Source organism: Taudactylus pleione, unplaced genomic scaffold (assembly GCF_031769625.1).
Source record: "Taudactylus pleione unplaced genomic scaffold, aTauple2 ptg000009l, whole genome shotgun sequence".
Classification (NCBI taxonomy): domain Eukaryota; kingdom Metazoa; phylum Chordata; class Amphibia; order Anura; family Myobatrachidae; genus Taudactylus; species Taudactylus pleione.
Window position 1 is genome coordinate 9,579,668 of NW_028284412.1, and position 288,358 is coordinate 9,868,025.

At 44.3% G+C, this 288,358-nt stretch overlaps 2 long non-coding RNA genes across 4 annotated transcripts; one reads left to right on the plus strand and one right to left on the minus strand.

Annotated features, from left to right (window-relative positions):
- Positions 1-98,406: 98,406 nt before the first annotated feature.
- On the minus strand, positions 98,407-111,161 carry LOC148542748 (uncharacterized). The gene is made up of 3 exons (XR_015877384.1): positions 111,109-111,161; positions 100,047-100,153; positions 98,407-98,657 (listed from the first exon to the last, which is right to left on the minus strand). It is a non-coding gene; the product is annotated as an uncharacterized LOC148542748 (long non-coding RNA).
- A 7,605-nt stretch (positions 111,162-118,766) lies between these two features.
- On the plus strand, positions 118,767-194,871 carry LOC148542749 (uncharacterized). 3 transcript variants are annotated; one of them, XR_015877454.1, is made up of 4 exons: positions 118,767-118,822; positions 174,411-174,554; positions 182,768-182,872; positions 194,113-194,871. It is a non-coding gene; the product is annotated as an uncharacterized LOC148542749 (long non-coding RNA). The 3 variants fall into 3 exon arrangements; XR_015877425.1 differs by lacking the exon at positions 118,767-118,822 and adding an exon at positions 120,757-120,836; XR_015877493.1 differs by lacking the exon at positions 118,767-118,822 and adding an exon at positions 171,461-171,503.
- Positions 194,872-288,358: the final 93,487 nt, after the last annotated feature.

Consider the following 288,358-nt stretch of genomic DNA (forward strand, 5'->3'; position numbering starts at 1 on the left):
AATTGGATGTACAATTTGTTCTGAAAGAAGTAAAGTTGATTTAGCAAACTGAGAAAATGCACCTACTGTATTTGCCTCGCAAATAAACAAAATCACCCATATATCATTAAACTCCCCAATGGTTAGGGGCCACGATAACCTATTATGACAATACAATAGCATAAAATAGAATAGAACTATATAACTAATAAATAAAATAGTTGACAACATAAATTGGCATTTCCAGTCTGTCAGATTTTATTGGCAATAAGACATTTATTGGTGTTAGTATGGTGATGGACTAAAGAATGGACAAAGACAAACAGACATGCATCCAGAATTTAAACTGTGGTGTTCAATGCTCCCCAACTAACAAATGTACACACACCATAGAGTGGTGTCACCATTTCCCAGGAGGGACAATTGGCCTAACAAGTAATGGGATGAGGTGTGCGAACCCATAACTGATATGAAACTCTAAACAAAATAACACACACACAAAAAAAATTGCTGGCTGGGAAGGAATTACCAGAAAATAAGAGGAGGTTTTCCTTCCTATAAGTAATCTCTAATATAACCTCTAAAACCCCACCTTTGAAACTCCACAAATCACATAAATAATGCAATCTAAATAATAAACATTTAAATGGGCAACCATAAACTCTTAAAGGAGCTCAACCCAACCTAACCTCAGGCTTAAAATCAGCCCTCCAATCTTCATTCCAACTTTTGAAACTGCCTTGGTAAAAGCACAGGATTTCTGGTCCAGCTGGTATTAGATGGTGAAAAGAGTGAAAACAACATTTCAAAATTAAGCTCAATTTTGCTTTAGGTCTACCCTATCCATTTACTTCAACTTTTCTGTTTTCCTCCTAAAATACGAGCCCGTATAGATACATTTATATCTAACATTAATCACGAGAATGTGGGGACACTTGTACAGTTTTTATTACATGTGTATGTTTTATGTCCTTGAATGATTTTATTACATTAGTAGAAATGATCGTAAAAATAATCATTTTCTGTGTACAGTGTATCTAGAAGGTGCAAAAGTTATCCCATTGAATGTCAGCCCCTTCTTTTGAGGGAGGTTCAGCACATGTACAAATAATAATGAGTTATTTTTACTGGAAGATTAATTAAATGGCCTTGGATTTATTATACATACAGAATGTTGAGTTCTCATAACAATTTATCAGTTGTTGTGACGAGAATTATTAAAATAATGATTTATTTCATTTTCTCTAAGCAAATGTAATAATATAATGGTTTGTATTAGGTTTTCAGAGTAAGGTGTAAATTTACTAAAGTTCGATTTATGGTCAGTTTTAAAACCGATTTCATGTCTTAGAAAACAGTATTTTTATCATACATAGGGTTCCAGCTTCAAATGCAGCCTGACGTCGATGTCAGTCAGTTTTTGCAGCTCTAAATGCCATCAGTTTTGATCTTTCAGTTCAAATAGCAGTGCAAAACTGAGAGCAAAGCCCCTGAACCAAAGGCTTCATTAGGTTAAAAAATAAAAAAAAAAGGGTTGCAGTTTAAAAAAGAATAAAATTACAATCTTTTACACCATTAAACCTGCATCCACTGCCACCAGGGATGCGGGAAATATCCCTGAGTTGCCAGGGTCTGATTGTTCCTCGGGAGGGGGAACCCCATTTTATTTTTGGGGTCCCCAGTTTCTGAGAAATTCCTGGCCTGAGCGAATTGGGGCTGCTACCCCACGATGTGTGTCTTCCTGCTATAGCAAAAGCCCCATCGCTGGTTCAGCCTGGTGCTGATTATTGGGGACCCCACGCCAGTTTTATCCATGATTTTCCAGTACCAGGCTAAGAGGTTTAGGGCTGGTTATTGAGTTTATGGGGCACCCCACACATTTAAAAAAAAAAAAAATGTTTTAACCCTTTGTTTGCTTTGTACCCTAATGAAGACTGCACAGATCACATTGATCTGTGCAGTGTTCTCCCAAACTCTCCTTCCACAGGCATGTCTATTTTTTGGGTTCGGTTTCCCATCGCTTTTTGGTCGTTTCCAAACCAACCATTAATAATTCCCCGGATTCTACAGTCATCTTGTCACGCTGGGTGGTGTAGTATTGAAGGCCGAGGCCTGAGGTTGTGGGAGGAAATGAAGGCGAGGGGCCTGAATGCATGATCTCCGCATCCACGGGTCTTGGTCGTTGGCGAGACCTGGTCAATGGTGCGGATTCTAACTCACAGGCAGGTGTTCGCCAGTGACCCCTCCAAGCAGGATTTGGGCTTAGCTGCACCCTGCAAGCAGGTCGCGGTCCTTTGACCAGGTGTCCAAGACCTGCGGGAATAGAGAAACCGATATCCTTGGCCCGAAGGAAAGTGCCTAATGAGGCACATACGAGGTAACTGGTAATACTCCTGAAAAGGGGTTAGCACTTGAGGTGCGTAGGAGTTGATGTGACGGGACGCACCCCTATACAGTTCGCCAGCTGGCAAGAAGCACTATAGTGCTAATCTTGGATGCACAGGCTGAGATGCTGGACGCTCTGATACCAAGAAGATGGGAGCAATGGACGGACAAACTGAAGTGGTATTGTGCTGCTGCTTCAGTGCAGGTAGGTAACTAGCACACAGGCCGGGATGTAGAAAGCACTGCTGCTATGAAGATGGTAACAATGGGCACATAGGCTGAGGTGTAATCGCGCTGCTGCTCCAATGCAGGTAGGTAACTAGCACACAAGCTGAGGTGTAGAAAGCACTGCTGCTATGAGGTGGTAACAATGGACACACAGGCTGAGGTGTAATCGCGCTGCTGCTCCAAAGCAGGTAGGTAACTAGCACACTGGTAACGGCTCAAGAGAAGCAAGGAGACCTGGAACGAGACTCCACTAGTACACACTAGAAGCAACAATGGTTGTTCAGGCAAAGGCCTGGAGAACAGGAGCCAGAAATAAACCCCTGGAAGCCTGCTGATAGGTGCGCAGCATCAGCTGACCAGCCGGCCCACCCAAGGATGGAAGTACAGTCACATGGGGAGAGTGTCATGGCGGTGCTCACGACGGGAACTCCGATCCCCGGCATTGGACCACCCGACACTCCAGCACAGAGGGTAAATCCTCAGCTCCTCCTCCGCCGCCTCTCCAGCTGCCGACTGCCCGGGAAGTCAGAGGAAGCCAGTGAGATGGTAAGGGACGGCCGATCCTCGGCTGAACCCTGACACATCTATATAAAAGTATTGATTGTTGGTCCGAAGTTCTAACTTGTTCTTTAGTAGGGCTTTTAGTCGTTTTGCCAACAAAATCCGATGGGAAATCGCCCACAAACAGAAAATCCACCTTCAGTAAATTTACCACTAAGACTTAATTATGGTTCAGAAGAACAGTTTTCTGCAGATCGGATTGGACGTAAGGGAACATTTTGAGGAACAACAGAAGTGTTTCACTTTTGCATCGCCATTTTGCAATCTGCCATTCCACTCTGTATTTGTACATTTGAATATGTTAAAATGTACAGTCTTTAAATTGAGCTGTGGCGAGTTGGGCTGGAAATACTTAAGGCCAAATTCTGCTAGCAAAACAGTCTAAATTTAGTAAAACAATGCAAATATTTTGCGGGATAGTTTTGAAAATTTTCCTTATCTTTAATTTTGTCTTTATGAATTTATCCTTAAACTGTCTGTGGTTACCATTGTAATAAAGTGTGCTTCCAAAATGACCTCCAATGTTGCCAGAGCATGGTAACCACATAACACTTTAACATACATTCTGCTACCACTTTAGGACTACTGATCGATTTAGCCTCATTTATATTTTACATTAATCATGAGATGAGCGGTCATTAACACTGTTTTCAGTATGCATCACTTTTGTGTTTTTAATGTTTTAATTACATTAGTCAAAAATGTGTCTACTATTTCTCTTACCAATATAACTTATGCCTGGAACTCTCATAACAGTGGCTTCTACTACTTCTAAGTACAGGTGAAATAAAGCCCTTTGTGTGGTGATGAAAATATGGTGCGTTTCCGCTAAACTGGAACCAATCCTCTTAATGTGCCTTTTCAATTCCTTGAATAATATTTTAAAACTAGCTGGGATACCTATCATTGCCCAGGTTGAAGTATGGACCTTGAAGTACATCTGCAGCCTTCATTTGTTACATTGCAGACCAACATTGGAGCCCATGGCATATGAAAATGTGCTTGGAGGAAATTAGTAAGTGCAGGTGCAGTGTGCAGTTGATCCTCTGACTCACTGCTCTTTCATTGGAGCTCTGCCTGCCCCCCATTGGTACATATCAGACTGTGCCTTCAGATCAGTGCAGTTTTAGGCACTGGAAGACATCCTTGGTGAACTTGCTTAAACCAAAATTTAAAATCAGAGACTTGATGGCCTACTCGGTGGACACCATGTAGACCTCCATGGCACTGATAAGCGTCAAACGCAACCAAAAACCTAATCCTGGTCAAACTTCACCATCATGACAAAATTTGGTGGAGTTAGGTACAAAACTCTGGCCGTCCATAAAGGACCAACAGACACACACACACACACTTTCTCACTTATTATATAGATATCATGTGCTTATGGTGAATAGTACATATTGTACGAAACGCATTGGTGATGGAGATGACCGCTGCCCGACTCACTCTTCCCATAAAGAGCCAGACGCCGCTGACCTCCTAAAAAAGAGAGGAACAGAGCGTCAAAACCGAAGGGACGGAGTGGACTAGTCGCGCATCTGGAACAGCTAGCCATAAACATCGAACACCGGAGGGACAGCTATACTAGGGTAAGAATAGGGCTAGTTCTGCTTTAAAAGTCCCGCATTACCCAGCTACCGACGGACACTTCTACTCCACACCATCCATTCACAAAAGAGCTATAAACAACAAGTGGGGTGTGGAAAGCAATTTATTATTCATTTATTATTCATTTATAATCTTTTTTTACAACAATTACATCGTGGTATATTTTAAATAATTGCACACAGACACAAACGCTCTTTTTCGGATTTAATCTTACAGTGAGCATTTATTAGAGCAGCTATAATTTGCGCAACCACTGCAGATTCTATTTATTTTGACTACACTGATCATGTTACACAATGGGTCTATAGTGTCATATGATAATCTGCTGCAGTATACATAGGCAAACGCTGGGGGGGTTTCCGTCTGCCTGGAAACCCCCTCCCCAGCACACACCATGACCACAATAGAAATAGTAATATAATAGAATGTTACTAGCGCTGCATGTTCTTCTCAGTATCACAAATGAAATTATTAGCACCACCTGTGGAATTTATAAAATCTGTCAGCTAGTAATAAATATACCTGTGCACCAACTAGGACATGTGGAAAACATGCACTGTTAGGGGTGATCTGCTATAGACCATCAATAGGGTTAATTATTAATACTGTATAATAATACACTATCCAGTACATAAGGAGACCAATATGTACATATATATGTCCAGGGCAGTGCTGGGTTCTTCTGCCGCTCCCCCAGATTCCTGGACTTGCTCCCATGCTCTGGAATGATGCCCACATCTGAAGAAAAACATTCTGCTCAGACAGGATGGACCCACTGCCGCATATAATGGTTTACTGTATATGTTGGAATTATGCAACACAATATCCTTTGTATGTAACATATTAAAGCTGGATAAATACTAATTCTGCCCTCTTCATGGACTGGCCACATTCGCTTTAAAATCAAGCATTTGGAACCCCCCCTCTAGAAATCCTGCGTTTGCCACTGGTATACATTACTTCTAATGTTCCACACTGGGAGGATTCAAGCAGGCTTATTATCACTTGGGGGGGGACGACTAGAGCATAATAATAAAGTATAAATATTCTGTGATAAACAATAAGTAAAAATAATTTTCTACTTAATAGTCATCAGGGAGATTGACAGCAGATTGCCATGGCCAGTATAATAATAGCACATCTTGGACTTCAGTATTGAACTGCTGTTCTTTGGGCTAGTCCCTCCTTTAAATTTGTCACGTGGGCTTTCCTAAAGTGGCGGAACTAAAGAGTGGTAACCCAGGTGGAAAAATGTGCTCAGGGCCATATTACACGAGAGGCGCCTTCCAACTGAAGCCGGATTATTGAAAATCCAAAACAGGAATGGGAGGGATGCTTGTAATGAGGTGGCTGGTCCCTGATTAAAGGTCAGGTCAACCAACAACCAACAGGAATCTGGCCAATGGATGAGCCTGGCCAGTTAAGCTTCTATGCGCTAAATACGACACACTTCCCCTATGACTAACCCACTTGCTGGGAGGCCAATCCTCCATTGGGCTGCAAGCCCATGAGTCTACATAGGTCCTAAGGCGGAGCACCTGCTGCACCACCAGTAGTTCTGCCAATACTTTCGTGCTTCAAAGCACTTGGAACCATGATTTATGCAGTTTGAGGTGAGAAAAGCCTAAATTGCCTTAAATTGAGCTATTGGCATTTAGCTTATTTTGGAGTCTCTGAACAGTGCCAAATGAAGAAATAATACAATTATTTTTATTTTATGTTTACTCCATCACATACATTAACATAAAGTAGTCACATATCTCTACCCCTCTGGAATGACTGAGGCACTTCACATTAGCCAGGCAACTCTGCCTTTATGCCATTTTAGTACCTGAATGTGGCCTTGAAGTGGTATATATTTCCCATCAATGATTGTGTTAGCATGATCACTGTCACAGTGTGCCGGACACTGGTCGTCACTTAATGGGTCCGGCAGCACTGGCTTCCTGACGGCCAGTGGGCAGGGAGATCCCGGCGCCCGCTGCTGATGCCATCCTCCCCTGCTGCCTGTCTTGACCTTCGGCGAGCAGGGAGATCCCGGTGCCTGCTGCCATGGGTTCCCTCTGTAAAAGGTGCAGACTGTCACCGCTACCCCTAGGGGCGCGCGAGCCATACTGCAAGTAGTTTAAAGTAACAGGCAGGGTTAGGGAGTCGCTGATTGGGGCTGTCTTGAACCCTGACCTATATAAGGAAGTTCCTGGGAGCACCTCAGTGCAAGAGTATAGGCTCCATTACCATACTCCAGCGTTCCTGTGTATAGCCTGACTATTGGTTCTGACCTTGGCTTGCTCGTGATTCTGCCTGATCCCTGGTTCTGCGTTGATTATCTGATTCTGACCTCGGCTTCTCCCTGGGACCCGTTTATTCCTCCTCCCTGGTACCATCTCATCTGTTTGTTTGTGATCCGGCTTGTCAACCACGCTAAAGTCTCCTGGACTCCTACTAGCTCACCAGCACCTGTATAGGGAAACCTAACTTGAGGGCCGCAACCTGTGTGTCGGACGCAGCCAAGTCCATACCTTCTCGCGAGTGTCCCTGGTGAATACCACCGGCACATTAGACTCCGCGCCTCAGAAATAGGTCTAGCCAATTCCCTGAATACGGGTTCCATCCACTATCCGCCCGAGAGTTTGTGACAGAATACTCTGGCCCAAAAAACATGGATGCTGCTGGTAACCAATCACCTCGAGACTTGCTCGAGAACCTACTTGCTAGAGTAGAGAAACAAGAACAGGATCAAACTCAGATTATGCAGTGTCTGCAGACTCTAATGCAGCAAGTCAGTACCGTTCAGCCGCCACCGGTACAATCAGCCCCACCTCCTACGGTGGCTGTACAAGCTGCAAGTACTTCCACATCATTGCGCATCCCGAATCTCACGAAGTACGATGGGAACTCAAAGGACTATTGAGGATTCCTGAACCAGTGATCGATTCAATTTGAGGTCCAAGCAGCAAATTTCCCATCAGAAAGGACGAAGGTGGCCTCTGTGATTTCGTTGCTGTCCGGTCAGGCTCTGGCTTGGGCCTCTCCATTATGTGAGAGAAATTATCCTCTGGTTAACAACAGCAAAGAGTTCCTGAAGGTTTTCCGAAGGGTCTTCAATGAGCCTGGTTAAGTATACTCTGCAGGATCAGCTATTATACAGCTGAGACAAGGCAATCAATCCGCAGGACAGTATGCTGTGCAGTTCCGAACCCTTGCCTCATAATTAGGGTGGAACAACGAAGCACGAAGCCTTAGTTGCCGCATTCATGCAAGGGCTTTCCAATCAGATCAAAGATGTACTCGCATCTAGGGAATTGCCAACTTCTCTGGATGATTTGATCTCCCTGTGTATCTGGGTGGACATTCGCCATAGGGAGAGAGCAAAGGAAAAGGAACAGTCTCGTTGGTTTACCTTTAAGATCGTTCCTTGTTTCACGGCACCAGTGGAACCTCCAGAAGAGCCCATGCAGGTTGGGAAATCTCGTCTTCCTGTCGCGGAGAGAGAGAGGTTTAAAAACAGACTTTACTTATACTGTGGTGAACCAGGTCATCTTCTCTCCGCTTGTCCAAAACGTCTGGGAAACAGAAAGGCCTAATTGATCAAGGGGTGGTCAGATTAGGTACATTTCAACACACCCCAAAAAACTGTGTAGATCCACAGTTCTCCATTGAGGTGACCCTGGTCCTGGGAAGGTCTTCTGAAGTCGTTAGGGCTTTTCTGGACTCAGCTGCCGATGGCAACTTCATTACGACTAAAAAAGTTCAAGAGCTAGGAATTCCTGTTATGCCACTTAAGTCACCTTTCAGTGTCATCAGAGTAGATGGGAATAGACTTCCTACAGCGACCATCCACTCTCGGACGTCTGAGATTAAAATGCAAGTTGGGGCTCTCCATCAGGAATCAATAGCATTCTATATACTTCCATCAGCCGAGAGTCCTGTTATCCTGGGTCTTCCTTGGCTCCGCAAGCACTCTCCTGTGCTAAATTGGGAGGAACCTCAAATTTTGTCATGGGGCCCTCGATGCCATGGTTCCTGTTTGTCATCCATCAAACCTCCTCAGCGAGCCATTCGGAGTTCAGTCGTTTCTCCAGAAGTTCAGCTTCATTCCAGTCCTTCCAAGATGTCTTTAGTAAGAAAGCTGCTGAGACTCTTCCTGCTCATAGGGACTGGGATTGGGCTATTGACCTGTTACCTGGGAAAGAGCCGCCTCATGAGAGAATATTCCCTCTTTCACTTCCTGAGTCCCAATCAGTGTCTGAGTATATTCAGGAGATCTGGAGCACGGGTTAATCAGGGAGTCCAAATCACCCGCTGGTGACGGTCTATTCTTTGTCAAAAAGAAGGACGGAGGTCTGAGACCATGCATAGATTACTGGGGTCTGAATGCTATTACCATCAAAGACCGGTTTCCATTACCTCTGATATCTGAAATTTTCGACCGAATTAAGGGAGCCAAGATTTTTACCAAGCTAGATCTACGCGGGGCCTAGAATTTGATCAGGATTTGGTCTGGAGATGAGTGGAAGACAGCCTTCAATACACTTCAAGTACCTAGTCATGCCTTTTGGGTTAAGCAACGCTCCAGCTGTATTCCATAAATATATGAATCACATCTTTTAATGATTTGCTCTATAAATACTTTGTGGTATATCTAGATGACATCCTGATATTTTCAGAGGATGTAACAAGTCATCGCCTGCATATATGTGAAGTACTGACATGACTCCGGGTCAGCCAGCTCTTTTGCAAACTTGAAAAATGTTCCTTCGAGCAGAAAGAGCTAAGATTTTTGGGATACATTATTTCTGGTTCCTGCCTTCAGATGGATCCGGCAAAGGTAGCTGCCATTACTAACTGGCCTTGTCCTGTGGGGTTAAAGGCAATACAACACTTCCTGAAATTCTGTAATTTCTATTGCCAGTTCATTAAAGACTACTCGACCATAGCAGCTCCAATCACTGCGCTTACCAAAAAAGGACAAGATACCCGGAGATGGTCTCTTGCAGCTAAAGAGGCCTTTGTTCTTTTAAAACAGTGCTTTATGACAGCTCCTATTCTAAGACAACCTAACTGTGATCTGCCTTTCTTCCTGGAGGTGGACGCTTCCACGGTTGGAGTTGGGGCTGTACTGTCACAGAAGGATGAGTGGGGCAAGTGGTACTCTTGTGGGTTCTTTTCCCATAAGTGTTCTGCTCCAGAGAAGAATTACGCCATTGGGGATAAAGAGTTGTTAGCTATTAAGCTGGCGTTGCAAGAGTGGAGATATCTGCTGGAGGGGGCAAAATTTCCGGTGACAGTTTACACAGATCACAAGAACCTCACTTATCTCAAAACTGCTCATTGTCTGAATTATCGCCAGTCCAGATGGTCACTGTTTTTTGACCGTTTTAACCTGGTGATTACCAATCGTCCAGGTTACTAGAATGTTAAAGCTGACGCCCCGTGTCTTGAGCATTCAATTCTGCCCAGGAAGACGAAGTAAAGGAGACAAACCAATTTTAAATCCTGGGTGCTTTGTTGCAGTTACTAAGGTCAAGAACCCGCCAGGGAAAACATTTGTAGCACCCGAACTCCGATCTAAGTTACTCCAGTTGGCTCATTCTTCACGTTTTTCAGGTCATGCATGAGTGGGGAAGACGTTAGAGCTAATCCTTAGGAGCTATTGGTGGCCGACTGTACGTCGTGATGTCAAGGACTTTGTGGCAGCTTTTACCATCTGTGCTCAGCATAAGGTGCCCTCTCAACTTCCTTTGGGGTCTTTATGTCCACTTTCAGTACCTGATCATCCTTGGTCCCATATATCCATGGACTTTATAACAGATCTATCCTCCTGCCAGGGATTCAATACATTCTGGGTAGTGGTGGACAGGTTCTGCAAGGTCGCTCACTTTGTCCCATTACCATCGGCTTCGAAGTTGGCTGAGGCATTTATAAAGGAAATTTTCAAGCTACATGGGTTTCCCAAAGACATTGTTTCAGACCGGATATCCCGGTGTTTACTTCCAGGTTCTGGAGATCGTTATGTAAATGCTTTAATATCAACTTGAGTTTTTCATCCGCATACCATCCTCAGATTAATGGTCAAACAGAACACGTAAATCAAGATTTAGAGAAATTCATTTGGATATATGTTGCAGCTAATCAAGACTATTGGGTTTCCTTGTTACCATGGGCTGAATTTGCTCACAATAATTTGTACCATGAGTCATCGGGGTACTCTCCATTCTTCATCCAGTATGGGCTACATCCCGTGATATCAGAAAAACCTGCTCTTCAGTCAGTATCTCTCCCAGCTGTGGGTAGCACAGTGAGTCGGTTCTTCAGGATTTGGAGGGAGGTGAAAAAGAATTTGTGTAAAGCCGCTTACAGGAAAAGAAGGAGGAGTCCTGTCCTGAACCCCAGTGATAAAGTCTGGTTATCCACTAGGCACTTACGATTAAAGGTGCCCACCATGAAGTTTGCTCCCATATTCATTGGTCCCTTCTAGATTCTTCAGGTCATCAATCCGGTGGCAGTTCGTTTAAAACTTCCTGGTGCTCTCAGGGCTCCCAACGTATTCCATACCTCTCTTCTGAAACCATTGGTGCTTAATCGATATTCGAGACAGTGCAACCCTCCCACTGCAATTCCAGTGGATCACCAAGAGGAGTAGGAAGTTAAACAGATTTTAGATTCCAGAATGTCCCAAGGTGCAGTGCAATTCCTGGTGGATTGGAAAGGATACGTTGTTGGATTAAGGCTTCGGATATTCATGCACCTCAACTTCTTCGAAAGTTTCATCAGAAGTACCCTAACAAGCCATTTGTGGGGTGTTCGGTGCCCACCCCTCATGGGGGGGGGGTAATGTCACAGTGTGCCGGACACCAGTCGTCACTTACTGGCTCCGGCAGTACTGGCTTCCTGATGGCCAGTGGGCGGGGAGATCCCGGCGCCCGCTGCCGATGATGTCCTCCCCTGCTGCCTGTCTTGTCCTTCGGTGAGCAGTGATATCCCGGCGTCTGCTGCCATGGGCTTCCTCTGTATAAGGTGCAGACGGTCGCAGCTCCCCCTTGCCGTACTGCAAGTAGTTTAAAGTAACAGGCAGGGTTAGGGAGTCGCTGATTGGGGCTGGCTTGAACCCTGACCTATATAAGGAAGTTCCTGGGAGCAACTCAGTGCCAGAGTATAGGCTCCATTACCATACTCTAGCAATCCTGTGTATATCCTGACTATTGGTTCTGACCTTGATTTGCTCGTGACTCTGATTCTGCCTGATCCCTGGTTCCGCATTGATTATCTGGTTCTGACCTCGGCTTCTCCCTGTGACCCGTTTACACTTCCTCCAAGGTACCGTCTCATCTGTTTGGTTCTGATCTGGCTTGTCGACCACGCTAAAGTCTCCTGCACTCCTACTAACTCACCAGCACCTGTATAGGGAAACCTAACCTGTGGGCCGCGACCTGTGTGTCGGCCGCAGCCAAGTCCATACCTTCTTGCGAGGGTCCCTGGTGAATACCGCCGGCACATTAGACTGCACGCTTCAGGAATAGGTCTAGACAATTCCCTGAATACGGGTTGCAGCCACTATCCACCCGAGAGTTTGTGACAATCACCAGATTACTGAGGGCTCTATTTATTAATATTATTCTTAGTAAAATAATGTGAAAAAGGGTGTTTCACACAAGCCCTATAATAACGTCATCTGGAAATGGCGTTATCCAGGGTCTTCCCCGGTTCCCCGACTCCTGCTCTGCTCTAACAGGCAGAGCAGAGCTGAGCCCCAGTAATTAGCTGTGTGGTCTAAACAGACCACAAGCTGATCGCTGTTTAAAAAAAAAAAAATTGTAAAAAAACTTACCTGAGTCCAGGGCCAGTGATCGGTGCTTCGGGGCTCTGGTCAGCTGGTCTCCTGACTTCTGCACTGTGACCCTGGTCAGCTGCTGCATAGTCGCTGTCGCGGGGGGGTGTAGCGGCGGCCAGTTGGTGCATGCGCGGCACCTGTCACTGTATTTTTTCTGAAAAATACAGTGATAATACAGTGATAAGGCTGCGGAGAGGATTCGCAGGGACAGAGTTTTATCGCACACTCTGTCCCTGCAAGGGATTTTTAAGAAATCCCTGTGATATTGCCTGAATTCGAAATGCAATCTGCATTCTAAGGGCCTGATTCAGAGCCAAACGCTCTGACCAGAGCGCTCGCTCAGAATCAGGGCCCTCCTCCATGAAAATGGAGCGTCCAACTGGACGCTCGCATAGCTGTGGGTGACCACCCACAGCATATGCGAGCGTCCATGATGATGGTCGCGATGGTCTTGACCATCGCGACCATTGGGCTTTCGACGGAGACCCTGCGGTAGGGTCTCGCTGCCGCATGCCCTGGAGTGATTTTGGCTAGTGATGTCAGTGGGGCCGGCTTCAGATGGTAGGCGTTCCCATGGGAACGCCTCCGTCTGGCAGGCACGCCCCTGGCACGCCCATCAAAGGGGGCGTGCTGTCAATCAACATCGACAGCACGCCCCCTTTGGTGCGAGACCCCGAGCAACGTATTCCTCGTCGCTCGCCGGGTCTCGCGCATACCCATGACGGAGCTCCCTCCGTCGTGCGCATGCGCAGTGGGGGAACATCGACCCGCTTGCGAGCATCCTGCGCTCGCGAGCACGTCTGAATGACCCCCTAAATGCAGATTGTAGTAAATAAGGCCCTAAATGTATTTGGACTTACTGTAAATACTAGGTGATATGTTATCATAAAGTAATATATCATTGCTACACCTCTGTTAAAAAAAAAATGTTTCATTTAATGTTCTGTGAGTTACAATGCTTTGTATCAGCCTTTCAAAGCCAGACTTTATTTCTCTGTAAAGATTAGCAAAATTTTGGTGAAATTTTGTACAAATTGTACTTTTAATAGATTGAATTGGGCAATTGTATCAGGCTTCTAATTTTGGTGGACCTGCTGGCATCTATACTGCACTGCAAGGGGCCATGCCACCAGATTATGTACAGGTCATGGGTGCACGTGGTCCTGGCCACCATCAGGGGATACTAATGTACCAGGCCCAGGTACTAATGGGGGGCCTGCAGCCTGATGATGATCTCACATGTGAAAGAAGTGTTTGCTGTCAGAATGATCATCACACTGCAGACCCCCCCGTCGGTGTGTTCTGCTGTTGTGTTGAAGATGGGAAGACAGACAGGATGGCTCCCGTAATTACAGGAGCTTATGTGCACCTTCAGTTACATCCAACTTTATTTCTAATGCTGTGTCTATGGAATGACTTAGTATAATATTACTTATGGACTCTCCTAGCTCTCATTAGTTGGGAGAGGTCCCGTAAATAGTAAACACTTTTTTAAGTCATAGGCCCTGATTCAGACCCACTCGCGAGCGGCTGTCCGCTCGCAAGTGGGTCGATGTTCTGCACTGAGCATGCGCACGACGGAGGGAGCTCCGTCGTGCGCATGCGCCAGACGCGACGAGCGAAGGACTTTCCTTCGCTCGTTGTGTCTGATCAAAGGGGGCGTGTTGTCGATGTTGATTGACAGCACGCCCCCTTTGGTGGGCGTGCCGGCGGCGTGCCTCCCTGACGGGGGCGTTCCTAAGGGAACGCCTACCGTCAGAAGCCGGCCCACTGACATCACTAGTGATGTCAGTGGGAGTGATTTTGGCTCTGATAGAGCCAAAATCACTCCGGGCCTTGCGGTTGAAAACCTCAACCGCAGGCTCCGGCTCGCAGTTTCGATGGTCGCGATGGTCAAGACCATCGCGGCCATCAAACTGCACGCTCGTATAGGCTGTGGGTGGTGACCCACAGCTATACGAGCGTCCAGGAGGACGCTCCATAGTTATGGAGGCCGGCCCTCATTCAGAGCGTGCGCTCTGCTCAGAGCGTACGGCTCTGAATGAGGGCCATTGTCTTTATCTAGTATGTTTTGACTCCTCTTCTAAGCAATTAAACTGTGATACTTAATAAAAAAGAAAATCAACACTTCTTCCCCTTTCACACCATTTGTTAAAAACCAACCAGAGAAATCTAATATATATAATTTGCTTAGTCCCTTTGTCCGGAACACACTATGCTATCTCAAAGACTAATTAAGATATTCATTTGATCCTTTGGCGACGGATTGCAATCAGAAATAAATTACAGAATTTGGAACAAAACTGCTGCTGTTCTCCCGCACTACTGGTGTTCTGTGCTCTCACATGGACCCGGCGCCCTAGCCATGTGCGGACACTATTTACGTTCTGCCCAGTTCGGCTCCTTATTGGCCACCTGGCTGCGTGTAGTAGCTACTACATACTGAAGGAGGGCACGCAGGCAGCACAACATGCGAGGCTACTGCCGTAGGGGGTGCTCTTCCCTGACCTACTTTCTCCAACACGTAGATTCCAGCCTTGCAACTCCCAGACAATCAGCACCAGGTTGGCGCCTCGAAAGCAACACCTCATTTCTCTGTTTTCCACGAGAGCTGCCGCCTGATCGCAGTGCGCACACTCGAACCAACGATTGCGATCCGGACTGAGACTGCAGTTGTTGGTTCTTGCGATGCAGACGCATGCGCAGAACGCAACAAACGGCCAATTGCATGCATAATCCTAGTTGCGATCAGTAGTGAATCAGGCCCTGTGTTATATGAGCCACTGCCCTGTCTCTCCATGAGATTTCTAACCACAGAGGTAGCTTGGCAGCTGTTGTAAGATTCTTGATTTCTGTCATCAACATGTCCACCTCCTGATAGCAAAAAAATATGAGATATGGTAAGAACTTACCCTTGTTATCTCTATTTCTACGAAGTCCATAGGGTTCCACAGGATACCTTGGGGTATAGGTGTGACGTCAGTCGCAGGGCACCAAAGAGTTAAGCTTTCAGCCTCCCAGGATGCACTAGGTCCCCCTCCTATACCCCGCCCCCAGGCCAAGGCACCTCAGTTAGTTACCAAGCCATAGGCCGGAGGAGGAGAAGGAAGAGAGAGAACAAAGATCTGGACACATACAAGAATCACATTCTCACCAGAGGGAGACGGAAAACCGGTGACCAGAGCAAAGCCCATCTGCAGCACAGGTGCGACAGGGCGGGAGTCCTGTGGAACCCTATGGACTTCGTAGAAATAGAGATAACAAGGGTAAGTTCTTACCATATCTCATATTTTCTACTTCAGGGTCCATAGGGTATCCACAGGATACCTTGGGGATGTCCCAAAGCAGTATCCTTTAAGGGTGGGGACGCTCCTGTGCAGAAAGGAGAATCCGCCGCCCGAAGGAAGCATCCTGAGAGGCGAAGGTGTCAAACCTGTAATACCTCACGAAGGTATGGACAGAAGACCACGTAGCAGCCTTGCAGATCTGAACTGCCGAGGCACCACGTCAAGCTGCCCACGAAGGACCCACAGACCTAGTGGAATGAGCCTTCAGAGAAGGAGGGACCGGTAGGCCCTCATGAAGATAAGCTTCAGAAATAGCCATACGGATCCAGGCTGCCAAAGTTTGCTTTGAAGCAGGCCAACCCTTTTTACAGAAGCCATAGAGGACAACAAAGCGTCCGACTTCCTAAACAAAGAAGTGCGGTCCACATAAGTCCTTAAGGCCCGCACAACATCCAAAGAGGCCTCACCCACGGAAAGACCCGGTGAGTTAAAGGCCGGAACAACTATTTCCTCGTTAACCTGAAACTGGGAAACAACTTTGGGGAGAAACTCGGGCCGAGTGCGGAGCACTGCCCTGTTCCCATGAAAAAACCAAGAAAGGGGGTCTACAAGAAAGAGCCCCTAACTCAGAAACAAGTCTGGCTGAAGCAACGGCCAGAAGGAAAACAGTCTTAGCTGTTAGCCATTTAATATCCACTGAGCCCAGTGGTTCAAACGGCGGTCCTTGGAGAGTCCTCAGGACCACAGCCAAATCCCAAGGCGCCACAGGTGGAACAAAGGGTGGCTGAATACGGAGAACACCTTGCATAAAGGTGCGCACATCCGGGATTGTAGCAATCCTACGGTGAAACCAGACAGATAGGGCCGAAACCTGTACCTTCAAAGAAGCAAGGCGAAGCCCATGATCTAGTCCCGCTTGCAGGAAGGCGAGAATCCGAGACAGACGAAACTCCCGCGGTGCATAACCTCTCGGTCGACACCACTGGAAGAACGTATGCCACACGCGATGGTATATCCTCGCGGAAGACGGTTTCCGAGCTCGTAACATGGTACACACCACAGAGCTGGCAAACCCCCAGGACCTCAGCATGGCCGTCTCAACAGCCACGCCGCCAAAGACAGCCGAGTCAGGTCCGGGTGAAGACAAGGACCCTGAGACAGAAGGTCCGGTCGTAGCGGCAACCGCAGAGGACTGTCCACGGACAGACCCTGAAGGTCTGAGAACCAGTGCCGTCTGGGCCACGCGGGAGCTATCAACAGGAGCGTCCCTCCTTCCTGTTTGAATTTCCGGATTACCCGTGGAAGAAGGGAGACCGGAGGGAACAGGTATGCGAACCGGAACGTCCACCGGACGGACAGAGCATCCACCAGAGACGCCCCTTCGTCTCTTGTGCGAGACCCGTACACCGGCAACTTGTTGTTGTGCCGGGACGCCATGAGGTCGATTTCTGGAAGACCCCACCTGTCCACCAGTAGTTGAAAAACGTCCGGGTGCAGGGACCATTCCCCTGGATGAACGTCCTGGCGACTTAGAAAGTCCGCCTCCCAATTTAGCACTCCCGGGATGAAGACCGCTGATATGGCCGGAAGATTGCGCTCCGCCCAAACCAGGATCCGAGAGACCTCTACGAGAGCCGCCCGACTGCGAGTTCCTCCTTGCCTGTTTATGTAGGCCACGGTGGTAGCATTGTCCGACTGGACCTGCACCGGGTGACCCTGGAGAAACCGCTGTGCCTGCAGGAGAGCATTGAAGACCGCACGGAGTTCCAAGATATTTATTGGAAGCTCCGCTTCTGTCGGTGTCCACCTGCCCTGGAACAAGTGTGGACCCGAAACTGCTCCCCAGCCCCGAAGACTGGCGTCCGTTGTCAACAGGACCCAATTTGGAACCCAGAACGGACGTCCCTTGTTGAGGTGGGTCATCTTTAACCACCACGCAAGGGACAGGCGAACCTCCGGGGTGAGCACAATCGTCTGGAACTTCAGAGACTGAGGCAGCCCGTTCCACTTGGACAGGATCAGGTGCTGCAGAGGTCTAGAGTGAAACTGGGCGTATTCCACCATGTCGAACACCGACACCATGGAGCCCAGTAACCTCATCGCCGAGTGTAAGGACACCCGGCGGCTGTGCAGACAACTGCGCACCCTTGACTGTAAAGCAGAGATCTTGTCCTCCGTCACGAAGATCCTTTGCTGTCCCGAGTCCAATAAGGCTCCAAGATGCAGAATCCTCCGAGACGGGATTAGAGTGGACTTCTGCCAGTTAATTAGCCAGCCGTGCCGTTGCAGCAGTGCAATGGTCAGGTCCAAGTGGTGTAACAGGAGCTCTGGAGATCCTGCCACCAATAACAGGTCGTCCAAGTACGGCAACATGCGGACTCCTTGCAGCCGCAGAGAAGCCGCCATGACCGCCATAGCGTCCTGTATGTCCAATGACACCATGTAGTCCCCAGGTTCCAGCGCCAGAATGATGGACCGTAGGGTCTCCATCCGAAACTTCGGGACCCGCAAAGACTTGTTGAGTGCTTTGAGGTTGAGAATCGGACGATATGACCCATTGGGTTTCTGTACCAAAAATAGATTTGAATAGAAACCCTGGCCCCTCTGGGAGAATGGAACAGGCACTATAACTCCAGCCTGGAGCATAGTGTGCAATACCTTCCGCAGCTCCGTAGCCTTGTTTCGGTCTGATGGTAGACCCGTGGTGAAGAATCGAGCCGGGGGTCTGTGCCGGAAGGAGAGGGCGTACCCGTGAGAGACCACCTCCAGAACCCAAGTGTCTGTCGTAGTGAACGACCAACACCGGGAGAACTGCAGCAGGCGGCCTCCCACCCTGGGATCCCCCAAGGGGAGACCCGGACCGTCAGGCCGCAGGCTTGTCATCTGGCTTGGGGGCCGGACGTCTGGTACTCCATGCCTGTTTCCGGGGCTTGCCCGATTTCTTAGGGCCAGCCTGTCGAGGAAACGACTGTGGTTTGGGCCTGCCCTGGGCCCTAGATGACCGAAAGGACGATGGTCCAGAACCAGAAGGAGCAGCGGCCGACGGGAGACAAGCAGATTTGGCTGCCGCCAGCGTGGCCACAATCTTATCCAGATCCGGACCGAAGAGAACTTCTCCGGTAAACGGCAACGCTTCCAGACCTTTCTTGGATCTGCGTCCGCCTTCGAGGATCGCAGCCACAAGGTGCGACGAGCAGCTACCGCTGCTGAAGAAATTCTAGACACCAGAGTACTAATGTCTAGAGCCGCCTCGTTGATGTAGGTGGCCGAATCACGGAGATTGCCAATCAACTCCGCTTGTTCGGCCGGACAGTCGGATTCAAAAGAAGCCTCTAATGAATCCGCCCAGCGCTCCATCGCTCTGGCAACCCAGCAAATGGCCATAGCCGGCCGTGCTGCCCCCCCTGCAAGGGAATAAGCGGACTTCAGGCAGATTTCTACCTTGCGGTCCGTAGCATCCTTAAGGGAGGACATGGATGGCATCGGCAATGTGGCACTACGGACAAGACGGGTCACGTGAGAATCCACCTGTGGAGGGGATTCACACTTAGCAAAATAATTATCCGCGAACGGATAAGACACCGCCAGGCGTCTCTGCGGCTGGTATCTTTTGCCAGGTTGTTTCCACGCCTCCTCTAAATGGTCCACCAACTGACCCGAAAGAGGAAAGACTGTGGCATCGCCCTTCACATCTTTGAAAAAGGCATACTTAGATTTAGCCGCTGGGGGAACTTCGTCCTCAATCACCAAGGCTGTGCGGACCGCCCGAATAAGTCCAGGAATATATACTTTGGACTTAGCATCAGCGTCCTTAGTATGGAAAGGTTCCTGATCGTAAGGATCCAGAATCTCCCCATCATCAGACGTCCCTTCGTCATCCTCATAAGGAGCGGACAGAGACGCCACCGGCCTTTTATGAGGCCGCATCACAGACTCCCCTTGCAATACATCCGACAAGTGCTGTAAAGAACTCGTCAGGGAGTTAACCCACGCTGGCTCCTGAGAACCCGGGAGCGGGGAAATAGGGAGACTGTGGGGTACCACCAATTGTCGTGGGAACCCCTGCATGGGTGACGACACCACAGACTGCTGGGACAAACCCATCGGAGTAAACGCGGGCTGCGGAGCTAACTGGCCCACTAAAGCTGTTAACGCCTGAGCGAAACAAGCCCAGGGCGGCTCCTGTACCGGTGCTGTAACCGTAATAGGCCGCGCCATGGACAACACTGCCGGCAAAGGCCCTCCGCGCTACCCTCCCCCTCCGCTAACGGTACTTTGCACGTGGTACACTGTAGCCGGAGGGGAAAATCACTTTCAGACATGATGGCACCACGTATGTGACCTCTCTCACCAATTAAGTATTAAATAGGCGAGAGACCACCCTGCAGCACCGCACCGCAAGGGCTTTAGCAGAAAGAACAGGGACAGTAATAAAGCTGACAGTTTAGTGAAGAATAGTTACAGGCAGCGCTAGCACAGTCACATACAATGCAGAGAAATAACAATTCCTGCACTAACAGCGCTGATCACTCAACTACACAGACACAGGGCCTGGTAGGACACAGCGTTGCATACACAGACCTGACCACAGCGGAGGAGAGGTATGCGGGGGGACCCAGACCACGATGCTTCCTTCCAGACTTCCAGCAGCGTTCACCATGCGTTGCAGAGAAGATGGCCGCCGAGGAGCAGAGAGAAGCTGGCCTGGGGGAGGAGCGCTGACACAGGACCAGTCAGCACAGTGCAGAGAGGGCTGTGTGCAGAGGGGGAGGCGCCGGCTGTGAGACAGGGAAGGCGCGCTCCCCTGGCATGCATTTAACCCCTGGGACGCCGCAGCGCTACCGCTCTGCTGCGGTCCGCTGTCCCAGGGGGTAGTGGAAGCGCAGGTTGGTCGCCTGGCTCCACGCTGCAGCCAGTCCCCAGGGAGCCCCCTGCCTGGGGACTTAGGACCATGTGATCAGCGGGGACCCACCGCGGGACCCCGCTGCTTACCTCTGTCCCCCTTGAATCCGGCCATGGTCCGGAGCATCTGGGGTCACCGCTAGCTGTGACCCCAGACGCCCACCAGCATCCCCGGATCAGTACCGGCGTTCTGGTACCGGCGGGGTGTAGGGAAGACAGCATGGACGTCAGGACTGACTGTCCATGCTGTTCATCCAGATGTGCAGCCACAGCTGCATGAAGAAAAAGCTTCAGGGGCTCTTCTAGCCCCCACTCCAACAGGTGCACCCGACTCCGGCCGGGCACCAAACTAAACTGAGGTGCCTTGGCCTGGGGGCGGGGTATAGGAGGGGGACCTAGTGCATCCTGGGAGGCTGAAAGCTTAACTCTTTGGTGCCCTGCGACTGACGTCACACCTATACCCCAAGGTATCCTGTGGATACCCTATGGACCCTGAAGTAGAAACTGACTGCTCTTTGTATCCTAGTGATAGGCTTGAAGTGCCTGCTTGTCTGACAGGAGTTGGTTGGGTAACTAAAGGTCAGTTAGGCATAATGGGCCTAGTTGGCTGCCAAATGAAGGTTGGGTGGCAGGAGTTGCTTGACTTTTTTTGTTGTCTTTGCATTTTTTGTCTTCTATTTTGCATTGTTGATTTTCTCTCAGAATATATTGGAATGACTTCACCTTCTGGATTAATGGGTTTGTATAAGTTTTTTTTTGTTAATAATTAAAAATACTGTACTTCACTTTTGGTGCAAACATTTTGTGGGAATGACCCAAGTGGAGGAGCTAAAGTGGTCAGGCTAGGACTGATTAGGCTACATTTTTGCATACCATACAGACGGACAGGATTGAATCTTGATAAAGTTGGCATTCCAAGAACCATGTCAGCTTTAATAAAATGGCAACTTGGTCCTTGGCAGTTACTCTGTTTCTGAGTTATGTAATCACACCCTTTGTGAGACATTCTATAGGTGCGTACACACAAGATGATATTTTACACGATTCGATGCATCGGAATGACAAATCGTGTAAAATATGTTCAAATCGGGAGTGTCCATTCACGATCGCGATGACGATGTGCGTACCTGCTGGTCGTAAATCGCATCTTCAGATCTTGCTTACTGCAGGCAAGATTTGCCAATCTCGTACACGATTTTGTGCAGATCGTACGTGTGTTGGCACTCACGATCTATTGCATGATCTATCGTCCATTCCACGTCACTTGACTGACATATCCCTGTACACGCCCTGTCTCCACTTTGCGCAGCATCGTGCCTTGGAAGGAGACAGACGCGATTCCAGCAGCTGTCACACCTGATCTCATAGACCTTATTAATTCGGTGAGTATAATGATAGACAGTGCAGCTGTTAACCAATGTATGCAAACCCTGTCCACCAATGCATGACCCACTGTCCACCAATGTGTTTATTTATGCATGACCCACCCACTGTCCACCAATGTGTTTATTTATGCCTGACCCACCCACTGTCCACCAATGTGTTTATTAATGCATGGCCCACCCACTGACCACCAATGTGTAATGCATGACCCAACCACTGTCCACCAATGTGTTTATTAATGCATGACCCACCCACTGACCACCAATGTGTTTATTAATGCATGACCCACCCACTGACCACCTTTGTGTATTAAATGCATGACCCACCCACTGTCCACCTATGTGTATTAAATGCATGACCTACCCACTGTGCACCATTCTGTGCCAAACCCTATTGTGTATATATACTATATATTTAATTCATATTATGAGCATACTAAAGTACTGAAATGATTCTAAAAACTTTATTAGAAAAGTGCATGAAGAAAAAAATCACTTTAAACACCACAACATAACTGTAAACATAAAAAATACTATAACTATAAGCAACATTAAAAACAACAACACATGGCAACATTAAAAAAAACTATAAGCAACAATAAAAACAACAAAACATTAAAAATAGTAAAAACACAACAAAACATTGCAACATTAAAAATAGTAAAAAACAACAAAACTTTCTAAAATCATTATAAATCCTTATGCATCTATTTATTTGCTTTTTTAATATTTTTTTCACCTAGCATTGTCTTTGGATAAGTAACTCAAATTTCTAATGGGATTCCTGGAGCTTTATGAAGCAAAATAGTGAATTTGGATGGTCACCTATCGGGACTATTCCAACAAGTCCAAAAAACTATTGGCATTGGAGGAGTTGGTCCAATATAGCAGGCCATACTACAGTGATGCAACAGTTAAATGGGTGAGAAATAAAATCCAGAATCTCAGGACAGTCTTTGTGAAAGAGTGGAAGAAGGTGGAAGAATCCAAAAGGTCTGGAGCCTCCGCTGATGAAATGTACCAGCCCACCTTGTGGTACTACAATATAATCTCCTTTCTTCTGGAGCAAGAACCTCAGTGACAGTCACTTGTCCTGATGGCCCGAGCAAGAGGGAGAAGAGGAGGCGGCCGAAGTTGCCAGCGTGGCATCTGAGGCAGGCTTGGTAAGTAGAGACACAGTGCATACACACCATGGTTTTTCATTTTTCAGTTCCCAAAATGTCCACTCTGTTTTATTTTATCTGAGACAGTCCTCCTGCCATGGTAATGCCCCCGGTCCATTAAAATAGGCCATGTACTCCTTCCTCACTTGTTTTGCCAGTGCAGTCCCTGTGCTTTGCAGTGCAGGTGTTGCCACAGAGGACAACAGGCCAGTCTCCTCAGGCAGGTCTGGGTCTTCTGGCATAACTGTGCCTGACACCCTTTGTTGCATTGTTTTGCACCATAAAGTTATGCAGGACAAAGCACGCCAAGATGACACAGTCTATCTTGTCCACTCGTAGGTTGATTGAGGTGTGGAAAGTGCGGAAGCGGTTACTTAGAATTCTAAACGCATTTTTCACAATGCGGCGTGCCCTTGAAAACCTGTAATTGTAGATCAGCTTTTCTCTTGTCAGACCCCATATGACTTCATTACGTTTTTGTGTAACGCAAAAGCCTTGTCAGCCACAAACACAAAGTTTTGTCCTTGTTTAGTCTCCTCCTCTATCGGCAAGTTGAGGGTCTTAGAGGTGAGCCTCTGGTAGAATGCCATCTGTTTGAACGACCCACCATCCGATACATGGCCATTCTTGCCAACATCCACAAATACAAAATCATAATTTGCATTCACCACCGCCATGAGAACGATGCTGAAGTACCCCTTGTAGTTACAATAGTAGGATCTGCTGTTGGCAGGTGGGGTGATGCAGATATGTTTCCCATCGATGGCTCCCCTACAGTTAGGGAAATTCCAACGCCGTTCAAAGTCTTCAGCAATAGTTTTCCATTCTTCCACGAATGTAAGAAACTAGAAAAAAAAAGGAAATACAGGAACATTAATTTTTTTATTTTTTTTCTCTACAGACTCCCACCCATGAACTGGACTTGGCGAGGACTCCGGACTTAAGTGGAATTGGCGAAAGTGAGGGAGATGTTTCTCTGTCCCCATGCCCACCACCAACTGCACCCAACTGCACCTCTGTCCCCCAGCACCTGATGTACGAGTTGGCCATCAGGGCGTTGAGAAATAATTTATTGCCAACTACGTACATTGCTGACCCTCATTCCTGCCTACCTGCCCCTACCGCCTCTGTGATGCCTCCCACCCAGTCACAGCCTACTCCCCCACCCACTAACCCGTCTACCTCAAGCCAGGCTATTTATAGCACCCTTTTAGAATCTGAGGAGGAGATTCCTGGCTTTTACAACCTGTAAATGTTTAATTGTATATTTTTATACAATTAGCAACAAGTTTTATCTTTCCCAATAGCTACTCTATGGTATATGTTGGTGGCAACTCTGATTGGACACTGTCACTAAACACAGATGCCGGGGCCACAATCTGTACTTGAACCATGTGTTTCTTGACCTATTCAATCCAGAGTCTGAACCAACCCATATCATAAAGCAGCATAGCTATTGGGACTGATAAAACTTGTTGATAATTGCCTTTTATTACATTTTATGTATATTGCAGAAAGGAATCATTTATTTATACGTTTCACTATTTTTCTTGCCCTCAGGATCAACGGGTCTTATCTTTCCCAATAGCTACTCTATGGTATATGTTGGTGACGACACTGATTGCACATGGACACATGACATAAGGCTAGATTGTTGAAAGCCGGGGCCACAATCTGTACTTGCACCATGTGTTTCTTGGCCTATTTATTCCAGCGTCTGAACCAACACATATCATAGAGCAGCATAGCTATTGGGACTGATTAAACTTGTTGATATTGCCTTTTATTACATTATAAATGCATATACAGTTTAAAAAAAATGGATTTTTACAGATGTTTTTTCCATGTTGGGATTGCATAATTTAAAGTGTGGTCATAAATAACTATTTTATTACACACAGCCATGTTGACAGCAAATGTTACACTGTTTAAAGTGTTTTTACACCAGTTTTCTACATTTCTAAAAATCAAAAATAAATAAATAAAATAATAACTTTTTTCTTTCACTAGAAATAAATGTGTAGTGTATTTTTTTTCTTACCTTGCAAAACTGGTACTGCAGCACTTTCAGGTCTCCGGGATGATGACGCCCAAAGCCTGAGGGGAGATGAGGGACCCAAACTTCAGGTCAACCTTCCTGTAGCGAGGTACCTCAGGGCAGAGCCGTAACTAGACTTTTTGGTGCCCTGTGCCAGAAAGAGCATTGCGCCCCCCTCATTTTTCAAAGGGACATAATGCACCCAAAAACGGGCCATGGCTTCATGGGGAAGGGCCAGGGAAGAGATAGGAGAGGCCAGGAGATGCTGGGGATGAAATATGAGGAAGCTACAAGCAAGAATGATAATAAACAGAAATTTGACAGGCCCAAACAGCACCCCCTGACCTGTGGTGCCCTGTGCGATGGCACCGGCCGCACTACCCTAGCTACGGCCCTGCCTCAGTGTAGCCACCAGCCTCTCCTCAGCAGGGATAGCCCTCTGCAGCTTAGTAGTTGCCTCTGGATATAGGGGGGCACCAGATGCAGCAACTTCTGGAAGGTGGCATTATCCATGCGCAGGAAGTTGTTGTAGTCGTCCTGATTGTTCTCTGAATCTCCATCAGCAGAGACATGTGAGAGCGAGTATCCCTCTGCAGCAGCCACTCCTTGGCCCAGCATGCTCTCCTCCTTTGCTGGGCCCTCTCCTTCACTACCTTATACCCAGCATAGGCGAGCAGAACTCTATACCGATAGGGATTCCCTCAGCACAGGATGCAGGATAGAATGCAGAAAAAACACACTTTGTTAAGCCAGGAAAAAACAAAGCAGAGCACAATAGCAATGTACAGCGTTCAGCAGTTATACACCAAGCCTCACTAGTCACAGAGCAGAAGTGCACAGAGCTAAAATGGCGCCTGCTTTATATACCCCGTAGTTAGGCCCGCCCATTATTTAAATTTAGTGGAAGTCTTGCAGATCATCGTCAGGTGTTTGGTAAACTAAAGATTTATCATGCACAATCTCACGATTTGGAAATCGTTCACGATGCACGATAGACCGTGAGATCATTGGTCAGAATGGACACTTTTTAACACCAAATCGTGTCCAGGATTGCCAGGGAGCTGCCGTGGAGAGTTCAAGGGAAATTGCTCACGATATCGCATCGTGAGCACATCGTCTAGTGTGTTCTCAGTTTCATAAAATCCTAAATACTTGCGCAAAAATAGGGTTGACAATATTTACATGACAGAGCTGCGCATCCTGTTAACATTCAAATACAAACTCCATAGGCAAACGCAGGGGGGGTTCCATCTGCCTGGAAACCCCCCTCCCCAGTACACATATGACCACAATAGAAATAGTAATACAATAGATTGAAACTAGTGCTGCATGTTCTTCTCAGTATCACAAATTAAATAATTAGCACCACCTGGGGATCTTTTAACATGTATCAGACAGTAATAAATAACCTGTGCACCAACTAGGAGATCTGGAAAACATGCACTATTAGGGATGCACAGCTATAGAACCCAATATGTACATACTGTATACAGTATGTCCAGGGCAGTGCTAGGTTCCTCTGCTGCTCCTTCAGGCTCCCGGACTTGCTCCAATAGTCTGGAATGGTGCCCACAGCTAAAATAAATATGTTCAGCTCAGGCAGGATGGCCTACTGGCGCATCTAATGGCTTACTATGATCACTGGTCTGTATATGCTGGAATTAATACACACAATACACTTTGTATAACGCATTATAAAACTGGTTGAGTACTAATTCTGCCCTCTTCATCGTCAGGCCACACTCGCTCTAATATCAAGCATTTGGAAACCCCCCTCTAGAAATCCTGCGTTTGCCACTGATACGGAAAGTGTGAGTGTCACAAACAGGATGTTGCAAAGGATTTACAGGATCATCTGCTGTGTAGGTGTGGGATCGTCACCCAAGCTCAAAGACTATATGAATGAATTATATCTATGAACAGAAGGCAGCCAGATGTACAGTTTTTAGGAGGCGTATATAATAGTTTAGTGAATTATCAATGGAATTTTTCACTAGCATAATCTAGCTTCAAAGTCAAAGACATCTGAACAATCTGCATTGTTATTGTACATTGTTAGTGTATTATCAATGTAAGGGTTTATTATAAAATACTGTATGTGTAACTTACATTTTGGGGAAAAAAGGCCTAAACAGTTATTCATACTAAACTATAAAAAAACTATAAAATAGATACATACATACACACATACTGTACAGGGGTATAGCAAGACATAATTTCTGGAGGGTTACATTATTCACTTTATTATATTGGAGCACATAGGTGGATATATGAAGATACGGTGATGTATTGGGACACATCTTTCTCTCTATCCTACATAAATATATATATATATATATATACATATATATATATATATATATATATACAGTCAGATCCATAAATATTCGGACATTGACAGAATTTTCAGATTTTGGCCTCTATTCACCACTTCAATGGCTTTGAAATTAAACAAACAAGATGTGCTTTAACTGCAGACTTTCAGATTTAATTTGAGGGTAATTACATCCAAATCGGGTGAACGGTGTAGGAATTACAACAGTTTCAATATGTGCCTCCCACTTTTTAAGGGGCCAAAAGTAATGGGACTACCAACTCAAAAGCTATTTCATGGACAGGTGTGGGCTATTCCCTCGTTATTTCATTATCAATTAAGCAGGTAAAAGGTCTGGAGTTGATTCTAAGTGTGACATTTGCATTTGGAATCAGTTGCTGTCAACTCTCAATATGAGATCCAAAGAGCTGTCACTATCAGTGAAGCAAGCCATCATTAGGCTGAAAAATCAAAACAAACCCATCAGAGAGATAGCAAAAACATTAGGTGTGGCCAAATCAACTGTTTGGAACATTCTTAAAAAGAAAGAACGCACCGGAGAGCTCAGCAACACCAAAAGACCCGGAAGACCACGGAAAACAACTGTGGTGGATGACAAAATAATTATTTCCCTTTTGAAGAAAAACCCCCTTACAACAGTTGGCCAAATCAAGAACACTCTCCAGGAGGTAGATGTATATGTGTCAAAGTCCACAATCAAGAGAAGACTTCACAAGAGTGAATATATAGAGGGTTCACCACAAGATGCAAACCATTGGTGAGCCACAAAAACAGGAAGACCAGATTAGAGTTTGCCAAACAATATCTAAAAAAGCCATTACAGTTCTGGAACAACAAGGGCAGATGAGACAAAGATCAACTTGCACCAGAGTGATGGGAAGAGAAGAGAAGGAAAGGAACTGCTCATGATCCAAAACATACCACCACCTCATCAGTGAAGCATGGTGGTGGTAGTGTCATGGCGTGGGCATGTATGGCTGCCAATGGAACTGGTTCCCTTGTATTTATTGATGATGTGACTGCTGACAATAGCAGCAGAATGAATTCTGAAGTGTTTTGGGCAATATTATATGCTCAAATGTTTCAGAACTCATTGGAGGGCGCTTCACAGTGCAGATGGACAATGACCCGAAGCATACTGCAAAAGCAACCATAGAGTTTTTTAAGGCTAAAAAGTGTAATGTTATGCAATGGCCAAGTCAATCCCCTGACCTGAATCCGATTGAGCATGCATTTGACTTGATGAAGACAAAACTGAAGGGAAAATGCCTCAAGAACAAGCAGGAACTGAAGACATTTGCAGTAGAGGCCTGGCAGAGCATCACCAGGGATGAAACCCAGCATCTGGTGATGTCTATGCGTTCCAGACTTCAGGCTGTAATTGCCTGCAAAGGATTTGCAACAAAGTATTAAAAAGTGAAAGTTAGATTTAGGATTGTTTAGTTTGTCCCATTACTTTTGGCCCCTTAAAAAGTGGGAGGCACATATAGAAACCGCTCACCAGATTTGGATGTAATTACACTCAAATTAAATCTGAAAGCCTGCAGTTAAAGCACGTCTTGTTTGTTTCATTTATAAGCCATTGTGGTGGTGAATAAAGGCCAAAATATGAAAATTCTGTCAATGTCCCAATATTTATGGACCTGACTGTATATATATATATATATATATATATATATATATAATGTATAAACTTATTATTTTAGTTGACTTCCCTGTTTACTGTAATTTCAGTATACAATTTCTATGACACAAGCGGAAATGTAGTATCATGCATATGATGAGTAACCATCTCAAAAAAAACATTTTGCAACATCAATTCACTTGAGAAATCTTTTTTAACCAGAGTGTATGCAAGATTACAATTAGTCAAGAGCAATATATATCTACTTTATTTATAAAATAATTTTTTTTGTTTGTTTGTTTGCGAATATCTTCCATAGTTCCTAATTTAAAGCTGCCAAAACTTACATAGCTTACTTTTTTTATACTAAATAACTATTAGACCACATAGCGACAATGCAACAGAGCAACAAATTTATATATAAAATTCATTGGTCTGTTTGTTTGTTTTGTTTGTTTGTCTGTCTGGTTATGCATTCGGACACCCTTGCACCGATTGGGATGAAACCAATGCGAAGTGGTCCAGTTCGATCCTAACCAGATTTTAGGAGGGGTTAGGGTTCTGGTCAGACCTCCCGTTTGTGTACGCTGGGCAAAACTTTGACCCAGGGAGCGACTGGATGGATTTGGATGACATCACAGAGTAAAACGCAATAACTTGAAGATTTACACCCAGGCAACGCAACGTACTTCAGCTAGTATATATATGTATATATATATATATATATATATATATATATTATCTATATAATATATATATATATATATATATATATATATATATACAGATATAGAAATACTGGCGCACAAATTTTTTGAATCCCTTCTGTAAATAGTCTTGTGACAAACAATGTCACCAATTAATTCTTTGTGATATACGTGAAGTGCGAAAAAAACACTCCTGATGATAACAGGTGGCTGCAATCTTCTAATGATCCGTATGGCCACGGGTAAACAAGGGTGCTGAAAAATAAGAAGACGTGCGCCTAATAGTGTAGTATTTAAATAACAGCACAAAAAGCTCAAAATAAGTAATGTGCGTACCAAACAAAAACTTTCAATAAAGCTTATCTGATGTCCAGGTCTCCCTCATATGGTCAGGAAACAACTGCCAATAGATTCCGGAGATAGGTACCCTCTTATATGGACCTTAAATGAAAAGGCAGATGTAGCAAATAGTAGTGCATATAAAGATAAGCTCCCTCCTGTTCTGTAAGTTACCAGAAATCATCCTCTAATTCATACATCGGGGGTATCCAGCCTTATCCATTCACAGTGAAATCCCCTTTCCACTATATCTGATCATCTCTTTCAGTGTCTAGGACTGAAGTGACCCGATATATGCCGGGTCACGTCACAATGTTGCCCGCCCTGTGCCCCCACTGTCCCTAAGGCCGGCCACTATGTCCCTACCCCGCACTAGGTGTATAGACTAATGAAGTGACCTGGCATATGCCGGGTAACTTGACACTGCTGCCTGCCCGATACTCCAGGTGCCTCCCCAGCCATCCACTCTGCCCCCAACCCCGTTGATATTATTAGTAAGGTAATCTGGCAGGTCACTTCCTCCTGACTGCCCCAGTGCCCCCTCCCACAGCATCCATTGCAGCAAGGTGACCCGGCATATGCATATTGCAACAGTACTAACTAGTATAGTAATGTGCCAATCATTAGATCTATTCAATCAAACAACTAGCTACTGTATCTCTATAAAACCACCATGCAAGTAAGAAACTACACTGTTATGATTTTCTAAATGCATTTAAATAATATGGTTTCAATTAAATGTAATAAATATTATAAATTCAATATGTACAAACAAACAGAATCGCTACTAATTATTGTAATCTAATAAATCATATATAGGAAGTGATTTGTAATTATTAAAACCTAAAAGATTATAATTAGAGATGTGCGGGTTCGGTTTTACTCGGTTCTTTTCGCCACATTAGCGCAAGTTCGGATTTGTTTGGATTTATCTCATTGGCTATCCGGCTCTAACGTGTTTTGTATAGCCAATAAGATAAATCCGAACTAATCCGAACTTGCGCTAATGTGGTAAAAAGAACCGAGTAAAACCGAACCCACACATGGATATACAGTATGAGAAGTAAGTATATTAAGATAATTATCTCACCATACTTTATTCTATATGGTTATATTGATATACAACTCACTGGTAAAAATAATACACAGATAGAAATGCATGAATAATAAGCATCCTAAGGTAATTTTCTGTGTACAAATACACCTTCAGCAGCCAGTATTTTGGGATATAATAACATGGAAAAATTTATAAATAAAGTAATTATTTGTGTACTGTATCTAAATCTATCTTCAAGCAGCCAGTATGTTGGGATACAATTATTAAGACCCATCTGTCAAAATTAAATTTGAGCAGTGACACAGAACTAATATAGATATATTGGGCCTGATTCATTATGGATCGCAAATGCACCAGCGTACGCAGATCGGCCGATGGTGCATACTGCGCATGCGTATGGCATTGTGATTGCACTGCAAACACCTATGCAGATAAAAATCCATCAAGGGACGGGTGGTGACAGGGGAATGGTTGGAGAAACGCAGGAATGTCTGTCCATTTAGCCACTGCAGCGGCATACGCAGCTTGAGTGCTTACTGTGTGCGACGAGGTCAGCAATTTCTGAGTAAGGTCAGACCTGTTGTAATTGTGCATGAGAGGCCAATGTTACTCCATGTTCCTGTTGTATTTGCAGGATTGCAAGGTATTACGGATGAGCGAAATCGGTAGCGGGTGTCTCTATGATGGCCTTCCGACTGCAAACAGCATATTTTCGCAGCAGACCTGTGTGTGTAATCGCAGCTACGTTTGCAATAGCGATCTGTTGTGAATTCAGGTCCATTGTCCGTCGTATCCTGATGTATTAGTTTCGGGTTCCGGACTATAGATAGACACTACAAAGGTCAACAGGGATAAAAGGACGACATGAAAATGGTCGCCACTTCTGCCATTCTGCTAGGCCGGAATTTAGCCGGCACCAACCCAGTATATTCCCGAGTCGGCGCCGTTCCCACCAGAGCCGGGTCTGCAGCGACCCGGCTCTTCCGGCGTGGAAGTGGGCGCTTGGAGATTACGTCATCTCCAAGCACCACTGAAGCTGGCATGTAACAACACGCTTCAGCATGTTGTTACAGTGTGCGAATGACATCTCATGGGATTGAGCTGTCATTAGTACCGGGCCGCGAGCCAAGAAGAGGCGGTTTAACATTAGCAGCTGCTCATTGGCTGGGACCCACATGGACTTAGCCAATGAGCGGCTCCTCCCCTGAAGTCCATGTGAGTCCCAGTCAATGAGCGGCCACTAATGTTAAGCTGCCGCTGATTGACTCGCGGCCCGGTACTAATGACAGCTCATTTCCATGAGCTGTCATTCGTGTATTGTAACAACATGCTGAAGCGTGTTGTTACAGTATGTCCGTGCCCTTATTGGATTTCTGCGGCGAACATCATGGGACAAAAGGTATTGGAACTTTTTTTCAGGTACTTCCATAGAATACTTTACGTTGAGAAGGGGACGTGAACATCTGGCAGTAGGAAAGTATGTGTGAGTGTGTCTGGATGTAATAAATCTTTATTTTCATGGTGTGTGTTTCTTGTGTTTTTTACACATTCCTTTACAGGTGAACTACATGTACCAGCGGCCCCTTAATGCCCCACATGCTTGTACTTGTGGTTCTCCAAGTACCAGCATGTGGGGGAGGCTTGCTGGGACCTGCAGTTCTACTGTAAAGACAATGTTGCTAATTCTATTTTTAACAATACACATACACTATCAACCCACCACCCACCGCCCAGGAGTGGCGGGGATAGCCTCCGGTGTTATGATATGCTTAGTCCATGTGAAAAGTCTAGAACCAGGCTAGCGAGATCTTCTGCCAATAACAACCACCCGTTGTTCCATTAGAACTGGTACTTAGGCGGCCACCTGGACTTATAGCTCGAGGTAGTAGCAATTCACATGGAGAAGCAAAAGGATTCAATGGTGAGAGCAACAGTAGGAATGGAGTATGGTTATAAGAGTAGAAAAAGTGGCCTGAGGCCCATGCTGAAGAGGTAAATATTTGAGTTGGCTTTGAGAGCCGATGGTGCGGCTTGGAGCCGATGCTGAAGAGTTTGACAATTGGTTTGGCTTTGAGAGCCGATGGTGTGGCTTGTAGCCAATGCTGAAGAGTTTGACAATTGATTTGGCTTTGAGAGCCGATGTTTTGGCTTGGGCAGTAAACCAGATACAATGTCCTGATAATTAGTACACAGATTTGAGTACTGATTTGTGTACAAGTTAGTGTACAAATTAGCGTCCAAAGTCCTGACGGGCAGCACATAGATTTGAGTGTAAATTTGTGTACAGGTTGGTGTACAAAGTAGCATCCACAGTTCTGACAGAATATACATAGGTTTGAGTACAAGTTTGTGTACAAATTAGCATCCAAAGTCCTGACGGGCAGCACATAGATTTGAGTGTAAGTTTGTGTACAGGTTAGTGTACAAAGTAGCATCCACAGTTCTGACGGAATATACATAGGTTTGAGTACAAGTTTGTGTACAGGTTGGTAGAAATTAGCATCCAAAGTCCTGATGGACAATACATAAGTTTAGAGTACCGGTTTGTGTACAAGTTAGTGTACAAGTTTGTGTCAAAATTAGCGTCCACTGACCTGCCGAGAATGGCGATTCGGCTTGGAGGGCCGTCAACGCCGGTGCAGCTAGGAAGCCACAGGTGGGATAAGGAAGCCGGAGCACAGTACGGGAGTTGATGTTGCGGCTAGGGAGCTGTAGGAGAGGCCACAAGAGCCAGAGGCAGCTGGGAGACAGAACCGAGGAGACGGAGATCCTTCCAGCAGAGTTGACAGGATACTGCTCATGTCGCTGAGCCAAGTGAACCCACAGAAACGCTATAGTCGGCGAGGTTGCAACAGTCCAGTGTGCACAAATAGGAGGATGGACCAATCATGCTGCACTGAGGATGATACATCACTTCCTGAGGTGTGCCGATCACCTAGCAACAGAAGAAACTGGAGTAACACCGTCCTAACTGGGTAATTTGTTCGAAGGAGACAAGTCGTGAAGGCGACTTGTAACACCAGGGCTATCAGCCAAGGCTAGGGGTGCCCTGGAGAGGGGACCCCTTTATTGGAGGGTTCCCCAGCTCCCCAGGGATCCATGGCCTGGGCTGACTGATGCTGCGGCTGGGGGGCCTGGTGAAAGGGCTCCCCTGGCTGTGGCATCAGTCCCCTGCTAGAAATGGTCTGGAGCTGGTTTTAAATATAGGGGTAACCTCACGCAAATTTTTTCTCCCTATATTTAAAAATGGGTCTGGCCCTGCTGCCTGGTGCTGGTTCTTAAATTACTGTGGAACTGTACACATTTTGTTCCCCATAGTTTTAAGAACCAGGACTGGCTGGCAAGTCCGGAGCTGGTTAGTCTTTTGGGGGGGGGGACCCTAAGTCATTTTTTAAAAAACATTAACCCATTTTTAACCATTTACAGAAAGAAACATACACAAATCACAATGAATTGTGTATGTTTCTGACCATCTCGCTACTCAGGGGGTTGAGAGATTGAAAAGTGATTTTGACAGAGAGTTTGCTCCTATCTCACCCGAGCTTGTCATCCAGGTTCTTGGTAAATTCGAGAGATGTATGTCTTAGGTGAAAAGTACTTCCAATTTAACCAGATGGTGATTTGATTCGAGATTGCTATCTCACCCTAGTTTTATGAGTGAGATTAATTTTGACTTTTGTAAATTTGCAATCAGGAAAAAAATGAATAAATCACCCAAAATGGTCATCTCGACCTATCTCGAATCTTAGTAAATTTACCCCATAGTCTCAAAAGCATGTGGCCATAAATAGAAGCTGCAAAATCTGTAAGGTTAATCTTAGTTGTTCCTAACTAATGTTTATTTGTAGCAATATACATAAATCAGTGGGTTCAAGTTTATATTAGTGGGAGAGTGAAGTGACTTCTGATAATATGATCATAAATATCTATTTCATAAACAGTTGAATATTGTTTGATTCTATATTTAGATTCAATGAAGTCAACAGAACAAAGTATTGTAGCCACAGTTATTGTAACCATACACCTTAGGTCAGGGGTGTTTCTAGAGAGGAGGGGGCCCGTGTGCAGTCTCTAACATAGGCCCCCACCTCTCTCTGGCGGCCGGCAGCGCACTGAGCTGTGCACGGCCAGCGCTGGAGTTATAGACTCTGGGCACTAGAGTGTGCCCAGAGTCTTAAGAGTATGTGCAGGTCACTGGGAAAATGGCCGGGGCAGCCATTTTCCCTGTACTGCGCATGCGCAAATGATGGGAAAATGGCCGCGTGACCATTTTCCAGTCATTTTTACAGTACCGGCCCCCTGTCGACGTAGGACTCCGGAGATGTAAGTAATATTATGGTTGCAGGTTGTGCGGTGCAGGGCCCCCTGGACCCAGGGGCCCTTGTGCCCCGCGCACCCTGCACCCATTATAGATACGCCTTAGGTAGTATTAGTGACTGAGTGTATTAGCAGTACTCGTTTAATATAGTAAGTAGCTACTGTGCCACACTTATTGTTCCTGTTAGTTGATCACAGGTTGCTGTCTGTTAGTGGCTGTAGTTGGCGCACACAAATGAATATTGTCGGCTGATTAAAGATTACTGTCCATACACAAATAAAGACATACACAGCATTTATGGATTAACGCAGTGGTAGTATTCTTCTAATATAACATCTGCTTGCAATTAACCCAAACATATGGGTAATAATGACTACTCGTATATTGCTGTCTGCATTATAGAATACCACTTTATTTGTAACCATGAAACTGAGCAATGATTAATTACGTATTATATACCTTTATAACCTCAGAAGAAATGCTCGTGAGATATATATCAGGATATACATGGTTTGTACAATTTATTTAAAAAAAGGACAGCTATACTCTATTATTAACTACTGACTGATATTTATCTGATCATTTTTTTCATAAACAGTTGCATCACCTCTAGCTTGTAGAGCAGAGGTGGGGAACCGTTTTTTGCCGAGGGCCACTTCGATATATATAACATTATTTGCGGGCCCAGTACAGTCCATGCCCCTTCCGTATGTTGTCACACGGGGACGGGGCCACAATGCTGGTGATTACAGCAATGCCCAGAGCATCCTCAGGATGTTCCTGGGAGCTGTAAGGGCAGCGGTGTGACAGTCTGCAGCATCCTAAGGACGCTCCAGGCAGCACTGCTGCATAGATTCTGGCTGCAGGGTGCCATCCTGCTAGCCAGATGAGGCTAGCAGAAAAAAGCTCAGAGGGCCAGACCAAATGATTCCACAGGCCTTATACGGCCCCCGGGCCTGAGGATCCCCATCCCTGTTATAGAGAGTAGTTATTAAGACTTGATCGTCATTTATATTCTAATTTCATTTGTTTGTCTCTTCTTATTAAAGTCAGTACCCAGATTTAGCAATATCATTAGAATTCTCTGTGAGGTTGCGAGATTACCCTTGGCATATGTTTTTAATCTTTAATCTTCAATTTCATTCTTTGATCTATATTTTGAACTCCCGGAGGGGAACCACATATATTTTAATGAATACTTAATAAAAGTTATTTTTATTTTTAATTATTTTTGTAATATTCGATTTGTGCACCAAGACACTACCCCTTTCTCTTCTCCAAGAATTTATAATTGACAGAATAAAACATTGTAAAGGGTGATAAATATGAGCTATACCGTATATGGATGGGATATGAATATATACATACGTTACTGTTTCAGTTCATACAGTAGCTGAACAAGGAAGTGAAACCTCTTTTAGTGGAACATTACAACAGTCAAATAGGAACTTATGTAGCCTCTTTAAACGTTATGCTCACAAATACATATTGCAGCAACATCTTACTTTACATCACAACATAAAAACATTGATGTAATAATATATTTCTGCATAAACCAAAAAGGCTACTGAATGTCATATTCTTATTTTCCCCTATTGCACTGACTGAGATCCTTCTGCCGGTGCTATATGTAACTGCAGCAGTTGTGATGGTCAATGGTATTTGAGAATTAAAAAAAAAAAACATTGTTAAATGTAACTTCCTATGTAATTGTTGGGTCATTGATGCAGTACAACAATGTCCTGTGATTTGCAGTTAATTTAAATATTTATTAGTATTTAAAATATTCAAGCAGGCCCTCATAAAAAAACAATATGGCTTATTTTCCCAATATATTCATAATGGGAGCCTAAGTATACAGTAGCTTACAACCATCCCTAATTTTCAAGGAGAGCACTGTAGTAGGTCTTTCAGATTTGTCCCTAAGAATATTTTTTAACACTGGCCATCTGTCTAACACTATTAGCCAAATGTAATAGGAGAGTTTAGCAGTAAACTCTCACATTTTTTAAACTCTGCCAATGTATTAAAGTCCAAGAACAGGCAAGCTCACATATTTTTAGACTCAAAAATCTCTCATGATTTAAACTCTCATCCAGATGTTTTCCTATTTTGAAGAGAAAACTCGACCAATGTGAGAGTTTACTGCTAAACACTCCCATTTTCTAAACTCTCACCCTATTACATTTGGCCCTATCTCTTTATGGGCCAGGCCGGATTTAGAATGGACCAGGTGGGACTACAGCCCCACGACAACATGATGATAACCAACAACCCAGCTGACCATATGTTCGGCTGCCCACTGCTCAAGCCAGGGTGCCACTGAGTCCAGCACTGCGGGGCAAAGACAAGGGATGCGTCATTTCTGCAAGCACCTTGCTGCATGCAAAAGCAGGAACATTCCCATTCCCCCGCACAGCTGACGCATGCTGTCTATTCAGAGATAGAGGTACCATGCGCCCACTGTCTTTACATATGGACACAGCGTCTTCCTGTGCACAGTACATGGGAAGTGCCCCCCTAAACCAACTAATGCTGCTTCTCTGCTGAATTGTTCCTTGCCAGTCAAAAATGGTAATATATGTCATCTGTTGCTTTAAATATGGTAGAAGATAAAATATTAAATTAATCATATTTTATCTGCTACAGTATTTTAAATTACATTTAATTATCATGTTACATGTATTTTTATGAGGTGATAACTGGTGATAGATTATAATAATGTTCAATATTCCGCTCATATGCATGTTTATAGGTAATTATTTATGAAGTGACTATTAAATTGTAACTTTCATATTTGAAATATATCTAAATATGTGTCTAGAGAGTCATGTCTAGTAAGAGATACCTGTGTAATAGATATTTGAGGGCCATTTAAAGGGTATGTGTTGTTGTGAGTGGCATTTAGAGAGAGAGAGAACACAGAGAGAGAGAGACAGAGAGGTAGAGAGAACAGAGAGAGAGAGAGAAATAGAGAGCGAGAGAGAGAGATTACACAAAACCATAACTATAATGGGAGCCAGAAACAATACAGTAGTATCCAAATGTTTTTATATGATGTGTTCCTAGGACATGGTGCACCCCCTCTAGACTGCCCACCATGCAGTTTAATGATTCCGAATCAGCTTACATCCCATGGAATGCCATCACTCGTGAATGGCACCACAGACTCCCCTGGAAGTGCAGCAAACCTTTGAGAGAGATAAAATGGCAAAGTCGCTCATAACAACCAATCAGCTTCTGTCATTTCATAGACTAGGTTAGATAAATGACAGTTTAGAGCTGATTGCTTGCTTTAGGCAACTTCTCTACTGATTCACCCACTCCCTGAGGAATGCCGACAAGGCCGACACACGTTGGAGCTCATTTCATTTCTTCACTCTTCACTTCCGAACCAAAGGACAGACCTACCATCAAGTCTCCTCACCGCCTGGTCACCCAGCTGAGTCGAGTGCGCAGCGGCCCCTCCAGAACACACTCAATCTCGACTGCGAGCTTGTGCACACGGGACAGAGGAGACGCGGGCACCCGAGGGTAAGGAACTCACTGGTGAGTGGTGTTACACACTCACCTTAATACGGTCTGGACAAAATAAGGATATCAGAAGATAACGTAACCAGGACACAGGTGAGGCATCACCAGGACTATTAATATTTGTTTGAGACTTACTTTTGAAACTGCTGCACCCCCATTGCTAGCCCATAGATGCTAGAGGTCAGGGACGCTCACCTACTGGCACAAGATTGCTATACTTTAGATTCCCTTTTCACTCCACAGTATAGTGGATTTCTTCCACTTTAAAGAGACTTCACGTTTTGAAGCCATCCCACTCCTCTAACACCTGCTCATACCCCCCCTTTTTTCCCATTATTCCCCTCCCTCTACCCCCATTATTGTATATGCATTACGTCTCATTGGGGATTTCTCCATATTTGTTTTTTTCACATATAAGACTAAATTATCCTGGAGCACTGTGTCTCACATTAAAGGATTGTTTAACCCACAATACTCCTGTCTAGAGCTATTTATATCACATATCTATAGACATACCAAATCTCCAATGTTACTGTTACACATTATAGACACACAGTTGTTTGAATTAATCCTTTACCGTGCGCAGACTTTATTATTTATTCCATGTAACTTCTCTAATATATCTCTTGCTAATTCTTGATATATCTCCCTCTTTATGTGAAGAGAGAAGAGTACCAGGCTCCATGTGACAGGACAGCAGTGATCATATCCAGGCATCCCTGTATCATAAGTAATAAAACTGTATTTCTTATTTCCTCATGAAATTATGCAATTATTCTAGTTGTGCGTACTTGGGTAGACACTGGGGCTGGTTGTGTAGGGAGCATGCAAGCCCACGTGGCACTGGCCATACCTACATAGGTACTAGTCACACTTATACCACTTTGCACAATAGGTTATTTTCAGACCCAGGTGCATGTAACTCTTAATACGTCCCTGTTTATGGGGTCTATGTGTTTCTCTCCTGTTTTATGTAAAAGTGGTTATTAACGCTTTATCCAAGTTATAATTTGGGTCTCTGCAGATAAATCTTTGATTTCTCTTGTGGTCACTTAAGTTTCATGTAATGATACTTTCCCACAATCAGACATAGGGAATACAATCTACTTTCAATGTATCAAACAGTGGTAAACTCAGTTTACCACAGTTTCTGTTAAAACCTTAATGTCATGACATCCCAGGATGGCGCTATGAGCACTGCAACGATACCGAAGAGGAGAAACATCAATGATTGGGGAATACAGCACCTGGAAGTTTATGAGCACATTCTGCATACTGCTGCCAATCCCAAGGCTGATTTCCAGATTCTCTAATCTGGTTACCATTGTTCCCCCTCTGCTCATTTCATATTATTCCCAGGACTTCAGCTGGTGGGTCCCGAACTCCTCTCCCCATAACTAACCTGTGGTGCTGAGACCTCTTTAACTTCTACACTGCATGGGTCTCTCTCAGGGACCTAAATGGACACTTTTAATTTTAATATCATGTTTTAGTAACCCACTGGTTTAACAATTCACCAATCCCAAAACTACTATAACTTCCTCGAGTACAAGTGACACATTTGCGCCGTGATGTATGCGCACTAGAGGGCGGGATGCATGACATATTGCCATTATGAATGTGATGCATCCTGACGCTCATCGCACTAATAATGGCATTTACTAATGCTGTATGCTTAAAGAAAATCACAAAGGACAGCTCTACCAGTGAGAATGGTCCTTTGTGATAGAAGGATTTTTGGGTTTAGCCCTCGGGAGTCCTTCTGCACATGCGTTGAATGACGCACACGCCGTGGGGGTGCTGGGAGGGATCCCTCTACGGGGGGGAATGCAAATAGAAGCCCATAAGCTTCTAATGGGTAACAGCATCTAAAGATGGCGTTGCCCACCTCATCCAAACTCCGAAATATATCGCATTTCGGTGCTCGGTGCATATTCTGTAAGCATAATTTTTGGAGGTTTGATGGCAAAATATGCATTTAAGCATTCCATCCACAATGGTAAAACAAGAAGAGTTTAATCTGTAGTTTAACAAACAATGACAAGTTTGCATAGAGGACCCATTTTCCAATTCATTTGCAGTTTAATATTGACGGCTGTACAACATTATGCATTGTTGCCAGAGCTGCAGCCTCCTAAGCAATTTACCAATGTTGTTGCCCCCCCCCATTGGTGTTTACACTTCCAACAAGTGCTGTCCTCTGTGATAATGCAGGTGCTCTGTCTTGTCCTCTGGACTCCAGCTAAAAGGGTGTTGGTGGCACAGTAGTAAGAATGACAATGACATGAATTGATAAGACTATGGGGGAGATTTATCAAACCGTGAAGAGAGATAAAGTGGAAAGAGATAAAGTACCAACCAATCAACTTCAAACTGCCACTTTGCAGGCTGTGTTTGTAAAATGACAGTTAGAATGTGATTGGTTGGTACTTCATCTCTCTCCACTTTATCGCTCTCCAAGCTATAATAAATCTCCCCCCTGTTTGCCAACAATGACTCCTGAGTACAGTCACACTGCACATGAGGTCCAACCTACACCTATCTACACATGCTAATTACAGGCATGCTGGGACCTCCACTAGTGATCAACCCATTGTGTGAGTAGTACTGTGACGTCAGGGAGCTTGAGCATACTAACCAAAGCTAGATACCTGCAGCTTGTATAATATCTTTCTTTAGAGACTACGGGGTCTATTTATCAAGCAGTGAAAAGTGTGTAGAAGTGGACCAGTGGAGAAGTTGCCGATAGCAGCCAATCAGCTCCTACCTATTATTTTATAGACTGTACTTGATAAATGCTACTTCAAAGCTGACTGGTTGCTATGTGTACCTTCTCCACTGGTTCAGTTCTCCACACTTTTCACTGCTTGATAAATAGACCCCTAAGGGGTATATTTACTGAAGTGCGGGTTTATAGAAGTGGAGATGTTGCCCATAGCAGCAAATCAGATTCTAACTATTATTTTCTAGGAGGTGATAGATAAATGATAAGTAGAGTCTGATTGGCTGCTATGGGCAACATCTCCACTTCTATAAACCCGCACTTTAGTAAATATACCCCATAGGGACAAGAAACAATGACATGTTGCGTTAACTACCCTTTTCAGAACCATGTCATTGAAAAGAGGGCAACATCTGAGAGACACTGTTGAGTTTTATTGAACTATTATGGATGTGCCAGAAGTGTGTAAAAACTGTGGGCCTGATTCAGCTAGTGCGAGCAGGCAGGAGATGGTCGCAATTATCGCAACCATCGGGCTTGCGAGGAGACCCTGTGGTAGGGTCTCAGGTCTCGCAAGCCCGAGTGGACTTCCTGCTCTATTAGTCCACTACTGACATCAAGAGTGATGTCAGTAGGGCCGCCCACAAACGGCAGGTGTTCCTTCGGGAACGCCTCCGTTTGTTAAGCCATCCCCCCTCCCTGCCTACAAAACGGGGTGAGCTGTCGATCTACATTTCTCACTCGCTACGGGGCTTGCGCACGCCACGCGTGTGCACTGGGCCACCAATGACCCGCTTGCGAGCGGGTCTGAATCAGGCCCTGTGTTGACAGATGTGTTGGTGTCTATTTATTACAAGTGTGAATTAAGCTACAGTATGGTGATGCTCTTGTGATGTTCTACTGTCGACTTAGGGCCTGATTCAGAGTTGGGAATAGAGTAAGAAATAGCAAGTAACTGTGAACCTGGACAAATCATGTTGCAATGCAAGGGGTGCAAATAAATACATTATTTTGCATGCAGGGTAAATACTGGCTGCTTCTGCATGTAACCCACAAATGCTGGGCAGTTTTATTTTTACCCTGCAAATTAGATGTCAGTTTGGACACCTCCCTCCAAAATCTAAATCTCTCTGCTCATTTTAAATCTGCCCCACCTGCAGTGCAGAATGGTTTTGACCAAGATGCGCAGTTACTTGCTCTTTCTTACGTCTATTCCCAAGTCTGAATCAGACCCTTAGTTTTCAAACTTGAAGGTGTGTTAAGAGCTGAGGGGGCCCATGTGCAGCATTCCCACATGAAGTGCCCTTACTGTTTAATTGGGCCTGTCTGTGCGGTGTGCTCGCTCCTTGTGCTTGTCCTGCAACACAGGGGCGTATCTATAATGGGTGCAGGGTGCACACGGGCCCTCGGGTCGAGGGGGGGCCCACACCGCACACCCTGCACCCATACTTTGCCATACTTACCTCTCCAAAGTCCCGTGTCAGGTCCCCCAGCGCTGTTCAAACGCCAAAAAATAGCCATTTTTGTTGATGTTTTGCGCATGCGCTGTGAGAAGTGCCCAGAGTTTATTGATTCTGCGGTATCCGGCCAGCCACGTCAGTCAGCTGCTGGGCACCGGAGTGAGAGGAGGGGGCCCATGACGGACGATGCCCACAGGCCTCCTCCGTCATAAAGACGCCCCTGCACCATATTTCCGGTGATGAATTTGGAAAGGTGGTGCATGCGCAGAAGAGAGCGAAGACTCTGGTACAGTGCCATGGTCTTTGCTAGCTCAAGTGCGGTCCCATCTTTCTGAATACATCACTGGTAAGATGGCACCACGGGACAAGCACAGAGAACCAAGATGCTGCATGGGTAGGCACAGTGATCAGTTCTGGGTGCAGGGTGTGCGGTGTGGTGACCACCTGGACCATGGGCCTATGTGCACACAAAACACCCATAATAGGTATGCCTGTGGTGTAAGACCCCTTTTATCAGTTTAACCCTCACAGCCCAGGCATGGGAAGAGACTTAGCTAGGCTCATGGAACCATAAGCAGGAGGTAGGTGCCCTGGCAGGCTGCACCCACAAATGCATGTATATTAAAGACTTTAACTTAAAGTCCAATATATGTAAATTAGTTGAGGAATTATCCTTTTCTTTTGGTGGGTTTCTTTATTCCTATCACATTGTAGATGTAGGTACCATCTAAGTGAAGTCAACTTGCAGCGATAGATGGGTATTTATAATTTGATCAAAATGTGCACTAAGAGCATTTGTATACTATTTTTACGGAGTCTAACATGCAAATGTTTGTTATTAGTGCGCCTCATTAAGAGGTGGATGCAGTGAGTCGCAGGCACATGCATCCCGAAATTTACTGCTCAGAGACACAGTACAGAATGGGATGCAGGGCCTGTGGATTTTACTGGGCATGTCTGGGACTTATCAGGGGGGGTGACTAAGTCGATACTGCATGTCATGGGCTTGTCGCTGAAAAGAGCTGCGTCCAAAGACGCAGAACCGCTCACACAGGAGCCAAACTCACAATGTAAAGAGAGGATTCAAAAAGAGTTGTCTTTTGCTAGTGCAATCAAATAGATAAAATATAACCTTTTGCAATCATCTGTCGCGATGGTTGTTGAAGCTTACCGCAGCCTGGCCAGGTCCTGGCAGCTTGAGAGGCCAGAAAATTTGATTTAAGGAAGCAGACCCTGACCTTGTCCCTCCCAGAAAATGGGGGCGTGGGCCCTAGTTTCCGGGAACGCTCTCGATCTGCCTCTCAAGCGCCGCAGCCTGTCAATCAGCACTGTGAGCGGACTTGCAGCTGAGGGCTGCACATGTGCAGTACGCATCCTGCACAAGCGCAGTCCTATAACAATCGGAGATGTACGCTATCCAGCGGGTTAGCATACATCTCCAAATAAGGCCCACAGTTCTATCTGTTCATATTCATTTCATTGTGTGAGAAAAGATCAAGTATTGATACATTTCTCATAAAAAGAATTTTGATAATAATGTATCCTTAAATGTTCATGTTATAAATTAATTTTAAATAAATTATTTGTTGATGTTCTAATATTATCTTTAGATAGTTTAACATAGAGATGCTGTACATCCCATCAGTACCTGAGGTTTACAAAAACAACAGGTACTGTATTGGTATTGTTCTTGGACTTTGCTGTATAAACACAAAGATACAATCCCTTTGTCGATATCTGACAAAGGGATTATTCATGATACATGCTGTATGCTGCAATATATAACAGGTTTCAGGAAAATCCCTTTATTGACAGATAGAGGGATTTTCTCCTGAAACCAGTTGAATACGTCTGCTCCCTTGTCATTAAACAATGAAATAACATTTAACAATTGAATTCTGAGTCATAAGATAAAGCTTCCCCCTGATGAAAGTTTTGCAGGAGTTTTCTGTGGCTGATGTAACAATATAATGCTTTCAGGCACTGAGTACATAGGGGCTGATGAGTGATGAGTACTATGCGATTTTGCATTGCATACCTTGGAGCTGATTCTGCGTTGTGGGCAAAGTGGCTATAGCTGCGGGCATCTGCGGTAGTCTGATATACTACCTTATACTAATGCGGGTAACCGATCAACTAATGTGGGGTCATGCGCATGCAAGTGGAAACCGGTGCCGCCCATTGATCCTACGCTGGCCAACGCAATTGCCATCATTAGTATCTGCACTTGTGCCAGCCCCAAACGCACAACTCAGAATCACACTGAGCTTTTGATGCTCGACAACTGCTCTCCCATTCTTGCCAAGTTCCTGGCTGTTCCACGGGCCAATGGGCATGATGATGCAATTGCGTTATCGTGGCCCCATACCCCGCTACACAATGCTGTGATTACCTGCCTTGTGAAGCGGCGGGGCCACGATGACGCAATTTAATGCGAATCGTGTTATAAGCCACCCACTTTTGCTCCAGCAGACTTGCCCACTCTTCCAGGCAACTTGGAGCTCTACCTGATTCTTGGGAGCCTCCCAGTCGTTAGGCAAGTGTGATCTATGCATGCGCTGTATGCGCAAAATAGCTGTTTGCAGCCATAAATAGAGATGTGTACAACTCAGAATCACTCTGTGCATGACCAGAAATCCCACACACATGTTCCTATACAGACTTATGTTATTCTTTCACTTGCGCACACATATGCACATGAAGAGATGGACCAGGGATGGAAGGGACTTTGCAGCAAAGTCAAGTACCATTAGGGTGTGATCGCACAATTGCACACAAAGCAGACTGGGGCATGGATGCATATATGCCTGAGAAAGCCATATTATTTGCGATTATTCAGAGGCAGGATACAAGTGGTGATGATAATGCTGGTTGTCCACACTTGCAAACAATAATTTCCAATATTAATCGATGCACAGTAAAAACATCAGATTCTTTATATATGCATAAGACCTGGAATCTGTGGTTCCAAAGCACAAGTGTTATTCAAGTAAAAGTTCAGACAGTTACACGCAATTGATCCAGACACAATTTAGGTGCAAAAGGAATTATACAGACCCAAGTACAGTATACATACGCTGCGCTTTCGGACCCGAAGATAGGCATCAGCAAGAGACCCCTCAGCATTCAGCACGAAGACTAAGAACCCAGCATTTGAGCACACATATTTATACCCCGCCAGAATAGACAGGACAATAGAGAAGTTTGTTGCTGATGTCATTGGTTCCCAGGGGAGAAGCATCTGTTACAGAGCATTTAACAGGCTGGTTCAAATAGACTCTCCCTGCCTCTAACAGCTGGGGGTCTTTCCCTTCCCATCCCCTGTAACATCCTAACAGTTGTTCATGAAATATACATTTTGTTGCTTGTAGTCTCTGCGATCCATAACTCGAGAATGCATGATGCGATCTCCCCACCGATAACACCGGAATACTGTGGAAAGAGTACGCATCAGTACGAAACCAAACACGACTTGTTTAGCATGTATAAAACCTTAGTTATCAAATATCTTTATTTCTCAGCATTTAAACTAACTGAACCAACTTAAATTATATACTTTAAAGCTTAATAAACCTTGTGTGAATATGTAATGTGTGAGTATTCGGGGTTTGATATAAGGACGCTAGTTAACTTGGGGCAGATGCGTGCGCATAAAGCTAATAAAACAGCGGTTTCATACAAAGTCCTATGCATTCGCTAATATGCGACTAGTTAACAGCGCAATTGTACATATTAATGTGTGTTTGACAAATGGTGAAAGATGCAATCGCATGGTGCCAATAGTATTATCGCCACGTGTACTAAAATGTGAGTTTATCTAAAATGGCGCTTAGGCAGCCATTCGCAAAATGGCGTCTTGCGATCTCATTTTCAAGATGGCATCTTGCGGCCAATCGCAACATGGCGTCGTCGCGATTAAATCTTAAAACTGAACTTGTCTCAGCCAATTATTCAGCTTCGACAGTCCACCCTTTGATAGCAAACAACATGCTATCACAATCTGCTATTAGAATTTAATTTAGGCTTACATATTATTTAGTGTTATTATGGGATAGCACAAGGTGGTTCTTAATCCATCAATAATGTGTCTCTGGGTGGGGACATAAAACTACTATTATACGCACACCGCGAATCTTGGAAGATCATGTGAAAGGTGTGGGAATGCACCAGTCTTATAACAGCAGTCTTGAAGGGGAATTGAGACTTTACATTATCTGAGGTGTTCTATAAATAACATTTCAATAATACATTCTATGCATGTCTAAATATAATACATCAAATGATAGTATTTCCTAGTTCAGGGTTGTAATGCAGTTCTATGTTTACCTCGGTATATATATTGTCATTACTGACCACCATCATAGTTTCATTGTTACGTTTTACTCTGTTTTTACATTTTCCACACTTCAACACAATAGGAACACACCGGATGCATATGCCAATTATTATGATGACAATCAGTATAAGGATTAAGAATTTGCCAATGCTGGCGATCACTTCCTGGACCCATTGCCCTAGGCCTGAGAACCATTTCACTGGGTTCAGCCATGAAACCCATCCTTCTATCTTCTCCCCTACTTCAGCCACTGAAGCGTTATGGTTCTTACGAAACTCCCATTTTAGCTGCAGAATTTCATCCATCTTTCGGTCTATCACCTCCTTCTGGTCGCTGGTATCATTGGTGACATAGGTGCAACATTTTTCAGCAAATTGGGTGGCCAATGTTACGCAATACCCTCCAGTAACAGCAATTAAATAATTCAGCACTAGCCTGTGTTGCATTAGTTCTTTCTTGTACGCTTGCAATTTTCTCCCTGTATACCTGAATGTGTCATCAAACATCTAGGTGATATTATCTATCAATTTAGCAAGTTCCTGGATATATCTAAAATTTAATGTACCCCGAGCGATCCTGGTGGGATAAAATGCGACTAAAACTTGAAAGCCAGTTGTCTCACTGATTAACTGAGTGGCTTTATGTACGTCACCAGGTATCATATTTCTTTTGCCTCTGTGTTCATATTGTGTGTGAAGATATGGTGACGGTGTGTTTTTATGTATACCCAGCATTTCAACATGTGTGAGGGTCATAACTTCTGGGACTACTCTTCCCAGGTAACACAAACCTTCGGAACTCGGGGAGAGCCATATATACGCTTTTCTTCCACAGATGAAATATACATTATCAGGGAGAACATAAGGAATGGTATGCATCATTATCATTAAACACATTTCCCTTGCAAACAATCCTATTTCTGGGTCTTCCATTTGGTACATGCAAGTTTCTGGCTGTATTATTTTAGCACAATAACCATTTGGCACCTTACCAATAATTTCTTTGGTGGAACTCAATGTATACCGATACCTAAAATGTTTCCCACCAGACTTAATGGAGCATAACAGATCATGGTTTATGGACTTATTATCAGCTCTTTGTGAGAAGGTCATCGTCTGATTATTCCCCGTCACTTCCCAACTCCCGGGTCTATTGGGGTTGGTTATGTTTAAGCACAAAAGTGATCTATCTACTTGGAATTGATGGAGTTTGAAATGAGGTGGTTTTGATGAGAGAAATTTTCCATCCAAGGTTTTCCCTTTTTGCAATTATAAAATTTCCATGGTATTTAGCGGAAATGGCACCAACCCTATGTTATGCTGTCCCTGTGGCACATGTGAACACACCCAGCAATCAGTTTGATTGAACACTTTGCCTACCATGATAATCCTCTAGAGCAGTGTTGGCTAACCTTGACACTCCAGCTGTTATGGAACTACATAACCCAGCATGCACTGCTACAGTTTTGATATTAGGGCATGCTAAAACTGTGGCAGGGCATGCTGGGATATATAGTTCCACAACAGCTGGAGTGTCAAGGTTAGCCAACACTGCTCTAGAGGATACCCATCCCAGTATGGATTATATTTAGGTTGGCACCATTGGATACAGTTCTCATCAACTAGAGACCCACAAAGCTCACAAATACAGGAATCTTCAGACGATAAACCGGCACACTTTCCCCGAGTATCCGGAATGACAGCTCTCTTAACAATAACAGTACTAAGATTGGTCAGACACTCCACTGATTGGCATTGCACTCCTCCTGACTCCACTCCATCAGCACTGCCATCAGCTCCTGTTTCCTCAATCGGTCCCCCATCACAGACACTGGATATCCCCGAACTGACCAGGATGGTGAACACTCTCTAAAAGAGAATATGAAAATGAACACAGCAAGCCTGTCCATTGTTACAACAAGATCTGCAAATTTCTCTCAGTTCAGGTATTTCACTACAACCTGTTCAATCCTCCCGGAACAAGCTCGCGATCGACAGGTCCACACTATCAGCTTTGTCTCCGACTTGTTTCTCCACCGGTTGATTGACCTTTTTGCAGTGAGTGGAATGGACCCAGGTATCTCTCTCGGCCACCTTCAAAGATGTAGTACTCGTCAGCAGCACCTGGTATGGACCCTCCCACCGATCAGTCAAACAACCTGAATGCAAGAAATTTCTGATCATTACATATTCTCCTGGTTCAACATCATGACAGTTAGTTTCAGGCATATTATTAGACAACAATTTCAGTTTCTGCTGCTGTTGCTTTAACTGCTTACTCATTGATATAAGATACTTTACAGTTACCTCGTTGTTACCCTTCAGGTCTTCCTGTGGATTTATAATCAAATTAGGTTGTCTACCGAACAATATTTCAAATGGGGACAGATTCAGAGGAGGTCTAGGAGTGGTCCTTATGCTATTACTTTTAATAGTCCCGTTCATCCTCTCTACCTTGGCACTGGCTTGCGGTCGGTAGGGGGTATGAAGTCGGCTATTAATACCCATCAGCTTACACATATTTTGAAAAACATCACCTGTGAAATGGGTACCTCTATCAATCTCGATGATTTTTGGGATACCGTACCTGCATACAAATTCCTGAACTATTTTTTTGGCAGTAAAAGCAGCAGCATTAGTGGGTAAACCTCAACCCAGTTAGAAAATACGTCTGTGCACACTAATACATACTTAAGGTTCCTGCAGGGTGGTAATTGCATGAAATCAATTTGTATCACCTGGAAAGGTCCATCAGTCGGTGGAATGTGGGACGGTTCGGTAGGGATCGCTTTCCCTATGTTCTTTCTCAAGCAGGTCAGACAGGACATTGCTATCTTTTCTGCTTGTGAAGAAAAACCTGGTGCGCACCAGTATGTCCTCACCAACTTGCACATATCCTGTTTACCCAGATGAGTCAGGCCGTGTGCTGCCTCAGCCAGGCTGGGGTAATATGCCTTGGGGGCTACTGGCTTACCATGTCCGTCCCTCCAGAGCCCAGAGGACTCTTGCCCACATCCCTTGGACTTCCAAATGGATTTTTCCTGAATTGAACACAAATTTTGCATCTCAATTAATTTCAGCATATCAATTGTTTGAAATGACATAATTGTTTCAGTTGGAGAAAACATTTTTAACCCTGCTGCCCATTTTGCAGCTTCATCAGCTCTGTTGTTGCCCAGTGACACCTGGTCATCCTCACATGTATGGACTTTGCATTTAATTACTGCCACCGCTTTGGGCAGTTGGATTGCTTCTAAAAGATGTTTTATGTGTCGGGAATGTGCAACTGGTGTGCCTGCTGCTGTCATAAAATTTCTCAGACGCCATAGAGCCCCAAAATCATGCACCACCCCGAAGGCGTACCTCGAGTCAGTGTAAATGTTAGCAGATTTGCCTGCTGCCAGTTCACATGCTCTAGTCAGTGCTACTAACTCTGCCACCTGGGCTGAGTGAGGAGGACCAAGAAGTTTAGCTTCTATGATGTCTGTGTCATTTACAACAGCATAACCTGTACATAATTCACCTGTGTCTGTTTGTCTATGACAACTCCCATCCGTATAAAAAGTTACATCCACATTCTCTAAAGGTGTGTCATGTATGTCAGTTCTAGCAGTAAAGGTCTGATTCAGATATGTCATACAATCATGCGTATCATTATGTCTGCCGAACTCACCTCCCGCCAGCAACTCCTCTCCTTCCACCCTTTGTACATCATGTTGTACATATGGTAGGGTTGTTGCTGGATTCAGCGTACTGCAACATTTAACAGTAATATTTGCAGGAGCGATTAGAGCTAGTTCCCATTTGGTGAACCTAGCCGAGGAGACGTGTCTGGTTTGAGCTGAGTTCAACAGAGCAGATACAGTATGGGGAGTGTAGACAATCATATCATGGCCCAATACTACGTCCTCACTTTTACTCACCAATAGAGCGGTAGCTGCTACACTTCTCAAACAGGTGGGGAGTGATCTTGCCACAGTGTCCAATTGGGCACTGTAGTATGCTACGGGCCTACTGGCATCACCATGTTTTTGTGTAAGGACACCTGCAGCACAACCATCGGCTTCCGTACAATACAATTCAAAAGGTTTTTCATAATCGGGTATTCCCAATGCAGGAGCTTTTGTAAGACTATCCTTAAGATTAAGGAAAGCCTTCTCTGATTCCTCTGTGTATGACACGATTGGGCTTTGAGGAAGAGACTAATTCCTGTAAAGGTAAGGCCAAAATAGAAAAACCTGGGATCCACATTCTACAGTATCCACACATTCCCAAGAAGGTACGAATTTGCTGTTGATTCCGCGGCAGTGTCATGTTTTGTATGGCCTGGATTCTATCTGTTGTAAGATGTCGTAACCCCTGGGTTAGGCAGTGTCCCAAATATTTTACTCTGGATTGGCACGGCTGTAGTTTGTGCTTAGTCACCTTGTGTCCTGTTTGTGAGAGATGAAGTAACAAAAGTTTAGTATCATTCAAACATGACATAAATGAGTCAGAACATAGCAATAAATCGTCCACATATTGAATTAGAACGGATCAATTGGCAGGTTGAAAAGATTGTAAACAGTCGTGCAATGCCTGGGAGAAGATACTGGGGCTGTCTATGAAACCTTGGGGTAACCGTGGCCATGTGTATTGTAAACCTCTGTATGTAAATGCGAATAGATACTGACAGTCAGGATGGAGAGGCACAGAGAAGAAAGTAGAACAGAGGTCAATGACAGTGAAATGGGTTGCATTTGGTGGGATCTGCATCAAAATGATAGCTGGATTTGGCACTACAGGGAATTGGCTCTCTACTACCTTATTAACACCTCTAAGGTCTTGTACCAGCCTATAACCTCTCCCACCACTCTTCTTCACCGGAAAGATGGGACTGTTGGCTACACTAGCTGTACGAACTAAAATTCCCTGTTGCAATAATCGCTCAATTATTGGAAAAACCCCTAATTCTACCTCCTGTTTTAGTGGGTACTGGGGAATTTTTGGAGCTTGCCTACTGCTTTTTAAATTTACCATTACGGGGCTTACGTTTGCCATTAATCCAGTGTCCTGTCCATCTTTCGTCCAAAGGGAATCTGGAATTAGGGACAACATTTCATCTACCTGTAATGAAGTTTCATTTAAAACTGTAGAGTGATACATTATCCTTTGAGGAGTGTCTAACATATCCCGCACTTTGTATACCATTCTCTCTGGGATATCTAAAAATACACCATCAGGGGTGCAATATATAACACATCCCATCTTACATAACAAGTCTCTGCCCAGTAGGTTAGTAGGAGCCGCAGCAGCCAGTTGAAAAGAATGCCTGGTATTAAACGGCCCAATAGTAACCTCTGTGGACTTTGTTAAAGGATAATATTCCACTTTACCTGTTACACCCATTTTCGGTACTGTCTCGTTGGTCACCTGCAAATTATCGGGAGATTTTATCACTGACCTGGTCGCCCCTGTGTCTACAAGAAAAGGATATTCAGTACCAGCTACATCAACCATCATGACCGGTTCTTCCCTAGTACTTCCCGTTAACCTGACTATCTGTAGACTACAGGTATGACCTGACCCCTAGCGTTGGCTACCATTCTCCAATAAAGCATTTATGGCTACAAGACCTGCATATCCCTTATGGGGATATCCAGGTCTTCCCTGATGTGGGGTCCCTACTCTTTTTACTGTACAGTTTCTACTTAAGTGTCCTGGTTGTTTACAGTTAAAACATGTTCGTGTATCGGGTGAAGACATGTGGTGTTGTGAGGTTTGCGCAGAGGGTAAAGGTGGTGGATATGGGTAAGGATAGGGAGGGTAAGGGTATTGTGGGGGATAAGAAGTTGGTGGGTAGCATGGGACCTGTGGTTGCATCGGGTTAGTGGGATAGAGTTGTGTTTGTTGTTGCGTGGGGTTAGTGAGAGCACATACTTGTTCAGAAGTGAGTGTGTGTGCAAGTGTGTCTGTTGGCTGTGATGTTACCATCATTCCCTCCAGAGCTTGTATACTGACAGCCATTAGTTTTTCGCTCTGGGCTTCTCTCTTCTTGGAGATGTTTTTATCATGTTCAATGGTGGTTTCTATGAGGGTATCTTTTGTGAGTCCCCCGCCAGCCAGGTTGTGAGGTCTGAACACGAGTTTTTAAACTCTCTTTCAGACCGTCCACAAGTACCGTGACTATCATTCCCCGGTGGTGAGTGCTATCTTTAATATCCTCTATCCCAGTGTACTGGGTGATAGCCTGCAGAGCCCGATTGCAATAATCTTCTGCAGTTTCACTCTCCTTCTGCTTAATGGTGAAAATTTTGTTCCAGTTAACTACTACTGGAAAATATATACCCAATTGAGTTACAATGCGGGAAATGTTACCTTGGTTTACTTGGTCTGTTAAGGGAACGTCACCATCCAATACACAATCCGTAATAAATTTTGTCACGTCGGTATTGCGTGGTAGACAGGCCCTTAACACCACACGCCAATCTTTATTAATGGGTTCATGTGAACTACCCAAATTTCTCAAAAATCTTTGACATTTGGCTAATTCCTTTTTGGGATCGGGGAAATCATTTATGATGGAATTTAGTTCTGCTCTTGTCCAAGGATAATGCATTACTACTTCCCTCGTGGGCACTATACCGTTTGCATCTGCATTTCCATTTGGAACAGTTATTGTCCGAATGGGATGCAGACCGGTAGCACTGCTACCTTTGACCTGATTACCTGGCTGGGGGTTTAGTCTGCTGCTGCTACGTATGGTATGAACAACTTCCTCTACGGGTGCAGAGGGCATTAACACTTCCCTTGCTGTTACCGATGGATATGGAGGCACCACTCGTGATTGAGGTGATGCCACATCTATCATTTGTACAGCATGGGAAATGGCAAACATTACAATAGGCTCATCATCCACATCATTAACATGTTCTTTATAGTTGCTTAAGAGAGGGTACATGTTGCTTGTTACATTTTTATGGGTATTTTTGGTAACTGTACTTGCACCTCCATCCACATAAGGTGGGGGAGGTGAGCGTGAACTGCTGGCAATACTATCCACGACACTACCTTGCCACACGGGCGGCCATTTTGCGGCTCTCCCATATTGCAATTTAGCGCCGCGGATGTATTTTCTGGCAATGTGCTCACGACGCTAGTTTGCGTCATTTGCACATTTTTAAGCCACGCATCCCCTTCATGGTGCCACAGTTTTAAACATTCAAAAAATTTAACCTTTTTCTCTCGGGAGCACATCAAACTGATGTGATCCCGGACATTATCTAACACATTTTTATCAAAACTACCAATTCTGGGAAATGGTCTAACACTCTTCCTCGTCATATTAAACCATAAATCACAATACCTTATTGCATAAGTACCGTACTTAGTATGCATAATACGACAGGCCGATCTGATCGGCGCCTCCATTAGCAGCACATCATTGTCTAACATCTCTACTGTTTGCGCGGCTCCCATTCTGAGACAACTCCTACGCTTTTCAATAAAGATTTAAACTGGTGAAATAAAATCAAGATACTTTCACTTACCTTTGGACGATTTAAGTCGGCGGCTCCCACACACCTGGATAAGATTTGAAAAAGGCAACTTCCACACCCGGATAAGATTTAGTAAGGCAACTTCCACACCTATGAGAGTTTATATGTCGGCTACTCTCACGCACCTCTCTACAACAAAGACAACATGTACACCTGCTACTGTGTATAGAACGGTAAAGCTGCTTACCGAGCGGCTAGACTAACCCTTGCACCTAGCCCTTAAGGATCATACGATACCGTTAACTTTGTTCAACAAATATGCACTGTTACACACTTTTTTCCTGCGCAGAAAAATAAACGTTAACCCAGATATTGGTAACAATTGAAAAAGGTAAACCTCAACGGCTTTGTTAAAACACGTAGCAGCAGAACCGGAAGTGCATATACGCTATTGTGCGACCAGCCACATACACAATAATGTACTACCACACAACCGTATAATGACTTTTTAGCTGCGTACACAAAAGTGCATCTTTGCTATGCGCAAACCTGCGACTTAGCCGCATACTCAGTACTGCGGCACCCCTTTAAACGTAAGGTTCTATCAACAGAGGAAAACAAACTTTTTCCTCTCTTGTCCCTGGATTCTAGTCAGCTTCCTTGATTCACACGGAGATGGAGAGCGATCTTTCAGCACAAAGCGGTTGCAGGCAAACCCTGCATGTGGCCACTCCACCCTTTGCTGAAATATCGATAGCCGTATGTACCATGTGAGCAGGTAAGTGACTTCACTACGAGCCCCTAACTAACGATATTAAAATGAACCTCTATATACCCCTGCCTGTACCTTCTAAAATCCTTCCTATACACCGCTAAGGATGACGCTAATTTGCGTACGCAGTCATACAGTAAATAAAGACTTAGACCTGGAATCTGTGGTTCCAAAGCAAAAGTGTTATTCAAGTAAAAGTTCAGACAGTTACACGCAATTGATCCAGGCACAATTTAGGCGCAAATGGAATTATACAGACCCAAGTACAGTATACATAAACAGCGCTTCCGGACCCGAAGATAGGCATCAGCAAGAGACCCCTCGTCATTCAGCATTCAGCACGAATACTAAGAACCCAGTGTTTCAGCACACATATTTATACCCCCCCAGAATAGACAGGACAATAGAGAAGTTTGTTGCTGATGTCATTGGTTCCCAGGGGAGAAGCACCTGTTACAGAGCATTTAACAGGCTGGTTCAAATAGACTCTCCCTGCCTCTAACAGCTGGGGGTCTTTCCCTTCCCGCCCCCTGTAACATCCTAACAGTTGTTCATGAAATATACATTTTGTTGCTTGTAGTCTCTGCGATCCATAACTCGAGAATGCATGATGCGATCTCCCCACCGATAACACCGGAATACTGTGGAAAGAGTACGCATCAGTACGAAACCAAACACGACTTGTTTAGCATGTATAAAACAAATATCTTTATTTCTCAGCATTTAAACTAACTTAACCAACTTAAATCATATACTTTAAAGCTTATTAAACCTTATGTGTGAATATTTAATGTGTGAGTATTCGGGGTTTGATATAATGACGCTAGTTAACTTGGGGCAGATGCGTGCGCATAAAGCTAATAAAACAGCGGTTTCATACAAAGTCCTATGCACTCGCTAATATGCGACTAGTTAACAGCGCAATTGTATGTATTGATGTGTGTATGAGAAATGGTGAAAGATGCAATCGCATGGTGCTAATAGTATTATCGCCACATGTACTAAAATGTGAGTTTATCTAAAATGGCGCTTAGGCGGCCATTCGCAAAATGGCATCTTGCGATCTCATTTTCAAGATGGCATCTTGCGGCCAATTGCAAGATGGCATCGTCGCGATTAAATCTTAAAACTGAACTTGTCTCAGCCAATTATTCAGCTTCGACAAAGGTTACAGACTTTTTACAGAATTTTTATCTACAGATCATTCCAGACCATTATATATAAAATGGTTATGGCAATGTGAAAATATTGCACCCCTTATGTTATATCTATGTACTGTGTGTATATATACATATATATATATATATATATATATATTGTAGACCGGGGGGGGTGGCCGGGGGGGGTTTGCAGGAGCATGTAACAGCGCATGCACACAATAACTGTGGAAGTAACTATTTAAAGAAAAGAAAAAGCCAGAACAATATTACTAGATTCACATAAAATACACTGAAACAAGCCAGATCCACATAAAATACATAAAAAAAGATTCACATAATACAATCCAACCCCCCCTGATGTCACTCCAGCCCCTCCATGTGTCACTCCAGCCTTCCATGTGTCACTCCAGTCCCCCTCATTTGTCACTTCCGCTGCCTCTCATGTGTCACTTCAGACCCCAAATTGTCACTCCAGCAGTCACTCATGTGTCAGCACACCACCCCTCATGTGTCACTTCAGTAGCCCCCATATGTCACTCCAGCAGACCCTCTTGTGTCACAACAGCAGACCCTCATGTGCCACTCCAGCCCACCCCCCACTCTCTCCCTCGGTCACTCCAGTCCAGCCACCTTCCCCCACACTGCCTCCCACTCCAAGGACCACTCCAGCGCCCCCACATCACAAATAAAATGAAAAAAACAAATAATATAATCCCACAGATCTTACCCTGCTGTGACTGGCTGTGTCATGTAGGTAGGCTCCGGCGTCTGCGACCACATCCTCCTCGTGGCTGCAGGTTCAGTCACAAGTTGTGCTCCGGCTTCTGTTTTTCATCACCACATCGCCCATACATACCTCTGGAGCGGAGCAGACTGCTGCAACAAAGGACGAGCCTCCCCTGATCAGATGTGCGCCTATCAGCAGAGGCAGTAAGTGTCAGTTAGGGGAGCTGAATCAGAACAATGGAAGAGCCACAGGTTGGCCACTGCTGGTGTAGACAATGATATTGATAGAGCGTTCCATTAGTGCTGCTTACAATAACAATACTGATAAACAAACTAAATAACTTAAATTAATAAAATCCTATGTTATGTAAACAATTTCAAAAGTGAAAAGTGCATAAAGGGACAAACAGCAATGTCTTGGATCATAAGTGCTTCAAACAGAAGGAGGGAGCAATTGCCCTAAGTATCCACACCACAATATATTCACACAATAATAAATCACTAGAAGGATGTTAGCTAAATGAAAAATGTATTATTCCAATTAAGATATAGACACTAATCTGCACCCACATAGTGGATTCATGAATTCTTGTCTGATGTTTTGTCTCTTTAAGCACTATTGGCGCTCTCTATCAATTTCATTGTTTACACTTATTATAAATATAGCAGACTGCTCCACTGTTACATTCCTATTAATTGAGCTAACACCCACCCTAATTGGGGAGTGGATTTTGTAAATTACCACTCAGTATATTACCACTGCTAGAATTCCTCTGGTTCAACAGACATTAACACTTTATGATAGTATATATTTTTTAGCTATTTTGTATCACAAACATCATAGACGACATATTGTATAAATATAAAGTTTGCAAAGGTGCTTTATTTGGCGCTGTAATCTCCCGCAATCCATATATATATATATATATATATATATAAAATATGGTACTAAATAGCGCTCAGTCCACTGGATTTCTGTATATGCAAAATCTCTTTGAGAGTCAGTCTGTTCAACTATAATCCCGGAATCCCGGAGGCAGCTCAATGTTCTCCAATTGGACCGTTGTTGCAAGATCCCGAGAATTTATGAAAAAGAGGGTGAGAACAAGCGCCTTATAGTGTGATATGATCAGCAAACTTGGCACACTTTACAATAAATACAATAAATAAATGCGTACCATATTACCCCAAAATAATAAGCATGTAGTTGTCTATCTTCATAGTGACATCATGTGTCCACACCAGAATAACATCCACTGCAGTAGGTATATAGGACATCATTCAGAGTCGGTCGAAGCGGCCGCACGGTCGTACACCACTGATGTTCGCTATACTGCGCATGTGTAAAGTTCGCAATGCGCGTGCGCAAGCTAGCCGCTACGATCAGAAATGTCTCTCTCCTTGAACACAGCCAGGTCGGTAGTTTGAGTGACAGATTGAGGCGTTTGTGGGTGGTAACAGGGGAAGGTGCTTGAAAACGGGAGAGTGGAGATCCGAACGCAGGCGTGCCTAATTATGCGAATGGCGTTTTATGGGAGTGCATACGATTTATGGGAGTGCATAATTAACAAAGTAGCGTCATGGCACATGTGACATGGGAGGTTTTTACACTGACATGATCGTAGAGCTTAAGAGAGGGTATGGTCAACCTTAAGCTCTACGACCAGTTCCGATGGTAACCGATGCTAGCGATTAATCCTTATATGCCAGGGAGATGACGTGTAATGCGTACGAGAAGGGGGCGTATTTTTAGTCATCCAACCGCTTCCTCCCCTTGGTCGGCCAGTAACCGATCCGAACTTAGGGACGCAACTTGCGAGGGAATCATTTGTATATCCGGCCCCTTTTCCCGTACGACCGTGCGGCCGCTTCGACCGACTCTGAATGAGGTCCATAGCCTTTTGGCTCCAGTAACCAAAAACGAAAGTGAAAGAGGATGCTCTCATAATATTGTACATTTAACACAGTTTATTTCAGCATCACAGACAAACACATCAAGGTGGAAAATTACATTTAGATAAAATCAAAGCAAGCTTATCTGAAGGTGATATCAAGTTCAGGAATAGCGGGGGTCGACGCGTCACCGAGGACGAGTAAAGAGGTGACAAGAACCACTACAAACAAACATATAATGACTAACATAACAATGATAAACATGCCTGTGAACAAGATCTTCATGTTAAATAGATACAATGCAAAGATGTCATCCTCACAGAAAGACTATGAACCATATATATATATATATATATATATATATATATATATATATATTAAACTGAAAAAATTACATGGAACTGTATTGAAGCAACATTGTATGCAGACTACAAAAGAAATGAATATCCAAGTCCTATAGAAATGTAGAGGGCAACTGTCAAACAAAAGAAACTAGGAGAATACATGCTGTCATACACATGCACAGATCTAAGTACAAATCCCTAAACTAGACAATACCGGAGGTACAAACCGGTACAAATATAACGTATCAGCGCACTATCAACGTAGTTGCAATCTAGGTAAATGTACACAAGGATACTAATATAAGGACATTAAGGGGTAAAAACCTAACAATAGAGCCAACAGGACAAGGACAGCATCTCATTCAGACCCCAAGGTTGTACTGTTTGCAAAGTGCGTATCTATTTAGCCTCCTTCTCCTTCCCAATCTCCACCCCCTAGATCTGAGGGAACCCAATCGATCATTTTAAATCTTATGGAAGATACACTATGTTGGAAATCTCAAAAATGTTTTGCCACAGGCTGATCCGAACTTTTACCCTCCAATGCAGCTCTGATGTTGGAACGATGGAGGGCCATCCTTTCCTTCAACTGTCTCGACGTCCTACCAATGTATAACAGTCCGCAGGGACATCTAATGTAATAGACAATATATCGGCTTGAGCACGTGAGGGGGAATTTGATGTCAAATCTTTTGTCGGACTTAGGGTGATTGCAGCTGTTGCCGGTTTCCAAAAAGCTACATGTTATACAACCTACACATTTGTAATTGCCAGCTTTACAGGTCAAAAAATGTGCAGGTTTGGGGCTACAATGTTTACTGATGTCGTTGTGGACTACCACATCTTTAATGTTTCTACCACTTTTAAAAGAGAGTAATATGGTAGTTTAGGATCACATGCTATGATAGGCCAAACATTTTTAGCAGTCCTCATCAAATCCTGGCTTGCTGTACTATACTGTTGTGTCCAGACAATCCAATTATGATCTGTCCTGGTCTTAACTGGAGATAATTCTCTATCTCTGGATATGGACAACGCTCTGTCTTTTGCTCTTTTTAATGACTTATAATGATAGCCACGTTTCAAAAATGTAAGAGACATATTGTCAGTCTGAGACACTGCGTCTTGTGGATCACTGCAGATTCTTTTGATTCTTAAAAATTCGGAATAGGGCAACCCCCATTATCATGAGGGAAGATGATGACTTTCTGCTTGTAACAACGTATTACGATCTGTACTTTTTAAAAAAATTGTAGTGTCAAGCTCATTTTGTGCATTTTGGCTAATAGACAAATCCAGGTAGTGTATAATGTCGAAACTGTACTCGAAAGTGAACTTGATAGGATGTTCTTTGTTGTTGATATTCGTCATAACTTGTACAAACTCCTCCTGGGTGCCCATCCATAATAAGAAGATATCCTCATTATACCGTGAGTATCTGACAATGGGGTAGATGTATTATAGCGGCACTTAACGTGCCGCTATAACGCTTCCTGCTTCGCCTCTTTACCGAGGCGAAGCAGGAAGCACTACCGATGAGATGTATAAACATCTCATCGGCCGGAGAGGGGGAGCGTTAACTCCCCCCTCCGGCGCTACACGCTAGAGACAGCAGCTCTTCAGCCTAGTGCTGATGCACTGTGTCTCTTCCCGGCCGGCTCCACTGAGCATGCGCGGGATCTCGCAAGTATCGCGAGATCCCCGCGTGCAGTCATGGAGCCGGCAGCCGCCACAGCAGGGACAGCGCTGTCCCTGCTGTGGGGATAGGCTAGCGCCAGGCTGTAGCTGTCGATAACGACAGCTACAGCCGGCCGAATGGTCATGCGTTATGACCGTTCGTACATAGCCCTGCCGTCGGCGCTGCTATCTTGTCATTTACCGCCCAGACCCCCGATAATACATCGGGGAGAAGCGGTATCAGCGCACATAATGTGCGCTGATACCACTTCTGGCCTTCGTACATCTCCCCCATTATGACTTGAAATGTCTGAAACTGCAAAGAAAAAGTCCTCACATGACCCCATGGCACAACCTGTTCTTTGTATGTACACATTTCCATCAAACCAAAAAATAGTTTCTCTTGAGCGTAAGCTCCAAAAGTTGTATAAAAAAACTCCACACCGGAGCCTTTGTAGTTATCATTATTCAAAATGAATCTACGGATCACATATGTGCCTTCAGCATGAGGGATACTCGTGTAGACACTAGATATATGTATCGTACACATAAGGCACTTATTGTTAGGATCTGCGACAGCTGGTCATCTTAGTGGCAGGTCCCAGCTATGCTTGTCACCGGGACACTGCATCTTGTCCTGATCCATGTTCCGGCTGTTGCAGGCAGCCGGATTCCTGTCTTGTCTGAGTTTAGCTCATAGCCTGTCATTCCTGTCTTGTCTGTGTTTAGCTCATAGCCTGTCATTCCTGTCTGTGTGTTTGTTTCAGGTGCACACTAATCACCATCTGTCTTTGTGCAGTTCAGATGCACACTAGCCTGTGATTAGGATTAGCTCGCTGCAGGAAATGGCTTTGATTGGACACTGTATTCCTTAAATTACAGACAGCCCTTCACTGCATGCCGGTGATATTGTCTGACATGCTATGTTTGTTGGTCTGTTCTTAGAAGCCTGAGTTCTAGCCGGTTTTCCTAGTTCTGCAGTTCTGTTGTCCTGTACCTGCCAGTATGATCTGTATCTGCCAGTGTGCTTTCCAGCCATGTATCCATCTGTCTATGTCCTCACAGGTTGGACTCTCCAAAGCAGTTACTCTGCAGTTGCAGTTTATCTCTCTGCTGCCCGTGACATCTCCATACCGCAGTCTGTACATCTATTGGTTCTCAAGCCACATCTTGGCGGTCATAGCTGCACCTCGCGCCACAAGGCCGCATCACAGCCTGTACATCTATCTGCTGTAAATCCGCATCTTGGCGGTCATAGCCGCACGTCAGCCCACAAGGCCACATCACAGTCTGTACAACTATTGGCTCTTTAGCCACATCTCGGCGGTCATAGCCACACCTCGGCCTGGAAGGCCGCATCACAGCCTGTACATCAATCGGCTCTCAAGCTGCATCTCAGCTGTCATAGCCACACTTTGGCACGCAATGCCACATCACAGCTTGTATATCTAGTAGCTCTCCAGCCACATTTCGGCTCCCAAAGCTGCATCACAGCCCTCAAGGTTGCTACGTGTTATTTCTGTCATACGTCGGCCCTCAAGGCCGCATCTTGTACCTAGTCCATGTTTGTTTTTGTATGTCTGGTTTATGTCTGTTATTGGCCTGTCTTGTCCTTGATAGTTATCTTGCCTGTTTAGTCTAGGTTTCTTATTTACCAGTCCTGTCTGGTCGAGTCCTGTCTAATCCTACAATAACATAGGTCAGGTCACTCCTGCTGTGCAGCCTGTATTGTTTGTCACCTCGCTCCTTGTCTAAACAACCTAGCTGCACCATAAGTCCCAAGACATTCCTGAGATCTTGTCATCTGTCGCTACTTCAGTACTGAGTCCATATCAGCAGTTCTTGTACCATTCACTCGCAGTCGCACTCCAGTTAGTACCAGTAGTGGAAGGACTGCTACTCATTATCTCTGCTGTGTTCTTGGTCAGCAGTCCTGCCGTCTCTCGTCTTTTGTGTAAGCCTCTACAGTTGGAGGCATAAGTCCAGGCGGCAACCTAAGTACCAGTATGTAAGTAAATCACTAGGGGAACAGCGGGTGGCTGTTATTGGTGGAAGAAGCTCTCCCTGGCTCTAGAGGTCTTACACAACCGTGTGAGAACCGTAACATTTATCTGGCAGCAGTGACAATTTCTGTAGTCTAAGTATAAAGGAGGTGGTGTCCTTTAACAAGGTAGCCTTGGTAGTAAGCAGCGGCTGCAAAAAATGGTCAAGGTATTGCGAAATACCATAATATAATGAATCATGAGCAGCTATTCGGCCGACTCGGAGAACAACTGAAGTCCTTGTGTAATGACCGCTGATAGCTATGCCTCCCCTGTCCTTTCCAGTACATCCCAGTGGCCAGGCCCCTTCCAGCTGCAGGGGGGGGGGGGGGGTTGTGGTGACACTGGTTAAATGTAGGGGGCAGGAGGTTGTGGTGAGATGCAGGGGGCTTTGTTAAAACTGCTCACGTATGAGGCCAAGGCATCTTCATGGGTTCAGTGGAGGCGGTCATGAAACCATACATGTTGCATCCATTCGAATGGGCTTCTTCAGGAGTGAAAGCAAATATACTATAAAATCACATCTGGAGAAGATAACATTCCATTGGCCATTCATAGAAAAGAACTTGGTGGAAATGGTGAAAATAGCGTTACTTGGTTGGTCCTTGAGAAAACTGCAACTATAAGTGGTGGAGACTGTTGTCATCTTTTCAATCACCTCTAGAACCATTTTGTGAAATATATCGATTTTTTTTTTCTTGATGCATGGCTCTGATACTTATCTTCACCATTTTTGGAAAAAAAATCTTTTAAGGGCTAGTTTTCTATTCAATTTTTGAATATCAGTATACAAATCAGAGTGATTGATGATATTGGTAGGAAAAAACTTTAGTCCCTTGGGGCTCTATTCAGCAACAGTGACGATGTTGCCCAGATTATTATCGTGCAACATCGTCACGGTTATTTATCAATTGATAAAAGTGATTGCTGCTATTCAGCAATATTTTATGCAGGGACAGCAGTTGCGGTAACACGCTGTCCCTACGGTGTTACAGAAGGCATTGTTTTCAGTTTCCGAAAACAATCCCTTCTGTTTCTACTCCTGCGCATGCTCAGTCATGCGCTCGGGAATAGTCTCAGTCCCTGCTTTGTAGTGACCACGGACGGTAAGTACAACTCCAGCCAGTCCAAATAGATTGACATGTGTACACAGGCTTTATATTAGCCTGTATACATGTATATTTATGTGCTTTTATAATTAAAATGTATATATACATTTTAAATATAATAGCACATATATATAAATATATACAGACTAATATAAAGCCTGTAGGCAGGTTTGACATGCTCTAATTGGACTTACCTGTCGGTGGTCACCGGGAAGCAGGGACGGAGACTGAGCAGAGTTACAAGATGCTGCAGGGACTTATGGAAAAATTTCCCTCTGTCTCTGCAGTTTTTGGGGAATTTAACTGCTTTTCTTCATATAACGCCCATTCTGAGAGGGCGTTATATAAAGTAAATATTTTTTGAGTAATTTAACAAATTAACACTTTACACTACGCTGAATAGCAAAAAGCATTAAAGCACTGTAGAGATCAATGGCTGATCCCTACAGGGAGATACTCTGCTAGATGGCAATTAATGGAGAAGTTAATTTCATTACCTTCTCCATTATCCCAATGCTGAATAGAGTATTTACATAAAAAATACAGAAATCATAGTTTCCGCTTTTATTATGAAAAAAAATCATTGCTGAATTAGACCCCTCTACCGCTAGAGATTTCCCTGCTTCTGATAAGATATGGGGGCCTATTCATCATGTTAATTATCGGGGTCCGAACGAACCACGATTATTAACACCCTACCTCGCCGCGGCTGCCGGAGCTCTGGCGCGGTGACAGCTAATGCGAAATCAGCTGACCCCGCGAGAGGCTTCACTATTTCTTTCCGGAGCAGTGAATCCTTTCATTGCTCCTGACGGAGTAGTGACGGGATTGTGCATGCATGACCTACAGGTCACGCATGTGCACAACAGTCCCGACGTCCGGTGAGCTGGGCCCGAATTGGCGGAGGGATCCTTCTTCGTAACCCGGACCTTCTTCCCATGGGGAAGGAATGAGTTGCAAAGCACAAATCTAATTATGAACAAATAGACTATTACTAGCGCTTCAACAGTCAGCCGCACTTAACACTGAGGGAATAGTCTCATACAATGTTCCCTGCTTCCACAAATGAAAATACAAATAATATAGTGTCTATGCGCTAACTTATGTTAGGATCACTGTCCAATCTCATACAGTCACCAAAAATATTTTTCACAGACATGGGATGAGGTCTCTACTCCGTAGTAAGTTGGCGCAAAGACACTATATTGGCGCATAGACACTATATTGTTTGTATTTTCATTTAAGGAATGGGTTGCGATGTCGGAGCAGGAGCCATCTGAAGATGTTGATTGCTCCAGCAGTCAAGCTCCGAAAATATTATATTTTTGGAGCTTGATGAATACTGTCCCCATACTAGTGTAGTAGTGTATGGGGACAGCGGACCATTCCATGAGAGGAAGGTAAGTAGGAGATATATGTGATATCTCCTGCTTTACCTTCTTGATAAATGGCCTGATAACTTAATTTTCACAATTGCAGGTAAAAATGTGCATTTTCCCCTGCTTTTGTGAAAATTAAGTGATGATGAATAGGCCCCATGATCACTTCAATTGAATATTTTAGTGGATCCGCTGTCAGTATTTGTGTCCCTTTGAGTAGTGATTTTTCTCAAAGATGTTGTAATTTTAGAGTTATTTTTTTAGGCCTGCTCTTTTGCTTATTTTAAATCAAATTTTAAGTACTTTTACAGGTTGTTGAGATGAAATGTACATCTCTCTAAACAATTAATGGCATCAAAATCTTGAACCCTGAGTTTGTCAAATCTATGGAATGCTTTAACTCTGAAGTGACCGGGACTGTTTGGTATGTAGGGAACGTTTGGACAATGGTTCTTTTTCTATTGAACATGATTGAACTGTTCTCCAACCATAAGATCCTATCCCTATTTAGATCCTTATTCCAAGTAGCTGAATGAAACTTGGATTGTTTATACCTACAAAATGCTCAACTTGAGGGTGCCTGGGTTTGTATTTCTTTTTGTATCTTTTTTGGGATGTAATTGTTTTTTATTCCTACAATTATCATTAGAGATAGCGGTTTGGTTTTGGATCGGATCTTCCTGTCCAAGTGTCAGGTTGCGGCCTAGGATCGGCCGTTACTCACCACAGCGCCGGCTTTCCCTGATCCCTCGGGTGGTCAGAAGTCAGATGTTTTTTTCTGACGACACAGTCATAACAATATCTGGGTTGACAATCTGAATTTGTTATAGGGAGTCACAAAACTGCATAGTTTTCTTGCACCATTGACTACTAGGTAAATCTTACTGGACGAAGGCATATATTAGATATTCAACATCGGGACTAACTCATTAACAGTAAAAACAAAACATGTTTGTTCTTTCAAGCTTCTGAGATATTTTGGCATGATGTGTCCTATCAGGTCCAATGTTAAATACAGCATATATCTAAATGTAAGCATAAAGTGTCATGTAAGAGTAACATGCAGCAAAAATCTTAATTGTTTTTCTGATTTAATTTTACAGGGAGCATCAGGTTTCTATAGAGCAATTTAAGAAAAAATCCAAAACAGTATTTTGCATTGCAAAGAATAAAAAACAATGCAACAGCAGTGACATGCAACAAGTTCCCCAGCCCCCATTTAGGCACCTCTATACTGGGTGACTATGCATTAGTTTACATTGTTTCTCACAAATAAAATAAATCATGTTGAAAAGAAAAAACTGTGTCATTGTTTAGAACAGCGGTTCTAAAGTGCTGGGTTTTAGAACTTGAAAGCTTAGTAAGTAAACACCTAAGGGTGAAGATGTGTCAAACTTTCAAAGAGGACAAGTTAAAGTTGCCCTTAGAAACCATTCAGTTTGTAGCTAACATTTATTATTATTTATTATGCTCTATTTATATAGCACCACAAGGGGTCCGCAGCGCCTTATAGACTACATAAGCAGGAACAGTATGAACACAAAAAAAGTGGCATACAGTATAGAACATTGCAGAACAAGGACAAGGTTTATAAACATTGCTGCATCAACAGTCATAAGACCTCAATCAGCAGTGGGATGGCCAAACCCAAAGGAATGGTGCCGTTGTTGGCAGTGAGGAGATGACGGTGTAAGTGAGTACCCTGTAAGTAAAGGAAAGCATAAGAGGAAAGAAGGCCCTGCTCGTGAGAGCTTACAATTATTTATTAAGTACATTCTATAAAATAGTTGTCAGAAGCTGATTTGGGCCTGATGAGGCTGCCTTAGGTATTTGTAGTTTGCTTGTGGGAAGCGACGCCATCCTGAGATGGTGTTAGTTCCCGGAGGCCCACTCTTTACTATAGGAATGAGCTTGAAGGAGTGCAAAGAGGGATCATGCTTATAAGGCAATTATCGCAAGGCCTAGACCCCTCACTACGGGGTTCACTAATAAATCCACCATTGTTATCCATATTAACATACAACATATTTAAGCTAAAATGCAAACTGTAAAACTTTCAATATCCTTTTGGCACCTTCCCAGTTTAGGGCCTGATTCAGAGGTGAATGCAGTGTCGATGTTGCACACAAGCGGCCAATTTTTTATGTCTGCACGTGCATCCGAGTCGCACTGGTTACTGGTGGAAGATGCAAAGCGAATTTGGACGCAAAAGTCCTGGATGTTAATGGGTATTCCTGGGAGGTAACAGGAGGCGTTACGCAGATGCTGACATGTCGACTAACAGCGACTGCGTCTTCCATCGTAGTAGCACAGACACAGGACGCCATGTTCAGACAGAGAAATTGCACCTGCCATAGTGCTGGTGCAAGCTCTGAAGGTGCGACCGATGGTGCACTGCTGGTGCATCTAACGATGCCCCGAGAAGGATTAGCTCCACAGCCTGTGGCCATCTCTGTAGGAAGATCATTGATTGCAGCATTATCATAGAGAAGCAGACGCAGCTGCGGCAAATGCTGCGACTACATGTACTTCCGAATCAGACCCTTTGTTTGATTGTTTCTCTTAAACTGATTGGCATAATATAGGTGACCATGATACATACAAGCATAAACACATCACTCAGCAAACAGTATCTGCACTAAAAGAGGAACTGAGAACTAAATTTATTACCTTTTATCTTTTACCTAGACTTGGGATATTCCTTTAGTTTTGCCATATGTGCCACCATGAAGAAATCCAGACCTTTTCAAGCTTCCTTATATTGATGCAGAACAGAGAATGAAACTAAGTGGGAGTATTGTCATCAAGTTCAATCATAAAGTTGTAGTACTTGTAATACAGTAAAGCACACAGGACTTTTCCTGTGCTCAAAAAGGGAAGTATTTCCATTTATCTTTTTTTATTACTACGCTGTACTATACTGTACATTTTATTACTATGCTGAACTGTAGTGTACATTTTATTACTACGCTGAACTGTAGTGTACATTTTATTACTACGCTGTACTATACTGTACATTTTATTACTACGCTGTACTATACTGTACATTTTATTACTATGCTGAACTGTAGTGTACATTTTATTAATATAACATATTAAACTACCAATTTATATCGGGTCTATTCAATTTCCAATGCAGCTTTACCCTGATACGTTTCATCTGTTATCACTGCTATTTGCAGTGATAACAGATTACTTTTCATGGCAATTTAACAAAAACCTGTTGCTGAGACAGAGGCTAAAATAAAAATAAAAAAAAGGTATCCCATTGGCTACAATGGCTAATGCCATCTGAAGATAGTGTTAGCTATTAGGGCCAAAATCAAAGATTTGGGGCGAGATGTAATAGGGTGTGAGTTTTTTGTATGTCTCAAAACTCACCAAATGTAATAGCCTGCGAACTTGTGCGTTCGAGGCTAATACATAATGCGAGTATCGGTGAGTTATCTCCTATGAAGACTAGCATAAAAAGGTCAGAGTTATGCAGAAGCCTTCACAGATCAGTAAGATCCATGAAGGCTTCTGTGTTGTGAAAAAAAAGTACACAGTAAAACAAAAGACGTACATCCCCTCTCCACAAGCATAACCTGCCCCGGGCTCTGAAGAGCCTGTCCTGGTTCATAAAATACAGGGGGAAAAATGTGCAGGGGTCCCTTGTATTTTAAGAACCAGTACAGGCTCAGCTGAGCCAGTCCTGGTTGTGGAAATACAGGGGACAAACTGAGTAGGGGTCACCTGTATTGTTCCATAACCTGCACCGGACTCTTTCTAGCGGAGGTGTAATGCCACAGCCAGGGGAGCCCTTTCACCAGGTCCCCCGGCCAAAGCATTACGTCTGACCACTAGTTAGCCAAGGGAGGTGGGGACACCCCCAATAAAGGGATCCCCCTCTCTTGGGCACTCCAGGCCTGGGTTGATAGTCCAGGGCTATCCCTGGCACCCCTGGCTGATGGGTGCCGGGTTGATTGTGTATAGTATGTGAAAAAAATAGATGAAGTAATATTGTTTTTGCTGACAAACTACAGGTCCCAGCAAGCCTCCCCAGCATGCTGGTACTTTGAGAACCACAAGTAGCAGCATGCGGGTCATTAAGGGCCAGCTGGCAGAGTTATATAGGCACACACTCAATATATATATATATAATATATATATACTGTATATAATATATAATTTGAACTATGAATAGCCAAGTTACTAAACCAGTGGTGTTGGTTTATTTATAGATAACAGGTACAGCTGCACTCACTATTAAGTGTACACTGGTAATGAAGTGAAGTGTGAGCAGAAAGGGGTCCTATACAGCTCACCAGCTGATTAGTTTATGTTGCTTGCAGGTAGTGGTACAGGATGCTGTAACAGCTTTATGCAGGTTTACACTGGGGTCTCTCACTTTGAGCTAAACAGGAGACTACTGTCTCCCACCATGTCATTCTACACAGTGTACTAAGGGGCTGATTCAGAAGTGCATGCTAGTGCACTGCTGAACGCAGATTCCCGATGTTTGGGAATATGCGCAGGCGCCAGAACCGTTCTGCTCATGTGCACAATGAGTCTGCGAGTACGCTTGCAAACTGGCAGCAGACTGTCAGTGATTAACAGTCTGCTGCCATTTGGGGGCAGGGAGGGGGTGGTGACAGCCTCCGTTACCCAAAACGGAGGCGTGTCGCCGCCATTGGGAGGGAGGGAAGAGGCCAGGATCTCCGTCAGGTGACAGAGATTTCCTGGCCTCTTCCTGTAAACTGCGGTGGCCGGCTGCGCAGATTAACCGATGCTGCATTGACCAACGCAGCTCGGTTAAGTTATGCACAGGGGGCTTGATGCCTCCTGCTGAATTACCATATCTGCAAGGATCGCAGTTGCAAAGGTGCCTGCTGAATCAGGCCCTAAGATCGCTACAGTGCCGGAGCACATCAGATTAGAGGATAGATCTCACTGCAGTGTGCTACAGAAAATCTTAAGGGAAGTGACAGGGCAAGTTTAGGGTAAGGATGTTTTCCAGTCATAAACATACTTGCCGACTCTCCTGTAATGGCCAGGAGGGCAAGTGTCCTGGACTGGCCCACACCCCACCACATTTCCTCCCGAATCCCCGATTTTAATGCTATTTTTATTTTATTGTATACTTAGCCAATCACAGGGGTCACAGGAGCATGTAGTAATTTCCTATAATCAGAGCTCAGCACTTTTTCTTCTGACTCCCCCCTGGTCAGCATGGGAATGATGCTAAGAGAGAGCTGTTCAGGAAGCCTGACACATGCACAATGTAGCAGTGAGCTACATACATGCAAAATACAGATGAACTATGGGTAGTGGTCAGGTCACTGAGAATTGTCTTCTGCAGCACACCAGGGATGGACTGACCATCTGGCACTTCTGGCAAATGCTATAAGGGACGTTGGCCTGATAGGCCGGCCTGGCTCGAAAATCTGGCTGAGTAGCTCTGGTTTCCAGTGCTCTACTCGGCCGGTATGCAGAGATACGAGAGTGTGGTGTGAAACTGCGCCCCATGACTTGTGACATGCCCCTGTAATGTGTAGCAATGCCTCTTTTCCATGCATGTGCACAAAGGGATGTCAGGGCAGTTCTACAGACCATGTCCATCCCTGAACACAACTGTCACATTTCAAATATTTGCACCACTCATTTATCAAACTGTGTATAGAAATATAGTATATTAGCATAGCTCTCCCTTACAGTAAATTCATTTTGTTTTAATAAGATGATATATGTTTTAAAAGTGTTCAGTGACACATTACAGTAATGATAAATAGGGATATGTGTGCTGTGTTCTGCAATGTTTTAAAAATGCTATACCAAAAAAAACCTAAATGTATCTGTATGCCACACACATTTACAGATCATACAGTCTTACATTGTATAGAGGACAGTGAAAACATGAAAGTCTAATAAAGATTAAAAAAAAGTGTAGCCGTGGCAGAATACTGTATATCACAACATATATATATATATATATATATATATATATATAGTAAATAGTATCTGGTGAGTAATATCAGTATGATCTGTGCTTAGTGATCAGCGTGTACCAGGTGTGTGATATCAGTGTGACCTGTATGTATCAGGATTGTGAAGTCAGTGTGATCTTTGTACAGTGATAAGTGTGTATAGGGTAAGTCTATAGAGTGGTATCAATGAATCGGAGGAGGAGGACCCCAAACCAGTATCTTGCCTAGACCCACATGGAGTCTTAATATGGCTCGCAATCTTATAATCTGTAGGGGATGTGGATGGACACAATTGCCAGAAAAAAGCAGAAGAGGGCAGAGACTGACAGGCTGCAGAGTTAGGTAGAGGGGTGATATACTAGAAAGGTCTAATTTAAAGGTCAGATGAAAATCTAACAAAGTGTAGGAGGGCATTCCAGAGGATGGGCAGCCCATGACAAATCCTGAATGCTAGAGTGGAAGTGGTGAAGTGACACAGTCATTAGTAGAGCAAAGAAAGCATGTGGGAGTATAAACCTGATTCAGCCCAGGAGCGCATCTCAGCCCTTGCACATTGAGACACAGGCTTGTACACCAGGGAAGGACTGATATTGGCATTAGCATAAAATCACAGACGTGAGTACGGCAAAAGTTACTTAAGTGGTCGCAGCAGCATACGGTTCAGAATCAGGCCCCTGTTGTCAATATGACTTCATCAGGTGACTGTCTATTGTGGGAGATAGAGCCTGATACCCTGGAAGTCTGATGGATCTTTAGGAAAGAACTATTATGATAAGCTGTCTATGGAAATGCAGTCACTACGCAGACCGCAGGGCCGGATTTCCCGCTAGGCATCCTAGGCGCTCGCCTAAGGCCCGGCGGGACTCAAGGGGCCCAGGGACGGGCCCTTTTACCCTTAGAGATTACACAATCGCAGCGCTGCCAGAGGAGCACTGCGCGAATACCGCGTGACGTCATGACGTCACGCTGTCCCGCCTCCTCTCCCAGTGCCACACGGCTGTCTCTCTGTCTAGGAGAGAGAGACTACGTGGCCCGGCCGCCTGCCTGCGGCTGCCTGAGGGAAGAGGCCGGATGTGCGGGTGTGGTCCACGACCACCGCCTGCCACCCTGTCCCTGGCAGCTGATGATCCATCCAGCCGGGCCCCACCGCAGCCTGCCGCGGCAGCTACTCTGCCAGCCTTCCAGGCCTGCCGCCGCCCACCAGCAGCAACCAAGCACCCAGCAAGGCCAGACAGGTAGGGTCCCTAATGAGCTGCCAGCAAAAAAAATACAAATCAATATACAGTGTATATGATGTGAAAATGTATATCTCAATGGGATAAAATATATATATATATATATATATCTCTGTATATTTTATTATTATTATTTATTTATTTTCTCTCATCTAGTGACATTGTAAAAAATGCATATATCCAGTAGGTGTCACTAGGTCAAGATTTGACCTGGTGACACCTACTGGATGTATGCAGTTTTTGCAATGTCACTATATTATATATAATATATACAGTGTGTATATATACAGTGTATATATACAGTGTATGTGTGTGTATATGTGTATATATATATATATATATATATGCTGAGTTACTACCTATTGTCAGTGGCGGGCTGGGCCGGGGGGCAGGGTGCCATGTGCCCCCCGGGCTGCAGCGTCATGCGAGCTGCAAGCAGTCAGTGTCACTGTGACACAGACTGCACCGCGTGTGTAGCGCTGACCGGACGGAGTTCGGTCAGCGCTACACAGCACAAACACACAGCCACCGGAGCCGGCAGCTGTGTGCTTTAGCAGCTGAGGAGAGTCAGACAGACTCTCATCGGCTGCTGCTCCCACTGCCAGAGCCGGACATCTTCCGGCTCCCGCAGTGGGTAATGGGAGTGACGCGTCACTCCCATGACGCGTCACTCCCATAATGCAAAGCGGCGGACGGAGGAGCTGATCTCGGCGGCGGGACCAGGAGCAGGAGCGGGTGTCAGGTAAGTGTTTTTTTTTTTTTATATTATGTGTGTCTACTGCGGGGGGTCTGGCACTATAAGGAGGAGACCACTACTGGGGTCACTACAAAGGGGGGGGACTACTACTACTGGGGGCACTACAAGGGGGGGACTACTACTACTGGGGGCACTACAAGGGGACGGACTACTACTACTGGGGGCACTACAATGGGGGGACTACTACTACTGGGGGCAATACAAGGGGGGGACTACTACTGGGGGCAATACAAGGGGGGCACTACTACTGGGGGGGACTAGTACTAGGGGCACTACAAGGGGACTACTACTAGGGGCATTGCATAGGGGGGAGGGGACTACTACTAGGGGCACTACATAGGGGGGAGGGGACTACCACTGGGGGCACTGCATCGAGGGACCACTGCTGGGGGCTCTATATAAAGGGCAATAGTGGGGGTACTGCATAGGGGGAAGACTACAACTGTGGCCACTATTTAAGGGGCACTGCATAAGGGTTACCACTACTGGGGGCACTATATAAGGGGCTTACTACTGGGGGCACAAGGGGCACTGCATAGGGGGGATCACTACTGGGGGCACTACTCGAGGCCTGCATAAGGGTGTCCTCTCCTGAGGGGGGGGAGGGGGCACCGTAGCATGCACGTTCTTTCGGGCACCCTGGCTACACGCTACTCCTCTGCCAGGCCCGCCTGCATGCATTTGCCGCCCAGGCTAAAAGTTGCCAGCCAGCCCCTGCCTATTGTGTTGGTGTTTTTATGTTATTTTCTATTCCCTCGCCTTCTCCTGTCTCCCTCTGTTCTTCCCCCTTTCCTCCCGTCTCCCTCTGTTCATCCCCCTTTCCTACAGTCTCTCACTATTTTTCCTCCTGTCTTCCTCTGTTCATTTGACCCGCTATCATCCCGGTTTGCCTATCACACTGTGTATGTATGTATGCACACACACATACATGCACACTCCTTTCATGTATATATTTGTTATAGGATGATATATATATATAAAATGTGATCTAGGAAGACTGTAGTAACTGTGCATATAGTACAGTAGGTGTCACTGGAGCAAGATAAGGAAACCCTGGCCCTCCCCGTGTGGAAAAGAATAGGCGTCATTCTTTTGTCTCCAAAAAAACGTGTATTGATCACCGATTGATTAAATACATAGTCAACGTTTCAAGGTCCTAAGACATTTTCGTCAGGATTCAAAAGGGGTCGCCTATTCCTTTCCACAGATCGGACAGGTTTAATTTGGAGAAATAAAACTTTTTATATATATATATATATATATATATATATAAAATGATGCGTGTATATAATATGATGTGTGTGTCTTGCTCCAGTGACACCTACTGTAATCTATGCACAGGATTGTTTGAGGGTGGGGGCCCCTAAATGTCTTGCCTAGGGCCCCATGAGGTCTAAATCTGGCTCTGCCAGACCCACTCGCAGAGTAATTTAAAGGAAGTGCCATTTTGAGATGGTGACGGGTGGGTAGTCGGTTGAATGCAAGGGCGTCAGTGCGTTCAAACACCATTGCAGGGGCTGGCATAAATTAGCCACTGCGATGCCTTACGCAGCTTGGGTTTTCACTGTGTGTGATGAAGTTAGTAATTCCGGAGTAAGGTGAGATGTTGTGCAAGTGTGTGTGAGGCTCCGATGGTACTTGATGTTACCGATGTTTTCACAGTCTTGCAAAGTATTACGGATGTGTGTAAGGTAGGGCGTCCTTATGTTGTGCTGTTATAGCATAGCGAATGCAGTGGATTAGCATATCATCACAGTGAGTTTACATGCGTAATCGCTGTTGCGATCTGTACTGAATCAGGTTCTACGATTTTAATTGTTGAACGTGTGTTACCTTTATTTGTAATATTTTTTTGTGTGTGTATATGGTGTGCTATGATTTCCGGAGCAAATTTTTTTTTATTGTTTTAGCTGCTGGGCTGGAATCCGTGGATATTGCCTCATTTGTTCTGGTGATATTGTTACTCTTGGAAGAATACCTGATTCAGCTAAGCACGCTTCATTAACATTTTGATACAGGGCCACTTTAATAGTTCAACGAAATTTGTCACATTGATATTTTTTGGAAATACCTGCACTAGGAGGTGCCTTTAGTTTTGTTTGCTGTGGGGGTAAAGATTAGTTAATCAATTCTTCTATGGCAGAACTCAAAACAGGGCCAAGTATTTTTTTTATATATATATACGTACATATAGCTAATAATCTGATTGGTTTTATTTTAAATGAGCTGTTCTGGATCTTCATATAATACACATCTGTAAGTAATTTATCTCTGGGCTACTGGAAAAATGAAATTACATACTAAACAGTAAATCTGTTGCAATAAGCCTGGGATTTAAACACCCCCAAAGAAAATACTAAAATAAACCACTTCTTTTCCCTGGCCTCTGATTCAGAGTGATGTTTGTAAACTTCTCCACAATCACCGCTTTGAGTAATGCTTCTATCTCGGATCCCTATACAGGCATTAATGTTTCCCACCACCAGTTTTTAGATTTAACATTGGTGTGCTATCTAACTCACATCATAAAAGTCATTTCAGATTTCCAGTTTAAAATATGTAAATAAAATTGCCAGAATGCTTATTACTATCCCTGCAAAAGTGACACCCAGTATCAGACAATGATGTGTTGAACTGGTCATACTATAACATGAACACCAGTAGTGTGGAGTCTTAGTGGCATCCCTATATGGGTCTGGGCCGCACCTGGTGTCACCCCCCCCGAGGGGGTGACACCAATATTCCGAATCCTCCTCATTGACTTGGAGCCAGACGCAACTCTGTGATGTTATTATGCAGAGCCCGACTCCAGGTCACTGAGGAGGAGCCAGCAGTGCAGGGAGAGTCTAAGGGGGCAGCCCGGTATCGCTGGTAGTAAGCGACAGCAGTAGGCGGCACAAACACGTGGCAGTTCAACTTCCAACATAGTACATCTAGGAAACTTCGGCCACAGCAGAGCAGAGAAGATATGTTAATGCTGCAGATGGCGTCTTGTGTAATGAATGAGATGTCCACCTCCGGCATCTCTCATCTGCTGCCTGCGTCCAAATATGCAGCATCAGATCAACTTCGTGACCATCGGACATCTGAGCAACCCAAAAGTAGCTCAGAATGTCTACTGTAATTAAGGTGCTGAGGCCAGTGAATCTGCGTCGCACTTGACACTCCCCTAAATCAGAGGCGAACGGCTCATAAACCATCGGTCATAGAGCCATATGGCTCATAACAATCTGTAGGAAGAAAGAAATTGGAGAATACCACTTTGCTCTTAAAATGTGATGGTAATGTGATGTTACTTATCTTATACGATATCCTAATATGTGAAAACTGGAGACCTCTTCACAATAGATCCTTAGTGCGATAAACAGGAGGTATATACTCCGATGGCAATAAACATGTAAGGACCAAAAGATTCAAGTGCAGACATTTCAACAAAATACCTCAAAACATATAGTCTAATAAGATATAAATGTATGTGATGGTTTACAACAAAGTGTCACAATTGGACTCAAAATAATTTCCAAAAAAAGGAATATTTTTTTAATGAATATATTCCAAGTAGTAAGATCCTCAATTTCAAGTACATATAACAATTTCCATAGCTGGTACATCCAGAGATGGTTTAAAAATGATGAAGGTGGCCTCCAACCAGAATCTAGTGATTACTGTGCATGTAGGAATTTTAATGGATGGTCTCACTGCCCGCAGTAATCCTCCAACCTCACAGATGGAAACAGCACCTTCCTCCCTTGGTCTGGTCAGAACCGCCTTTCACCTTTGTCGCCAACGCGTTTCAATCAGCACTCTGATCTTCCTCAAGGCTTCAATGTCCATAGTTCTCCCACTGGGTATTTATACGCAGTGAGTGACATTTAGTGCACCTAATTGCTGGGAGGAGCCACCCTCATTCACAATCATATAAAACACATAAATAACCAATACAAAAGAACTCCTTTCTAATAAATATTAGTATTGCTATGTCATATATAGAGAGAAAAGACAAACAATAATCTTATAACCTTTATTAGTAGATGAAAATAATCACTTCCAGTCCGGTTATTGCTTCCGGTCTGGCTGATAAATATAACCCTCCATAGGTACATTATTATGGTTCCCCCTATGAGTGCAGTGCATATTATTAATAGCACTACCAGACATGGAAGACGTCAACATCCGGTCCGGCTTTCATGTCCACTCCGGTCACGAAAAACGTCCCCGCATCCTCCTCTCACATCCTGTCCAGTCAAAGAAAATTTCCCCGCGATGCCTTAATAATAAGGTTCCTACCATATTTACAGGTGATTGACCACATCTAATTGCGGGGAACATAAACATCCGCTCCGGCTCTTATTTCCGGTTCGGCTAAACCAACTGTCCCCGCTAAACTTCTAATACTAAAGTTCCTCCATTCTAAATGAAGGATATGTATATACAGCAGGGATTATAGACTTCCGGTCTGGCTAAATATTAGCATCCCCATAACACCTTAATGTAAGGTTTCACCACATTTAACTAATCGCTTGCATAAGGGATCCAATAGGAGCCATTTTGGATCCTGGCAACCCAATCTTAATTGATTTAAATGATTCATATATAGGACATTAATAAATAATTCTGAATACATAAAAATACATACATGATACTATACAAATACAGAATGTAGTTTCACAAATATAAAGAAACATAATTCATAAATTCTCAAAAATACTAAAAAATAGACATTCCTTTTCTTCCATGATTGACATCGAGTCTTCTATATATGTAATGACCCTTTAATAAAAAAGAAAACAATGTATAAGCATTAGGTATCAGGTATCTCTGTAGAAACGGACCTTTCTTAACAAAAAAATCCTAACAAAGTGTAGGAGGGCATTCCAGAGGATGGGCAGCCCATGACAAATCCTGAATGCTAGAGTGGAAGTGGTGAAGTGACACAGTCATTAGTAGAGCAAAGAAAGCATGTGGGAGTATAAACCTGATTCAGCCCAGGAGGGCATCTCAGCCCTTGCACATTGAGACGCAGGCTTGTACACCAGGGAAGGGCTGATATTGACATTAGCATAAAGTCCCAGACGTGACTACGGCAAAAGTTACTAAAGTGGTCGAAGCAGCGTGCGACTCAGAATCAGGCCAATGTTGTCAATATGACTTCATCAGGTGACTGTATATTATGGGAGATAGAGCCTGATACCATGGAAGTCTGATGGATTTTTAGGAAAGAACTATTTTGATAAGCTGTCTATGGCAATGCAGTCACTATGCAGACCCATTCGCAGAGTGATTTACATGCCACCAAAACTATAACCAGCCCTATGGCAGGTGCAAATTTTTCATCTGAGTATTGCGTCCAATGTGAGCGATTAAGCATCCGTGTATGTAACCACATCAGTGACACACCCACGATCACACCCATTAGATGGACCATTTACATGCATCTGACTAGCCACCCTCCAGTCACCGACCAGGAATGCCCAGTACATTTCCAGTACATTCCTGACACTGTGCTTCTCAATCACAAATATGTTGTGTTGTGCAATATTTTAGGGATTTTTGTGCACTCGCAGTAGCAAAAAGTCGCTCAACTCCATGAATTTCAGCATTGCGTGCAACTCAGAATCAGTCCCCAAGTGAGTGTTAAGCTGAGTACACACTTGTCCAATTCTCAATCAATCCAACCTCACACCAACCAGTTGGTCAGACATTGGTAGAGCGTGTACGCTCACAAGAACTCTAGTTTCATCCACCCTTGGTCATATGGTCTTGTCAAAAGAATTTAGAAGTGTGTATGCTCCTGACACTGGTTTGTCTAAATCTTCTCCCAATCATTCTCCAATAATTTGAAGATATCAAATATATTGGCCTGATTTGCTGTAATATCTTAGTCAAATCACCTATCTCAGTATAACACATGGATCAATTCTGCCTTTGGGAGAGATCATTACCAGCCATCCAACTGCTTTTTCCAACCCACCTCTCTATTGTATACGTTTAGGACCGTTGTAGCTGCATGTTGAGATTCTAAGAGAGACACCAGGAACCTCTTTATGTCTTCTGATAGACTCTCTCAGCCTCCTAGGGCAGCATCCTGTGCCCCCGACCTAGTGAAGACTGCTACTGAGCATGTGCAGTATAAGATATGGATATCTGAGAATATTGATATCATAAACACAAGAAACAGTAGCCTCCGGCGCTTATAGGAACACATAAAATGTATTTAAAAATTCACTAGAGATAATCTCATGTTTGTCAAAAACTTCCTGTATCTTTCACGAGACGAATAAAAATGTCGATTCAACCTATTTTTTATACTGCATGTGTTACAGAACTCTTCCATTAATAACCCCTTATCCATTTTGCTACTATTACCCGATATGTGACTTTGGGGTCTATTTACTAAGCCTTGGATAGAGATAAAGTGGATGGAGATAAAGTACAATCCAACCAGCTCCTGTCAATTTTTTTAAACACTGTGACATGGCAGTTAGGAGCTGGTACTTTATCTCCATTCATTTTAGCTCCATCCAAGGCTTAGTAAATAGTCCTCTGTTTATTTGGGAGAATAGACAAGCTGCTATTGCTTCTATAACTCTCTGTCAGGTTTTGAGGCTGTGCCCTGATGGATATGAAGCTTTATTATCTTGCAGCCCAGCTAGTAAACTTGCGAAACTGGGTTACTTTGTTGGAGCAGGGAGATGCGTTTGGTCCAACAAAGAGCCCTTGAGTGGGCTTATCTGGCATTTACTCAAGGCTAAGGGGCCTATTCATTAAATGTAAAAATTCAATGGAGATAATTAGCTTTAGAACTCTCATGGAGTTCTAGCTAATTATAGGTGGAATTCATCATTCCACCTCTCCATAAGTATCTATTCCGAAAAGCTGTCATTTTTGCGATGACAGCTTTTCGGGAAATAGATACTTTTCCCTGCCTACACTACCTTATCGCATCTGGAAACAGTGCTGCGCATGCGCTGTTACATCTGTAAAACCAGCGCATGCGCAGCACTGCCTACAGATGCGTTAAGTTTCGTACCCCCCCCCCCCCCCCCCGACTTACCTGTCCGCGCAGTAGTCTCCGGCTCCGTCCTGCTGGTCTGTCATGTGGTTTCCCAGCAGACCACATGACAGATTAGAAAAAAAAAAAAAAAAAAAATTTTCTTTTTCTAAACTTTCTTGTGCTCTGCTGGGGAGCACACATGACAGACCAGCCTCCGGAGCCTGAGGACAGAGCAGAGCGCCGGAGGGACTCGTCTGGGGACCTGCACACGCAGATACAGGTAAGTGGATTCTGCTATTCGCCACCTCACAGTGGCGAATAGTAACTGCATCAAATTCCGAAAATTTATAATTTTCGGAATTTGATGAATACCATAATTTCCACATCCCCATACTAATGTATGGGGAGTGTGGAAATTAACGCAGGGGAACTTAGCAAGGAGATATCTGTGATATCTCCTGTGCTAAGTCTGTTCATGAATACCAAAATAACGTTATTTAAGGAAAATGTCCTTAAAAACGTTATTTTAGTGTTGATGAATAGGCCCCTAAATCCCTGCTCTTTCACTGCCGCCCCTTTTGCAACAGATGTGTAGAGTTTGGATGGCAACAGCTAGGATTTTAGATGAGTCTGCAGATGATCCCCGTTCTCCACTCTAGGATAACTCTGCACTCGGAGAGCTGTGTAAAACTAAAGCATGTGGCATGGAGTTGATGCTGTGGGGCATTTATATGAAAATGGGATTTTACTAGAGATGAGCGGGTTCGGATCTCAGAGATCTGAACCCACTGGAATTTCGGGGAACCGGGGCGATCCGAGCTCAAACCCTTGCGATCCCTCTGTCGAGTCGCCAGGTTATGCTTTGAGCGGGCTTAACGCTGATTGGCTGAGAGAGCCGTCTGTAAAGGCTATCAGCCAATCAGCGTTAAGCTAATTGAAAACAGCTTAAAAGAGGAAAAGAAGATGGCGCCCTCCATCCCCCGCCGCCTGACACTGCCGGCACCCTGTGCTGCCGACACCACCGCTGCCGACACTCCTGCTCTGCTGCCCAACGTACTGAGGACACCGTTAGCGACCCCCACACTGCCGACACTCCCACACTGAGGACACCACCAGCACCCCTGCACTGCCGACACAGTCAGCAAACCTGCACTGAGGACACCGCTGGCACCCCCGCTCTGCCGACACCTTGCATTGAGAACATCCCTGCACTGCCGACACAGTCAGCAAACCTGCAGTGAGGACACCGCTGGCATCCCCGCTCTGCCGGTACCCTTCACTTGGAACACTGCCAGCACTGCCATTCCATGTACTGAGGACACCGCCAGCAACCCCTGTACTGCCGACACAGTCAGCAAACCTGCAATGAGGACACCGCTGGCACTCCCGCACTGCCGAGACACAACCAGCAAACCTGCACTAAGACACCGCTGGCACCCCCACACTGCCACCATCACTAGTACCCTTCACTGAGGACACTGCCAGCACCGCAGCACTGCCGTTCCATGTACTGAGGACACCGTCAGCAACCCCGCTCTGCCAACACTGCTGTCACAGTAAGTGCACTATTGGTGTATCCAACCCACACTGTATCCGTGTTGGAAATTAGAAACCGGACTGCCACATGTTAGTGTCGCCCACTGTGTCACTTAGCTTAGTCAGGCAGCTAGCTGGATGTAACCTTTTGGCCTTAACTAGATGAAGCAAATAATATTGTGAGGTGGTCAAAATTGATTGGAAATTACTCAAAATAAATGTTATTGAGGTTAATTATACTGTAGGAACAAAAAAACAGGCCCATTTTATGTGATTTTAGCTGTTTTTATGATTTTTTTTAAGAAAAAATCCAGGTCCAAAACCAAAACACGAAAACAAAACATGGAGGTGAGGTTTTGGCAAAACCAATCCAGATCCAAAACCAAGGGGGATCCAGATCCAAAACCCAAACAAGATGGTCGGCGCACATCTCTACATTTTACACTCCTTTGCCCATCTGTACTCTACTTATGGCCTCCCATCTAACCTGTTTTCTAGATATCTGCAGCTCAGACATACCGTCTGTTCACAGTGAGGAGAGATACCCCTGTCTTATCTGAGTCACTTCTTTGATTGTTGCTTCAAATCTTCTCTAGTTGGAAGTCTGTTTCTCAAGTGTACTCTTCTCTTCTTTTGCAGTTGGGGTTGATGGGTTTTGTTACCTTAGAACCCATTGGGACGTAGATCTGGGTATCTTGTTGGAAGAGGGCTGGATGTTTAAGTTGTGGGTCTCCTTGGGTTGTCACATGCCACAGCCTCTGCCAGATATCAGCAAACTCAGCTTTACCTGCTACGTCAGGTTTATTGGATCCCGGTTAGGGTCAGTGATTTTGAGCGGTTGCCCGGTGATGCCTGTCTCTGGCATTTACTTTGTGCCTCAAATTGCCTTATTCTGGTCTCATGTTGTAAATTGTGTACATGGAACTAGGATACAGATACCCCTGTTTGACCCTGAATGTTTGCCTATTTCTTGGTCTTGGCCTGGCGGTTTCCCTGGACTCTTATGTTAATATTCTCTTAGTTTTGGCTAAAGTTTGTCTTGCTCAGACTTGGAGGCTCCACATGCCCTCCCTTTTCTTTCAGGGTATTCCTGGTTATGCTATAGGGCTCTATTTGTTGACATTATTTTTATTAAAATAAAGTGAAAAGGGTTTTTTTCACACCCTTTTCACATTATTTTAGTATCACCTAGTTACTAAAGGGCAATTGGAGTAGAATTCGTAAAATTCTACTCCAACCCCTAAGTATCACTTATTTTTAGTAAGCAGATCGCATTTCCCATAATTGTAATGGGAAATGTGATCTGGCCAAAGTTACTAAAAATAAATTGTGAAAAAATACCGGGGAAAGCCCTGTGATAATAACGCCACGTGGAGGTGGCATTATCTAGGGTCTCCCCCGGTTACCGGACTCCTGCTCCGCTCTGACGGGGAGAGCAGAGCCCGGAGAAGGCCCCAGTGATCAGCTGTGTGGTCTAAACAGACCACATGCTGATACTTTTTTTTTTTACTTTTTTTTGCAGTGTAAGAAAAACCACAAACTTACTTGACTCCAGGGACCGGTGATCGGGGCTCTGGTGATGTCCTCTCTCCGGTCAGCTGGTCTCCCATGTTTCACTGCTGCCCGGTCGTCACCTGACAGGGACCCAGCGCAGTATGGGATGCCAGCTGACCGGAGGACAAGGGGGCGGGGCTTAGCGCCAGGGGGGGTAGCAGCGGCGGCCGGTCGGCACATGCGCGGGGCACTTGTCACTGTATTTTTATGCGAAGATAACGTGACTAGTGTACAGAGCGGATTCGCAGGGACAGAGCTTTCTCGCAAGCTCTGTCCCTGCAAGGGATTTGTAGTAAATCCCTGTGATATTGCCTGAATTCGCAATGCGAATTCAGTCGGTAATATCGGACTACAATCTGCAATACCAATGCGGATTGTAGTAAATAGAGCCCATAATCTCTCATGAACACTTTATGTATCTCAAAAGAGAGTTCCTCTTAAATTCGACAGGGTCTGGGCTCTTTGGTAATCATCTAGGTATACTTTTGAGCCTCCCTCTCCTGAAGCTTAATGGTCTATTCATGCCCCGCTTAGTGGGAGTCTCTGCGGCCTCGCTCTACTTGTCCCCAGTTTGTGGTATCCTACCTATAATTCAACGCTTATGTAAAAGCCTTGTGTATGCTCTTTTTGTGTTTTCTCTGCCATATCTGTCATTTGCTTGTGTTCATTCACATCCTCATTATGCTGTTATTTTGCTTTGTTGTTTTTCTGTTAATGCTAAAATGCTCAATTTAAAAGGAAAAATCACTTGAGATACAGTAGTGTCCAAGGGGCCTATTCAGCAACACTAAAATAACGTTTTTAAGGACATTTTCCTTAAATAACGTTATTTTGGTATTCATGAACAGACTTAGCACAGGAGATATCACAGATATCTCCTTGCTAAGTTCCCCTGCGTTAATTTCCACACTCCCCATACATTTGTATGGGGATGTGGAAATTGTGGTATTCATCAAATTCCGAAAATTATGAATTTTTGGAATTTGATGCAGTTACTATTCACGACTGTGAGGTGGCGAATAGCAGAATAGATTTACCTGTATCCGCGTGTGCAGGTCCCCCAACGAGTCCCTCCGGCGCTCTGCTCCGTCCTCAGGCTCCGGAGGCTGGTCGGACATGTGAGCTCCCCAGCAGAGCACAAGAAAGTTTTGAAAAAAAAAAAAAAGTTATTTTTTTTTTCTAATCTGTCATGTGGTCTGCTGGGAAACCACGACAGACCAGCAGGACGGAGCCGGAGGCTACTGCGTGGACAGGTAAGTTGGGGGGGGAGGTGAGCGGAGGCGGGTGGGGGGGGGGTACACAAACTTAACGCATCTGTAGGCAGTGCTGCGCATGCGCTGGTTTTACAGATGTAACAGCGCATGTGCAGCACTGTTTCCAGATGCAATAAGGTAGTGTAGGCAGGGAAAAGTACAGTATCTATTTCCCGAAAAGCTGTCATCGCAAAAATGACAGCTTTTCGGAATAGATACTTATGGAGAGGTGGAATGATGAATTCCACCTATAATTAGGTAGAACTGCGAGTTCTAAACCTAATTATCTCTAGAGAATTTTTAGGTTTAATGAATAGGCTCCCATGACTCTGTAATTCTGTTTTAAAACATCATTAGAGATAGTGCCTACAGTATGACACTTTAATTCTATTTGGGGCAATAACCCTTGTTCCAAAGAATGCAAAAAAATGTGAATGCATTTGCATTTGTTAAATTGGTGCCAGTATTTGATATCAACAATGGTTATCATATATGCATAAACAGTGCTGTTAGGCAGGACCCTTATCCTAAGCTATAATGTGTCCATTTCCATGGCAACACCTGGTACACACAATGCACCTACAGTACTAAACCTGTTATTGATGATGTTAGTGGTTCCTCTTTTTTCTTTTCCATATTAAGAGCACTTGCCAGTATATTTCATTGTGAATGGCCTGTGGATAAACCTGTTTTGTCACCTCTACTCATCCATGGCAAAGCAACCTTACAACATGACACACTGATTTTTCTTACAAATGTCAACATACTGTAATTCTATATAAAAGCATGTTATGTACCACAACATTATGTAACATTGTGAGCATTTGTTAAAGAAATAAGGGGATGCAGTCAGGAAGCCGACAGTCGAAATGCCAACCGCCGGCTTCTCAACTGTCTAATCCGGACAGAGGTCTAGTGACAGGCATCTAAGCCCCGACGCCTGTCATTTTACCTATGCCGGGAGCCCGCTGCCTGGCGCACCGGACGAAAATAAGCATAGGTTAGGGGCTTCCGGGGTGGACTTAGGGTTAGGCACCCCCTTGGGAGGATTAGAGTTAGGCTAGGGTAAGTGGGGGTTAGGGTTAGGCACACCCAGGGGGACGTTAGGGTGAGGCACCCCCCTGGGAGACTTAGGTTTACGCTGCAGGGAAGGAGGGGTTAGTTTTAGGCACTTACAGGGGGGTTAGGCACCCCTAAGGGAGGGTTAGGGTTGGGGGGGGGGATTAGGTTAGTAATAATTTAAATACTTACCTGTCGGGATCTTCACAGCTGCTCTTCCGACGTCGGGATTTGACATACCGATCCCGAAATAAGGCCTACATTATACTAAGATTTGCAAAAGAATCAAAAATAATTTTTATCCTAGTGCAGTGGTTCCCCAACTGGGTGCTATGGTACCCTGAAGTGCTGCAGGGTATTTGTAGGGGTGGCACGGGTTGGTGGTCCAGTAACAAATGTAACCAATAACCACTTCTGGTGGCTGCCAATCATAAAATATGTGGACAAAGTTAAGCACAAACCTGTCCACCGCCAAATAACTGAATCTAAGGACGATAAGTAAGCATAATTTATTTAATTTAATCATTTTTACTAAGTTTCTCAATAAGACACTTCTAGGCATGGAAAAAATGCTGATACTCTAGGGTGCCATGAATCAAAATGTTTGGTAACCATTGTGCTGGTGCATTTTTTAAATTGTCAACATTTGTGTTTTTTTGGCAGGTCCTTTGTCATTGTAACTGCTAATGAGTCCTCTTCTCTGACCCGCTGGGGTACACAAACTGCGCCTAATGGAGTTGTTGGTGGTGTGCTGGTTTGGCTGGTCTCACTGAAAGTTGATGCCCCATGTAACTATATGCAATATATGGTGCAATTGACCTGTTGTTGATATATTTGAGTACAACTCTCTAACTACACTCTGATGTCAATACAGGGTAAAGAATTGGTACTGTTATTTTGTGTGTGCTGTGTTTCACACCCTTATGTAGTTGCTGAATGTTGGACCACACATGGGCTCCGGAGCTGATGCAGTGTTTTACACTAGACTGTTTTGTATGCTCCATAGCATCTATGGGCTGTTCCGAGTCATATTGTATCCATCTCAGGGCCTGATTCATTACGGATCGCTATTCTGCTTATACGCACGCAACAAAGTTGCTAATATCAGCTGTGATATTTAAATATTTGCATTCACATTGCGATCGCAGCCTGACATAAGGATGCCCACTTCCCCTTACTCACATCCTTATACTTGGCCAGCACAGAAAAACAATCGGTAAGATCAAGTAACATCGGACCCATACGCACAGTTAATGAATAGCAAGAATGGGGTTTGCACCTAAACAGAGCACTCCAAGTAGCGAAACAATGTGAAAGCAGCCACCAATGTTCATGGCTCTACGACCCAGAGAGAACCAAACACAATTCAAGGATAGATAAGTAAATTTTGAATATCAGATAGGCGCTTTTAGGTATGAAATCAATAAATCATGCAGAACAAGTAATTGATATTAACAAATAGATATAAAAAAAATAAAAACACAAATAATTAATAGGGTCAAAGGTCTTTTTATTAAAACACCGGTCTGTATCAAGACCTGTTTTAAGAGGTCGAAACGCGTTGATGTTGAGTGACAGCACGCCCCCTTTGGTGGGCGTGCTGTCGATGTTGAGTGACAGCACGCCCCCTTTGGTGGGCGGCCCAGGGGGTGGCTGCCCAGACGTAGGCGTTCCCATGTGAACGTCTCCGTTTGGGGGCGGCCCCACTGACATCACGAGTGATGTCAGTGGGAGAGATTTCGGCTCTGTTAGAGCCAAAATCTGTCTGGGGCTTGCAGCCACGAGACCCTACCACAAGGGTCTCGTCGCAAGTCCGATGGTCTTGACCATCGCGACCATCTTCCTGGCTGCTCGCTATAGCTGTGGGTGGTCACCCACAGCTATGCGAGCGGCCAGGAGGCCGTTCTACAAAAAAAAAAGACCGGCCCTGATTCAGAGCGAGCACTCTGTCAGAGTCTCCGGCTCTGAATCAGGGCCACAGTCCCAATCACAATAGCTATTTTGCGCACTCGCACTGCGATGCATACGCATGCGCAGAACGCAACAATCAGCCGATTGCGTGCGTATAAGCAACTGCATTCCTTGCTGAATCAGGCCCTCAGTTGCAACTCCAGTTACAGCTGAAATGGTGGTAATGAAATATTTGCACATAGGCTAAGTTTAGTGTCAAGGCCATATAGATGCAATTGTGGGTTATGCTGAGTTGTGCACATGCAGAGATTTGTACGAATTCAGACTCACATCTTGCACCCAGGATTGGGCTAGGGCAATTGTGCACTAATAATTATGATGGCTATTATATGCACTTAGGGCCTGATTCACTACCGATCGCAACTGTGATTGCTATAGCAATTACGCATGCAGTCTCACTGCGATAGTATGCTAATCCATTGCGATCGCTATGCCGTTGCAGCCAAACATAATGACGCCCACTTTACCTTACAGACATCTTTAATGTTTAGCAAGACTGCGAAACCATTGGTACCATCGCAGCCTCACGCACACTTGCACAAGCTCTGACCTTACTCAGAAATTGCTAACCTCGTCGCACGCTATGAGTGCTCAGGCCGTGCATGGCACTGCAGTGGCTAATAAATAGCGTTCAAATGCCCTGGCACGCCTGCGTTTCTTTGACCATCCCCCATCACCTCCCACAAACGGGACTTCCTGTCAATCACTCTGAGATGGGTCTGCGTAGTCACTACGATCGCAGTCCCGATCGCAGTGGCCGGTTCATGCAAGCATACTGCGATGCAAAAGCATGCGCAGAACTAAACAATCGGCTGATTGCGTGCATAATCGCAGTTGTGATCGGTAATGAATCAGGCCCTTAATTCCATGCACGCATTCAAGTGTAATGGCAGCCAACTTGTGTTCAACTCTGAATTGTCCTCTACATATTTAGCTATGAATGTCTTTTATAGTGTGCAAAACTTCTGTATTGCTGTAACTATACCAGGAGCAAGCGAAGCTTGGGTAAGTAGGGTAGGCAGAGAAGAAAGACAGGGTCTCATAGGCGCAGCGTTGCCGGTAGAATTTCTGGATAGAAATAATCCAACACTGTATTAGTTCATTTTATTTTCTCATTGCTATTTAAATATACTAAATGTAAATTACATCCTACTTTATTTAATTTAACTTTAGCATCATTCTGGGGCATATTTTTAACCAGCCCTCAATAAGAAGGATTCATTATCGCTGCAATTTGTGGCAATAAAGAATCTTTATTCACCCAAATGTACTTTTACTAAGTCACAGGGACAGGAGTTCTGATAGGAGCCCATCCCAGTGATCAGTAAAACTAAAGTGATCGCATCCGTCGGTCGGCACATGCACGAGCAGGAAGCACAGAGGAGGGTAAAAGCTGTTGCAAATGGAGGAACCATGGCAGATATGCAGATATCCGCTGCGGTTCCTCCATGGTACATTGGGGTTATACTTAGTTAGATTTGTGCAGGTTTAAATTTCTGGATTCAAACACACCAGAACTTAGTGGTTATGAGTCGAACCGAGCCGAGGCTTGTTTGGTTCTCAAAACGAGGCTAAATGTCATCTTACTGGGGTCAAATCTTGCTTGTTTTGGATTGTATATTAAAGTACCTCCCTCGTGATTGGGTGCCATTTCACACTGGAGACCGGAGGGAGAGGGTGTAGGTATAGGGGCACTTTGAGTATACAAAACAATAATAAATTATTATAATGTCATTAGGATGCTACCCTTATTATACTAGGGTATACCTGTAAAGCAGTATGTTGAGTGCTCAAGAACATTTTTTTAGTAATATAAAACTAGAGATGAGCGGGTTCGGTTTCCAGAGATCCGAACCCACCCGAATTTAGCAGAACCGAGTCGGATCCAAGCAGGCTCGGATGTTCCCACCTTACTCGGATTTCTCAAATTGAGGCAAAACCATACAGATGAAATCTTGCGGTTCATGAGCTTTCGTCTCTATGATCAGTGTAGTATATAGGAAGTTAGGAACCATGCGACAGACGCCATTTCACTCCAGCTGTGGAGACTGAACAGGGAGGGTGGGTAGTGTAGGGCTGGGAGAGGTGCTGGTGCTGTCTGCTGTGTCCTGGGCTGGTGACTGCAGATCCATTCTGGGCTGTTGCCTGTGACAGCTGTTACTGTGCTCTCTGCTGTGTCCATCTGGGCTATTGCTCATCCATCTGGGCTGTCTATGCTGTCTGCTGTGTCCTCGGCTTGTGTTTTTCATGTCTGCTGTGTCTATCTGGGCTGGTGCAGAACTATAGATACATCTGGGCTGGTGCAGTGTCCATCTGGGCCCAAGTTCTGGACCTCCCCCCAAAAAAATCAATCAAAGTGTCTTTTATATTTTTCTGTGTGTGCGTCCGTGTTAAGCTTAACCGCAGTACCACACAAGATCCAGCCAGCAATGCAAGTTGCAAGCTAGTGCTGCCCGACTCCAGTCATGATCAATCTGTGCTCTGGGCACAAGTTCTGGAGCATAAATAAAAATAAAAGTCAATTGTCTTTTTTTCTAATAATTGTCTGTGTGTCTGTGCGTGTTAGGCTTAGCCGCACAAGATCTAGCAAGTCGGCAACGCAACCTAGTGCTGCCCGACTCCAGTAATCACCAATCTGTGCTCTGGGTCCAAGTTCTGGAGCCGAAACCCCCCCCCCCCAAAAAAAAAATAGTGTCTTTTGTCTATTTTTTTTCTGTGTGTGTGTGTGTGCGTGTTAGACTTAGCCGCACAAGATACAGCAACACAACCTAGTGCTGCCGGACTCCAGTCGTCACCAATCTGTGCTCTGGGCCCAAGTTCTGGACCCGAACAAAAAAAAATAGTGTCTTTTGTATATTTTTTTCTGTGTGCGCACGACTGCACGTGTGTGAATTTTGTAACCGCACCTTGGCTACACTATTGGTGTTTGTGACACTGCTTCAAGACTGCAGAAAATATGGAGGGCTGTCACATGACAGGAGTGCAAGGCCAAGAACCACATGTTGTTGCTGCCGCCAGCTGTCATCATGATAATGCAAGGCCATCAACTTCCTTGTCCTCTATGAAGGCACATGCCTTCAATCCTCAAGGGTATCCCAACCATCATCTTTGCACAGTCCTCAACTCTATTAATAATTATATCAATCAGTTTTGAGCCAGCAAGCTGGAGGCAACCTTTTGGCCCTTTACCTAGATGAAAAAAATCAATATTGTGAGAAGTGAGGTAACCAAAATTGACTGGAAACAAGTGGAAATAGATGTTATTGAGGTTATTAATACTGTAGGAACAAAAAAAGGCACATTTTATGTGATTTTAGCTGTTTTTTTTATTTTTTAAGAAAAAAATCCAGATCCAAAACCAAAACACGAAAACAAAACCCCAAGGAGAAAAATCCAAAACCAGATTCAGATCCAAAACCAGGGGAGATCCAGATCCAAAACCAAAATACAAGGGTTGGTGCACATCTCTATATAAAACTGTATGTTAAAAAATATAACGTCGTTATTAGGGTGCCACCTGGCTTATGCTAGGGGGGAGCTGTGAGGCAGTTTGTTGTGTGTTCAGGGCCTTCAGCCACTGTTATTATTATTATCATTTATTTATATGGCGCCACAAGTGTTCCGCAGCGCCTTACAAAGTACATAGACAAAAAAGTAACCATTGACTTACAATACAATACAATACAGGACATGGATAAACATTGCTATATTAGTGACATTAACGCCCGCATAAGCAGCCAAGTGTTAGTTGCCCTAGTGGCTAGTAAGAGATAAATTAAATTACAGTAGGGAGAAGCACAAGAGGGTAGAGGGCCCTGCTCGAAAGAGCTTACATTCTTTAAGGGAGGGGAAGACAAACAGGAGTGACACAGAATGGGGTGGTTAAAAACTGTTTTAATAATATATAACTTGTGTAGTAAAAAATATAACTTTATAATTAGGTTGCCATCTGGCTTATACTCTGGGTGCTGTGAGGCAGTTTGTTGTGTGTTCAGGCACTGTTGAAAAAAATCTTTAATAATATAAAACTTATATTAAAAAATATGTCATTATTAGGATACCAACCTTATATTAGGAGCACTGTGAGTTGATAAGGATCAATCAATAGAAGAGCAGAAGCAGCAACTCAGTAATAGTGCTGCAGCTGCTGCCAGCAGTCATGGTAGTATTCCAACATCTACTAAAGGTGGTCCAGGGTAAATACATTTTAAGAAAGTGCACCTGATATCTAAACAATATTTCACAATATTAAAAAAACATTGAAAAACATCACCTCGAACAAGAAAGGGAATAATTACTGCTGAAAATTTAAAATTGCCAACATTCCATACACCACATGCAGTGGCAAGGAAAGGCTCAATGGTGGCCAAGTGGTGGTCCTGCCACTGATGGTTCATGCACTAGAATGCGGAAGCCGGGGGCCAATCTGAAACCTCAAATGCAACACCTTCTCACTGTAAGCTGACATTTTTCCTTTAAAACAGGCAAATCAGTACACAAAAACAAAACTAAGGCTGAAAAACAAACTGTGTGTTCACAAACTTCACAAATCCCTTAGGAGAGTTTTGGTGTGTCCACGAGTGCTATGTGTGAGTCTGACATTTCTGACACTGTACTCTTAGAGAAGCTTCCTTCCACCATTTCTGCATCCTTTGCAAATGTGAGAATTAGCAGCACAAGTAAAGATGTGATATATACATTTAGGATGTTACTGTGGAAGTGCAACAAGGTGAGGGGGATATTCTTGACAACTAAAGGGTTGTCAAGAACTTGCAATTGGATCACTAAATTTTGGCAACCATGCTTGATCCTAGGTTTATATCGTATGTAATGACTTTCTTTTCAACTGACACAGATCTTAAGAAATGCAAAGAGCTCCTTGCCAGCAAATTATCAGCTCAAATGGCACATGACACGACAACATCTCCTGCTTCAGTTTCTCCTGCAAATGCTGCCATGAAAAAAACTGACATTTTCCAAGAGGCCCACGGGGAGTGTGGATGATGAGTTAACTCAGACCACCAAAGTGAAACACCAGGATCAGGCTTAAAAGAATTGCCTACAATTACTGACACTTCTACCGTGATTCAATCTGATACACTAAGTATCAATAGGATGGTAGAGAATAGTGACAATGTACAAATCAGCATGTCACACAGTCCTTTTGATTACTGCGAGGAAGAAAAATTAGCTTTGGTGTACTTAAGCTGCCCACCCTACAGTGTGTACTTGGAAAGAGTGTTTAGCACAACCGTGAACCTTGTGAGTGATCTGCGTAGGAGGCTACATCCTCAAAATGTGGAAAAACTCATGTTCCTAAAAATGAACTTCAAATTCTATGAGGAAGACCTTTGCCGCCAATTTCAACAAAGTACAGAGACTTCTGTAATGGAGTATTCCAGTGGGGATTAGCTAATTTTGTGTGATTATAATGTTAACACTGATGAGGGAGAGGAGGATGAGGATGCTAATGACATCTTCCCAGTGTAGAGGTGACTAACAATGCTGTTAGCCTTCTTAAACCCATTGGTATATTTTTTAGAGGTCCAAACAATCCAAGCACTACAGCCACAAAAATGTCTGTCCCTGTCCCTGAACTGCTTGGTTTGTTAAACTTTGCATGTCATGTTTAATATATAACATAAGGGTGGGTGGAAGGACCCAAGGACAACTTCAGTATGGACTGCTTTTCTTTTCATTATGGGCTGTTTGGGGGCATTGGTGATGGTTATTTTTTCATAGACAAAATTTTTTATTGGTTATTGCTCTAACATATTTTTAACCAGAAAATACGTTATGCATCACAAAAAATATAATAAACATTAAACAGAATTATGGAGCATAATTAATATTCTTTAGTAATATGAACAAGAAGATACAAGGCCATATCTCACTTTTAATTTTTTTAATGAATCAATCGATCATTCTTTTTACATGCCTTCCACTACAGTCTCCATCTTCATTTCCCTGTACTGCCTTCAGGCCTCTGAGCTAGTTCCCCCATATTCAGACTCTCTGGCGCACCTCATAAATGTATTGCAGGGGTTGTTGAGGGAGGGGGATTAGTATGGCCAGTTTCTTGCAACCCTTGTCAGGAATCTTTGGTTATATTAACAACATTTTATTCTTTTATGGCCTTTTCTCTTCTCAGTTGCTGCAAAACAGCTCTCTACAACATTTTGGAAACCCTCGATTCACCAATCCCAACCAAACAATGATTGGGATAGTCATGAATTTTTAACATTCTGAGTGTGGCCAGAGACCTACCACACGTGTTTGAAATGGTGACTGCAGCACTGAAGGTGTTATCTCTCGTGCTGTGGCGCCATCTTTAAATGGATCTACAGACGCAGAGTGCAAATTTGAAATGTTAGGCATCATGTACTGCAAATGTATATGTAATCATGTGTTATATTTAATGCACATTGCGCAGTGCTGGAAATGCATTTTTAAATGTATAGACTATGGGTGCATAGCCACTACATGATTCGCTCCATAAGTGATATCGCGTAGTGTGTCCCTGGCAGTGGTGTGCTCAATGTTCTTAACGACATTGAGCACAAACACTGAACGATATACTGTTCAGTGCCAGCACCATAACTTATCCCCAAACCTGCACAACCTGACGATATCATCAGGTTGGACAGCAGGTTTGGGTGATAAGTGACGTCATCAAACACCAGCGGGAGCTCGCATCGCTGGACGTTGACAGCATATCCACTGGACAATATAATGAACGATTGAACGATAATGATATTGTTCAATCATTCATTATATATCTAGTGGATATGCGACTTATGACCTTACAGGAAGGAAACCATTTTGTTTTAAAAGGCATTGACATTGGGAAACCAATTGTTCATAGGATATTTGTCACGTAATAAGTGATATGGTAATTGCCCTAGTGTCATGACCCTGGATAGTTTTTCACCTTTTTGCCTTTAGACTTACCCCTGCCAACTGTCCCGCGGATCTGTGTGTGTAATTCGCCTGGGAGATCTGCTCTAGTCGTGCTGGTTCCCAGATCAGTTCGTCCAGTAAACCTGCTGAAAATCCTGCTGGTTCCCAGACCAGTTCATCCAGTAATCGTGCTGGCAGCTATACCTGGTGCATCCAGAAATCCTGCTGGTTCCCAGACCAGTTCATTCAATAATCCGCTGACAGCTATACCTGGCACATCCAGAAATACTGCTGGTTCCCAGACCAGTTCAGTCAGTAATCCTACTGACAGCTATACCTGGCGCATCCAGATCTCCTGCTGGTTCCCACACCAGTTCATTCAGTAATCCTGTTGATAACTATACCTGGCACATCTAGAAATCCTGCTGGTTCCCAGATCAGTTCATCCAGTAATCGTGCTGGCAGCTATACCTGGTGCATCCAGAAATCCTGCTGGTTCCCAGACCAGTTCATTCAATAATCCCGCTGACAGCTATACCTGGCACATCCAGAAATACTGCTGGTTCCCAGACCAGTTCAGTCAGTAATCCTGCTGACAGCTATACCTGGTGCAGCCAGATCTCCTGCTGGTTCCCACACCAGTTCATTCAGTAATCCTGTTGATAACTATACCTGGCACATCTAGAAATCCTGCTGGTTCCCAGACCAGTTCATTCAGTAATCCTGCTGACAGCTATACCTGGCACATCCAGAAATCCTGCTGGTTCCCAGGCCAGTTCATTTAGTAATCCTGCTGACAGCTATACCTGGCGCATCCAGAAATCCTGTGGACCTTCCTAAGAACTGAAGGTGTTAAGAAGATTGGGAAAGCCAAACTGGTTTGATGCATAGATATTTGAAAGGATGAATGCAATTTAGCAGTTCATGTGAAATGAGTGTTATATTCACATTTTAAGTTATACTATATACTGTGCATTGGCATGGGTGTTGGATACTATGGGGCCCATTTATTAAGGATCGCATTTTCCAATACGATCAGGGCATGCAGTACCGCCCATGATCGCATTGCAAAATGCGATCATACCGGCCGAATATATGACCAGGCACATGCAGGGAGACGGACTCCGAAAAGAGCCCGCCCCTGCGATGTGGCCGGAGCGCATTCACGTGAGCGCCCATTGCCGGCGGAGGGATCTGGAAGATCCCTCCGCCGGCTGAAATGTGGGTAAGTGCCCATAGGACACAGCGGCTGATGCTATCTTCAGATAGCGTTAGCTGCTGGGGCCAATATCGGGAATGCTTCGCATTCCCGATATTGATACATTTGGCAGCATCGCATCCCCCATAGAAACCTATGGGGGAGGCGGCTGCCGGCGGCAATGGAGGGATCGCAGCAGGTATCGGAGATACCTGCTGCGGTCCCGCCTTCATACATTCGGGGTATACTTAGTATTTGAGGTAAACCCCCGAAAACAGGTGTTTTCGGGGAATTTATCTCAAATGCACTTTGATAAATGGGCCCCTATATCACTTACTTAGAAAGGGAGAGTTGGCCCTTGCTAGTTTTAATATCACACTTGCCCTTGATTTTGGGATAGCTGGCCCTCCTGAGTTGTAACATCCTTTTGCCTAAAGCTGGCCACATATCTAAAGATTATCCGTCCAAACAGCCAACTAGTTGATTGGTTGGAATGAAAATCTGGTAAGGTATGAAAGCAAATGACAATCAGCAATTTGCTCCTAAATGCTGGAAAATGGACAAAAACTGTTGTTTGAACAAATTGTTTAGATCAAACATTTAACAAGCTTGTCTGAACAACCATCTTCATCTGTTTTCTGCCATTTAGGAGCAAATAGCTGATCATCATTTGCTCCCATACGTTACCAGATTTTCATTCCAACCAATTAACTAGTTGGCTGGTTGGATGTAAGTTGGTCTAGTGTGTGGCCAGCTTTAGACAAGTGGACCCTGATTGCTTGCCATTATTTTTTCTACCACCATACCATTGTAACAATGAATAAAACTGACAATTCATTTTTGAACGCCATAATTTGATCTTGTGTAGTTAGTTTAGTTACGTATAGGTTAATGTTATAGTTATATCTATCATCTGACAATAGAGAATTTAATAAAGCATAGGGATTTAGGGCCTGATTCATGTGCGAGACCCGGCTAGCGATGGGCGCTCTGTCGCTCTGGGTATCGCACCAAAAGGGGGCGGCTGTCGATTTTGACAACTCGCACCGTTTTGGAGGCATGGCGTGGAGGTGGCTTCACAAACGGAGGTGTTCCCATGCGAACGCCTGCAGTTTGTGGGCGGCCCCACTGACATCACCAGTGATGTCAGTGGGAGAGCTTCCGGCTCTATTAGCGCCAAAACTAGAGATGTGCGCTGACCCCCATGTTTTGGGTTTGGCATTGGATCTGGATCTCCCCTGGTTTTGGATCTGGATTGGCATTGCCAAAACCTCACCTCCGTGTTTTGTTTTTCGGTTTTGGTTTTGGATCTGGATTTTTTTCTTAAAAAAATCATAAAGACAGCTAAAATCACATAAAAGGGCCTATTTTTGTTCCTACAGTATTATTAACCTCAATGACATTTATTTTCACTCATTTCCAGTCAATTTTGACCATATCACAGCTCACTATATTGTTTTCATCCAGTTTAGGCCCAAAATTTGCACCAAGTAAGCTGGCTGACTAAGCTAAGTGGCAGCAGTGGGCGGCACAAACACATAGCAGTTGAACTTCAAACATGGCACATCAGGAAACATTTTTATTATTCAAGAGAGGCCTGGTAGTTGAAGGCAGGGCAGGGACAGGAAGGGTTGATTAAATTTACTACCAATTAATTTTTTTGATTTCGAAGAAAATTTATGAGGGAGAAGCGGAGGGGAGGAGGCATTTACAAAAAAAATGTGATACATTCATATCAGTCCTTGCCACAGAAGAATCCTTGAGCATGGCTGCTGCTGGGAGTTAATTTTCTCATCCCTGAAGGGGACCAAGAAGACTTCTAGTAGTGCTTTCCACATGAAAAAGCATTTCCCAACCTGTACAGGGACATTAAAAAAACATAGTTAGTGGCCTCAAGCGTAAGATCTATGATTTAAGGCAGGGGTAGTCAACCCTGGTCCTCGACAGCTACCCCAGTGAATGTTTTCCAGGTCCCCTCACAGAATCACAAGTGTAATAATTAACTCCACCTGTGGATCTTTCTAAATGTGTTGGTGAGTATTGAATACACCTGTGCACCAGCTAGGTCATGAGCTCTCGAAGGACCGAGGTTGGCTACCCCTGATTTAAGGCCTTATGTTGTCTTTCTTGAGAATCTCGGGCCTGCTTCTGCGGCTAGGGCCCATATTGAATTACAGGCGAAAAGTCCGAGGTCGGACTTTTTGCCATCATCGCTGCTTTTTCTGGGATAAAGTATTGGGCGCGTGCCCGCTTTATCCCAGTATTCAATTATATCTGGCGAAAACGGGACCCGGCGGAAAGGTAAGTATCAGAAAAGTCCTATCAATTTTCGGGAAATCATCCTGGCACCCTCCTGACATGGGGGATCACTATGGGTACCCCCGTTTTGGCCTGTGAAAGGTAAGTCGGGTTTTTTAATAGCCGAGGCAGGTGCATAAATGCAGCTGTGAAGAAGGGGCGAAGAATAGCACTTATCTTTTTTATTTTGTAAAAGAAAAACTATGCCCATCAAATCTGGGGTACATGAAAATGGGTGTAAACATATTTTTAAGTCCCTAAAGCCATTTCTTTAAATTCTTAAAAAGTGCACCTGCCGCTACCACCCGCAATGAATAAAACACATGCCGCATACTTGAGGACCCCCCTTGAATCAATATCGCTAGTTTAAAACTTTGTTCCCCAATATATTTTTTTTTTCAACCCCAGAATGAAAGTACATTTTTTGGGGTGTCTCGAGGATTTTTCAAAAATGTTTTTGAGACAGATTACTTTTATTATGTTAAGCCTGCACCCCTAAACTCCAACTCTGCACTTTTTTTTCGCCATGTAGAAAAGTTATCGCCATGTAGAAAAGTTATCCCAATTTTTTAACATCAGTGAAAAGTCTTTAAAATTGAATACGGGAATAATTGAAACATGCGAAAATGACGTCATCGGTGATAAATTATCGCTGATAACGGACTTTTCGTCTCTAATTGAATACCCCCCTAGGAGTGGATTTTCATCCCAGAAGGGGACCAGGAAGAGTGCTTTCCAAAAACAAATACACAATTGACTTAAATAATCTTTTGCAAGCCTTCTGTAAAGGCATTTCACAATTTGTACATGAACATTAAAAAAAACAGCGTTAGTTAGTGGCCTTCAAACTGCCATTCTTCCCACTGTCCACTTAACCATATCAGATATGTGAACAAGCGGAACAGAGCATTAAATTCAATATTTCAGATTTAAGGTTTACGTCTTACGTTGTGTCTTTCTTGGGAATTCTTGAGCGCCATGCCTGCTTGCTGGGAGTGAATTTTCATCCCAGAAGGGATGAAGACATTGTTTTTTCTTCCCAATGGACACAGATCTGAAAAGAAAGAGATACATGTAAATAACTACTGGCAGGAAAAAGAGGCAATTTGGGGGTAATTTTACTAAAGTTTCTAAAGATGAAAAATGTTCATGTTGCCCATAGCAACCAATCAGATCCTGTCTATCATTTTCTAGAATGCAATGGAGAAATTAATGATAACTACAATCTGATTGGTTGCTATGGGCAACATGAACACTTTTCATATTTAGAAACTTTAGTAAATAAATAATATACCCCTTGTACGCCCTTACACAAAAAACTGCCTTTGCTTTACTTGAGCTGCCCACCTTCCAGTGTGTACTGAAAAAGTTTACATCCCCAAAATGAGGAAAAGATGATGTCCATTAAAATGAAATACAAATTCTATGAGAAAGACATTTACTGTCAATTACGTGCAAAAATTACATAGACACCTGTAATGGTGGATTCCAGCAGGGGCAAATTAATATTGTGTGAAGAAGATGATGTATACATCACCCCAGATTATACCATCACCCAAGCCTATATCGTCATCCCATCCTGTGTTGTGTATAAAATAAATTACAGCTGTGCTCCCTGTTAGATTGGGGATTCATTGTCCACTTTAGTGGATATGAGATATTTTAGTCCATATCATTGCCACACACCCTACACATCTTCTGACCTGGGCTACAGGAGAAGCAGCTGCACTCTGGAATACGGTTGCATGGAGTTGCCCCTCTGACTCAATGAAAGTCAGGTAGAGGGGTCATGGGTAGGGAGTAGGGACACTATAATCAGAGAACACCATTTTTGAAACCATATCCTCTATTTTCACCTTTGAAAATGTTTATGCAAATCTCAGCAGAGGCGTTTGTGATGCCATGGCTAACGCGCATACACACACAGAAAAAAAATACATTGATTGCTTTAATTTTTGGGGGCACTTGGGAGAGCACCCGAACGAGGCAGCAACCTCTTGATAAATGACACAGGCAGCAAGGCATCCCTGCGCACCTACGCCGATGACAGGTGTGGCTAACACATACACAATAAAAATATTTATTTTTGGGCAGCAGCCCCTTGACAGACAGCAGCACAGCACCTTTGCGCACCTACACTGATGACAGGTGTGGCTAACATGCACACAAAAAATATTGTTGTCTTTTTTTTAACACTGGGGTGAACCCCTGAAAGAGGCAGCAGCCCCTTGACAGACAGCAAAACAGCACCCCTGTGCTAATGACAAGTGTGGCTAACATGCACACACAAAATTATTATTTTTTCTTTCACACTTTGGGTGGGTGAAGAGCAACCCTGAAGGACAGAGCACCCCCTGGACAACACAGCACTACAGCCAGCCAGCCAGCCCCTATGGACAGGACAACAGCCAGCCAGCCCCTATGGACAGGACAACAACCAGCCCCTCTATAGACAACAGCCAGCTCTTATGAACAGGACAACAGCCAGCCCTTATGGACAGGACAACAGCCAGCCCTTATGGACAGGACAACAGCCAGCCCCTATATGGACAACAGTAGCCAGCCCCTATGCACAGCGTCAGCGAGCAACAGCACAGATCCCAGCTCCCTCCCTCTTCACTCTCCACAGCCGGAATGAAAAATGGGACCTTTATAGAATCCAAAACCCACGAGAATCCGACAGCGGGATGATGACGTTTTGCCTCGTTTTCTGGCGGGAAAACCAGAGCCGACTCGGATTTGCTTTGGATCCCCGCAGTTCGGGCGGGTTCGGATCTCTGAGATCTGAACCCTCTCATCCCTAGCCAAAACACAATGATTTAAAACCAAAACCAAACTACGGGGGTCTGAGCATATCTCTAGTTTTGATGGGAGTGAAAACAACCAATCAAAAAATGCTATGTTTACAAATTATAACATTTCCTTAAAATTGGCAGAGGTTTGGTGTGTTTAGGCAGTTTGAAATCACCGTACATCAACACCCATGTTCACAATTTCAGTTTTAACCCAGCAAACCGCTAGAGGGCCAGGATGAACAGCAATTGCAAACCCGCAGTAAAAACTGGCCTTTGAAATTTACCTTTAAACCTGTTCTTAATTATCTCTTAGAGATGACTGTAAAAAAAATGAAATATACAGGAGACCTGTTGCTCTATCTGGGTAAACAGAGCTCCAATGGCTTTAATAGAAGAATGCAGACCAGAAGGCAGTAATATGCAGGGGATAAAAGTGACACATTTTTCTTACTTAGCTTTTTGTTACTCCTAACATTTGAGGAAAATGGCACCTTCTGCTTTTACCCAAAGCAACTAAAACCACTTAAGCCACTAAATACGTAATTGTACATGTTGGTTTTTGTAACAAAAATGAGACCACAAGCATTAACTGAAAATGCTCTTCTGGGAACAAATACATCAAATTCCAGTGTTTGTAGTTTCACTGGACTACAATTAGGCATAAATATACAGTTAATAGAAAGTACTGTCTGTGATTGTTTGGCAGGGCCAGGATGCTATCATACCTAGTAGACAGATTCTTTTTAAATATTTCATATATGTAATATTATTTATCTATATAATAATTGAATATTATTAACTGACAATCACAGACAACATAGGGGTAAATTTATGGCTAAACCACTTGTTTTGGGGCTAGTTTTAAACAGTTTTTGTAGGTTACTAAAGCAAAGCTGATGGAAAGTGATGGCATAACTATAATTTTAAAAACACAACATGCCACAATAGTCTGTGCCAATTTTTTAGATTAAAAAAAAAAACTGCAAAATATTAAATAGCCTGAAGAAGTGGATGTTTCCATGAAAGGGTTCAGTATGTTATGAAGACAGCGACCATGTCGGCAATCATGTCCACATGGTGATAATGTCGCAGACAACATGTCGACACATTTATAATGACATTCAGCATGTGGACAGTAATAAAATGCCAACATGGTCAGAATATCAACAAAGCATTAGTGTTTTCCTAACCCTAACGCTAACCTTTAATCCTAGCCCTTAAACCTTAAACTTCAGCCTATTGCTCTCCCCCCCAAAAAAAAATGTGTGTTGTGTGTCAGCAAGTGTAATGACGCTGTAGACAGTATATTATATTGAAATTAAATTTAGTAAGGGAGTTCTATTTAAGAAGTGATGTTGCCCATAGCAAACAATCAGATTGTACTTATTTATATAGCACCTTCTAGAAGATAATACCTGGAATCTGAGTGGTTCCTATGGACAACATCACTTCTTAATAGAACTCCCATCTTAGCAAATTTACCCCTTACGGTCACACATACACACAACGTACATTGCTAGTTAATATATATATTATATATAATATTACAGAATAGTGTACACCATTATTTAGGCAAATGGGTAGCCCACTTTATTTGATTTTTTTATATAAAGGACTGGCCCCCACAGCTTTGGGTGTAATGTAACATACAGCCCCGTTTAATAGTGTTGCAGGGCTGGTGAACTTTGGGCCTGATTCAGACCCGCTCGCTAGATGCGGCCGCTCGTTCCCAGCGTATGGAAATTTTGCTAAGTGACGTCAAGGCAGGCGATCGCACGGCAAGACATAAGCACGCCCACTATGTCTTGGCGAGCGATCATTTTGTGTTTACAGACGCCCACCAGCCTGTCTTTAGCCGCCCACTATCGTACGTCATCTCCAGGAAGTATATACAACCATCGGTCCATCGGGTTCCATCGGATCTGCCCGCAGCGCTTGACTGTATTCTACCGCAAGCATTGCGAGCACTTCAGTGTATTATTCTACCAGGTGACGTGTACTATGACGCTGCCTGTTAATTATGCATGACCCAGAAACGGCGTGGAAATACTCAGGTACGCCTGCGTCCGCAACTCCACTCCTCCGTTACTACTGCCCTGCCCCTGTTACCACCCACAAATGGACTCTCCTGTCACTCATTCCACTGGGCTGTCTTTGCAGGGCGAGCAAGCAAAATCTGATCGCTCGTACTAGTTTGTGCACGCGCACTGCGAAATACACGCATGCACACATTAGCGAACATCATCTGCAATGAGCGTCCGCTTGCTAGCGAGCAGGTCTGAATCAGGTCCTTTGTCTGACCCCACTGCCTCCGGTCATTTCTGAGCCTGCCAGCCATAAGGAGAATTTATGTTTGGGCCAGCAACAGGCAGAGCCCGGGAAAGTTCTCCCTCTCTCATGCGGGGCCTGGGGGTCCAGGCAGAAGATTCCGAAGGCGGTTTCTCACTAGGGATCCCTGACCAATGAAGATGGGAGACAGGAGCTGCGGAGGCCGGCCAAAGTCTGGGAGAAGGAGCCGCTGAAGAGGAGGGGTTGGCTGCTGTGACTGGGACTGTATCCGAGGGACTGGAGCTGGACCTATGGAGAAGCCACATTGCTGTGACCTAATGGGATAGCTGCTTGTTGGAGTCCCTGCACACTAGCAACTGTAACTCAACGCCGCGGGAGACTGCTGTGCTGCCGGGCCAATGGAGAGGACACTTACCGCATCGAAGCCCCGCCGCCGGCATCGGTGAATTCCGCCCTCCTCTTTCCCTCACCATGAGACAGGAGTAGACCAGTCAGCAGCCTGACTGAACCCTGCAGACCCTGAGCAGATGTTGCGGGGGCTGGGGAGTGAGGAGACAGTGTGCAGCACTGCCGCTGCACACTGTCTCAATCACTGACAGAGCGGTGGCCTCAGCCGCCATTTGGACTTTACACTGGGGCCATTAGTAAATCACTGCCTATCATTATGGGCAGCGAGTGGTGTCTTCCAGTGGCCGGCACCGGCCCTGTACCCAAGCTACTGTATATTTGCTCCTATTTTGAAACTAACAGTATCTGCTATTGGATATTATTACTCCAGGAGCCAGGTGCTGCACTGTAGCAGTACGTGTAGCACTCGGCTCCTGACACAGTGAGGGAGTCAGCACTGCACACAGAGTGGTCCCTGGGGCAGTCCGCACCTCCGGGCCCCCCCGGAGTGATTACAATGGGGTTCGAGCTGCGAGGCCACTCCCCACCCATGAGGCCATACCTCCTGCCTGCAATGCCACGCCCCCTTTCCCAGCATTTGACAAGCCCACGCGCACTACAGCCCCCCCCGCACCAGGTGTCACTGCAGGGAGGGACGCCACTGCACGTACACCAGATGTTTCTAATGTTAGACATACAACTTGCCTTTTGTAATAGACAGTGAGTTATAAGATTGCTGTAAACTCATCAGAATATCTTTTCAAACAATAGATGGTCCTGAGGCCTTTTATCACACATATGTAGCCAATTACAACACATTCAAATCCTTTAGAGGCCTGACCCCAGGCCATTTCACTTGTGTGTGACTGTAGTCATGACTGATTCACTTAATGCTTTTGAGTTGTGAGTGGGCTCCTCATTCTCTGTGAAAAGCAGTGTAGAACAGAACAAGACCAGAACCAGTGCCTGGTTAGGATATGTAGACAGACAGATCTATAGATCTAAACTAGCCCTCCCTCTTAAATCAGATTGGTGGTTAAGATGTTTTGGTTGAATTGCACAAAGCTTCTGAATCTCTATGTGCATATAAGAGATGATTTAGACCTTCGTCTTGCAGTTATTGAGAAAAAAAAGGAATAAAGCGCATACAATTGCAACCCCAGATATTACCAAAATGAATATCACCAAACATGTAAACAATCAACTGTTAGAAGTGGAGTGCACTACTGTGCATTCTACAACAAAATGGCTCCTCCATGGACACTTCTGTTCAATTACGAAAACTGTGCATGCGCAGTGCAATCCTTTTTACTGTGTATGAGCAATAATATGGAGGACGGCTGTCCTCCGCTTAGCTCCTGAGACCTGAAGCATCTACCCACATATGACCGCTGTTCCAGCATCTGTACCAGGACCACAATACCTAATACAGTCCCCAGCTGGTGAGCGGCCTAACCCCAATACAAGCACCACTTCATTTCCCTGGTGTAACAGTGAACGCGGCTGTATTTAATAAACTACACAACCTGGTTAAGTTCCACTGGACTAGTCACCTGGATGTTTTTTTTAAAAACTGCATGAAAAATTGCTGTCTTCCTAAACAAGAAACACTTGACAAATTACATATACATATATATATACATATATATATATTTACACATATATATATATATATATATATATATATATATTAGGGGTGTGCACCGGCCACTTTTCGTGTTTTGTGTTTTGGTTTTGGATCTGGATCTTTCTTCGTGTTTTGGATCTGGATTGGTTTTGCCAAAACCACCCTTCCGTGTTTTGGGTTCTGGGTTTTGTGTTTTGGATCTGTATTTTTTTAAAAAAAAGCATAAAAACAGCTAAAATCACAGAATTTGTTGGTTTCTCTGCTCCTATGCTATTATTAACCTCAATAACCTTAATTTCCACTCATTTCCAGTCTATTCTGAACACCTCACACCTCACAATAGTGTTTTCATGTCCAAAAGGTTGCACCGAGGTAGCTGGATGACTATGCTAAGCGACACGAGTGGGCGGCACAAACACGTGACCCATCTAGGAGTGACACTGCAGTGGCAGACAGGATGGCAGTTAGAAAAACTAGGCCCCAAACTGTACATAATGCAAAGAAAAAAAAGAAGTGCAAGATGGAATTGTCCTTGGGCCCTCCCACCCACCCTTATGTTGTATAAACAAGACATGCACACTTTAACAAATCAATCATTTCAGCGCCAGGGTCTGCCACACAACTGTGGCTGAAATGATTGGTTCGTTTGGGCCCCCACAAAACAAGCTGGCAATTAATGTGTCCCTGCACAAACTGGCTCTACGGAGGCAAGATGTCATCCTCATCCTCCTCATCCACCGATTCCTCACCCTCTTCAGTGTGTACATCCTCATCCTCACAGAGTATTAATTCGTCCCTGCTGGAACCACAGGTCCCTCTGTACGTTCTGGAGGCTGGTCTCCCTGGAAGAGTTGATAATTCATTTTATGAACATCATCTTCTCCACATTTTGTGGAAGCAACCTCCTACGCCTTTCGCTGACAAGGTTCCCGGCTGCACTAAACACTCTTTCGGAGTACACACTGGAGGGGGGGCAACTCAGGTAAAATAGAGCCAGTTTGTACAGGGACCTCCAAATTGCTTCTTTTTCCTGCCAGTACAGGTACGGACTGTCTGACATGCCTACTTGGATGCTGTCACTGATGTAATCCTTTAACAGACAGACGCACGCTTGTCGCTGCTGCTTTGAGGATTCAAGTGCGGCTACAGCCCACACAATTCACAAAGACAGAAAAAAAAAAAGAATATTTTTATTGTTTGTGGAGCACACTTTGAGGGTTTACACCACCCTTTAACAGACAGACGCACGCTTGTCGCTGCTGCTTTAAGGATGCAGGTGCGGCTACAGCCCACACATTTCACAAAGACCAAAAAAAAAAGAACAATATTTTAATTGTTTGTGTAGCACACTTTGAGGGTGTCACCACCCTTTAACAGACAGACGCACGCTTGTCGCTGCTGCTTTGAGGATGCAAGTGTGGCTACATCGCACACAAGTCACAAACACATTAAAAAAATAGTTTTTTATTTTTTGGAGCACTTTGAGAGTTACACCACCCTTTAACAGACAGACGCACGCTTGTCGCTGCTGCTTTAAGGATGCAGGTGCGGCTACAGCCCACACATTTCACAAAGACCAAAAAAAAAAGAACAATATTTTAATTGTTTGTGTAGCACACTTTGAGGGTGTCACCACCCTTTAACAGACAGACGCACGCTTGTCGCTGCTGCTTTGAGGATGCAAGTGTGGCTACATCGCACACAAGTCACAAACACATTAAAAAAATAGTTTTTTATTTTTTGGAACACTTTGAGAGTTACACCACCCTTTAACAGACAGACGCACGCTTGTCGCTGCTGCTTTAAGGATGCAGGTGCGGCTACAGCCCACACATTTCACAAAGACCAAAAAAAAAAGAACAATATTTTAATTGTTTGTGTAGAACACTTTGAGGGTGTCACCACCCTTTAACAGACAGACGCACGCTTGTCGCTGCTGCTTTAAGGATGCAGGTGCGGCTACAGCCCACACATTTCACAAAGACCAAAAAAAAAAGAACAATATTTTAATTGTTTGTGTAGCACACTTTGAGGGTGTCACCACCCTTTAACAGACAGACGCACGCTTGTCGCTGCTGCTTTAAGGATGCAGGTGCGGCTACAGCCCACACAATTCACAAAGACAGAAAAAAGAACAATATTTTAATTGTTTGTGTAGCACACTTTGAGGGTGTCACCACCCTTTAACAGACAGACGCACGCTTGTCGCTGCTGCTTTAAGGATGCAGGTGCGGCTACAGCCCACACAATTCACAAAGACAGAAAAAAGAACAATATTTTAATTGTTTGTGTAGCACACTTTGAGGGTGTCACCACCCTTTAACAGACAGACGCATGCTTGTCGCTGCTGCTTTAAGGATGCAGGTGCGGCTACAGCCCACACAATTCACAAAGACAGAAAAAAAAAGAACAATATTTTAATTGTTTGTGTAGCACACTTTGAGGGTGTCACCACCCTTTAACAGACAGACGCACGCTTGTCGCTGCTGCTTTGAGGATGCAGGTGGAATCTAGACGGGATTTGGAACCGAGGACACACTACCTCCATCAATTGTCTAAATCCCACTGCACTAATGTCGGATACCGGACGCACGTCTAACACCAACATAGCAGTCAAGGCCTCAGTTATACGTTTTGCTTCAGGATGACTGCTGTCGTACTTCATCCTCATCGCTAGGGACTGTTGGAGGGTCAATTGTTTAGTAAAAGTAGTGATGTTCCTACTTCCTCTCTGGGATGATGAACAACTCCCAGCAGCAGCAACAGCACTAGGAGGAAGAGGTTCTTGATCTTTCCCTATTTTATTTTTATCGGAGAAAGTTTGGTCCTCCATTTATGTTATATTGATATATATACGTGCGGCTAAAGCGCACACAAACACAGAAAATATTATTTTATTTTTGCTGGAGAGTAGTGCACTTTGTGGGTTACACCACCCTTTAAGAAATGAGCCAGCCGGCTCTTTACTTATGGGACACAGGCGCACGCTTGGCGCTGCTCCTTTGTTGATGCACGTGCAGCCACAGTGCACACAATTCACAAACACAGAAAATAATTTTTTTTTTGGTTTGGACTGGAGTGTACTTTCGGGGGTTACAGCATCCTTAACGGTCAAGCCAGCCGGCCCTTTACTTATGACACAGGCGCACGCTTGGCACTACTTTGTTGATGCACGTGCGGCTACTGCGCACACAATTCACAAACACAGAAAATAATTTTTTTTTTGGTTTGGACTGGAGTGTACTTTCGGGGGTTACAGCACCCTTTAACGGTCAAGCCAGCCGGCCCTTTACTTATGACACAGGCGCACGCTTGGCACTACTTTGTTGATGCACGTGCGGCTACTGCGCACACAATTCACAAACACAGAAAATAATTTTTTTTTGGTTTGGACTGGAGTGTACTTTCGGGGGTTACAGCACCCTTAACGGTCAAGCCAGCCGGCCCTTTACTTATGACACAGGCGCACGCTTGGCACTACTTTGTTGATGCACGTGCGGCTACTGCGCACACAATTCACAAACACAGAAAATAATTTTTTTTTGGTTTGGACTGGAGTGTACTTTCGGGGGTTACAGCACCCTTTAACGGTCAAGCCAGCCGGCCCTTTACTTATGACACAGGCGCACGCTTGGCACTACTTTGTTGATGCACGTGCGGCTACTGCGCACACAATTCACAAACACAGAAAATTATTTTTTTTTGGTTTGGACTGGAGTGTACTTTCGGGGGTTACAGCACCCTTTAACGGTCAAGCCAGCCGGCCCTTTACTTATGACACAGGCGCACGCTTGGCACTACTTTGTTGATGCACGTGCGGCTACTGCGCACACAATTCACAAACACAGAAAATAATTTTTTTTTGGTTTGGACTGGAGTGTACTTTCGGGGGTTACAGCACCCTTTAACGGTCAAGCCAGCCGGCCCTTTACTTATGACACAGGCGCACGCTTGGCACTACTTTGTTGATGCACGTGCGGCTACTGCGCACACAATTCACAAACACAGAAAATATTTTTTTTTTTGGTTTGGACTGGAGTGTACTTTGGGGGTTACAGCACCTTTTAACGGTCAAGCCAGCCGGCCCTTTACTTATGACACAGGCGCACGCTTGGCACTACTTTGTTGATGCACGTGCGGCTACTGCGCACACAATTCACAAACACAGAAAATATATTATTTTTTTAGCACTTGGGGGGAGCACCCCTGATGGACAGAGCACCCCCTGGACAACACTGCAGCACTCCTTTAGGACTGGGACACTGCACAGGACTTTGGAGTGGACACAGCCCCTATGGAGAACTGACTGCACAACACAGTCCAGCCAGCCCCTATGGACTTTGAAGTAGTGGACACAGCCCCTATTAACAACAGCAGCACAGCACAACACAGCCAGCCCCTATGGACTTTGAAGTAGTGGACAACAGCAGCACTACACTACACTACACTACACAGCCCTAACTCCCACCCTCCCTCTTCACTGTCCACAGCCGAGTGAGAAAATGGCGCCGACGTGGGTACCTTATATAGGATCCAAAACCCGCGAGACTCGGAAGGCGGGATGATGACGTTTTGCCTCGATTTCAGATCCGAGTCAGGCGGGAAAAGTCGAGCCTGATTCGGATCGGACTCGGATCGGGGGGGCTCGGGGGGGTTCGGATTTCAGAAATCCGAACCCGCTCACCCCTAATATATATATAATAAAGTAGTGAGGGCGCTCACCATAATTAAGCAAAATTAAGAAAATTAAGTCCAGTTTATTCACATACCACCAGTGTCATGTAGCTGTAAAGTCCGACGTTTCGGTCCCCATATGAGTCCTTTGTCAAGGTGCATCCATAACACAATGTTATTCAAGCCATAAGAAAAGTATAACAATTACCACAAATATATAGCACACATAATGCTTACCAGGTGGAAGGCCAATCGATCACTGTGAGACTGCACATGCTGTGCTGACACGCACACCCACGTGGCCACGCCCCCTAGCACAAACCAGCTCCAAGCCTCATGTTGGATAACCAATCATATGGCAGCAAACCTTTGTGACATCATACTACAAAGTCACATAGAAAAGGGCAGCACCTGGATACAAACATCACTGCAAGCTAAACCACAAAAAAGTAAGTTGCTAGACAACATAGTGCGATGCGCAGTGTGGGGCATCAGTTCCCTGTCATCAAACAAAATTAGCCATAATAATGCCCCTCTGCTAGTTCATGTAATAAAGACTCACATAATCAATATGGCACTCCCTGTAGATAAGCAAAATATAAAAACACATACATAGTCACATACAGACAAATATTAAAAAAAAATTTGTTATATATCATCAATCCCTAAAAAAATGTAAAGAAATACATTAAATAAGACTTGTTCGTTCAGGCCACGAGGTGCTACTGTGTCAAGTTCATATATCCATTTCGCTTCACGCCGCTTAAGTGCCAGTTCCCTGTCACCGCCTCTTGTTAATGGAGGCTGCCAGTCAATGACCATACACTGTAAACTGGCCAGTGTATGTCCTTGTGCCAAGAAATGTTTTGCCACCGGTTTGTTGGTGGTTCCCATAGTTAATGCTTGTCGCACTGAGCTTCTATGGTTAGCCATCCGTTCACGGAAGGATCTTGTTGTAAGACCAATTTAGACCAGAGAACAAGGACACATAAGCATATAAATCACAAACTCACTGGTACATGTGAGTCTGTGCTTAATTTTTATCGTCCTGCCAGTATGTGGATGCTTGAATGAATTTCCAGTAATCATACTGCGACATGTGATGCAATTAATGCAACGAAAACAGCCTGTGCGCATATCCTTCATGTTGGAAGGCTCATTCCATAAGGTAGGCCTCATCAATAATTGTTTGAGACTCGCACCCTTCCGTAATGATAAAAGGGGAGTCTTATCCTTAAATGGCAATGTAGTGTCAGTTCTTATAATTAGCCAATGTTTGTGAATTGCCTTCTGTACACTGGTGGTGTGTATGTCGTACAAACTAGAGAAGATGATACGATTCTTCAATTTCTCACAATTGGTATGTTTGTTAGACATCTTTTACAATTCATAAAATGAATTGTAAAAGATATTTTGAGGGTGTTGCGGAACAACAGTGAGGAAGAAGTGGCTGAAGTCCAGTTGCATGAAATGGAACTACGGTTCTTACAACGAGGGTACTCACATAAAATTGTCAAATCCTGCTTGGCTAAAGCAAAGAAAAAATTTCGACAGTTGTCTAACAAACGTACCAATTGTGAGAAATTGAAGAATCGTAACAAAGGTTTGCTGCCATATGATTGGTTCTCCAACATGAGGCTTGGAGCTGGTTTGTGCGAGGGGGCGTGGCCACATGGGTGTGCGTGTCAGCACAGCATGTGCAGTCTCACAGTGATCGATTGGCCTTCCACCTGGTAAGCATTATGGGCCTGATTCAGAGCTACTCGTAAGCGGTAGCTCGTTCGCTCCGAGCGATGTTTGGCCAACTGCGCATGCGTACGGATCGTTATACGCATGCGCGAACCAGTCAGTGCGGTCAAAATTCATGTGCTCGCAAAATAGCGAGTGCCTGCTAATTTGAGTGACAGAATGAGGCGTATGTGGGTGGTAACAGGGGAAGGTGCTTGAAAATGGGGAGTGGAAATCCATTCGCAGGCGTGCTTAAAGGTCAAAACGGGCGTTTTATGGGTGTGCATAATTAAAACAGCAGCGTCATTGACCACGTAACTGGGTTTTTTTAAAGCCAGAACTGCTCGCAAAATTGTGGTAGCAAAAGCAACCACAAGAATAGCGAGCAGCTCATACCCTGGTCGATGTACTCGATTAATCTAATAAATAGCGGACATGACGTAGGATGCGAGCGGCCAAGGGGCGTAGTTTCTCCAAAAACGACTGCAAGTTTTGTTCGCTCGTTCAGAACAAGAGGCGTCAACAGACCGCAAACAGCGAACGGTTCATTTGAATAGCCACCCCTATTTTCGGGACGAGCGAGCGCTAATTGCGTCCGGCTCTGAATCAGGCCCTATGTGTGCTATATATGTTGTCTTCTGAGGTAATTGTTGTTACACTTTTCTTATGGCTTGAACAACATTGTGTTATGGATGCACCTTCACAAAGGTCTCATATGGGGACCGAAACGTCGGACTTTACAGCTATATGACACTGGTGGTATGTGAATAAACTGGACTTAATTTTGCTTAATTATGGTGAGTGCCCTCGCTACTTTATTTTTTTTACAAATGTATGGACCCTGGATGCTCCATGTGGTTACATTGAGGTGCACCCCTTTGGGCTGACATTGTCTGCAGTGAGTGCGGGCAATACTGGATTTAGGATTAAAGGCCTGATACAGACACGGTCGCTAAGCTGCGCACGCTCGCTAGGTGTGATAATCGCACATCTGCGCATGTGTATGAGTCGCAGTGCGCGTGCGCAAGCCAGTCACTACGATCAGGAATTGTGCGCTCGTTGTACACAGACTGAGTGCTACTTTGAGTGACAGATAGTGTCGTTTGTGGGTGGTAACAGGGGAAGGTGCTTGTGAACGGGAGAGTGGTAGTGCGAACGCAGGCGTGTCTGAGCTTCAAAACGGAATTCAATGCATGTGCATAATTAGCAAAGTAGCGTCATTGAACACGTCACTTGGTTGTTTTTATGCCTGAACTGATCGCAGTGCTTGCGGTGGGTTAGGGGCTACCTCAAGGGCTGCGAGCTGCTCCGATGGCTCTCGATGTGCGATGGCATCGCACGGCATCTGTTCATTAGTGTAGGGAGAGCCTGGGGGGCTGCCCAGCATCTCGGAGCATGCTGGGCACGCCCCCTATAGTGACGAAAACGGGGGAAGCTGCGAGGCTCTGCCCCGTTTCCAGTTGGAACCCCCCCTTTTCGAAAGCCACGCCCCTTCTTCGGCGCACGCCCTGTCCCTCCTTCCCGTTTTGAAAAGTTGGGAGGTATGCACTTCCTGGAGATGACGTGGGTTAAGATTGAAAAGTGGGCATCTTTAAACACCAGCATATGCTCGCTGACGTCGCTCTCTAAGACGTAGAGGGCAGGCTTAAGCCACACAATGCGATTGCGGGATTTGCTTACCCGACCCCTTTTGACAACGAGCGAGCGCAGCTTAGCAACCGGGTCTGAATCAGGCCCTAAGCCTATTAGTATTTCATTTAGGTCTCTAATGCTTGTCATTGCTGAAGGATAATTTTGATTGCCTGTGATAATAACATTGTATATTAACAAAGATATTAACTATACGTGCCTTTTGAATTACCATATATTAACACCTGCATTATAGCATTGGAAATACAAGATTTATTTGCCTTATTGTTCATACAAGGGGGATACTGATAAGGCTATCCTGTGTGTCTATATATACTTTTTTTCTTTTTAATGTATACCTAATAATAATATTATTTTAAATAGAATTACGAAAAAGATTGCCCCCAAAAAGTTTTTTTCCTTTGGATTTGCTATCGTGTCAAAACCTACCTGTATAGTCCAGTGATACAAGCCCTGGGGGGCACCACCAACATTAAATATATACAACTTGGCATTGTCCCACTTAATGTTGCCACAGTATTGTTGGTTCTTATTGTGTGAAAAAATGATTGCTATTTATCATATGTTTAAGTGTGGTGCAGGATCTTCCTTTTTCTCTATTCGTGTGGTAAATCATTCAAAAGGAGTTAGTCCAAAAAATCTTAGTGAAGAATACAATGTACATAAATACTTTTTAACAGTCTTAGGGCCTGATTCAGCAAGGAATGCAGTTGCCAATACGAATGCAATCAGGTGATTGTTGCGCACTGCATATGCATCGCAGTGTGTGTGCATGAACTAGCCATTGCAATCGGGACTGCGCAGACCCATCGCAGAGTGATTAACAGGAAGTCCTGTTTGTGGGTGGTAACGGCGGGGTGGTTGGCCGAATGCAGGCGTGCCAGTACGTTTGAATGCCATTGCATGGGCGTGCAAAAAATATCCACTGCCTGATAGTGTGCGTGGAAGTTAGCAATTACTGAGTAAGGTCAGGGCTTGTGCAAGTGTGCGTGAGGCTGCGATGGTACTCGATTGTACCGATGTTTTTGCTGACTTGCTAAACATTACGGATGTGTGTAAGGTAAAGTGGGCGTCCTTGTGTAGTGCAGCGACGGCATTGTGATCGCAATGGAATAGCATACTATCGCTATTGCATTCGCAGTTGCATTCCGTAGTGAATCAGGACCTTAGTCAGTGGTTCTCTACTCCAGTCCTCAAGTACCCCCAACAGGTCAAGTTTTGTGGATTTCTTTAACTATGCACAGGTGTCAATAATTATCCCACCTGCTTCCAATTGGCATGACCTGTTGGTGGTACTTGGGGGTTGGAGGTGAGAACCACTGGCCTAAGTTAGTGTACCTAAAGTGCTTCAAGTTTTGTGCATATTTCAAAACCATTGTCATTTACCTTTTTATAGAACAGGTTGCCATTTGTCAATACAAATGTATCTCTAGATATACTGTAGGTAGATGAAAAGAAAAGCAGGTTGGCTTTTATAATGTCATATTCTTGTCAAAATCATAGCCAATATAACATAAAATTAACATTGTGCCTTGAAGCCAGAGTTTATACATATCTTCACACTATGGGGGTCATTCAGACCCGCTCGCGAGCAGCAGTACGCTCGCAAGCGGGTTGATGTTCCCCACTGCGCATGCGCACGACGGAGGGAGCTCCGTCGTGCGCATGCGCGAGACCCGGGGAGCGACGGGCTTTCCATCGCTCCGGGTCTCGCACCAAAGGGGGCGTACTGTCGATGTTGATTGACAGCACGCCCCCTTTGGTGGGCGTGCCGGGAGCGTACCTGCCAGACTGAGGCGTTCCCATGGGAACGCCTACCGTCTGAAGCTGGCCCCACTGACATCACTAGTGATGTCAGTGGGAGTGATTTTGGCTCTGATAGAGCCAAAATCACTCCAGGACTTGTGGCAGGGAGACCCTACCGCAGGGTCTCCGTCGCAAGTCCGATGGTCGCGATGGTCATTACCATCGCGACCATCTTTTTGGCCGCTCGCATATGCTGTGGGTGGTCACCCACAGCTATACGAGCGGCCAGGAGGCCGCTCCATTTTCATGGAGGAGGGCCCTGATTCAGAGCGAGCGCTCTAGTCAGAGCGTCTGGCTCTGAATCAGGCCCTATATTTTTACCTGATACGTTCCACACAAACCTTACTCCTTGGCTACCCCAACTCCCTAATTTATCTGCGGGTTAGTTACTCAGTTCCCATTCCAAAGCCTGTGCATTATTATCCAATTCCCCTTATACTTTAATGTTTTTGAATATATTACACAGGGCCTATTTATCTCCACATCATAGTTTTCTAGTACAGTAAGAGACTCAAAAAAATTCTGGGCCTGATTCAGAGCCGAACGCTCTGACCAGAGCGCTCGCTCTGAATCAGGGCCCTCCTCCATGAAAATGGAGCGTCCCCCTAGATGCTCGCATAGCTAGGGATAGGCACATGGGGGAGGGTTAGGCTTAGGCACTAGGGGGAGGGTTAGGGATAGGCACTATGGGGAGGGTTAGGGTTAAGATTAGACTTGAATTACAAAAAAAATGTGTCAACCATTTTTTTTGTTGACTATTTGTCACTGTCTGCCTTTTCTATCTGTCAACCATTTTCACTGTTGACCATACTGTATGTGTGTCGGCCATCTGTACCTGTCAACCTTTAATCTCTGTTGACCTATTGTCTGGCTACCATCTTTTGCCTTTGTTTTTCCAAAAGGGGTAGTGACATGGTTCTCTAACTCATTCTGCACCCCCCCCCTCCTCTGTTGCCTGGTGCCCTAATGGGATATTAATCTCCATCATATAACTATACTTATCCCCTATCCTCTCCTAGCCATCCTGCCAAAAAGGGAAAAATAAGACAAAAAATGCAAAGAAAAAAAAACACAGTACAGACACTTAATTCACACACTCATACTTAAACATACATAAGACAGAGAACACTTACTGCAAATCAAAGACACGCTGGCCAATAAATTGTAAACAGACAGTAGTTCCCAACTCCAGTCCTCAAGTATCTCCAACAGGTCACCTTTTGTGGATCTCTAATCATATACCGCAGATTTAATCTATTTTGTTGCGTCAGTAATAATCCCACATGCTTCCACAGCCAGAAATCCTCAAAACACGGCCTGTCGGGTATACTTCATACTTGCCTACTTTTGAAAATGACTTTGAGGGAGATTGTAGATGGCTGCAGAATGCGATGCGCCGTTGTGGGGGCGTGGTCTGCTCCACCCAAAGGGCGTGTCTAACTCCACCTATGGGCGTATATATTCCTATAAGCTGACGCCCTAGTTCCCCCACTGACATTAATACATCTCTACCCTGCCATATTGACATTAATAGATTCCCCCCCAGACGCACACATTCATTTATATGAATAGATTCACACACACACACACACAGTCTCACATACACATCCTATGAATAGATTCATACACAGGGGCCCATTTATCAAAGTGCATTTGAGGTAAATTCCCCGAAAACACCTGTTTTCGGGGGTTTACCTCAAATACTTAGTATCCCCCGAATGTATGAAGGAGGGACCGCAGCAGGTATCTCCGATACCTGCTGCGATCCCTCCATTGCCGCCGACAGCCGCCTCCCCCATAGGTTTCTATGGGGGATGCGATGCTGCCAAATATATCAATATCAGGAATGCGAAGCATTCCCAATATTGGCCCCAGCAGCTAACGCTATCTAAAGATAGCGTTAGCCGCTGTTTCCTATGGGCACTTACCGCATATCAGCCGGCGGAGGGATCTGCCAGATCCCTCCGCCGGCAATCGGCGCCACTCATGTGCAGTCCGCGGGACTGCGCATGCGCAGAAGCCCTGACTGCCTTCCGGAGACATCGCAGGGACGGGCTCTTTTCGGAGCCCGTCTCCCTGCATGTCCCGGATAATACATCCGGCAGATAGGATCGCATTTTGCAATGCGATCAGGGGCGGTACTGCATGCCCTGATCGCATTGCAAAATGCGATCATTAATAAATGGGCCCCACAGTCACACACAGACAGTCAGTCTCAGCACATCCCATGAATAGATTCACACACACACACAGTCTCTCACACACAGACACTCAGTCAGTCACACACATCATATGAAGATTTCACCTCCCCACACACACACACATCACATTACTACACACACACATACATCACATTACTACACACACATCACATTAATACACATCACATTACTACACACACATACATCACATTACTACACACACACACATCACATTACTACACCCACACATACTGTACATCACATTACTACACATACATCACATACAAACACACAGTAATAGATCTCCCTCCCTCCCCCACGGCACTGACATGAGTTATACATGTGGCAGGAGCTGCAGTGAGCTCTAACACTCACAGTCTCAGGCAGCTCCTCTGTCTCTGTCTTCAGTGGCCTCCGGCGTTGGCTCCTCCCCCCTCCATCCTCTGTCATCACAGGCTGGCCAGGGAATGCTGGGAGCATCAGTCTCTCCCAGCAGCAGTCTGTGAGTAGGGGAAGGCGTGCCCAGGAGACCTCACAGCAGCCACACTCCTGCCTCCCTGCACCCGGTGAGTGCGCCCCTGCGTCTTAAGCTCAGGCCCCGTCCCCTTTACCTCCGGACTCGCGCAAGCGCAGTCCGGATTTTTAGACAGCAGAGGGAATGCGGGGGATTCAACTTACTTTACGGGGTTGCGGGAGCTCCCACCTTTATTCGGGAGACTCCCGCGAAAATCGGGAGGGTAGGCAACTCTGGTGTACTTGAAGGTTAGAATTGAGAACCACTACACTAGACAAAACACAGGCAAATCAATAATCAAAAGCCAATTTACACCAATTCTCCCCTGCTCTCTTTGCTATCATTAACTCCTATTATCTAATACTAGACAGTAGGGGGTAAATTTACTAAAATGGGAGTTCTATTTAAGAATTGATGTTGCCCATAGCAACCAATCTGATTCCAAGTATTATCTTCTAGAAGGTTATAGATAAATGAGATGTAGGATCTGATTGGTTGCTATGGGCAACATCACTACTTAAATAGAACTCCCATCTCAGTAAATTTACCCCTAGGTCTTTTATAGAGTGAAAGCGATGTAGAAGACATCACAAATTTGAGTTTTGACCCTCCAAACGGCTGGAGGATGAAATTGCCAGTGAAATACAGTGATTGTAAGCCTGTAGGAAAAAAACGTCCTTTGAAATGTACCCCTAAAACTGTGCTTGATTATCTTTAGGAGGTGACTTTAAAAGGAGAACAGTAAACAGGTCTCCAATAAATTTACCAGTTGGATGATGACTAGATTGTTGCAATATGCAGTTAGCAGAAATGACAAACCATATGTACTTTGATTTTTTATTTTTTTTTTACTCCTAAAGATTTGGGACAAATGTCAACTTCTGTTTTTTTCCAAAAGAACTAAAACCACTTTAACCACTATAGATACAACTACGTCAATCTTCATGTTGGTTTTTGCGACACAAATGAGACCACAAACGTGAACTTCAGAAGCCTCCTCTGTTGTAAGGGAACAAATCTAATCTGGTGCATGCAGTTTTACTGGACACACGCATGAGCATAAAATTACAGTTAAACAAAAAATGGCAGCTGCTCAATCAATCTAGCAGCACTAATCAGGTGCATGAAAGGGAGGGGTCATACTAAGTAGAAACACTCATTAATTAGTCTTACACACCTATACTTTACACTGCACTGTCATTCTTTTTCCATTTTTTGTGTGATGCCCTGGGGGGGTCCTGGGCTGGACGTTTTTCGGGGTGCACTGAGCCCTGGATGTGAACCCCTTAGTATTAGGGACTGCTAGTGACAGACAAGCCGTGACGTGGCCTAGCAGCTTCCCATGTATTTGCAAATGCATGCAACTAATATCTCTGATTTCTATGACCATATAGTTTTCATATATTGTTGCAGGTACTATTCAGTGTGCTGAGGAACAATAGGGGTTAAACACCCTCCTTTTTCTACCTAAAATTACAGTTAGTACTGTCTGTGATTTTTCTCTCACCTTCCACAATTTCTCTTGGCACACTGCAGTTGAATTTTGGCAATGCCAGATTGCCTTTATACCAAGAAGACAGATTATTTCAGAATATTTAATATATGTAGTATTATTTATATATAATATAATCTTTGATTATAATTACAATCGTTAAATGACAATTACTGACAATTTAAGGGTAAACTTATGAAGCAGAGACTTAGATAATTGCATGTTTTTAAGTTATAAACTGACAGATTTATTAAAATAAAATCATTGGAAAATTGCAGTTTAGCTGTTACCAGGGCCGGATTGACTATCAGTCACTTCTGGCAAATGCCAGAAGGGCCGATGGCTGCGTGGGCCGGTCTGTCCGTCTACATGGAAACAGTACTATTGAAATTGTCTCTCCCAAAATGGCCGCCGCCTCATAGGAGACATCGTAGCACATTGACATTTGAGAGGTCTTCATTTGCCATGTTCTGCTGCCAGACGCTAGAAGACCAGCTGTACCTCTAGTAACAGGGAGCAGCTAGTTCAGCAAAATCCCGGGCAAGACCTGCATGCTGCCTCCCCTGCCTTTCAGGTAAGTGTTTTTTTTTTTTATCATTATGTGTGTGTCTACTGGGGGCTGGCACTACTGTGGGGGGATTACTACTAGTACAAGGGGGGGACAACTACTAGGGACACTGCATCAGGGGTGGTACTACTGTGGGGGGATTACTACTAGGGGAACTACTATTACAAGGGAGGGGACAACTACTAGGGGTACTATTGTGGGGGGATTACTACTAGGGGGACTACTACTACAAGGGGGGGGCTACTAATAGGGGCACTGCATCAGGGAACCACTACTGGGGGTACTGCATATGGGGGGACTACTAATAGGGGCACTACAAGGGGGGGACTACTAATAGGGGCACCACAAGGGCTACAAGGTGGGGGGACTACTACTAGGGGCACTGCATAGGGGGGGACTACCACTGGTATCACTGCACCACTACTGGGAGCTCATATAAATGGCCTGTGTCATAAGTAAAGGGCCGGCTGGCCTGTCCATTAAAGGGTGCTGTAACCCTCAAAGTGCACTCCAGACAAAATAAAAAATTATTTTCTGTGTTTGTGAATTGTGTGCACTGTATGTGCATCCTCAAAGCAGCAGCGCCAAGCGTGCGTCTGTCTGTTAAGGGGTGGTGTAACCCCCAAAGTGCGCTCCACAAAAAATAAAAAATTCTTTTTTTTCTGTCTTTGTGAATTGTGTGCACTGTATGTGCATCAACAAAGGAGCAGCGCCAAGCGTGCGCCTGTGTCCCATAAGTCTGTTAAAGGGTGGTGTAACCCCCAAAGTGCGCTCCACAAAAAATAAACAATTATTTTTTTTCTGTGTTTGTGTGCGAAATGTATGCGCAGTAGCCGCACGTGAATCAACACAGCAGCAGCGCCAAACAGGCGCCTGTGTCATAAGTCAAGGGCCGGTTTGGACATCTGGTCGGGACTGAAGGACGTGCCAACAATTTCTGACATGTCTACTGTCACTGCATATGATACTGTCACCACTGACAGAATGGTGGAGGATTACATCGGTGACCGCATCCAAGTAGGCATGTCAGACAGTCCGTACCTGTACTGGCAGGAAAAAGAGGCAATTTGGAGGCCCCTGTACAAACTGGCTCTATTTTAACTGAGTTGCCCCCCCTCCAGTGTGTACTCTGAAAGAGTGTTTAGTGCAGCCGGGAACCTTATCAGCGAAAAGCGTAGGAGGTTGCTTCCACAAAATGTGGAGAAGATGATGTTCATAAAAATGAATTATCATCAACTCTTTCAGGGAGACCAGCCTCCAGAATGTACAGAGGGACCTGTGGTGGTGGATTCCAGCAGGGACGAATTAATACTCTGTGAGGATGAGGATGTACACAACACTGAAGAGGGTGAGGAATCGTTGGATGAGGAGGATGAGGACGACATCTTGCCTCCGTAGAGCCAGTTTGTGCAGGGACAGATTAATTGCCAGCTTGTTTTGTGGGGGCCCAAACGAACCAATCATTTCAGCCACAGTCGTGTGGCAGACCCTGGCGCTGAAATTATTGGTTTGTTAAAGTGTGCATGTCCTGCTTATACAACATAAGAGTGGGTGGGAGGGCCCAAGGACAATTCCATCTTGCACCTCTTTTTTTTTCTTTGCATAATGTACTGTTTGGGGCCTAGTTTTTCAAACTGCCATCCTGTCTGCCACTGCAGTGTCACTCCTAGATGGGCCATGTGTTTGTGCCACCCACTCGTGTCGCTTAGCATAGTCATCCAGCTACCTCGGTGCAACCTTTTGGACATAAAAACACTATTGTGAGGTGTTCAGAATAGACTGGAAATGAGTGGAAATTAAGGTTATTGAGGTTAATAATAGCATAGGAGCAGAAAAACCCCAAAATTCTGTGATTTTAGCTGTTTTTTTTTAAAAAAAAATACAGATCCAAAACTCAAAACACGGAAGGGTGGTTTTGGCAAAACCAATCCAGATCCAAAACACGAAAAGTGGCCGGTGCACACCCCTAATATACACATATTGTTTCCCATATTTTTCTCACTTTTCACCAAATGTTTTTGTTTGTTACAAATTGAGCTCTTCATACTTACCCTCCCCCCTTCTCCCCCTAACCCTCCCCATTAGTGCCTAAACCTAACCCCCCCCTTTGTGCCTAGACCTAACCCTCCACCCTTCGTACCTAAACCTAACCCTCCCCCTATTTCTATACTCATTCTGCTCTCCAGCTCCATTATGCCCCCTGTTCCCCTCTCCCCATGTCTGTACATGTTCTGCTCTCCCCTCCCACCTGTGCCCCCTGTTCCCCTCTCCCCATATCTGTACATGTTCTGCTCTCCCATGTACTCTGCCCTCCCACCTCTCTGCCCCCTGTTCCCCTCTCCCCATGTCTGTACCCGTTCTGCTCTCCCATGTACTCTGCCCTCCCACCTCTGTGCCCCCTGTTCCCCTCTCCCCATGTCTGTACCCCTTCTGCTCTACCGTGTACTCTGCCCTCCCACCTCTGTGCCCCCTGTTCCCCTCTCCCCATGTGTGTACCCCTTCTGCTCTACCGTGTACTCTGCCCTCCCACCTCTGTGCCCCCTGTTCCCCTCTCCCCATGTCTGTACCCATTCTGCTCTCCTGTGTATTCTGCCCTCCCACCTCTGTGACACCTGTTCCCCTCTCCCCATGTCTGTACCCCTTCTGCTCTTCTGTGTACTAAGTGAGCCCTATTCTCTTCATGTCTGTACCCCTTCTGCTGTTCTGTGCTTTTTTTATGCGCTACACGCAGTGAGGCATAAATTGTCATAGGACCCAGACAGTATGGAGTAGGACCCCATTTTTTTTAAAGTGAGGTGTCCCTGGGACCCACACTTTTTTTTAATTTAGCGCTGGGTGTAAGGGGCATTACTGTGTGTAACTTGAATGAGGGGCACTACTCTGCAGTGTAATGTGACAAAGGGGCACTATGGTATGGAATAATTTGAATTGGGGGTACTATTGTGTGCTCATACCCCTTCTCAGCGAACACACTGTTTTTTTCGACGCGCGCATACTACCATATTCTTTTGTGTCGGGGGGAAATCAAAGCTCTTTATGTCTACAGGGCATCAAAATGTGTAGTAACAGCTCTGCTTTGGTGGCACAGACGTGTCCTCCTCTGCTCAGCTCCCCTGCCCTAAAAAATTCCTACAGTGAACACCATCTAATCCTCTACAACTGCTAGGCTAGGCCTTGGTCAATTGGAAAATGCCTTTTCTTTACATTGTGTGTGACATATACCAACGTAGCGTCAGATTTACCTAACAAAACTAACCAAATGTTTAAATATGGCACATGTATGAATCCCCTGCAGGATGTGCTCTTTTGTGTGTATTTTAATACAGAGAATGATGTACACTTTTATGTTCTAATATTAATTATATGTGTAAGCGCATAGACTAAGTTGTGGGAGGAGTCAGGATTAGTAAGGGGAGGAGTCTATGCCAGGAGCCAGGTGCTGACTCGAGGTGGGCCTGTGTGCTTTAAAATGCCAGGGCCTTATTTTAGTCCCAGTCCAACCCTGGCTGTTACTCTCAAATCCGACATTTCCACAAATCGCCATCGCCATCCCCAATTTTTACAAGTCAAAAAGAGAAATTGGCAGATATGTTAGCCTGCAATATCACAAAGCACAAGAATATCAACTGCACAAAACATAAAAGTAAAAAATTGGGATAGTGACAATAGACATAACGTAACCTGCTGTGATTCGAACTTCCTTCTCTACAAAAATATAAAAAATAAACTAAAACACTCTTTACGAGCAGGACATCCTACTTACCATCATTCTTGGACCCATGGAGGATAATCTAGAGATGCCGGGGTCAATGCTAATTAGTATTAGAGATTAGCGGTTCGGATTTGACTCAGCTCTTTTCACCAATTTATAGCAAGTTCCGATCTGACGTATAGGTTATCCAAAACATGTGAGAGACAAATAGCCAATAAGATGACGTTTTAAATAATATCATCTCTAATTACTATTGGCCCCCTCCTGGTACTCCTGACAGGTGTGTACCAGGGAAAATTAAAGAAACAGGTATCACTTTTGTTTAAAAATTTGATCTGGGCCCCCTTTAGTTTAATAAATATTTACTCCCATTTTAGAATGATAAATCTAATGTGTGCCCATTTTATGCAGTGCTAATAAATCTAATGTGCATCTACTTTACTATATTAATAAGTCATATGTGTGCCTCCTGTAATCTATTACTAAACACAATAAAGTACAATATGTGCCCCCTCTAGTATCATTATTGTAATATGTGCCCCCTGTAATATATTATAAGGGGTGCCTCTTCTAGTATATATTATATCAACCACTGAACAGGAAAAAAAGGTCGAGTAATTGTATATAATTACTTCACCATTTGTTTCTGCAGTGTAGTGGATATAATACTTACATCTTCTTCTCTTGCTCGGACATAATCCAGTGTCTAAAAACAAAAACAATAGAAGCAAAATAAACTACTTGCCCGTAGTGCCCATATTTCATTTTATGAACCATAGTAGTGTATGAGGGCCTGATTCAGCATCGCTATTCTACTTACAGTATGCGCACGCATCGCAGTTGCTAATGTCAGCCGTGATATGTAAATGTTTGCATTCGCATTGCGATCACAGCTTAACATAAGGGTGCCCACTTCCCCTTACTCACATCCCTATACTTTGGCAACATAGCGAAACAATCAGTAACATCGGACCCACATGCACAGTTAAGGCAGGTCAGACCTAACTCAGGAAATGCTTACTTCAGCTCACGCTATGAGGCCTCAGGCTGCGTATGGGGGATGTAGTTATGAGACCGGTGGCCGCTGATCTCAATCCCAATGCTGGAAGCCCGACAAAGGACTTAAGATATCTTAATCCCGATGCCGGAATCCAGGAGGACGACAGCCCGAACGAAGGTAAGCTAGGGCACCCTTAGTGTTAGCTGCAGGGGGGTAGGTTTAGGTTTAGGCAGCATAGCGAGGTTAGAGTTAGGTTTTTGGGTGGGTTAGGGTTAGGCACCCCTAGCGGGGTGTGTTAGGGTCAGGCACCACTGGAGGGGGTTAAGCACGAATGGGGGAAACTTAGGTTTACGCACTAACGGGGAGGGTTAGGGTGCGGGGTGGAGAGGGTTAGGCTACAAGAAGGGAGGGTTAGGGAGAGAAGGGGGGAGGGTAAGTATTACTACTTCCCCGACCCCTGTTGGGATACCAACCATTGGGATCCCGCGGTCTGTATTTTGACAGGAGGCAGCCCGACAGCCAGCATACCAATTCCACGTATGGGATCGCAGTTGGCAATTTCTGCATGCCCCTGCAATGCCATCCCAATGCACTGGCACCCCTGCGTTCGCCCGACCACCCCCCCTTCACCACCCACAAACGGCACTTACTGTCAATCACTCTGCCATAGGTCTGCGTAACCTCTGCATGTGCAGTGTGCGAAAATCTGCCGATTGCATGCGCATAAGCAACTGCGATCCTTGCTGAATCAGGCCCTGAGATCACATTATACAACACAATGCCCCCAGGTCATATTGTGCCACATGGTAGTGCTCCAGTACACAAAATGCCACATTGTAGGCCAGCTATGTTTGTAAGAATAAAACAGGAATGTGGCAAATGGATCATATCAGTGTGGGCTTTACTGATAAAGACAGAGACAGCAACCTATATGAGTGCTGACGAATCCCTCTTTTCAGGCCAGGCAACAAGCCGGACACAATTCTGGAAACTTGGTAGACAACTATATGACCTGGGTGTAGGGGACACAGACCCCAAAGACGCTAACTGAAAATCTGTATTGCCACCTATCATAGCAACACATATTTTATTAGCAATCTCTGCAATGATTTTCTTTTCATTGCATCAGTGAAGTATCACTGTGCGCACTGTGGCACATGCACACTGTAGTTTGGCCTTGAGTGGACCAAGCAAAGGCTTTCCAACTTCGCATATAGATGATGCCATCTGAAGATTTTGAGCAGGATGCATCGAACATGGCATTTTGGATGCGATGCATTCCACCAATCATCACATGCATGCCAGGGTTTATTACCACAGTACACATGATGACTGCAGCAAAGGACAGCTCTCCCGATAAGAGCTGTCCTTTGCAGTGTTTATGACCCAGGAGTCCCTCTGCCCATGCTCAGCCATTGGCTAGCGCTTGCACGACCCTGGAAGGGATCCTATATATCGTTCTTGGTAAAGTCTCCCAAAGTGAAGCCCATAGGCTTCTATTATGCAACACTTACACTGTCTATAGATGGCGTTGTCTATTGGGTCCAAGCTCTAGAAAGCTTCACTTTGAATTTTCAGAGATTTTACTGCATTTTTATCATCGATGCATCCCAAGGACTCTGTCAACTATGGAAATACAGCAAAATCAGTGATTTATCTTCGGCATGCCTGTTGCTAAATAGGAGTTAGTGATATAAACCTCTTTCTCAGGGAAAAAAGACTGCTTTATAAATAAACCTTTTAATCTTGTGAGTGTCAGGACTGGGGACTCAGGACTGCTCAGTAGAGACTCAGGTCCTTGCTCACTGATGGTTTGAGAGGTTTGCAACAAAGATGGTCATATATAAGTCCACCTCATAGATGGAATAAGCAACACGGCAGTATATGTGAGTGTTATCAGAGAGCAAGGACTGAGAGTAGAACCTTTGGTAGATACTGGATTGCAATCGGATTGGATCCTGACTTGAGGATACGCTGTTGTTAGAGTGGAACCAGACTTGGAGAATGCACTTATACAGGAGTGAGGCCAGACTTGAAGAATATACTGGAGTTGAAATGGAATCATACTTGAAGAATATACTGGAGTTGGAGTGGAACCAGATTAGAAGAACATACTGGAGTTGGAGTCGAACCAGACTTGAAAAATATACTGGAGCCGAGTCATCAGAAAGACTAGCACAACTAACATGGGAGCTAGAAACAGAGCATGTTTTAGTGACAAAGTTCAGGCTGTGCTGTGAGGAGCGAGGCTTTATAACCTCTGCATCACCGGGATTGGCTGTTACCATCAGGTGGCCGCCGATTTGGATACCCATTGGAGACATAGCGGTCAGTTAACAAGAATCAACATGGCGGCGCCAAGTGTCCAGGGTAGGGAGGAATGCCGCTGGAACCCCGAGCCCCCTAAAACCCACTGGCACTGTGAGGATCCACCAGAGACACACCTAGCCAGACAGGAGCTGCCAAGACTGCGCCCAGTGCCCAAAGGCTCCGCTGGAGCTCCAGACCCAAGAGACCACTGCCACGCTGGGGAGCCGGCAGCAACCCTGTCCACGAGCCCCCAGGCCAGGACCCACGCCAAGACCGTGCAGCGCAACCCCAAAGGTGAGCACAATTCCTGACAGTGAACATATACAGACACATGTGAATTTGTATTGTGCACAACTAACAAATGTTTGCCACCAACTACATTTTTGGGAATTTTAAATTAACTGGATGAGGATACATCAGAGGCACTTTTCCTTTGCTTCACTGTCATTGACATAGGAATTGCTTCTTTTATTGTACATTGAACTTACCTACAGTATGTTGGATTGTGTGACATATTTTCCGTGTTTGAATGTGCCATATTTTGTCAAACATTTTCATCCTCATCTCACCCAGTTTCAAACATGGCTAAGAGAGCATTCTCATCCTCATTATCTCACTAAGGATGACTATGATATTGCAGCACGTTTTCATGTTTCTCATCTTACTATTGCCTCACTTGGTCGCTGTGTAATTGTAATTTCAGATTTACTTTGTACCATTGCTAAGACCTAACATCATTTCCTCAAACTCTGCAAAGGCGTGACTAAATTACGAAATATCTGTCACAGTTTCAGAAATGTCATAATCATCTAATTTACTAGCAGTGTAAAACTTGATTGGCTGCTTTTCTTTATGAAAGTTATCATACTCTATAAATTAAAGGTGAATTAATACTGGGATGAAACAAGAGGTCCCTTATCGCTCATCCATGCTGTACCTCCTGTTGAGTGACTATCCCTGGTCACCATAACACACTTTAATATGAGTTAGAGGTCATTATATTGTATAGTTATGTTATATCCTTAATATTTGGAATATGTAGCTTATTTGATTATACTGTGTTCAGTGTGTGTGTAAATGTTACTAGGGGTAAAGCTGGGTACACACTAGGTCGATGGTTTGGCCGGATGGATCAGATCTGATCGTGATGAGTATGTTAGGATAACTAGTAATCAGGTTATCTCTGGAGCTGCAGGTAATCTGATCACATAACCCAGAAATGTATGCAGTAACCCAGACAGCTTGTCTCCATTCCGCATCAGACTCTGTGAGTCTTGTGTTGAGAATAGACAGGATAGGGTATAAAATAAATCAATCAGCATTACTGGTGTGGTGGATTTTGGGACTCTGGAGTACAGGCCCTGACTAGGCATTGCAGTTCCATCAGTGGGGAGAATTTGCGGTATATGGTGCTGTGCCTTTTAAATGATTGCCGCTTTAAAACATCAGCCAGACTCGCTGGGAATTTGGCGATGCCCACAAGTCACAGGCAGGGCCGGCCCTAGCCCAAATTTTTTGGTAAGCGAGTAGGTTTTTTGGCGCCCCCCTATGCAGTGTCCGCGGTAGTGGTCCCCCCTGTGCAGTGCCCCTTGTGCCCCCATTAGTAAGCTTATACAGTGCCCCCAGTAGTAGTCCCCCCTTGTAGTAGTCCCCGCATTGTTGTGCCCCCAGTGGAGGTTTCCTCCCCATGTAGTGCCCCCAGTAGTAGTCCCCCCCAGTAGTAATCCCCCCTTCAAGTGCCCCCAGTAGTCCCCCCTTCTAGTGCCCCCAGTAGTAATCCCCCCTTCAAGTGCCCCAGTAGTAATCCTCCCTTCTAGTGCCCCCTGTAATCCCCCTTCAAGTTCCCCCAGTAGTAATCCCCCCTTCAAGTTCCCCCAGTAGTAATCCCCCCCTTCAAGTACCCCCAGTAGTAATCCCCCCTTCAAGTACCCCCAGTAGTAATCCCCCCTTCAAGTGCCCCCAGTAGTAATCCCCCCCTTCAAGTGCCCCCAGTAGTAATCCCCCCCTTCAAGTGCCCCAGTAGTAATCCCCCCTTCAAGTGCCCCCAGTAGTAATCCCCCCCTTCAAGTGCCCCCAGTAGTAATCCCCCCTTCCTGTGCCCCCAGTAGTAATCCCCCTTCAAGTGCCCCAGTAGTAATCCTCCCTTCTAGTGCCCCCTGTAAAATATTTTTTTTGTGTGTGCGTGCCAGCTACGCTATTATTGTTCAGTGACACTGCCGGCCAGACCGCAGTTTATCATCCACGTATTTGTGACTCTGCAGGTGGTCCATCCGCAAAGGCCCGTCAAGGGGGCATGGCCTAATCACAAGAGGCATGGCCACGCCCCTTTAGGTAAAAAAATAAAATAAACCAGTTATGCAGCGCCGCAAAGAGGCGCTGTGCACTGGTGAGGGGGGCGCAGTGAGCCCCTAAGCCCGGCGCATAACCAGTGGGTGCGCGATCAGCTTGATTGCTCCCCCCACAGGCATAGGAGACTGCTGTGGCTGCTTCTTAGCAGCCGCAAGCAGTCTCCCAGTGCAGTTCAGCAAACAGCAGCGTGTGCTGGGCTGCTCTGATGTAAGAGGAGGGGAGCAGTGCCGGACCCGGGCCTCTGCCTTGTTGTACTTAAAGGGGTGCTGTGTTGTTCATCAAGGGGCTGCTGCCTCATCCAGGGGTGCTCTTCCCCAGTTTAAAAAAAATAAAAGTTAAATAAAATTAGTATTATACAAAAAACTAAAAATAAAGATCTTTTTTTCAGTTTTTTTTTGTGTGTGCCGCAGGTTATCATCCACGTATTGAGACACTGTAAGTGGTAGCACAGTGTTTTACTCATAAAAAATCTTGTGACACTGTAAGTGGTAGCACAGTGTTTTACTCAAAAAAATATTATGACACTGTAAGTGGTAGCGCAGTGTTTTATTCTTTTCTTATTCATAAAAACCTTGTGACACTGTAAGTGGTAGCGCAGTGTTTTACTCATAAAAAATCTTGTGACACTGTAAGTGGTAGCGCAGTGTTTTACTCATAAAAAATCTTGTGACACTAAGTGGTAGCGCAGTGTTTTACTCATAAAAAATCTTATGATACTGTACTGTAAATGGTAGCGCAGTGTGTTATTCTTATTCATAAAGAATATTGTGACACTGTAAGTGGTAGCGCAGTGTTTTACTCATAAAAAATCTTGTGACACTGTAAGTGGTAAATGCTGACATAGACATTCAGGATGCTTCTGTGGAAGTGCACAAGGATGAGGAGGATATTTCTGTAGCTGACACTAATAAGGATGTTGGAGTTGAGGATACTGATGATGAGGATGTTGTTGATGAGGATGTTGTTTGTGTAAATCAGACCCCAGTGGAAACAGTTGTTACCCATGATAAGAAAAGCCCATCGTTATGGCTGGGCATAAAACCAAAATAAAATCCACTTCTTATGTGGGGAATCATTTCTACCCAAATCCGGACAACAATTGTCAAGCCATCTGTACCTGTTGTAATGCCCGAGTAAGTAGAGGTAGGAATCCTATCCACCTAGGAACCTCCTCCTGTTACGTCATCTACAGCGCATCCATCAAAAGTGTTTGCAAAATTCAGAAACTTTGGCTAAAAAAGTACCAAGCAGTCTTCCATTAGCTAGCTCCCTTCTTTCTGATAGATCCAAGCACCTGGCATCTTCACCACCAACACCTTCATCAACAATATCTTCAATCATGATCGGAACTAGTCCTGCATCAAATTTGATAAGGCTAACTCCCCTATCCTGGATTCCTCAGAAGAATCATTGAGCGCTACTCCTGCTACTGGGAGTGGATCTTCATCGAAGAAGGGGACCAGGAAGACTACTAGTAGTATTTCTAAAAAACAATTGACTGTTAAACAATCCTTTGCAAGGGGGAGCAAGTATGACAGTAGTCACCCAGTTACACAGCAGATCACTGATGCCATAACAGCTATGCTGGTATTAGATGTGCGTCCGATATCCAGTGGGTTTTAGACAGTTGAGGTCCTCTGTCCCCGCTACCAAATCCCATCTAGGCTCCACTTCACTAGAAAAGCAATTCCCAGCCTGTACAGGGATGTTAAAAATAACTTAATTAGTGTCCTCCAAAAAGATGTCATAATTTTTTAAACTGCCGTGCTTTTGTGCCACTGCTCTGATGCTTACTTTTTTTTTTATAGTTTCATACTGTATATGTAGGTATACTTGCAAAATACTCTTATGTCATTTTTCAACCTTGATTTTTAGATACCAACCTGGTGGGCTTGGTTTTCCTTGATTATAACAGCCATGCTTGGTCAGTTGCAACTCAAACACCAAATGGAAAGGCTATTTTGTGATGGTATCTGGAGATGTTCTCTCTCCTCTCCTCCCAACCTTCCCATCCATAATACCAGAAGCACAATGATAAGAGATGTTTAGTACCAGACTTTCAAAATCGCTCTGCTTCCTTCCTGTTCAGGGCTTCTGTTTTGGGTGCTGCCACAAACCGCATCTCCTGCATGCCCTTTTCATTTAAAAAATAAATAAATACTGGACCACCACAAGAGCTCAACTGGGGCAAGGACTGATGTGAATGAGTCAAAAATTCTTTGGAAATTACTCCCCACCTCCCTTCCTCATAAATTTGCTTTGGAATCAAAAACTTAAATTAAATAAACTATGAATCAACCCTTCCTTTCACTGCCTTCAACTACATACATACTCCATCTCCCACAGGTTCTTGATTAATTAAAACATATGGTTCCTTATGTGCCATGTTTGAAGTTGAACTGCCATGTGTTTGTGCCGCCCACTGCTGCCACATAAAGGCCCCATACATGGTGTGATATGCACCTTGTGTTGCGACGGCCGATCCGATGGCCGACACATCAGGCGGTCTCTACACATGGAGCAATCGGGTGGCCGACCGCCCGACATGCCAGCATCCCCCTCCCCCATCCGCATAGCGCTGCATGAGATTGTACATTGCTCCCCCAGATCAACTGAACATGCAGAAAGATCTGGAAGAGCGATGTACGATCCCACAGGAGCGCGCACCGGCCGATGTCATACCCACACATGGAACGTTATAGCAGCAATATCTTTCCAATCCATGGGATCGGCTTCTATATCGCACTGTGTATGGGGGTCTATAGCTTAGTCAGCCAGCTAGCTTGGTGCAAATGATGGGCCTAAACTGAATGAAAACAATATTGTGAGCTGTGAGGTGGTCAAAATTGACTGGTAACAAGTGGAAATTAATGTTATTGAGGTTAATAATACTGTAGGAACAAAACCAAGCCCACATTTTTGCCAAAACCAAATTCAGATCCAAAACACAAAGGATATACAGATCCAAAACCAAAATAAGTGGGTCGGCGCACATCCCTAATAATTACTGACCGGTCGCGGCATTACACTGTTCAATTATCAGCCCAATCAGCTGATTGGCCTGATAATTGGAGATTGTATGCCCAGCATCAGGCAGATTAATATGTTAATAAGATTGTTTGCTCATGTAAAATTACATCTGTGCTTTATGCAGAATCCTCTTCATTAAGTCCAATATTGTACAAAATTATAATATGAAATACAATAATATTCTGCTAACACCGCTATATAGACATAATTATTAGCTGCTATATTTAAAAACACTGTTTAGTCCTTTTCAGTATGTGCTCTTGAAAATTTGAAGGTCAAATACTCTGAAGCAAAAATCTGTTATTTATTTTGAAAGCAGACGACAAAATGCATTTGGGAGTTTGTTCTCTTGCATCTTAAAAAAAATGTAAAAGAGTCTATTAAAGATGTGAGGCATCGGATTAGAGATGTGTAAACTAGAGATGTCTCTGCAGGAACAACTGGCGGTCTCTTTATCTTCCTGATCATCAGTGTCACTATCCGTCTTCAGCTGCATACACATATATCCCTCTTTAAATAGTCATCTGAGTGTTAATATCAGACTGCTCGCTGCTATCACCAGTATCAGGCTGCACATATTCTCCATTATCACCTCCTCTGCATATGTTTGTGACTGTGAAGCCCTTTTTAATATTTTAAATTGTAATCTTAAGTCTAAATAATTGGCTTTCTTGCATTGAAAGTATCCTCCAGGAGTTTAGATAACATATCTGTTCCTGTTTATTTCATATTCCAGACGTGGCTTAAACCAGTGCAAGCATACAGAGATTGATGTCAAGCAAATGTTTATGTAATTTGCCAAAGGCTAATAACATGTATTGGTTCCGTCTGTCTTTCTGTATATACGGATATTCAATACAGCCCATATTCTTGAGCAAAGATATAACCTGTCAATAATTACATCCGGTGGGTTACAGACGTCCGTCATTTCAACTGGTCATTTGATATTCTGCTAATGTAACAGGCACTGCAATAATCTAGGCAATGTGGACTTAATCTAAAAAGCAGCATATCTGCATTACATATAAATAAATTGATCCAGAACATACAGTCCGAATTACAGTAGAAGGCTAGCATAGAGAAAATACACATTCGTGACAATCTAAATGCAAAGCACAAGCTGATGTGTTTGGTGATGTGTTCATAAAAATGCATACAGACAACTGGAGTCATTGTTTTCCAGAACGGAGATAGAATAACAATTGATGCAGCTGAAGATGAGTGAGTTACCAAGGATAAGGACTCGGTTAGATTAAAGAACAAGGACTTAAACGAAGGAAGACACAGTGTCAAGGTGAAATAGGCAGCCCAGCAGTACGTGCACTCATTGGAGGGTTGCTCTGTGTTTTGATAGTGCAGTTCCATTTCATGTCGTTATTTAACACAAGTTCAAAGGTCGTACGGTTGGATCTATCGATGATGCAAAAAAAGAGGTGACCCGTAAAGCATCAGCCAAGCCCTCTATAGCGCAATTACAGCAGCAAATAAAACAGGCAGAAAGAAAACATAATATGGAATTACCTCATAAATACCTTTATAGTTGTCATGGAAACATGGTCAGAGTCATGGAAATCTATATTTCTACACGTAACTTCATTTCATAATGTCCTGTAAATAAAAGTAAGAGCATTGTAGCTAGATGAACAGTAGATGTTTCTCTAATCACAGGAATTTGCTAAGTGTGAGTATTATATATATATATATATATATATATATATCTGTATATATATATTATAATAAATGGCTAACACTGCTTCTCACCTCTATTTGGGGAATTCAAGTGTGTTCTGCGCCGGCGGCCACTAGATGGTGCCTGAAGGAGCAATTCATTTGTTGCTCCGCTCAGCCGCGCACAGCCACCAGCGTGACATTTCTACTCGCAGCTCCCCCGAGCTGCCGAGCAGAAATAACCGAAAAGTGACCCGTTTTAGCACTCCAATGGGACTTTTCACGGGTACAACAATGTGCCGCCATGTTGATGAGCTGCTTAGATAGATAGATTGATAATATTGGATAGAGAAACAGTTTACAGAATAAAACCGTTCCCGATTTGCCATTTAGAATACAGCATAGATAGAAGGGGAGATAGTCAGGATTCCAGCGATCAGGATCCCGGCAGTCAGAATACCAGCTCCAGATACTGATTGTCACACTCCCGGTGGTGAGTATTAGGGTTAGGCTTAAGGTTGGGGTTAGGCACTAAGCGGAGGGTTAGGGTTATGCTTCAGCGGGCACAGCTAGGATTATGCTGCCAATGGGGATGGTTAGGCCTAGGTTGCGGGTTAGGATACTCACCAACATGCATCAGGAATTTGAGCATCGGGATCCCAAAGCTGGCATTGTGAGCATCGGGATTCTGACCGCAAGGATCCTGTACCCAACCCGATAGAAGGGGCGTAAGAGACGTAATCTGTGGCTTTAATAGTGTTGCTGCATGTCCTCTTACTAGCTACTACTTACATGCTAGAATTTGATTTTGTAGTTCAAAGCCACATACTGTACAATTTGGGCACTTAACGCTTTGATTGCAAACTGTCTTTCAATTATAACCATTTGTGCATATTCTTTCCATGCTGAATATATTGTTCATTTCACATTAGGAATAAATATACTCATCTGTAACTCCTTGTATAGAATGTTCCAGATTTAGGGAATTCTATTAATGTCTTCATGCCAAATTAATGCCTACCTCTTTAGCTCAGACATACCAGTCAACATTACTGATTATATTCCTTGGTATACGTTTGTATCTTGACATGTACCCAATGTTCCATTTAAATCTTTGTTTTTAAAGCAATTTAGCTATTTAGCTGTATTTTGTAGTTCTCATAGATCACCGATCACTGTCTGTAAATTTTGTAGAACAACAGTGACATCTAGTGGGGTTTTTTTTTTGATTGTTTGATGCAATAATTTTTTCTGTCTTATTTACTTGGATGTAGTGGTACAGTATGTTTCTTCTACTAACCTAGTGAAGGTCAAATGAAGGGTACTTTCAAATAATTCACTGACATGCAGTAAAAGTAAGATTGAAGTAACATATATTTTCTGTTTATTCTAACAAACAATATTCTCTATCCTCATGTTGTACTTTACCTTCGCAAATGCAATCAACATTTATGTAAGCTTTATTTGTGTTTCATGAAGGAGACTGAGGAATGTTCCATTATTCCTTTTAATTCTATTATTTGGTTATATTTTACAGTATTGTGCTGTGTTTGTAAGTGAAATAGGAGCTCCATTTCATTCTATTTATTCTAACGTTTTTCATAATACTGTACAAGTATTAAGCCATTGCTATTTTATATCTAGAACAAGAGTGCCCTCTAGTGGTGATTTTTTCATATATGGTTTTTGTCCGATGTAATTGCTAATTCTTGTGAAACAATAAATTGTCTTCTTTGCTTCACATACCCTGTGACAACTTTAGTGGCCAAGATGATTTTATATCACCTTTCCATAGAACCAAAACTGCTGGTGTGTTTAATATAATTAATTATGCCAGTTTCACAGTACAGTAAACACAAGGCATATTAATCCGTCACACTGGCAGGATGCTTGAAGTTGGCATAAAGCCAGCGCAGTATAAGTATGGTCTAGCAGTAATACAGATGCACTGGTTACACCAGTGAAAGGCTACCTGGTACACGTCAGGTGGGCGGCACTTTAACTTTTATCTTTAATATTATACATTACCGTAAATATCAGTAATTAGTTAAAACATAACATTCTGTCAAATAAAGAGACCCCTATCTGTAATAAAATATTAGCAGACATTTTATACAAGTGTTACAAGCGCTAACAAATAACTCTGACAATAAAGCAAGTAGGAGCTGGGGGAGCACAAATGGACTCTCAGAGGCAGGGCCAGATTTACCGCTACCCATCCTAGGCGGCCGCCTAGGGCCCAGCAGGTCCCAAGGGGCCCGTGGCTGGGCCCCCCTGAAATCCGGCCCCGGAGAAGTACTTGCTGGTTGCGTCGGCGGACACAGGCATAATAAGCACTGCAGCAGCACGTGGGAGCAGGAAGGGAAAAGGCGGGGGGAGGAGGCGGCAGAGTTGCAGGCCAGGCCTGCATCAATCATTAGGCAGGGTAGAGCGCCGGTGAGTCACGTGGCTAACCCCTCTCCCTGCGCTATCAGGAGGCACTGCTCCGTAATGCGATGTGATGTCATCACGTCACACCGCAATTTACACTGACGGAGGAAGAGCCTGGAAGAACCGCTCGAGGAACCAGGGAGGTCAGCGGCGCTAAAACAAACGCCACCGGCAGGTAAGTTTGTCGAGGAGTTGAGAAAGGCGCTGCTAAAGTGGTTTGTGTGGTGGCTGTGAGGGCAGAAGAGTCTGTGTTGTTAGTGGAGGTGGGACATTGGACACTGGCTGATGACAAAATGGTCAATCTATGGAAGGGGATCTAGCTGCTTCCGTGGAGGTGGGACCTGTGGAGAGGGGGGTCTATGCTGAGAGGGTAGTGGGGTCTGTGCTGAGAGGATGAGGGGGGTCTGTGCTGACAGGGTAGTCTGGTCTGTACTAAGAGGGTAGTGGGTCTGTGCTGAGAGGGTGAGGGGGGGGGTCTGCTGAGAGTGTAGTGGGGTCTGTGCTGAGAGTGTACTGGGGTCTGTGCTGAGTATACTGGGGTCTGTGCTGAGAGCTGAGGGGTGTCTGCTGAGAGGTGAGGGGGGTACTGTGCTGAGAATGTGCCTGTGTTGTGAGGGGAGAAGGGTTCTGTGAGGGGAGGATGGTCTGTGTTGTGAGGGGAAAGGGATCTGTGCTGCATGGGGTCTGTGCTGTGAGGGGAGAGGGGTTCTGTGTTCTTAGGGGGAGAGGGTCTGTGCTTAAAGGGGAGAGTTGTCTGTGCTGTGAGGGTAGAGTGGTGCTGAAAGGGGGGAGGGGTTCTGTGATGTGAGGGGGGCAGTAAGTGGTGCTGTGAGAGGGCAGTATATGGTCCTGTAGTAAAAGATGGTAATGTCTAGATGCCCTTCGCGGACAGGACCCTGACGTCATCAGCTACTGTCCAACGTCATTGATTCCCTACCATCCATGTGGGCATAGAGGGGGAATATAACCTTGTGGCTAGCATAGCGAGCCCGCAAGGGGACAAGTTTGTTCTTTAGGTGGCCTTTATGAGCAGGAAAGCTCTACCACAGTAAGATGGGCAGTAGCTGGGTCAGTGTATGTGCTATGGGGGGCAGTGAGTGAGCTGGGATGGATATCAGTGTGCTGAGTGAGTGATTGCTGTGAGAGGGCAGTAGAGCAGTGTGATATGGAATGGACTGGCAGTGAGAGCTAATAGAGGGGGAAATCAACGGGGCCAAACTTGGAAAAGCTAGCGAAGATCAAGTGTATTGTAAATACATAGGGGTATATTTACTAAGGTGAGAGTTTTTAGAAGTGGATATGTTGACCATAGCAACCGATCAGATTCTAGCTATTATCTTTTAGAAGGTGCTAGTTAAATGTCAAGTAGAATCTGATTGGTTGCTATGAGCAATATCTCCACTTCTAAAAACTCTCACTTTAGTAAATATACCCCATAGCCGACGTTTCAAGACCACGGTGGACCTTTCCTTCAAGATGCTGTACAGCGTCATGAATTAGGAATGAAAATATAGTGCTATGGATTGTGTGAGGGAGGGGGGCCCCAAAACCAGTATCTTGCCTAGGGCCCCATGAGGTCTAAATCCGGCTCTGCTCAGAGGACCCATCACTGAGCTACACTAAAGTTAATCCCACCGCTTTGCCAGGCATATCTTTTTATTCATTATTTATCATGGGTTTTTTTTTTTATTATTATTTTTTTTTTACATGATGGTCATTGTTCATACCCTGTGCAAACTTTATCCCATAATTGCCTAGTATCCTGACCGGGAGGCCTTCAAATCTCTGGTGGAACTCCGAGCAGCCTGGAGGAGCATTCAAGACACTCAGAGCTGTACTGCCCAATTCAAGCTGATCGCGCCCCCCACTGGTTATGCGCCGGGCTCACTGCACCCCCTCGCCAGCGCGGTGCTACAAAACTTTTCTTTCCATTTTTTTATACCTAAGGGGGTGTGGCCATGCCTCCCGCGATTAGGCCACATACCCTTTTTTACTGGGACCCCACGCGGCTCTTGGCGGGCCTGGCCATGACCCTTGCATAAGCCCTCCTTTCCGGCCACCACGCCCTCTCTGTGCTGCTTTGACTGCCCCCTCCCGGAGTAGAGGGCAGCAAAGTCAGCATATATAATGTTACCAGATAATGAATAACGTAGCAAGGTCTAGCAGTCCCTTTTGTACTGCTTTTTAGAAAAAAGTACAGTACAGTACATGGCTTCCCTATGTTGTGTTTGTTGGTTTATAATGTAAGCAGATGATCCCCAGAACAGCACAGTGTAGGGCTGGTAACTAATAATGGGTCCAAGGGGGCCCGACCGGTCCGCACCCATACATTGTACTAAACTTTCCACTGCAGAGGAGATCAATTGAAAAATGGTGCGGCTGTAATTTTCTCAAAGAGTTGTGCTTGTATGATGAATAAATCACTGGGGGACATTGGATACACACATGGGCCATCTTAACCTGTCCATGTTCACTACCCTGTATAATCTCTCCCTACATACAGCACTCTCCTCCATACACTGTAGCCTTCTCATTCTTCCAGTACCTGTTCCATCCCTCAGTACTGCTGACTGAGCGCAGCATGCCACTCTGCTCATGTGCTGTCCTGCTGCACTAACACCTTCGCACCATATGGCTATTATGGTGGTGTCAGCCCCTCTCACCAGACTTCAACACACTGTCAAGGATTAATGTCCCACAGAGCAGTGTCTCCCCCACTTCATCAGAGTGGCAGTGCCCGACAGAGAACACAGAACACAGTTTACATGTCAATCTGAGAGATCGGAGCAGCATGGAGCTGGAAAATAATGCCACTAATCCCAGCAAAGACATTCTGACCGTGGAGCTAGGGATTGTTATCTACCATTGATGGATAACAACAATTCATGGTTTGCCACCAATGGATCTCCACCATCCATTGTCTAGAAATGTTTTATTCTTCTCCCCTCAGCAGGGGATAGGTTGGTTTAGTGTGTGGGGGGTGGTTTTATTGCAGACAGGGTTAGTGTATGTGTGTGTGGGTTTGATGAGTACTGGCAGGGTGAGTATGTGTATGATCGGGGTAATGGGTACTGACATGTATTGGAGCACAGATGTGTGGCATAAATATATTGGGGCATGGATGTGTGGAATAATGTATTGGGGTACAGCTGTATGGCATATAAATCATTTGGGGCACATGTGTGACATATTTTTGGGGCATTGTTTGGCATAATTCATGGCTATGTGGCATGTCTGTGCAGGATATGTATTGGGGCTCAAATGTGTGGCATATTATGTATTGGGTATAAAGCTGTGTGGCATATAATGAATTGTGGAACATAACATATTATGAATTGGGTGCAGTGTTGTGAAGCACAGCATGATTTTGGGTCTCTGCTGTGTGGCATATTATAAATTAGTGACACAGTAAGAATTGGAGGAGCAGGGGCGGTGGGTGAAATGTTGCCTAGGGCGCCCAGACACCTGGCACCGGCCCTGCAATCAAGACTTTTATTGCAGTGTGATAACAGTCAACCCCTGCACTTCATATTTTCAAATGCAATAATTGTAACTGAATTAGTTTATTGATTGCATTTATTTACAGTCTATGCCTTCAGCCTGAGTAATTGCAGATGGAAATACTGTATGGAATACTGGGGGCGATTCAGAGCCGGTCGCAAGCGGGCGTTCGCTCGCTAGCCGCCGATGTTAAAGTACTGCACATGCGTAAAATACTCAGTGCGCGTGCGCAAACTTGTCACAGCGATTGGGAAACGATCGCTCGTAGCACACCAAAGACCCGCAAGCTTCAGTGACTTGAGATGCCGTTAAGGGGTGTTGACGGGGGGGATGGTTGCGTGAACGCAAGCGTGTCAGAGCATCTGAACGCTGTTTCATGGGCGTCCATAATTAACGCGCATCATCAGCATTCATGTCACAGGACTGGATTAAAGTCAGCAGCACTCGCAGTGCTTGTGGTAGCCTCAGGTCTACCTTAGCAGTGCGAATGGGTCCGATGGTGCACGATGGTACCGTTGTTCCCCTTATGTAGCGGTGTCTCACCGTTTGCTCGTAACGTCTGCATGTTTGTACAGTGAGTGCCTCTGTGATTGTATATTTGCATACACTTCCTACGTCATGCACCGAGCGATCACTTGTTAGCGAGTGGATCTAAATCACCCCCTCTCTATGTGTGAAAAGTAGAAGCCGACTGTGAGTGTAAGGTAGATATGTATCCAGTTATAGTAGTGTACTACATACATATCCATGCTGTATGTTTGTATAGTAATGAAGCTGCAAGTAAGCAGCAATGCATGTGAGGTAAAAGCAGAGTAAGCCATGTTGTTTTTTGTGGTAGACATTAATTAAAAAAACAGGCCAAAATGAAGGTGAACTATACCTGACCATTACATGTCAAGCTCTAGATTTGCATTCAAAACCACAGAGAATCAGCTGCTTGCAAAAAGCGCCACTTAATAAATATCGCCTTAAATGTGTTGAAAAACAAATCAAGTTAAACGCTAAAGCAAGGTAATTTGTCCTTGTATTTGCAGAACATTCAATTCCTGTCCCTTACTGTGTCTTAGAGCTTCCCAGCAACACAATATACTAATTACTTTAAATGACCATTTCCAAATAATGCCAACGTAACCCGGGCATTAATGCCTCCAACACCAGACACCATTGAATTTGATGCAACGTGAACGCTGGTTAGAAATTATCCTCTGATTCTCAGGTGCACGATTCTGCAAATGCATTTCCCTACGGTCAGGTCACAGCATTGTACTCACTTTCATATGCTAATGCAATCATGCAAATCTGTGTATCTGAAAGTGCAAGCCTATCCCGCTCACTGACGCAACTGTCATCATTAGTATCGCCACTTGCCAACAGTGTCGGATCGAGAGGGCACCCCAGTGGCCGTCGGCTCCATCCTGCTACAGCCTCCACGATCCGCTGCATGGGCCGCAGTACTCCGCTAGGAAAAGAGGTGTTTGTTATAGGGGGCAATCTTCCTGATCACCTCACCACCACCACTACCACCACCCTGGATCGGCCACTGCATGCTAGGTGCAAAAGATCCATCAAAAACAACACAGCCCATTATTTTTGTGACTTTCTTCTTCCAGTACATGGAAGGAATCTACACACATTCAACTCACCAAAGTGCATGCAGTACCAGCCCACACAGTAATACCTACACAGTGATTAACGAAGATAGGGAACATTTATAATTAAAAACTGACGTTTAGGGCAAACAACATGGTCTGTCATTTCCATAGTGAAATTTGGTTGCTAATGGCTACAGCAACTGTTTCCCATACACCAGCCTTCATAAATGTCTCATGATGCTTCCTGTTAACGACCTCATGCATAAATCGTGACCTCTCAGGTGATCATTTTGAAAGCACTCTCATTTGAAGGACTTTTTTTCTAATGAAAATATGCAGCTCATTTCACTAGCTCTGTCATACATCTCCCGGACTGACAGATCAGCCACATAATTACCTGAACAATTATTCATACAGTGCTATATATACATCTTATTGCAGGCCTCCCCAGCTGTTAACCTTGCGTAACAATTATCATCTCTCTCTTTCTCACTTTCTCCTTTCGCTGTAATTAATTATTCACTGTACCTGGTTCACTGCACTAAATTATTACAGCCTGCTTATTAGAAACGAAAGGTCGCATTCTATATAAACCACAAGCTGTTAACAGTTAGTTTGTCGTATAAAAATTAAGTGATGCTTAATAGTAGCTATTATGTACGAGTAAAGGTTAAAATAATGCCAACGCCACTGTTTGTTGAAAGATTTTTTTGTTGTTGTTGGTAAGCTTTCAGTTGTTTTCCAAATAGATATAAACCATTGACTACTAGTCATTCATTTTTATTTTTAAGGATTCGTTGAATCAAAATAAATTTGTATTTTTATTCAAACCCAAAATTAGTAAGTTTTACATAGATATATGTGTCGTTTACTATTGTCATTATCAAGATTTCTTTATTTTATCATAAAATATAATGACGTGAAATTGAGGTGCCATCGTTTAAACGGATCCAGGTTTGGGTTATCTGCACTGCTCACAGACTTTTAACTGGTAAGCATTAACATGGTCACTGCTTACCGGTGGTGTTTTCTTCAAGATGTTCGCATTGGAAATAAAAGAGTTAAAAACACTCTCATTAAAAAATCCCCACTGCAGTGCTGCATTTGGCGAGGCACAAATCAATACACTCTGCAGAATTCATTGTTCACAAAGGCTCTTGGTTTTAACCGTTTGCTTTCCAGAGTGGACGCCTAAAATAAAGTATTATTTTAAAAGGTTTCTCGCAAAAAGCACAAGTTTTTAGTTTTTTTTTTTCAGTTTTTATCCCTGTAGTTGGAGAAAAGAAATTGCATATCAATTTGTGTCCATCTAATTGAAATCAGACTGCAAAGTAAGAGGTCAGCAATATGTGTCTCAAAACCTTTAGGCGGCCAGCTCATAAATGATGCAATCAACAGAGTTTCTTGCTGATCAAGGTAAAGTACTTGACAATTCATTTAGTTTTTGTTACTTTCCCTTTAAACTGCTTAGAAAATGTGTTTCGATTAATAATAATTTGAATGACTTGTTTTTATGCTGATGTGGCTCCAGTATTACGTCTCTCAATCATTTATAAAGTGACCCAGTTTTCAGGAAAAATAGGGGTTTTGTTAAGGCGAGTGTATTTTGCAGTATGAGAAAAGCTCTGTGAAAATTGTACAAACATCCAGATCAATGATGTGAGTGCCTTTATGATTGCACTCGTTAGACAAGTGGCAGCGTAATCTGGGGGACACCCCCTAACGTGAGCAAATTGTTCATACATGATGTTCTGATGTTTTTCTCTGACCCATAGTTTCTACTCATCTAAGAAGCAGCGGCTTGCAGTAACCGGGATCAAGGAGCACAATGCCTGTACAATCTCCACAAAGCTACTCTCTTCTGGAATTCTATACATGAGAAAATTCGGAGAAAAGCTGAATGACCCTTTGCAGTAGCAGTGTTATTGGAGCATACACACGGTCAGATTTGTCAGATGAACGATTTGAACGATTTTACCAAAGTTTTGAACGATTTGAACGATTTTTGACTGCATTAAAATGAATGGAATCGTCCAAGTCTGACTGCAAACACATCAGATGTCAGATATTGTTATCTGACAAACGGGAACGCGCATCGTTCATCGTCCATAGTTCAGGCATGTCAGATATGTCAGATTTTCCTTCAGATATGAACGACTGAACGATTTTTAAATCAGATCTGAAGGAAAAATCTGACCGTGTGTATGCACCATTACCCCCAGCCCACTTTCTCATTTACTTTTTTTTAGGCATGCTGGCTGCGTAGACTTATAAGGAAACAAAAAAATGAACAAAAACACAAACATATGCTGGCATTTTCTATACCTCTATATATGAAAAATGCTCATATACAACATATTAGATGCTGCTGTGACTGTACTGGAATATGTGGGTGTACTGTATGTGCAGTTGTTACTATGCAGTTGGGCACGAGCACACCTATTACAAACTCAGCCTTCAGCTGCCTGTGTGGTTTTCAATGCTGACCTTGCAGCCCAACACATAATCCATTATCTTTATCTGTAATGCACTATGTTACATAGGGGGAAAAATAGCTTATAGTGAAATGAAAATACTGTACAACTCTTGTAATCTCTTGAGAGATCAGATATCAGAGATTCTTCATGGTAGTGGATTGCTTTGTATTTATAAATATTATCCTTAGCTCCCAACTATCCCAATTTTGGTGGAACAGTCCCGATTCGCTGTCTGCAAAATTTCACCCAAAAGTGGGTGTTTCTAAGCGGATAGGGGCAGGGTTTGGGAAGATCCATGGTGCACCCTACTTTGTCCCGATTTGGCATGTGTAAATGTTGGGAGCATAGTTTTCTACCCTCCCATAATGTTTGGGAGATTCATGGAATTACGGGATATCTCCCGCTGTCCCGGGATGATAAGCAAATATCCTAGAATTGCAAATGTCCCCATCGATTGGTCGAACTGCGCATGTACGAGTTCCGACATGGCAGGAGGACAGGCACATGGATGTCACAATACAGTGGTTTGCAGGAGCTGTAAATAAACTGCCCATCATGTAGCTTCACCATGGACTTGCCCAGGACTGCCTCTGTATCTATTGTATCCTCTCCCTGGATTCATGTCTTCTTGATTAAGTCTGCCAGCCTGTATAAGTAAGTTGTGTTAGACAAGGGCTGCATATTAAAAAATTATATTACAAAGCAGGACACACCTTCTTGCTGCAAGTGTCTGTTGACATGTGGTTAAATGGTTAAACGCAACAAGTTGTCTCTTACAGTAGAGGGGCCTATCCACTAGGCGAAATGAAAGACTAAACGTCTAGCGTTCAGACCTTCAGGTCGCCAAGGTGAATGTCATCTAGTGCAGGAGTCCAACCTTCTATCTCTGAACATGCCGAACCTGATGAGCGTCTTTAGGTCGACGGGCATGTTCAGTAGATAGTCAGGGTCGGCAAGGACCCAGCATGCATGCGCATCGCTGGTCCTTGCTGGCTATTCATTACACGACTTTGTGAACAATGCGACCAAAACCTCCTGGTTTTGGTCAGATTGTTCACAGTCGTGTAATGGACAGGCCCCTTAACTGTGTGTTATTGACTGTGCATGACTCGTCAGCCACAATAACATCACTTCTTTAGTGCATGACTTGTCACATGTCTGAGTCACCAGACTTAAAGATCGAACCCAATTAGACTGTAAGACTTGTTTACTTGGCTCTATGAAAGGGTCTGCATGTGCCCAACCTTGCCACTGTGTGTATCGGCACCTCACAGTGCTGTATAGCTGTACAGTACTTAGCCCAAGAGATATTACTACCTTATCGTATTGACTGCTGTTTATGTCCTATCACCTGTATCCTGTTATCTTCAATAAAACCTACTCTGCTTTGGTATCAATGTGTAGACAAATGTCTTGGTCCACATCCATTATACACCTACAGTACCAACTTGTAGGCATCTGCCAATAGTATCTACCTGAAATGAGATTTCAAAGGTAAGCAAGTATAGTTGAGAGATATATATATTGATCCCCATCACAAATAATTAGTTGTTTGATTTCATTTTATAATCTTTTTGGAAATACTTATGTGAAAGTTATCGTCTTGCAAATTCAGTTTGTCTTCCACCCACTCAGATCCAAGAGACACACTTCTCCAATTATTTCAGACAGTCTGAACATATTGGGCATATGCAACAACACTCCAGGAATGTCAGGGAGATCCCCTGGACTTCCAAGAGATTAGAACAGCCTCCGGGATCTTTAATGGCGCAAGTCATTTTAAACTCCATATTTATGACTCTGTACCCCACTGCTCAATGCCACAGCTCATGGCATTGTACAGCAAGGGAGAGAGTCATACCACACAGCATAATGCCTTAAATTGCAGCATTGTATAGTGGTGGTAAGGGCTGGATTAAGGGGGGGGGGCGACAGAGGCGCACCCACACACAGACGTGCCCCCACCACTAAAGCACGCAGGGGGAGTTTCTGACTACCTAGAAACCCTCCCTGATGGACCAATTCCCCCTGCTACCCGAAGGAGGGCGGAGCCAATATGACAAGCCCCGTCCCCATATGACCCTCGATTCGCTGAATTACGGCATGAGGGAGTGGGGCCTACTGATGTGAGCAGCAGTTGCATAAAATGTAAGTTTGTATATGTACTGTTTTATTGTTATATATATATATATGTGTGTATGTGTTATTGTATATACAGTATGTGTTAGTGTGTGTATACTGTGTACTGTGGCCCTGATTCAGAGCCGGATGCTATTGTTTTTTAGAGCGGCCTCCTGGCCGCTCGCATAGCTGTGGGTGACCACCCACAGCTATAGCGAGCGGCCATGATGATGGTCGCGATGGTCAAGACCATCGTTACCATCGGGCTTGCGACGAGACCCTTGTGGTAGTGTCTTGTTGCCGCAAGCCCCAGAGAGCTTTTGGCTCTAACAGATCCGGAGGCTCTCCCACTGACTTCACTTGTGTTGTCAGTGGGGCCGGCCCCAGACGGTAGGCTTTCCCATGGAAACGCCTCCATCTGGGTAGCCATGCCCCCGGCCCACCCACCAAAGGGGGCGTGCTGTCACTCAACATCGACAGCATGCCCCCTTTGGTACGAGACCCGGAGCAACGGTTTGCCCGTCGCTATCCGGGTCTCGCACATGCGCACGAAGGAGCCGGCTCCGTTGTGCGCATGCGCACTGGGCCACCATCGACCCACTTGCAAGCGGGTCTGAATCAGGCCCTGTATGTGTTAGTGTTTATATATGTGTATGTATGTGTTATTGTATACACAGTATGTGTTAGTGTGTGTATACTGTGTATGTGTTTGTGTGTATGTATGTGTTAGTGTGTGTATGTGTTAGTGTGTATGCTCTATATGTGTGTTATTGTGTATGTTATATATAATATATACGTTTGCTACATATATATTATATATATATGTGTGTGTGCGTGTTTAACACACACGTGTTCCCAGATGGGGGCTGAGCTGCTGCTGATCTGTGTTCTGAATGCAACAGCAAGCCACATAGAGCGCAGAGCGGCTCCCGAGTCCCCTCATCAGTGTCACGTGACACATCATGTCCATGACGCTGATCACTGAGGTGGGGCTTCAGGAGCCGCTCTGCGCTCTATGTAGCAGCGCTGACGGTGCTGCATTCACAACATAGAGCCACAAGGTACTGTAAGTAATCAGGGTGGGCAGGGTAGGCTCCAAGTGACGGGGGGAGGGGTAGTAGGCTCCATGTGGCTTAGTGGGAGCCCACACAACTTAGTTGTCCCATGGCCCCCCACAAGCCTTAATCCGACCCTGGTCGTGGTGGAGCCACAATGATAACATTTGCAAAGCCATGACCATATACCACTCACCTAGATATCTCCTATAGAAGATGATATTTAAAATGTTTTCTATATGGCGCTCATGTACTGTTGGGTGGGTGTGGGTGTTTACTTATCATAAAATATGCATTTACATACTGCTTAGTCACGCAAAAAGACTTATGCTGGCTTCTATATGCAGATTCAGTTGCATCTTGCGCTTACTAAAGGTGGGAAGGGATGAGCACTAAGTGCACTTTAACATAAATGTGATCAGATTAGACCTGAATGCAGGTGAACACTCACCCATTAGGTGCGTATCTCTTGCAGGAACTTAACCCTTGCTGCAAAATGCTCACCTGTGATAATAATGACATCTTCTGATTTAAGTAATTCCACTGATAAACCATTGCTGTGTGGCTTCTAATGTGTATTTTTCAAATTACATTATTGATGTTTGCGTTCAGGTAATGGCAGTTAAAAATATTCCCATTTGAATATTTTTAAACCATAGGACATTGGAAATTTGTGTTTAATTTGATATAATTTGTACTTGGGTGTATATTTAATTGTATTTTACATCTTAAATGTATTAATAACAGTGTCCAGACACTATTATATCTTATACATAAGACACTTTATTACAGTATTACAGTGTGTACATGTCGGACAATGTAACTTTAACATTTACTACGTCAGGCTGCATCTAAACTCTTCTGTTACTCCACTGTTTCATGGAGAAAAGCTGGGTACACACTATACGATATAGTGTTCCGGAGAAGAACAGAACAATATATTGTTCACATCGTATAGTGTGTACTTTACGTCTGATCAGTCGTCCAATCTGTTGTTCTGCACGGTAGAATGGACGATGTAATGAACAACACTGTGCAGTTACATGCAGCATGTAATGATCCATCGCACCATTATGCGCCGGATCGTGCAATGTGTATGGTGCACGCAGTGGACCTGATTCAGATGTGCTCGAAAAAGCGAGCGCTCGCTCGGAATAAGGGTGGCCGCTTTTTTTTTTACCTGGCCTCTTGGCCGCTCGCTAAGCTTTTGCGAGCGGGCAGGTGATGGTCGCGACCATCGGGCTTGCGATAAGACCCTTGTGATAGGGTCTCGTTCCCGCAAGCCCCAGTGAGCTTCCTGCTATAACAGAGCAGGAAGCTCACTACTGACATCACGAGTGATGTCAGTAGGGCCGCCCTCAAACGGCAGGCGTTCCCTCAGGAACGCCTACGTTTGACCAGCCACCCCCCCTCCCCGCCTACAAAACGGGGCGTGCTGTCGATCATCATGGACAGCCTCCCCATTTGTAGCGAGCCCCGGAGCGAGTGAATTTGTCACTCGCTCCGGGGCTCGCGCAGTGCCCCACCATCGACCCGCTTGCGAGTGCATAGCACTTGCCAGCGGCTCTGAATCAGGCCCAGTGTGCAGTATATCATTACATCGCATTGCAGTGTTCCTGGGTTGCACCATCATATGGAATGTACCCAGCTCATATTTGCCTACTTTTCAAAAGTAACATCTATGAGTGTGGCTGTAAGTGGTGTGCCATAAAATTGACTTATATCCAAGTGTAAATGATCCCCAAAGCTCTTAGTAAGATCTACATGTATTGTGTTTTACAAGTGGTTCCATATAAGTGGCCACAAAAAACCTTACATGAAAATGCATGCATCCATAGGGTTCCTTGTGCTTTGTAACCAAGGCAGGGAGATGGCACTGATGATCACATTTGAATGTATATATCTCTGTTTTATTTTTTCCACAAGTGTATAACAGCTACATAATGGGGGTAAGGTGCACTCAGGGAGATTACTGGACTCTTCAGGGAGTCAGGGAGATTGCTACTATTTCAGGGAGTCTCCCTGACAATCAGAGAGAGTTGGCAAGTATCACCCAGCTTTAGCCTGGCATATACTACTACTGTTCTCTCCTGGAGGCATATTTATTATTGGTTGCAAGGTGTGCGGTGTCGTGGGGCCTACACCGCACACCCTGCACCCATATTTAGTTATACTTACTGTTTTGTTTGCATGCTTGTATATGCAATCATATGGACACTGATGCTTGGGTTTCAACTGCTATGCTCTTTATTCAGCCATTTGCAAACTATAGACATACTGTACACCAGACTGCACCCACTTCCCAGCATTCACCATGGTCCTAGGGACCGTCAATGAAGATCCAGGCTTTCACATTCAAGTTAGGGAGTGTCTACAAGCAGGCTTATCTAATAAAATAACATCACATCCTCTTTTCTTTAAAGATAAGCCCTGTACCCTTCAGTGCAACAATTCAACAATGTAATATGTTAAGAATATCATCTAACATGTTTCAGTAAGCCTCTCAGGTCTGCAAATTTCTCTTTTGGATCTTTCATACACAGTCTGTGTTTCATCAACCATGTTGGACCTTTCTTGAATCATGGTTTGTTCACCGTTATCCAGATTATCATACATGTCAGATGAAGAATATTCTTCAGTCATGTTGTCTTCATGTTGGTTAGGTTGAGATCTTAAATCCACCCGATTTCTTCTTACTTCTGTTCCACGCTCTGTGCGTATAGTATAAGATCTTGGTGCTACTTGTGCTTGCACAGTACCTTTCTGCATCCAAATGCCTTTCTCATAGTCTCTGAGACAGACTTGGTCACCTGACCTAAGATCAGACAGGCCTTTTGCTCGTCTATCAGGGAACAGTTTTTATTTCACCTGTTCTTGTTCCTTACTCTGTCTGACTAATGTTGAACTATGCGTTTAAAGCAATTCATCATGTATTGGAAGATTTGCTCTAATTCTCCTTCCCATCAACATTTGTGCTGGAGAGAATCCATCCTGCAGATGTGTACAGCGGTAGATTAAGAGACTTTTGTAGAAATCTTCTTTACCTTCCTATGCTTTTTTCATGAGACTTTACAGTTTTTACTGAACTTTCCACCAATCCATTTGACCGTGGATAGTGGGAACTTGATGTAGTATGGACAAATTCCCAATCATCAGCAAATTGTTTAAATTCAGCACAGGAAGACTGAGCACCATTGTCAGTGAACACCTCCATAGGAACACCATGCCTTGCAAAGATTGACTTCATGCAATTGATTACAGCTTTACTAGTAGTTGTATGTAGTGTCTTCACCTCAGGATAATTAGAATAATATTAAGTCACAACAATGTACATCTTCCCATTACAATCAAACAAATCTGCGCCTACCTTCTGGTATGGTTTCTCTGTCACTGCATGAGGACTCAGCGGTTCGACTTGTTGCTTTGGTCTATACATAAGACATAACTCACATGTAGCTGTTGTCTGTGCTATGTCTTGGTTCATTCTTGGCTAATACATTACTTCACGTGCCCTCCGCTTACATTTTTCTTCTCCTAAGTGGCCTTCATGTATGTTGCACAGCATAGTTTTTCTTAGTCGTTCAGGTATGACAAACCTATTGCCTTTGTATGTGATGTCATTGACAACAGTAAGGTCACTGCGGTACATCCAATAATCATGAATTGACAGCGGACAAGCATTTTTTTTCTGCTGGCCATCCTTTCAGAATGAGGTCTTTTAACACTTTCATTGTGTCATCTGTCTCTGTTTCTTTTCTAATCTGTTCTTCTCTTGCAAGAGACACTGGGAGAGAAGCTACAATCAAATCCACATATGCTTCGATCTCTTTGTCCATCAGACTTCCGGAACCTTCACTTTTGTCCACAGCATGAGAAAGTTTGTCAGCAATGTACATGTATTTACCAGAACAGTACAGCAATTGTACATCATACTTCTGTAGTCTTATAAGCATTCGTTGAATTCTCATGGGACAGTCATGCAACGATTTAGTCATGATAGCTACCAATGGCTTGTGGTCAGTTTCTACTGTAAACGCTTGACCATACACAAATTGATGATCTCTCACATGCATAAGTGATTGCTAGAAGTTCTTTTTCTATCTGAGCATACCTTTTTCAGCACTTGTCAATGCTCTAGGTGCATAGATTACAGGTTGCCATGTTCTTGCAACAATACAGATCCAAGGCCAAATTGAGAAGCATCTGCTGAAATTCTTATTCTTTTTGCAGAATCAAAGGATCTTATTACCAGTTGCTCTGTAATGGTCTGTTTCAGTTTTTGCCAACTTTCTTCTTGTTCATGTGACCACATCCACTCATTATGTTTGTCCAATAACCATCTAAGAGGAGCTGATTGTTCTGAAAGTTGAGAAATACATTTTCCTAAGTAAGTAATTCCTAGGAATCTTCTGACGTCATCTTTGTTGTTAGGACATTCCATATTCACTATGGCTGATATTTTCCTTGGGTGAGGCTTCACACCTTGATCTGAGACTACGTCACTACGTAAAGGTAAGTGTTTTCACGCCAAATTCACATTTGTCCTTGTTTAGCTTTAGATTCACTTTTCTGGTAAGTTCCATCACTTGTCTCAATCTAGAATCATGTTCTTCCTTTGTAGAACCCCAGATAATAATGTCATCCATCATTGTTTCAACACCTGGAATATGTTCAAAAATCATGTGTATTCCACATACAATACGATCTCTAATCAGTAAATCTTTTAAATCACCAAACTCACAGGTTTTGCTGAGTGATTGCAGTTCTGTAACATACTGATCAAATCCATCTCCATTCTTCTGATCACAAGTGAAAAACTTATATCTTTCATAGGTCACATTTTTACTTGGTACAAACGTAGGCTTCAAACTTTTGCATTATAGAGTTTAAAACCATATTCTGCCCTTCAGCAAACTGAAAACTATTATAAATATCCAGCACATCCTCTCCTATCACATGGAGGAAAATTGATGCCTTGGTCTTATCTTCCTCATTATCTGCTCCACATGCAGTAAGGTAAATATTAAACCTTTGTTTACATCTTTTCCAGTTTTCAGACAAGTTACCAGACATTTGCATGCCTGTTGGAGGAGACAGCTTATCCATTGCTACTCACAGTTTGGTGTGACAAGAGCACACGGCAGAATTTTCACACACTGAGTATCACAGCTTTGCAGACTTTTGCAGGATCATCTCACACTCTAAACACTAGCAGAGTCCATTTTACACTTCTTCTGACACCATGTTTTGTTTGCATGCTTGTATATGCAATCATATGGACACTGATGCATGGGTTACAACTGCTATGCTCTTTATTCAGCCATTTGCAAACTATAGACATACTTTATACCAGACTACACCCACTTCCAAGCATTCCCCATGGTCCTAGGGTCCGTCACTGAAGATCCAGGCTTTCACATACAAGTTAGGGAGTGTCTACAAACATTAGACATATCTAATGCAATAACATCACACTTACCTTTCTGCAAACTCCAGTCACAAGAATCACAGGGTAAAAAAAAGGCAGCGGACATATTCCCGGTGCCAGAAAAAGATGTCCCCACGCATGCGCAGTACATTCTGGCATTAAGCCTGATTCTACTGCTCTGACAGAGAGGAGGGGGCTCAAACTTAATTGCACACAGCAGCGCCGTATCAGGACGGCAGTGCGCCCTGTGCTGCACTGCTGCTGGACCCCCCGCCCCCTCCTCCCCCTGAGTTCATACCTTTTTCTGTCAGGAGATGGGTGGAGGGCATTGCTCTGCACGCGCCACGCAGCACTACAGGAGGTCTTTTCATGCAGACCTCCAGAGCCGGGCAGTTTGTGTCCGGTGACCTTGGAGGATTCCACCCTGTGCAGAGGCACCGGCCGCACCACCCTCCTTACGGCCCTGGCACACAGGCTCCCTCCTCTCTTAAAACGCCCCTGACTAAAGATCAATTTTAAAACATTTTGATCGATTTTAAATCAACATTGTTGTGCTGTTTCTGGGGCTAAATCACACATTAATGAACAAACTATTTTTTATTTGTTTGTTTTTTAGTTTTAGTAAATGTGTGATTAACCCTAGAGACACAACATTGATTTTGCTTGATTAAATATTTAAAATGGACCTTTAGTACATACCCCCCCTTGGAGTAACTGTCACATATGTTACAGTTGTAGAGCTTGGTGCAACTTTGCAATTGGGACTTTTTTCAGATGCATTAATGACTGCATTTTTTATGTAAAATGTGCCAACTCTGCTGGCTTGTCAGTTAGAGAGTCTGTTTTGCAGAGATGAAACCAGCTGCTTTGTTCCTAAACCCTGACTTCTGGACTACAGTATGTCATCCTGTGCAATTGCCTATTTGTACTGTAGAAAACTTGCTTTACTTCAATAAAATCACACATTTTAAAATAGGCCACTTTTCTGCACACCGCTACCTCGGTAGGAGAACTGCATACAAATGTGTCTACCTTACTCTTGATCAATACGGAGGAGATTTAACAAAGGTTAAACTTGATGGATTTGTGTCCTTTTCCGAGCTGCGGATTCACTTCACAGATGCAACGGCCGCAGACATGCTTGAATAGATATGACAAAATAAGTGTGGGGAAAATAGTGGAGCCTGAAAGCACCGTGCATTAATTATGTTTTAGGCTGTATATCTTCTGCTAATATAATCTGACACGTTCTTTTTCATGCATACCGTCTAGCTAAAGCCTGTTGTTTCTTCAAGTATATTATCGCAAAAATCCTTTCCTTTGACAAGTCACAGTAAGAACATTATTTCATGCCCTCATGCGGATTACTGCAATATTTTGCCATCTGGCGTTCTACGCCTCCCATCTCGCACTCCTACAATCTGTTTTGAAATCTCTGCTCTCCCCTGGAACACGTACTACAAACACTGTTTGAACATTCCAATGCTTGCTTTGCATTATTGGAGAACTGCAGAAAGCACTGGGGTTAACAACAGCAATGTAATTGATATTGGCTACCAGTGGTGATTTGAACATCTGCTACCGAACCCCCAAGACATCATGTCCTCCCTTCTGTCACAAAGGCAATTCCAACCCACCCGTTCACCTTTGCTGATCAGATTTCTCTTTTAAACATGCAGTCACCCAAAATTCTTTTATTTTACTGGTAAAGTGGACCTGTCATCTACACAGCACAGTCAACAGATAGCTGAATAGAGAACATACTGTATAAACATATGTTACGTTTACTGTGTGTGCTGTATAATTTCTTCTAAAATCCCCATTTAGCATGTCTGCATGAATGAATCTATCTTATGGGCAGCAATTTGTGTTTATAAATAATAACGTGCACTTTGCATTTAGTAGCATGAAGATACAGTACTCATCTTGTTCTTGAGACACTTTCTGTAAGAGCGTAAAACTCTACCAATATAAGTAAATAGGAAAAAAGCACTGGCTGTAAACCCTACAACAAAAGCTGCTGTATAGGGAGAATACTAACCATCTTATTACTTCCTAGGCAGGCAACTTCCTAGGCAGGCAGGGCCAGATTATAGGCGAGCTGGCAGGGGTGGTATATCACTTTGATAATTATGCTGATAGGGGCCCCTACAAGTTGATGCCCAGGGGCACCCATGAACCTTCCAGCCCTAGGGTCAGGAGAATAAGAGGTTAAAAGGAGCAAGATAGGAAGGGTGGTAGAGGATTCAAGGAAGAGATATTGTAGTGTGGTAGGAAGAATAAAGTAGAAATGTGTGCCGACTCACATGTTTTGGTTTTGGATCTGTATCTCCTCGTGTTATGGATCTGGATTGGTTTTGCCAAAACCACCCTTCCGTTTTTTGTTTTGGATCTGCATTTTTTTTTAATAAAATCATAAAAACAGCTAAAATCACATAATTTGGGCCTGTTTTTGTTCCTACAGTATTATTAACCTCTATAACATTAATTTCCACTCATTTCCAGTCAATTTTGAGCACCTCACAGCTCACAATATTGTTTTCATCCAGTTTAGGCATGAAATTTGCACCAAGCTAGCTGGCTGACTAAGATAAGCAGCAGCAGTGGGCGGCACAAACATGTGGCAGTTAAACTTCCAACATCAGGAAACAAATGTTTTTATTATTCATGAGAGGACTGAGGGAGTTGGAGTATGTATGTACTTGAAGACAGGGACAGGAAGGGTTGATTAGTAGTAAATGTAATAAAAAATTTTTATTCTGAAGTAAATTTATGAGGGAAGGGAGGAGGGAGGCATTTACAAAAAATATATTTTTCTCATTCAAATAACTCCTTGCGCCAGAAGAATCCTTGAGCGCCATGCCTGCTGCTGCTGGGAGTGGATTTTCATCCCAGAAGGGGACCAGGAAGACTACTAGTAGTGCTTTCCAAAACAATTGACTGTTAAATAATCCTTTGCAAAGATTCCACTTGAAACTTTTTCCCAACATGTGCAGGGACATTAAAAAAAACAAAGTTAGTTAGTGGCCTTCAAACTGCCATTGTACCCACTGTTCACTTAACCAGCACAGATGGACAAGTGGAACAGAGCAAATGCAAGATTTCAGATTTAAGGTTTAAGTCTTACGTTGTGTCTTTCTTGAGAATCCTGCGCCTGCTTCTGCTGCTAGAAGTGGATTTTCATCCTAGAAGGGGACCAGGAAGAGTGCTTAACAAAACAATTGACTGTTAAATAATCCTTTGCAAAGATTCCACTTGAAACTTTTTCCCAACCTGTACAGGGACATAAAAAAAACCATAGTTAGTTAGTGGCCTCCAAACTGCCGTTGTACCCACTGTCCACTTAACCAGCACAGATATGTGGACAAGTGGAACAGAGCAAATGCAAGATTTCAGATTTAAGGTTTACGTCTTACTTTGTGTCTTTCTTGAGAATCCTTGAGCACCATGCCTGCTGCCTGGAGTGGATTTTCATCCCAGAAGGGATGAAGACCGTTGTTTCTTCTTCCCAATGGACACCAATCTGAAGAGATGTAAAGAGCTGTTGATAAGCAAATTGTCAGCTCAAGTGGCATGTGATGCAGCGATGGCTTCTCCTTCAGTTTCTCCAGCAAGTGCATCTGCTGAGAATAACTAAACTTTCAAAGCACCCAGTGGTGATGCAGATGAGTCAACACAACCAAGTTTTGACATCTGGTCGGGTCAGAATTGACTACAATTAATGACACCTCTACCATGACTCCATCTGTTACGGTCACCATTCAAAGAAAGGTTGAGGACTATTTAAACATTTTTAATGATAGCATGCAAATAGGCATGTCAGACAGTCCGTTTGACTACTGGCAGGAAAAAAAAGGTAATTTGGAGTCCCTTGCACAAACTGAGCTGCCCACCCTCCAGTGTGTACTCAGAAAGAGTTTTCAGCATAGCCGGGAACCTTGTCAGTGATTGGCCTATGAGGCTACTTCCCCAAAATGTGGAAAAGATGATGTTCATCAAAATGAATGACTAATTCCACGAGGAAGACCTTTATCAGCAATTATGTAAAAAAAAATAGAGGCGCCTGTAATGGTGGATTCCAGCGGGGACTAATTAATATTGTGTGAAGAAGAGGATGTACACACTGATGGGGATGATGATGACGATGATGACATCTGATGGATGTGCTGCAGATGAAATAACAGGGTGGAGTTTCCTAGATGGTTAAGGTCCCTATCTCGATTCTCTACTAATTTTGGCTTTACAAATGGTACAGATGCCTTCACAACTGTTGTCAGGATTTGGGTTAAAATAATTCCACACCCAAGATGTGGCTTTCCTGGTCTTATGCCCAGGTGTCACCCCAGCATATAACCCCAGTTTATATTGTTACTCCAGCCTATACCATCGCCCCAGATTATACCAGTACCAAGCCTATATCGTCATCCCATCCTGTGTTGTGTATAAATTACAGCTGCGCTCCCTGTTAGATTGGGGATTCATTGTCCACTTTAGTGGATGTGAGCTCCATTTTAGTCCATATCGCCACACCCCCTACACATCTTCTGACCTGGGCTACAGGAGGAGCAGCTGCACTCTGGAATACAGTTGCATGCAGTTGCCACTCTGACTTGCTTAAATTCAGGTAGTGGGTCCATGGGTAGGGGAGTAGGGACACTATAATCAGAGAACGCAGTTTTAGCTGTTTTATTCCATTTTTTAAACCATATCCTCTATTTTCACCTTTTGAAAATATGTTTATGTGAATCTCAGCTGAGGCATTTGTGATGTCATTATGTTTAATATATTATGCATGTTATTTAGCACTTTGCTGTGGTCTTGTAGTCGGCATATAGACTAATCATTTATTCATTATTGAGGAAAGAAGTGAAAAGTTGCATTTTTTTATGGCTAACTTTGTGTTATTAAATTGTAAAATTGTGAAGTTTCCACTTAGTGTCACAATATTTTTTACGAATACACTGCGTTTTCCACTTAGTGTCACAATATTTTTTATGAATACACTGCGTTTTCAACTAACAGTGTCACAATAATTTTTACGAATACACTGCGTTTTCCACTTAGTGTAACAATATTTTTTACGAATACACTGCATTTTCAACTAACAGTGTGACAATATTTTTTACGAATTCACTGCGTTTTCCACTTAGTGTGACAATATTATTTACGAATACATGGCGTTTCCACTAACAGTGTAACAATATTTTTTACAAATACACTGCGTTTCCACTAACAATGTCAATATTTTTTACGAAGACACAGAAGCCCCTGCCCTTGATGGACACAGCAACCCCTGGATGGACACAGCAGCCCTTGGATGGACACAGCAGCCCCTCTTGGAAGAAGCACAGCCTTGACATCCCAGGACTCAGCAAGCAAATGGCACCGATCTTAGTGGGGGAAGGACTTTTATAGAATCTAAAACCCGCGAGAATCCGACACAGCAGGATGATGAAATTTTGCCTCTCTTTGAGATCTGAGTCAGATGGGAAAACCCGAGCCGAACTCGGATCTCGCCTCGTATCTGCAAGTTCGGGTGGGTCTTGTTCTCTGAGAACCGGACCCACTCATCTCTAGAATAAAGCAGAGTATACACTATTGGAATAACATATCGTACATATAGTATAGTTTGTACGGCCAATCCATTGTTCCCGCATTGTTCATTGCACCGTCCCATCTGCTGTCCTGTGTGTCAGATAGGACGATGCAGTGTAGTTACATTCAGCATGTAAAGATACATCTCGCTGTTGTTCGCCAGATCGTGCAGTGTGTACGGCGCGCACGATGTATCGTCACATTGCATTGCACAGTTGCTGGGTCACACCATCATATGGTGTGTGTACCCAGCTTATGAGATAAAGGGGAGAGGGAGAAGAGTGTCAGATGGAGAAAGAGTAAAAAACAGAAAAGGGAGGAGAGAGAGATGGAGTAAAAGGGGGAGAGAAAGGAGGAGTGCTGAAGAGAGAGAAGAGGAAACTGGGAGAGAGAAACAGACAGAGATGAGTACAACAGGATGTATAGATAGAGAGACAGACAAATAGATAGATAGACATGAGAGCAGTGGCGCCCCTCCCCGTGGTGACACCTGGTGTGGGGAGGGATGCCTTGTGTGCGGCGAAGCCGCGCGCCCCCCGTAAAGGAGGTGTGGCCTAAGGTAAGGGGGCGTGGTAAGGGGCATGGCCTTGTGGCCCAAACCCGGTTCCCTGCCGGTATAGATTATGGAGAGTGGTGGGGGGTGCTGGAGGTGCGGGCAGTGCAGGTTCCCTCACTGTGACAGGAGCAGAGTGCTGCACTTAATGATACAGTGCAGCACCCGGCTCCTTTCACTGAGGGGAGGACGGCATCTTGGTGTCACCCCTCGGCAGGTGACACCCGGGTGCGGCCCGCACCCCCCTTGTGATGCCACTACATGAGACAGATAGATAGAACAATTATCTTACTATAACAATTAACGCTTTCCGTCTTCTTGCAATATAAGCCTAACTTCTGATTGGCTCTGAATGACCATGTGAGATTAGTACCAAGGATTGTCAGCCAACTTCAACGGATAAAATAACGATTGTAGCATTATTGCAGAAAGAAGAGGGAAGGTTACAGATTTATAGCTTTATTTAATCATAGATAGTATGTGTATGAATAACTTTCTATTGCAATTAGAGTTTTTAGCAGACAGTATTGATGTTCAATATTTCAAAACGGCATGGCAGGTCCACTCTAAGGCCATCTACTGCTTTTCACTTGGTTTGTTTCTGCACAATGTCAAAAAAATTGAAACATGCAATTTTTGAATCAATGGGATACTGAATAATTATAAGTGCTTTATACATTGCACAGAAAGAGGGGAAGGAAAGGGACATTTACAGCTGGCGGACATGAATTAAATACGTTTTTTTACTTCTCTTTCAGGTCAGACAGTCATAATTGTAAAGAAAAAAAGAAATAAATTGCTGTATTTTTTATGCTTTTGTTTGCAATGTGCCCTTAGATGTGGCCAATATTTCTTCTAACAGTACACAAAGCATTAGCACTTTTTTCAGGTATAATGGCGTCTTACTGTGATGAATTAGTTGCATTAGAAAACGCACTAATATAACATTTATAGAGATCTTTTATACAATTATTAATATTAAACATTTTTGAATGTTGGGAAAGTCTGGAGACGTCTGAGCGAGGCTCTGCGGGAGAATATTCCTTTCCAAAAGAAAGGGGCATAATGACCGTAGCTAGTTACCTAGGCATGTGTTTGAGCAGCCTTTCGTTTCATGATGTCTGAGTGTAGATGTTTTAGAGGAAAAGGCAACAAGTAATAGCAAAGACAGAAACTGACAAATTAAACTAGAAGCTGTTGTAGGAGCATAAAGTCTGTAAGTTACAGAAATAATCAATGACTTCGGTCTTTTTCTTTTACCAGGGCAGGGCTATGAAATGGATGGGCCGCTGCAGGGAAATCATTTTTGGGGGTAGATGCTAGATGTGAAGGATAGGGGCAATGAAACAAGTAACCCCGGTTGGTTACACGGATTTGCATCACATCGGTCAATCAGCAATTAGCTTTTATCTGTCAAGTGCAAGGATATATAAGCTGTAAAAGAGGAAATACACATTTGTTCCAAAATAGCTATTTTACGCAAAAGTATTTCTCTAAAATTGCTTTCCAATAAATTCTTCCATCTTTCTACTGTATGCAAAGCTTTGCACTAATTCCCTGAGTGCTTCTTTGATTCATGCTAATATTTACATACAGTACATTTTTGCTTACTATATTTGGAACAATAGCCATACTGTGCTAGCATTCTGCATTTTATGCTTCTGTGACACAGTCGGGATAGGGGTCCCTCTCCTGGAGTAGATGGATTCCCTCTTTACACACACAGCAGCCGTAGAAACAGGACACAAGTCTGGGATTCTCGTACAAACTGGTCGGCACCAGTCTTTATTGTGCCAAATTAATATAACAAATCATAAACCAAAATCCTAGCCCGTCTGGGCAATAAATAAACAGTAGGTACCCTCACCAAAAGGACGGTAGGGCCTACTGCCCACATTGTCAACAACAGCACGTGCACAATACTTACAAAGTTGTCATAACAGTGTCTTTGGACATGCTAGCCTGCAGGCCTACTTCCCCAGGTGTGAGACACTCAGCTACAACTGAACACAGCTTATATCAGCCAGTTCCAGCTGTAAGCCCTAATGAGCCTGCTACCAGGCTGAAAGGCCCAAAACCTGGATTGGCCTCTGAATGGAGCCCTCCCTCTCCTCACATCCACACCCCCAGGAACCAAATCGGCTTTTCCAAAAGCCGATACTCTGGTCTGCTTACAAAACAGACTTCTCCTGGGGGTTTTTAGAACACATAATCCAAAAACCTAGGACAAATGTACCTGCCATTGACCACTTTATCAGTGCTTCTATCACACTTCTCAATTAACTAAATTGAAGAGTGTGTAAAAATTCCTCCACAGCAAAGTGAAAGACTGATCTCTAGTTATCAGACCAAATGTAATAGGGTGTGAGTTTTAGGGTCTCATTCTGACACGCATGCGAGTGCATGCAATTTAAAACTGTGGGTGAACTCACACCTTGTAATGTGACTTACATTACAAGGTGCGAGTTACACAGAGACATGCACAGATCAGTGAGATCCTGCGTGAAAAAAAAATAAAACAACCATAAAGGTGTAAAAATGATAATAAAAAAAATTAAACGGGGTCCCCCCTTAAATGCACAACCAGTTCTGGGCTTATCTGAGCCAGTCCTATTTGTGAAAATACAGCAGAAAAAGACGTAAAGGTCTTCAAGCATGTAATACCACAGCCATGGGACCTGCTTCATGGGGTCACCAGGGCAAAGCATTATCACTGCACGCTAGTCACCCCAGGCTGGTGATGTCTGTGGAGGTGGACCCCCCCAATAAAGGGGTTCCCCCTCTTCATGGCACCCCAGGCTTTGGCTGGTTTGGTTTGGCCCAGGGCTATCCCTGGCACCAATGGGTGGGGAGTGCAGGGTTGATTTTGTGAAAAAAATAGAATACATAATATTGTCTTTTACAGGAGAACTACAGGTCCCAGGAAGCCTCCCCCGCATGCTGGTACTTCGAAAACCACAAGTACAAGCATGAGGGGCATTAAGGGCCCACTGGTACCTCTAGTTCACCTGCAGAAGAAATATTAGAAAACCACAGGACACAGACATTGAAGGTTTATTTTATTTCACATGCACTCACTCATTCACTCACACGCACCTGCACTCACACTACATATTTACCTTGTCCTTACAGCCAGTCTGTCCATTTTTTTAGTAGAATCCTGTGATCAGGACCTGAAAAAAAAATTCCATACTCACCTACCCCTTGGTTCCGGTCCTCTTCTGTCCATGTAGGCATCCTTCGTCTTCTTAAAACAACCAAAAAAGTGAACCCCACAGACATTACTGTCTTCTAAAGAATGTACTTCACGAATGACGGCTCAGCCACTGCATTTCCCATAGAAATTAATTGGCTGAACATTCATTGGCTGAGAGAGATGAGCTTCCATCTCTCTCAGCCAATGAGTGGTTCCCACCATTGACTTCAATGGAGGGAAGCACTAGGTTACTAAAGTGCACTTTAATAACCTAGTGGTTCCCACGGGATGTAGACAGGAGGCCGACAGTCTAAATGCCTACCGCCGGCTTCCCGACTGCAAATCCCAGCAAGGAATTAATGACAGGTGTCGAATACTTGACCCCTGTCATTAGTCCTACACCGGGATCCCGATGCCCTGCATACCGAACGAAGGTAACCCGGGTGCAGACAACCGTGGGGGGGAGGGTTAGGTGTCAGGGCTCCCTGGGGACTTAGGGTTAGGCACCCACCCAGAGGATTAGGTTTAGGCTAGGGGAAGGGGGGTTAGGGTTAGACATCCCCGGGGGGCCAGTTAGGATTAGGCACCCCTAAGGGAGAGTTAGGGGGGAAAATAGGGTTAGTTATTCTTAAGGATGAGCGGGTTCGGATTTCTGAAATCCGAGCCCCCCCGATCCGAGTCGTATCCAAGTCAGCCTCGACTTTCCCCACCTGACTCGGATCTGAAATCGAGGCAAAACGTCATCATCCCACCTTCCGGATCTCGCGGGTTTTGGATTCTATAAAAGGTCCCCGCGTTGGCGCCATTTCTCACTCCGGCTGTGGACAGTGAAGAGGGAGGGTGGGAGCTAGGGCTGGCTGGGCTGTGTTGTCCTTAGGGTCTGTGACCACTCTGTCCATAGGGGCTGACTGGGCTGTGTTGTGCTGCTGTTGTCCATAGGGGCTGGCTGGGCTGTGTTGTGCTGCTGTCATAGGGGCTGGCTGGGCTGTGTTGTGCAGTCAGTTGTCCATAGGAGCTGTGTCCACTCCAAAGTGTATAGGGGCTGGCTGGACTGTGTTGTGCAGTGTCCCATAAAGGCTGTAGTTCTAGAGGGGTTCTGTAGTGTTGTCCAGGGGGTGATCTGTGCATCAGGGGTGCTCCCCCAAAGTGCACTCCAAAAAAAAATTATTTATGTTTTCTGTGTTTGTGAATTGTGTGCGCAGTAGCCGCACGTGCATTAACAAAGTGCTGCCAAGCGTGCTCCTGTGTCATATTAAAGGGCCGGCTGGCTCATCTGTTAAAGGGTGGTGTAACCCCCAAAGTGCACTCCAAACAAAATAAAAAAATATTTTCTGTGTTTGTGAATTGTGTGCACTGTGGCTGCACGTGCATCAACAAAGGAGCAGTGCCAAGCATGCGCCTGTGTCCCATAAGTCTGTTAAAGGGTGGTGTAACCCCCAAAGTGCACTCCAAACAAAATAAAAAATGATTTTCTGTGTTTGTGAATTGTGTGCATTGTGGCGGCACGTGCATCAACAAAGTAGCGCCAAGTCTGCGCTTGTGTCATAAGTAAAGGGCCGGCTGGCTCGTCTGTTAAAGGGTGGTGTAACCCCCAAAGTGCACTCCAAACAAAATTAAAAAAATATTTTCTGTGTTTGTGAATTGTGTGCACTGTAGCTGCACATGCATCAACAAAGGAGCAGTGCCAAGCATGCGCCTGTGTCCCATAAGTCTGTTAAAGGGTGGTGTAACCCCCAAAGTGCATTCCACAAAAAATAAACAATTCTTTTTTTTTCTGTGTTTGCGTGCGAAATGTATGCGCAGTAGCCGTACGTGCATCAACACAGCAGCAGCGCCAAGCGTGCGCCTGTGTCATAAGTCAAGGGCTGGTTTGGACATCTGGTCCGGACTGAAGGGCGTGCCCACAATTTCTGACATGTCTACTGTCACTGCATATGATACTGTCACCACTGACAGAATGGTGGAGGAAATATTTTCTGTGTTTGTGAATTGTGTGCACTGTGGCTGCACGTGCATCAACAAAGGAGCAGCACCAAGCGTGCGCCTGTGTCATAAGTAAAGGGCCGGCTGGCTTGTCCATTAAAGGGTGCTGTAACCCCCAAAGTGCACTCCAAAAAAAATTTTAAATTCTTTTTTTTCTGTCTTTGTGAATTGTGTGGGCTGTAGCCGCACCTGCATCCTCAAAGCAGCAGCGCCAACCGTGTGTCTGTCTGTTAAAGGGTGGTGTAACCCCCAAAGTGCGCTCCACAAAAAATAAAAAATTCTTTTTTTTCTGTCTTTGTGAATTGTGTGGGCTGTAACAGCACCTGCATCCTCAAAGCAGCAGCAACAAGCGTGCATCTGTCTGTTAAAGGGTGGTGTAGCCCCCAAAGGGCACTCCAACAAAAATAAAACATTTTCTTCTGTGTTTGTGAATTGTGTGCACTGTACGTGCATCAACAAAAGAGCAGCGCCAAGCGTGCGCCAGTGTCCCATAAGTCTGTTAAAGGGTGGTGTAACCCCCAAAGTGCACTCCACAAAAAATAAACAATTCCTTTTTTTTCTGTGTTTGTGTGCGAAATGTATGCGCAGTAGCCGCACGTGCATCAACACAGCAGCAGCGCCAAGCATGCGCCTGTGTCATAAGTCAAGGGCTGGTTTGGACATCTGGTCCGGACTGAAGGACGTGCCAACAATTTCTGACAAGTCTACTGTCACTGCATATGATACTGTCACCATTGACAGAACGGTGGAGGATTACATCGGTGACAGCATCCAAGTAGGCATGTCTGACAGTCCGTACCTGCACTGGCAGGAAAAAGAGGCAATTTGGAGGCCCCTGTACAAATTGGCCCTATTTTACCTGAGTTGCCCCCCCTCCAGTGTGTACTCCGAAAGAATGTTTAGTGCAGCCGGGAACCTTGTCAGCGAAAGGCGTAGGAGGTTGCTTCCACAAAATGTGGAGAAGCTGATGTTCATAAAAATGAATTATCAACTCTTCCAGGGAGACCAGCCTCCAGAACGTACAGAGGGACCTGTGGTGGTGGATTCCAGTGGGGACGAATTAATACTCTGTGAGGATGAGGATGTACACAACACTGAAGAGGGTGAGGAATCGGTGGATGAGGAGGATTAGGACGACATCTTGCCTCCGTAGAGCCAGTTTGTGCAGGGACAGATTAATTGTCAGCTTGTTTTGTGGGGGCCCAAACAAACCAATCATTTCAGCCACAGTCGTGTGGCAGACCCTGGCGCTGAAATGATTGGTTTGTTAAAGTGTGCATGTCCTGTTTATACAACATAAGGGTGGGTGGAGGGCCCAAGGACAATTCCATCTTGCACCTCTTTTTTTTCTTTGCTTTATGTACTGTTTGGGGCCTAGTTTTTCAAACTGCCATCCTGTCTGCCACTGCAGTGTCACTCCTAGATGGGCCACGTGTTTGTGCTACCCATTCGTGTCGCTTAGCATAGTCATCCAGCTACCTCAGTGCAACCTTTTGGACATAAAAACACTATTGTGAGGTGTGAGATGTTCAGAATAGACTGGAAATAAGTGGAAATTAAGGTTATTGAGGTTAATAATAGCATAGGAGCAGAAAAACCCACAAATTCTGTGATTTTAGCTGTTTTTATGCTTTTTTTAAAAAAATACAGATCCAGAACCCAAAACACAGAAGGGTGGTTTTGGCAAAACCAATCCAGATCCAAAACACGAAGAAAGATCCAGATCCAAAACCAAAACACGAAAAGTGGCCGGTGCACACCCCTAGTTATACTTCCCTTATTAGCGATCGGGAACTTCACCCCTGCCGGGCTTCCGCTGTCGGGATTTGAACCGCCGGCCATGTGGCCAGCGGTAATACCTACTACACCCGTTCCCATTGTGTTATGAAGAATTATTTGTATTTAAGTTGATTGTGACTAAAGATTTTCGGGGAGTGTCTGTATGTATTATATATGTATTATAATGTGTGTTATGTAGAATAAATGACAAGAGTATGATTGTAAATCAATAGGAAGGACATTTCCTTTTATTTCCTTTTATATTGGACCCATTCTGTTGTGATACTTCCTACGCAAAAAGAAGATGGTCCTATTTCTCGTCTCTCCAGTTACCACACTTATTCTCTGCTCCCTTTGCTTCTGCTTCTCCCTGCTTATACTCCTTGATCCCTCCACCGCTTCTAACCCTCTATACCACCTTATTCTCTACAACATACTTCATTCCTCTTGGCTTTTTCAGCACTGTCCTATCCCCTCTGTTAACCATCTTTCACTCCATCTTCTAGACTTTGCCCGCCCAGCTCCCTACCTATGGAACTCCTTGGCTCATCTGACCAGATCTGCTAAGATGTTCCTGGGAAGAGGTCGGTATGATAACCCTCCCTTTCTCCCTACCCTAACCCTCCCTCGTTGGTGCCTATTTTCCAGCATTTTGTGCATGCGCTATGAAGAAATCACAATGAAAATGGCGGCCAATGCGCAGTAGACTCTGGACACACTCTAGTGCCCACAGTCTACTGATTCTGCAGTGGCCGGCCACTGGGGTGAGAGGAGGGGGCCCGCGATGGGGGATGCACATGGGCCCCCTCCTCTCTAAAGATGTCCCTGCCCCCTAGTGCCTGAGCCTAACCTCCCCCTCCCTGTACCCTAAACTTAACCCTCCCCTTAGTGCCTAACCCTCCCCCTAGTACCTAACCCTCACCCCAACCCCGCTACTTGCCTTTGGCATCCCGGCGGTCGTTATGCTGGTGCTGGGATTCTGACCGGCGTCGGTATTCTGGCGCCAGTAATGTAAGCATCAGCATCTCGACCGCCAGGATTCCGATCGCATCCCCCTGAAAAGAGGGAGCAGGCGCCATGCACTGTTAGTGCTCCGTGAGGAATGAGTTTGGGAAACACTACTGCATTATATAGTCTGTTTTTGCTTCCTGCAAAGACTCCATATAGTAAATATAATATACATTATTACCCTGCGATATAAGGGATAAAAAAATTTATTTTATTTTATATTTTAACTTGGTCTGGGTCTTTTGACTCAAAAGAACGCCTCCCAAATTTTTATTAAATACTATTTTGCATTGAAGCTCATATTTATAATTATTAACAATGCCACCATCAAAGCGAAAATGGCAGTTAACGAATAAATTGCGTAATGACTTTCCTTTTATTAAGGAATTTAAAGAGAATGATAATAAAACTCAATGTGCAGTGATGTCTTTTCAATTGGCCATGGTGGGAGGTCTGACATTACGGTCATGGAGGTAACTACCGTAGGTGGAAGGGGTGCAGCTGCTATGGGGCCCAGAGCTGAAGGGGGCCCATCTTCCTTATCAAAGTTGCATGTGATATACATTTTCCACCATTGGGTGGTACATAGCGGTCCTCACAAACTTTTGCTATGGAGCCTTAAAATACCTACAGTAGTTATGCCCAAACTAGCGTTGAAGACTTCTTTAACTTCCAGGAATTTGAGCAGGTAGTTTACACCTATCAAAGCAGATAATGAATCACCTACTCTCAAAACCAAAATGAACATGAAGGAACATCATCAGCTACATCATAATGTGAGTTTTAAAAATATTTCCTAACTTGTTCAATAGACAAATTTTTTAAAATTGTGAACTTTAAATGTGCCTTAAATATCCAAAAACAAAATCTATGTACAGTCTGTACTTTGCCTTCACAGTAATATAATTCACATACTATGGGGTTTATGTAATAGAGTGCATTATGGGTTGATTGCGCCGGTGGGTTACCCGCAAATGTGTTCCGGTTTTCATTTTTTAAATATAGCAACCCTACATTAAAACCACCTGCCTAATATTGTGTAGGTTCCCTCGCGTCACCAAATCAGCACTGACCCATCGATGCATGGACTCCAGAAGACCTCGGAAGGTGTCCAGTGGTATCTGGCACCAAGACTTTAGCAGCAGATCCTTTAAGCCCTGTAAGTTGCCAGGGTGGGGCCTCTCTGGCTCTGACTTGTTTTTCCAGCACATCCCACAGATGCTCAATTGGATTGTGATCTGGGGAATTTGGTGGCCAGGTAAACAGTGCACATTCATCAAGCCATCCACTTGATGTAAAAGAAAACGTGTTCCATCAGACCAGGCCACCTTCTTCCATTGCTCCATGGTCCAGTTCTGACACTCACATGCCCATTGTAGGTGTTTTCAGCAGTGGACAGAGGTCAGCATGGGCACTATGACCGGTCTGTGGCTACGCAGTCCCCATACACAGCAAGCTGCGATGCACTGTGTGTTCTGACACCTTTCTATAATAGCCAGCATTAACTTTTTTCAGCATGTCTGAGCTGATCCTCTTCAAGTGATGCCATTCTGCCGAATGCAGCATGGTCTCCGCTTCCCCCCCTTCGTTGCTCTGCTGCTGCCGGCATCAGCAAGTATGTATGTGCACCGAGGGCCGACTCCAGGGGTCAGAGCACCCTGTGCCGGCTCTTTACAATGCACCCCAACATGGGGGCATGACCTAATTACCACAGGCCATGCCCCCTTTGTGACATTATTTGGAGGCATGCCCGCATGGCACGCCTCCAAATAACATCAGGCTAGGGGGATCCTCACTAGCTGGGCTTCCCCCCAGCCCTCTCCCGTCTCTGAATGGATGCCGCGCGCATGCGCGCTGCATCCACTCAGACTACGGGGTCCAGCACCACCGTGGATGTTTGAGGAGGGGCACAGCCTCTATGGGTGGTGCCCCTGTTCGACCGCACTGGTCAAATACCCCTAGAGCTGGCCCTGTGTACACCTCGCCGGGTCCGTCGTGAACGATGTCGTGCCGTGCGTCTAATGTGTACTCTACATAAGTTGCAGAATTGCTTACAGTAGGTGAATTTGAGTGCATCCACTTCATTATGCAAATTGGTATAGTAATAATCACTGTGTGTGCGGTTCATTTTCCTGAAATCAACTCCCCCCGGCCCCGCGGTTGTGCTGACACGTGGTCTCCCAGCAGCACACTGTACAGTTTAGAAAATAAAATGATATTTTTTTTCTTCTAAACTTTATTGTGTTCTGCTGGGAGAACACATGTCAGAGCAGCCACTGGAGCCAGAGAAGGGACCAGAGCGACAGAGGAAGATGCCGGGGGACCTGCCCACGCTGACACAGGTAAGTTTTACCTGCTATTCGCCACCTCACAGTGGCGGATAGTAACTCCATCAAATTCCGAAAATATATAATTTTCGGAATTTGATGAATACCATAATTTCCACATCCCCATACTAATGTATGGGGAGTGTGGAAATTAACGCAGGGGGACTTAACCAGGAGATACCAGTGATATCTCCTGTGTTAAGTCTCTTCATGAATACCAAAATAACGTTAATTAAGGAAAATGTCCTTAAACATTTTATTTTAGTGTTGATGAATAGGCCCCATTGAGACTATAGATTTGGATTTGTGTGATGTTTGCAACAAGAAGACAGATGACACAATTTGTTGATTTTTGTAGCACATGCAAATCGTTAACATTTTAAAAGATACATTTCATTTACCTCTGACCGCTGGTATTTGTAGACACGTAATATTGGAAAAGACAATATTGGAGCATCTTTATGCACATACTAAATGGGAGAGGCATCTTGGTACTGCCCTTAGGGATGGGGGTTTCAGTGCTACAGGAATGTGAGCCGCATGCAAATTTCTACACAAAAAGATTGACATGGGAATGGTAAAAGAAATCCCTAGATAACGGGGCATAGGGCCTGATTCAGAGCTGGACGCAATTAGCGCTCGCTCGTCCAGAAAATAGGGGTGGCTATTCAAATCAACCGTTCGCTCCTTCCGGTCTGTTCACGCCTCTAGGTCTGAACGAGCGAACAAAACTTGCGGTCCTTTTTTTAAAAAATACGCCCCCTGGCCGCTCGCATCCTACGTCATGTCCGCTATTTATTAGATTAATCGAGCACATCGACCAGGGTATGAGCTGCTCGCTATTCTTGGGGTTGGTTTTTGCTACCACAATCTTGCGAGCAGTTCTGGCTATAAAATAACCCAGTGACGTGGTCAATGACGCTGCTGTTTTAATTATGCACACCCATAAAACGCCCGTTTTGACCTTTAAGCACGCCTGCGTTCGGATCTCCACTCCCCGTTTTCAAGCACCTTCCCCCGTTACCACCCACATACGCCTCCTCCTGTCACTCAAATTATCAGGCATTCGCTATTTTGCGAGCACATGAATTTTGACCGCACTGACTGGTTCGCGCATGCGTATAACGATCCGTACGCATGCGCAGTTGGGCAAACATCGCTCGGAGCGAACGAGCGGCCACTTACGAGCGGCTCTGAATCAGGCCCATAGTCAATTGGGTGCAAGAATAGCAAAAAAAACCCACACCTGCAAGGTTTTTCCTACAGGTGCGGGTGCAGGTTTTTTTCTTTTTTGAGTGTCGGCAGGTTTTTTTCCTCGCGGAACCAGAGCAAGTGTGATGATTTCTAAAATCGTTATTTTTAGGAAAAATCACTGGGACTTGCTCTGGGACCCTGGCAGCATCCCCCCCCCCCCCCCTCCCTGAGGACTAATTAAGCATTTGGAAGTTTCCATTTAGCTTAATTAGTCCTATATTACTTACCTTCTGCAGCGCTGTCTTCTGCATTCACCGGGGAGGCCACCAGGAGCCGAGGAGACCCCCCAAGACCCCTCAGGGCAGGTAAGTGCAGAATTTTTTTTTTTATTGTTTACGCGGCGAAGGGTTTTCAGAGCTGAAGATACTGCGGGTATCGGGAGCGCGCATACCCGCGGTAATCCAAAATTGGGTGCGAGGGGATATGCCCCAATGTGTTCTGTGGATGACAGGTGGATTGGTGGTTAAAGTGTGTAATGGAATGTGATAACATGTCAATTAGTTACAGATTCTGCAACAAAGTATTTTACAAGGGCTGTAATACAGATTAATGATCATACAGCAGTGGTTCCCAGACAGTACCCTCGAGTAACAGCATTGTTTTCACGGCACCCCTAAGTTTAAGTTTGTTATTGATTCAGAAAAAAATGTAGTGAAGTAGTAAAGTGAAGTAAATTGTGTTCACCTGTCATCCTTAGTGTCAGTTATGTGGTGGTGGACAGGTTTGCGCTTCTGTTTGTCCACATATTCACATTGCATTAAGCATAAATAATTTGATTTGGTGCTGGACCACCAACCTGAGGCACCCCTACAAGTGTCCAGAAGCACCCCAGGGTGCCACGGCATACAGTCTGAGAACCACTGTCATACAGATTAAAAGTATAATATTTATGTCTACACTATAACGACGATAGAAAGAGTTGCATTTCATGGGTAGTATAAATCAATAACAGAATATGTTTAATATTTAAATATTTAAGGAAATATATATATATAATGGTGCAATTAAAATGTAATAATATTGCTAACAATAAAATTAATCCCTGTAAAATTAGGTCTGTTATTGAAATTACAGATGGATTTTCAGATGATAAAACAGACCAATAGGTATCTCCATAGCTAGGATTATTGGTTAAATTGGTGCTTATCAGAGTTTCATTTCCTATTATATAAACAATTTAGAAGATTTTATTTCAATAAATAGGTTAATTCATGCATTAAATAAATCATGACACTGTATTTGTGGAAGTAGAGCTTGGTGGTGGATAACTGCACTTATATAACCCTATCTGGCTCTGTGAAGTATACAGTTAGGAATATATTTACTAAAGTGTTGGTTTTTAGAAGTGGTACTGTTGCCCATGGCAACCAATCAGATTGTACTTAACATTTATCTAGCACCTTCTAGAAGATCATAGCTAGAATCTGATTGGTTGCTATGAGCAACATCTCCACTTCTAAAGATCTGCACTTTAGTAAATATTTCCCCAAGAGTGGGTCTGTGTAGTAAGATTGAGAATCCACCATCTTGTGCTTGCTCATCTGTGGTCCCACTCATTAGTAAGGTCTCCAAATGTAGAATGAGAAATGCTGAAACCAATTAGGTTCAAAAGACCACTACAAGTACTGTAGCTGTAAAATGGCATATATTACATGTATCAATATGCTGTGATACTTTCCATCAGTTATGGCAGACTCCCCAGGAGAACGCATGTTGGGACATATTGCTGTATGTATATTCTTAATAGAAATGTGCACAGACCCCTGTATTTTGGTTTTAGACCTGGATTCATCTTTGTGTTTTGGTTTTGCAAAACCACCCTCAAGTGTTTTGGTTTTGGATAAAAAATTATAAAAATCGATTAAAAATTTATAAAAATCAATAAAAACAGCAAAAATGTTCGAATCCAAAACCAAGTTCAATTTTTACATTTTTAAACTGGCAACAGATCCAAACCTGGACTCGGGTTCGAACCAGATCACAAAAATGATTCCAAACCTTGACCCGGTTCTACTCGGAACACCTAAATTCAGGTGTGTTCGTATTTCAGAAATCTGGACCCGCACATCTCTTCTGCTTAATTTGTAAAAACTAAGCACACACCTATATAATATAACATAACCACCACTTCCCCTTAGATCTCCAGAACACATTATCTTAGGGGGGGTTGTTTTGTTTTATCTGCTGTTCCCATTAGTTGCATGTGATGTAATTGTGTGCCACCATATCAAAGTCCGGTCATCAGAATATTTGATTTCCACCTTTGTTTTCCCATTTGGCAGTATGCATAGGCATGCGCAGAAGCTGGCACAGGGGGTGTCTCAGCGGCAACTTCCTCTCCACCGGGTCATGGACTGCACCTCCCCTTCCGGGACATAGATTAGTCACCTGCTCACACCTATGGCAGTATACCATTACATTCTGTATTCATAAATCTGCTATATTTATAGTCTAGAAATAGAGCTAGCAAAACATGGTCAATTCTGTAGCATGGTGCCATTAGGGTAGAACTGGGAAAAAGCAAAATGTACCAAATTTAACATCCAAATCCATAATGGTCCAAATATTTGTTAAAAATTTCACTGAGGTTTAGGTCATCTCTTCCCATCTAACTGTGTAAAAAATTATACCCCCCGACCACCGAAAGCAAAGCCCAGGTCTTGACATGCAAATGTTTCGAGTTGCATGCGCTGAAGTTAGCAATTTCTGAGTAAGGTTAGAGCTTGTGCAAGTGTGCGTGAGGCTGTGATGGTACTCGATTGTACCGATGTTTTCGCAGTCCTGCTAAACATTATGGATGTGTGTAAGGTAAAGTGGGCGTCCTTATATTGTGCTGAGATTCCATTGTGATTGCAATGGATTCGCATACTTTCACAGTGAGACTGCGTTCGTAATCGCTGTTGCATTCGCCTCTGCGTTCTTTGCTGAATCAGGCCCTGTGCTGTACATTTAGGTAAAAAAAAAAATAAGATTTAAATTACATAACGACACAAAAATAAATTGTCAGCATGAGCTAACTTATCTCTAATGATGACCAGTATATAAATGTTCATGAGCTCTTACATATGTGCAACTGGTAAACAATGACTATGCACCAAATTTCCATATTATTCCCATGTGTAAGTACAATATACACTGCAGAAGTCATTGTACTAGGCTGTGGTAAACACACTAATCATCCCTTATCTGCTCTTTTTCTGTCCCTCCCACAGACATCTGACACCTGGCACCTTAACAAGGTACCTGTCACTGGTGAGAGACAGACTGTCAGGTGAACGTAGCTCTCATATGCTTAGCAATAGCTGTTAATGTGGAGCGACAGAAAGCTGGCAAAATGGTCTGATTAATAGTGAAAGGTAAGGAGCACATGATCCTCAGAGAATAGAATGTGTATTTTTGTCTGTGCATACAGTGATATGTATTTGCATATGTGGGGCGATGACTATAGATGTCTACATTTGTTAGCATATTCATTATTTAAAGAGTTAGCTCAAGTTCTAGCGCCTTGATGCAATAACTCAGGAAAAGTACAAACTCGCTGCCATTTTGATAAAGTTTTGTTGCAATAATTTGCATTAAATTGTAATTCAATCAAGTTATTAATCCAGTTCACATGTATTGGGCCTTCTCCTTAATACAGGATAAATGCATCTATATGTTGTCTCCTACAAGAAAATTTGCTGTCCGTGTGTTGTTGATATTTGTATTCCCAGCTGTTCAAGCTGTATTCAGTCGCCAGCCTTCTTTTTAAGCATAAATAAATACCATAATGACTTTTGTTTTGCAAAATACTGGAAGTATTTTCAGTTGCAGCTTTACATATATATATATATATATATATATATATATATATATATATGTAGTTGTATAAACTAGGGATGAGCGGGTTCGAATTTCTGAAATCCGAACCCCCCCCCCCTCCTCCCCCCCGATCCGAGTCGGATCCGAGTCAGGTTCCAGTTTTCCCGCCTGACTCGGATCTGAAATCGAGCCAAAACTTCATCATCCCGCTGTCGGATTCTTGCGGGTTTTAGATTCTATAAATGGTCCCCGCGTAGGCGCCATTTTTCACTCCGGCTGTGGACAGTGAAGAGGGAGGGTGGGAGTTGTGCTGCTGTTGTCGTCCATAGGGGCTGTGGGCCTGATTCAGAGCCGGACGCTCATTCCGAATCAGGGCCGTCCTAGTTAAATTTGGAGTGGCCTTTTGGACACTCGCATAGCTGTGGGTTACCACCCACAGCTTATGCGAGCGTCCATGATGATGGTCGCGATGGTCAAGACCATCGCGACCATCGGGCTTGCGACGAGACCCTGCGGTAGGGTCTCACTGCCGCAAGCCCTGGAGTCATTTTGGCTCTATCAGAGCCAAAATCACTCCCACTGACATCACTAGTGATGTCAGTGGGGCTGGACCCAGACGGTAGGCGTTCCCATGGGAACGCCTCCGTCTGGGCAGCCACGCCCTGGCACGCCCACCAAAGGGGGCGTGCTGTCACTCACCATCGACAGCACGCCCCCTATGTAGCAAAACTCCGGGTCTCGCGCATGCGCACGATGGAGCAGCCTCCGTCGTGCGCATGCGCATTTGGGGAACATCGACCCGCTTGCGAGCTTCCTGCACTCGCGAACGGGTCTGAATGAGACCCTGTGTCCACTCCAAAGTCCATAGGGGCTGGATGGGCTGTGTTGTGCAGTCTGTTGTCCATAGGGGCTGTGTCCACTCCAAAGTTCATAGGGGCTGGCTGGGCTGTGTTGTGCAATCTGTTGTCCATAGGGGCTGTGCCCACTCCAAAGTCCATAGGGGCTGGCTGGGCTGTGTTATGCAGTGTCCCATAAAGGCTGCAGTCCTAAAGGGGGTGCTGTAGTGTTGTCCAGGGGGTGCTCTGTCCATCAGGGTGCTCCCCCCAAGTGCAAAGAAAAAAAAAATTCTGTTTGTGTGCGCTGTAGCCGCACATGCATCAACAAAGTAGCGCCAAGCGTGCGCCAGTGTCATAAGTAAAGGGCCGGCTGGCTCATCTGTTGAAGGGTAGTGTAACCCTCAAAGTGCGCTCCAAAAAATATATATATCTTTTTCTGTGTTTATGACTTTTGTGCGCTGTAGCAGCATGTGCATCAACAAAGTTGCGCCAAGTGTGCGCCTGTGTCATAAGTAAAGGGCCAGCTGGCTCGTCTGTTGAAGGGTGGTGTAACCCACAAAGTGTTCCAAAAAATAAAAAATATATATTTTCCTGTGTTTGTGTGCGCCTTAGCCGCACGTATATAAATATCACATATATGGAGGACAAAAATTTGGCCGATAAAAATAAAATAGGGAAAGAACAAGAACCACTTCCTCCTAGTGCTGAAGCTGCTGCCACTAGTCATGACATAGACGATGAAATGGCATCAACGTCATCTGCCAAGGCTGATGCCCAATGTCATAGCAGAGGGCATATAAACTCCCAAATTACAAAGTTCAGGAAAATGACCTTAAAAAATAGAAATAAATCGTCTGAGGAGAAACGTAAACTTGCCAATATGCCATTTACGACACGGAGTGGCAAGGAACGGCTAAGATCCTTCCCTATGTTCATGACCAGTGGTTCAGCTTTACATGACAATGGAAGCCCTCCTCCCGCTAGAAAAATGAAATGAGTAAATCTGGCAAAAGCACGGCAAAGAACTGTGCGTTCTAATTCTAAGAAGATATCACAAAACCCCATGGACAGTCCAAGTGTGGTGACGGTTGCGATGCCTGACCTTCCCAACACTGGACGGGAAGAGGTGGCTCCTTTCACCATTTGCACGCCCTCTGCAAGTGCTGGAAGTAGCACCCACAGTCCACTTGCTGATATTCACTGTTGAAGATGTCACTGTTGAAGTACAACAGGATGAGGATATTGGTGTAACTGGCACTGAGGAGGAAGTTGATGAGGAGGATTCTGATGGTGAGGTGGTTTGTTTAAATCAGGCTCCGGGGGAGACAGTTGTTGTCCGTGGGATGAAAAATCCCATCACGATCATGCCTGGGCAGAAGACCAAACATTTCACCTCTTTGGTCTGGAAATATTTCTATCCAAATCCGGACAACAACTGTCTTGCCATATGTACCATATGTAAAGGTGAAATAAGTAGGGGTAGGGACGTCAATCACCTAGGATCATCCTCCCTTATACGTCACCTGCAGCACATTCATAAAAAGTTACTGTCAAGTTCAGAAACTGTGGCTAAGACCGTAAGCAGTCCAGGGACACCTAAATTCATTTGTCCTGTTGTATCCAAGCACCTGCAAACCACACCATCAACTCCCTCCTCGTCAATTTCCTCCTCAGTCAGGATCGGAAGTAGTCCTGCGGGTCATGTCACTGGCATGACTGACTCTCCTATCTGGGATTCCTCGGGAGGATCCTGCATTGCTACGCCTACTGCTGCCGCTGCTGCTGGGAGTCATTCATCATCTGGAAGTAGGAACACCACTACTTATTTTACTAAGCAATTGACCCTCCAACAGTCCTTAGCGAGGAGGATGAAGTACGACAGCAGTCATCCTGAAGCTAAGCGGATAACTGAGGCCTTGACTGCTATGTTGGTGTTAGACATGCATCCGGTATCCGCCATCAGTGCAGTGGGATTTAGACAATTGACGGAGGTAGTGTGTCCCCGGTCACAAATCCCATCTAGATTCCACTTCACTAGTCAGGCGATACCAAGAATGTACAGAGACATCAGAAAAAGAGTCCTCAGTGTCCTAAAAAATGTGGTTGTTCCCAGTGTCCACTTAACCACGGACGTGGAACAGGGCAGACTAAGGACTATATGACTGTGACAGCCCACTGGTTAGATGTATCACCTTATGCAGCAACAACAGCAGCGTCACCAGTAGCAACATCTCAGAAATGACAGCTCGTTCCAAGAAAGGGTACGGCTGTGTATCACCGGTTTCAGTAAGAGGCACACTGCCGATAACCTCTTAGAGAAACTAAGGGAAATCATCGCCCAATGGCTTACCCCATTTAGACTCCTGGGGATTTGTGATATCTGACAATGCCACCAATATTGTGCGGGCATTACATCTGGGCAAATTCCAGCACGACCCATGTTTTGCTCACACAATAAATTTGGTGGTGTAGAATTTTCTGAAAAATGACAGGGGCATGCAGGAGACGCTTTGGGTGACCCGAAAAATTTCGGGTCACTTTCGCCATTCAGCGACTGCGTGCCGAAGACTGGAGCGCCAGCTAACACTCTTGAACCTGCCCTGCCATCACCTGAAGCAACAGGTTGTGACGCGGTGGAACTCAACCCTCTATATGCTTCAGAGGATAGAGGAGAAGCAAAAGGCCATTCAAGCCTATACATCCACCTATGACATAGGCAAAGGAGGGGGTATGCACCTGACTCAAGCGCAGTGGAGAATGATTTCCGTGTTGTGCAAGGTTCTACAGCCCTTCGAACTTGCCACACGTGAAGTCAGTTCAAACACTGCCAGCTTGAGTCAGGTCATTCCTCATCAGGCTTTTGCAGAAGCAGCTGGAGAAAGTGAAGGAGGAGCTAAGACGGAGCGATTCCGCTTGGCATGTGGGACTTGTGGATGAAGCCCTTCATTCGCTTTGCCAAGCTTCCAGGCTGGTCAATCTGTTGAAATCAGACCACTACATTTTGGCCACCGTGCTCGATCCTAGGTTTAAAGCCTATGTGGTGTCTCTCTTTCCAGTTGACACAAGCCGGCAGAGGTGCAAAGACCTGCTGGTGAAAACACTGTCAGCTGAAGCGGAAAGTGACACGTTAACAGCTCTTTCTTATTTATTACCAGTTATTTATTTATTACCAGTTATTTATATAGCGCACACATTTTCCGCAGCGCTTTACAGAGAATATTTGGCCATTCACAACCGTCCCTGCCCCAGTAAATATCAGTGACGTGCGGTGAGGTAAATGGCTGGGGAGGCACTGGCTAGTATCAGAGCCTGATTTACACATATATTTATGAATCTGAGGGTTCATGTGGGCATTATACAAAGGTGCAGCAGTATATAGTGCTGGAAACTTGGTGTTTTTTGATCAGGGATGTGCGGAAAAGGTAGAGAGGGGAGGCAGTGCCTCACCTGCCATACACTTTTTACTCCAGAGTTATGTCTATAAAAATGATTAGAATAATACAAAGAAGATATTTATAATAATTTTTCTATTTTGCTCTTATAATTTTTGTACTGGAAACTCTGGAGTATACTTAAGTATGACAGGAAAGGCTCTGCCTCACGCACATCACACACATATATATATATATATATATATATATATATATAGTAGATTTTTTGAGTGCCAGTAGGTGCAGTTCACCATAAAAGTAAGGGTATGTGAGTAAAATTAAAAGTGACTAGTGTTAAGTCCTAGTCAGTGCTCAAAGAGCTAGAAAAATATAGTTATTTCATGAAAAAAGATGAAACATAGCAAAACAAAATAGAGGCACCCCCCAACATAACGGGGTGTCAGCTCAAACCAATACATTTTAAGGGATGGTAAATCCCTTTAAAGAAAACAATATGTGTACAGTGGAATTGGTTCAGAGCGCCTAAAGTGCCATATAGAGGAAAAATTGTATATCAATACAAAGTCCAAGTCCTATTGTGCAATTGAAAAAGATGATCAACTGTAAAAGGAAAAACTGTACATGCAGAATAATATAAGAATAAAAAGTTCAATTTATTTATAATACAATAAAATAGAGACCCTACTGCCAGCGAGACAATAATAAAACATACAAAAAAATCAGACAAGAAGATAAAGTAAAAACATGGATAAGAACATGAAAGCAATATTGATATAAAATATGCAAAAAAACGATATATCTTATCTTGTTTTTAGTTGAAGGAGTATGTCAGTGAGGTACAGACACTCAACGCGTTTCGTCTCAGTGGACTTCAAGGGGAAGAAGTCCACTAGGAGATTAAACGCGTTGGTAGCCTGTACCTTCTTGTCTGATTTTGTTGTATGTTTTATTATTGTCTCGCTGACAGTAGGGTCTCTATTTTATTGTATTTTAAATAAATTGTACTTTTTATTCTTAAATTATTCTGCACGTACAGTCCTTCCTTTTACAGTTGGTCATCTTTTTCATTGCACAATAGCACTTGCACTTTGTATTGACATACAATTTTTCCTCTATATGGCACTTTAGGCGCTCTGAACCAATTCCACTGTACATATATATATATATATATATAGAGAGAGAGAGAGAGCAATGCAAAAGTGATCCGGCACTCACTGTATGATAGTAAACAAATCCTTGCTCTTGTGCCCCTCCTTTCAGGGAACGGCGTCCCCACCATATACTGCTCAAAGAGGCGGCACTTAGAGATTTTCCAATGAGGTAAAAATAATAGCAATAATTTAATGCACGTACATCACACGCCCCTTCCTCAGGATACAAAGTACAGTTAAAAAAAACTGTACTTTGAACTTTGCATCCTGAGGAAGGGGCGTGTAGCCTCGAAACATTGATGTATTTGCATTAAATTATTGCTATTCTTACCTCATTGGAAGTTCTCTGAGTGCCGCCTCTGTGAGCAGTATATATATATATATATATATAAAATCAGAGCTGTAACAAGGGCTCTGAGCACCCTGTCATAACCTCACGCATAGGGAGCGGGACCGCCAGCACCCGGAATTGCAACATTGCCCGGAGAGGCTTGAAGGCGCTCTGGACAGCTGTAATTGTGGCACTGCTGCAGCGATCCCAACTGCAGGATGCCACCCGGCTGGCCACAAGCAAGTTGAGCGGGGTGAACGATGGTGCTGGCCTCAGGGCCCTGTGCTCTGTGTGGCCACACCGGTTGCACACCCGTCGTTACAGCCCTGATATCTTATATATATCATTTTCTTAGTCCCTTTGTCCAGAACGCTTGAATTTGAATATCTCAAAGACTAATTAAGATATTCATGTGATTCTTTTCCGACAGATTCCAATCAGCATTAAATTACAGAATTTGTAATAAAACTGTATAAAATTTGGTGAAAAAACCATAATAAATTCTTTGCTAACCTTATAGATTATAGCGCTTGTTTATAGATGGTATGGTGTTAAAATAAGGTAAGTGATAGGCTTGCAATAGTATGCACTGAAAAGTGGTGTAAGGTGGCCGCAATTGAGTCTGTCTGTTAGTCTTTCATCATTGCAGCCACCTTACACCACTTTTCAGTGCATACTATTTCAAGCCTATCACTTACCTTATTTTAACACCATACCATCTATAAACAAGCGCTTCTTTAATATATACAGAAATGTTACAATAAAAACATCCCAAAAAACCATAAAAGGGCGTGGTTTAGCTGTTTATGTTTTACACACAGCTTTTATTACCCAATTCCGTTGTATAAACATGATCTAGCCATTATCCAGTGAAGCATATTTCTTATGTACTGTATGTTCTGGATACAAATTGCAAAATGTTCGCCACAGGCATACTAGTATACATTTATTATAATATCTATTGGTATAAGGGATCTATTGCCCAGACTGTGGGGCCTATTCATTAAACATTAAAATTCTCTGGAGATAATTAGCTTTAGAACTCTCATGGAGTTCTAGCTAATTATAGGTGGAATTCATCATTCCACCTCTCCATAAGTATCTAATCCAAAAAGCTGTCATTTTTGCGATGACAGCTTTTCGGGAAATAGATACTTTTCCCTGCCTACACTACCTTATTGCATCTGGAAACAGTGCTGCGCATGCGCTGTTACATCTGTAAAACCAGCGCATGCGCAGCACTGCCTACAGATGCGTTAAGTTTGTGTACCCCCCCCCCGACCCCCCTCCGCTCACCTACCCCCCCCCCCCCCCCAACTTACCTGTCCACGCAGCAGCCTCCGGCTCCGTCCTGCTGGTCTGTCATGTGGTTTCCCAGCAGACCACATGACAGATTAGAAAAAAATAAAAACTTTTTTTTTTTTTTCAAAACTTTCTTGTGCTCTGCTGGGGAGCACACATGTCCGACCAGCCTCCGGGGCCTGAGGACGGAGCAGAACGCCGGAGGGACTCGTCGGGGGACCTGCACACGCGGATACAGGTAAGTCGATTCTGTTATTCGCCACCTCACAGTGGCGAATAGTAACTGCATCAAATTCCGAAAATTGATAATTTTCGGAATTTGATGAATACCACAATTTCCACATCCCCATACTAATGTATGGGGAGTGTGGAAATTAACGCAGGGGAACTGTGTTAAGTCTGTTCATGAATACCAAAATAACGTTATTTAAGGAAAATGTCCTTAAAAACTTTATTTTAGTGTTGATGAATAGGCCCCTGTATGGGAAATAGGACCTTCTAGATACAGGGTGATTCTGTATTTTGCAGCACCATACCTAAATATAGTAAATTACATATAAAAATAATCATATAAATGCCCTCATGTGAAGTGCACTATGACTTCAGAATAATAGCAACTTCTGGGTGTCTATTATAGGTCCATTAAGGTCAATTTTGCATTAGAATTTAGAGGCAATACAAAACCCTGAGTTGATAATGTATAGTGTTTATAGATACATGGAAGATATGTTTAAACATAAGTATGTCTTTCTCCAGCCTGCAGCTATGTTGCAGAGAAAATCGGAAGCCTGTGTCGAAAGAAGGAAGAGGATGAACCTCCAACCCCATTCTCATGCCCCATGTCTGTAAACCAGAAACCCAGTAAGTATTTTAGCTGCAGTGAGCAGGCATTTAGGTGACGAAAGTTACCTAGAAAAAAACAGAAATACAGAAAAACAAAGTAATAGTGTGAAGAGGTAATATCAGTTGCATTGAAAGCATGCTACAGGAATATTTCTGCTCATTGAATGTAGTTTAAAGGGGCAAAGAGGCTAAAGCAGACATAGCCACTTGCAGATAGTGGAACGACAGTACGATTACAACATTGTCGTTCCTCATCCCCTGTAGTCACTACAGTGAATGATAAGTCGTTCAGTGCAGGGACCCTCCCTCATCCCCATACATGCACAATATGTCATTATCGGCAGATTGACCGTCATGTTCAGACGATGACTGATGTCGGAAACAACCAGCAGGAGAGCGCATCGCTGGTCGTTTCCGACATTAAACTGCACAATTTATGCACAATTAATGAGCGATTGAATGATTACGATGTCGTAATCGTTCAATCGCTCATTTATATCTGCAAGTGGATATGCGGCTTAGCTGTATGACCCTCACTGTTACCAAAGCCAAGAATTTTCTTTTGATGACCTTTTCTTTACCTTGGACCATCTGGCTTTTCTATGTGCTTTTCTATGTGCTTTTCTATGTGCTTTCCTCTAACAGAAGCTATGTGGAGTGTTATTAAGAACTATAGTAGATGAAAGCACCTGCACTCCCATTAGCTAATAACACCGAGCTACCTTTAAAAGCAGCTGTCTGATGCCAATAGCCTGATATAGGACCTGATGACAAATATGCAGGTGGTAAAACCAGAATAGATTGAACTTCATCAGTACTGGATCTGTTGGGATTACTAGCCACCAAAACGGTGCTTTGTATACTAGGTACCAGAATGAGGGTCTTGTTTATCAACGAGTTTTATCATTCACAACGAGTGATAAAACTCGCTGTGTATGATAAATAGTGCCCCAGCCAATCAGCTCCCAACTGTCATCTGTTTTAAAATTATAGTTGGCAGCTGACTGGCTGGAGCACCAATATTAAACTCAGCAAGTTGTATCACTCGTTGTGAATGATAAAACTCGTCGATAAATGAGGCACTTAGTTCTATATGGAAAACAGAGGACTGGAAGGGGTTCAGTTTTGTAAAATAGTCACGAGAACAGGGTTTGTTTTGTGGGGATATAGTCGGCATTCGATGGTCAGCATGCCGGCAGTCAGAATCCCAGCGCCGGAATCCTGACAGCAGTCAGAATCCCAGCTCCAGAAACCCAACCGCTGACATCCTGATGGTGAGTATTAGGTTAGGTTTAGGAGTTAGAGTTAGGCACTAGGAGAATGGTTAGGGTTAGGCTGTGGGAAGGGAGTGTTAGGGTTAGGCTGCTGGAGGGGAGGGTTAGTAATGGGGGGGTTAGGGTTACTTACCAATATCTGTCAGGATTCTGACTCTCTGTATTCTGACCGTCGGGAAACCCATACCCAACTTAAAACAGAATGGGGTCAGTACTGCATATTTGATCATTGAATATGTTCTGTATTATATGTTCTGTATTATATGCTATAACTGCAATGGGCTGTGGTTCATTAACTAGTCACCATAGTGGGCTATGGGGCTGATTCAGACCCAGACGCTAAGCCGCGAATGCACGCTATGGGCGATTGCCGCCCATCTGCGCATACGTATGTGTCAAAATATGCATGCGCGAACCAGTCATTGCATCTGGGAATCGTGCACTCGTAGTACACAGACTGGATGCTATTTTGAGTGACAGTACCGTTTGTGGGTGGTAACAGGGGAAAGTGCTTGTGAACGGGGGAGTGGTGGTGCGAATGCAGGCGTGTCCGGGAGTCATAAGGGCGTCTTATGGGTGTGCATAATTAGCAAAGAAGCGTCATTGTACATGTCACTTGCTTGTATTTCAGCCTGCAGTGATCGCAGTGCTTGCGGGGGGTAGGGTCGTCCTCAAGGGCTGCGATGGTTCTGATTAATCATACACTTCATGGAGATGACGTGTGTTAAGAAAGAAAAGTGGGCGTCTTTAGACTGGCGTGCGTGCACTCTGCCATCGCTCTCTAAGGCACAGAGGCCGTCCTTACACAAGACAGTGCGATCGCGGAATTTGCATACCCTTTTCGCTGCGAGAGAGCGCAGCTTAGCGTCCGGGTCTAAATCAGCTCCTATGTTCTATATAGCACCAAAGTTGACTCACCTTTGTACTTTGGGCCTGATTCAGCAACCGGGTCGATGGTGGCCCAGAGCGCATGTGCACGACGGAGCCGGCTCCGTCGTGTGCATGCACGAGACCCGGATAGCGACGGGCAATCCGTCGCTCCGGGTGTCGCACCAAAGGGGGCGTGCTGTCGATGTTGGGTGACAGCACGCCACCTTTGGTGGGCGGGTCGGAGGGGTGGCTGCCCAGACAGAGGCGTTCCCATGGGAACGCCTACCGTTTGGGGGCGGCCCCACTGACATCACAAGTGATGTCAGTGGGAGAGCTTTCAGCTCTGTTTGAGCCGAAAGCTCTCTGGGGCTTGCGACCATCGCGACCATCATCCTGGCCACTCGCATTAGCTGTGGGTGGTAACCCACAGCAATGCGAGCGGCCAGGAGGCCGCTCCGTAAAAAAAAAAAAAAGACGCCCTGATTCAGAGCGAGCACTCTGTCAGAGCGTCCGGCTCTGAATCAGGGCCTTTGTCCACCACACCAGAGTGGATTCTGCTAAACAAAGTACCATATTTTATATAGTTATTCTCATCATATAGAGACCTAGGGGCCTATTCATCAGAACTAAAAAAATTGATGAAGGTAATTAGGTCTAGAACTCGCATGGAGTTCTACCTAATTACCAGAGGAATTCATCATTCCTCCTCTCCATAAGTTTCTATTCCGAAAAGCTGTCATTTTTGCGATGACAACTTTTCAGAATATAGATACTTTTCCCTGCCTGCTCTAACTTACCGCAGCTGTAATCAGTGCTGCACATGCACCGTTACGTTCACAAAAGCGGCGCATGTACAGCACTGATTACACCTGCTCCACTCCCCCACTTACCTGGCCGCCTGTCACAGGCTGCAGCCGCGGATCCCGACCTCCTGCTGAAGAGGAGAATTTATTTATTTATTTTAAGCTTTATTGTTTTTTGTTTTTTTAATTGTTTTATTTTTAAACTTTACTGTGTTCTGCCGGGAGAACACAGAACAGCAGTTTTAGCCGGAGGAGTGACCAGGAAGCGACGGAGGGAGCCGAGGAGGACCTGCTCACGTTGAAAGTAGGTACAGTAAGTATAACCCGCTACACGCCAGAGAATGGCATATAGTAGTAACACCATCAAATTCCGAAAATACATAATTTTTGGAATTTGATGAATAGCCTAATTTCTACATCCCATTTGTGGAATTTAACGCAGACAGACTTAACCTGGAGATATCCGTGATATCTCCTGTATTAAATGTGTTAATGAATACTAAAAAAACGGTAATTAAGGAAAATGTCCTTAAAACCGTTATTTTAGTGTTTATGAATAGACCCCCTAATAACTTAAAGTAAATGGTCATTAGATCAGTGTGTAACATTGGGCATACTCGGAAGCAATCTTCCCAGGGAGAATTCAGTTGCCACCATTATGCTCTCTTTTAAGATAGCAGACTTTTGTTTAACTCTTTTATGCTTTGGGCACCGTGGCTACCTCCCACAGTACAAGGATATTCTGGAAGGTTAGCTGGCTTCTGACAAAAATGAACCCTAATGTGTGTGTGTGCGGTTCTAGAGGCAGGCAAACAGGGCTATCATCCGAGGCACTGAGGCCTGAGGGCGCGACAGCAGTTCCCCCACCGGTGCCCCTAGAACCGCCACTGTAAGTATTAGGAATTCTAAAAAAAATATTGAGGAAAAAAAAGCTGAATCATCCCTCAAGCAAAACAAAATAAAGAATAACAAAAACATAAAGAAATACCATATAAGCATCATCAAATGTTTTTGTTGGGAGGTATGGTCCGGCTCATGCTGTAAAATTATAATTACTTACAATTGTAACAACTATCGGTAGGATTGTTAGGTGTCTACACCAGAGAATATGTCTAAATAGGAAAATACAGAGGTTTTCAACAAAACAGTTATATTACTGATGTGTCCTCATACCTTTAGCATCTATACGCCATATAGTGTGGCAGGCTTGCCACGTCTTATACGCCTGCACTTGAACGCAGCATGGTGTATTCAGTCACAGCATAATAATAGAAAATAGGGAGAACTCCACACCAGTTTTTCTCCAGATTTTCCATGACCAGACTGGGCTGAGAGGTAACATTTTACTGTATAGACCTACAGTACAGTAGGCACATTAGAAATTTTGTTTACTGCATGTTCATATGTGTGACTGCTTACACTGACCGTATGTGATTGGCCGTCTGTCTTGGCTTGCTATAGTGTAGTGCTGTCTTTATCAGCTGCTATTGTATACAGTTACTGTAGTCTTCAACAGTGGAACCACCCAAGCGGTTAAGCTGCGTATTGCACGGGGTGAACCCTCTTGTGTCTGAGTAAACACTTGTTTGCCACGACTTGACCAACAACAAGATACATCTGCAGATTAAATTTCCATTCTACAACCCTCCATTACCCAGACAGTTCCATTATTCTAGTCCCCCACACACCCCACATGCTGGTCACCTGGACTGAAGAATATGAATTATTAGTTTTGTTTTCTTCCATCTGCAGACCTGTAACTTGATCAGGGCCGGCACTACCATTAGGCAGCTTTGGGCAGCTGCCTTAGAGCACCAACACCTGAGGGAGCGGTACTGAGGCTTCCAACACAGTAATAAGAATGTCTCTGGAAGAAGCATCCTTATTATACTCAGTACTGGTGCTGGCCACGGTTTGCATAAGTCCTGGCTGCCGCCCTCACACTTACCAGCTGTTGTCTGCGTGAGACAGCACTGCAGACATGTCACAGCCAGCAGCAGCAGTGCCCGGCACCGCCCTCTTCCCTATCTGCATGATGACTGCTCCCTCCCCCGGGACCAGCCACCAATGTGCTGATGTCAATAAGTCCCTTTTCCCAAGAGTCCAACCCCTCCTCACCGAGACCTCGCCCCTTCCTACTCCTCTGGTTATAACTGTCTGTGTGTGACTATCCTCCCCTGGAGCTCTGTGGACCATGACTGTGGGAGACTACAGAGATAAGTATCTGTGGGAGTTTTACAGTTTTATCTGGGGGTTGGGTGCATATTAATATTATCTGGGTGTGTATTAAAATAATTTGGGAGGTGTCTATTGTAGTAATATTATGTGGGGTCGGGGTGTAGTACCATTATGGGGTTGTGTACTAAAGTTGTAATTTGATATATTGAAGTTATTTGCGGGTGGTATAAACTTTGGTGTGTGAGGGGAAGGGGGCTGTAGTAATGTTTTGTGGGAGCTCATTAAGGGAATGTATTGATGTTTAACATGTAGACACAGAGCACTTGAGACTTGTTAGATATATATCTCAATAACAAGCCCCAAGTACAGCACAGAGGAGCTGGGACACGAATGATGGGATGAAAGGAAGCAACACAAAGGAGCCAGAATACAAGTGACGCTTGGGTACAGGTTACAGGATGGAGGGACGGGGATGTAGGTGATGGGATGAGGGACCGTAGAACAGAGGAGTTGTGATACAGGGAAGGATAGGAGAATCGGCACAGCAGAGTTGGGATACAGGTGATGGGATGTGGGGAGGTAGCACAGAGAAACCTGGACACAGGTGACGGGATGGGGTGATAGCAAAGGTATAGTATGAAGCTACGATGCCCGCAGCAAGCACTTGTTTTGCCACCCCCTGCGCCTTCCCCCCTAAAGTGTGGATACTTCCCCCCTAAAGGCAACACTTCGTTAATGGGAACATTCACATCAGTCCATCCCCAAACCCCAGCCTCTCACATGCCACAGACAGCCTCCTCTCCAGTCACAGTTCAGCCGCTGCCTTAGATTCACGCTTTTGTGATCCCAGCATCAGAGACCTGGCAGGGGAAGTTTGGATGCAGCAGGGAGGAGAGATGGAGATACTGTAGGACAGAGTAGAAGGGAGGAGGGATGGAGTCGGGATGGATGAAAAGGGTGAATTGAAGGACCCAGGCAGGGGAAACTGTCCACGGTGGTCAGTAGTGGCTGAAAGGGGAAATAAAATAATAAATGCGACCCGGATAGCGCTCCCAGCTAGAGCAGGCGCCTGGACCATGTGCTCCACTGGCTCTGCCCTCCCCTCGCTACATGGGCTAAAATATTGCCTAGGGCATCTAGAAACCTTGCACTGGTCCTAAACATGACGGTGGGTGTTATATTAGGAACTGTAATGGTGCTGTGGAGAAGTGTGTGGATGGTAGGATAAAATGGAACATGTCACTGATATATAACAATAGGTTTCTGCTACCAGTTTAGTTACATTAGCGGTAGAAACAGGAACTTAGTAATGCTGCATATTACTTTTGAACAGTATTATTGATCCAGGACCTCTGGTGTAATGATAGATATGCTGAGACACAGATAAAAAAATGTGAAAGTACATTTTATTTGGTGCAAATAAGGGATCATGACAAAAACGTAATTGATAGTGAAAACCATATACGATGGCTTTCGTTCTGAGGACTTCTGGGATCCACGTGGCTCAGGTTTTCCCGCCTTGCTCGGATTCTAAATCAAGGCAAAAAGTCATCATCCGGCTTCGGATTGTCGCGGGTTTTGGATTCTATATAAGTCCCTCCCACGGTAATTCACGTTCCATTTCACACTGACTTCAGTCTGCTGAGCTGTTCTGTGCAATGTGTCCATTGTCCGCTGTGCTGTGTCCAAACTCTTCTCCTCCAGTGGCTGCTGCCATGCTGTGCCACTCCAGTCCCTGTGCCAGTGGCTGCTGCTGTATCCATCCACTCCCTGTTTCCAGTGGCTGCTGTGCCCACTCTCTTCACCTCCAGTGGCTGCTGCTGTACTGTGTCCACTCCATTCCCTGTGTACAGTGGCTGCTGTGCTGCTGTGTCCATCCTCTCCCTGTGTACAGTGGCTGCTGTGCTGCTGTGTCCATCCTCTCCACCTCCAGTGGCTGCTCCTGTGCTGTGTCCATCCAGTTCCTGTGTCCAGTGGCTACTGCTGTGTCCATCCAGTTCCTGAGTCCAGTGACTGCTGTGCAGCTGTGTCCATCCTCTCCACCTCCAGTGGCTGCTGCTGTGATGTGTCCACTCCTTTCCCTATGTCCAGTATCTGCTGCTGTGTCCATCCACTCCTTGTGTCCAGTGGCTGCTGTGTCCATCCTCTCCACCTTCAGTGGCTGCTGCTGTGCTGTGTCCACTCCAGTCCTTGTGTCCAGTGGCTGCTGTGCTGCTGTGTCCACCCTCTCTACTTCCAGTGGCTGCTGATGCGCTGTGTCGACTCCTGTCCCTTTGTCCAGTGGCTGCTGCTGTGTCCATCCACTCCGTTTCCAGTGGCTGCTGTGTCCACCCTCTCCACCTCTAGTTGCTGCTGTTGTGCTGTGTCCACTCCTGTCCCTTTGTCCAGTGGCTGCTGCTGTGTACATCCTCTCCACCTCCAGTGGCTGCTGATGCACTGTGTCCATACAGTTCCTGTGTCCAGTCGCTGCTGCTGTGTCCACTCCAGTCCCCTTAGTGTTAAATTATTATTGGCCGAGCTAGATTTCCAGTACAGGCAGACAGCAAATCATTGTTTATTATTTTTATAGTGCAGGAGTTATTATTAGTAGTACTATTCTAACTGTCACACAGTGCTGGACTCCGCAGGCGATACCACACTGCAATATAAGCAGTGTGACTCCGCAGTTGTCATTTGCAGAACAAGTAAAAAAATGTATAAAAAGTTTTTTTTTTTTTTTAAATTGTTTATACAACCTGTGTGTGCTGTCCCTCAGTGCATTTGTTTACCTACCTATAAAAGTGCTGTGTCTCTCCACGTGAGCTGAGATGCGAATTAAAGTAGAAAAAAATATATTGTTTTCTATTGTTTGTACTACGTCTGTGAGCTGTCCCCCAGTCGTTTTTTGTTCATGTACATATAAGCGCTGTGACTGCACTACATCTGTGCACTGTCCCGCAGTGCGTTTTTTGTTCATGTGCATATAAGCGTGTCTCCATACAGTGTGAGCTGAGTGTGTTGCAGTTGGTGGCGAGGTTTTTTTATTTGTCTTTATCAAAATCAAAATGTTATTGTGTGTATTTATCCCTCATACTCAGACTCTCTGATGCTCATAAATATGGGGTGTGATACCCAATTAGGTGGGGGTAGTATGGCCAGCAGGTAAGCCGCCTCATATTTGTTAGTAGGCTGAATTGGAGTTAGCTGCTCTGCAGCACATCTACTAAGTTTCTTGGCTTCTCTTTCGACCCTTATGAGGAATCCTTGGCTACTGACAATGTAATCTTTTATGGCCTTAAATTAAATTTTTTTAATCAAACAATGAATTAAATAATGCACCATTTTCATCCATTTGGGTGCTTGTTTTTTAATAGCATTTTCCACTTCTCTGCTTTGTTTTTTTTTATAGCAGCAATAAAATAATGATTAATCAATCAATTACTCAATCCATCAATCAATCAATCTCTCTTCCACTACATACTCTAAATCCATTTCCCTGTACTGCCCTCGGGCCTATGATCTAATTTTTTTATTAATCAAAACATTCTATATTCTATAGCATTGTATAGTTTATTTTAAACTGCCATCCTGTCTTTCACTGCAGTGCCCCTCTGTTTCCTAGATGCACCATGTTTCAAGTTGAACTGCCACGTGCTTATGCCACCCACTGCTGTCACTTAGCTTAGTCAGCCAGCTAGCTCGGTGCAACCTTTTGGCCTAAACTGGATGAAAACAATATTGTGAGCAGTCAGGTGGTCAAAATTTACTGGAAATGAATGTTATTGAGGTTAATAATACTGTAGGAAGAAAAACAGGCCCAAATTATGTGACTTTACCAGTTTTTATAATTGAGAAAAAAAATACAGATCCAAAACCAAAACCAGTGAGGGCGGTTTTGGCAAAAGCAAAACACGAAGTTAATACAGATCCAAAACACTGAGGTCGGCACACATCTCTAGTTATAACCAGTTCCCACAGTATAGCTCAGATAGGTACATAATACGCATTCACACAGCAAAACAAACGTGGGAATATTTACAGCTGCAGTCTCTCACAGATAGACCCCTCTTTAAAACATACTAATTTAAGCTGGCTACAAACTACATCACCATCTCAGAAGCAATACACAGATGTATCCTATGTATTACTACGTGTCTTCTGCTTAGCCATTCTGATAATAAGATCTTGCAACACAGCGTCTCATGTCGTACAATACTAGGCCCTTCAAGGTCTGGTATTGTATGAGCTTGTTTTGTCCAGTGGGAATGTAGAAACCATATTTTTAACCCTATAGTCACACCTGGGCAGTAGGCCTGATCCAATCTGTACATTGTGTGACCCCTGTATTATTCATTCTATCCCCAATTTGCTAGGATTTATAAGTTTCATATATTCACTATCCTATATTACTGTAACGTGTTAGCACACAATTTTAATAGTTATGAGAATTAAAATAAACTGGACGCAGGGATTCATAGTGAACTATGAGCATCTGGAATCAGAGTGTACTAAGCGCTATACTAACATGTTTTTAATACTGAGCATCAAGAGTAATTTTTGTTGGATCATAGAGTATTTTTTAAACTCTCATAAGAATAGTCAGCATCAATTTTAATGATTACAGTTGTAAATTGATTTATATTTGGGGTAATTAACAGGGCTGTGAATCCTATCTTAATGGGGGCTGCTGATATGAAGAATTAATTGTAGCATTAAACTGAGCTGGGAAAGAGAGTGACTTAACTGACATATGGGTAGATTTACATAAGCTTAAGTGATGTTGCCCATAGCAACCAATCAGATTCTAGCTATCATTCTCTATTGCATTCTAGAAAATGATACACAGAATCTCTACTTGTGTGTTTTAGAAGCTTTAGTAAATATACCCTGTAGACCGGACCAGAGATAACCAATAAGGTGATGCAACATGGAGTGCAAAGAGTGGAAAAGTGGACCAGTGCAAACGTTGCCCATAGCAACCAATCAGCTTCTACCTATCATTTTCCAGAATGTACTTGATAAATGTAACCTCAAAGATGATTGGTTGCTATGGGAAAATTCTCCACTCTTCTGACTGCTTGATACATCACAAACCAGGTGCACTGAAGTACTCTTTGCCTCATGATATGCTTTAAATCATTTGCAAATTTTATCTTTCTGATCTTTTCAGTGTTTGGTTACATGAGAGATAATTCATGTGATTATTGTAGATGCATGGCACCTAGCACGTGTTCCGTGTACAAAGGTCCAGTATGGGACTGCCTACATGTTCTCCTGGCTGGATTATCAAAGAGCACAATCCCACAGATACAGTAATCATTTGTGCAGGCTTAAAGTTCAGTCTTTTATAGATAACTCTGGCAGCATCTCCACAAACATCTCTTCTACTAAATCTCACACGGATATTAGGAGGTAGAGAGCATAGACCTGATGAATCACTGCTCTAGGGATGTGCTTAGGGCAAATCTAATTAGGAAGCCTCAAGTGGAAAAATCAGATAAAAAACTATTATGTAGACAGTTAGAATACCCCCAGTCCGAAGGTCCAGGTTAGGTTCTGTATATGCTTCATATCTGTCTTTCAGTCCCACAGTCAGTGACATGTGTAGCCTATCCCATAGGGGCCGATGTTACAGAATATCAAACAGCTCCAACAACTACTGCATGCGCTTTCTCAAATAGCAATTTGTGTTGATAGCTCCACAATCTGAATCTCCTGTCCAAACCTGACTTCAGTACTGTCAATGAAGACTGACAAAAAAAAACTATAATAAAATGATTATACAAATAATCAGTTTACGTTTGAGGATATTTTTACGATTATGCTCAAAAGTTGAATAGAAAATTCCTAGGAAAATCTAATTTGACACATTCAGTGGGTCATATATACTAAGCCTTGGAGAGAGATAAATTGGAGAGTGATAAAGTACCAACCAATCAGCTCTTAATTGTCATTTTTCAAAAACAGCCTGTACCATGACAGCTCGGAGCTGATTTGTGGTACTCTATCTCTCTGAACTTTATCCCTCTCCAAGGCTTAGTACATCTCCCCCAGAAACTTCTACCAGTATCTGTCCATTCCATTTCCAGTCAAATTCTCTAGGTCCAAAGTTTCCTGCTATAATAATGCCTTGAACCTTTCTTTTCCTTTGCAGATGGATTTCCTGGACAAAATACAACAAAAGTACAGCCTCCAATAAAAGCCGCCCCAGCTCGGCCATGCAAGCCCTGAGGGTAGTAGGACCCAGTCTTTTGATTGGGATTAGACAACACCTTTCCCTCCTACAACTGGCACATTGCTCATCATACTCCGTTCTCAAACACATTCTAATGAAATCCACTTTTTTATGCCAGTAGCAGAATGTCGCTAGTTTTTTATAACTTTAGGTTACCTTCTTTAACCTTTAAGTTTGAAATTCAGCAGCAGTTCCAGAGACATCAATTAATCACATGTCACAAGCGAGATAATGATCGTTTCCCTTCAAGATATTTCAAGACGTTTTCTACTTATAACAAGTTTGGTAAAAATAGAAGGAAGACAAAGAAAAGGAGAAGAGTTTTATCTCGATAGCAGCGATAATATACATTTACAGAAAATAGGTTTTACTATAACCGATATCTTTATTTTGCAGCATATACCATACACATAATTACAAAATTGCACAATACACAATAGCAAAACTAAAATGATACTGTTGGAATGGCAGGGAGGGAGCATGGCGGTATTAGTACACTCTTTGGCAACTAACTATAAAAGACAAGTATTTTGTCAACACTGCCACTGGGGTTAATTGTAGGACATAGCAAGTACAGAGATGGATGACAGCAGCATCCAAAACCTTCTTCCCAGGAGGAAGATGTTGCTTGAAATTAACCTGTTCTGTTGACCTCAATGGAAAAGATCCCGTGTTTAATCACAGTCTTTAATAAAATATATCAATCAGACCCTGACAGCTCTTGTGTTTTGTTTGAATTTGAAAAACAATGACGTATGCTCTCTGCTTTTACTGTTTGAATTACAAATTCCATTCATAAAATCATTGCAATCATATTACTAATTTATGTTTATAGTGTACTAATATTTTCCCAATTACAAAAGATATAAAAAGCCACATATAAGCACACACATAAATAGCCACAGGGTCAAGATAAAATTCAGCTTGAGTAGTTGAATGACTATATGAGACAGTCTATTTTAGCTAATGTCATATCAATTTGTGAACTATGCATAAAACAAATAATTTACTTTGATAGCCACTTTATTAAACTGACAACTAGAATTCAAGCTAGCACTTAAGCTAAGACTGGAGCATTGGGTGTTACACATACAGTACACTCTGAGTGACAGGCTTTATTTAGTAGTACAGTAAGTTCTTCCCTCTACTTTGTGCTCACCTGACCCAAGAAAAACCTAAATTCATCACAGCATGGACACTAAGAGGTGTTAAAAGAACCAGTGTTCACCTTCACAACCTCAGGTGTGTCCCCTGAGACCGGAGGTAAGACTGCCCATCTATGGACCACCGCAAGCGGTGACTCGCCTTACCTGTCCCCATAGAAACTAGGCTGCAGTCTGGGTCTGTCTGCGGGGTCGGCTAGCAAGGTCCCAGGATACCCGCCGAGATCACCAGGCGGAGCTGGCATTGCAACACCTGGAGAGGTGATGAAGTGGCAGCACAGATGTCCCACTGACAGTCTGCTGCTGTATAATAAATGTAAAAATGTAAAACAAAGAAAATTATAACAGTAAAAGCTTTTGGGCTGCTGAAGCAGCCCACTGTTATAATGGTGACCCAACTCCGGCTGGGCACCAACGAACCTGAAGTGCCTCTGGCTCAGGGGCAGGGTATATGGGGAAGGACCATTGCATCCTGGGAGCAAAGCTTTAACTGTTCATGCCCGGTTTTCAACCACCAACTACACCCCAAGGTCTGTTGGATAGCATAGGTAATGTGTAGTTTGTTGGGTAGTATGACTAGATTGAAAGCTGTTGTATTGCGGGGCTAATGTGAAGTCTGTTGGGTAGTATGGCTAGATTGGAAGATGTGTGATAGCATGGATAATGTGTAGTTTGTTGGGTAGTATGGCTAGATTGGAAGCTGTTGGATAGCATGGGTAATTTGTAGTCTGTTGGGTAGTATGGCTAGATTGGAAGCTGTTGGATAGTATGGGTAACGTGCAGTCTGTTGGGTAGTATGGCTAAATTGGAAGCTGTTGGATAGCATGGGTAAAGTTTAGTCTGTTGGGTAAAGCAGGTAAAATTGCAAACTGTTGTATAGTAGAGATGATGTGTAGTCTTTTGGATATCATGAGTAGCTTCCAATCTAGCCATACTACCCAACAGACAACACATTACCCATACTCTCCAACAGCCTCCAATCTAGCCATACTACCCAACAGACTACACTTTACCCATGCTATCCAATAGCTTCCAATCTAGCCATACTACCAAACAAACTATACATTACTCATGCTATCCAACAGCCTCCAACCTAGCCATAGTACCCAACAAGCAACACATTACCCATGCTATCCAACAGCTTCCACTCTAGCCATACTACCCAACAGACTACACATTGCACATGCTTTCCAACAGCTTCCAATCTAGCCATACTACCAAACAGACTACACATTAACCATGCCATACAACAGCCTCCAATCTATCCATATACAATCCAATCTAGCCATATACAGCCTACAATCTAGCCATATACACACTAAACATTACCCATGCTATCCAACAGCTTTCAACCTAGCCATAGTAACCAACCGACTACACATTACCCATGCTATCCAACAGCTTTCAACCTAGCCATAGTAACCAATCGACTACACATTACCAATGCTATCCAACAGCTTCCAATCTAGCAATACTACCCAACAGACTACATATTACCCATGCTCTCCAACAGCCTCCAATCTAGCCATACTACCCAACAGACTACACGTTACCCATGCTATCCAACAGCTTCCAATCGTGTAGGCATATGCTACCAATCGTGTAGCTTCCAATCGTGTAGCCATATGTAGCCATATAAGTATCCGATCAACTAATGTGGGGGTTTGTTAGTGTGAAAGCAGAAACCCGTGTCCTGCACTGATCTTACATTGGCCACCACAACCATCACAATTAGTATCTGCACTTGCACCAGCCCCATGCTACTGTAGGTGCATGAGCTATGTAAGAAACAGGTTTCCCTCCCCTGTACATATCACTCAGAGCTTTTGATCCATGTACATATCACTCAGAGCTTTTGATCCATGCCCATGACACTCCTACAAGTCAAGAGATATATGAAGCCTTGGGGAGCGGTGGAGAAATTGCCCAAAGCATCCAATCAACGTCTGTCATTTCAAATACTATGATAGATAAATGATAGTTAAAAGCTGATTGATTGTTTTGCAGTATTTCTCTACTTTATCTCTCTCCAAGACGTGATACATCTCCCCCAGGGATTGGTTATGTGCAATCACATTGTCACCACCCAGTTCACACCCCGAAATGCCTTATTTCATGTAAAGGCAGATCGAGCCAAGGAGCTCATTCAGACCCTCTCGTTAGATGCGTTCGCTCACTCCCAGCGTATGCAAATTCAGTGCATGCCCAGCATGGCAGACGATCGCACGGCAAGGCATTAGCACGCCCACTTTGTGTATGCAGACGCCCACCAGCCATTCATAAGATGCCCACTTGTGCACGTCATCTCCAGGAACTGATTGAAAACATTGGTGCATCAAATATCATCGGATGCGATCGTAGCGCTTGAGGTTGACTTTACCCTGCCGCCACTGACGTCACAAGGGGAATGCTGGCTCCCTCTCAGTGACAGGAGCCGGGTGCTGCATTAGGTGCAGCACTCAGCTCCTAGCTCAGTGAGGGAGCCGGCACTCAATCCGGCTGGTCCCCGGGGGGCTGCCTGCACCTCTAGCCTCCACCCATGATGCCACGCCCACCCGTGAGGCCACGCCCCCTAATTTTCCGACACGCAGCTATGCCGCACAAGGTGAAGAGTGCCTGTCCTCCCCGCACCAGGTGTGATTTCAGGTACGGACGCCACTGTCTGCCGCAAGCACTGCTATCACTTCAGTGGGATCCCCCCTCCAAGTGACGTGTACCATGACGCTGCCTTTTAAATTATGTATGCCTCTGAAATGACGTTGCAACACAATGGTAAGCCTGTGTTTGCACCTCCACTCCCCCATTTCTAGTGGTCTATCACCACCCACAAACGGTTTCTCCTGTCACTCATTCTGCTTGGCTGTTTATGCGCAACAGGCGAACGCATTCTGCTCTTTTGCAGTGCTTTGCGCACATGCATTGCAATGCATAGGCATGCGCAGATCACAACTATCGGCCAGCTACGAGCGATCACATCATAGCAAGAGGGTCTGAATGAGCTCCTAAGTTCAATCAAACTAGGATGAACATATACAAAGATTCATAGATGCACTTTATGCAAAACAATCGCCATTTGTGTCCGTGAACTGAGATGTGTAACAGCATCAGCCCAAACCCGGTAATGATTCCTGTATGATATCAGTAGGAGAATTTGCTGTACCTCCTGGTAAACTTGCTCACTATTTAAAAATATAAATCCCTCAAAATATTGCCCCTGTTCACTTGGAACAGATGGATTATCAACTCAGTTCATGCTTTTTTCTATCTACTCAAGTCTTGTTAGTGCCTCCACCCAAGTCTCAAAATTCTTTAACCAGGGCTTGCTTGGGATAGCCCCTATACCGTATAACAGGATTAATGTAATAACTCCCCCTTACCCAATAATTGGACATAAGTAATAACAATTTTAGTTTACAAATAACAACACTATGGGCCAAATGTAATAGGGTGAGAGTTTAAAAAATGTGAGAGTTTAGCAGTAAACTCTCACATTGGTTGAGTTTTATCTTCAAAATGGGAAAACATCTGAATGAGATTTTAAATCGTGAGAGTTTTTCAAGTCTAAAAAAACATGCAAGTTCGCTCTGTTACTTTGTTTTTGGACTCTATTAAATTGGCAAAGTTTAAAAAGTGTCAGAAACTCTCACTTTTCTAAACTCTCACCCTATTACATTTGGCCCTATATATCTATCTATCTAGCTATCTATCTATCCATATATTAATTGGCACTGTTCAGTATGGATGTTAATGTTTTATACAGAAACTAGCTGATGTACCGGTTTTGCACTGCATCAATATATTAAGTTTTAATATGTGATGTCATGCAAAGCCATCTGGTGGAAGGCCCAGAACAGGCTCCCTGGGTCAGGCAGTGTTCTATCAGTGTCTTTTCATATCAACTTACTTCACCCTGGTCAGACGAGTTACCTGTCTGGACGTTTTGTCTGTTAGCCAGTACAGGGTGTATCCGGGACACTCAATACTACTGCAAACACCTGTGGCTCCACACCTCAAAGACCAGTACAATCCGTCCATTTCTACCAATAGAGGGTAATTATCTCCTCCACAGACTCTATATGCACATTGTCACTTTCTATCGGGATATTCTAACTTTTGACCCTAAGCTGTGCATTAAGTCTTCCTCAGCCACGTTTTTTACTATTACTCATTTATATGTTTTATTGTCTATGAAATTATGACTTCTTATCTATGGAATATTCTTTTATCGTTTTATGAAATATTTCTAATGTCTATGAAATGATTTAAATTTGTTTACGAAATACTAGTATCACTATTCAAAGATATCATAGGAGACGGGGTTCTTTGTATTCACTGAACCCTGAAACCCAAGGTCTCAGCAGAGTAAGTGCCACACACACAGGTATACCACCCCTTTTGATTTGTATCTAAAATTCTATATATATATATATATATATATATATATATATATGTATGTATATATACTGTATATATAAATAGTACATTACCAAGAGATAATCAGCAATTTCTTTGTTTCATCTTAAATCTCTATACCAGGCTATTTCTGGTATACTTTGCAAACCCCTCCCCTTGGTCAAAGTATTAGCTTATTGTACACTTCCATTCAGATGACACTATGGGGCTGTTGTGACAAAATGGATTTCTGCATTAGCTGAGGAAAACACTTTGTCAAAATGTATCCCCTTTACATAATCTCACTTTCTCTATATCTATTTCTTCTCCTTTCCCGTAGATCTAGTAGGACCTATGGTATGGGAAAGTTTCTTTAATTGAGTCTTTCTCTTTCAGTTGAGCTGATCCCTATGCAGAAAGTTTCTTGGTATCATAAGGAGATGCTATAGTAGATGTCCCTTCTCCTTAATGCAATCAAGACGCATTAAATAGTGGTGGTTACTGTATATGCAAATGTCAGTAAAGTCTTTTCCCTTAGGAATACCTAAAAGGGCAGTGCTGCTCTGTGCAGACATGGGCTAACTCAGTTGTGTGTGGTGATATATTTGAGATACAAGCCTCCCACTATCTGTGTCCTGTTGTTCGATCAGCACCTCTGACAGAAACCACCAATGGCACATTGATGATAGGCATGCCCATTAGGATACAGCAAAGATGAAAAGCAGACTCAGCTGCTATTCTCTCTAATAAGCCGCCTATCTGGAAGTGAAAGTGATGCAGACCATAGTTGGCTGCCACCCATCTATCTTCCAGGATCCTCAGCAGAGCAACCCAACTATCAACTGTCACCAGGCTCTGTCTTGTTTCTCCTAGGTTGCATGCTGGTTCTCTCTCTCTCTTGGTTTCAGCATATGCTGAAAGTCTCTAACAGTCTCTTGTACCATCGGGTCTTTCTGATGCCCATATGAGTCTGTCTAATAATATATTATTAACTAGGTTGTCACACTTAAACTTAACACTCATTTCTTTACTATATACATCTATTAATTAAATACTTCCTGACCCTAGATCAGTGGTTCCCAAACTGTGTGCCGTGGCACCCTGGGGTGCCTAAGGACATTTGCAGGGGTGCCTTTAGCTTGGTGGTCCAGCACCAAATAAAATTATTTCTGGTCAATATAATGTAAATATGTGGATAAACAGAAGCTCAAACCTACCACCACCACATAACTGAATCTAAAGATGACAGGTAAGCACAATTTACTTCACTTTGCTACTTTACTACATTTTTCTGAATTTCTCAATAACAAACTTTTGGCTTAGGGACGCTGTTAAAACAATGTTGATACTCTAGGGTGCCGTGATTCAAAAAAGTTTGGGAACCAATGCCCTAGATAAATAGAACCCCTTATTATAGTAATTCACTGTAGGGGTAACATTCTCCTCCTGGTGATCTGGCACCAGATAACAGAACAAACAGCTTGACCAGTAGAGGGTGTCTGTAACACATATGGTGGATTTTAATAATTAGAGGTTCTATACATCTAGGATAAGGAAGTCACTACTAGCAGGAACACCATTAAAAGGTAGTTGGCTTAAAATATATTTCTAGAAGTGTGTAATTAAGACAGCTGTAACATTTTTAAAACTTGCCGTTATATTGTGCAATATATATACATACACACACATTTATGCAGTGACAAAAGGGAGGGGTAGAGCCCCAAACCAGTATCTTGCCTAGGGCCCCATAGGGTCTTACCCTGGCTATGACCATCTTCCTGGGTGTGTGTGTGTGTGTTCCTTATACCTGTGCTAACACAAGGTGTCCCTATTACTACCCCTACCCAATCCCTCCTATCACCATCACCCTCACCACCTCCCTAGCTAGCATGTGTCGCTTCTACCCCTACCCAGTACCTTTTACTACTACCAACATCATGCCCACCATCTACCTCAGCTGCCAGGTGTCACTACTACTACCCATAGCAGATTTTTAAAGAATTAAAGAAACAGTTTTTAAGGGGCCCCATTTTGTAATTTGCCCCAGCCACCATCAGCCCTAGTTATGCCTTTGATCGGGCATAAACACTAATACAAGTTTCAGGTTTTACAACCGGCCCTTCATAAATAAACCCCCTAGTTTTAAAAATAAATCATGGAAGACAAAACACAAAACAGACGCCTAATTCTTAAATTGTCAGTTAGAATTTGAGGGTTAATTGTATGGCAAGGATTAGTGAAAGGTGGTGAGTAGATTAAACAACAAGTCGCATGTTTCTTAGCAATTTTATGTGCAATTTGGAAATGGAGCCTTACTAATCACCAAGCCGCACATAAAATAGCATTTTTTTGTTTGATAGCCAAAGCTGACTAGCACTGTGCCCCTCTTGATACTCCTAGTAAGTTGGTATGAGTAATAATTTGCAAATGTGGTGCAGTATTTGTTACACTACAATCAGCAGCATGCACTAACAGCCCATTATTGCCTGCTGGCACCTTTATAAATGTATGCATCAGCATTCATGTTGCCACCGCTGTGAATATGTACATCAGTGCATATGGACACTTATAGAGCCACAAAGTGTTTGGCCAGTAATATAGTTGCCCTATTAATTCATAGGTGGGGGTAGTCCACATGATGAGTGGGGAAGGTGCTGATATGAGGAGAAGAGCAGGAGGAGTGGGTACGGGGTTCCCTGTATTAAGTGCCCCGGGTGACCCGAAGGTTTAATCTGGGCCTGCATATAACACTCTGGTAAATTTACTAGGAATTGTGTTTTTCCCATGGTTGTCCGAGATTAAACATGAGTATGAATGATCAGACACTGGGGTTTTTTCTAAAAGAAATTTGGGAATTTACTAAGCTCCCGTGTATGTCAGGATTGTGTTTTCTGATGGTGAATCTGATCGTTCCTACCCATGTTTAATCCACGCGCCTAGAATTAGGTTAGTTAGTACTTACCTTAGGACGATCGGGATTTCCTCCTCTGTCGGGATGCCGCTGTCGGCCATGCAGCCAGCAGTAAATCATACTGAATCCATTTCAAAAGCCAGCATCCCGTCCATCTGCAATGTGACTACATCCCATCAGTGAGATACATGCATGCTGCTTGTTTGTCTTAAATCAAAGAAAGGGTTAATTTCTTTTTTAAAGAATGGTGTGGGGTACTCCCCATCGTCCCCCGAAGCAAAACCAGCCCATGGGCTCCTGAGCCAGTCCTAGCTCTAAAAATACAGGAGGGAAACGTATAGGGTTCCCTGTATTTTATTAACCAGCACTGGGCTTTGTGAGCACAAGCTGAAGATCTCAGTGGAGGTGGGTACCCTCCCAATAAAGGGGTCCCCCCCTCTCCCGAGCACCCCAATATGATTACTATTGTTTTTTACAGTGGAACTGCAGGTGCCAGCAGGATGCCAGCACCCATACCCCACCTGTAAAAAAAAATAGTAAAAACACAGTACACACAATGTTGAAAGTATAGTTTTATTACATACAAAACACACTCGCACATACTTACTAGGGGTTGGATCTGGATTGGTTTTGCCAAAACCACCCTTCCGTGTTTTAGGTTCTGGGTTTTGTGTTTTGGATCTGTATTTTTTTTTAAAACAGCATAAAAACAGCTAAAATCACAGAATTTGTGGGTTTTTCTGCTCCTATGTTATTATTAACCTCAATAACATTAATTTCCACTCACTTCCAGTCTATTCTGAACACCTCACACCTCACAATATTGTTTTTATTCCAAAAGGATACACCGAGGTAGCTGGATGACTATGCTAAGCGACACGAGTGGGCGGCACAAACACGTGGCCCATCTAGGAGTGACACTGCAGTGGCAGACAGGATGGCAGTTTGAAAAACTAGGCCCCAAACAGTACATAATGCAAACAAAAAAAGAGGTGCAAGATGGAATTGTTATATAAACAGGACATGCACACTTTAACAAGCCAATCATTTCAGCGCCAGGGTCTGCCACATGACTGTGGCTGAAATGATTGGTTCGTTTGGGCCCCCACAAAACAAGCTGCCAATTAATCTGTCCCTGCACAAACTGGCTCTACGGAGGCAATATGTCGTCCTCATCCTCCTCATTCACCGATTCCGCACCCTCTTCAGTGTTGTGTACATCCTCATCCTCACAGAGTATTAATTCGTCCCCACTCGAATCCACCACCACAGGTCCCTCTGTACGTTCTGGAGGCTGGTCTCCCTGGAAGAGTTGATAATTAATTTTGATGAACATCATTTTCTCCACATTTTGTGGAAGCAACCTCCTACGCCTTTTGCTGACAAGGTTCACGGCTGCACTAAACACTCTTTCGGAGTACACACTAGAGGGGGGGCAACTCAGGTAAAATAGAGCCAGTTTGTACAGGGGTCTCCAAATTGCCTCTTTTTCCTGCTAGTACAGGTACGGACTGTCTGACATGCCTACTTGGATGCTGTCACCGATGTAATCCTCCACCATTCTGTCAATGGTGACAGTATCATATGCAGTGACAGTAGACATGTCAGAAATTGTTGTCAGGTCCTTCAGTCCAGACCAGATGTCCAAACTTGGTCCTGCCTGCCCTGCATCACCGCCAGTGGGTTGCTTTGGATGCCTAAGTTGTTTCCTGGCAGCCCCAGTTGTGGGAGAAAATGAAGAAGGAGCTGTTGACGTGTCACGTTCCGCTTCAGCTGACATGTTTTCACCAGCTGGTCTTTGCATCTCTTTAGGCTTGTGTCAGCCGGAAAGAGAGACAGCACATAGGCTTTAAACCTAGGATCGAGCATGGTGGCGTTTCTGAGATGCTGCTACTGGTGACGCTGCTGTTGTTGCTGCGTAAGGTGATACATCTACCCAGTGGGCTGTCGCAGTCATATAGTCCTTAGCATGCCCTGTTCCACTTGTCACATGTCCGTGGTTAAGAGGACATTAGGTACAACCGCATTTTTTAGGACACTGAGGACACTTTTTCTGACGTCTCTGTATAGTCTTGATATCGCCTGCCTAGTGAATCTAATCTAGATGGGGTTTGGAACTGGGGACACACTACCTCCATCAATTGTCTAAATCCCACTGCACTAATGGTGGATACCGGATGCACGTCTAACACCAACATAGCAGTCAAGGCCTCAGTTATATGTTTTGCTTCAGGATGACTGCTGTCGTACTTCATCCTCCTTGCTAAGGACTGTTGGGGGGTCAATTGTTTAGTAAAAGTAGTGGTGTTCCTACTTCCTCTCTGGGATGATGAACGACACCCAGCAGCAACAGCAGCAATGGCAGCAGTAGGCGTAGCAATGCAGGATCCTCCCGAGGAATCCCGGATAGAAGAGTCAGTCATGCCAGTGACATGGTCTGCAGGACTACTTCCAATCCTGACTAATGAGGAAATTGACGAGGAGGGAGTTGACGGTGTGGTTTGCAGGCACTTGGATACAACAGGACAACGGGATATAGGTGTCCCTGGACTGCTTACAGTCTTAGCCAAAGTTTCTGAACTTGACAGTAACTTTTTATGAACGCGCTGCAGGTGACGTATAAGGGAGGATGTTCCTAGGTGGTTAATGTCCCTACCCCTACTTATTTCACCTTTACATATGGTACATATGGCAAGACAGTTGTTCTCCGGATTTGGATAGAAATATTGGCAGACCAAAGAGGTGGAATGTTTGGTCTTCTGCCCAGGCATGACCGTGATGGGCTTTTTCATCCCACAGATGACAACTGTCTCCCCCGGAGCCTGATTTAAACAAACCACATCACCATCAGAATCCTCCTCGCCAACTTCCTCCTCAGCGCCAGCTACACCAGTATCCTCATCCTGTTGTACTTCAACAATGACTTCTTCACTTTGCATATCAGCAAGTGGACTGTGGGTGCTCCTTCCAGCACTTGCAGAGGACGTACAAATGGTGGAAAGAGCCACCTCTTCCCATCCAGTGTTGGGAAGGTCAGGCATCGCAACCGCCACCACACTTGGACTCTCCTTGGGGATTTGTGATATCTTCTTAGAATGCACAGTTCTTCGCTGTGCTTTTGCCAGCTTAAATCATTTGATTTTTGTAACAGGAGGAGGGCTTCCATCGTCATGTGAAGCTGAACCACTAGTCATGAACATAGGGAAAGACCTTAACCGTTCCTTGCCACTCCGTGTCATAAATGTATATTGGCAAGCTTACGTTTCTCCTCAGATGATTTAAATGTTTTTTTTAAGGTCATTTTCCTGAACTTTTTCATTTGGAATTTTATCTGTCCTCTACTATGACATTGGGCATCGACCTCGGCAGACGACGTTGATGCCATTTTATCGTCTATGTCATGACTAGTGGCATCAGCTTCAGCACTAGGAGGAAGTGGTTCGTGATCTTTCCCTATTTTATTTTTATCGGACAAAGTTTTGTCCTCCATTTATGTTATATTGATAAATACGTGCGGCTAAGGCGCACACAAACACAGAAATGAAGAATTTTAATTTTTTTTGGGGGTGCACTTTGGGGGTTACACCACCCTTTAACAGACTTATGACACAGGCACACGCTTGGCGTTGCTCCTTTGTTGATGCACGTGCGGCTACTGCGCATACATTTCACACACAAACACAGAAAAAAAGAATTGTTTATTTTATGTGGAGTGCACTTTGGGGGTTACACCACCCTTTAACAGACGAGCCAGCCGGCCCTTGATTTATAACACAGGCGCATGCTTGGTGCTGAACCTTTGTTGATGCACGTGCGGCTACAGCGCATACAATTCACAACACAGAAAATAAGATTTTTTTTTTATTTGGAGCGCACTTTGGGGTTACACCACCCTTTAACAGCAAGCTGGCCCTTTACTTATGACACAGGCGCACACTTGGCGCTGCTCCTTTGTTGATGCACGTGCGGCTACAGCGCACACAATTTACAAACACGGAAAAGAAGAATTTTTTATTTTTTTTGGAGTGCACTTTGGGGGTTACACCACCCTTTAACAGACTTATGACACAGGCGCACGCTTGGCGCTGCTCCTTTGTTGATGCACGTGCAGCTACAGCGCACACAATTCACAACACAGAAAAGATTTTTTTATTTTTCAGAAGTGCACTTTGGGGGTTACACCACCCTTTAATAGATGAGCCAGCCGGCCCTTCACTTATGACATGGGCGCATGCTTGGCGCTGCTCCTTTGTTGATGCACGTGCGGCTACAGCGCACACAATTCACAACACAGAAAAGAAGAATTTATTTTGTTTTTGGATCGCACTTTGGGGGTTACAACACCCTTTAACAGATGAGCCAGCCCTTTACTTAAGACACAGGCGCACGCTTGGCGTTGCTCCTTTGTTGATGCACATGCGGCTACTGCGCATACAGTTCACACATAAACACAGAAAAAAAGAATTGTTTATTTTTTGTGGAGCGCACTTTGGGGGTTACACCACCCTTTAACAGATGAGCTAGCCGGCCCTTGATTTATAACACAGGCGCATGCTTGGTGCTGAGCCTTTGTTGATGCACATGCGGCTACTGTGCATACATTTCACACACAAACACAGAAAAAAAGAAGAATTGTTTATTTTTTGTGGAGCGCAATTTGGGGATTACACCACCCTTTAATAGACGAGCCAGCCGGCCCTTCACTTATGACACAGGCGCACGCTTGGCGCTGCTCCTTTGTTGATGCACGTGCGGCTACAGCGCATACAATTCACAACACAGAAAATAAGATTTTTTTTTTTTTATTTGGAGCACACTTTGGGGGTTACACCACCCTTTAACAGCCAGCTGGCCCTTTACTTATGACACAGGCGCACGCTTGGCGCTGCTCCTTTGTTGATGCACATGCGGCTACAGCGCACACAATTTACAAACACGGAAAAGCAGAATTTTTAATTTTTTTTGGAGTGCACTTTGGGGGTTACACCACCCTTTAACAGACTTATGACACAGGCGCACGCTTGGCGCTGCTCCTTTGTTGATGCACATGCAGCTACAGCGCACACAATTCACAACACAGAAAAGAAGAATTTTTTATTTTTTAGAAGTGCACTTTGGGGGTTACACCACCCTTTAATAGACGAGCCAGCCGGCCCTTCACTTATGACACAGGCGCATGCTTGGCGCTGCTCCTTTGTTGATGCACGTGCGGCTACAGCGCATACAATTCACAACACAGAAAATAAGAATTTTTTTTTATTTGGAGCGCACTTTGGGGGTTACACCACCCTTTAACAGACAAGCCAGCTGGCCGTTTACTTATGACACAGGCGCACGCTTGGCGCTGCTCCTTTGTTGATGCACGTGCGGCTACAGCGCACACAATTTACAAACACGGAAAAGAAGAATTTTTTATTTTTTTTGGAGTACACTTTGGGGGTTACACCACCCTTTAACAGACTTATGACACAGGTGCACGCTTGGCGCTGCTCCTTTGTTGATGCACGTGCAGCTAAAGCGCACACAATTCACAACACAGAAAAGAAGATTTTTTTATTTTTTTGACGTGCACTTTGGGGGTTACACGACCCTTTAAGAGATGAGCCAGCTGGCCCTTTACTTATGACACAGGCGCACGCTTGATTCTGCTCCTTTGTTGATGCATGTGCAGCTACAGTGCACACAATTCACAAACACAGAAATAAATGGGGGGTTTTGGAGTGCACTTTGGAGGAGCACCCCTGATGGACAGATCATCCCCTGGACAACATTACAGCACCCCTTTAGGACTACAGCCTTTATGGGACACTGCACAACACAGCCCAGCCAGCCCCTATAGACTTTTGGAGTGGACACAGCCCCTATGAACAACTGACTGCAAAACACAGCCCTGTCAGCCCCTATGGACAACAGCAGCACAACACAGTCCAGCCAGCCCCTATGGACAACAGCAGCACAACACAGCCCAGCCAGCCCCTATGGACTTTGGAGGAGTGGACACAGCCCCTATGGACAACAGCAGCACAGCACAATACAACACAACACAGCCCATCCAGCCCTAACTCCCACCCTCCCTCTTCACTGTCCACAGCCGGAGTGAGAAATGGCGCCGACACGGGGACCTTTTATAGAATCCAAAACCCGCGAGATCCGGAAAGCGGGATGATGACGTTTTGCCTCGATTTCAGTTCCGAGTCAGGCGGGAAAACCTAGAGCCGGACTCGGTTTCAGGCTCGGATCGAGGGGGCTCGGTGGAGTTTGGATTTCAGAAATCCGAACCCGCTCATCCCTAATACTTACCTTCTGCCAGGTGATCGATCCACTTCTCCAGTAGAATTCCCACAGCTTTCCTAAAAAAAAAAATCCAATACCTCCTGGCGTAGGTCGGTCACCAACAAAACTGACTTGTGTGCATTGCTGAATCATCCCCTTTGTACAAATGAAAACCACCCTTGCGTATAAGTTTCTTATTTGGTATAAAAAAATAAGTGTAACATACCCGACCTGACCTACTGTATGTCTCCCTGATGAAATGGTTTATGTTTGCATGTGGATTGGCAATTCTAAAAAGCATATAACAAGCAGCATTACAATGTATTATTATTGCTTATGAAAAATTTTTCTTTTAAGTGAAAAATCTATTTTCTACAATCGCTGAAAGCGCAGCCCCTGCGAGGAAGGGAAATATCTTGTACCTTGAACTGAGCCCTGGAAAAGCTAAATTAAGCTGCTCAATCATAAAATGAAAACATCAAATTTGGTACACATCTCGTGGGAAGGATTTATTACAAAGACCAGTGTAATTTAGATACAGAGCACAGATACACAGAATGATATACATATTCAAGGTTACCTTTACTGTATGTCAGCATGACACAGGAAATCCAATTGCAGCAGGACTGGATATATTATTCTTTGTTGAATTCTTCTAGTTTTGCTGTGATGAATACAGAACAATCATCTGAAAACGGGAACCTCTAGATCTACCTTTAGAACTCCCAATTCATTATGTGTATGTTCCGTACGTGCTGCAATATAACTGTTCACTAGATTACCTCGGTACAGCTCTTGTCAGAAGGCCTGCTGGAATAATAGAACTAAATAGCTTAGCAATTGAGGCTTTAATAGGGAATACAAGAATGGGAACAGATGTAATTAATTACAAGCACTATACAGAAAGTCAGGACAGTGATGCCATTAATGTGAAAGTGACGATACAAATTGTTGACTATAATACATTACGGACAATAAAAAAGATTTCCAGTTGTCGCTGAATTATTGCACCCGCAATGTTCATCAATACGTCAGCTGGCTAAGCACTATTAACATGAAGAATGTTCAATCATAATGGAGACATTGGTGGGGCTTTCCTGCTATGCACTATCAATACAAAGCAGTTAAGCCATTGTACATGTATTATTGCACAGTGTACCCACTACTGTATGTTACAGAGGGGTAAATGTACTAAGCCTTTGAGAGAGATAAAGGGGAGAGATATAAAGTATCAACCCTGGGGCATATCTATAATGGATGCAGGATGTACAGTGCACACAGGCCCCTGGGTCCAGGGGGGCCCACAACGCACACCCTGTACCCATATATTCTTATATTTACCTGAAGACCCACGTAGATTCCGGCACTGAGCCAGAATCTACTGCCAGTGCTGCACCGTGGGACCGATGGAGAGAGGAGGGGGCCCGCACTGAGAGCCTGATTCAGAGCCGCTCGTAAGCGGCCGCTCGTTCGCTCTGAGCGATGTTTGCGCAACTGCGCATGCGTATGGTTCGCAATGCACATGTGCAAATCAGTCATTGTGGTCGGAAATCGTGTGCTCGTAAAACAGCGAGGGGCTGCTAATTTGATTGACAGAATGTACCGTTTGTGGGTGGTAACAGGGGAAGATGCTTGAAAACGGGGGAGTGGAGATCCGAACGCAGGCGTGCCTAACGGTCAAAACGGCGTTTAATGGGAGTGCATAATTAGTAAAGGAGCGTCATCGATCACGTCACTTGGTTGTCTTTTAGCCTGAACTGCATGCAGTGATAGCGGGAAGTAAATCCTACCACAAGCACTGCGAGTAGTTCAGATGCCTTTCGATGTTCCCGATTAATATAATAAATAACGGAGATGACGTGTGATGCGAACAGCAAAGGGGCGTCTTTACAAATTAGCGAGCGCATTTTTCAGATGTTCGCTCAGACATAGAGGCGTCAACACACCGCAAAGAGCGAGCTCTCAATATAAATATCCGGCCCCTTTTTAAGAACAAGCGTCCGCAAATAGCGTCCGGGTCTGAATCAGGCCCTGAGTCTGCACACGGACCCCCTCCTCTCTTAAAACGCCCCTGTACCAACCAATCAGCTCTTGTCATTTTTGAAACACAGCCTGTAAAGTGACAGTTAGGAGCTAATTGGTTGGTACTTTGGGGTCTATTTACTAAGCTTTGGATGGAGATAAAGTGAACAAAGATAAAGTACCAGCAAATCAGTTCCTGTCATGTCACAGGCTATGTTTGAAAAATGACAGTTAGGAGCTGACTGGTTGGTACGTTATCTCTCCACTTTATCTCTCTCTAAGGCTTAAGGTGCCCACACATATACCGATGTGCTCACGATATACGATTTTATGGCCAATTTCCTCATGAACTTTCACGGGAGCTCCCTTGCCGTCGTGATCACGATTTTGGAAAAAAGACACCCAATCTGTCTTACGATCTCACGATCTATCGGATCGTACGCATCGTGAGATTGGCCATAACAAATCGTGAGTTGAAAAAAAAAATAAAACAGGCTCTTGACTATTGGAGGGAAATTTAAATAGCCATAACAATGGGAGGGGCTAGCTTGGGAGTATAAAAAAGCAGGCACCCTAAACTCTGTGTACATTCTGCTCTGCTACTAGATGAGGCTAGGTGTATTCCTGCTGAATCCTGTACATTGCTACTGTGCTCTTTGTAATTGGCTTGCCTTATACAAAGTTTATTCTACCTGCAAGTGTGTGCTACCTACCTGCATTCTATCCTGTTCCTGAATTCTGTACTGATGCATCCCTATCGGTATAGAGTGTTGGTCGCTGAAGCCGGGGTCCGGGAGATTAGGAAGAGGGCCCAGCGAAGAAGGACGAGAGCATGCTGGACCAAGGAGTGGCTGCTACAAAGGGATACCCGCTCTCACATGTCCCTGCTGATAGAGATCAAGGAGAACAACCCGGAGGACTATCGGAACTACCTGCGCATGGATGACGCCAGCTTCCAAGAATTGCTGCATCTGGTGACCCCCCACATCAAGAGACAGGACACAAGGTGGCGGAGGGCAATCCCTGCTGAAGACAGACTGGTGGCTACCCTTAGGTACCTGGCTACAGGAAGGTCACTGGAAGACCTGAAGTTTGGGACACTCATCTCAAATCAGTCCTTGGGCGTCATCATTCCGGAGACCTGCAAAGCCATCGTAAAAGTGCTACAGTACCAGTATTGCAAGGTAAGTTTAAAAAAAACAGCACACATTGGTTTCTTGTGTAAAGAAAATTATTATTTTATTTTTTTTCTAAAACAAAGAAAAAAATAGCCTTCATTAAGTACAATGTGCACTGACCTGCAGGCAACTGAAAGTGTGCACTAAACTGTGTGCAAAATACTTTTTTTATTACAACTTTACAAAAGAACATTATCACCAAATTTTATGAATCCCAATAGGTAGCCGGCTGTATGTGATAGGGTGGGTCAGACGCCAGTTTGAACAGGCCAATACACACATGGCACAAGTACACATTGTGGCCCCGGCTTCCAGCAATGTGTACTTGTGCCATGTGCGTAGTGACCTTGTTCAAATGGCGTCATCACCACCCTATCCCATGCAGCAAGCACCTATTGGAATTCATAAAATTTGGTGATATTACAATCAAGAAAAAATTTACATCTCTGTATATTGGGGCGTCTCATCTGCTGCATCCAGCAGAGCATTATACAAGGTGGTGCTGGTGCTTGGTGGGGGAGTAATATCTAACTGGGCAGGGGACGGACGGACATACCTATTTGGGGCAGGGGAAAATAGAATTGGATCTGCAATGTATGTCGAATTTGAGATATTTTTGCTCATACAGCGACTCAAGAGGTCATAGTTTAACCTTAAAAAATTTTGTTGGATATCTGCATCCAGATTTCTCAATGTGCTGTTCACATGAGCTGTGAAATCATCAATTGCATCTGGGGGTTTCTGCAGCAGCCGTTCTGCGTTTTGTAAAAAATGGTCCTCTTGTTCTGTAAAATTCTCCTTTCTGCCTTTTTTTTTTCTTTTTTTGGGGTTGTTGAGAAGATGAGGGTCCAGGTGGAACTTGACTTTCCACTTGTGTGCTATTCTCCGGATCAATGTAGCCAGCGAACAGACTGAGGTCCGGTGTCGATGTTAAATCAGGGTCTTGGGTGGGAGTCTATATATGAAAAAAAGATATAAAAAATATTATAGTCATGTTTTAACATCTTTTTTACTATTTTTACAGTTTCCTAACACCGTGGAGGAGTGGACCAGCATCGCGGAAGATTTTGAACAACGTTGGAATTTCCCTAACTGCGGAGGAGCCATCGATGGGAAACACATCCGCATCAACCCACCTGCCAACACCGGATCTTATACTACAACTACAAAGGATTCTTCAGCATCGTTCTCATGGCAGTGGTGAATGCCAACTACGAATTTCTGTTTGTGGATGTCGGCAAGAATGGGCGTGCTTCGGATGGTGGGTCCTTCAAAAAGACGGCTTTCTACCAGAGACTCGCCAACAAAACCCTCAACCTGCCCTCACTGGACGAGACAAAGCACGGCCTAAATTACGTTTTCGTTGCAGACGAGGCTTTTGCATTACATGAACATGTGATGAAGCCATTTGCACACAGGGGCCTGACCAGAGAGAAAAGGATATACAACTACCGTCTATCCCGGGCACGGCGCATTGTGGAAATTGCGTTTGGAATAATGAGCAACCGCTTCCGCAATTTCCACACCACCATCTACATGTGGAGAAGATAGACTGGGTCGTGATGGTGTGCTGTGTGCTGCACAACTTTCTGCAAAGAAAATCTACTCAACGAGGACCAGTCCCAGCTAGACCAGAAGATGTAGGACCCCTGGAGGACATTGAACATTTGACATCTGTGTCTGCACCAACAACTACAACAACATCCACCGCACGTGCCAAAGAAGTGAGGGAGGAGTACATGACCTATTTCAATGGACCAGGTCAGGTGCTGTACCATGGCAGGAGGACTATCTGTGAACTACTGACTAAATTGGACATTTGGGATTTAACAACAAAAACATTAAGGATTTTGGTTTAAACTGTGTCACTACTTACCAAGACTTCTGCAACCTCCTCATCTCCCTCACGCTCAGACATCAAGATGATTGATTCCCTTTGAGGCTCTTGGTCACTGATGAATGACATCATTTGGTAGTACCACAGCGCAGGAGTATATATTTCATCTGTAGCCGCTCCTGATTTTTTGGAGTCATCCGCCTTCTTTTTTTCTTTGATGTATACTGTCCTGAGATTTTGTATCTTTTGCCGTACAGTTTTCAGGTCTGCATCAGATATGTATTTTTTTGTATACACCAACAGTTCCTCGAGTGCGGCCAACTTCTGCGACTTATTGTGGTACTTCTGAGAACTGATCTTCCACAGACAGTCTTTCGAGTGCAGGATTTCAATGAATCCTGTAACGAATTCACGTTGTGAATCCATGGACATTATCTATGAATAAGAAAAAAAGGACATTTAAATATTTGTGTATATAGTTTTGTTAAATGTAATGTTGTTATAGTTCACATTTTTATTGTTTTAATATTTTCTTTTTTACAGGTTTTTAAAGGTTTGTTATGGTATTCTAATCATGTTTTCTTTTACAGGAATGTTATGTGTTTATTGCTTGGTAATATAATGTTTTTCTTTGTTTGACAGTATGGGTTTTCCACCTTTGGGCCTGTCGCTGTGGTAGAACTACAGATCCCAGGATGCCCTAAAAACAGTTTCAAAGGTGGGTGGCAGGTCATCCTGGGATCTGTAGTTCCACAATAGCTGGAGACCGAAAGGTAGAAGACCCCCAGCTTTAAATAATGTGTGTTTTTAAATGTAATGTATGGTGTTTTTTTGTAAAAAATGTGTTTATTTATTTATTTATTTGATGTATTACACACATTGGTGGGCAGTGGGAGCTTAATGCATGACCCAGCCACCACCCGCCTCAATACGGCGGGCGGTGGCTGGGTCATGCATTTATTACCTGGGGGCATACATTGGTGGGCAGTGGGAGCTTAATGCATGACCCAGCCACCGCCCGCCTCAATACGGCGGGCGGTGGCTGGGTCATTCATTTATTACCTGGGGGCACACATTGGTGGGCAGTGGGGAGCACATATTGGTGGTCAGTGTGGTTGTATTAAACTGTACCAATACTCACCAAAACTTGTCCAAAACAAAACTTCAGTGTGCAGGCTCCCAAAGTGCGACTGTCTTGCTCCATGCACGATGCTGCACAAGATGGTGATGGGGCGTGTCCAGGCTTCTGTCAGTCAAATTCCGCATTGTGTGATGAATCGTACGATTCATCGTGAGGAAAAAAACCCTCACGATTGGCGTCCATCGTGTTCATGGTTGGCTAATCTGCCCTACAGCATGGCAGATCAGAAGATGCCATATACGACTAGCGGGGATGCGCATCGGCATCGTGCTCGTGAGTATAAACGATTTGTACTTTTTTTACCCGATTCGTCGTCACGATTCGTCGAAATCGGCCAAATCGTGTAAAATGTCGCTATGTGTATGGGCACCTTTAGTAAATAGACCCCATACACTACAAAATGCCTTGTCAAATGTAACACAGACATTTAGGGGCTGACTCTGAGTCACACTCTGAGTGGCTGTACTAGCGGTCAGTCGCATTAGCCTACATTACACTAATGCAAGTCTCCAATCAACGAATGCGGGGGTTTGTGCACGTGCAATTGGAAACCTGCGCCGCCCATAGATTTTACGCCGGCCAGCGCAAACATCATCATTAGTATCTGTACTTGCACAAGCCCTATGCTAGGCGTGAGTGATGAAGAGTCTTCCTTTCCCCATATGAACAATTCAGAATCCCATGGAGAATTAGACACATGCCCACGACACTCTTATGACACTGCCACCAGTCTGAGTGGTTACATGCAATCGCAAAGCCACAGCCCAGTTTATTCCCTGAAACTCCCTATTTCACAGAAAGACAGATCTGGCCATGTTGTGTCCGACTCAGAATAGGACGGATACAGGCAAAGATGCATAAATTTGCATCTGCTCAAACACTCTGGACCTCATTCAGAGTCGGTCGAAGCAGCCACACGGTCGTACGCGAAAAGGGGCCGTATATGCAAATAATTCCCTAGCAAGTTGCGTCCCTAAGTTCGGATCGGTAGCTGGCCCACCAAGGGGAGGAAGCGGTCGGAAGACAAAAAAATACGCCCCCTTCTAGTACGCATTGCACGTCGTCTCCGGGCATATAAGGATTAATCGAGACCATCGGCAACCATCGAAACTGGTCGTAGAGCTTAAGGTTGACCATACCCTCTCTTAAGCTCTACGATCATGTCACTTGTGCCATGACGCTACTTTGTTAATTATGCACTCCCTTAAACCGTATGCACTCCCACAAAACGCCGTTCGCATAATTAGGCACGCCTGCGTTCGGATCTCCACTCCCCCGTTTTCAAGCACCTTCCCCTGTTACCACCCACAAATGCCTCAATCTGTCACTCAAACTTCCGACCTGGCTGTGTTCAAGGAGAGAGAAATTTCTGATCGTAGCGGCTAGTTTGCGCACGCGCATTGCGAACTTTACGCATGCGCAGTATAGCGAACATCGGTGGCGTACGACCGTGCGGCCGCTTCGACCGACTCTGAATGAGGTCCTCTATGTAATACTGCTATGCGAGGTATTTATTGTAAACTAGTAGACTTAATAAATAATGGTTTCTGCTGGCCACAGAATTTGTATGTAATGCCGGCTGTTGGGATGCCTGATGTCAAAATACCTACAGCGGCATCCCGATGGTTGGTATCCCGACAGGAGTCAGGTAAGTATACTTACCATTCCCCCTTCTCCCCCTCCTCCCCCTAACCCTCCCTTCTAGAAGCCTAACCCTAACCCTCCCCACCCCGCACCCTAACCCTCCCCGTTAGTGCCTAAACCTAAAACTCCCCCCTTAGTGCCTAAACCTAACCCCCCCAGTGGCGCCTAACACTAACCTCCCCCCATTAACCTAACCCTAACCCCGCTATGCTGCCTAAACCTAACAACCCCCCCCCCCCACGGCTAACCGCTAAGGGCACCCCAGAGTTACCTCGTCGGGCTGGCATCCTTCTGGATTTCGGCATCAAGATTAAGCTAGGCGTCGGCAGGGCCGGCGCTACCACTAGGCAGCTGCCTAGAGCGCCGGCCACTGGTGGGTGCTGCTGGTTTCTTTAAGTGTAGTGTGGACCGCACATAAGTGCGGCCCGCACTGCAGAGTAACAAACACACTGCCGGCGACGCCAGCGGCTGTGTGTATGTTTTAGCAGCCGATGAGAATCAGACAGACTCTCATTGGCTGCTGTGATGAGCTCCGCCTTCTGGATCCTGCAGTCTCCATAGTGCAGAGCAGGAGGATGGAGGAGCCGATGGCGGCAGGTGCAGGAGTGGAGATTCAGGTAAGCATAACATTTAATGTCTGCCTGTGTGTACGTTTTATGTGTACGGGGCACTGCATAGGGGGGACCACTACCGGGGGGCACTGTATAAGGGACTCTTCATAAGTGGGACCAACTACTGGGCGCACTGTATAAAGGGCACTGCATAGGGGGACCACTACTGGGGGCACTCCATAGGGGGTACTACTACTGGGGACACTGCATAGGGGGGCCATTACTGGGGCACTGTATAAGGGGCACTACGGCGGGCACTGTATAAGGGGCACTACTGAAGGCACTGTATAAGGGGCACTGCATAGGGGGACCACTGCTGGAGGCACTCCATAGGGGGGACCACTACTGGGGGCACTGTATAGGGGGACCACTACTGATGGATCTGTATAAAGGGCACTACTGAGGGCACTATATAAAGGGCACTGTATAAGGGGCACTGCATAGGGGGACTACTACTGGGGCCACTCTATAAAGGGCACTACTGGGGCACTGCATAGAGGGGGCCACTACTGGCTGCACCGTATAAGTGCTTGTGTAGCTATCCAAGGGAAGAGGGGGGGCGCTAGACTGAAGCAATGCCTAGGGTGCCAAGAAACCTTGCACCAGCCCTGGGCGTCAGTATTTCGATGCCTATCTTAAGTCCCACCTGTCTAATAACTACATCCCATGTTTACTGTCTAAGTTGTGTTTACTCATAAGTTGTAGATATATGCATATTACTGTTGTCATTAGCACCTGATCTGTGTACTGCAACCAAAATTGATATTTACTTATGATAAATATGTCCAAAAGCATTGTTTGTTAGATCCATGTTTGTAGATAACATTTATACTGTATGTACACTTGCCTAATCTTCCAGGATGACCGGCAACCTTCTGAAAATCGTGCGGTGCTCCCAGCACTCAAAAGATTGGGCAAGTCTGGCATCTGCTTCCCCCTTGTAAGTGGGCGGTCCGGGGGGAGCCAATGACACGATTTGCATTAAATCGCGTCATCGTAGCCCTGTCTACGGCAGCGCAATGCCAGTAATATCGGAATTGTGTGGCGGGGGTGTTGCTGCAATGACAGGATTGTGCAGTCATTCCTCCGATCTGCCCCCAAATTAGTGTCACGCCCCCCCCCCCCCCCCGCAATACGATCTGGCTGAGGCAGTCAGATTGTTGGCAAGTATGATTGTATGTGATAATACATAGTCACTTACTGTAAGTTTCTACCTGCATTGGAGTTTTGTTGCATAAATGCCGGTATGCATGCGAAAAATGGCGGGATGCTGCTTGATGCATCCTGGCCATTGAGTCAATAAGTTGGAAATACCACTCGTCTTTCTGATTGGCTGGAAACAAGCTGAGAATTGTCTTTACTTACATCACATTAAAGTACCACGGAGGAAAACTCTAAATCTAACAAAAAGTGTCAGGCTATAATATCAATGCGAAAACTCGCCATTCCGTCCGTGAACAGAGATCCATGCACTTCTTAAACAGTCCCTTAATGGCCATTTATGAAGCTCCATAAATGTAAACAAGCAGGTGCACTTCCTATTGGGAACCGCACTTGCCAGGAAAAGTGAAGATCTATTCCAAGTCCTGCCTACTGTTATTTTCACTCCTCCCTTTATTATTTTCAGCTTTTCTACCTTTATTCTAAAATTGTTTGTTTGAGGCTCATTGACATTCTAATGAAAACATGAGCTTAATAAACACCAGAGTTGTCTTTATTGCATATGCTACATTTCTGCATTTTTAATGTTTTTATTACATAGTTATTTTTACATATTTACTGAAATTGTACTTAGATTGTGCAATAGGCATCTCATTGAAAGAATAAACTGACGCCAAATCTGTGATACCTGGATGTGTACATATTAATTTTGCAGAGAAAAAAGGGCTCTAGATCCACCCAACAAAACCAGATATACTCTCCTAAAGAGAATATTTCCACTCCTTGATATATTACATCTCACATTCTATAACATAAATCTTGTGCAGTATGTGGTACCCTACTGACTGCTAGCCTGCATTCATCAATGAACTCCCATCGTCCCAGAAGGAGCTGCATTTTCATCCTGGTATTACCAATACAATCCTGCATATAACGCACAGTTACACTGTAGGAACAGTTTATCACAAACACAATTTGCACAATGGAGCCATATTATTGCAGTTTCATAAATTACCCTTATTCATTGTCATATGACAGCAGCATTCTTACTCTCAGCAGGTATATGACACAAAGGGATCATAACCCTTCAAATCAGTCATAAATTCCATAGATTTTTTTAAATGCTTGTATCTGATTTAATACAATATAATAATTTTCTCTTTGAAGCCGCAATTCCACAAAGAAGATTTTTTTCTTTAAGTTGCAAGTTAAGTACCTTTTAAGCATTCTTCTGCTAGTCATTTCTTTTATGTACTTATCCTACTACAAATCATTATCTCCTTATAAAATTTTCTGTGGGACAAGCTAAACTGTCTGCCAAACACATAGACAGCTCTTAGCATGTCATGTACTGACAGAGGGGAAAGTAGCAAATTGTTACAGTGCAGAAAGAGTTCAAAGGTGTGTTTTAAAGCCTCCCTGCTCACAATGTGATTCCCCACCGTCAGCAGATCAGAACGGAGCTCAGCAGTGATGTGCAGTCAAGTGAGGCAGGTGAGGCAGAGCCTTTCCTGTCAAACTTAGGTATACTCCAGAGTTTTGACTATAAAAATTATAAGAAAAATTTTAAGAAATGTTGTATTATTCTAATCACTTTTATAGTCAAAACTCTGGAGTAAAAAGTGTATGGCAGGTGAGGCACTGCCTCCCCTGTCTACCTTTTCTGCTAATCCCTGATCAAAACCCACCATATTTCCAGCACTACATACTGCTGCACCTTTGTATAATGCCCATATGAATCCTCGGATCATAAATGGATGTGTAAATCAGGCTCTGATACTAGCCAGTGCCTCCCCAGCCATTTACCTCACCGCACGTCACTGGAGCTCAGTGATTCAGAGATGATGGGCGCATGATGTTCCATCCTTTGCCTTTATCTTCAGTTATATAATTGCTAGGGTACTCGCCTACACAGTCCACAAGATTGCAGACAGAACCTAAAGTATTAGAACACCAGCCTCTTCTACAGGTAATTTGCAGCAATATCACTAACGAGCTAATAGACACGTGATTGTTTACTAAAACTAGTCTAATCTGCAATCAATGCTCCAAGCTCCAATCCATCAGCAACTATTCTATTATCAATTATTTAAAAAGAGAACATGTAGGATATAGGACATTTGTGGACACTGTGTTCCAGCAAGTGCACCAATGCCATCTGCAACGATAGTAGCCGACCTCAGTCAGCGACCCATACATTTATATAAAAATATAACCACAATAGCTGATGTGCCCAGTTTTACCTTAGATATTTACTATTTCCATTTCCTTTGTCCCATTTTAACTTAATTTATATGCTTAGTTCTTTTTATGCCTCTAGGATAAAGGAATGTGGTAGCATCCATTTTTAAACTTTTTTTTAAATATGAATGAATTGAAGGTGGTGTATAAAACTTATGTAAACCTTTTTTTTCTCTACTTAGGGATTTCTTTGTAAACTACATCGGTGGTTCTCTCCACAGGTGCTAGGATCACCAGGGTGCTGGGTGAGCTCACTCTGGAGCAGGCCATGCAGAACTGCCCAACTGCCTACCCCCTCCTCAACTCCCCTCCACGCTCTCTGCCCTTGACTTTGCTACCTACTTTACATCTAAAATTGATTCCATGCATCAGGACATCATATACAACCAGTCCCCCAGCTCTCCACCTCCTCCTTTCCTGGATCACCCCTCCCCATAAATTTTACCAACTCTGACATCCATCTCCCCTGTAACAGGAGAGGAAGTCATGGCCCTCATCTGGTCCTTCCCCTCTTTCACCTCCCCCTTGACCTTATCCCCTTCCGCCTCCTCCGCTACCTCTCTCCTTCTGCCTGCTTCAATCTTGCCCACCTCCTTAATCTCTGCCTTTTGCATTCAAGCATGCCCTTGTCTCCCCCATTCTTAAAAAACCTATCATTATACCTAACATTCTCTCTAACTACTGACCCATCTCTCTCCTCCCTTGCCTTCAAAGTCCTTGAGCATATTGTTTACAACCTCTTTCCTCCCACTCTCTCCCTTTTCAGTCTGCTTCCATTCTCTCCACTCCACTGAAACTGCCCTCACGGAAGTCAGCAATGACCTCCTTGATGCCAATTCCAAGGGCCAAATTACTCTCTGCTCATTCTCCTTGACCTCTCTGCTGCTTTCGACACTGTGGACCACCCACTCCTGCTGCAGATCCTTCACTCCCTTGGTCTATGTGACACTGCCCTCTCCTGGCTGTCCTCCTACCTCTCTGACCAATCCTTCTCTGTTTCTGGTGTTCCCCAAAGTTCTGTTCTTGGACCTCTCCTATTCTCCCTCTATACATCTTCTCTATGTGAACTCATCAGCTCTTTTGACTTCCATTATCATCTCTATGCTGATGATACTCAGATCTACCTTTCCTCCACTGATCTCTCCCCCTCTATACTTCTTGGAGTTATCCTGGACTCATCTCTCTCCTACAAACCACATATCCAGAACCTCTCGCAGTCCTGTCATTTCCATCTAAAAAATATTTCCAAGATCAGACCCTATCTCACCCAGGATGCTACTAAAACCCTCATACACTCACTGATCATCTCCAGATTGGACTACTGTAACCTCCCCCTATCTGGTCTCCAAAATTCCCATCTCCCTTCACTCTTCTGTCCGCCCTCTTGGTTCAACTAATGCATGCCACTTTTTTTCATGCCAACTGATTACTTCCTCCCACTCCAGCCTGCAAGATTTTGCCTGTGCTGCTCCCCACCTTTGGAACTGTCTCCCTCCCCCCATTAGACTCTCCACCTCTCTATAATCATTCAAACAGGCTCTCAAGACCCAGTACTTTATTAAAGCCTTCCAGTTCCCATCCTAACTTGCTGCTATATGTTCCTTCTTCCCTGTCTACCCCATCTGTGTCACACCTGTTTGTCCTCCCCTCCCTTTTAGATTTTCAGATCATATGAGCAGGGCCCTCTACCCTCTTGTGCTTCTCCCTACTTTACTTTCATCTAATTCTTACTCCCCACTAGGGCACCTAACACTTGGTTGCTTATGCTCTGCTGCTTATGTGGGTGTTATGGTCGATAATGTAGCAATGTGTATTATCCATGTCCTTGCCCTGGATTGTATTGTACTGTAAGTCACTGGCCACCTATTTGTTTATGTACTTTGTAAGGTGCTGCTGAACACTTGTGGTGCCATATAAATAAATGATAATAATAATAACTGCCCATGTGAGAAGCAGTCCTCCCTCAAGTCAATCCCTGCCACCTTCAGCTACTGCGACTTGTTGATAGTCATTATAAAGCAGACCTTGATGAGGAACTGCAGCCTCTTGACCTCAAAGGGTTACTCTGATGGTATGAGTGGTATGTGTGGTACGAACATCCCCTACCCCCAGTACAATCTGTGAATACTGTGGCCTCGATGATGTGGAGGGCCTTTATTTGCTGCCTGTGCCATTGCAGAGTTTAGGTGGGTTGAGATTCTGCAGAAACATCACTGGAACCCCCACTTTGAGGAGAAGTTTGTGGGCTGGGGGGCCATTAGGGTTGAGATGGTTGAGGAACTCCGTGATTGAAATAGAGTGTCACTATGATGGTAGCCATGCCATTAGACCTGGCTCCTGGTCATGTAACTGCAAGACATCTAGGGGTAGATGAAAACTTCTGAGAGATTTTTGCAACAGTTTTTCTGGCCAGGGGTCCATAAAGACGTATCTGAATATTGTGCATCCTTCCCTGTCAGTACCATGCTCCCAGGACTCATTAGAGAAGTCAGCTTGTCTCATTACCCATTACTGAGGTCCCATTTGAGAGAATACCTATGGATTTGGCTGGACCTTTAATGAAGTCTGCCTAGGGTGATCAGTATATTTTAGTGGTAATGGATACCTTGAAGTGATACCATTGTGGAATACATCAACAAATACCATTGCTAGGGAATTTGTACATGTCTTTATCAGAGTGGGAATACCTAAGGAATTCCTAACTGACCAAGATACCCCATTTATGTCAAGAATTGTGAAAGAGTTGTGTCGCCTGTTATAGGTTACTCATCTAAGGACCTTCGTGTATCACTCTCAGACTGATGGTTTAGTGAAGAGGTTTAACAAAGAATGTGCTAAAGAAATTGGTGGGTAAAGATGGGAAAGATTGGGATTATTAATTACCCTATGTATTTCTGGCCATTAGAGAAATTCCACAATCTTCCACTGGGTTCTCACATTTGATTTGCTGTATAGGAGACATCCAAGGGAAGCAGGATATATTTCAAAAGAGACATGGGAGGGACAACCCAATCCTTATAAAACTGTTACTGAACATGTTTCTTAGATGACGTAAAAAATAACTGCAGTGGTGTCGATAGTGATCGAGCACTTGAAACAGGCCCAACAGGCACAACAAAGGGTGTTCAATCGTAATGCCCAATTACGCACCTTTGCTTCTGATGACAGAGTGCTTATTTTGGTTCCCACAGTAGAAAGTACATTTTTGGCCAAGTAGCAAGGGTCATTTGAAATCATAGAAAAAGTGGTGATGTTAATTATAAGGTGTGACAGCCTGGGAAAAGAATGCCAAAACACATCTACTATGTACATCTTATAAAACCTTGGAAGGATAGAGTAGCTCTGTCAGTCACCCCTGCTCCTGTTCCTTCCTTTAATCTCAGGCCTTTCTGTTTCCTAAACAGGGGCATATCTATAATGGGTGCAGGGTGTGCCGTGCACATGGGCCTCTGGGTCTCACACCGAACACCCTGCACCCATTTAGTCTTTATACTTATCCATTTGTTGTTTACAGACTGTTGTTCTGCAGCGCTGGGCCGGCATTGCAGAACAGCAAACAATCATTGGAAAAATGGCGGCGGCCATTGTCCCAGTGTCTTGCGCATACGCGGTACTGATGTCCCCGGGAAACCGGTGTGAATAAACCCTTTTCCCAGAGACCCGCGCATGCGCAGTAGATTCTGGCACTAAGCCAGAATCTATTGCACCCACCAGGATTGCAGCATCGCTAGAGTGAGGATGGGGCCCGCACTGCACACAGGAGCCCTCCTCTCTTAAAATGCCCTTGTCCCTAAATAACAATAGCCAAAACCCACTCAACTATTCAACAGCATGGTACTAAGCAATTTCTCTAAAGAAAGAGATTTTCTGACATACCCGGTAAAACAACATCACTGAACCAGGGGTTATGGCTAACCTAAAGCTCTACAGAATACCAGAAGCCTAACAGGTATTCTGGCTATAATTGAAGTGTCACATAGTGAGTGGTCAAGTCACATTGTACTTATCCCAAAACCTGATGGGAGCTTGTGCTTCTGCAATGATTTTCATAATTTGAGTAGTGTATCAAAATTAAATGCCTACCCAATGTCTGGTGCGGATGAACTTATTGAAAGTCTGGGAACGGCACAGTACTGAACCACTTAGACTAAACAACGGGTACTGGCAAGTGCCATTGGTGAACAAGGCAAAAGAAAGGGGAGCATTTTCTGCTCCAGGGCATCTGTTTCAAAAGCTGTTGCCATTTTGGTTAATGAGGCACCCACCACCTTTCAGAGGATGATGGATACCATTCTAAGGTCCCATAGACAGTATGCTGCTACTTATCTTGATGACATAGTCACCTTTAGTCCTGATTGGCAGTCTCACTTACCTAGGATACAAGCAGTGTTGGACTCCATCTATGAGGCAGGGTTATCAGCAACCCAAAAAAGCATTGCTTAGGGAGGTGAAGTATCTTGGGTTACACCATAGGCAGAAATTTGATTAAGCCCCAACTTAATGAGATTGAAGCAATACAAAATTGACCACAACCCCTAAATAAGAAGCAAGTGAGAGCTTTCTTAGGAATCACAGGATATGATTGTACCCAATTTTGCCACTATTACTGGCCCATTGACTGACCTTACGAAGGGCAAACAGTCAGTTATTGTTATTTAGAATCCTGAGGCAGAAAAGGATTTTCAGGCATTGAAGTTAGCGTTGTGCATCGGATGTAGAAATAGATGCAGTTCTGTCTCAGGAGCTCATTCAGACCCACTCACTAAGATGCAAATGCTCGCTGCTGCCAATGGTATGCATTGTGTATGTATGTATTGTGTGCATGTGTATGCATCACAGTGTGCGTGTACGTACCTTAGCGAAAATTCACAACACGTTCACTCGCTGCACATAGACTGCCCAGCAGAGTGAGTGACAGGAGAAGCCGCTTGTAGGTGGTAACAGGCTGGCCATTAAACACGGGGGAGTGGAGGTGCAAACGCAGGCGTGCCTGAGCATCTCTATGGCGTTTTAGAGGTGTGCATAATTATAAGACAGCATCATAGTACACGTCACCTGGCTTGTTTTCACACTGAAGTGTTCACAGTTCTTATGGCAGGGTATGGTTAACCTCAAGCGCTGTGATCACATGCGATGTTACCCGATGTACCGATGGTTGCATACACTTCCTGAAGATGATGTGCACAAGTGGGCGTCTTAAGACAGGCTGGTGGGTGTCATCGCTCTCTAAGAAATACTGGGTGTGCTAATGTATCGCTGTGCAATTGCACTGCCTACGCAAGTTGCATACACATCATGCGAGTGGCTCTGAATCAGCTTCTCAGAACAAAGAGGGTGAGGAATATCCTCTTATTTATTTAAGTAGGAAAATGAAATACTGTATATACGTGAGAGAAACTGTGCCAGTATTTAAAAGGAAGCATTGGTAATTAAGTGGGCATTAGAATTACTCAGGCACTACCTTTTGGGAATAAAACTCATGTTGATTGCCAATTGTAGTTCTTTGAAATTAATTTCTAAAAATAAAGAGAGCAATGGAAGAATAACAAGATGGTGCTTGGAGATGCATAATTTAGAAATCTCAGTAGAACATAGGCCAGGAAGTAAACTGGACAATGCAGATGCTTTGTCCCGTATCTTTTGTTTATGAACCACGGGTGCCGCCCGATAGCCCCCCTCCCAAATGTTGAAACAGGAAGGGGACATATGTGATAAAAGCACATGAAAAGTTGTAAATGGGAATATGTGCAGTAGGTTCCTGGTGTGGTGGAAAGAAGCTAATTGACAACATTGATTGTCAGAGCACCCATGTGTCATTTGCTAGTCTCTCACTACCAGGGGAACAGGCAGCAGGCCTGTTGAGAGGCACTGTGATTACTGGCTGTATATAATGTTGTTTTGTGAGAGGGATGGTAGGTCACTCCACACTGATAGAGGGAATAATTTTGTTTCGTTAGACCTGGACAGGCTAGGCTTTTGTTTTATGTTTTATATATCTGTATGCTGCAAATAAAACTTGCTGTGGTACTGGTACCAAGGTACTGGACTGGTGCGCAAGGGCGCTGAGAGGGTGGGAGCGGGTACTAATTACGCGGGCCCGGGCTTGCTGGAGGGGCCCTGGCGGGGGCCCGGGTCCGGCACCGCTCTCCCTCCCTCTTTACATCACAGCAGCCCAGCACACGCTGCTGTGTGCTGGGCTGCACTGGGAGACTGCTTGCGGCTGCTAAAACAGCAGCTGGAGCAGTCTACTATGCCTATGGGGGGAGCGATCACGCTGATCGTGTCCCCCATTGGCTGTGTGCCAGGGCTGAGGAGCACACAGCGCCCCCCTCACCAGCACACAAAAATATTTTTTTTTTTTAAGGGGGCGTGGCCATGCCTCCCGCTATTAGGCCATGCCCCCTGCCACCTGGGCCCGGTGTGGCTGTTGACTGCCCTGCTGGTGCACTACTAATTGGCTGCTGTGTACAAGTGCACCAGTCTACCCCAGGAGACAGCATCCTTACCCCAATCTTGCAGCACATGCTGGAGAATGCTAGCATCCTCACTTACATTGCAGCCATAAAAATCCATATGAACACTTTAAAGGGACAGGCACCCATTTTTTTTTTACTTTTGGAAAAGACCATTATAATGTGATATCCATGGTGGTGTTACCGTCAGATGCTTAAGGAAGCCAGATTCTGCTTTACCCCTACAGCAAGAGCAAACATGGAAGATGTAGTTAAAGCACTAGTACAGGCTACAGCAGCCTAGCAGGAAGCTACTAGGGTTCATTGAGAAGGCCTCGGAGACATCGGCAATTGGCAGTTATATATATACTGTTGTTGTTTTTTGTTCTAGGCCAGGAAATGAGGGGTAGTTAGCGGGACGCCTGAGCTCTCTTTTTCCCAGGGCAATGAAGGGTCTAGCTATGGCTCTGTGTCTATACCACTAGAATTGTAAAATATTACTTTATATCATAATCTTGGATTCATATCTGAAGCACCTAGGACAGGTTTTCCAGCAGCTGACTAAATATGGTTTGCAGGTGAAACCATCCAAATGTCACATCTCTCAGTCCAATATTTGGGGCACATCATTAGTTGGAGGTAGTAGCCACTTACCTAGAAAAAATATGAGTAATGCACAATTGGTACCTCATTTAGTTTTATTAATTAAACATTAAATCAGTAATATTTCACTTATTTAACATATGGAATGTGATTGTTGATATTGATATGATTTTGCTTGCCATATTTAACCTTTATACCAAATCACCCAAAGCAACACTCTTCATTCCGGTAGCCCAGTCCAGCCTTTCTGGATTGCTATTGATAAAAACTAAATATTGTTGTTGCCTGTGTCTGGTTTGTGTACCCTTGCCTCTCTGCTAGGGCACGGTCTATTTGGTAGTTGCTGCTAAAGTAAAAAAGCCAAGAAGGTAACTCCAGCTTGCGACCTCTCCATACCATCTCACATATCCTTATGTTCCCTCTAAGCCCTAGATTTGCCTCTCCAAATGCAAAAAGTTAGGGATATGCAAATAGTCAGCATGAATGCCAAGATACACATTTTTTGGGAGCATGCTGCAGATAACAAACAAGTGTATTTTACACTCAAAAAATGGGATTATGTCATACTCAAAATTTACTCCACAATGTTTAACAACTTATGGTGCATACACATGGTCAGAGTTTTCTTCAGATCTGAACGTTAACGATTTAAAAAATCATTTAATCGTTCATATCTGAAGGAAAATCTGACATATCTGACATATCAGACATGCCTGAACGATGGACGATGAACGATGCGCGTTCCCGATGGTCAGATAGCGATATCCGACATCTGATGTGTTTGCAGTCAGACTTGGACGATTCCATTCATTTTAATGCAGTCAAAAATCGTTCAATCTTTCAAATCGTTCAAATCGTTCAAAACTTTGGTAAAATCGTTCAGATCTGACAAACCTGACCATTACTCCCTAGTAAGAATAATATTTACTTATTTTTGCTTTATCTGTTCTTTTTTCTTTTTAGTCTAAATAACCACACAACATTGGAGATTAAATAAAATACCTTAAAGACTATAAGACATAATATTCCTAATAACTAGATAGAACATTAAAAGTGATACTAAACCTGAAGGAAAAAATGATGAGGCACAGTACATCTAATAACACCAGACAGGACATTAAAAAATGAAATAAATTCCCAGCAAAGATCCTTGGGATACAGAGCACTTTTAATAAACTGAACGTTAAAAATGAAATAAAATACAGTGAAGATTGCGATGAGGTACACAAAGTGCTTTTAATGACCACTGAAAGAACACATTAACAATTAAATCAAACCCAGTGACTGGCACAGTACTATAAATAACCTCAAAGAGAATTAAAAAAGTAGCTCATCAAGTGAAATAGGACTCGTGTATGTACAGAAGTCACACTGAATCTCTCTGCTGGATGAGTTGTGAAGTTAGGTTGGCAGCGAAATCATTATATAGAATTTACTACGTTAACCTTGCACCTATTGTATAAATACACATTAAGATATATTCTCTCCAATTTCCCATTGTTAACCACCTCAGGACTGTTGCCTTCACTCAATTGTAATATTAGATTAAAACACTACAGACATCGATAGACGACAGGGCCTATTTTTTAACCTAATTTCCCCTGAAAGTCATGCAGAAATGGAATTATTGTGCATAAATAGGGTAATGTGGTTTACTACTTACTCATTACTAAGAATGTCAAACCACACATCTAAGCTATACCTATACTTTCTTTACACTATCATAGGGTGATATATATTTCAGAGCTGTAACAAGGACTCTGAGCGCCTTGTATGGCCCCGCCCCCTTTGCGCATGATGTCATGATGTTGTGCATAGTGGGACGGGCCCACTGGCACCTAGAACTGCAGCAGAGCCCGGAGAGCCTTGAAGACGCTCTGGGCAGCTGTAATTAGGGCAGGGTGCCAGCTTGTAGCATCCCAAGGATGCTTGCAATACTATCTGCTGCACCCTGCTAGCCAGACACAATGGTCGTAGGGTGGAGGCAGTGCTGCCCACAGAGCCCTCTGTGTGGCGGCTGCACTGGTCGCAGACCCCTAATCACGGCCCTGATATCTATACACATTACTTCGGCAATAAACCTAGCGTATATTCTAGTGATGTAGGGCTGTATGCATTGGTCACTGATGAGTCCTTAGTATTTAGCATTCACATACAATCTAATACACTTTCTCTGGCAGCCCAAACGGGAGCGTTCCCATGGGAATGCCTACCATTTGGGGGCGGCCCCACTGACATCACTAGTGATGTCAGTGGAGACCTTCCGGCTCAGACAGAGCCGAAAGCTCTCTGGGGCTTACGACAAGGGAGACCCTACCCTAGGGTCTTGTCGTAAGCCCCGATGGCCGCGATGGTCTTGACCATTGCGACCATCACCTTAGGCGGTCGTAAGGCTGTGGGTGTTAACCCACAGCCTTACCACCGCAAAGGAGGATGTCTTGAAAATTCAAGAGGTCCTCCCCTCATTCAGACCGACCGCATGCTCTGTGCGACCGGCTCTGAATGAGGTCCAAAGTGTTTGTGAATTGATTTGAAAGCAAATTGGCAACAACTTATTTTACTTTTAATTGAATGGAAGGTTATAAAAGTGTAACTGTATCCCTCACAACCTTATATGAACCTGTAATGCTAGGAGCTACCAGTTACTTACATGCTTAGGCAGCCTCTGGGGTCTTGAGATACTTTACAGTAATCAGCAGCTAGGAAAACTGTCCTATCCTCCCTAGCCGCTAGGTCCAATGTGAAGAAAAATATAAGAACCCATGCGGAGCTGACATTTCCCTCTATCAGCTCGACCAGAGACAGAAGAGGAAAGTCAGGAGAGGGGCTCCCTGTGGGATACATCATGCCAAGCCATAGCCAGTAGTATTGAATGGGAGTTATGGGAGCGGGTTTTCCCTTATCATGTATTGGTGCCATATCTGAGACTGGCAGGGATTCTCGCAGATCAACACCTAGCAAATGCATCCAGACCAGCCGTTAAGCCGGTCCGCGATCCACGTAATACAATGGCAAATGAGGGCCCTGGCTCACCTTCTTGTCCCGCACTTCCAAAGCTATACACGTAACCACCGCTAAGCGATCCCTTACTGGACAAGCTTGTTACAGGGTAGGCACTGAAGAAGACACCAAAAGGAGATGGATGTATAGTTGCCATATTATACTCCTAAAACTGGTATGCGTTCGGCATCCCGGTGGTCTGGATGCTGACGCTTACCTTACCAGAGCCAGAATACCAACACCGGTCAGAATCCTGGTGCCGGCATCCCGACCACCGGGTTGCTGAATGTAAGTAGTGGGGTGGGGGGAGGGTAAGGGGTTAGGGTTAGGCACTAATAGGGTAGGGTTAGATTTAGGGTGCGGGGAGGGGGAGGTTAGGTTTAGGCACTAGGGGGGAAGGTTAGGTTCAGGCACTAGGGAGGGAGGGTTAGCGGAGGGTTAGCATACCAACCACTAGGGTATTATAACCCTGTCGGGATCCAGGCATCGGGATTCTGACTGCCTGAATCCCGTCTGTCGGTATTACATGTCAATTCCCTAAAACCCATATGTCCAAATGTTAAATAAACTATGCAAACTATGCAAACAGGAAAAATAAAATAAACAAAACATGTATATCTCTTTAAGAATTATGCCTTGTCTTCTGATCCAGAGCCAAGAGATCCATATCCAAGAAACATTCCCATCAGGAGCTGAACCTCAAAAGTATTCTAAAGAGTGTCCCAAAGTATCTCTGCATTTAACTCATACATGAGAGAAACAGGATGAATGTAATACATTCATCCTGTGTAATACATTAATTGGGCTGCACAGACGTTGTAATGGTTAGCATTACTGCCTCACAGCACTGAGGTTGCTGGTTCAATTCCCATTATGGCCCTGTGTGGAGTTTGTATATTCTCCCTGTGCTTGCTTGGGTTTCCTCTCACACTCCAAAAATATACTGGTATTTTAATTGGCTCCTAACAAAAATTAACCCTGTAAGTATGTGTGTGTACATGTGGTAAGGAATTTAGATTGTAAGCTTCACAGGGATAGGGACTGATGTGAATGCACAAATATTCTCTGTAAATTGCTGCGGAATATGTGTGTGCCATATAAATAACTGGTAATAAATAAATAATAATACCCTGCTAGGTGATGTAAGGGTGTGTTATGGTGTTCTCGTACATTACTGGGTATGGATGGATTCTTCTGTACTGCCTTGGTTCTTTTGATCCTCTTATGAGGCCAGAGGTAAGGAGGAAACAAACACAATAAATTGTACCCAGGGCCGTAGAGAGCCGCGGCTGGCCCAAGTACAGATGGGGTGTGGCCAAATCACGGGAGGCGTGGCCACACCCCCTCGAGCAAAAAAAAACAGTTTCCGGGGAGGGGGGCGCTGTAAGCCCCTCAGACCGGCGCAAAGCCAGGGAGGGGCGCGATCAGTGTGATCGTCACCCCCCCACAGGCAAAGGAGACTGCAGCTCAGCACACGCTGTGTGCTGGGCTGCCGAGACAGAGAGAAGGGAGGGGGGAGCGGCGCCGGACCCGGGCCCCCACCGGGCCCCTCAGGAAGCCCGGGCCCGGGTAATCTGTACCCGCCCCTCTCAGCGCCACTGATTGTACCCAGTGTTTTCAAATGAATTTTCTTTATTCAAAGAAATTATTTTTCAAATCGTTTATGCAATAAAAGTCACATCAATAGCTTTTCAACAATACAAAATAATAAACAATTGCATGTAATTTACACACAGAAACAAAATAACTTATTTTGCAGGATTCCAGGATCACCAGAGCTTGTACTGTAGAGGTTAGTTGAATTAGTTTATCACAGTTCACAATTTAGAAACACTGTACAGTACCAATCAAAGAGGAGTTTCCCTTGCACACATTATACCCTAATTAACATGTTATACTATCAACAAAATAACTCTTACTTGAGAGCTTGTCTCCCTTCTATAACCTAACACTATAATTATTCCCCAAAGACAGTTCACACCTTCTTGCATATTAGTCGCTAGACAAGTTGGTTGCAGTCTATTTATGGATATTAAGTCTATTTATTGGCCAATATAACGTTGGTGCACATTGGGGATAGAAGTATCAGTGTTGTGAATCCGGGTTCATATAGGGTATGCTGGAGTTATTAACAAATTCTGAAAACCCTGGGTTAAATTGGAGGCATTGTATATGGCAGTGTTCTTTCTCAATAGTTAAATCCTTATTAATGTTACACTATTAAGTGAAATACATACAATTGTAGTCTGTAACAGATCTCCTTAATAATAGAGTGATGCTTCTATGTAGTAACTTGGTGCTGCTTTTCTGAACTAGTCTAGACTCTCTGTATATTGTATTACTTAGTTCTCTTAACACCTTTAGTGGACAGGTTGCAGGTAAATTCAGAAGAAAGGAGTTTACAATTATATGAGATGAGGGAGTCCTGCATAAACTTAATCTTTATGCGCTAGTTATTTTTATTATTTATTTTTCACATCACTGTACTGGCTCCTGTACTGGGCCATTGGGAGGGTATGTGTTCAGCATCCTGGCGGAGGGAATGCCGACACTTACAATACGGGCATCAAAATACCGACGCTGGTCAGAATACCAAAGGTAAGCAGTGGGGTGGGGGGAGGGTTTGGTTTAGGGGTTAGGGTTAGGCACTAGGGGGAAGGTTAGGGTGCGGGGAGAGGGAGGTTAAGTTTAGGCACTAGGGGGGAGGCTAGGTTCAGGCACCAAGGTGGGAGGGTTAGGGTAGGGAGAGGGGGAGGGTTAGCATACCGACGACCAAGTGTCGGTATGTTAACCCTGTCAGGTTCCAGGCATCGGGATTCTGACTGCCTGGGTCCCGTGTGTCGGTATGACATACCGATTCCATTGGGAGAATATCCTCTTAATGTTCTTTAACTATTATGTATAAGGCTAGCTGATATTGCAAGTGTGATAGGAGATAGAGATAGAAGTGTCAGTGTAGTACTGCTTTATTGGTGCTGCACAGACCTCTCTGCAGTCACTCATTCAGCACCTGTCTCACGGACAGCTCCTCAGACCAGACCAACCACTAGCCTCCCTCCCTGAGGTAATGCAGGGATGTCTCTAGCTTTCACTCAGTGTAGGGGGCGGCTCTTTGAAGATCAATGGTGCAGCTCTCTGGCAAGCAGAAGTGGGTAGGGATGGCCATCAGTGTGGTTACTATTATTGGCAATTCTGCAAGTAGCTATCGATGGTGACCAAATATGCAATGGATGACCACTGATGGTTTCACAACTGATGGTCATCCATGTTCTCTGACTGACAAGCCAGTGGGCCATTCAGAACCTGGGGACGGCATTTCACAAGTGTTGGTAGCGGAGCTATGCTCCGTGTCCTGGCACCTTGCAAAACAAAGAAACCATTTGGGTATTGTTCTCCCCCATTGATGGTAAAAGCATTTGACATCGGCCATAAACCATTGATTATTATGAATAATTAATGGTTGATGGCCATCCCTGGAAGTGGGACGTTCCAGTCTCCTACTTTATAGCAGCCTTAACCCGGTGCTGGCTCTCTCCCTCACACTAACAAGCAAAGAAGCGGACAGCAATGCTCATCCAGCACAGCTCCTACCTCCCAGACTGTTTCCTCATGAGAATCAACGGTCACTGCTGGTCTTCTATTTATACTCAGCAGTCACGTGCCAGTCAGTTGCCCACTAGCTGCACACGCTTTGTAACTGACATCTGCCCTCTGCACACACAGCGCAGGCAGGACTCCCTGTCACATGGGGGAGCACCTGCCACAAGCCCACAGTAGTTCATCCCAGCCGCATCTGGCTGGTAGGCAACATTTCCTTTCTATGTGGGAAGGCTGCACAGTGTATAGAACTAATTTAGTAGAGGCAAATACCTGAGGGGACATGTACTCCTGTGGGGTGACACTCATGTCCATATAAATGAGCCCCACCACATTAACATAGGTTAAATATAAATACATATGTATACATGCATGTGCACATCAGATGAATCTGCAACCTGATGACAAGCAGGCTTTCTCCCCCCACGAGGGGGAACCAGAGTGTAAGTAAATGAGTTTTCACTTAGATAGCGCATATACATATATACAGTACATGTGTGAATACACCCACAATATATTTATCCAACTTTAGTTGGCTACCACATGGATACTGATGCTGAGTATGCTATTGTTGTAATTATATCCTCTGCCATTTTTCAGGGGTTTGTAGAAAAACCCCAAATGTATAAAAGTGAAGATATCCGCTGCGCCCTGCGTTATGCAGTCCCCATAGAATGCTGTAAGGCTGTGATGTACCATTATGCATCAAGCTCCGGAAAGTGATACCTTCTGAAGCTTGTTCTTGATAGGCACTTCCGTATACCTGGAAGGCAGGAGGGAGGAGTAGGAATGATTAACAGCTATATAATTGTCACATGAAATGCAGTGCTTGTAACCAAGTCATGTTCTCTCATTGGACCAGTGGCAGATTTTACCTCAGCTCCCCAGTAAAATCCGCCATCTCATTGAGCCAGTTGCAGTCCATGACTGCACTGGCTACACTCTGCTACTGGTAGTGATTTTCCATTGGCAGCAACCTGCCAGTCACACACAACAGGCAAGCCCAGGGGGAGGTGTTTTCTCCCCCTGGGATTGCAAGTCTGGAACACAATTAGAAGAGAGCGTGCTTCCAGTGGGAAGCCGCTCCTCTTCCTTTCAGGCTGCCCTACCCGGCTTCTAGGGCTAGCAGGCGATGCATTCCTAGAAGCCAGGCTTTTTTCCGCTTGTGCGCCAGACCTGGCGCCTGCCAGATCCATAGCACAGGTGCTGGTACCCATCTCCCCCTCTCCTTCAGCAGGGGAAGCCCCCCTCAACCAAGAGGGTAGAGGCTGCTGCTGCATTGGTCATTTGCTCTTAGCAATGTCTACCAGAATTGGACTCATGAAACTCCTGCCCAACACACACAGCTGGTGATGACAAAATACCCTATGTCACATGGAGCTACAGCAGGAGTCCTGCAGCAATTAACTTTTAGGGATAGGATCCCAAAGGCTGGAAGTTATGGGCAAACTTAGGCCCAAGGTCCAAGTCCAGAGCATAGCTTTAATGCACAGGTAAAAAAAAAAAGCCATGTTGCAACATGTAGCCAAAGGGTTAAGCAGAGCCATAGTCAGGAGATACAGGCAGAGAATCAGGGCAGGAAGGATAATCAAACAGAGCCAAGGTCAAAGTCCAGGAAATCCAAAAGGCAACAAGAACAGCATCAGGAATATTAAGGGTTAGACCACAATAATCAGTCAGTGGTGATACAGAATGCCTGCTTTATATATACATAGCCTGCATGGGATTGGCTCTAGCTAGGAAGTGGGCGGATGATAAACACATATGCTGAATTCTTGAGTATATCTAAGCAGAAGCCTAGATTAACTATTGCTAGTATTGCTCCAACTGGCAAGAATACAGCACAGCAGGTCACAAGATCAAGCCCTATGAGATGCATTAGTACTCTTTAATTGTGTGAATGTGATTGTGACATAATTGGCACATTTATTAAATGAAAGGCAAGTGAGTCAGTGAATTATGGAAAAAGAAAACAGAGTTTATCCTCAAGTAAGGTAATGAAGGGTTTAGTGACAGAGACTTTGAAAAACAAGTTGTGTATAGACGACAATAGTACAAACAGCCATGACATTCTGTAATGAAACAGGGGAAGGATTAGCATACTGTAAATATTTATGACCGTGGTATTCAGCATGTAACCATGTTACTTGTAGCAATAATGTGTTATAGTCGCATTCTCTTAGCATGTAACCTCTCAAACCTGGACTCAATATGAGCTGTATTTACATTTAGCTATAACTTAAAAGAAAAAGAAGAGTCGCAGGTGAGCTGATCGTGTGATTATTTAAACTAAGTTGGTCACACTCATTTGCCTACAGTAGCCAATGGTTCATGTAGTAAATTTTAGTTTACTCAATTTAAAAAAAAAAAAATTTCCGAAATAATGAATATTCATTCTGTATGCATAGACAAATCACTATATTGATATATCAAGTGCTGGTTTTTCCTTTATAGTATCTACAAGTAGACATACAGGCGAGCACCCTGAGCTGTAAATAGACACTAGATGCAAAGGGATTAAACTGTGAGTACAAAACTATACTCTGGGGTATATTCACTAATGTGCAGGTTTATAGAAGGGGAGGTGTTGCCCATAGCAACCAATCAGCTTCTAGCTATTTTCTCTAAGAAGGTGCTAGATAAATGATAAGTAGAATCTGATTGTTTGCTATGGGCCACAAATCCACTTCTTAAAACCCGCACCTTAGTAAATATACCCCAGTGTCAGAAAAAGATTATAACAGCATGAATAGAACTACAGTAAATGCAATATGAAAACAAATGAGTTACACTGGGTCTCCTGTCTCTCTTGAACATAATGGACGCTGTACTCTAAACAATACCAATGACTACAGACGGAAGCGGTATGAATCACCGCCAGACCTAAACCCGGCGGATGAAATACCGACACCGGAAGGCCGGCAGCTGAAGATCCCGACAGGGGAGGTAAGTAGGCTATCCCTACCCCTCTCCTCCCCCTAACCCTCCCTTAGGTGTGCCTAACCCTAACCTCTCCCCCTAGTGCCTAACCCTAACCTCCCTCCAGGGGTGCCTAGACCTAACCCCCCTCCCCGTACCTTAAACTTAACCCTCCCGGGGGGGGCACCTAAACCTAACCTCCCCCAGGTGGTGCCTGACCCTAACCCCCCCTTTTCCCTAGCCTTAACCTAATCCTCCCAGGGGGGGTGTCTAACCCTAAGTCCCTCCGGGAGTCCCTAATCCTAACAACCCCCTGCAGCTAAGCGCTCCCGATGCACGGCTTACCTATGATCGGTATGCCGGGTGTCGGGATTTCGGCATGGGGCTGATGATAGGCGTCGGTATTTAAACCCCTATCATTAGTCCCATGCCGGGATTTCACAGTCGGGAAGCCTGCGGTCGGCATTTCGACTGCCAGCTTCCTAACTACATCCCCTACAGATATGACAGTGATAATGGGAGTAACAGTCTCAACTGGTCAGTGGATTCCTTTTACTGCAGAGACTCACTCATTACGATCGGAGACAGAAAGGAAGCGATCAATCACATAGTTTTTTTTTCATGCAATTCACCACGGCCACTAACTCATATTCGCTTGTACAGGCTGAGTATACAAATTATAATACACTCCGAGATACTTATTATTTATGCCTGTTGGAGCTCCATACACTCACAGAGTAGACTGTGCCATCTGTTTGGAGTTCCTTATACATCTGCTCCTTATTATTCCCAAGATACGCTTTTCTATCATTTAAAAAAATATATATTATTTTTAGATCCATTTATTTTTATTCTTATTATTTTTGTGTCGATATTTAAAATAAATGTGTTTATGTGTGAGTCAATCGCTCTGCATACGTATGTTTTACATACATTTATATTCTTTTTTGTTGTTTATGTGAATAAGAGCAGTCATTATTGCTTGTTTGTTTTTTTTGTTGTTGTTTTAACAAGCGATTGACCTCTGGCTCAGGTGATGGCTGTTCCTTTCCTGTTTTTGATAGTCAAATGGACTTCCAATGCTGTTATGCATTTTTTTAAATGTTTACATTTCCTCAATTATAGTATTTAGTTACTTCCTGGTCTGTTCAGATTGTTCCAGCATCGGCATTTATTATAAATGATTAGAAGCAAGGCCTCTTTAAATTACATTTTAAATTAAACATGAATAAGTGTGTTCAGGTTTCCACATTTATTACCAGCTGCATGCATGGCTGGCTCCAGATTTCATGTTGAATATGCCTGAGGAATTCAGATCCTTTTCAGTAAGGTTGAAATATTAATTTGGAAACAATGTCAGGTACAGTTAACCCTGTAATATCCAGGATGGTTTAGCTGATGAAACGTGATGGCTTTGGCATAATAGACAGACATGCCGAAGCAGTGCCAAAACTATTGGGCCCGATTCACAGTTGCAAGCAGATCGTCCGTAGATGCAACCATATTGTGTGCTCGAAATTAAATGCAGATCTCAACCTGTATTCATAGTTTGCTGCATCTACCTGTGAAAGGAGACATCATGACTGTCAGTGCACAATTACACCAGCCCTATAACTGCTGCAAGAGATCTGTCACAAATCATACGCCCAGATGTAGCTGACATGAGTACCGTACAGTCGCTCGTAGCTGCTCAAAGCTGTGTATGCTCAGCTAGGGTGACTTGTGTACATCTCTAAATCAGGGCCATAGTCTTCAATAATAAACATATTATACTCAGCAGTATTTCAACGTTTGTGAACTGGGACAGAGAATGCCTGCTGTCTCAGAAAGTGGGGCATGGTCACATTATATTCACCCCATTGGGGGCATGCCTAATTCTCATGAAGCACTAGACCAAGGGTTCCCAACCACAGTCCTCGAGGCACACTAACAGTCCAGGTTTTAAGTATATCCCTGATTGAGCACAGGTGACTTAATTAGTACCTCAGTTATTTTGATTTAACCATCTGTTCTCAAGTGTGTGCTCGCAACCGGGTCGATGGTGGGCCAGTGCGCACATGCGGCGTACGCGAGCCCCGGAGCGAGCACAAAAAGCGCTCGCTCTGTGACTCACTACAATGCTCTCTCTCGCACAGGGCACCAAAATATCTAGCTACGGCTCTGGTGGTAACCCACAACTATGCGAGCGGCCAAGAGGCCACAACTTAAAAACAAAGCGCCCACCCTGATTCAGAGCGAGCGCTCGCTTTTTGCGAGCGCCTCTGAATCAGGCCCTATGTACTAAGCCTTGGAAAGAGATAAAGTGGATGGAGATAAAGTACCAACCAATCAGCTCCTAACTGTCATTTTTGAAACACAGCCTGTACAGTGACAGTAAGATGCTGATTAGTTGGTACTTTATCCCTCTCCACCCTAGGCTAAACTTAGGGGTGGTCCGGGGGTCTGCTGCCCATTTGCCTGCTCCCCGGCCATTCTGTATAGCTGTAACCCTGGGGTTGCCAGCCAAGAGAGCTCTTTCTGTGCAGCAGGGGCTAACAGAAAATGGCTGCCCCCATAGAAGGCTAGTTAAAGATGTCTGCTGTCGACCAATGGGGAGCCAGGGTTTCTTTCCCCAGGAACCCAAGGGGCTGTAGAGAAGAAAAAAGGGTACGGGGCTTATCGGAAGAAAGAAGATGAATAGGTGAGTAAGTAGCTGTACTGTGGCTGGCATAATAAGGGGTATTACTGTGTCATAATGTGAATGAGGCACTACTGTGTGAATAAAGGGAACTAATGTGTGGCATAAAGTGAATAAGGGGAACTAATGTGTGGCACAATGTGAATAAAAGGTACTACTGTGTGGCATAATATGCAATAAGGGTACTGCTGTGGCATAATGTGTATAAGGGGCCCTACTGTGTGTTGTAATGTGAATAAGGGGCATTACTGTGTGGCATTGTGGGCACTACAGTGTGGAGTTAGGTGGCATAATGTGAATAAGGAGTACTACTCAGCTAATTTTTATGCGCTATAGGCATTTGGGGCCCGTTTTTAAAACAGAGCAGGTCCTGAAGGACGTGCTGTGTGTGTGGATGGGTGTGTGTGTGCAGCAGCCAATCACCGCCAGCAGAGTCTCCCCAACCAATAACAACCGGTTCACTATGCGGATGTGGCTGTTGTATTACACAGTGCGTACACAGCAGTAAGGTCACTAACTGCCACGGGCAGTGGCGCTGCTGCTGCTTTTGGAGCCTTGAAGTCGGGTAAAAAATACAATAAGTGTAAGAGACCAGGAGCAGCTTCCGGTCCGGTGGCGTAACGTCCGTAACATTACTGTCCCCATGAAGCAGCTCAGACACCGAGCAGGTAACATAATAAGCTGGCGGAGCTGCTCACCCTTTTGCTTCTCATTGTGTTCATTATCTGTTTGGTAATTAACGAAATATCCCCTTTGGCCCCGATGCTGGGTGTGAGATATTGTTTCCCCAAAGTGGCAGTAGTGTTATTATGTTTCAGTGTCGCAGAATAACCGCCATATATATTTATCTATTTATATGGTAGAAGTGTGCGACCCGTGTGTGCCTATTATGCTGTCACACAGTTTGGTGTGTTGTGTTCTAATCCTATAGTAGCTATGTTTTTCGTGTCCATGTAAAATTCGATTCTATGTAAACTACCAAATGCACCTACTTAGAGCAAGGTGCAGACATAGGGGTCAACTCAATTAGGTGCGAGTTGGGTCCTCCGAACGATTCTAATAGTGAACTCGCACTGAGCATTCCATTTGAAAATTAGTTCCAAACTCGCATTGCTTTTTCAGAGGAAATATGTGTTTATTTTGTGCGCACCGCCCTGAGCAAGTGAAAAGGTAGGAATAATATTTTAATTTTGAAATGTCATGACACAGAGCAGAACAGTGATCGCAAAATAGGAACTATAGTGCATTCGTACGTGCTATAGGCATTTGGGGACCTGGTTTTTAAAACAAAGTGGGTCCTGTAGGACGCACTATGTGTACTGAGGCCCTGATTCAGAGCCAGGCGCTCTGACAGAGCGCTCGCTCTGAATCAGGGCGTCTTTTTATCTTTTATGGAGCGGCCTCCTGTCCGCTCACATTGCTGTGGGTTGCCACCCACAGCTAATGCGAACGGCCAGGATGATGGTCGCGATGGTCAAGACCATCGCGACCATCGGGCTTGCGACGAGACCCTCGTGGTAGGGTCTCGTGGCCGCAAGCCCCAGAGAACTTTCGGCTCAAACAGAGCCGAAAGCTCTCCCACTGACATCACTTGTGATGTCAGTGGGGCCGCCCCCAAACGGTAGGCGTTCTCATTGGAACGCCTCCATCTGGGCAGCCACCCCCCCGGCCCGCCCACCAAAGGGGGCGTGCTATCACTCAACATCGACAGCACGCCCCCTTTGGTGCGAGACCCGGAGCGACGGATTGCCCGTCGCTATCCGGGTCTCACGCATGTGCACGACGGAGCCGACTCCGTCGTGTGCATGCGCTCTGGACCACCATCGCTCCAGTTGCGAGTGCTCAGCGCTTACGACCGGGTCTGAATCAGGCCCTGAGTCCACAGCAGCCAATCACTGCCAGCAACGTCTCCCCAACCAATCACTGCCGGCAGCGTCTTACCAACCAATCACTGCCGGCAGCAACTGGTTTGGAAGATGCTGCCGGCAGTGATTGGTTGCTGTGGGCATAGCACACACACACAGCACATGCTGTAGGCCCGCTCTCTCAACTAATCGCTGCCGGAAGCTTCTCTCAACAAATAGCCGCCGGCAGCATCTTGTCCAAATGCCACCGGATATCACCTCCTTCCCTCCCTTTCTGCCAGCGTACTCTCTGTCCAGACTCTGCAGATTCCATCGGCGCCGGCGGATCCTCCTTGGCTGTAGCAGTGCTGTGGTGGTACCAGGCTCCTCTAGCTGCCTGCGCTCCATCTCTGATGCCTGCATACTAGCTCTCTGCATGTAGGAGGCCGGGGCATGGATACTGTGTAGGACAGGAAGGAGCTGGAGGTGGACAACAATGACCCAGCGGGGTGCTTCCACCAGGAGGATGGAGGTAAACACTGCCCCAACTGCTATCTACCCCCCAGTACTGCCCCAACTGCTATCCTGACCCCTCCCTACCATACTTGCCTACTTTTGAAAAAGCATTTCAGGGAGATTGTGAAAGCAGCACGTATGAGCGCGGCGGTAAAGTGGACGTGTACTGCTACATCTGAGAGGCGTGTCCTAAAACTGACTTACATCCACATGTAAATGAGCCCCAAAGCAGTTAGTAAGAGCTACTTATTCATGAAAACACACTGATACTTCTCAGAAAATACATGTAACCATAGGGATCATTGTGACTTATAACCAATGCAGGGAAATTATACTAATGATCCCATTTGAATGTATATATCTGTTTTTCGTTTATATAAGTGTCATAATGGGGGTAAGGTGAAATGAGGGAGATTGATAGACTCTTCAGGGAGACAGGGAGATTACTACCATTTCAGGGAGTCTCCCGGACAATGAGGGAGGGTTGGCAAGTATGCTCCCTACCCCTAGCACTACCCCAGTATTCCCTGCCCCTAACCCTCTTCTTGCCCCCCAGTACTGCCCCAGATGCTATCTACCTTTTCCCCTCCCTACCCCCAGTACTGCATGCCCCTAACCCCCTCCTTCCCCCCAGTACTGCCCCAGCTGCTTTCTACTTTTGCCCCCTCCCTAATCCCAGCACTGTCTGTCCCTAGCTCCCTCCTTGTCCCAAAGCACTGTCACAACTGCTGTCTTCACTTACCCCTCTCTAACCGTGGCACTGCCTGCCCTTACTCCCCTCTACTCACAGCTATACCCTAACTTCTCCATGCCTATACCCCAGCTCTACCCCAACTGCTCCTTGCCCCCAGCACTGTCCCAACTGCTGCCTGCCCTCACCTCCCATAATATGTGATGGGACCCTGGAACTGTGGAGTAGAACCCCAATTTTTTAAAGTGAGGGGTCTTTGGGACCCACATTTTTTTTCATTCAGTGCGATCACTGCTACTGTGTGGCATAATGTGAGTTGGGGTACTATTGTGGAGTGTCATCATGACACGCCCCATTTCAAGTGGCTTTGCCCCTCGTGACGCCTAGCCACATTTACTTTTTGGATGTGCGCCGTAGGCACGCGCATACATTGCGCCTAAAATTGTTTTTATATTTGCAACACTGAAGGTGACATAAGTTCTGCTGAGGGGCTGGAACTGGGACCACCCATTACCAAATGTCTAGTTTCGCCTATGCTCTCCACTTTATCTCTCCAAGGCTTAGTACATAGACCTCTCAGCATTAGTTGAAGTATGACGCACTGGAAAAATGTGAAATAGTCTTTGAGATCTGCTCGACTTTAATGTACACTAAGCTGAGAGCGGGCAAGAGTGTTATCATAGGGCTGTATGCACAGGACAGAATCCCAAAATCGTGACAGTTGTCAACTGTGCTGCTCTTTCATACCTGTTCTTATTGCTTAAAGGTGCATACACACGGTACGATAAAAATGCACGATTTGAAATATAACGATATCGACCATATTGTTATCGTTCAGATCATTAATTTTTTGGTTCCCAAAGACCAGTAATATCGACCATCACCTGTGCATGCAGGCCAACCTGGTCATTATCGACCAGATTACTTAGGGACCTGCGATCATTGATCGCGAGACGCTGGCCCGTCGTTGGTGGGTAGGTGGTGCGCTGGATGAACGATTACGATCATCCAGCACACCGGGAAGGTGCAAGATGATCAGTCACCAGCTGGGCTGTAAATTCAGGTTGTTGCTCGGCCAGATCCTGGGATGTTGCAAAAGAAATAGATATTATTCAAATCCAGAAAAGCAAAATAATAAGTGAACACTCCAGGCCAGTCAATAACCCTCTATATTTAATTAACAGCAACCAAATTTAATAAATATGCTTTATTACACCATATCAACACTGGTATTAAATAGCATCCATATTTTATTTAGAATTTAGATATATACAAAAATGTTTATCAGATTTCTCCATACCCTTATTAAAATAAAACGTGCTTTCTTAAAACATGGATTTGTTTGTTCATACATATGTGATGTCACAAAAGAGCATTTGTGTTGACTGATTTGCAATTCCTCACTAATTATTTTCCGAAAGTTACATTAAATAAATATAAAATGTGAATTACACTTCAAAACTAAGAAAAATATGGCCACCCAAACTAATAGAGACAGTATATAGCAAATTCACGATACACCAGTTAGCAAGCATTATTTTAGAGACATAGGGCCTGATTCAGAGCCGGACGCAATTAGCGCTCGCTCGTCCAGAAAATAGGGGTGGCTATTCAAATTAACCGTTCGCTCTTTGCGGTCTGTTCACGCCTCTAGGTCTGAACGAGCGAACAAAACTTGCGGTCTTTTTTTAAAAAAATACGCCCACTGGCCGCTCGCATCCTACGTCATGTCCGCTATTTATTAGATTAATCGAGTACATCGACCAGCGTATGAATTGCTCGCTATTCTTGTGGTTGGTTTTTCCTACCACAAATTTGCGAGCAGTTCTGACTATAAAATAACCCAGTGACGTGGTCAGTGACGCTGTTGTATTAATTATGCACACCCATAAAACGCCCGTTTTGACCTTTAAGCACGCCTGCGTTCTGATCTCCACTCCCCGTTTTCAAGCACCTTCCCCTGTTACCACCCACATACGCCTCATCCTGTCACTCAAAGTAGCAGGTATTCACTATATAGCGAACAAACGATTTTCGGCCGCACTGACTGGTTCGCGCATGCGTATTATAAACCGTACGCATGCGCAGAAGTGCGAACATCGCTCGGAATGAGCGTACTGCCACTTACGAACGGCTCTGAATCAGTGCCATACTGTGCTTTTTTTGGATAATTTGATATTGTTGAAGCTAGCTAGAGCTTTAACTAGATGTTTTGGCAACCAATCCTTTACTCAGGGCCTGATTCAACAAGGATCACATTTGCAAAGCTGCACGCAGGCAGTTTTGCAATTGTGATCCTTGCAATAATGCAAATGCAGCAGGAGATGTATGACACCCCCTGCTGCACTTGTGATCCCAGCACAACGATGGAGGTCGCAGACTGGGATTACCAGCGTGACCATCGATGGTTGCGATGGTGGACGGTGGCGATGATCCCTGGAGATGTATGACACCCCCTGCTGCATTTGTGATCCCAGCACAGCGATGGAGGTCGCAGACTGGGATTACCAGCGTGACCATTGGTGGTCGATGGTTGCGTTGCTGGACGGTGGCGATGATCCCTGGAGATGTTTGAAACCCCCTGCTGCATTTGTGATCCCAGCACAGTGATGGAGGTCGCAGACTGGGATTACCAGCGTGACCATCGGTGGTTGATGCAATGGTTTCGATGGTGGACGGTGGCGGGTAGCTGGGCAGCTGAGTAATCCTCAACTTACTCAGGCTAGCCAGCTTGCGAGCCCAGAAGACTGCGTATGTCCATGCAGTCTATGGGCTGGCCACTCCCAGATAACAGGGCAAACACGCCCCCGTTTCCAGGAACGCCGGCCACCCTGCATCGCCCCTTAAATGGCTCTGCCTGTCAATCAGGCAAAGGCATTCAACGGCTTGCGTGCGATTGAGCAGGATCCATTCTGCACACCCGCAGAATGGGTCCTGCGCACATGCAGATTCCCAATAATCGGGAATCTGCGTTCAGCAGTGCACACAAGTCCTGAAGTAAGATGTAGGATGTAAAGACAATGTAGGCTAAATGTCTGTTCAATGCATACTCCCCAACTGTCCTGGTTTCAGCAGGACAGTCCCGTTTTTCTGAGACTGTCCCGCTGTCCCACCCGTGGGCCGCAGTGTCCCGTGGAGGGCGGGGGAGTTGGGGAGAGCACATACCGCTGCTCTGCATAGCAGAGCAGCAGGTGTGCAGGGGGAAAACAGATGCCATGCACATGCACACGCCATCTATTCTCTTGTGTACGAACTACCTGGGGGCTGCCCAGCATCTTGGAGAGTGCTGGGCACTCCCCCAAAGTGACAAAAACGGGTGAAGCCGCGAGGCTCTGCCCCGTTTTCAGTTGACTCCGCCCATTTTTCTGGAAGCCACCCCCTCCCTTTATGTCCCTCCTTCCTTCTTTGAAATGTTGGGAGGTATGTCAATGACAATTTCTGCCTGATTTCTTACAGTATACACTCAGGGAAGCAGAGCACAGCAGAGGGAGGACGCTTCAGCTCTACCAACAATATACTGTAAGTGCAGCACTACTGCAGCCTGGCAACAACTTCAAAGTTTCCAGATAATTGCTGTATCCTCCCTCCCCCAGGCCTCTGCACTCTGTACTCCATCCAAAGGTGTGTCTGTGACAGCTATCACCAGGGAGACGGGGAATAAGAGATTACAGCCTGCTGTATGAAGCTGCTGCTGCTGCTCCCGGAGTCCCGGACTAAAAGGGACTGCCCGTAAGTGGCCGCTCGTTCGCTCCGAGCGATGTTCGCACAACTGCGCATGCGTATGGGTCGTAATGCGCATGCGCCAACCAGTCAGTGCGAACGGAAATCGAGCGCTCGCAAAATAGCGAGTGCCTGCTAATTTGAGTGACAGGATGAGGTAGGATAAACCTACCACAAGCACTGCGAGCAGTTCAGATGCCTTTCGATGTACTCGATTAATCAAATAAATAGCGGAGATGACGTAGGATGCGAGCGGCCAGGGGCGTCTTTACAAAATAGCAAGCGCATGTTTTGTTCGCTCGCTCAGACATAGAGGCGTCAACAGACCGCAAAGAGCGAGTGCTCAATTTAAATAGCTGGCCCCTTTTTCTGAACGTGCGAGCGCAAATAGCGTCCGGCTCTGAATCAGACCCTAAGTACATAATTCAGAGATGTATGCAACCCGATGGTTACCGCACATCTCCGATGTTGGGGAGTCTGCATTCTTGCACAGTTCACTCAAACGTCTGCCTGATTGACAGATAGAAGCGTTTGGGTGGCAGTTCAGGGGCTGTAATGGCCTATGTAGTCTGGGAGTGTGGAGGCCTGGGTTTGCATCCATAGGTTTGTGTCCTGGCAGTGGCGTTTTAAGAGAGGAGGAGGCCCGTGTGCAGACTCAGTGTGGGCCCCCTCCTCTCTCTAGCGGTGCAGTAGAGTGGATGAATAGTGCCAGAATCTACTGCGCAAGCGCTGGCCTTCCGGAAAATGGCGCCAGCGTCTTTTTCCTGGGGACAGCAGTACTGCGCATACGTGAGTCACCGGGAAAATAGCCACCGCCATTTTCCTAGTGATTTTTGCTGCTCTGCAATGCCGCCGCAACACTATATAAGGACGTCCACTTTACCTTACACACATCCCAAAACATCGGTACAATCGAGTACCATTGCAGCCTCACACACACTTGACCTAAATCAGAAATTGCTAACTTCATCGCACTCTATCCAGGCCTCTATCAGGCCTGGATAATTTATGCACGCCCATGCAACGACGTTCAAAAGCACTGACATGCTTGCGTCCGGCCGACAATACCCCCCCCATCGTTACCACCCATAAACGGCACTTCCTGTCAATCACTCTGTGATGGATCTGTGTAGCAGGCTTGCCTACCCTCCTGATTTGGTCGGGAGCCTCCCGAATATCGGGTGCCGCTCCTGACCCCCCGGATAGGCAGGCAAGCCTCCCGGCTGCCGCCTACCCCCCCAGACTACTAGTAAAAAACCCCGCTGCCGGGGGGCCCGATGACGCGATTCGCGCTGAATCGCATCATCGTGGCTCTGCCCCCTGCTTCACAATGCCTTTTTTTCGGCATCCCGCCCCCAAAACGGCATCATAGCCTGGCCACGCCCCCCCACAGAATGCAGGCATTCAGCTCCCTCCCGGAAGGAGGGAGCTGAATGTCGGCAAGTATGTTGTGTAGTCACTGCGATTGCAATGGCTAGTTCACGCACGCGCACTGCGGATCAGGCTCACATTACAGTTTGTCTCTTTAAAGCTCATCTTCTGTCAGCAGTTGTAAATAAATTTCGGAGCAACCTACGTACAGGTTCTAAACATTGATGCATTGTAAAATTTTAATTTTGGTGTCTACATTATGGATGTCGACACAGTTACTGTTGACCTTCTGACCGGGTACCCGCTTGACTGTGACAACCAAATTGGGTCATTATTAGCCATAAATTTAGGAGGAGTTTAGGAGAGGAGGGGGACATGTGCAGGCTCTGTGTAGGCCTCCTCCTCTCTGGGAGAGCAGTAGACGCTGGCTTTGTTACAGAGTCTACTGACCATGCACAGGTCTCCGGGAACATGGCACCCGTGCTATGTTCCCAGAGACTTGCCTATTGCGCATATATAAATCTGTGGCACAAATCATGCCCCGCACCATTTTCCTGGTAATTTGTGTCTGTAGCGCCAGCTGACACAGGACTCCGGAGAAGTAATAATATAATATGGGTGTAAGGTGTTCGGTGTGTTCCCCCCTAAACCCTGGGGCCAGTGCGCACTACACGCCCTGCACTCATTATAGATGCGCCAATGAGGATTGTATATGAAGCCCTAATTAACCCACCAGTTTATAAGGACATTAGAGTATTAGCTCATTTAAATATAAATAAATTGTTACGGATGATATAGTACCCATTATCACCTCCTATTAGGGCAGTAATTGTACATAAAGAATATATAAATATTTATGTTTACATGATACAGTATGTATATATGTATATATCTTATTGATTAACAAATATATTATATAAAGTATTTTTGTAATTGTGTAGTTGTATAATTAATGTGTAAACTGTGAGGAAGTTAGTGCAGGAGACCAAGCATGCAGGGTAGGGGCTAGTGTTTTTTAGTGTAGGAAAGGTCTCGAGGGGTTGAGGAAAATGCCAGAAGTGGCATGAGATGGCTCTGAAGGAGCTCGAGACTCAGATATAAAGGGAGAGCCGTTGCACTAACGGTGGTCTGCCGTTCCCCTCTCCAGTGCTTGTCCCTCTGACTTACCGGGGCTGCTTAAAGAGCTATAGTATTGGAAACAACTAAGAGTCTGAGAGGCAGAGACCAGTGTGGGGCAGCCCATGGTGATCGGTGTTTAGCAGCGATTGAGGAGAAAGGTGGTGGTGAGAGAGACAGAAGCAGAGGAAGCCGGGGACTGCTAGCTGTTGTTAGCTGAGTGAGTCACCAGCAGCAGCAGCAGAACGGATAGGCAGTAGCTGCCAGTATCCCTTCCTGATACCCCTGTGGGAGGCCAGCTCTCAGCCTGACAGTGCAGTGGCCGTGCAGCACAAGAGGAGGCAGAGCATCAGCTGTTATATAACGCGGTGCAGTGAGTGAGTACAACCCCTTTATCACAGCACACTCACCTAGAGGCTCCCCAGCCAGTCATTCAGGGACAGGATTGCCGGATCCATATTTAGTAGAGAGGAGGCTTATTAACTGTGCTCCTCCTGAGACCTCCTATATCGCAGCTAAAGTACTGAAAGTTTCCAGCCATATGCTGTTATTGCTGCTATGCTTCAAATGTATAAGAGTTAGGCAGTAGCTATGAAGTCTGGAACATTAACCTATAAGGTAGGGGGAGTTATCAGTCCAAGCAAGAATAGTAATGCTGAAATAGTTAACCACAGAAGAAGGAGAGCAGGAGCAAAGATAAAGCTGCAGGTTATCTCCGTTTTGCCAGTAAAGCTAACAAGCTGTTATGAGACGCTAAGCTGACACAGTATAAGTACTGAGTTTCAATTTGCAAGAGATACATTTAATTCAAGGGTTAGGGAAACAATTGTAGCTAACTCTAGTTACTGTCACTGTACTGGACTAGTTAAAGCTATAATACAGGACACATAAACTTCTGCACTAACATCTGCAATCTACTGTAATATTATCGATGTATCAATCCTAAGCATATTTCTTGGAGACTATACCATTTTTATTTATGTAATTGGAACTGTGCCAACATGAGTAACACTGCAGCCAAAGGCTTAGCAGTAATCTTTCCCTATCAGAACTACTGAAAGTGGCACAACCTTTACTGGACACTAAGGACTCCTACAGTACTAGACTTTGAAATATATATATGTAGATATCTGTACTGACAGTTATAAGTGGTGAGAGTTACTGTTTAAAGATATAACAATTGTATGAATTTGTGTAATAGATGGTATTTTTATTATCTAGTGTACCTATATAAGTGGAATATACCATATATGAATATGTTAATGTGGGCTAACATCATTTTATAAAATTGTAAATGAACATATGTATGTCTTCTGTGGATGTACTTACCTTAAGGTGTGTCGAAGTCCAGCTTGCCAGGAGTAAAGGATTAGGAGACAGGTGGTTTGGTTTGCAAAAGGCCATAATTGTAAAGTATTGTTTAATGTAAAGCACAATCACCACACACACTATCCAATAGAATATTCATATAGTTCATCATATCATTAGGCTTTCCCGGGTGAGCCAATAAAACATATACAATATAACCTGGGTGGAGGCACTGTTATATATAGCGTGTAACAGAGGGTTACATTTTGGAGGCACTGCCGAGACAAAAAGGGTTACTCAGTTTCTAGGATATACCAGATATATAGTCAATGGAAGATTTTAGTGGGAAAGATATTATGCTATGGTGCAGAAAGCATGGAGTAGATCCCCGTTATTGTTTGGGAGTCTGTGGGAATTTCAGAGGATTTACTGAAGACGAAGTGATTTTTCAAATACAGAAGTTATATGGAGTATGTCAACCTAGAGTGGTAGATAGATGGAATGGAAAATATGGGGATATTTGTTCTTTTCTAATGACAAATAAAAATCAGTTAGAGTCTGATCTTATACCTGCTGTTATTGCCCTAGATAAAATAGCTGGTAGGAGGTGGCAGATATTATGGCCAGAAGAAAGTAGTGACAATGGGGAAGAAGCTACGGAGGAGCATCCTCATGGGAGTGAAGCTGTAACAGCAGGAGAATGCAATCATACCACTGGGATGGGGCCTGAATCATCTTCTCCAGGGGCAGATCAATTAGGTCCTCAGGTTGAGGCTGTTGTAGATAAAGTGGTAAATCACTTTGAGAGGTGGCACTATGAAGGTGGTTACCGTCGATTACGAATTTTCTCCGGGGTGGATCCAGTACCTGCTGGGGAGGAAACATATGATGCTTGGAGAGAGGCAGCCATTCAACATTCGGAGGAATGGCAATGTCCAGAAAATATAAAAAAACAACGTATTGTCGAAAGTTTGAGAGGACCTGCTATGAGAATCATACAAGCTACAAGGAGGTGTAATCCCAATGCCACTGTAATGGACTATCTAGAAGCTCTAGACTATACCTATGGGACTCTTGAGGATTTAGGAGATTTATTGGCCAGGTTAAATGGTACATACCAAGAAATCGGAGAAACCCTCACCAACTATATATATCGTATAGATAGACTACTATATAAGATTGTAGATAAGGATGGATTAGAACGTAGTGAGGTAGATGAGCGAAGGATGAGACAAATTCTACGGGGAGCATTGACCACTGATCCGGTGGCTCAACGATTAAGATGTAGCATAACTAAAATGCCACCCCCTACATTAAGCGAACTCATTAAAGAAGTTAAGTTAGAAGAGGTACAAATTGAAAACAGAGAAAAAAATATAAAAAAAGTTAAAGTTGTAATACCATCCACCGAAACTACTAATATTGATAGTAAACTAATAAAATTGATAGAAGAGCAAAATAAGAAACTTGACCAACTGATTGCTCTGCAGAATACTAACAAATCTTATGCTACTCTGCCCAGTGGACTGGGTAGAGGAATGAATAGAAGGAATGAGAATAGGATACAGTTTACCTGTTATAAATGTGGTCAGGTTGGTCATCGTTCTTTTGAATGTACTCTAAATGGAAACTCCACTAGGTCATCCAATTATACTGGGAGAAGGAGTGTCACTCAGTCGGAAAACTCCGAAGGGAGGACTGTGACCCCCTCACAGACCCCCCAACAATAAATGTATGTGCAATGGGGACTGTACAGTGGATTAATTCTATGCCTGAAGGTATGATGGGAAAAGCTCCACTGGTGGAAGCTCTAATTAATGGAAGAGAGAGTACCGTTCTTCTTGATAGTGGGTCTCAAGTCTCAATTATTTTTGATAAATGGTATATGCAAAATTTAAGAGATGTACCAATACAACCGCTTAATGGCTTAACTATATGGGGATTAAGTGAACAAAAATACCCATATTTAGGATATATAATTACCGAGATCAGTTTTGCAGATGGAGATATAGGGCCTGATTCAGAGCCGTTCGCTATTTGCGGTCGTTCGTTCAAAAACAAGGGGTGGCTATTCAAATGATCCGTTCGCAAATTGCAGTCTGTTCCCACCTCTAAGTCTGAACGAGCGAGCAAAACATACGCTCGTTTATTTGTTAAAAACGCCCCCTGGCCGCTCGCACCATACGTCATGTCCGCTATTTATTAGATTAATCGAGTACATCGACCAGCGTATGAACTGCTCGCTATTCTTGTGGTTGGTTTTTGCTACCACAATTTTGCGAACAGTTCTGGCTTTAAAAAAACCCAGTGACGTGGTCAATGACGCTGCTGTTTTAAATATGCACACCCATAAAACGCCCGTTTTGACCTTTAAGCACGCCTGCGTTCTGATTTCCACTCCCCTGTTACCACCCACATACGCCTCATTCTGTCACTCAAATTATCAGGCATTCGCTATTTTGCAAGCACATGAATTTCGGCCGCACTGACTGGTTCGCGCATGCGTATAACGATCCGTACGCATGCGCAGATGTGCGAACATCGCTCGGAACGAGCGTACTGCCGCTAGCGAGTGGCTCTGAATGAGGGCCATAGTTCCAAATGAGTCAGTTCCCATGGTGGCTTTGGTGTGCCCTAAATCCCCTGGAGATAGAGGGGAGGTATCAGTGATAGTAGGGACCAATACTAATTTATTTAAAACCTTAATTACATGGTGTGATGAGCAGAGACACGACCAGATAGTTGATCAATGCTCGCAAGTGTCCCAAAGGGTTGAAAGGTGTGACAACATTGTAATTGCGGATTCATTTCCTAACTCAATGGAAATTAGTAAGCGTAGCCCTGATGTATTTCAAGAAAAGATCCAGCTATGTTTCCAAGGGAGTGATATTGATGACAATAACCGAGAATGGATATCTAAGGAAATTCAGCGAAGAACACATGTTTTCTCTTTAGGAGATTGGGATTTAGGGACAGCCACTGGAGTGGAACATAGAATTAAATTACATGATGACACCCCATTTCGAGAGAGGTCTCGTAGGTTAGCTCCTGCTGATTTTGAAGATGTAAGACAGCATTTAAAGTGTTTACTAGAGAACCATGTGATTGCAGACTCTGAGAGCCCATATGCCTCACCTATAGTTGTGGCTAGGAAGAAAAATGGGGAGATCAGGTTATGCATTGATTATCGAACCCTTAACAACCGCACCATTCCTGATCAATATACAGTCCCAAAAGTGGAGGAGGCTCTGGACTGCCTATATGGCAGTAGATGGTTTTCAGTGTTAGATTTAAGGTGCGGATACTATCAGATACCCATGAATGTTGAGGACCGGAAAAAAACTGCATTTATATGTCCCATTGGATTTTTTGAGTTCCTAAAAATGCCTCAAGGTATAAAGGGTGCTCCAGCCACTTTCCAACGCACTATGGAACAAACCATTGGTGATATGTGTTACCGTGAAGTGCTCATCTATTTAGATGATATTATCGTGTTTGGAAAGACGTTGGAAGAACACAATACTCGTCTTTTGAAGGTACTAGATAGATTAGAAGCACGTGGTTTGAAACTTTCTGTGGATAAATGTAAATTTTGTCAGCCAGCTGTCAAATATTTAGGACATATAGTGAGCTGAGATGGCATCTCAACAGATCCTGATAAAGTAAAAGCAGTAAAACAGTGGCCACGTCCAAACAATCTCAAAGATTTACGATCCTTTCTAGGATTCTGTGGCTATTATAGACGATTTGTCCCACAATATTCTAAGGTTGCTCTGCCACTAACTGATTTAACCAAAGGGTATCCACCAAATCAGAAGAAATCTGTGAACTATATTAAACAGCCAAGAACTGTGCCGTTTTTTAAACCTCAGGAAGCCTTTGGAGATCGGTGGAATGAGAAGTATGAAGAGGCTTTTGAACAGTTAAAAAGTTTGGTAACTCATACACCGGTATTGGCCTACGCTAACCCAGATCTACCTTACGAGGTTCATGTGGATGCTTCTTTTGAAGGACTGGGAGCAGTGTTATACCAACAAATGGATGGTCAGCTAAAACCTATTTCGTATGTCAGTAGGGGTCTGTCTTTAAGTGAGAAGCGGTATCCTGTGCATAAGTTAGAGTTTTTAGCGCTAAAGTGGGCCATAGTGGAAAAATTTCATGATTATTTATATGGAGTAACATTCATCATACATACTGATTACAATCCTCTTATGTATGTGACTACCACTGCTAAACTGGACGCGACAGGCCATCGCTGGTTGGCTGCCCTTGCCAATTATAACTTTACCTTAAAATATAAGCCTGGAGTGAATAACATTGATGCTGATGCTCTGTCTCGGTTACCCCATACGGAGGAAAATAAAAATAGTGAATGGGTTGAATTACCTGCCCCCTCTGTACAAGGGTTATGTTCACAAATTAGTTGTATCCAGTTGGAACATGAAACAGTCAGTGCTCTGGGAGCTTCAGAGGCCGCCTTACCTCTGATGTATTGCTGAATAAGTGAAGCTGAAATGGGAGGATTAGAAATTCTTCCCAAGGGAGAAATCGAAAGGGAGCAAAAAGCTGATATAGATATTTCTCCAGTAATTAATGCAATAAAAGGTAAACACCAAAGAGTAACCCCACAATGTATGTCAGAAAAAAACAGAGTATTATTGCGACAGAGATCCAAATTGATGTTTCAGAAGGGCTTGCTGTATAGAAAAACCATTAGGCCGGATGGACGTTGTAAACTGCAACTAGTTTTACCTAGCAAATACAAGCAGATGGTTTTGACGTCATTACACGATCAACATGGACATATGGGATATGATAAAACCCATGGTCTGATTGCTGATCGTTTCTATTGGCCATTGATGAATCGTGACATTGATGCACACTGTAAAACATGTGGTAATTGTGTGTTGAGAAAAACCCTACCTACTCATTCTGCTCCACTAGTGAACATCACAAGTACTGGCCCTATGGATTTAATTTGCATTGATTTTTTATCTCTAGAAAGTCCCATAGGAAAGGAGAGGCAGATATTGGTTGTTACTGATCACTTTACTAGGTACGCCCAAGCCTATGTGACTCGCGATCAAAAGGCTATAACTGTTGCTAGAACTCTATGGGAGAAGTTTTTTATCCATTATGGATTACCTTCCCGACTTCATTCAGATCAAGGCAGAGACTTTGAGAGTAAAATAATAAAGGAGCTATGTCTTTGCTGCGGGATAAAGAAATCTCGCACCACGCCGTATCACCCTCAAGGCGATCCCCAACCTGAGAGGTTTAACAGAACTTTGCTAGATATGTTAGGTACTTTAAACCCAAATCGCAAACTTCAGTGGGGTCGATATATATGTCATCTTGTACATGCCTATAATTGCACTAAGAGTGAGGCCACTGGATATTCCCCCTATGCCCTTATGTTTGGGAGAGAGGCTAAATTGCCAATTGATATATGTTTGGGTACCTCCTCCCCTACTGTAACATCGAGAACCCATACAAAATATATTGATCAACTACGAAATGATTTAAGAGAAGCATATGATCTTGCCCAGAAAACCTCAGAAGACGGGGGAGAAAAATAAACGACAATATGATTCAAAAGTGAAAGAGCATACTCTTGTTCCCGGAGATAGGGTATTGATCAGACAATTGGGATTGCCTAAAAGACAAAAATTAGCCAACCGATGGCGGGAGAATCCATACCTTGTTGTAAAACAAATAAATAATCTTCCTGTTTATCAATTAATATCCGAAGATAGGACAGGATCAATACTGACTTACCATAGACAACATCTTTTACCTATTAGTCAGGATGTTCGATTTCCTGATAAGGGTATTGAAACCTTAAATTACAAGGATAGATTAAAGACAACTGTGTCAGAAAGGAGGGGACTGACAGTAACTGAAGATTATCTTTTAGAAAATCCTGCTGATATCAGGGAAGATGAGAGGTTAAATCAGTCAGGGGGTTATTTTTATACACAAGAGACCCCAAGTGTTGAGAAGGAGGTGATACTGATGGACCCATGTACATCTCCAGGTGGGGTTGCTGAAGCAGATGAAAATTTAAGTGCCTTAATAGAGTTTGAACCATCTAGTTTAATAGATAATGAAACTTCAGAACAAGATAAAATAACTTCAAACAGTTCTGCACAAAGTTCAGTACAAAATTTGAATGAGGACATTGAGGAGGATGAGAACAGAGTAAGGCCTAAGAGAATAATTAAACCACCTAATATACTTACCTATGATACCTTAGGAATTCCTCGGGGCTTACCTTGGGTAATACATCCAAGTATTGTGTTAACATGGCCTTATTTTGGGTATGTAGAGGATGTGTTATAATAAGGGGTGTATGATAAGGACGGTGTAAAAAGAGCAAACAGGATAGTTGGTGATCAAATTTAGTAACTTGTTACCCATAAATTGGATCACCAGGGGGAGAATGAAGCCCTAATTAACCCACCAGTTAATAAGGACATTAGAGTATTAGCTCATTTAAATATAAATTGTTACGGATGATATAGTACCCATTATCACCTCCTATTAGGGCAGTAATTGTACATAAAGAATATATAAATATTTATGTTTACATGATACAGTATGTATATATGTATATACCTTATTGATTAACAAATATATTATATAAAGTATTTTTGTAATTGTGTAGTTGTATAATTAATGTGTAAACTGTGAGGAAGTTAGTGCAGGAGACCAAGCATGCAGGGTAGGGGCTAGTGTTTTTTAGTGTAGGAAAGGTCTCGAGGGGTTGAGGAAAATGCCAGAAGTGGCATGAGATGGCTCTGAAGGAGCTCGAGACTCAGATATAAAGGGAGAGCCGTTGCACTAACGGTGGTCTGCCGTTCCCCTCTCCAGTGCTTGTCCCTCTGACTTACCGGGGCTGCTTAAAGAGCTATAGTATTGGAAACAACTAAGAGTCTGAGAGGCAGAGACCAGTGTGGGGCAGCCCATGGTGATCGGTGTTTAGCAGCGATTGAGGAGAAAGGTGGTGGTGAGAGAGACAGGAGCAGAGGAAGCCGGGGTCTGCTAGCTGTTGTTAGCTGAGTGAGTCACCAGCAGCAGCAGCAGAACGGATAGGCAGTAGCTGCCAGTATCCCTTCCTGATACCCCTGTGGGAGGCCAGCTCTCAGCCTGACAGTGCAGTGGTCGTGCAGCACAAGAGGAGGCAGAGCATCAGCTGTTATATAATGCGGTGCAGTGAGTGAGTACAACCCCTTTATCACAGCACACTCACCTAGAGGCTCCCCAGCCAGTCATTCAGGGACAGGATTGCCGTATCCATATTTAGTAGAGAGGAGGCTTATTAACTGTGCTCCTCCTGAGACCTCCTATATCGCAGCTAAAGTACTGAAAGTTTCCAGCCATATGCTGTTATTGCTGCTATGCTTCAAATGTATGAGAGTTAGGCAGCAGCTAAGAAGTCTGGAACATTAACCTATAAGGTAGGGGGAGTTATCAGTCCAAGCAAGAATAGTAATGCTGAAATAGTTAACCACAGAAGAAGGAGAGCAGGAGCAAAGATAAAGCTGCAGGTTATCTCCATTTTGCCAGTAAAGCTAACAAGCTGTTATGAGACAACTAAGCTGACACAGTATAAGTACTGAGTTTCAATTTGCAAGAGATACATTTAATTCAAGGGTTAGGGAAACAATTGTAGCTAACTCTAGTTACTGTCACTGTACTGGACTAGTTAAAGCTATAATACAGGACACATAAACTTCTGCACTAACATCTGCAATCTACTGTAATATTATCGATGTATCAATCCTAAGCATATTTCTTGGAGACTATACCATTTTTATTTATGTAATTGGAACTGTGCCAACATGAGTAACACTGCAGCCAAAGGCTTAGCAGTAATCTTTCCCTATCAGAACTACTGAAAGTGGCACAACCTTTACTGGACACTAAGGACTCCTACAGTACTAGACTTTGAAATATATATATGTAGATATCTGTACTGACAGTTATAAGTGGTGAGAGTTACTGTTTAAAGATATAACAATTGTATGAATTTGTGTAATAGATGGTATTTTTATTATCCAGTGTACCTATATAAGTGGAATATACCATATATGAATATGTTAATGTGGGCTAATATCATTTTATAAAATTGTAAATGAACATATGTATGTCTTCTGTGGATGTACTTACCTTAAGGTGTGTCGAAGTCCAGCTTGCCAGGAGTAAAGGATTAGGAGACAGGTGGTTTGGTTTGCAAAAGGCCATAATTGTGAAGTATTGTTTAATGTAAAGCACAATCACCACACACACTATCCAATAGAATATTCATATAGTTCATCATATCATTAGGCTTTCCCGGGTGAGCCAATAAAACATATACAATATAACCTGGGTGGAGGCACTGTTATATATAGTGTGTAACAGAGGGTTACATATAGTTCACAATTGGCAGATACTGTATACATACCTATTGCTATAATACAGTACAGGTTTTCATTTTCCATTTTGAGGAAGCAGTTTGCGGCAATCAAGTTAAGTCAAATACTGTTTGTCTACTTGAAACTGCACCATTGGTTTATGGGGAAAAAAAATCACCTTTGTGGTCAAATATAAAATACATTTTCTGAGTTATTAATTGGTTCACTGTATACAGAGTAGAAAAAAAATCAGCTGGGAAAAGGAGAGCAAGTCAAAGGATGTTCCATGCCAGATGTGCCTGGGGGCTCATCTCCAGTAGGAACGGAGATTATCTGACAGTTAATGTGGCAGGTATTATAGAAATAAAAAAACTAATAGGGGAGAGTGAAGAATAGAAGATGTCAGAAGAATATAAACTATTCTAGACATAGAAACAGCAGAAGCAGAATATCAAGAATACAGTATTGTTCTAAGGGCAAGATTCAAAGTATACGCTACTGCACAGAAGTTGTGTCTTTGGACTCAGCTACTGTGCAATAATATGCTAATGCCGCAGGAGGCACCTTGTGTAAATAGGCACCCCCTGCAGGCTTCTGTGATCCGCAGCTGTGTCCGAGGATACAGCATCGGATGACTCTGAGTGACCATCGGTCACCTGAGTAATCTTCAGGTTACTCAGGATGGCCAGTGGTTTTACGCAGCTAAAGCCAGTGAAGTCGTATACAAGTCACTGGCTTCAGCACGCCCAGAAAACAGGGCCGATACCTTTCCGTTTTCTGGTACGCTTCCTGAGGGCGCCCCTACTCCGCCCCCAAACGGTTGCAGTCTGTCAATCAGGCTTTGGCATTTGAACACTGCGAGCGCGTTAACAGAAGGAGATCTGCACATGCACAGTACAGATCCTATAACCAGTGGTGTAACTAGGGTATTTGGAGCCCAGCGCAAATTTGAAAAGAGAGCCCCCCCTCCCCCAAGATATGACCCCTTTATTTTCATGCTGAACATTCCTATCCATATGCACCTTAACCCCAGTAGTGCCCCTTATACAGTATGCAATTGTGGTCCCTCTTATGCAGGCCCATAGTAGTGGTCCCCCCTTATACAGCCCCCAATTAGTTCCCCTTATTCAGTGCACCCAGTAGTGGTCCCCCCAAATGCAGTGGCCCATGTAGTGTTCCCCCTTAGCAGTGCCCCCAGTAGCAGTCCCCACAATACAGTGCACCCAGTAGTGGTATCCCCTTATGCAGTGCCCTTTATATAGTGCCCGCAGAAGTAGTCCCCCCCTATGCAGTGCCCTTTATATAGTGCCCCCAGCAGTAGCCCCCCCATGCAGTTTTCCCAGTAGTGATCCCCCCTATCTAGTGCCCCCTGTAGTGGTCCCCCCAGTGCAGCGCCCCTAGCAGTAAGCCCCTTATATAGTGCCCCCAGCAGTAGTCCCCCTTATGCAGGCCCCCAGTAGTGATCCCCCCTATCCAGTGCCCACTGTAGTGGTCCTTCCTAATACTGCCCCCAGTTGTGGTCCCCCCAGTGCAGTGCCCCTAGTAGTAGGCCCCTTTTATAATGCCCCCAGTAGTAGTCCCCCCCCAAGTAGTAGTCCCCAGTAGAGGTTCCCCCTCCCGATTAAGTGCCCCCAGTAGTAGCCCCCCCAGTAGAGGCCCTCCCAGTAATGGTGCCCCCAGTAGTAGCCACTGCCCCCTCCCCCAGAAGAGGTTCCCTAGTAGTAGCCACCCCCCTCCCCCGTTGTGCCCCCAGTAGTGCAGACAGGTTTAAAAAAAAATATATATATATATATATATATATATATATATATACACAAATATACTTACCTGAATCCACGCTTCTGCTCCGGACCGCGACACCGCTCCCACCGCCGCCCGCCAGTCCTCCCGGGCTGGCGTGCTCAGCATTATGGGAGAGAAGTCATGATGTCATGACGTCTGTCCCATTACCCACTGCAGGAGCCGAACGGAAGCCCGGCTCTTGCAGTGGGTGCTGCAGCAGTCAATGAGAGGCTGCTGTTTAACACACGCAACGCCGCCAGCACTGGCGGCGATGCGTGTGTTATGCACAGCCTGTGCCCGCCTCCTGGCGCTATTGGGCAAGCGCTCAGGGGGAGGGAACGGGCTCAGCTGTGCAGCACAGGACCGGCGCTGGAAGCCTAGCACCGGTCCTGTGTAAATGTGTAGCGCTGAGCGCACTCACTGCGGTCGGCGCTACACTGGCTAACTAGGGCGGGCTGGACCATGGTCTGGGGGCGACCCCCTGCACCGCTAGTCCCACGGCGCCCTGGGCATGCACCCCGCTCACCCTGCCCTAGTTACGCCACTGTCTATAACATTGGAAATTGTACACAAACCATCGGGTTTGCGTACAACTCTGAATCAGGCCCTAAGTCCTGAAAGGGGTAAAAGGTACTAAAATGGATATCTGAGAGATCTCAAGGATAAGTAATATACAATAATAAAATTGCATAGTCAAATAAAAGGGTTAACTGGATATGTGCCACAAACAGAGGCCATCTTTCAAAATATACTGTATAATATAAATAGAAGAGAGGGATATTTAAAATGTGAAAACACTGAGGGCCTGATTCAGAGCCGGACGCTATTTGCGCTCGCTCGTTCAGAAAAAGGGGCCGGCTATTTAAATTGAGCACTCGCTCTTTGCGGTCTGTTGACGCCTCTATGTCTGAGCGAGCGAGCGAACGAAACATGCGCTCGCTATATTGTAAAGACGCCCCCTGGCCGCTCACATCATACGTTATCTCCGCTATTTATTTGATTAATCGAGTACATCGAAAGGCATCTGAACTGCTCGCAGTGCCTGTGGTTGAATTTTCCTACCGCAATCATGCGAACAGTTCAGGCTAAGAAACAACCAAGTGACGTGGTCGATGACGCTGCTTTGTTAATTATGCACACCCTTAAAATGCCCGTTTTGACCTTTTGGCACGCCTGCGTTCGGATCTCCACTCCCCGTTTTCAAGCACCTTCCCATTACCACACACAAACGCCTCATTCTGTCACTCAAATTAGCAGGCATTCGCTATTTTGCGAGCACACAATTTCCGACCGCAATGAATGGTTCGCGCATGCGTATTACAACCCATACGCATGCGCAGTTGTGCAAACATCGCTCGGAGCGAACGAGCGGCCGCTTACGAGCGGCTCTGAATCATGCCCTGAAAGCACTACATTTTATGTCAGAGATGCAGGTAAGAATTTGATGGTGTGTCCAAATAAACTGGAACTCCCAAGTAATATTATGACCAGTCCAATATCCTCCGTACAGAGGTGGCCATCGACCATCGAGGGCTAGCAACCAACAATGGTCTGATGATGATGGTATTTTCACCATCAATGGGAGGCCACTGATGGCAAACATTGGTGGCTGACCCCCGATTGTGAGTGCCGACTACACTATGTGCCGACTGCACATAGACAAATCATAAATTACTCAGCCATCAATTGTTTCTTACCGATGGTGAAAAATTATTGACCATTCATGGCACAGCCGTCGATGGTCATCCCTAACTTTGGGCCTGATTCAGATCCACTCGCAAGCGGCTGTCCGCTCGCAAGTGGGTCGATGGTGTGCACTGCGCATGCTCACGACGGAGGGAGCTCCGTCGTGCGCATGCGCCAGACGCGACGAGCGAAGGACTTTCCTTCGCTCGTTGTGTCTGATCAAAGGGGGCGTGCTGTCGATGTTGATTGGTGGGCGTGCCGGGGCGTGCCTCCCAGACGGGGGCGTTCCCAAGGGAATGCCTACCGTCAGAAGCCGGCCCACTGACATCACTAGTGATGTCAGTGGGAGTGATTTTGGCTCTGATAGAGCCAAAATCACTCCGGGCCTTGCGGTTGAGAAACTCAACCGCAGGCTCCGGCTCGCAGTGGCGCGATGGTCAAGACCATCGCGGCCATCAACCTGCACGCTCATATAGGCTGTGGGTGGTGACCCACAGCTATGCGAGCGTCCAGGAGGAATCTCCATAATTATGGAGGACGGCCCTCATTCAGAGCGTGCGGCTCTGAATGAGGGCCTTTGTATACTGATAGCATCTTGCTGCTTGCTATATAAACAGCACATATAACACTGATAATCCCAACACCAATTATCCGAAACACCAATTATCTGAATGCCTGTCCCATTCACCTTGCCTGTCCCATTCACCTTATCCGAAACACCAATTATCTGAATGCCTGTCCCATTCACATTCCGGACACTGGACTTCAAATCCGTTGACTTTCCTGAGCCAGTTAAGCCCGGCATAAAAGAGTTCTGTATTTGCATCTTGTGCGTTTGGAGTATGGGTAGGTGCTGGTGTAGCTACCTGTACTTACCACTGCATCTAGTAGCCCCTGGTGCCTGTGAGATCCACTGGCAGTCTGCAGCTTTTCAAATACAGAGCGAGAGGTATTATTGTTTTAACACAGCGTTAAACAGCGCTTACCGCAATGATGGAGTGTATCACGTATGTATTAATAAAGTTTTCGCAAAAAAAACCTTGTTGTCATTGCAAGCATGAAATCACGCTGGAATATCACGGCGTTTCATTCTGCCATTGTCAGACGTGGAGGCTTCCGGTAGGTTGTATGTATCATCGGAGATATCGCTTATTAAACAATGCCTCATTTTGATCGCGATATTTTCTGCATAATGTTCATTTTGGAGATGTTATTTGTACTAATTTAATGCCCCTGTTCCTAGCACACTACACAGCACTGCACCCACTCCCAGGACACACTACACTGCACCCACTCCCAGCACACACTACACTACACTGCACCCGCTCCCAGCACACACTACACGGCACTGGACCCGCTCCCAGCACACACTACACTACACTCCTCCTGCTCCCAGCACACACTACACAGCACTGCACCCACTCCCAGGACACCCTACACTACACTGCACCCGCTCCCAGCACACACTACACTACACTCCTCCTGCTCCCAGCACACACTACACAGCACTGCACCCACTCCCAGGACGCCCTACACTACACTGCACCCACTCCCAGGACACCCTACACTACACTGCACCCGCTCCCAGCACACACTACACAGCACTGCACCCACTCCCAGGACACTCTACACTACACTGCATCCACTCCCAGCACACACTCCTGCTCCCAGCACACACTACACAGCACTGCACCCACTCCTAGGACACCCTACACTACACTGCATCCACTTCCAGCACACACTACACTACACTGTACCTGCTCCCAGTGCCGACGTGAAAAGACAACTGTGCGCATGTGCGTGGGACATACTCACACATATCGCGTTGACATCCTGTCACTGCAATGGTAAATCTTTGCTAAAATAATAAATTGCAGCGAAGTTCTAGACATGGATTAACCTTTTTTCGCAGCGAACTATCCGCGAAAAAAAAAAACTTTTTAGCTATCAATAATACATCTCCCCAAATGCCTGTAAAATGATAGTTAGAAGCTGATTGGTTGGTACTTTATCTCTCTCCACGGTTTGATTCATCTAGCCCAGTGGTTCTCAAACTCGGTCCAATCAGATTCTAGCCATTATCTTTTAGAAGGTGAAAGTAAAGGTGCATACAAACACAATGATTTTTTGAACGATTATCGTTAACGATATCGTTTATTGTTCAATCGTTGAAAAAATCGTTCACTTTCTGAGTGAAAACGATGAACGATTATTGTTCATGCGTGTTCATGTTTGTAGTTTGTAGTTCAGTCAGACTGACCAACTCATCGATTTCATTAAGTTAATATGCAAAAATCATTTGTAGTTCAAAAAAATTGTTCATTACACTTTAAAAAATCTGACAGATAATCTGACAGATAATCGTTCATAAAATCGTTCATAAAATCGTTGTGTCTGTATGCACCTTAAATGTTAAGTAGAATCTGATTGGCTGCTATGGGCAACATTTCTTTTAAAACTCACATCTAAAAACTCTCACTTTAGTAAATTTACCCTTAAAAGGGGTATATTTACTAAAAGAAGTGGAGTTGTTCCCATAGCAACCAATCAGATTCTAGCTACTATCTTCTAGACCAGTGGTTCTCAAACTCAGTCGTCAGGACCCCACACAGCTCACGTTTTCCAGGTCTCCTAGCAAGTGCACAGGTGTGCTCATTACTCACTGACACATTTTAAAAGATCCACAGGTGGAGCTAATTGTTTCACTTGTGAATCTGTGAGGAGACCTGTAAAACATGCACTGTTTGGTGTCCTGAGGACCAAGTTTGAGAACCTTAATGCTTTACCATAACTGATGATAAGAAAATCTAAGAAATCAAGGGGGTAAATTTACTAAGAATATTGTTTGGGCGAGATTAAACTCGAAGTCCCACAAACACGCGTGAGTTTTCCCAGACCAAACCCACAAATTTACCAAGAAGTGAGTGTGGCTAAATCGTGTTTTTTGATGGTGAATGCAAACGTGTTTTGTTGTGTGAGTTTTAGGCCAAACACTTGTGAGAATGGATGTGTTTATAAAACATGTGTGGGAATGGTTGTATTTATAAAACACGTGTGGGAATGAAAGTGTTTATAAAATTCATGTGTGAGAATGGATGTGTTTATAAAACATGTGTGAGAATGGATGTGTTTATAAAACACGTTTGAGAATGGATGTGTTTATAAAACAAATGTGGGAATGGTTGTGTTTATAAAATACGTGTGAGAATGCATGTGTTTATAAAACACGTGTGAGAATGGATATGTTATTAAACCAGGCTTGCCTACCCTCCCGATTTGGCCGGTAGCCTCCCGATTTTCGGGTGCCGCTCCCGGCCCCCCGGAAAGGCAGGCAAGCCTCCCGGAAGCCTCCGACCCTCCCGTCCTCCCCCCTGAAAAGATTATAAACCCCAACAGCAGGGGAGCCGGTGACGCGATACGCGTCATCGCGGCCCCGCCTCCTGCTTCACACTGCCGAAAATAATGATGACGCGATCGTGCGGCTCCGCCCCCAATGCACCATCAACTGGCTGGCCCGCCCCCAGCTCCGCCCCCAAGGACCGCCCGCGCCCCCCCCACTGTTAGCCGACAATCAGCTCCCTCCCGGAAGACTGGAGCTAATTGTCGGCAATTATGTATTAAACACGTGTGAGAATGGATGCGTTATTAAACATGTGTGAGAATGGTTGTGTTTATAAAACACACAGGAGAATGCATGCATCATCCTAGAAACATGTTCTGATTGAAGCAATCACATCATGTACACACTGTCTAAGCATATAAAAACATCACAAACAGCCCAACTTTTGAGGGTTTTGTTGGTTGGAGGTTGCAGAGGGACAGTGAGGAGTGTGTTTAGTGGTGTAGGAGAGTTTTTGGCTACTGGAATAGATTGCTGCTTGACATGTGGAAATAGTTTTGTGCTTATTTATTGTCTTGTCATATACTGTATCTGTTTGTCACATTTTTCTTTATTGTGTTTTTTTCTTTTGCCCTGTCAGTGTTTTTGTGTGTGTGGCATGTGTGTAGGAAGTAGGAGAGGAGGTTTTTGTTTGTTTGGTTTCTTTTCTGTGTGATTTGCGTTTGTATAGGGAGGGGGAACGGAATATGTCCAGGGCAGTGGAGAGACAGGGAGACATTGAGGTGGGGGAGGTTTCATCTCAGTAGGCCCTACAGAGCAGTACAGGCAACAGTTATGAGGTGTCCAGGCAGGGGGATAAGACCAAGATGGGGCGCAATGTGAATTTTTCAGTGGAGTAGAACATGGTCCTTGTTCAGGAGGTTGTGAAATCCCCCACGTGCTGTTTGGACGAAAGGCTGCCAGCAGATTGACCCACTGCAAGAATGCTATATCACCCTGGACATTAGGCATGCCCGCAATGCTAAAAAAAATCTACCCTCACTGCATGCCACTGTGGCTCCTGACTAGGGAAGCAGATGCAGGTATCCATTAGTGGCTGAAATGCTGCCATTACGACAGTTACTGTAGGTACCATGAGAATGTTGACTGGGATATCACGAGAACTCTACTGGTCACAGACTGAAAATTACCAGTAGCCAGAGACAGAGTGGGATCATGCTGTGTCAGGGTCTAGGTCCAGTTTGATTTGGTCATACAGATGGAATATGTTGTTACAGTTCATCTGAAACATCTGTTTGACTTCACCATTGGCCAATGCGTTTAGGTTCAAACACATCCAAAAAAAATGTGCCCTGAGCAGCCTTTGTGTTACCTGCATTACCTCCATTTCTGCTCAGTTTCTTGCTCCTGAGTTCTTCCAGCCTGGTGGTAGAGCCTCTGAAATCCCAGCCACATGCAATGAATACCAATGTTAGTATACATGCAAAATATATTGCCATTTTTGCTTCACACAAATCAATGCAGCTTATTTAGCCCCTTTAATAGGCATCATCATTGTTTTCCCACTGATTGCAACTTGAAACACTGTGAACACATCCAAACTCACACAAACACTTACCTCAGGAGGTCGTCTATTTGAAAAGTCTATTTTGTTGAGAGTTTGGTAATTTCTCTTGCGAGTTTCAAAACTCGATTCCTGTTAACTATGCGTGTTGTACTACTTTTTATGGAAAGTACTTTCGAGTTTGGGTGATGGTGTATTTGGTCGTGTTTTGTAAACTCATGCGAGTTTTGATGTCTGTTTCCTATGAGTACATGTGTTGGCCCTTAGTAAATTTGCGAGTCAGAAAAACATTCAAAACTCGCATGAGATTGTAAACTCGCCCAAACACGGTTCTTAGTAAATTTACCCCAAGGTGTCTTAAGATTGTTAATTGACTTCCATTAAACTACAAAGTGCAAACAAATGCTTGGATGGATTCTGAGCCTTTTTGTGAGTAGTCTGCTTATGATTTTATATAAATATTAAATAGCACAGAACACATTAAGGTAAAACTCCATTGGTATAACAATTTTAATCCATCAATACCCACTTTAATGTCAAATTTCTGTCTCTGAACAGTACTTTTAACTTATTTGAAACACTTCCAGATTTTTCTTAATGTGACCAAGATGATATTTAGGTTTAGCTAGAAAATCACAGTAAATATCTTGGTTGCCAAATTGTAAATGATGATAAAATTGTGATTTCCATCCAAGATAAACAATAGGCAGACGCAGAAGTAGACGATGGAGATGATGAGGAAAAAGATGACATGAAAAATGGACTTACACATGCAGAGGCTTAAATAGCAACAGAGAATGTCATGGCGTGACGTAAGCTACAATCTGTTGGCTCTTCCACTCAACTTTTATTGCTAAATGGGATGTGGGCTGAAATAGATGAACTTTGTTTCAGAGGAAAACTGAAAATAATTTTTTAAGTAATTTATGTATACAGAGATGCAGTCACCAGGACAATAATCCCAATGTGTACAGACATAATGTCAATACCATAATGTCAACATTGTTGAAATGTCAACATGGAACATGTCAACATCTGCAGAATTTTGAAATGTTCACAATGGCGATATCTGAAATGTCAACGTGTGAAATGTCGACATTTTGCACAATGTCATCTTTAGGGTTAGTCTGTGGGAGCATAGGGTTAAGGCACTAGGGGAAGGGTTAGGGTTAGGCTTTGAGAGGATGGGTTAGATTTAGGCCAGAGGTTCTCAAATGCGGTCCTTAAGGCTCCCCAACAGTTCAGGTTTTACAGATATCCATTGTTGAGCACAGGTGGTTAAATCAAATTCACTGAGGCACTAATTAAGTCACCTGTGCATAACCACGGATATCTCTAAAACCTGAACTGTTGGGGAGCGTTGAGGACTGTGGGCCTGATTCAGAGCCGGACGCTATTTGCGCTCGCTCGTTCAGAAAAAGGGGCTGGCTATTTAAATTGAGCGCTCGCCTTTTGCAGTCTGTTGACGCCTCTATGTCCGAGCGAGCGTCCGAAACATGCGCTCGCTATTTTGTAAAGACGCCCCTTGCCCGTTCGCATCATACGTCATCTCCGCTATTTATTTGATTAATTGAGTACATCGAAATACGAACATGAACTGCTCGCTATTCTTGTGGTAGCATTTTCCTACCGCAATCATGCGAGCAGTTCAGGCTAAAAGACAACCAAGTGACATGGTCGATGACGCTGCTTTGTTAGCAGCGTCACTCACTATTTTGCGAGCACACGATTTCTGACCTCACTGACTGGTTGGCACATGCGCATTACGACCCATACGCATGCGCAGATGTGCGAACATCGCTCGGCCACTTACGAGCGGCTCTGAATCAGGCCCTGTGTTTGGGACCTCTGGGTTAGGCACTAGGAGAGAGTTAGGGTATCATACTCACCTCCCTAACCGCTTCATCAGATGACTCCGCCAGAACTCTGCATCAGCTGACCGCCAGACCACCTGACTCTGCTGGAGCTGGCAAGTGAAGCAGCTGCGCCACCGGGACTGTTTTATCAGCATTCTAATCATGTCAACATTTTAACAGTGTTGACATAACTGATGTCGACATGGTCAATGTTGACATACTGCATGTTGACATTACAACCATGTCAACATTCTCACGTCGACAAATTAAATCAAACCAATATATTGTATATACAAATGTAGTGTGACAAAATCACTGGGGAAGTTGTGAATGGGAGTTATGTATGTCCCAGGTTTTTAGTTTCTGTCTGGTGGTAATCAGACTAGTGAGCAACCTTGATTGACAGACCACCAATGAGAGGCTAATAAAGGTGAGTCCATTTTTCCAGTCAGTCCCTCACTACCCAGGGGAGCAAGCTGGTGGCTTGCTCAGAGACAAAAATGATTGCTGTGATAAACTGCTGTATTTTGAGTTGGACAGTAGATCTTCCACTTGTAGAGAGAGAAGCATTTGTTTAGTTAGTGCCAGACAGGCTTAGATTTCTATTTATGTTGTGTTTTACTTTTGTTGCAAATAAAAATAGCTGCGACTATTTGTACCAAACACCCTGGACAGGTGTGCTGTGAATTGGCTGCTGCGTCAAAAACCATACCGTCTATCCCAGGAGACGGCTCCCCGTACCTGATCTTTCCACTGTAATTATACTGTAGTTTATTGTAAAATGACAAATACTACTAAACAACACACATACGCAGTTTAATACATGTCCAATAATCCAAACAAACCAATTATGCCAACTTCTCTCAGTCCCTATTAATTTGGATTATCATAGTTCTACTGTATTTAACAAACAGATAATAGCTGGGGAGCACCATAAAAAAAGTTAAAACTAAAATATTTAAATTCCACTATTCAAACCCGACATTCCGGCACTAAGCAATTTAAAACGCATGAACTGTAGCAAACATTGTATTACATGTCATATATTACATACTGAAATATCAACCTTCACCTACTCCTTTTAAATGGCAAAGTACATGTTTATCCCCTGAAAATCCCAAACCAATAACAATTACAACCTAAATAAAATAAGCAATGTACTCTACTCAAAAAAGCATGCACTGTAGTAACAATTCAGTCCAATATGTAATAAAGTGAATAAAAATAAGTGTAATAATACATACCGTATGTTTCCTCATATTATTAGTGTTTGTGTGAGGCACACATCTCTGCACTGATATACTATAATATGAGCAGACAGATAATACAATAAGAACATTGATATTCTTTCAGATAGATAGAAAACCTTTATTAACTTTTGCTTTCCTCTCAATATCTTTCATCTGTTAACATATATGATAATTACTGTATACATCTGATATATTGTGCTGTAAGAATATAAATATGCCATATGATTTAGTGCTTTATATATGCAAGCTTCACTTGTAGAGAATTTTCTAGAAAAGGTTAAATGGGTTTAATCTCTATGCTCCCAAACAGTTCCACAAATGCAAATGGATTCTTTTTTGTGGGTTACTGCTTCAGTACTGTCATATAATTGATTTGTCATTAAGGTGAGGCAGGTATACAACAAATCTCAATACAGTTACTAACAGCATTGTGAACCATGGTACTTAAAAAAATAAAAAAGTGTGTTGTTCAGGCACTGTACCTAAAAATTAACATTCAGTAGGTACCACCATTACTAATAACGCTGTGAGATGATATGGATCAGTTGATAGAAGAGCAGGAGCATCAACCTAATACTAGTGCTGCAGCTGCTGCCAGTCATTATAGTACTTCAACATCTACTAAAGGTGATCCAGGGGACACAAAGTTTAAGAAAGGACACCTAAAATCTAAATATTTCACAATGTTAAGTAAAACATCACTTCTAATAAGAGAGAACATTTACTGCCAAAAACATAAAATAGCCAACTTGCCATACATCCTCCGCAGTGGCAAGGAAAGGCTGCAGAAGCCAGGGCCAAATGCAGTCAGGCATTTTCTTCTGTAACATATGATGATGATTATGCAACACCTCGCTCTGAGCCTAGTAGAGGTGTCACCTTCAAAACAGAATAAAACAGTGCCCAAAAAATATAAGAACACGAAGGCTGAAGAACAAACTGTGAGTACACAAACTCCTGAGTAGATTATAGGGGTGTCCACATTAGTTATGTGCGAGTCTGACATTTCTGACATTGTACTCATAGAGAAGCCTCTTTCCACCATTTCTACACCCTCTGCAAATGTGGAGATGAGCAGCACAAGTAGATATGGTGACATATTAGAATTTGAGTATGCTACTTACCCATTAATGATAAGAGGTAGTCCTTCCAAAAAAATGTTTTGTTGGGACTCAAACAAACCAAGCACTTCAACCACTAAAGTGGCAGTCCCTGTCGCTGAAGTGCTTGGTTTGTTGAAATGTGATGTCATTTTTAATATACAACATAAGGGTGGGTGGAAAATCCAGGACAATTCCATTGTGCAGCATTTATCATTATGGGCTTTGCCAAGATTGCGTGTGTTTGACTGGCAGGTTGTGGCCCTGAATCAAAATTATATTAATACAAAGAAAAATTTTGACCACACAAGACAAGGTTAGAACTCTCCACATGATTATCCCCACTATACTTCTATACACTGAATGTGCATAATGAGGGTGACAGTACGAATACATGTAAAGTATTATGGAAAATAAGCAAGTGTCTTAGCTCAGCCAAACTGAATTTTTGGAAATACTAATAGACTCCCTTTGACAAGTAGACTCTCTTTTATATTACCCCTAATTGACTATGTGCCTGACTCAGAGATGGTCACTAATGCGATCACAGCTGCGTTTTCATATGCAACGCAACTGCAAAAATATGCTTATGTCTGCAAAGATCACCTGAGCATAAATACGCTCACTGCTGTTTTCACACCTGCATGCGATGATGCATACCTGTGTACATATCGGTACCATCAATGCACATCCGTGGCCATCGTACCCTTGCGGGAGGTCTGACCAGCCGCAGACTTGGAAGCTCTCCTCTCATGCATAGGGCTCTCATGCTGTGTATGCACTCACAGTGGCTAATTTATGCAACCCAATGTAACGGCATATAAACGGACAGGCATGCCTGCATTTTTCTGTCACACCCCCGTCACCACCCCCAAACACTGAAAACCTGTCAATAATTGTGCAATATATTCCGAAGTGCATCTGTAATCGCAATGTGAACGCAGCGCACGTGCAGTGCGGCTTCTACGCATGCGCAATGGTAAACAATCATTCAATCTACGTGCATAATCACCATTGCGTTTATTTCTGAATCAGGCCCTATGACGAGTGCAACATTATTGAACTGGAAATCGTGTGGTTTTATTTAAAATTGAGGTTGCGTTTGTCTGACCCGTCTAAGCCCCTGACGCTGATTGTGCATCTTAAACCCGACACTCGAGCCCCTGCACCCCATAACTGTATGGGTGTGTCATTGCAGGGTGTGGGGGAGTTGTGGAGCAATTTAGGGCCTTCAATACACTACAGCAACATTATTGAAAAGGAAATCATGTGGTTTTATTTAAAACTGAGGTTGCATTTGAGTCCCTGAACCCCAACACCTGTGGGTGCATCTAAAACTCGATTAGTGCGGATGGATCCACCACTGTACTTTATAAAAAAATATATAGAGGAATGAATCTAAAGTAATCATGACTACGAAACAATATTGGGCTCTGGTGAGATTTGAACCCTGGACCATGTAAAACCACCGCTCTACCACTAGGCCAAGAAGTATTTCACATTCATCTACTGAATCCTTGTGCACTCCACCCACCCACTGCCGTTAGGGAAGGCGCAGTGAGGGAAACATAATAATAATGATAATAATAATAATAATAAAAATGCGTCTTCCATTCTAAATATTATAGTAGTACATGTAAACACAGTACCCGAGCAGTTACCCGAATATTAATGCAACCCATCCCATTAAAAGCTGTGAGCGCATGTGACCCCTGTCTGAGCCCCTTTTTTAAAAAAAAGTACAGGACTCACACACATTCTGTACTGTAATGATTTAAAACTTTATTACACATTCTTCTACAACCCTGATTCCATGATGAAAACACTGTGCTATAGTGCACCGAATCACAGGTTCTGTCAACCAATCATCGGGTGGTGATACAGAAAATACATTGGATATCGGATGCATGCGCAGTGTAGTTTAGGAAAAGCAACACCTGGTGGACAAAAAGTTGTATTGCACAGTATGATTTTTTTCCAGCGCCACAGTACGTTCCATTGCGATTGATACTGAAAGGCGCGACTCATGGCATACACTTATGGCGCGCTACATGGTGTATGGAGCAACAAACTGAGGGTGCACTACATGGCATATGGAGCAACAAACTAGCTGGGCACATCTGTAGTTTATTAAACTGCCATACTGTCTGCTACTATGTTTCATCTCTGCACAACTATAATATTTTAAGAACACTTCAGAACATTGGACCAAATATTGATTATTTACATAGACAAGTATACAAACCGCAGATTTACTAAGCTCCTGCTTAAAAAAACGACCAAAAACTGACCTTAAAAAATGGCAAACCCACCCAAATAATAGACCTGCCTGTGGCTGGTGAGTTTGGGTGAAGCATTTTAATCAAACAAAGTCTACACAGATCATAGTGATCTGTGCAGGGGTTCCACTCCAGAGCTTATTGATGGCGTGTTTGCTGTCAGCTCTGCTGAGGTACTGTATAGGGGTTTAACATACAACGTCAGATTTTAAAGTAAAAAAATGATCTTTAGTAAAGGATGGTTTCTAAAACCATCTAACAAGGATGTTTTCTGACATTGATGTTTAGTAAATTTACAACCTAGAGACTAATTGAGCAACACAAATCATAGAGATTCTAGCAATTGACCATTTCACCCGTGGTCTGAGCTGATGGCTTCGGAGGCAGGGCCACTGAGACATACGATAGGCCCAGGTAATATAAGGACATTGCCAATTCCCAGAGATGTAACCATACCCAATATGCAGTTGGAAGCAGACAGCAGTCTCACACAGTGGGTGATTTGTTTCCTGTGATTGAATTCAATGAATTCTTTACAGAACCATCTGAAGTTGTGATTTATCCCTATTTAGGATATATAGGACATTTTTCCTGAGAATTATCCATCTGAAATTTGTTCTGATCCTCCCTTGATAGGGATATACTAAAATTTTGGGTTTTTTACTTAATTTACCCCTGAAGAAGTCCTGACGGATGAAACGCGTTTGGTATTGGTTTTGATGGTATCATCCATTGTATTCTAAAGATCTGCCAATAAGACCAAACTACTTATAGAAGTGGAGGCAGAAAAATATTCTATTCTTCTTATGATACAGGATGTCTGAAAACTGTGTAACCACTGTAAGCAAATTTTAATATTTGTATTAAGGATCTTTTTAATAAAAATAAGTATTTCTTGTTATAAGAATTTGGATACCAACTAATATTTGGCCAATTGGCCATTTTTGGGGTGTATATTTGGTGAAGGGTTTTATTTTAGATAAATTATGATCTCAGTGGTTTCTATGGAGAAGTGAAGGCTACAAGAATGCCATTCCTTAAAAAGCAACAAGACTGTCATTCTTTATAGAAAAATTATCCACATTATGGAGTGAACTCCTTATCCATACAGCTGGATCTCTTAATCTAGTCCGTTTATAGACATTGAAGTGCAATATTGTTTTTGGACATTTTGAGTGTGGTTCACACTACACAGTAACAAGCACTCTGGCACCAGGTAGTACACTCGTACTACCCGGCATCGGTGTGTGTGTTTTAGCAGCCAATGAGAGTCAGACAGACTCTCATTGGCTGCTGTGCCCACTGCTGGAGCCGGGCTGGAGCTCACTCGTGAGTGGGTGATGGGTGAGACGTCATGAAGTCTCTCCCATTGTACAGAGAGGTAAGTTTTTTTTTGTGTGTCTTTGTCCTATATATGTAAGGGGCACTGCATAGGGATGTGGTTACTGCAAGGGGGGCCTAATACTGGGGGCACTGTATAAGCCGCACTACTGGGGGTATTGCGTAGGGGGGCCACTACTGGGGGCACTGTATAAGGGGTGATACTTGTGGCAATGCATAGGGAGGACCACTACTGGGGGTACTGCATAGGGCAGGGGTCTTCAATACGTGGCCCACAGAGCTCTGTCGGGTGGCCCCACGGCCATCCAGCAGGCTCCATTTGCCAGGTGCCCGCTGAGATTTTGTTACCAGCGGGTGCCCGGCTCCCTACCTGCACCGCCAGCCGAAGACTGGAGCTCACTCCAGAGCTCCGGCTTCCAGCTACCGCAGTGCACTATGGGAGAGACGTCATGACGTCTCTCCCATAGTTCAGACAGAAGAGCAGCCGTGCGGACCGGAGGCAGCAGACGTGGGAGCGGGGTTTAAGGTAAGTAGCAGTTTGTTTGTTTTTGTAAGCAGCTTCACTACTACTGGTGGGAATTACTATTAGGGGCACTACTATTAGGGGGCATTTCTATTAGGGGCATTTCTATTAGAGGCACTACTACTAGGGGGCATTACTATTAGAGGCACTACTGCTGTTGGCATTATGTGTAATGGGCACTACTACTGTGGGCATTGTGTTTAAGGGGCACAAATGTGGGCATTATGTAAAAGGGACACTGCTGTGTGTCATACATGAATAAGGGACACAACTATGTGGTGTAATGTGAATTGGGTGAATCAAGATTGTGCTACTGTGTGGCGTAAAGTTTAGTGGCCCTCGGGATTTGTTGAATTTTTAATGTGGCCCACACTGTGTAAAAGGCTGAAGACCCCTGGCATAGGGGGACTACTACTGGGGGCACTGTATAAGGGACGACCACTACTGGGGGTACTGTATAAGAGGCACTACTGAGGGCACTGTATAAGAGGCACTAGTGGGGGCACTGCATAGGGGGACCACTACTGGGGGCACTGTATAAGGGGCACTACATAGGTGGGACCACTACTGGGGGAAATGCATAGGGGAGACCACTATTTGGGACACCGCATAGGGGGACCACTACTAGAGGGCATTACTATTAGGGACACTACTATTAGGGGGCATTTCTATTAGGGGCATTTCTATTAGAGGCACTACTACTAGGGGGCATTACTATTAGAGGCACCACTACTAGGAGGCATTACTATTAGGGGCACTGTATATGGGGCACTACTGGGGGCACTGTATAAGGGGGCAATGTATAAGAGTCAATACTGGGGGCACTGCATAGGGGGATCATGCTTGTGGTATTTGCCTGCTGCAATCATGTTTTTTAGTGCTAGAGGTGAGTGTGTGTCTGTCTGTGTGTCTGTGTCAGTCATAGGCTGAGTGGTATATTTTACTGTAGTGGTCCTAAATCCTGTGTAAGCTGTGTGTGTGTATATATATATATATATATATATATATATATATATACAGTGCTCGAAGTGTGCCGGTATACAACGGTATGACATACCGCCACTTCGAGCACTAAACTATTTTTTTTCAACTTTAAGGCAGAGGGCAGGGGCGTGGCTTCAGCGCTAAGCCGCTACACTAACACTGCTCACAGGCTGTCAGTAGCTGCTGTAGCAGGATGACAGCCCTCAGGACAGCCCCAGCTGCCATGTGAGTAAATAAGTAAGAGTAAGTGGTTTTTGTTCTGCAATAAGTACAACTTTTGTACCCCATCTCCCCAACATTCTTATGATGCCCGACTACAACAGTGGATTATTATTATGACACTGTGAGCCTCACATAATAATACACTGTAGTAAGCAGACATAATTAGAATGATGCCCTCTGTCAGTCTATGATCACAGATCAGAGGACGCTGGCTGCAGGCGGCTGGAGAATGACTCCGGCAGCTATTCAATAGCTGACAGACTGTGCCGGCTTCAGGTGCACTGCTTCTCGCAGCCAGGACTCACTGATCTTCTCCCCCACTGCTCGTGCCACAGCTACAGTACCTGGATCCTGACAGCGTGTAATGTAATGCTCAGGATGGCCGCGGGCGGGGGGTGCTCAGGATGGCCGCGGGCGGGGGGTTCGAAACTCTGTATGGCCGTGGGCGGGGGAGGCCGGGAGTATGGCTGCATTTGGGGGTGGTCTGGCGTATGGGGGTAAACAGAGAGGGAAGGTCAGGAGTATGGCCGCGGGAGGGGGGGTCAGGAGTATGGCCGCGAGAGGGGGGGTCAGGAGTATGGCCGCGAAGGGGTGATCTTGCGTATGGCCATTTACAGGGAGGGAAGGTCGGGAGTATGGCTGCGGGGAGGGGGGGATCGGAAGTATGGCTGCGGGGAAGGGGGTGGTCTGGCGTATGGCTGCAAACAGAGAGGGAAGGTCAGGAGTATGGCCGCGGGCGGGGGGGTCAGGAGTATGGCTGCGGGGGGGTGGTCTTGCGTATGGCTGTGTACAGGGAGGGAAGATCGGGAGTATGGCCGCGGGTGGGGGGTCAGGAGTATGGCCGCGAGTGGGTGGTCTGGCATGTGGCCGCAACAGGGAGAGGTCAGGCGTGTGGCCGCGAGTGGGATATGGAGGGGGGCTTTCATCTGCATTAGCCTACTAGTGAACTGGGGACTCTGACACAGCTCTGTCACACACATGAAAATTAGGTGAGCTAAGGAAGAGTAAAGAGGGGGGAGAGTAAGAAAGAGGGAAGCCGGGTTGCCACCTATTTATTATAATTATTAATAACACTCAGAGGACCTGATTTCCAGACTGTCCAAAGTCTTAATAATTCTAGCTAGTTGGTGTCTAGAATTTTGAATTTATTTTTTTTTACTTTTCGCTTTACAAGATGAACTCCCCGCATACCCACTCACCTCCTTACTTGCCTCCAATCCTCACCCAACTCTAGTCCTCTACTGCCTACTAGCAAGCCTCCTCGTCCGTCTCCCTGCCACATCCAGTGGTTTCCCACCCACCTTCTCACTGCCTAAAACCTGCCTCTAGTCCTCTCCTCATACTCACCTGCCTCCTTACCTGCCTCCAGTCCACTCCCGTCTACCCACCTACCACCTGCTTGCCTGCCTCCAATCCTCCCCGACTTCATCCTCTCCTGCCTACCAGCACACCTCCGTGCCTGTCTACATCCAGTCCTCACCCACTTACCCTCCCATCTCCTCACCTGCCTTTAGTCCTCTCCTGCCTACCCGCCCACCTTTTCACCTGCCTTCGGTCCATTGCTGTCTACCCACTCGTTTTCTCACCTTTATCTAGTCCTTGTCCACTTCCAGTCTCTCCCAGCTACTAGCATGCATATTGGGCATTGCATAGGGGGCAATACTACTGTGGGCATTGCATAGGGGGCATTACGACTGTGGGCATTGTATAGGGGAACTACTACTTTGGGCATTGCATAAGGAGCAATACTACTGTGGGCAATGTATAGGGAAAAATACTGCAGTGGGCATTGCATAGCAGGCACTACTCTAGTGGGCATTGTATAGGGGGCACTACGACTGTGGACATTGCATGGGGGCACTACTGTGGGCATTGAATAAGGAGCACTACTACTGTGGGCAATGTATAGGGGACAAAACTACTGTGGGCAGTGAATAAGGAGCACTACTACTGTGGGCATTGTATAGGGGGCACTACTACTGTGGGCAGTGCAGGGGCACTACTGTGGGCATTGCATAAGGAGCACTACTACTGTCGGCATTACATGGGCACTACTACCGTGGGCATTGTATAAGGGGCACTATTTTGTAGCATAGTGTATATAGGCCCTCATTCAGAGCCGTACGCTCTGAGCAGAGTGCACGCTCTGAATGAGGGCCGGCCTCCATGAAAATGGAGCGTCCTCCTGGACGCTCGTATAGCTGTGGGTCACCACCCACAGGCTATACGAGCGTGCAGTTTGATGGCCGCGATGGTCTTGACCATCGCGACCATCGAAACTGCGAGCCGGAGCCTGCGGTTGAGGTTTTCAACCGCAAGCTCCGGAGTGATTTTGGCTCTATCAGAGCCAAAATCACTCCCACTGACATCACTAGTGATGTCAGTGGGCCGGCTTCTGACGGGAGGCGTTCCCGTAGGAACTCCCCCGTCAGGGAGGCACGCCCCCGGCACGCCTACCAAAGGGGGCGTGCTGTCAATCAACATCGACAGCACGCCCCCTTTGATCAGACACAACAAGCGAAGGACTTTCCTTTGCTCGTCGCGTCTGGCGCATGCGCACGACGGAGCTCCCTCCATCGTGCGCATGCTCAGTCCAGAACATCGACCCACTTGCGAGCGGACAGCCGCTCGCGAGTGGGTCTGAATCAGGCCCATAGTGTGGTACACTACACTGATGAAAAAAGGGGCGTGTCTTAAGGACACCCCCCTTGTGAGTGGCCACACCCCCTTTCCCAGCACTCGCCTAAGTACAACCTTAGATTTTCCATACCCCCACTTCAAAATTCCCACTTCGACTACTGTACTTATATATATATATTTGTGGCTAGATGTTGTGTGTAACTAAGACCAACTACACACTTGTATGACCGGCAATCGTGCCGTTGCAGGGGGAGATTTCCCTACGCCCCGCTCCAAAGGAGATTGCCATTACACACTTAAAAGATTAATGAACAACGGAACAATCACTGTTCCATCCTTCATTAGTATGTAGAGCCTCGCATGCGATATCATGTGATTGGTCGTGCAGCACAACCAATCACAAGACATCGCATGCAACCCACAGGAGCACATACACACTACACGATATGCCCAATTTTTTCCGATTTGCCCTGTATCGTGCAAGTGTGTACTACCCCTAAGACTTCTGCATTTTATTCACATATAGAAAGCAAGATATTTTTTTACTGGTTAATTGCAGTGTGTTGGGTGATTTTTTGCATTTTTTTATTTACATATCATTGTATGTAATTTGCTTGGGTCATGATCCTTTCATTGTACATCACTAAATAATATGTAATAGCTTTATAAATAAAAGGAAATATTAATATTAACCCACACTCAAAGCTCCACAAAATACGTAAATCCATCACCCACACATAATATTACAGGATTCTTCATCTAAGTGCATTGTTTGAATAAACAGTGGAGGGCTAACATTTTTGGAACATACAACAATTATTATTTAATTTTAATCAGAATAAAAATGTATAAGTCTTTTCCATCAGTAAATTATAGTTATTCTTTATCCTTGACTACTAATGGTACAACACTGCCATCTTGTGGCTATATAATACAAATGCCACCAATATAAAGTAGGAATTTTTATGTGGAAATCCCTAGGTCCAAAGATAAAAAGTGTGGGTGTGGAGTTTCCAAGTTTAAAATGATGCAGTGCACTTGTAATATATATCTACTCAAACCCAGATTCAATTATTAAATTTAGAAAAGCTAGGTTACACAACCATGGGTGCAGAGAGGGGAAGTGTAGTGATTATCCAGGTAGGGGCTTGTATATGCTTGCACATCCAGAGGAGCAGACATTTTGGGGCTGAAGAAATACTCTTCTCCAAGTGCAGAAAGATATACAAATGGTATGGGCAGATACATGACTTAATAATGGAACACCACACATGGATGCAATGAATCTTATTGCAGATGGACAAAAAGGGCAGATTCAATTCAACGTGAGCTTCCATCAGCAGATAGTGTTGTGCATGTATCTGCCAGTTACCGTAGGCAAATATATCTAAAAGCTGTTACTCTGCATTCTTCAGTAAACGTTTGGAAGTCATCGGGAACATCCCAGCGGCTTTCACATTTGATTGAATATGCCCCATAATGTCAGGTGCATTGCATACAATATTTGCATCCATACAATATATAAACTTATAGGTAATACCATGTTGTTACAAAAATAATGACGGATACTACAAAACATGCAGAAAATGCAATAAACAATCCACAAAATATGTAATAGGTCCAAAAAATATATACTGCAAGCAGTTTGATTTAAAATTCCTTCATTACATAGATTATAACTTATACTCAAATCAGGCGGTATATTACTCATTAAAATCATATATAAACGGACTGGTAAGTATACAACCTATAATTTTACTGTATATATTAAGTACAAATATTTTTATCTGCCATAGAAACAATGCAGGCTTACATTATGAGAGGAGGGGAAAACGTGTGTTGTAACACATAATTCACAATGTCATTTTTTTTCCTTTAGGCGACTACATGGCAATCTCAGAGATGGCCTTCTTGTGCCCATACACCAACTCTGAGAGGAGTTGTCGGGCAGAACTTGTTGGTGGGGTGCTGCTTGCTGAATAAGATGCTATAATGGTGGGTAGGTGTGCGATTATTTGTGCCGCTAAAGACACTACATTATTATAGCATTCGGTCTGAGCTTTGTGGCAAGATAGCATTCTAATTTGCACAGAAGCCTCTCTTCTCTCAACACCCCTCTCTCCTAACAGCATAGACCCCTCTTCCCTCTCAGCACTCCTCTCCCCTATCAGCACAGACTACCTCTCCCTCACAGCACAGCCCCCTCCTCTCACAGCACAGGCCCCCTCCCCTCATAGCACATACCCCTTTCCCCTCATAGCACACTCTCCTTTCTCCTCACAACACAGACCCACTCTACCCTCACAGCACATACCCCCTCTTACCTCACAGCACATACCCCCTCTCACCTCACAGCACATACCCCCTCTCACCTCACAGACCACCCCTCCCCATAGATCCCCCTCCTTTCACAGCACAGACCACCTCTAGCCTCACAGCACAGACTCCCTTGTCCTGTCAGCACAGAACCCCCCTCCCCATAGATCCTCCCTCCTCTCACAGCACAAACCCCTCTGCCCTCACAGCACAGACCACCTCTGACCTCACAGCACAGACCCTCCTCCCCATAGATCCCCCTCCCCTCACATCACAGACTCCCCTCCCCATAGATCTCCCCTCCTCTCACAGAACAAACCCCACTGCCCTCACAGCACAGAACCCCTCTGCCCTCACAGCATATACCCCTCTACTATACTCATACCCTGACTAATAAAAGAGCCAGTCCTGGCCTGCAACTCCGCCTCCTCCTCCCCCCTACCCCTCCCTCCTCCTTCCCCATGCTGCTGCTACCATAGACTGCCTGTGTGTGCGTCCTCACCCTAGCTGGTGCCAACAGAGGGAGCTCAATACACAGCACAGCAGGTTCTCTTCAGGGCTGGATTTCAGGGAGGGCCGGCCATGCGCACAGCATCTATTCTCTGGACAGTTGGGAAGTATGGAATAATGATAAACATTCTTTATGTAATCTACAATCAGAGCGGCCAGGGGAGCATCTTTCTCTGCCTGCCACTCAGCTGGCTGCCATATGTATGCAGCGTGCAGCTGCCCAGTGTGCCTATACATTCAAATGGCCCTGGAACTGTATCTGCAGCATACTACCTATACCTTACCATAATGGGGTACAATAGGAGATATCAGTCAAGTTATACTGTATCTGCTAAAAGGTAAAAGAAATGCAGATATTCACAGGTGTAGCCAGAATCTATGCAACTTATTTCTGTAGGCAACTCTCTAGAGTGTAACCAGGAATCAAAAACTAGGATCAGAGCATGTGGCAATTCAAGGTCTATAGCAAAGGTCAGGACAGATGGCAATCTAAAGTGTGATCCAATGCAGAGATCAGAAAAAGAATCAGGACAATGGAAGCAGGTGTCTCACAGGAACAGTATGGCTGTTCCTGTCTCCAAGGGGTAACATGTAATTATCCATGTGTTATATAATGTATTTGTGCTGTACATTTATCTGTCACCGTACATGCTGCTGATACATTCATATTTACTTATTGCATTTCAAGAAGGAAAAACAAGGCTACACTAAAACTTATTAACATAATTTAATTAATTGAACCCAGGAAAATTCAATTAAGCATAACTGTAGGAAAAATCAAACAAATGTCTCCTGGGTGAAATTACAAAGCAAATATGATCCATGCACACCAGACACTTTGGAAAACTATGTATTTATTGTGTATAAATTCAACATTTGATTGCTCCACCTTAATATCTAGAAACTCATTAAAAACTGTAATATAATTGACACATTGGATTTCCAGATCCTCTCCCTCTCTCGCTGAAGTTAAGGTAAAACTTCTCCAATTTATGTATTTCGATAGGAAATCCACACAACCACATATAGAAAGATGGTCTGTGACCTTTTATAAAAAAATGGGGTCTCTATATTGATAAACTGGAACAATATACTCAAACACAAATCTATAAAATTTTTGAGACAACAGAGTGGTTTCTCCACCGACAACTTTAGATAGCCCCCTAGCAACCTCAACACTATCAACAATCTCTAGAACATTTATATGTGATTATTCTTCATTGTAAGGTCACAATTGTAGAAAGTCTCAGGCCTTACGTCAAGGCATCTTTATTAATATAATATCAATCCCCTATCTTCCCCCCGTGTTCTTTCCTACCCCTCTCTGTATTTGTCTATATGTTACTTTACTATTCTGGGTATCTTAATCAATTATTTCAGAACATTGCTACTCCTTTAACAATTTACTCCTTATTTATATACATCGGAATGTAAAATGGTACACGCCAATAATGCTGGGCATACACAGCCAGATAAAATGTCTGTCAGACCGACAGACATTTTATCTGGCCGGCTGCCAGCCGCAGATGTCGCCGGCATACACTGTGAGAGAAATCTCAAAGTGTATAGCCCGACAACCGCGCTCCGCCCCCGGGGGAGGAGACATTTCCCTGTTCCTTCCGTAGGAAGGGACACAAGAAATGTCTGTCTGTCGGCCGCGCTGGGCATACACTGCCCGATGCGGCCGACAGTTTACGGGTAAATATCGCATCGGACGGGCATGCTGGACAATCCGGCATGCCCGACCGAGCAATATTTAACCCTCGGTCGCCCGCACACACGCTACAATTATCAGGGCGATCTGCCGATATCAGGCGGATCGCCCCAATAATTGTAGCGTGTATGGCCAGCATAAGGAACCCAAATATTATCTGTCTTAGCTAATACCCTTTGTTCCTCTGTGACACTATGTTTATTCAAAACAGACGCTTAGCAACAATAGGATTCTATATTATACAATGTTATTATTGTTGTGGCTTCTAAGCAATATCTCAAGCAGCTATGTAAACCCGATAATAACTGTAACTTGCTATATGTTTCTTTTATTTGCTGTATGTCTTATATCTTTGAAAAAAACACTTGAATAAAAAAGATTTAAAAAAAAACAAAAAACTGTAATATATGCAATAAATACATAACATTCAAAATAGTCTGAAGTACATGGATCATACTTGTCAACGTTCATTATTTACCCACCAAGAAACTTCCTGGAGGGAGATTGCCAGTGACGTATCTATAATGGGGTCAGGGCGAGCAGTGTGCACAGGCCCCTAGGTCCAGGGAGGTCCACCCTGCCCCCATATTCTACCAATTTACTTCTCCGGAGTCCCGCTGCAGAGCTGCACAAATCACTAGGAAACTGGAAGTGGCCATTTACCTAGTAATTTGTGTATGCTCAGTAGAAAAATCACAGAGAAAATGGCTGCCATGCCATTTTCCTGGAGTCCTGCACATTCACAGTAGACTCCAGCACAGTGCCAGAGTCTTATCCATTGCGACGCCGACTAGAGACGACGGAGACTGCACACGGGCACCCTGCTCTCTTAAAATGCCCCTGGGGATAGTATTGGCCACTGTGTGGTAACAGTCATTTGTCCCAGCAACCCACAATGAAATACCACAAATCATGCAGTGTAGGTGGAGCTATGATGATACAATTTGCAGAGTCCCGCCATTATGCCCCCACCACTCCTCTGGTCCATTTCACTAAGAAGTGGGCAGGATGTGGGAGGGTGCCCTACTCATTCAGGAATCCATGCGACCCACAAATATTCAGGAGCCTCGTGGACACTAAGGGATAGTGGAAAATAGGTATTGGATTAGTCACCTGCTATGCCATCAGCCCCAAAGAAGTCATATTAGGTAAGGTGTGCATTCAGATATGCATGACATGGTCCTGGGTGAAATTAATCATGATGACTTGTGTTAGTATTCATATCATTTTGCTCCCCTTTACTTGTGAGTATATTTCTTTGTGAGTATGTAATTTCCTTGCTATTTCATTGCTCCATCTGTATGTTATGTTAATTTATGCTTGTTCATTTTAGGGTAATTTACAAACAAGAAATGTGGATATGCACTGCTTTATTTTTTGTGCTAGGAAGCCTAATTATCTACAAAGCACAATTCAATATGCTCACCCACTTCCAAGTCATTGGAGATACCAATTTGTCAGTTTGTGGATACTCCAGAAGAGGTGTATGGGGGAAACTCTAAAAATGCCACTATACACCAACATGCACATGCTGATAGTTGCTGGGAAGACTAGAGTCTTCGAGGTGCTACAGTGGTGAAGACAGACCCAGTGGTGTGGTGCAAAAGCACTTGCTCCAGAGACAGGGTCCTGTTGTTGGGACCTGAGTTTACAAAGACAGAAGATTCCCAGAGGTCAAAAGAGTGGCCACATTACAGCGACCTGGATATGGATTCAGAAGATCACAGGTCCCCTGGAAATGAGGAGTGTATGCGCAGCACCAGAGTTGTGAGGAAGTAGCTCTATGAGCAAGGTTTACATCTGAGGTAGTCTCTATATACAGTAGTAAGGAAAGAGAGGAGAAACCCCCTATAAATCAAGGGACCTCTTGTAAAAAACAAAAACATCTGTTTATAGAAAAAGGCAAAGCCCCATAATGTCATGGAGCCCCTAGAGCAAGCGCATTAAGTGTACAAAGAAAGAAGAAAAATTGCCCATGTACAGTATGCTGCAATGCTAATGTGTGCAGTGGAAAAAAAGAGAGCTCCTGCACAGTGAGACTCCTGCAGAGGACCAATGGAAGATTCTTGGTTGCCACATTTGAAGGTAAGTGAGGAACCTCCTGTGCAGCATAAAGAGATGGGGCCATCTAGAGTGTAGCAGGGGAACCGCCTGTGAAGCATGAAGAGAAGAAGACATCCAGAGTGCAACAAGGGGTCCTACTGTGAAGCATGAAGAGAAGAGGGCATCCAGAGTGTAACAGGGGGAACCTCCTGTGAGGCATGAAGAGAAGAGGCCATCCACAGTGTAACAGGAGGAACCTCCTGTGAAGCATGAAGAGAAGAGGCCATCCAGAGTGCAACAAGGGGAACCTCCTGTGAATCATGAAAAGAAGAGGCCATTCAGAGTGTAACAAGGGAACCTACTGTGAAGCATAAAGAGATGAGGCCATCCTGAGTGTAACAAGGGGAACCTCCTGTGAAGCATGAAGAGAAGAGGCCATCCAGAGTGCAACAAGGGGAACCTCCTGTGAATCATGAAAAGAAGAGGTCATCCAGAGTATAACAGCGGGAACCTACTGTGAAGCATGAAGAGAAGAGGCCATCCAGAGTGTAACAAGTGAACCTCCTGTGAAGCATGAAGAGAAGAGGCCATCCAGAGTATAACAGTGGGAACCTCCTGTGAAGCATGAAGAGAAGAGACCATCCAGAGTGTAACAGGGTAAGTGCCTGCATAATACAATAAGGGGAAAATGCTACTTAGCAAAGACAGGATAATCCCTGGGAAAATGTCCCTGGAAAGTGAGCCTATATAGGAGGGGGAGGCTGTACCGCTGGAAGGGAATTTGGTGATAGTCCCTATATGAAGGAGCACAGCAATGAAAGGGATAACCACTGCTGTTAGATTTTGCAGTAGACTGCACTGGAGGCGTGAGAATTAATTGTTTTTTGTACCCATTAAGAGTATTGTGTAGGCGTAAAAAAGATATTGTCATATTTACCATCTAATGAAGTAATGCACAGGAGATAGTTGGCAAAGTTGTACTTATGTAATACAAACAATATTAATCACCCCTGTGGCGTTGCAAGAAGCAGCGAGTATCGTCACAAAAATAAGTCACCAACTTATATAAATATGAACTGAAATTAAAAATATGTGGAACGATCTCACTTGCGCTTTGAATTGTCCTGACAAAAGGATTTTGAAATGATGATGTCACATATGATGTTTTTTCAAACAGTGTAGTCTATATGTACATGAAACAAAATTAAACATATGCAATAGTGTGATAGTTAGAAATTTGAACTCCACGTGTAAGTATTTTCATGGTAGGGTAAAATAGTCCTCATCCAAGGAGTCAAGTATCCCGAACTCCAGTATACGGCACCAACACGTGTGTAGGGTAATTCAGACTCTTACATGCATGCTTACTTGTTAAGAGCTGGTGTTAAACACATAAATGTTTCTTTGTGGCTTCATTCAATTCTCCCACATAACCATATGTACAGACATGTGCTCCATTCAGTATGTATAAAAATAAAACCAAAAAGATGGACCAATTTGTAATGGTAAAAAAATTCACATGAATAATTGTATTACTAAAAACTGGAGTATAGGCATTCGTACCATGTCAATGGAATACATGCACTGAAAAAGATGGAAATTGGGTATTTTCATTCAGTTAGCATGGGGATATGGACTCAGAAATGCCGTGCCCAAAATGAACCGAAAGACACTCTATTCAGAGCAATTCGACAAATTTGCAGCGTCTTTTTCAAGATGTGTCCTGACAACTAGACTCAGAACAAATGAGCCATCAATAAGTTGCCTTCTGGAAGATGATGATAAGGTTGGTAGTAGGGTTATGAGCCAAATAATGCACACTTGAGTTTCTTCAGTTACATTATTGACACACAGGAAGTCACACCACAGCTTCCTGTACACAATATGGCCCCTCAAATGCTTTGTTTTGTTGTAGTCATGTGGTACAGGTAAGTTGCGAGGTCTGGTATTCTGCACGTAGTTGTTCCTTGTTATATGTATCCAGGACAGAACTCTGCTGGGCTGGTGTTTATCAGAGCGTAGTGCCTACATAGTCTCTGATAAACACCAGCCCAGCTTGTACTACATACAAAGCATCCATCCTGAGAGCTATGAGTTTCAGAGGGGTTTGGTCTTATGTGAAATGGGTTTGGCATGAACAGATCGAGGCATCAATTTCCTGGATCAGTGGCATTACCCAATGAATCCCTTTTTCCTAGGCTCTACTGCATATCCACTGTCATTTGTAT